At 40.8% G+C, this 281,606-nt stretch overlaps 1 protein-coding gene and 1 pseudogene across 2 annotated transcripts; one reads left to right on the top strand and one right to left on the bottom strand.

Moving 5' to 3' along the window:
- Positions 1-51,127: 51,127 nt before the first annotated feature.
- LOC148037895 (serine/threonine-protein kinase 12-like) lies at positions 51,128-220,721 on the bottom strand. Of its 2 annotated transcripts, XM_087676874.1 has the most exons (12): positions 220,022-220,721; positions 194,705-194,779; positions 194,499-194,606; positions 154,367-154,452; positions 123,767-123,887; positions 123,548-123,627; positions 88,371-88,433; positions 69,746-69,867; positions 52,819-52,904; positions 52,228-52,352; positions 51,849-51,912; positions 51,560-51,699 (listed from the first exon to the last, which is right to left on the bottom strand). In XM_087676874.1, exons 1-11 carry the CDS (start codon positions 220,478-220,480, stop codon positions 51,888-51,890), a joined length of 1,350 nt encoding a protein of 449 aa, XP_087533000.1. In that variant the 5' UTR covers positions 220,481-220,721; the 3' UTR covers positions 51,560-51,699; positions 51,849-51,887. The 2 variants fall into 2 exon arrangements, with proteins under 2 accessions (XP_087532999.1, XP_087533000.1); XM_087676873.1 differs by lacking the exon at positions 51,849-51,912 and having other exon boundaries at positions 51,128-51,699; positions 220,022-220,719.
- On the top strand, positions 98,623-99,925 carry LOC148037896 (uncharacterized; annotated as a pseudogene).
- Positions 220,722-281,606: the final 60,885 nt, after the last annotated feature.

Genomic DNA, 281,606 nt, shown 5'->3' with positions numbered 1-281,606 from the left:
GAAAGATGTGTCTATTGTCCAATAAACACGGGCAGGCCCAACAATAGGGGCACTGACCAAAAACTGGATTAGATTGCTCTTAGTGACAATGAATATCTGGATCTTCGAATGCCCCTCAATGTATGAGTAATGAAGAAGCAAAGGCCAAGGAAGAGCCTGTATGAATACAGAATCTCTAGCAAAAGTGATGTCATATTGGCAGCTTAATGAAGCAATGGTTTATGTGATGGATGAAGGCTGAAGTGATGTGAAAATTGTTTTAAAATCACGAGGCTTGCCTTTATTGCAATCGCTATATGAATCTAAAGGAGTGAGGTTAATGAAATTTACTAGAATGGTCGTACCAAATGTTAAATATTGCAACTTGGAAAGAATGTATGTGGTTTAGACATGTACCATCAATTGTTGAACAGGAAGTCTTTTGTGACCATGGATTGTTTGTTTAGTCAAGTTACATTCTATTTGGTGCTTGCTTTGAGTACATTTATCTTCATATTGCAGCAATGTCATTGACTTGATCTATAATTTGGAAAATGGCATACTTCAATAACAAGAACTTGTTTTGGTTGCCAATACGTGTTGTGTAGATGGAAAGTAAGAATATTAGTTAATATTCTTTGTTTCGAGTATCTCATGTGTTTCGCATTCTCGGCATGTATCATCAATTGTGGAACGTGAAGTCTTTTTTGTGACCATGGATTGTTGTTTGAGTCAAGTCACAATCTCTTTGATGCTTGCATTGAGTGCATCTACTTTCATATTGCAGCAATGTCATTGGCTTGGTCTCTAATTTGGCAAATGGCATGCTTCTATATAGAGAATTGTTGTTTTGGTTGCCAATGTGTGTTGTGTCGATGAAAAGTTAAGAGTATTTGGAAATTGGCATGCTTTAATAACAAGAACTTGTTATTTTGGTTGCCAATGCATGTTGTGTAGATGAAAGGTAAGTATTAGTGATTGCTTTGTTGAGTAACTCATGTGCTTCACATTCTCCTTGTGTGGTTGTATTTGCACTTGCCTTTTGTGGTCTATGATTATTAGTGTCCCATATTTGGTTAATCACATGAAATTTGGGATAGTGTAATACAATTTATTAGGTGTAGGTGTGGGCTTGTATGTTAAGGATGCTAGCTATCACCAAGTTTTGGCAAACTATTATGACTCTTGCATGCAATGGAAAGTGTTTGGAATGAAGGAATATGAGAATTGTTTGTTTACTCAATTCAAAAGGATTAAAATTTGATATCTTGTATGGTGTATACAATGGTGTTTATAACAATGCCACGATTCAACAAGTGTGCCATTAAAATAAGCATGCACTCGAGTCAAGTACCATGCATACATATGTTTAGTTATTTTAACTCATACAATATGAATAAACATAACATTTAGAAAAGCACTTCCATTCAAGTAATATTGCGTGTAATCAGTCACCTTAAGTACCTAGTCATCATCATTAGGGCATTGCCAAAATATCCTTAGAATACTAACTAACTTATGTCATTCCATATCTTTAGGGATAGTCTCGAAAAGTGACTTCCTCTCTAAAGATGGAATTTGAATGAGCATGTTAGAATCATTTAACTAGAAGTGCATGAAGCTTTGATTGTGTAGCTTTGCAATAGAGAAACAAGTATGAGGTCTTTACATTAGGGTTTACAATGCATAGAGTAAATGTTTTATTTACCTAACTTAGCAGTTTAGTTCTAGTTAATAGTATATTATAGTTAAAGTTAATTGCTTAACTTACATTATAGTTAATGGTTGACTAGTTATAACATATATGGATTAGAAATAGTTTAGATAACATAAAGTTGACGAATTGATTATGTTAAAAGTAAGAGTTTAGTTATATTTAACAACATTTTAAATGAGTTTAGTTTTAGTTAATGGTATGTTGATGTTAGTTAAAGTTAATGTTTTACCTTATGTTATAGTTAATGGTTTATTAGTAATAACATCTAAAGTTTATGTATGTGTATTGTTAATATTGTCCAAGTCTATGGTGCTGTTTCATTATGTAGTCGATTTGCTATGACATGGTTATAGACCATTGTATATATATATATATATATATATATATATAGTTAATCCTTTGTTTATGTTATTGTATGAGCTGTAAGCTATAATGGCTTACAATTTAATATAGAGTCTATATATTAAATATAACTCGTAATCAAGAGGCTTTACTCTACCAAGGGCAAACATAAAATTGAAAAGTGTAATCTTTGCTAACAAGTGAGAACCTATTTTCAAAGATCTGGTTTTACTAAAAACTTAGCTTTGCGTTATTGAACACAATGGGATAGTACATAATAGTGTGTATCCTTCTTGAACATAGGTTGAGATGCCACTTTCCCCATAATCATGGAATATCAAAGGGACGAGTAGCCTATTCAACATGCTACTTGAATAGCATGATTGTGTATTTACATTTGATACTACTACACTTGTACAAACTTGTAATGTGGAAATATGTTAAAATATCAAAGTAATTTCACTAAAAACTTTGAATAAGTAACTTCTTGCTTGTTTTGCCTTTTGCAACTAATTATTCATCAAGAGAAGACTATAGGCCATAGGAGAAGTTTGCAGGTAAATCTTCTTAGCTTCATAAGCAAGTGCTTTTCATCCAATGCATCGTTCAAAACATGTACACCCAATGTGGCAATGATAACTTTAAGCTATGTAACATGATATTGAGACCATTTGCTCAAGAATGTGGATCTCATATTTAACATACAAACTGGCTCGCAAGAGGAATGAACTCATGATATGCGAATAGAGTGTGGCTTGATTATATTTGAAACCCATATTTGATAATAAAAAGATTGTGCTGAATAAAGATACTCCTTATATTAACAAAGTATAGCATAGGAATAAGCTTTGTATAAAACTAAAATCACAAGGCCTTAGTGAGATCTTTTAGGGGAAGAAAAGATATGGCTTTCAAGGAAACATTACTAAAGCCATGTGGAGCGAGTTTGTTTCAAATATAAATTGGAGTCATCTTGGGAAATAGAATGTACAAGCATCATTGGCACACTAATAACATACCCTTTTGTGGCATTGCAATATTAGACCTTTGGTCATAGAGAAATGTTGGCTCCATGGAACAAATCGAGGTTTTTGTGAAAACTCGTTTGCAACCACTATCCTTATTCTTGCTTGTAAGTAGCACAAGATAGACATCACCACAAGGAAATATGGATTATGTTGTACCAACGAAGATGGTGGTGTACATGTCATTCCATTATTAGTGGACTATATGAGAAGGATTCTTTGTGCTGGTGAACTGTTGCCACTACAACTTTGAGTACCATTAACATGTTAATTTTGGTCTCTAGAACAATAAGGGTGATTGCAAATGGAAAACTGGATAGGTGATAAATTCTTGATAATCCTTGTGTCTTGGAGTGACACATTGAACATCTAAAACATCAAATGGACTTAACCTGATACAATCTAGTATTTCTAATGTGCTTGCATTCAATATGTTACATAATCTAATGATACCAAATTACGTGATAATAGGAGAACATTCACATCCAAAGACAAAGGCTATGTGTCCTCATCAAAGAGTTGATAGAAAGGATTCTAAAAGTGTATCATGGAAACTCTCCATTTGACAAAATGGTAGAAGCAAAGAATGCAAGAAGTTATAGTGTGCCAAATAGTATAGTTTAGGCTAGTCACGATAACAGATATTTTAAAAAGCCAATGAACATGAATTCACATCTATCATTCTACGAAACACCAATCAACTTTCAAAAATAATAGCAATGTTCAAAATAGATGGTTTGCTTGCACGAGATTCTTCACCTATAGATCGCCTTGGAGAATGCAATGTTTGCACAACTTGAATGGAGAGATAATATTTGGCATGTACTTCTCTATGGCATACTTGCTTCATTATCATGCTCACCATCATGGCACGTGCAAAGTTGGAAGGACATAATTACAATGGTTGATGTATGGGGTATGTTACACTTCTTTCTTAAATTCATTGTAGATGAGATTACTAGTAGAAGAGGGTATGAATCCTTTCTAGCAAAGAAAAGGAAAGAAGAAGGCAAGATGAGTGAGAAGTGCAAAATTTTAGAAAAAAAGACAAGTGAAACAAGAGCATCTCTCAAACACTTGTAATTTTTGGCAAATAACTATTTGTAAATAGAGCTCACTCTTGTGCAAGTTGCAAGATGAATTGAATGAGGCATGCATGTAAAAATTTTGCTCGACAAGGTTGGAAAAGATTTGTAAAATCAAAGAATGTGTACAAAGTAAGAGAAGACCAATTTAGGCCAAAGAGATGGGAGGGTGTCCAAAAAATCAAGGCCATGTATAAGAGCTAAGAAATGAAAGGATAAGCTCATTATTGTGTGTAATCTTGTGGAGCTCTCTTCTTGCTTATTGCTTTCATCTTGCGAGAGAGAGAGAGAGAGAGAGAGAGAGAGAGAGAGAGAGAGAGAGAGAGAGAGAGAGAGAGAGAGAGAGAGAGAGAGAGAGAGAGAGAGAGAGAGAGAGAGAGAGAGAGAGAGAGAGAGAGAGAGAGAGAGTGTGTGTGTGTGTGTGTGTGTGTGTGTGAGCTAAAGTGAGGGACTGATGTGGGAAAAGCTCTTGCTTCTTATTCTTATTCTTCTCCTTCTTATACTATGTGGAGTAGGTACAATGATCGTGGCTATGGAGTTGGAGCTTGCTTGAGGTGCATCACTTGAATCGTGGAGCCATCAATAGACCTTTGCAGATATAATATAACAAAGAGGTAAATCAATGAGTTCATTAGGTCTTTCTTGAGAGTGTGCAATGGTAATGTGAGATATAGCCATAGCCACATTGGTTGAAGCACTTGAAATAATAAGCATTTCATCAAGTCCAAGATATTCAAAGCTTGTAAAAGTGATGATATTTTGGTTTAGAGGACATTGGACAAATCATAAGGCCTTTTAAATCTTCTGTCCGAGGCCATTGAGCAAAGCAGCGGCAACGTTCTTTCTGCCAAGGCATTGATAAACCTCCGATAATACCCTACTCATGACAGAAAGCTATGCACTTCCTTTGGAGTACATGGCGGACTCGTGGCAACTATGACCTTGATCTTTTCAGGATTAGTCGCAATCCCTACAGAACTAACCACATGGCCTAACAAGAGCACATAAGGGACTCCAAAGACGCACTTCCATGGGTTAAAAGCTATGCAAAATTGTCTGCAACGCTCAAAACACTTGCGCAAAATGATCAACTGTCTATCCCTTACGGTGGTTGCCCCTAGATTGTCAATGAATACTTTCAGCTCCTCTAGAGAGATGCCACCAAAGGTCTTGTCGGCTATTCTTTGCCACAAACCAGGTGCATTACACAACCCAAATGCCATCACATGGGACGCAATGGTACCGTAATAAACGTCATTTTGAGCTTTTCTTGCTCAGCGATCGCCATTTGGTTATACCCTGCAAAGTAGTCCATAAACGAATAGATTTCCCTACCCGCTAGTTGATCCAAAATTTGGTCAATAAACGGCAACGGATAGTAATATTTAACAGTCTGCTTATTCAGCTCTCTAAAATCTACACAAAGACGTATTTGATTATTATTCTTCTTCCTAATCACAACTGGTGAGCACCATTCAGTATGCTAAACAGGGAAGATCAAACCCGCTTTCCACAACTTTTGTAGTTCCTCGTACAAACTGTCCCTTAATTCAAAAGGCATATATTTTATATAAGGCCATGAGGCATTGCCAAAGCCATAGGGTCTTATTGATTTTCATATGGCCACACCTAACAAGACTTGAGGCCTTTTAAAAAGGCAACTTGGCCTTCATAGCAGTTGAGGCCTAATATGGTGGCCTAAGGCCTTTCCAAAATTCGATTCAATCCACCTTCAAGAGTCTTGCTTTTGTGTAAAATATGTGGAGAGCCCCCCTATGTCATCTAGAACAAGTGTAGACCAAATAAACACATGCGAATCTTGCCCTAGAACCATCAGGACACCTCATCATGTGACATCAAAGGAGTACTCTTAACATTGTCACATCTGGATTGCCAACAACGTGCCTGGAGGACAAGGGCTTACCACCATGCTTACAAGTAAAACATCCTTAAGACATTCTTATTATAAATATCTCAAGGAGAAATAACCACTCTTGACCTAAAGTGATAGTAATCAAGGTGATAGGAGGGTGATGAAGACTTTCTCACAGAACTTGACTCTTGACATTCTGAGTGTGGGCCTTGCAACACCTTGATCCATCAAAGATAGTGCCCTAGAAGTAGCTAAATACCCTCCTTGATCTTGCAACTAGTAGGAAGTTCACAAAAATAATTCCAGCCTATAATCCATAGGACCCCTAACTCTCACACTAGGTGAAATGGAAATCCCTAGTTACAAGGAAGGGCTGAGCACCCTTGCAACTTGAGAACTTGACAGTGTTATCCATCCCTAATGGATTACACATTGATGAGTAGCTATGGATAGTTGGATCCAAACTCTCGACCTTTGGCATAGTCAGAACTTGCAGTTGGATGACCAAAAAGGAAAACACAACAACTAGTGTTTATCCAACCCAATTGCTTATAGATGCAACCATACTAAGTATTCATGCATGAAAGGTGAGAAGGATCGAAGCTTGCACGCGAGCTATGGCGGGAGAGCAAGAGCAAGAAAGAGAGAGACAAGAAATGGGAACTCCAACAGTCACAGTGTGTGACCGGGCCTTCCTTTATTCAAACTGTCACTAAAAGAATAAAGAATAAAGTGACGTGACGGGCGCCCGCCACCTGCAGTGTGCAGTGGCGGGTACTGTCAGTGTAGTAATACACGGGGCGGCACGGCGGAGGCGCCTTTACCCCCAACAACCTCCCACTTAAAGGCGAATCTGCCCTAGTGAGAGAGAAAAAAAAAAGAAAAGACAGTACAAATGTACATAGGTACAAGGGATGAGGAAAGGCGACATCTCATCCAACGCCCATCAGCCTCCTGATGAAGGCAAAGCGCTCAGTAGTGAGGCTCTTCATGAGCAGATCTGCAGGATTCTCGTCAGTGGAGATCTTGACAAGGTCAACAGACCTGTCCTCCACGACACCATGTATGAAGTGATACCTCACCTCAATGTGTTTCGTCTTTGCATGGAAGACCGGATTCTTAGCCAACTGAATGGCACTCATAGAATCCGAATGCAGTGTAGGTGTAGCATCAATCCCAAGGTCAGCAACTAGACGGCCTAACCATATGGCCTCCTTGCAAGCCTCAGTGGCTGCAACATACTCGGCCTCAGTGGTAGACAAAGCCGTACACTTCTGAACCCTGGACATCCAAGAGACAGCCCCTCCAGCATAGGTGAATACATAGCCAGAAGTGGACTTCCTACTATCTGCATGTCCTGCATAATCGGAGTCAGTGTACCCCACGACCCCTATATCCTGGCTGCCATAGCAAATACACATATCTGCTGTGCCCTTCAGGTACCTCATGATACCCTTCACGGCATCCCAATGTCTGCTGCCAGGTGTAGCCATATAGCGTGCCACAACACCAACTGCATGCGCAATATCTGGACGAGTGGCTATCATGGCATACATCAAACTGCCCACGGCTGAAGCATAAGGGATCTTGGCCATCTCGGCCCTCTGCTCATCTGTCTGCGGACAATCGGCCTGTGATACCTTCACATAAGAAGGTAATGGACAGCCAATAGGCTTTACGTCCTGCATGCGGAAGCGCTCAAGGACTTTATGAATGTACTCCCGCTGTGAGAGATACAAAAGCCCCTGATGCCTATCGCGCTTAATGCGCATCCCAAGTATATGTGAGGCCTATCCCAAATCCTTCATCTCAAAGCTCTTCTTCAGCTGAGATTTAAGAGCATCTAGCTCATCATGAGCTTTCCCTGCTATCAGCATATCATCAACATAGAGTACCAAGATAAGCAAACTGCCATCACGGGCTTTCTTCGTGTAAAGACACGGATCCATAGCACTCCCGCTGTAGCCCTGTGACTGCATAAAGGCATCAAACTTATGATACCATTCCCTAGGTGCCTGCTTCAAGCCATACAAGCTCTTCTTCAACTTGCACACTAGGTGCTCCCTGCCAGGTTCTGCAAAGCCCTTAGGCTGATCCATATAGATCTCATCATGCAAGTCCCCATGTAGAAAAGCCGTCTTGACATCCATCTGATATAGATCTAAGTCAAGCTGTGCAACCAAAGCCAAGACTAAGCGCAAGGTGGTCATCTTAACCACAGGAGAGAAGATCTCATCAAAGTCCACACCATGTTCTTGCTTAAAACCGTTTGCTACCAATCTAGCCTTGTATGCCGGCTTGGGGTGTCCAGGGGTACTTTTCAGCTTGTACACTCACTTGCATGGCAAAGCCTTCTTGCCCTTAGGCAAGGCAACCAAATCCCAAGTCTCATTCTTATGCAGGGAGTCTATCTCAGACTGCATAGCCCTCTCCCAAGAGTGACTGTCACCCCTGCGCATAGCCTCATCATAAGTGAAAGGCTCTCCTGCATCTGTAACCAAAACATAATGCATAGAGGGCTGAAATCTGTCAGGTGGACGTCTGTCTCTAGCAGACCGTCTCACCGCAGGCTCTGCTGCCTGTCTAACTGCCTGTCCAACACCCTGGCCCTGTGGAGGAACTGCTGCAGGCTGTACTACTGGTTGTGCTGGAGCTCTAGGCTCCTCCTGAAAGATCACTCTGCGGATCTCAACCACCTTCTCAGGCTGCCTGTGCATTTTGTCTTCATGGAAGACGACATCATGGCTGCGTACTATTTTCCGCGCCTACGGATCCCATAGGCGATAGCCCATCTCTCCTGACTCACCATAGCCAATGAATATGCATTTAATGCTTTTTGGATCCAATTTACTCCTCTTGTCCTTGGGCACATGGCAGAATGCCTCACATCCAAAGACACGGAGATGCGCATAAGAGGGTGGCTTACCAGCCCAAACTTCCTCTGCAACCTGGAAATCCAATCCACTGGAAGGCGATCGGTTTATGACATGCACTGCCGTACTAACTGCCTCAGCCCAAAAACTCTGGGGTAGGCCTGCATGGCTAAGCATAGAGCGCACACGCTCCTGAATAGTCCTGTTCATGCGCTCAGCCAAACCATTCTGGGGTGGGGTATAAGGAGCGGTCAACTGACGCTTAATACCCCTGTCATCACAAAACTGCTCAAAAGCACGTGAGACATATTCTTCCCCATTGTCAGTCCTAAGGCATTTCAGCCTATACCCAGTCTGGTTCTCAACAAGAGCAAGCCAACGCTGAAAGACTGCCAAGACATCGGACTTTTGCTTTATGGGATAAGCCCACACTTTCCTAGAAAAATCATCAATGAAGGTAACAAAGTACTTCGCGCCACCCATAGACATGCAAGGCATAGGCCCACAAACATCGGAATGCACCAATGCCAAGGGCTCACTCATGCGTGGCCTACCCGATTTCTTATGCGTAGACCTATTCTGCTTACCATAAAGACAATGATCACACGAGTCAAAACGTGCATAGTCCAAAGGCGGAAGATACTGCAAACCAGATAACATTTTCATTCCCTTCAAAGACATATGCCCCAAACGGGCATGCCAAAGTGATACATGTGGGATAGAGCCCACTGCCAAAACATGGTCTACAGAAGACCCAGATACAACAAGAGGATAGAGGCTGCTAGCCTTGGCGCCTCTAGCAAGCACAAGTCTGCCTTTGGTAATTTTCCAGGTAGAATCCCCAAAACAGACATGAAACCCTGCATCATCCAACTGTCCTGCAGACATAAGACTGCGCGTAAGCGCAGGTACATGACGTACATCCCTGAGCAAAAAGGAACTGCCAGTGGAAAACTGCAACTGAATATCTCCACAGCCCACAATATCAAGAGACCTGTCATCTCCAAGTCTGACTGATCCAGATACAGTACGGTAAGAGTGAAACCACTCACGGTAAGGCGTCACATGGAAGGACGCACCTGAATCCAATAACTAGCACTGTGCATACATACTAGATGTCTCAGTCAAGTGTGAAGCATCAGAAGAACTAGCTGCAAGTATAAACTCATCACCACCATCGGACTCCTTAGTCTGCGTGACATTAATTTCCTCAATCTTGACGCTGGACTTCGCAGGTACTATGCTGCGATCAGAGGACTTCTCCTGTACTTTATCTTTTCCCTTATCCTTGCGCTTCTCATTGCGCAACTCATGACACTGTGGTCTAATATGGCCCTTTTTCCCACAATGATGACAAGTGACATTTGCATTGCGCCCACGCGACTTACTACGCGACTTGCCACGAGATTTAGACCGACCCTTCTGCGAGTCACGGCCTCGGCCATTACCACGGTTATACCTGTCATTCCTGCCTCTAACTATCAAAGCATGACTACCACGAGAGGCATCCAAGTTTTTGTGATTCACCTCTTACTGAAGAAGAGCACTTTCAATATCTGCCAATTTTAGAGTAGCACTAGAGGCACAAAGAGCAGTGCGGAATACATCCCATGACTCATTCAGAGTCCCAAGCAAGAAAAGAGGAGTTACTTCCTCTCCAAAGGTGATATCCTGCGAAGTCAGGTTCTTCAGTATAGCATGGAACTGGCTCAAGTGAGCAGACATAGTCGCATTATCCTTCATGCGCAGATCCATAAGCTGCTTCAACCAGTACATCTGACTCGCCGGACTTTTCTTATCATAAAGATTCTTGATCTTATTCCATAGATCCCATGCACTCTGTGCTTCCTTAAATACATTATAATGTACCTGTTCAGTGAGAGACAATACAATCGTGGACTTACATAGCTCATCAAGTTCAAGCCAGTCGTCATTGTCCATAGTTTCAGGCTGCTCCCCACTCAACCGAAGTGGCTTAATCTGAGATTTCTGCACCAAAACCTGCCATATTTGACTCTTCCAATAAGAGTAGTTGGTACCATCCAACTTTGTAATGTTAAAGATGGCACTATCATGCGAAGATGATGCCATTATGCAGGCTGGAAATGCCCAAACAGTCCAAAAACTGCTTGCTGTTTTACTGCAGAAACTGCCCAAAAATGACCAAAACGGGGTCCAAAGGGCGAGCAAAGTGTGCCAAAAGTTGCTGCCCACTTAGTACTAGGTGCGGTACACCAAATCAGGATATTTCAGCATGAAAAGTACACCTCAGTCCACCAATAACTGCTTGCTGTAATAAATTGTAGGTATGCAGTCTAGAGAGCAAACTGTCCCAAAATAGGATCCAATGTCAAGCAAACAATGCTAGGTCCAAAGCCGGCATGAAACGGACATAAGCAAGGCCAATGACAGTGAAAAGAACATGAGCTCAACACCGAAGCATGTCAAAATAACATCTGCCAGTGAAAGGCACACCCCCAGACACTCTAGGCAAAGTGTTCCTGTAACTGCCAAAACCTGACACAAATAGGTGTCTGCTCAAAGAGAAAGATCCAAATATGAGACTCAGCTCATAAGCATCCTGTGAACCAAGAGTACATCAATGCATATCCATAAAGATCGGAGTATGATCCCAAAGTCTCAAAGCGTATGTAGCTGCTCAAGACATAAACTGCTCCAAATACATGTAAGTGCTCCAATAGCATGCAACTGTCAAAGGTCAAGCAAGCATGTAAAATGCTCCCACTGGCACAAAAGGCGTACAAAGCGAGCTCAGAAGCTCAAACAACCCAAGAGAAAGCACCAGTGATAAGTGACCCTGTCAATGCATCAAGCGCATCCAAGAGAGCATGACATACATGAAGCACCGGTCGTATTAACCATGAAGCAATACATAAGCCCAAATAAGCTCTCGGTCAACTCAAGGACATCCAAATAGCAACCAAGATCAGTGATCAAGTAAGCCGGGAATGCTCAAATACATCCAAATCCAAGCTCCAAATGTCGGTATGGCATACACGAACCAAATAGCATATGTCACGAACCAAAGCATGTAATGCAAAAGCCTAACTGTCAAGTAGAGACATGAGGCATAGGCGGTCCACGAGCATGCCAAGTCGGTCCAAATGCCAGTGAAGACGGAGCTAATGCGAAGCTCAAAAGCATCCCATAATCTCATACATATGCTCCAAGTCGTCCCCAAATGTCAGAGACATCATGCCAAAGCTCAAAGCATACATCTGGTATCGGTAGGTAAGTGCCAAAGCATGTAAAGTACCTTCAGCCCACTGTTATTCCAGCATGTATTTACTGTTCTAAACAGTAGATTTCAGCCCCGTATTCAAGCCAAAATCGCTCCAAGTCGTCCCCAAATGTCAGAGACATCATGCCAAAGCTCAAAGCATACATCCGATATCGGTAGGTAAGTGCCAAAGCATGTAAAGTACCTTCAGCCCACTGTTATTCCAGCATGTATTTACTGTTCTAAACAGTAGATTTCAGCCCCGAATTCAAGCCAAAATCATGGTCAAACCAAATGCATACATCCCCAATACATCCGGGTAGGAAGTAGACCACATACGGGCATCAAATAGCTCCAATGGAATGAGGCATAAGCAACAAATGTCAGTGTCAGGGGTGCTGCCCTGTTTCCAGCACTGTTATGCAGTGAATGACAGTTTCAAAACTGAGAATGATCAGCTCCCAACCTCAATGTCAAGCCAAAGCATCAAAATGACATCCAAAAATGGCTCAAATGCCCTCCAAATAGGCCAATGATGAGTGCTCCATGAGCAACAAAGCATTCAGCTGTAAAACGTGGAGGTCAAAGTCTGAAAATGGGCGCCATATTCAGCGTGTGGAGGCCTGGAGTGCTGCTTTAATCACGTGGCTGAATGTTGAGTGTGGGGGGCTCAATGATGGCCCAAGGTAGGCACATACCAAGCCATGAAGGCCCAATGCAAAGGGGAGGGAAGATATGAGCTATGGAGCTCATGAAGAGTGGCTGCCCTTTGTTCCTGCCCTGTTTCAAACTGAGAATACACTCAAATGCCTGCAAATGCTGAAGCAATACCTCAAGAGCAAGGCCCTGATGAAGCTCAAGAAGGCCGGGATGGAGTGGGAAGCCGGGGAGAGTCGGGAGCTCAAGAGGTCGGCTATGGCTGCTGGGATGGAGACCCAATGCGTGAAGTGAGTCGATGCGAAGGTCGGGAAGCACCGAGTCGAGCTCGAGCAAGAGAATGCCAAGCTCTGATACCAGTTGAAAGGTGAGAAGGATCGAAGCTTGCACGTGAGCTATGGCGGGAGAGCAAGAGCAAGAAAGAGAGAGACAAGAAATGGGAACTCCAACAGTCACAATGTGTGACCGGGCCTTCCTTTATTCAAACTGTCACGAAAAGAATAAAGAATAAAGTGACGTGACAGGCGCCCGCCACTTGGAATGTGCAGTGGCGGGTACTGTCAGTGTAGTAATACACGGGGCGGCACGGCGGAGGCGCCTTTACCCCCAACAATGCATCCCCCTAGTGAAGCCTTTGTGTTCAAAACTCTTGCAACTCAAGGCATTTTAGGCACGCTTAAGGCATTTTAGGCACCTAATGAGAGAACTCCACCCTCTTGAATTGTGGATCATAAGAAAGATCTTTTAGAAGCTCAATGCTCGCTATAGGACTCAAGAAATGGTGTAAGACCCTTGTATGTACCACTAAGACTAGTTTCAAGAGAGACTCAAGTTGAGATAGAAATTGTGTAGGCACGTATGATGAGTTAAAGAGCGCCCACCAACTTGAGAATCACACTGCATAAATCTAAGAGAGAACAAAAAGAATAAATCATGAAAACTATTGCAAGTGCTTGAGTCATTTGATAAGTACATAATTTATAAAGAAAAAAAAGCATGAGCACCATTTTCACAACATCAATAATTGCATGGCATTCAATCACATTGCTTTTGAAACATTGAAAGCCTAGTTGTGCATTGTGTAGTGTCATTTGCATAAAGTAGAAAAAAGATTCTTTGTGACATTCAAACAAAGTGGAAAGAAGATTGTTTATTGCTAAAAAAGAATACAAAAACATATCATATTAATTTAGAAAAAAGCCATAAGGAAGCCAATGAATGCCCTATATAGCATGAAAAGGAAAACACCATTGAAAGCCAAAGTCTTGAATCGTCGAGAACATCCTAGATAGAGACTTAGTTGTTAAAGACCATTACCAAGTAATGAGGGCTAATTAGACTACATTGTGAGTCCCTAATGTGCAACATAATGACCACTTGCCAATTTTCAGAGTGCGAAGTGTCATCCTTGAAAGCCATCATCTCCCTACCTAAATTGATTAGCCTCATCCAGACCATAGTCCAAGGAGGACAGTCAGAAACCATGCCTATCTCGAGCTCAAATGCTAGTGAATTTCCAACAAAAATCCAATAACTGTTAATGCAACACAATTAGAAGATGAAGTTAGTGTACATGGGGCAATCAACATATCATATAATAATAGATCTTAAAGAGGAAAGGAGATTTGGAGAATATCTACTGCAACAAGTCACTAGGCTCACATAAGTGCAAAGGATTGATGGCCAAAGCAGAGAGACTAAACTAAACCAGGTCCAGTGCATCCTAGCATTCAATGGGAAGAAAAGATATATTGTAGCAAGTTACTAGGTTCACATAAGTGCAAAGGATCGATGGGAAAAGGAGAGAGGCTAAATTGAACCAAGTCCAATGCATCTTACCATTCATAGAAAGAACTAGACCAAGAGAGAATGCAATAGGGGAAAAAGCCCTCGGCCAATGAGGAAAGGAGCACGACATTAGTAATCTCAATCCTATCTTGTTAAATCCTTACATCACTTTTCGATAAAGAGGGATATCCAACCTTGATGTATTTTAGGACAGTTCTACTTATGGCTTTGGGTAGGGGATGAGATTGAGGCATGGGAGAAAACCAAATATAGGAACCTCTCACTTGTTAGACTTTTGGCCACCCAAGGTGCATTACATCGAGATGTTTGAAAAGGAACAAGCTAAGAAGGACAAATCTAACTTGAGATGTCCAAAGTGTGGAGTCACCTATACAATGATTGTCTTAGACAAAAGGCCTTCCACTTGCTCCACAATTGTGCCATCCATGCCACTTGGACTTTTTAGTATTGAGACACTTGATGATGATGCTACCCCGATTTCCTTGCACATAATGACGAGAGATCAAGCAAAACAGGTTGGCATTCGAGTGCCTAGCTTAGTAACCTAGATGCATCGTTTGTAAATAAAAATAATTGAAAAAAGAGAAAGAAAAGAGTTGATGGATGCAAGAATTTCACTTAAGATGGATAGTGCTACAATGTTAATCGAAGGAAAGTAAGTCCTTGATGCAGAAGTAGAAACATTTTACCCAAAGAGGAAGGGGGAAGGAAGTAAATAGTTTGGAGAATACCTTAATCTGAATTGATAGCTAGAAATAGTAAATAGGGTTAGAAGCTCGGAGGAGGAGGCACAAATGCATCTCTAGGATGTATAACTAATAGTAAAAGAGGAGTTGTACAACTTCTAGAGTGTTGAGCCCAACCATTTTTGCCACCTACATTGGGTTTGAAGGAAATTGAATTTCTAAGGGACCTTTTTAAGAGCCAAGAAACATTGTAGGCAAGCCATGACCAATGGAGATAGGGTATTGAAGGGTATGAGTAGGGAAAACCAGGTGCTAGCTTGCTCATCACATTAGCCGCTATCCCCAGGGAGTTCACTATGTGTATACCCTCTATATCATGTGTGCTCAAGACCTATTTGTAAATATCCTTATATGTGAAATTTTCCTTAATGAAACATAACCCTTTTTTATTCAATCTATAAGTAACCCCTTTATGTGGGACCCTTTTGTATGTAAAAAAATGTAAAAATTCTATTTTAAAAATCCCTTATGTTGAACCCACGTGATACATACATATATTTATGACAAAACTCCCCGGGCCACAATCCCAGCCTCCCTATTGCTAGGGCAACCTGTTGAAGCACAACCTTGCACTTTGGAAAGTACTAAAAAAGTGGATAGAGAGAGACCTATGCAACTGAAAATAGGAATCATAGAAGGTCATGACATTATATGCATATACCCAATCTAATTGTAAACCCCATGTAAGGAACTTTACACGTCAACACCTTGTAGGAGGACATGGAGATGCATGCAGTTCTCCCTATCATTGTATTGGGTGACATAATCCAAAAATGAATTATTGACATGAGGGTAGGAGTTAGCATTCTTAGCCACATAGTTCTAGGGGCTTGGGGCAATCCACCTATAGAAGTCGTGCATTTTAATAATATGTTGGCCAATGGAACGAATGATGAGCAAGATTGGATACATATTCTTGGAGCCATTAACTTGTCATTCTCAGACAACAAGGGTGACTAAAAATGAGTAGGTATTATCCTCAATCGTAATTTGTATCGCAAGGAGTACAGAAGTGACTCCTCACATGACCTATCATGTGCCTACCAAAAAATTAGATTTGATAAAAAATTTAGAGTTTTTGAAAACAAAATGGCCAAACAATCTCAATGCAAACCTGAGACTGCTTGAGGTGCTCTTGGGGGGACGAACAAAATTATACAACCTAAACCTAATCTATAGTTGGGCCCTTCTAGAAAAGAGCATTGTTTTTAGATAAGAAAGTGATGTCTGATGATGAACTTTTTGATGTGACATACATCAAAAGTGCTTAACTGATTGTTGTGAATTCGAGGAAGAAGCTTCAACTATATAGCTTGAAACAATATACTGACATCAATGGGCACAATAGAGCAAATTATTGTTGATTGCAAACCTAGGCATATATTTTTCTTATTGATGGATTTGTCAAAATGGACTAGAATATAACCTAGCTAGAATACCTTGAAGCGTTGGACTATGAATGAGTAAGACTTAGCCAAGAAGATCTAGTGGCGTTGTATGAAGTTGGGGTAGAATCTAAGTTGGGACTGTTAAGAGAAACACCCTCATCCAATGAAGAGAGCGACTCCAAACTTAGAGGTTAGCTTTATAGTGATCCATAGATTCCATCCTTGCTTATGACCCGATGCACAAAGGGGATCTTTGACTCCACTTATGATGCATAGGTTAAAGGAGAAAATGAAAATAAGTACTAATACTTGAGACACTGAACGACAGAAAAAAGACCAAGATCTCCCTGAATTTTTCACAAAGTTCAAGAAAGGGGATCGAATAGTGGTGTTGCTAGGTGCTAAATATCAAGGACAAACTAATAAGTAGATAATAGGGGGACCTACCAAAGTAAAGAAAGTCAATCTAGTTGAAGAGAACATAAAACCTCAATCCGTCTTCTTACTGAGGAATGAGGACACAAACCTTGTGAATATCTTGAGGGAATTCAAAGACCTATTTGCCAAGTCAATTGAAGAGCTCAAAGGGACAAATCCTAGCATCATCACCTATAATATTCCCATGGTGCCAAATGTGGTACTAGTAAAACAAACTAAGTGTAATTTATTTAGACGATAGACATAACACGGAATTCACAATGGAATTGGAAGTGTTTGCATATGTAGTGATGCCCTTTGGATTCTAAGATGAATATATACTATGGTTAGGCACCATTTGAGAAATAAAGTACCACTTTTTGAGAGGGGGGAGAAAAAGTCACTTTTTGGAGTCAAAATTAGCCCACCCTTCTAATAGTGGAGCATAAACTGGGTGTGTATTTGCCTCTATAGGGCCCCAAGTACCAAATGTGTGGCTATTAAGAAACATAAAATGATTTGGAGGCAAGTAAATGCAAAAAAATGTATAACTCCTTTGGATGTGAAATGCTTGACTCATTAAAGATTGGAATCATGGACTAATCTTATTGGGAAATCAATGAGACATAGTATGGGTGGAGATGGAAAGCTAGAAAACAATGCTTGTGAACCTTGATGCCATATCTAGTATTCTTAAAGTGATACGGATTGCATTGTCACCATGAAGTCCTTTAACAAATACATTCCCTGACCTGACGACAAGCAAGACTAGATGCACATTCTTGGCACGCTTGGCCTACCATTTATGGAGGAAGAAGAGTATAGAGAGGTGAGTGCAATATTGAGTCAAGTAGGTGAAGGCAAACTTTTCCCACATGTAGTTGAGCCTAGCATGGTTGAATTAATGATAGCTATATTTAGGATGTTCCAAACCACATGTTATAGGATCCAATGTTCTTGCCAACCATTGGGATTTGAGAAAAAAAATTGGGTTAGTGGCAGTGGTGTCAATCCTAAGGCATGAATGAAATGGACAAGATTATAGCAAGCACTATTCGGATATCATGTTGAATTGGTTGTATCTTTGATGAAAATCAACAAGCCAAAATAAGAAGGTATAAGTAAGTTCTAAGTAGACTTTAGTAATGAGCAAAGCGAAGATGATGGGTCTAGAGATTATGACTCTGATAATGGTAGAACCATAAAACAAATTGCAATAGATCCTAAACGATGGAAGGTAGACAAATTGCGTGCAGATGTGGGAGTGGTGAGAGTGAAGTTGGAGCTAGAATGGTTGGAATATTTAGGGGTGCTCAATCATGAGAAAATAGGGTTTGAGCCCTTAGATCTCATCTCGGCTCTTGAAGTACTCAACATTAACAAAGTGCAGGATGAAATAAAAATTCTCTTTGAGAATTAGACATGATGAGCTTAGAGTCAAATGATGGCATGTATTTTGATTAAAAAATTTCACAACCAACTCCAATTAAGCAATCTAGCATAAAGTTACCAGTGCATTTACAACAAAGAAAGCTAAAGGAAGAATTAGGAAGTAGATATTTTGATGTTGACAATTAAACAAATCTCCAAGATCTCCCAAAAGATTTATTCGATTCAAGAAGAGGAGTGCATACTCATTTTGTTGGGAGCAAAAAGAATGACAAGGGAAATTTAGCGAACTAATCAAGGGACTCGCAAAGATCAAGGAAGTAAATCTTGTTGGGAAAGAAGAACCTCCTAGACCAATATATATTGGCAATGATCTTGTGAAAGAGGAAGAAGGCAAACTCATTGCACTTCTTAAGAAATTCCAGGATGTGTTCATGTGGAGTTACACCAATCTTAAGGGAGTACTATTGCACATGCTCACCCACATTATCTTGATAGATCCGAATATCAAACTCACAAAACAAAGAGTCTACCCAATGATTCCTAAATATGCACATCTTGTATGAGAGGGTGGGGTTCATTTATGAAATAGAGCATACAAATTGGGTATCTTCCTTTAATATTGTAGTACTTAAGAAAAATGGGATCTTTTGAGTATGTGTTAACTACAATAAGGTGAATGTGGCCACTAAGAAAGACCACTACCTATTGCCTTACATTGAACACATGATTGAGCCCATGGTTGGCAAGGAGACTTATAGCTTCCTTGATGGTTTTTTAGGATATAACAAAGTGCAAGTGCATCCTAATGATTGGTACAAAATTATCTTTGCCACTAAGTTGGGGGTGTTTACATGCATTGTCATGCTCTTCATGTTGACAAATGTACTTGCAACCTTTCAATGGCCAATGTGTAGAATTTTTAAGGAAAGTATCTCAAAGTGTTTATCAATGACCTTTGGTCAATTTCTCATGGAATGAGCACTTATAGAAACTTTGAGTGATTGTCAATGGTGTAGGCAATATTAGCTATCTCTAAATCCACTGAAATGCTAATTTTGGGTCAAGCATGGCATAATTCTAAGGCATGTCATGTCAAAAAATGGGATTGCAATTGAGACGTCAAAGATTCAAGTCATCATTGAACTATCACTACTAGAAAATATTAAAGGAGTTCAATGCTTTCTTAGATACACTGGTTACTATAGATGCTTTCTACTCGATTATGCATCTATGGCCAAACCATTGTACAAGCTCTTGGTATATAGGCTTATGAAGCCTTGAAAAAGGCTCTAGTCAATGCAGCTATCCTACAAGCCCTTGACTAGAAGTTGAGGTTCCATGTGCACATTGGTGCATCTGAATTTGCTATCCGAGCCATGCTCTACTAGCTAGCAGAACACACCATGGACCTTCTTATGAGCTAGCAGAACACACCATTGATATGAATTATTCTACCATGGAATGTGATGGACTTGGCATGGCATAGATTGTCAAGAAATTTCACCACTACCTCATTGTCACCCCTTTTATGTTCTTTGTAGACCATCAAGCCTTGTTGTATTTGGTAAAAAAACCATGCCCCACAAGATGCCTACTATTGTTGTTAGAGTTCGACTTCAACATTGTTGTGAGAACAAACAAGTAGCATTACATTGCTAGATTATTAAGAAGATGTGTATACAAGCGTGGAATTGAGAATGTATTGCATGAAGCACATGCAAGAATAGATGGAGGCCACTTTGATGCCACAACCATGGCATGCAAGATTTTGAAAATGTGTTGCATGAAGTGCATGTAGGAATAGTTGGATGCCACTTTGATGCCACAACCATGGCACGTAATATTTTGCAATCCCAACTATGATGGTTGGCAATATTCAAGGATGTAGGATGATTTGTAAAACACTGTGATGAAGGCCATAAAAAGGGTTAAATGGAACTCGTGCTAGTTCTTGCACATCAACCCTTTGAGACATGGGGAGGGATTGACTTTGTGGGACCCATCACCTTTGCCACATAGTATTCCTAAGCAAAAAACCATCATTTCTGTGAGATTGACTATATGAAAAAGGGCTAAGGTATGCTCCCCAAGAAGAATGATGTGAGCGATAGCTAAATTCTTGTTGAATAGGTGATATCAAGATTTGGATACCCAGTAGAAATTGTGATTGATTAAGAATCACATTTTATAAATGTAGTGAAGCACCTTCTTTCTATGTTCTTAATCATTCACTAAAAGTCAACACTCTATTATCTGCAAAGTAAAGGGCCAAGTTGAAATAATGATGTGGGAATGATAGCTAAATTCCTATGGAAATAGGCGATATCAATATTTGGATACCCAATAGAAATTGTGAGTGATTAATAATCACATTTTATAAATGTAGTGAAGCACCTTCTTTCTATGTTCTTAATCATTCACTAAAAGTCAACACTACTATCTGCAAAGTAAAGGGCTAAGTTGAATTAATGAACCAAACCTTGATCAACTCATTGATCAAAATTGTATCTAGATCATAGTTAGACTGGGATAACAAATTAATGGCAACACTATGGTCTTACTACAATGCTTATAAGACAATGATAGCGCAAACCCGCTTTAGGTTAACCTATGTTACATATGCTATCATGCCAATAGAGTTCTTAATCCCCCTAGCTTGATAATTGCATTGCAAGAGTAGTGGAAATGAAACCATGCCTTGACCGAGCAACTCTCTCAGCTAGAGTAGCTGACAAAAACTTGGCTTTTAGCAAGTCATGTATTTATTGTAGAAAAAGCCTATAGGAAAGCTTGGTTTGACAAAATATGTGCAACAAATATTGTTTGAGCAAGACGACTTAGAACCCCTTTATTCAATCAAGGGACAAAACAAAAATTGAAATTCAAAGGATTAGGGCTCTACCATGTTCATGCCATCAGTTGAATAAAAAATGTAGGCCTCAAAACTCTTCATGGGGAGGGGATCACAATGACTTTAATGGAAGCCACATCAAGAAATACTATCCCCCTAGATATTCTAACCACAAGAAATTTGGGATACCTCCCAATGGAGCATAGACTACAAAAAAAACCATAAAATCCTTGCAGTAAAAACATAATACCACCTCACAACAAAATCTTCAAGTTTGAGTGGTCACAATTAATAACTTGGATGATGAAGACGAGATGGCTATACCACCAGTCCATCTATGCCTCAAAGTTACTACCTCTACGAAGTTCTAGTTGATGCTCTCATCAACAAAGGCTTAGAGTTTAAACATTTTGCCGAATGAGTTTTGGCATCAAATCAAATATTCCTCATTGATACTATCTCATACAAAACTAAATCCATATGGAGGCTCCCCTTACTCAATATTAGGCAAGTGTAAGTTGACGACATCCATGGAGATAGAAAGCATTCCAATTCTTTTCTAAGTTCTCCCAAATTGAGAGGATGTGGGATGAGAAATCTTGTTGGGACTCTCATTCAAGTACAAAACACAATGTGAGGTTGATTTTGTTGATCAATGTATCCACCTAAGTCTCCATGGGGCTAGAATGATCTCTGCCTTTTAGCAAGGGGGAGTTGTTGGTAAACAATAGCGTTTGACCAAATCCACATAACTAATGAAATCCACAAAATAAAAGGAAATTCTGTTGATGGAACTTTCATTGGCCTAGCATGAATAGCTACTGCTAGTCATAGTATAAAAACTACATGACATTACAACAACCTCCACAAAACGATTATAGAAACTTACCCTAAGATATGGATGAATCGTCAACAGACTAGAGCTAAATATCACATCAATCTCACTTAGGCATCTCCATTCCAACAAAACTATGCCTCAACAAACTATTTGGGCTACAGACCCAAGAATGTCCAAAAAAGCATAGCTATGAATGTTCCCCTCACACCCAAAAAGAATATGCATGAAGCATAAACACACAAAGAAAAATCACCTTTGAAAAAAACACATAAGGAAGAAAACGGAACGAGTGTGAATTGCACATAGCTTGAGAATAATGAAAAGACTATGACCAATGGTGAACCAAGAGTCACCAATACAGTAGTCTTGACAAGTGTCACAAAGCTACAACAGCTAGTTGGGCTAAATCCCTCTTTCACTCAGTTGATCAATCTATCAAATGCCCAATGAATTGGCTAGAAATCTCCAAGTTGTGGATTGTTTAACCCAACTTGGCATTACATTCAAAACACTCATTGGAGCATATGAAATGATCAACCTGGGAATTATTGATGAATAGATGTTAGAGCGCATCTCCAATTGTGGAAGACTACATGGAAGGATAATGAACACATTTTTTGCAAAAGTGAAGCAGTTCAAAAGGATATCCTAGTGATGTTTCCTAAAAAGAGTGCCAAGGCCATGCACCTCGTCACAAATTGGGTTCTAGTAAAAAAAGACAATTAACCCTGTAGAAGGAACTGAAATCTGATGAGTGTGAATCTAAGCATTTAAAAAACCCTATAACATGAACCAATGCACTAGTGCAATGCAATTTCGCTCCACACAATCCTTGTCACTCGTAATTTACAATACCCTTCTGAATTGGAGCAAAATCCCTTACTAGATAAAGTTCTTTTAGAAGAGGAACTTTATGTGGCAAGCTGATTTGGAGGCCTAGTCTTGTTGATGAACATAGTCACCTATCTTTCCAAACTTCCATGTGGACCGTGTGATTTGGATGTACTTGTCTCGTCGAGCTTTAACTTAACCTGAAAATTTTCAATTGGTGGCTTTCTCAAACCATCATGTTAAAAACTAGTTCTTAAGAAAAATCACATTTTGTACATATAAACTCAATTATTCACTTTATTTTATAAAAAATATATATTTAAAATAATGACAACAAACTAAAAATAAAAATGAAAACAACAAAACTTCATAGAAACACATAAAACCTAGCCACCATTATAGTTAGGAGAAGTTGTCTGTCATCACTAAAAAAGAGGGGGGCGTGGGGGGGAGGGGAAACCAAATGACATTGCTTAAACCATATTGAACTGTGTAAAAATTGAGTTGTGTTATAGTGTCAAATGATTGTTCTCAATGGCTTTTCCTTTGTTCTCATAATTCTCACAACTTGTTATTGCCAAATGTGGAAATGACAAATCCTCTTATAAGAATGATGGACTTTGAATTTCCCACATTAATTAATGACCACCCTAGAATCAAAGAAAACATTGTCCTTAATGCAGATCAATGTGAGAAGTATAACTGACAACGTAGCATATGGGGCCTAGGGGATCTTAAATTTTGGCTCATTATAAAAACTTCGAGAAGTCAGTTAATGACAATGATATGGCTAGGAAACTTGTCCACCTAGCCTACAAACTTACACTAAAGTGTAAAGTGAACCAACTTACTTAATCATATACTTGAGTTTCATTGCATAATTATGGCTCTGTCTCTAAAACAAATATGTTAGCCTACTAGGAAAGGGGTAAGTAAGTATTAATAAAGTGATGCTCACACCACAAATTACAAATCTCACTTTATGAATACAAAATAAATAAGAAAAATATAAAGGATCCATGAGATTTCCCACTATTCTATAAAGATGGAAAAAGTCATTGACTGGCATCATGCAATATGGTGTAACTTTAGTTTCATTATGGAGGAAGAGTTGTGCACAATAGCCAGATTTTTCCACCACATGTTCATTGATAACAAGATGTACTCTTCCAAAACGAGGATTCACAAACACCTCATGGAAGATATAGTGAATAGCTTGTAGTTAGAGATCTAAATGACCTTTAGTTGGAAGGAGTTCACGAAACTATCGTGATTGAAAGCATAGAAAGCACTAGCTCATGCTCCTAATGTGAGCTCTTTTGAGCCTAAAGAGATGATCATAGGCTTCACAAGTGTACTCACAAAGGGTGATCAATGTGAGATTAGGACTTTTTGTTGGTGCATCATTCACCCTACGAATTGTTACTTCGAGGCAAATAGGAGCTCCAAGAAAAATTAGGAGGCAAAAGGTTTATGGTGCAAGCCAACCATCAATTGCATAGGACCTCTAGGCAAGATTGATGAAAGAAGACTTGGTAGTAGAAGTAAAATATAAGAAACTAGAAGAGCTAAAGAAGAAATAGGAGAAAGTACAAGATGAAATGGGAAACCTAAGAATATAGTTAGAACAAGAAAAGGCTAAGATATCTCTACACAAAAGAGAGATTTAGGAGAACCACCAAGCCTAAGCTAGCTAAACTTGGAGGAAGCATTGAGGAAGATGATTGATGAACCAGCAAATTTTCTAAGTAGAGAAAGCCAGCTTAAAGTGCAAGCCGACTTGTATAAGTTTTTAGTATCTTAGCAATCGTAACTCTTTAGAAAGTCTATCCATATAATTTCCACAACTAGTATCAACAACGTAATTGCATTGAAGGAACAATTTACCTTAGCCAATGCAACATTGAGTAAATTGGAATTTGGCCAAGTGCTTAATCCCCCAACCCCAAACAAAGAAGCTCTTAAATGCCATTTAAGGGCTATTGGGCATGAAGAGTAGGAGTTGGAAGCTATAGGATGAGGAATACTAGAACCCTCTAGATTAGAGTTGTCATTTCCTATAGAGCCACAAGAAATCATGACTTCCTTGGCAAACTTTGTGGAACCCCAAGAATTTGACGATCCAAGGAAGAGTGCAAGTGATGTGCCTCAAGAACCACACCAATTGTGGAGTTGGCACCAGAAGCACAAGAGTGCCGCTTGAGATTATTGACTGCCTTGAAGGCTCCTACTCACAAAGTGATTGCCAATTCCCTTGACTATAAAGGGTATGAGGAGCAATGAGTAGATCTAGATGAACTAGGGAAGAATTACTAGGAACCAAAAGGAGATCAAACTGCACTATTCAATCTCAAGGTTTCTTAGGAAAGAAAGCTCTCAAAGGCTCTATCCCCAAGAACTATACAGACATTGATTTAGGCAAGTAATAACATATCAAGAAATGGAGGGAATAATAGGATGCAAATACCCTTTGGAAAGCTTGCTAGATTCAAGAAGACAAAAGCCAAGGTGAGCATTTGGGATTCTAGCCCACCACAAGAAATCTAGAAGCTTCAATAAGAATGGTGGTATTCTATCCTAGAAATTCATTACATTGCAAGATTGGCATTTTTCCATCAAAGGGTAGATGAGCTTCATTGCCCCTACTGTAGGTTACATACACATCATAATTATAATCTGCAACACCATGGCTAGTACAACTTCCTAAAGATCCTCAATATCAATGTCACTAAGCATGAAAAATCATAATTGTTTCAACCTTGAGAATTTTGACCCTCATTCTACATGATCCTCAACCACCTCACTAATTGCCCTAACCCTACCTTCATCACTACTTGTAATTACCTTCGTATCCTAATCAATCTATTAGAACAAACCCCAACTCCTTATGAAGATGGACAACCCCCACTACTCTTTGAGATCGATGTTGGCATAGACAGAGTGTCCATGATCCACTTACATATGCTTGACACACTCTTTCCATCCTACTATGTCATGCTCCTGGAAGACATGGTGGACAATCGATTTGCTTTTTGTACCTACCCCTTCTACCTAGAATCCTCCATTGAGCTATGAGAAGTAGTAAAGGACTAATGCTTAGCAAGGGATGTCATAGTCATACTCATGAAGAAATGAAGGTTATATTTGTATTTAAAAAGCAAGAAAAATGAGAGAGAGAGAGAGAGAGAGAGAGAGAGAGAGAGAGAGAGAGAGAGAGAGAGAGAGAGAGAGAGAGAGAGAGAGAGAGAGAGAGAGAGAGAGAGAGAGAGAGAGAGAGAGAGAGAGAGAGAGAGAGAGAGAGAGAGAGAGAGAGAGAGAGAGAGAGAGAGAGAGAGAGAGCGAGCAATTAAGACATATGTACAAAATGAATACTATATCTAGAGGTCCTCAAGTTAGGTGTGTCTAGTGATCTTGATTAGATAAATCAACTTCTAACATTCTAACTCTTTTTTCCCATATCACAATCTTGGGGCACATCATCAGGGTAGGGTATCCCAAGCTCATTTGGATGACATACCACCTTTAAATTTCACCATACAATAAAATAAAACCATACACTAACTAGATTCTTAAGTGTGGGGCCAAGCCTACATAGAGCTCAAACCATCTCCTAGTTACACATGCACCAACACAAGTGCTTCATAGTAAGATAGACACACCCCTAGGGGGTGCATGTTGATTACATGGTTTATTGAATATCCATAGTCCTCCCATAGTCACTAAAGAATTTATTGGAGACTCAATGACATGAATGGCTAATTATCCTTTGAAACAATACTACATCCAAAACCCTTCTTCTAAACCCTAGAGCACCATTATCAAAACTATGAGGAAAATCTAAATACCTTTCAACAATAACTACGAATTCCCAGAAGAACCACCTCACATGACATCCCTTAGCATGATGCTCTACAATGCTATGTTCCATGGGATTGGCAAATGTCTAGGAGAGGGTTAATGTTAAATGTCTCAATATAACAAGCATAAGAATGGCAAATAATAAGCATTCAAAATTTCCAACATGTTGTATTTATTTTTCAAAAACATTTATCAATGTAAAATTGAGAGTCGACTATGCAAGTTGTAAGTGCTTTTAATCAAAGTCATTGAGTGAGTCAAGTTTAAATTCCAAAGTGCATGCAATGCAAGGATGAACAAGAGGCCACTAATATGGGATGGATAACCAAAAAGGGTGGAAACCCTAGTACTATTGTATCAGAAGGATAAAAGATAATGAAAAAGGCTATTCATGTGTGTGCAAACTTATAATCTTCATGCTTGTGTTATCTTCTCTTGTAAGAGAGAAAGTGAGTGGGAGAGTGAGGAATATTGAGTGAGAAACCCTTGCACATATCTCTTCATCTCAATCCATTCTCTTATAGCATAACAATTAATAGTGCAAGTATATGAAGTAGGGAGAGTGAGGAGTTGATAGGCTTAGATTGATGAGGCTGGGACAAGTTTTGATGAGGTTGGGACAAGTTTGGGGTGACATGCTTTGGGTGATAACTTTTGGGGTTGGTGACTTGGGTACAAGTTGAGAATAAAATTGATGAGTTAGATTGATAGATTGGGAGTGATGAGTTAAGTTTAACAAGTTTTGGTTTGACAAGTTGGGATTGACAAGTTGGGGTTGGCAGGTTGGTCTAACAAGTTTAGATTGAAAAATCAAGATTGATTAATTAGATAAAAGTATTTAGGTTGATTGATTTTGGCTTAATAGGTTTGGTTTGGATCAATAAGTTAAGGTTGACTAGTTTAGTTTGGCAATGTAGGGTTGATGGGTTTGGTTTGATGAGTAGATTGTCAAGTTTAGTTTGATGAGTTTTCATTTGATAGGGTGGGGTTGACAAGTTTGGTTTGACAAATTTTGTTGATAGGTTAGGATTGACGCCAATGAGTTTAGTTTGACAAGTTTTGGGTTGGCAAGTTAAGGTTGACAGCTTGAGATTGATGGGCATTAGGTTGACATGTTGAAATTGATAGGTGGGGGTTGACGAATTAAGTGTGATAGGTTGGATTGAAAAGTCGAGGTTGGTGGATCGAGGATGGTATTGATGAGTTAGAGTGACAAGTTTGATGAGTTTTATTTTTGATAGGATGAGGTTGACGAGTTGGGGTCAATAAGTTCGAGTTTTGTTGAGAAGTTGAGGTTGATGAGTTAACATTGATAGGTTTTGGTTTGATAGGTTGAGGTTCATGAGTTGAGATTGATAGATTTTGGTTTCATAGGTTTTTGGTTGATATGTTTTGGGATTAAGTTTTAAGTCGACAGATTTAGCTTGAGAATTTTAGATTGACGAGTTTTAGTTTAATGAGTTGGGGTTGACAAGTTTTGGATTGATAGGTTGCGGGCTGATGTGACTAACAAGTTTCAATTACATAGAAACACATAATTTGTAATATTCTAAGGTGAACAAGGACAACAAACCAAAAATAACAAATTGAAGCAACCACTCCCTATCATAACAACTTCTTGTTGTAACCAAGCAATAGGGTACCTTTTTTTCCTCTTTAAAAATATGAAATATGACTTTGTTTATAATTAATCGTATTGATTAGTAATGTTGATTTATTTTAGGTCTCTTCTTTAACCGAATGCAAGTGAAAGAGATTCTTTGAAAGCATCTTAGTTTTATTATCATCTTCTCCCTTTAGTAGTTTCAAAAGATATTTTGGATAAGAAAAAATTTAAAAAGGCAGAGAAATAATACTTGGAGTCATTTATAAATGATCATTCTTTGGATACTGAGTTAGTGCAAAAGACACTAGATAATATTGGTATCAGCCGAGATGCTTATATACAACTTTTCCAGCTTTTATAGTTAAATATGAAGAAATGACAAGTACATAATTGCATACTTTCAAGGCCATCTATGATTAAAACTATTAGACATAGAGTGAATAACAAGTTAATGGAGATTCTGGGTTAGCCTTTCCATATCAAGGCTAGCTTCAAGGGCAAGAAAAAGAAAGTTGTATTCAATGAATTTAATAATATTTTTCTTGACTTGCCCACCTTACAATGCTTAATGATTAGATTCTATGACTTGTCACTAGAAGAGGCACAAGGAGTGGCTAGATTTGTGGTTAAACTTGATGAAAGTGAGATTATAAAATGTACAAAACTAGAAAGAGTCTCTATTACCTTAATGAATAGAGCACTTTCATCAGATCATTACAATCACTCAATGTCATTGAGTGTTCAATCGGAACATAACATCTGGTGGCTAGGAGCATTCGAAGTAGATATGGAGGATTTTGATATATTGTATTGGGTTTTTCATCAAACACCAATACCTGATGTTATTAAGAGATAACAAGTAGGAGAGAAGAGCTATTTGTTGAAGGATTTGGGAACTATAAGATTGAGTGGCACATAGCTAGTGACTTAAGAACACTTAAATGTATGTACAATGTATCAAAGGGAGCCAACTCTACATCTCCTTGCCTATATTGCATGTCCCTAGCCATAGAGTTGAACTCAAGTAATTGGAATAGAGCTCCCTCTAGGAAGAACAAGGATCCATAGTTTAAGCTAGTCCTAGATATTACTATAGTGAATGTCAATATCTGTACACTTCATGTGCTTTGTAGGATAATTGAAAAGTTTGTTCATCCTTATATAGGATTTGCATGGAAGCTAAAGCCATTATAAGCTAGAACAGATGCTATAACAAAGATTGAAAAAGTCTTATTTGCAATTGGTTTACATGGTGATAATGTTATTATTGAACTAGATCTTCAAAAGTCTAAGGATGGCAATTGTGTCCCCAAAAAGCCATCGATTGGTGGAGTGAAGGCTAGAAGGTTCCTAGACTTTCATGGGAGACTTGGTGATATAAACTCTAGGAATGTCTCGACTATTAGATACAATCAATGGAAGTACCTACATCATGCAGTTAATGATCATGCTGATAATGGACAAGCTCGGAATAGAAAAGGCAATGTTTGGAAAACACTAGACAAAGTATTCTTTTATTGTGATAAAATAGAGTGGAATGATGATGATCTCAAAGACTTCAAAAACCAATTGAACATTTAAAAAAAGGCAATGATAGAAGCTTGGGATAATTAATACTTCAATCAATATACGGTAAGAAGTTTGTATATGTATGTCTTTTTATTTTTTGACTCACATAGGGTTTTCTAATTGAATTTCTTTATTTTTTAACTATGCAGCATATTTTATACAACCATGCTCCATATTTTATCAAGAAATATGGATCTCTATCTATTTGGTCACAACTCAAGGTATGGAAAAATCACATTATCAAAGCAAGAACAAAATACTTTAGACACACAAGACATGGAGGTGGAAGATACAAAGCAAACAATTTATTAGCGGTCTTTCAATGGTTCTATAGATAAATTTGGCACAAATTCAAGCTCAAAGACACAACCGCATCATGTAATACATCATCTTTGGCAATGACTATATCCAATGTTACCCAAAGAAGAAAAGAGGGATATTTAAACTCTTGTGCAAAGCAAATATATTCAGAATGGTTACAAACTAGAAAAAGAGATGGAAAAAGATGGGTTTTAAGAAACCCTTAACATCTTTTAGTCTAACTCTGTTGTAGAAGAGTCTTTAGTTTTAGGGAATTCACTAGGTCCTCTATAGGAATCTTTTGTTTCATTCCACTCGATGAGACCTCTACATTTCAGGAACTCTTGTTTCCTATAACCTGGAAGGAACTTCAATCCTTGGCACCTCCTACATGGGAGAGCAAATAAGAGGCAAGAACTCTAAGTATCTTGCCCTAGATCCACTGTATCTAGACATGAAGCCCAAAACTCATGCACCTTCTTTCTTCTCCACAAAAATTATATTGTCTGAACCTCTATTGAAAGCTTGGGATCCAATCACCTTGGAGATAGCTTTCAAAGCCATTATTGGTAAGCTTGGAGAGCTTGACAACTTGCTATGATAAATTGCAACTGTTTGATTATTTAAGCTTCAAATATAATGACCAAGGCCTTGACTTTTGCCAAGCTTCAATGGCCTTGAGCCCTTGGCTCTTCCAAGAAAGTTGTTTGCATCTTCAATTTCTATCTACACAATAAACCACAATAGTATAAGATGTTAGTAGATAAATATTCAATATTATTTGTCTATAATGTATAACATACTCTAATATAAATCCCAATGGATATCTTAGAATTATCTTTTATATCTTAGGGTTTTCATATTCTTCAAGAAGACTATCATCATATAGATTTATTGAACTGTTTGGTTTCTCCTCTAATGGAGACTTTAGTTTCTCTTCATATCCCATGTTATCAATACCAAGTCTTTGTTGAATTTGTAAGTACTCTTCCTTTGCAGGTATCCCCCTCTTTTCATATTCCACGATCTGATTAATACAAGAATTCAAGGCTACAGAGCTGTCTTGAAAATTCTCTCCCTCAACATCAAGAGTTGCTAGAAATTTCTCTTCATAACCTATAAAATTTTTATCATTCTGACCCCATGCAGCAAGGATTGCCAAGCGGTAATATTCTCTAAGATCAAAAAGGTGTTGAATATCATTTAATAATACATATCTCTTTTTGTTGATGAGATAACTGGGAAATGTTGGGACACATTCAAGAGGACCTATTTTAATATCTGCACTCAACTCTAACTCATTTTCTTTCACTTTTGTAATGTTTTCACTTTTAAACAAAGCAATATCAAATACCTACACTAATCGGTTCTCAATATCCTCCTGAAATATTTTACCCTTCTCTTCAACATCTTTTTCTTTGCATGCAATATCCTCTATCTTCTTCTCCTGTATTGTATCTGAAGAACAACTATCCATATATTGAAGATATACAAGAAATCAAATACCTTTCTGTATAAGAAGACTTTGATGTTGATTCTAATGAAAATGACAATATGCTTTCAACTTCTTGAATTCTTCATAAATAAGGCTAAAACTTGTTTGGAAAGTTGTTTTAGTAGCATTGGATGCTTCCATTACATCACTATAATGGACAAATCCCTCAATCTCTAGGCCTTCCACATGTCTATCATAAAACTCCCTAAAATACTTCAATTTATCTTCAAGATCCTTCAAAAGCTCTTGCAAATCAAAGGGAACATTGACCACATCTTTGATGTAAATAAATCTAGATTAATTTTCAATTGCATGAAGAAAATCAAATAGCTTTTCATCACATGTATCCTCCAGATCCTCCTCATCCATTCCCTCTAAAGACAACTTCCTTTTAGTCATCTTGATTACTCACAAAACCAAATCCAGAGAAAAAAAATAAAATAAAATTAGGGGCATAATATACAAATCCACATTTGCTCATATCTAATAGATTAAAGAAAGACTGCTAAAAAAAAATAGTCAAAATCTATAAGGCACTGCTTTTGTATTTTGATAAATTTAACGTGTTTGTTATGTAATATATTAAGAAATATAAGATGAATGAAATGAATTCACACTTTATGCAGCAGAGAACACATGAAATTCCAAGTCTCATTAATCAAACTTTGTTTAACATTCACGAATTATGAAATGCAAAAACAATGATCCAGACTACCTCACAGTTCACAAAATTGTGTTTCACACATCACTTTGATAAAAAAACTTGACGAATTTGCATTTTATACATTAAAAAAAAGCAATGCATCAAGAACATCAAAACCCCATAATTTAACATGTGCACAGTACCAATATTGATAGAAAAACAAAGTAAAACCCTTACAGAATTTCTAAGTTCATGATGTATCTTTCTCCTCTTAAACCAACTAATATCTTTAATGCCTCGAAATTCAGGATTACAGAGAAAAATATTAAGAAAAGTGTGATACCTGATATTTGCAGGCCTTGCTCCTAAGAATAAATGATTTTTGTAAGAATATGCTTGGTTTGGCTTGTGATGCTTACAAGATAAATAGCTCGTCGAAGACAAGATAAGGTACGCGAAAGAAATCGTAACAAAAACCCGACCCTTAGTGTTCATATACCGCACACGTTTGTTCAAAAAGTACATTGCACTAATTCGGAGGCGGCGCACTTAAAATGAAAAAAAAAATTAATAACTTAAAATGTGGATTCATAAAAGCGCTATCATGTCGAAAAAGTAAGTGATACGTGGTGGCACAACTTCCCAGGCAAAAATGATATGCAGTCGCATGTGCAAAATTAACTATGCATTATAGCAACCACACATATAAATCAACATCCTTATATGCCCGATTTCTGAATCGAAAAATAGTTTTTTCGAAGACAAAGCTCTCTCTATGCTCGATCACACCAACACAACACTAATTTGATCGCAGTGCAAAATTATTCTTTAGCGAAAGGCTACTAAAGAAGGCTTCATTGCCCAGCATATGCACTGAACCCTTGAAAATGTAAGTTTTTTGATAAAATATGAGTGAGCTCTGAATCACTTGACAATTCCTACCAAATGATCCCAAAAAATGTCAAATGTATGAACCATGATTAGCCATGGTTCTTCACATTGACAAGAGCTATTTCACATTTCATACTTTGCTTAGAGGATAAGCTTCTCTTTGATCATATATGTATTAAACACGAGATTATGTTGGTTTCTCTTGTCCATGTGAGGCCTCCTCGCGTTTCATATGACTTAGATATGCAATGTTTCTCTTGTGACGTATGAAACGTGATGATGTTAGGTTCTCTTGTCTATGTGAGGCCTCCTTGTGTTTCATGCGACTTAGGCCTACATTATTTCTCTTGTGATGTATGAAACGTGAGAGGGTGTTAGGTTCTCTTGTCCAAAAGGCCTCCTCACGTTTCATAAATCTTGTGCATTGTTTTATTAAAATTGGATTTAGACTATGTGATTAGTGTTTGCTTGCTACTTAGTGATTGTAGATAAAATGATATGAGAGATTTGGAGATCTTTCCTAATTTGGTTGTATTATTTGTTTTTTTAAATATTTGAGATGGCTAGAACTAAGGCCACTAGAAGGAAGAATAAAGTTGATTCTAGAGGTATTGCTTCAAAGATCCATCTGTCCTCCAAGCCTTTCAAACTTAAAAGGAAATCAAAGCTAAGAAGAAGGTTCTCACAGCATGTTAGCGCCTTAAGGAGATTAGAAGTGCAATGAAGGCTTTGAATAATGCAATTTCAAAGCTATTTTTTCAGAGGCTTGTTAGAGAAATTCATGACAAGCATAGTCTTCATAGTTTAGATGGACTAGGGTAGCTCTCAACTGTATTTAGGAGGCTACATAAGATTTTTTGATTGAGTTTTTCGAAGATTCTTATATCTGTGCTGCTCATGCACATAGGCTTATACTTATGGATAACTACATGATAATTCTCAGGGGATTGAGATACGGGTTTTCACAGGTCCTTGAGCCAGTCCCTCTTTCTAATGTGAAGGCTTTCAATATTTTAAATGTGTCTCCATATAGAAAGGAAAAAAATAATCTAGGTCTAAAGGTTGAAGATGTTACGCATGAAAAGAACACAAAAAAACATGAGAAAGAGGAAAAGTCCACACAAGAGCAAGCAGATAAATGGAGTATAAAAGAAAGAAGGAAGAAGAAAATGAAGCAAAACAACTCCCATCTTTTGAAGAGGAATTATCTATCCTTTTTGAAAGGGTTCACCCTAAGGCCTTCAATGTTTGTTGCTTTTTACCTAGTGATATTAATAAAATATTTGATATGGTATTTTTAGATTGTGATTGTGTTCGAATTCTCAAGAATATAGTGAGAGAAGTACATGGCTCGATTCTTCTTGTTGGGATGAGGTATAGTATACTAAAATTTATTTTTACTCACTATATTTTTCTACCAATAGACTTTTATGTTGATGCTTACTATCTCCATTCCTTTGCTAGGTGTGTAATGCATGAGCTCCCCTTTGATATACAATAAAAGATTAAGGTTCTTGATCTATCTATCTCATACTATATGAGGAGTGAGCCTGATATAAGAGCATTTGACCATTTGTTCAATTCAATTGACTTTGAATCTTTGGAGCTTTCTCTAATTCCATACAATGAAAAGTAAGTAATTTGATATTTTGTTAGATTTTATGAGATCTTGTTTTGCTAGATTATTGAAATATTTTTGTTTTTAGTTCTCATTGGAGCCTAATTGGAATAGATTGTGTGGAGAGGCAATGTTTTCTCATCAATTCTATAAAAATAAGCCATGGAAATGCTAAGTTATAAGTTATATAATCTAGGGTCTCCTTGATATTTTGATCTTTTTGTTGCAAGTACTCTAAATATTTTGATATTTCTTTTATAATAACTCTAAATTTTATTGCCTTTTTGGTACAGAGCTGTAAAAAGATTAATTGAAGTGCTAGAGAAAAGGCCTTTCATGCCTTTCGACTTACTTGCAGCAATGCAATATAGACAAGTTGCTATAAGGTCTTGATTAATATGGTTGGTACATACTAAGAAAATTTATTCTAAAAACTACCATAAACAATTTTCATAGTTTTATTTTATTGTTGATTGTAGTGTCCTCATCAGGATGATAGTTACTTTTGTAGCTAGAGAGTAATTGTAAATGCCAGAAGATTGGTTCAGTTTATTTATCTCAATGATGATAAATGTAAAATAGTCCATTGATGATAATAATATAGTCAATTGTAAAAAATAACAATAAACAAAAAATATTTTCTTACAAATGTATGACAATTTATAAGGGATTGTTATACAAGTGAGCACGTTTGGTATATAAGAGCAAAGATCATGAAGTACATAATGGTCAATTGTATACAACTGAAAAGAATGGACAATAGTGGGAGACTTGGTTATTGAAGGAGAGGAGGTGCATGTAACTACAATAGGTGAAGCTATGCCTTCAACACCCAAGGCAACCAAAGCATCAAAGATAGATAAAAGGAATCCTAGAAAGAATGTCCATTTTCCTAAGAAAAGTTCTAAAAAAAAGTAGCTTTGCCTCAGATTGTAAGCTCTTATGTATAAGTCATGGAGATGGTTGACAAAAATTTGTGCATGTATTTTATATTAATAGTAAAGAGTATTTTCTTCAATATCCTTGCATTGTATATTCTTCTCTCCTCATTGATATCTATAAAAAAATATGTTACAAATGTTTATTAATCAGGAAGTGAAACTAGATATACATCTAAGTGGATATAATATGATATAAAAACTTACTCGTTTGTTATTAAGTTGGAACACAAACGAGTATGGTAGTTCAATATCTTCATTTTGTAAATCCATCCTCACTTGATGTAGCATATATGATGATTTAACCTTTAGGATTGTAATAAAGTCCTCATTGTACCAAACATCAAAATCCATTATAGGATCTTTGCTAAAATTATCAAGATTTTGGTCTAAAGAAACTAGACTACCACTAACATAATGTCATCTACTATAATAAAAGCTAAGGATGAAATTTTGAGTAGCAATCATATATTTACAAGCTATAGAGTCTTGATCTATCTTACATATAACTTTTCCTTCTATCCTAGTGTCCCATCCCTCATCAACAAATTGTATGATCATATGTTAGTCTCTTCACTAAAAGTATGGTATTTGATTTTCTTATCTCAACATTAGAAAGGAAGTCAACAAATATATTAATATGTATGAACAAAGTAACTTTGCTTAGCCTACTTGAGATACTAGGTTTTAATGTTCTTTGTATCTCGAAAAATATTTTACATCTATAGCCCTCACTAGTAGCTGGACTTGGCAAAGGCCACTCAAAGCTTGAAAAATCGGGCAAAGAAAGGGGGAATATTGATCCCCATTAGCTACACTGTATGGGAATAATATAAGAATGATCATAGAAGAATATTCCATTCTCTGCAAGCTTTGTCTACTTTCTACCTTTGTACATCTATTCTCCAATTAAGCCATGCATCACATCAACAATAGACTCGACCAAGTGCAATTCCTTAAGATTAGAGGGATAGACATCTATAAAACAAATGAACAAATGTTATAATGAAAAACCTTAAACCAAGTTCAAAAAAAGAAAGACTTTAAGAATCAAATCCTTACAATTTAGTTTATGCATTAGCAGATTTGAACTTCCAGGTTCCAAATATAGCTCTCTATGTATAAATACATGTTGCGCCAAAACCTCTTTTATGCTATTCTTATTTACTCCAAGCTTGAAATGTCGAATTTTACCCTTCCAAGCAGAGATGAATGAACTCTCATATCTTTGTCTTTTTCCATGTTTTGCCTGTTGCATGGTGATCCAACTGCCTTTGCTAATGATTGTAAGAATCCATCTTTCATCTTTTTGAAATGAGTTAAACATTGATATGAATGTGATTTGGGAGTTTGGATGCCTTGTTGAAGGTTGAATTTCTATATTCATATGAGAGAGAGAGAGAGAGAGAGAGAGAGAGATGACTAAGCTACCACAAGAAAGGAGGAAAAACACGAGATGAATAAAAGAAAGGAGGAAAAAAAATAAGTGCCAAGCTTTTTATTAATTTGAATTTAGATTAAACATATCATTATCATTAATCCAAACATATCATTTAATAAAAATGACAAAGATTGTATATTATTAATACAAAAAATATCATAATCACGAATATAAAATGCTAAAAATAGATATTGATAATACAAGTCGTAATATTATTATACATATATCTTTTTGTAAAATATTTTTTGATATTTTTTAAAAATAAAACTTCTCTTATAGAGGCATTACTCCTATTCGTCCAAAGCACACTCTCTCTATCTCTTAAAAAGCATTTTCGAGACTTCAAAACTCCCCTAATAATAGATAGCATCATAGATCTAACAAGCATGATTAAGAGTAACCTACTTTGAATTGAGTGATAAAGCTCTTTTCCCCATCCTTTTCCCATGTTTGACCGAAAGGAAGGAAGGGATTCGCAGCCATGGGCAACTAGGAGGAGGTACGGGGGCGGTTGGCCACGGAGTGGTCTCCTCCCTCCACATATCCCATTGCGAGCACCATCCATAAAACACGCTTCTCATAGAAGAGGTGGCCTTGGTAGAAGAGAGGCTGGGTGAAGGTAAGGTACGACGACGAGGCAAGACGGACTCCATGAGAACACTAGATTTGACAAAGGAGTGGTGTGGTAGGGCCCAAGAGCACCAATGAGTAAGGAGCTGATGGGCCAACCAGTGAGGCGGTGTTGGTGTCAGTCGGAGAGGCAGGGATGGCAACTCCTGAAGATGGCGGAAATGGCACATAGGCCGTAGACTGGTGGCCAAGGGCACAATGGCGCGCAACACGTGTGCAGGCCCCCACGGGTTGGTTGCGATGACAAGAGGCAAGAGGAACCTTATCCTAAGAGGCCCCCTTGAAAAGCAAAAAAAGTTTTTTAAAGATAATAATTAACTTACTCAATAAGAAAGAAGAAAAAATAGAGAGGCTTAACCCCCATTCCCCCCACGGGAGCTTCCTTTCTCTTCCTTCTACACACACAGACACAGACACACACACAAAAGTTATTTTCTCCCTTGTGTTTGTAGAGGACACTATTCTTTTACATAGTTCTCTAATCTATGTCCCAAAGTCCCTTATGCAAGCAGTCATATTCTTCCAAGTTTCAAATCGCAATCAAACAAAGTCTCGTTGTCCTTCCCATGAATAAAATGATTCCATGTCTTCACAAAACGTTTATTCTCTTGTTGTGTTTTCAAAGGAGAGGTGTGTGTTTTTGGGTTTTTATTCTTTCTTTTTCCCAACAAAAATGACTAAATCATCTTAACTACATCCTAGCAACTTCGCTATGCATCATATGGGCAATACTACTTCAACTGATGAAAAATAAGCATCACAACCTAACTATCAGCACATGCCTCAAAGTTAACACATGTGCATCCCTCCTATTTTGTAATGTGAACTTGCAAGTGAGTGGACTTGAGACCAATATATCCAAGGTCCTAGCAAAGGAACCAACAAATGTTGCATTCTCACACCAACATTGGGACCACGGATATACCCTTATTAATTCAAGGGCCAATATATCCAAGGTTCTAGCAAAGGAACCAACAAATGTTACATTCTCACACCAACATTGGAACCACGATATACCCTTATTAATTCAAGGGAGTTGATGTATGAAAAAAATGGCTACCTCTCACCTAGCCTACTCACATGCGCGTACAGACATTATGAATGGACTTACCTTTACTTACCACATCACTATGGCTTGCTTAGCAAGTCGTGCTCCATGATCCATGCATACACTCACTTGCTCATCCCCTCACTTATGATGTTATCATGCTTGCATGAATCACCAAGGATAGCTCAAGGAGATGAAGAGAGATAATGAAAACTTAACTTGCCATGTCCCTTGCTTCCTCACTCTCCCTACTTCGCATATGCTCATTTATCACTTGCTATTACTCTCCTACTTACTCTCCCCCTCCATTTTCATAAATTGACAATTTTTTTGGAAACTTGCAAAGATGTCATGATGGAACTTGTTGGCTTGCTTAATGAACATGTCTACTTGATTTTTGGATATCACATAAAGTCCTTTTGGCTAGTGAATTCATAGCCAATGGCCTTTATTGATCTTTCAAACAATTTAATTACTATTCAACATGTATTACAAAGTGCTATGAGAATATTCTACATCGTGGGGAGTTTATGATGCCAGGACGCATATTTCACGGTGGATTCCGTGCCATGGTGGATTCCATGCCACGGTGGATTTCGTGAGGTTTTACGATGGATTCCGTAAACTTTGATTACCGGGGCTCATACACAAAGTGGATTCTTTGTGCGAGAAGTCGATGGGGACGCCTATCCTTTTCGGGCATTTCATTAATTTAGTGTGTACATGGGTGATTCCATACAGAGTGATTTTGTAAAATACATATTAAATTAATAAAGGTTTATGAGTTTAGAGTGCGCACTCGTGATAAATTAAGGTTACGATTGATTTCTAACCAGTTGATTTATTTATGTAGTTGAAGACTGCTAGGTATTCACTTTTGTCGGTTTAATTGTATTATTTTACTAACGATTGTGAATGCTTCAGTTGATGTGTAGAGATAGCAGTAGTGGCGGAGGAAAGCATTGGAGGATAGCGTGTATTCGAGTTATCACTTATATTTTGATGGGCACATACCTTAGGCATGGTGCCTATATTTTGTCGCGCCTATTTATTAAGGCGTTGGATATTTATTTATTATTTTGTATGCGCATGGACGCACGATTATGATATTTATATTTGGACACTGTATTGGGTATGCTTGACTCTTTGGGCGCCCGCCCATTAGCTTTATTTCTATTTGGCACTAAAGCAAACTCAAAAGCCAAAAGCGTGCTATTTTGTAATTTGGGCTATTATTTGAGTTTGAAAATGATTAATACATTAAATACATGCTTTGTGGAGCGCTCACACAAGGCATGGGGGGAGATTGTACCCAATTGGTCTCTTGTTCATGTCGTGCATGCTTTCTACCTTGAGTTTTGTGCAAAAAGTAGAGTTCTTTTGTTCTTGGAAACCTTCCGGGGCTCACTACGCGAGTATACAACATCCGATCTGTGCACCAGTGGTATCAGAGCGAAGCTGAGATCGAGAGTTTCCAATTGCTACCCATCTTGTGTGAAGGCGGAGCTCCTGGAATGATTGAGCTCTACAGTGAGTTTCATCGCGAACGATCGATACGGGTGGATTCCTAGTGGTCAAGAACCTCTGTTTACAGCCTCTGATCGCGAAGGACCGGCTTGAGGAAGCGGAGGACCACTCCTACATCTTCTTCAACAAGTCATTTTTTCTCAGACAAAATAGAGATAAGCTTCATCTTTAATCTTCAAAGTTTAAGCTAAAGCTTAAAAGTAAGCTTTTAAAAAGCTTAGTGATTGAAATTTTCAAATCGGCGGCAACAACAGCTTATCTCCGTGATTTTCGGTGGCTGAAAAACGGCCCCCCCTCCCCTCCCTAAAATTCGGTGACTGTCAATAAGCTCAATTAGAGCTTAGTTACATAAGCCACAAGTCAAAAAATTTTCAAAGTTTATCAAGTCTTGCAAGTTTCATTACTCTGCAAGTTTTGCAAGTCAGCAGAGATCAAAATTGACTTATTTCAAAAACTCCCATAAGGACTGCTCCTACGCAGAAGCACAGAACTGCAAAGTTGTTCCCTGGAAGACTCTGTTCGTATACGCAGACTTGCTGAACCAGTTTCAGCACATGCAGAAGGTCATACGCAGATTTTACGAAGACTTCAAATCCTGCAACCGCAAAAGTCGAAGACTGTGAAAGCCAAACAAAGATCTATAAGCCTTGTATTCCCGACTTTGAGCTACGCTCATCCCGCTTATTGGATTTTGAGAGTGTGAGGTCTTTTGGATTTTTTACAGGATGACAGAACAAAATATGGACGATTTAATGGCTGAAGGCGATCTTCCTGAATCTACGATGGAACAAAAATTGGATTTAATTATGATGCAGCTTGATAAAGAACGAAGAGCCCAACAAGCTTTGCAAGTTCAATTGGCCAATTTGCAACGATCGACTACCGACAAAGCTGGACCACAACCCGAAGATCTTATCCGATGAACCATCGATGCGACTCTCGAAGCTCAATCCATCCACAAAGAAACAAAGATAAGTAAAAGAAATTTCAAATTCCGTGCTTTCAATGGAACTCGAGATGGAAAGACTGTTCTTGCATTTATCAGTTAGTTTGATGATTACTTTCATGAAGAGACATACGCTGAAAAAGATAAAATTAAATGTGTCACTAATCACTTAGTCGATCGAGCATCTCTTTGGTGGACCGTGGTTCGTAAGAGCATTGATTGTCCCACTACCTAGGAGAGTTTCAAAAAGAAGTTTATGCAGAATTTCCTTCCTTCACAATTTCATGAAAAAGCCATAAAGCAATGGGACATTCTTCAACAAAGAGATCGTGAGCCTATTTTCCAGTACACCGAACACTTTTGGAATGCCTTACTGCAACTACGTATGCTTGAAGACGTACCTGAAGCGACTCACAAGCGCAAGTTTATGTATGGATTACTTGGGCATTACTACGCTGAAGTCAATATGTTCAAGCCTGCAACACTTGAAGATGCAATTTCTTTAGCTCATGACATTGAAGACAAGATTCGAGGAAGAGACAAATGTCCACAACAATTTCAAGCAAATGGTAACTATGGTTCTAAGCAATTCAATTCAAATTTTAGAAGATTCAATTAAAGTCGTTTTTCTTCATCATCTTTCCGTAAGTCTTGGACAAAACCACCTACTTTGCCATCAGATACCAATCAAAACCCTAAGCCATCCTCACAGCCAAATCCTAATAATCCTAGACTTCATGCCATTGCCAACAATGTATCTAAAGCCAAACCTATAGTCTGTTACAAATGCCATCAACCTAGACATCTAGCAGCCAATTGCCAATCGAAGAAGCCACCTATCCATATCAACTATCTTGGAGCAATGGAAGATGAAGAACATGAGGAAATGCCTAACTTTACGGAAGATGAGGACGACATTGCTACTCCTTCGGATACTTTACCAGGTATGCCAACTCCACATTCTTTGTTGACAATGAAATGTTTAGTGCATGGAAAAGAAAAGATTATTTTGCATGATGATGGTAGTACACATGATTTTATTTCTGCAAAGTTAGTGAAAGAATTGAAATTACAAACTGTTCCTACGCATTATCGCATTAAAGCAGCATTCTTAGGCGCAAGGTATAATGGAACATAAGAGGTGCATGATTTAGAAATTCAAATTGGTGAATACACTGAAAGAAAAAATTTTCTAGTTGTACTTTACAGTCCAGTGATATTATCCTAGGTATGCCTTGGCGTCATCAGCATAATCCTGACATAGATTATTCCACGCATTCAATTAAAATTCATTTTCAAGAAAAACAAATTACATTGCATGGTATGCACGTATCTAATAATTTTCCATTGCTTACTTATACTCAAGCTAAACGTGCATTACGTAAAAGTAGTAAATCTTATCTAATTTGGGTGAATGAACTTCAAGCTAAAGAAAAACATATGCACCCTAGGCATAAAGAATTCCTTGCCCATTTTCAAGATTGTTTTGTTGTTGATTTACCACCTGGACTACCACCTTCACGTCCTGAAGATCACAAAATAGATTTAATTCTTGGAATACAACCACCATGTAAAGCACCATATAGACATAGCCAAATTGAACAGAAAGAAATTCAAAATCAAATAGAAGAATTGTTTAACAGAGGATTAATTAGACCTAGTAGTTCTCCATTTGGAGCACCTGTTTTATTGGTAAAGAAGAATAATAATATTTATCGCATGTGCATAGATTATCGTGCCCTGAATAAGATTACTGTAAAGAATAGATATCCAATTCCTAGGGTAGATGATATTATGGATAAACTACAAGGTTCTACCATATTCAGTAAAATAGATCTTAAATCTGGTTATCATCAAGTGAGATTAGATAAATCTGATATATTCAAAACTGCATTTAGAACACAATTTGGATATTATGAATTTTTAGTGATGCCTTTTGGATCGACTAATGCACTTGCTACATTTAGCCGAATGATGAATCACATATTTTTGAAATATCAGCATTGTGTTATAGTATTCTTTGATGATATCTTGGTATTCAGTAAAAATGAGAAAGAGCATTATCAACATCTGTCTTTGGTTTTCAAGTTGTTGAAAGATAATCAATTGTATGCTAATCCCGAAAAGAGTGAGTTCTTTCAAACAGAAATTGAATATCTAGGTCATATTGTATCATCAGAAGGTATTAAGGTTGACCCTAAGAAGATAGAAGCAATATTGAACTGGCCTATATCCAAAAATGTGCATGAGTTACGTTCTTTTCTAAGTATTGCTAGTTTTTACAGGAAGTTTGTGCGAAATTTTTCATTACTTGCTTTGCCTTTGACTAAACTTTTAATGAAAGGTATTGTTTATCATTGGTCTGATAATCAACAAAAATCTTTTGATTTATTGAAACATGCATTAACCCATGCTCCTGTATTACAACTACCTGATTTCAATAGACTATTCTTTTTAGTAGTTACCAATGCTAGCGGATCTGGAATAGGAGCTGTACTTATGCAAGATAATCATCCCATAGCCTATTCTAGTTGTAAATTGAAACCATTTGAACTTAAATATTCCACCAAGACAATGGAAACCAGTAATAAAATCCATAGAAATTAGTTGTTGTACAAGCTTTAAGACAATGGAAACATTACTTAATGGGTTCTGAGTTTATGATTAAAACTGACCAACAAAGTATTAGACATCTCCTTAGTCAACCCCAAATCTCTGACTGACATATCAAATGGGCAGCTTTCATTCAAAGTTTTCATCTCCTTATCCAATATCAACCAGGTAAAGAAAATGTAGTAGCTGATGCTTTAAGTAGAAGACCGACCATTCATAATATCTCTGTCATATCATTTGATTCTCTAATCCCTATGAAAGATACTTATTATCAGGACATTACTTTTCAATCTGATTGGAATAAATTAGTTGGAAATAACTGGATTCCTATTGATTCATTGTCTTACAATGATGGATTCATGTTTTATGAAAAGAGATTATGTGTTACATTTCCATTTAGATCTTTTGTTTTGAATGAGATTCATTGTCCTCCATATCAAGGTCATAGAGGTATTATATCTACTTTGCGTACATTGACTGAAGATTTTTATTGGCCACATATGGACATTGATGTATCTAACTTTGTTTCTGAATGTTTGGTTTGTCAAAGAGTTAAGAGACATCATGGTAAACATTATGGTTTACTAATGCCTTTATCTATTCCATCAAGACCATGGGAACAGATTTCTATGGATTTTATTACTGGTTTACCTAACACTAAAGCTAATCATGATATGATTTGGACTATTGTAGACAGGTTTAGTAAACAAGCATATTTCATTCCATGCAAGAAAACTTTAACAGCATCTCAGGCAGCACAATTGTTTTTGAAAACTGTTTTCACTAATCATGGATTACCAAAAGTTATTATTTCTGATCGTGATTCTAGATTCTGTAATAATTTTTGGATTACTTTGTTTGCTAACCTAGGAATAAAGATTGATTTCTCATCTGCATTTCATCCTGAGACTAATGGACAAACAGAAGCCACTAGCAGTACTATTTTAGATCTTTTACGTGCTTACACTATTTTAAAACCACAGACATGGGATACTCATCTACATTTACTTCAGTTTGCATATAACAATACACCACACACAGCTACAAAGAAAGCATCGTTTGAAGTTATTTATGGTTATAGATTGTCTACACCTGTTGAATCTTTATCAAATAGAATTTAGAGTGCTGATGATATTGCTAACATGCATGCTAATATTTTTGATGAAGTTAAAGATATGATTGCCAAAGCCCAGCAATCATATACAAAGCAAGCAAATAAGAAAAGACAGGCCATGAATTTCAAAGTCGATGACTATGTTTGGTTACGAATAGAAAAACGTAGATTACAAAGTGTAGATAAATACCCAGTTGTGAAATTAGCACCTAGATTCTATGGACCATTTAAGATCATTCACAAAATCAATGACAATGCATTTAAGTTAGAACTACCACCACATTGGAAAATTCACAACACCTTTCACATTAGTTTATTACGACCCTTTAGAGGCCAATTACCTGTACACCCTGTCTATGAAAACCCACATTTGTTAGATGAAGAGACTGAAATCCTTGAACCTGAAGCTATCATAGATACTGACTTTATGACTACTAGAACTGGCCGTAGATATTCTAGATATTTGGTCAAGTTTAAAAACCATCATATTGAAGAGGCCCAATGGATGCACGCTAGAGACTTAAATGCTTTCCCCACTCTGTTAGCTCCACATTGAGCTAATAGCAATTGAGGACAATTACTATTCCACCCCGAGGGTATGATGCCAGGAGATATATTTCACGGTGGATTCCGTGCCACAGTGGATTCCATGAGGTTTTACAGTGGATTTCGTAAACTTTGATTACTGGGGCTCATACACAAAGTGGATTCTTTGTGCGAGAAGTCGATGGAGACACCTATCCTTTTCGGGCGTTTCATTAATTTAGTGTGTACATGGGTGATTCCATAGCGGGTGATTCCGCAAAATACATATTGAATTAATAAATGTTTATGAGTTTAGAGTGCGCACTCGTGATAAATTAAGGTTAGGATTGATTTCTAACCAGTTGATTTATTTATGTAGCTGAAGACAGTTAGGTATTCACTTTTGTCAGTTTAATTGTATTATTTTACTAACGATTGTGAATGCTTCAGTTGATGTGTCGAGATAGCAGCAATGGCGGAGGAAAGCATTGGAGGATAGCGTGTATTCGAGTTATCACTTATATTTTGATGGGCACATACCTTAGGCATGGCGCCTATATTTTATCGCGCCTATTTATTAAGGCGTTGGATATTTATTTATTATTTTGTATGCGCATGGGCGCACGATTATGATATTTATATTTGGACACTGTATTGGGGATGCCTAACTCTTTGGGCACCCGCCCATTAGCTTTATTTCTATTTGGCACTAAAGCAAACTCAAAAGCTAAAAGCGTGCTATTTTGTAATTTGGGCTATTATTTGAGCTTGAAGATGATTAATACATAAAATACATGCTTTGTGGAGCGCTCACACAAGGCATGGGGGGAGATTGTACCCAATTGGTCTCTTGTTCATGTCGTGCATGCTTTCTACCTTGAGTTTTGTGTAAAAAGTAGAGTTCTTTTGTTCTTGGGGACCTTCCGGCGCTCACTACGCGAGCATACAACATCCGATCTGTGCACTAGTTTGACCTAGCTCAAATCATTAGGAAAATAATTTCTTTAGCCTTCAAATATAACAAGACCAACTTCTTGGCTATTGATCTAACTACAAAAAAGGATGTTGGATGAATAAAACTAAAATAGTCAACTTACTTTCATATTAGAGAAATGTCTCAGTTTGAGTTCTTGGATTATACATAATACCTCTATTCAAATTTCAGGTAGAAATTAGAGACAATACCGTGGTATACCCATGGGCTTTAGCTATCTACCCATATGATGCAATCTCTATCTTTGTTGTTTTTAATATAATTTTGCAAAATGCTATCCATGAAGTAGATTTGATATTTTGAAGCATTTCTTGCATACCCTTAGATTTTACGATGATTTATTAATATTCCAAATCCCACCATCTTCCTTATCTAACAATGTACTTCAATTTTCTCATTTTTTCTCAAATTTCCTCTAAAATTTGATAGCTATATGGAAATCTTTCTATTTCTTTGAAATTAGACACTTCATCTCTCTTTCTACCCACTTTCTACATATGCAAATCAATTGCTCTCACCAAATGCCCTTTTCAATGGAACATGTGACAAAAATGACAAATTACCCTTCAAACTTATGTGCTACCTTTGTAGAAGAAGTAATCGACCATTAGATTGGTCGCACTAGGTAATTCTTTCCCAAGTTGGTCCTATTATCTATTCCAACAATTCATCTCTCAATGCACTTATACAATCACGATGGTGATGCAAAGATTTGCTAATAATGGATTTGAAAAGACATGGATTTTGTGGCTTATCTTCGTATGTTTGAAATCTAATTTACTAATGCTATAATTGGATATAATACCACTGCAAGCACAATTGCAGGACTAGACAAGGTGTATAACTTAGGACTCCAACTCTATGACAGGTGGTGGTCCCTGGGTGCATCACCACTCATTCATAGCCCAAATGGTATGGGTAGATCGCGTGGCCGGCTACATGAACACTTGATGTTACTTTGTTGGTATTAATCTCATTATATCATGTTAATGCTTAATACTATAACATCTAGCTTTGGACATGGAAGAGCTTCTTTTTTAAGCTCAAGAGATACTTCCTACCTACAATATCACAATTTTTTTGAATGGTCATGTGGTTTATGTTTTAAATTTTTGTCAAATGCAAGCCTAATTCCCTCTTCTCTTTTATAGCTTTGTATGATATCTTTTCTGTGGGCTACTAATCCAACACATTTGATCCCTTCTTTAATGTCATATTAGTGTTTCCAAAACTATTATTTTTTCTCCTATCCCTCCCTTGTAAACGTCTTAATTGGTTGATTATTCTAATGATTTTTTTTTCTTTTTCAGATAATTACAATCTATTATTCACTTTTGGTTAAACCCATTTGGTATGCAATTGACATAAGCTACTAGTTGATGTCTTTGAGTTGAGGCATATTTCTCTTTTTTTGGGGGATCATCACAAATTCCTCTTGTTCTTACTCAAGATTAATATCTTAAATGTAGTCTAATTAACATCACACAAATTGGTTATTTTTGGTTTGTATTTGCTCTTATTTACACAATGTGCAATTTATTGGTTGGACTAGTTGTACTCGAGTATGCTATTTTATATTTATGAGTTTAGTCACCCATTACCTAGGAAATTGGCTTTGCTAGGTTTGCTACTACTAGTCTTGACCCTTAGTCCCAATTTTGCTCTTTGAGTTAGCAAAACCCAAATAAATTGCCTTACATGTTTATTGGGTGGGGCTTATGCCTTGCTTAAGTAAAGCCCTAGACTATCATCCCAAATATCTCCACATGGCTCTTGCAACTCCTATCATCCGGTGCAAATCACCCTTTATCCTCTTAGGGTTACAAACTCTATTTTGAGACATTTAACTCCCCTTATTAGTTGATCCTACTAATTAGATCCTTCCCTTTCCCTTACCATGATACCTTGCAAACACTCATTCCTATTTCACTTGCTACTATCTTAGTCTTCTAGGCCGACCCACATCACCTTTCAACCTGTTGCTATCATCACAATGGGCATCTATGGCCCTTGAATGTTTGCCTTCAACCATCCATTATCATAGCACTCAAAATTTATGGCCCCTATGCTAGTTATGGTGATTTTCTTGGCCCTTTCTCATTTTCTTCCATCCATTTGCTATCTATGATATAATTTGTGTGGGTATTTTTCCATTTACAATGGCCACCTTTATAAGATGCTCAAGTTATGGTGGCCTATTGGCCCTCTAACATATTGCAACAAGCCGAGCACTATGCATGATCTCACTTTTGCCACATTCAGTTATGCTTTGAATATTACTACCATATTTATGATTGCTTGCCCGCTCATCCTTGCTATGCTCTCTCTCCCCCCTCCCCGCTAACCTAATGGGTTTGGTATAATCTATTAATATTGTAAACCCCTTCCATAATGAGTACGATGCATATGGAATTTCTTTTTTTGATGATTTCGATAGATTCCCCTTTGCATTCCATGCTTACTCATGCTTGTGTTGCTACTTTAGAAAAATGGTTATTGTATTTTATATATTCATTCTCATTTTTACCCCCCCATGCATAATGGTTTATGATATGAGATTTGTAATATAAAGGTTATTGTAAATATGATATGAGATTTTGTTGCATTTGAATGTTTTTTGCGTGTATTGTATGCCACTACTAATATGGTAGAGAATGAATTTACAGCTGTATAATGGTATTTTGGTATTAATGCAACCCTCTTATATGGCATAAGATGTGTATGCCTTGGTAAATTAATCTCAATAATGGCTTACCTTAAGGGGATTAACTATATTCTACTTGTGTACTTTGCAAATTAGTAATCCCTAATCTATGATGTGACTTTTAATGGTACTCAGTTTCTTGTGATTGGTTATTGCCATGATTAATGTTCCAAGCAATAAGGTACTCAATTGGGACTCTAATTTTCTTCTTAACTTTTTTTGATGATGTTCTTCTACTATATTGCAGTTTTAACCTTATAGCTCGAAGGATTTGTTGTTATATATATATATATATATATATATAATTTGAAAGTAAGTAATAAATTAGTTGAAAATGGTTATTTTATTTTATTTTTTACTCTTGCCAAATATATTTCAATAAACTATATATGGGTATACCAATCTTAAGTAACGTTGGTCACCTTATGAGTACATTTGAACATATTGTCCTTGGTTAAATGGACTCAATATTTTAAATCTAATTGATGGTTAAACATTGTGTAATCTCTTTAAAGTTGACATGATAGGTTACGTCATTAATGAACTTCTTGCAGATTTGATGGATGGTAGGTGGATAACTATATGTCTATGTGGTATTAGAAAAACCTTAGTCTATATCCCACATGGAACAATGAAAGTTGATAGTCCATGGTCAACCTATGTCTATACCTATAGACCTAGAGTTTGCTTTGAAAAATTGTTGAAACTCTCAATATATGATTTCCTTGGTTCTAAAATATTCTAGTATTTTATTTATGTCTACTTGTAATGTTTTCATTCTACAACTTCACATCTTGGACAATGAAGGTTCTTGTTAGGACAAGTCCATTTACATGGCTCCCCCTACCCTAATATGGAAGTCCTTGGTGCAAGCATTTTTGTTTCAAGAGTAAGGACAATCTATTTTCATCTCACCATAATTCTAATAATGTCTCTAAGAAAATTTACAAAACTTTCCACTAACTCCATTAGCTTCACATACCTATGTGAATGACTACAATTGCTTAGTTTTTGTTGTTGCAATATGTGCAATCCCCTCCTCCCAAACAACTCCTCACATTAACTTTCACTCCCTAGCTTGCTTTATCTCCTACTATTACTCAAGTAAGCAACTCTTTTCCTCAATCCTTCACTTGAACTCATTTTCCCTCAAGATGGAGAGTAAAGAGAACTTAGGCACTACCATAATGAGGTAATATATTACAATTTAGAAGCTATCATAGAGTGATAGTGGTGATGATTAGGTTCTAAATAGAGGACAAGGATTGAGGAAGAGAGTTGCAAGACTTGAGTAATAGTTAATAAGCAATCCCTCTCTTGAACTCGTTTTTCTAGATTATGTTTTGGCTACCTCTAACTACTTGAGTATGATATGTGCTACTGAATGGCCTACTAAAATGTTGCTAATGAGTATGCTTGTCAATTTATAATGCTTCTAAACCGTTTGTATCAGTTTTTAAATTTAATTTTAGCATTTGGTCTTTCTTTTAAAGCTTTGTCATAACACATGCACACAAAAATGAAAGGGGTGATTTTGCAAATGTAATAAGGGGTCCGGACCTATGTGAGAATTCTCACTCACTCACTCACTCTCTCTCTCTCTCATATATCTATACAGCTATTGTCTCTAGATAAGTTGATTATTGATATGTAGGTAAACGTGTGTTTCCACCATAAGCAATCAATAATAGACCTCAAGGGTTATCAAAAGAAAATGAAGGATGCGAATAATGTGAAAGCCTCTATGACAATTTATTGATATGAATTAGCACCTCTCTAGCACAGTGCTTTTAGACCCAACTATGCGAGTTTGTGTACTGTTTACTGGCGTGTTTGCTTTTATTGGCTCTCCACGCCATGCTCCATTGTTTGTTCTTGTTGCTGCCCTGAAAGAATAACAAAGAATAACCCTGTCGTGATAAATAAACTTACATCCTTGGCGCAGTCCGTCAAGCATAAGCACACACACACACACACACACACACACTCTCTCTCTCTGTCTCTCTCACGCGCGAGCGGGCGCAGGGGGAAAGGTCTTAGCGGTGTGATAGCAAATTGAGGAACTTCTTCAGAGAACTTTCGGAATGTTTTGATTTGATTCTCTCCAAGCGTTCTATGATCTCCTTGAATGTTGGGCGTGCTTCAGGATCTGTGTGCCAACAGTCTTCTATCAACCTGTCCAACAGTGCTCAAGTTTATCTCGGCAGCAAACCAACAAAGAAAAGAAAGAAAGAACGTCTGCACATTCCACTTCTTCAAATTCTGGTTTTCTCCAATGAACATGCTAACTGAGTGCCCTTCGTTACAAGATGTTTAAAGCTTACACGAGAAGTTGTAGACATTTTCGCGTATGGGAAAAGGGGCTATTTTTCCTTGTTTAGCAGCCCCCTGCACCCAAGTGCACCTAGTTAGGAATGCGATTTCTTCATGATGTTGTAATTCACAAATGTGTAAATTATAGTGGGAATTTGTCTAAAACGGCAGCCACCTGCCCCCAACCGCATTTAGCTAGTGATGCCGTTCCTAAGAACAGAAGCTCGGGATGTTGTAATTCTCAAATGTGTGAATTATACTGGGGCTTAGTCTAAAACTTCTTGTGTACTACATGTGAACTGACCAGTAAACGAAAACTGAATTGGTTTCAAGGCAAACACCCTCACGTTTAATTGATTAGGATTATGGGAGCAGACTCTGGAAGATTACCTCTTCAAATCTCCTGGATAGCATCTAGATAATGCTCTAAATGGAGGCCTGATGTTCTTGTTGGCATATGCATCAGGAACCTCCTTGTTTTCCAAATCTCTGAAGGGCTGACATCCCTCTATCATCTGAACAACACATTCTACAATTAAAGCTCAACGTAACACTGTCACTGTCACAGCAAGTAAAGAAACGTCCTTCACAGGACAGCAGAACCTGCATACTACATGGGAGCATTCTGACAAACAAAGAATGGAAAACATAAGCATGAAATCCAACAATGCAGCTCTACTCAAGACAGCAATGAGAGAGACTCAAGGTCTTGATCACACTAGCTACATTCACAAAGATTCTAAAATTGGCACATGAGCTCCTCTTGAACACTAGCTTCATAAATAGCATTCATCTGCTTCATGCCTAAAATAAATTTTTACATTCGGGTTGTGCTTCTATTGGACTAAAACATGCCAAACCTGATGTGGTCGCTTCATGTGAAAAACACGGGTTCAAAATTTGAAGAATGAATAGAAACAAACAGCCTGCATCTGTTCGAGACACTAAGCAATAAGCATGCATGAAAATGTGGCGGCTAACCTCTTGAAGGATCAACCCAAAAGCAAAAACATCAACCTTTCTTCCATATGCCTTATTTTTGTAAACCTCAGGTGCCAAATATCGGCCTGTCAATGGAAACAAGTAGAGTTGAGCATAAGAAAGTGAGCCACAAATTTGGTAAATTCATTACAAAAATTGAGGCATTTTGAGCCTGTCTAAATAGCATAACTTGATCACATGTTTTGTGCACATGGTCTAAATTCTTCACGTGATGATGGATGTTGCATTGTAACATGCACAAACAACCTGACATACCAAACAGCTACCTAAGTTATTGTGGTGGACATGACAGAAATTCTACTATGGGTACAACAAAGCATGTTATGGCCAGTGGCACAGTTGAAGAACACACACATTGGCTTTATCTGTTAGATGTGCTCCCACTAAATGCAAGTGGGAGAGAATCCTTGTCAAGACCCTGGGAAATTAATTCGATTCTACGGAGATGTATCTTTCTTAATATGATTGACCTAATATTCCTACAAACATGAATTCTATTCAGTTCTCTCTTAGGTTCCAAAAAACCAAAGAGAATGGATTGTACATTTTGTCTTTGACAGATGAAGCCAAGACGCCCCTCCTGCTTCAATAGAAGTGGCCAAGGCATCCCATGCCTGATGTGTAGAACCATCCATCACTCAGTGGGAAGTAGCCTGAGAAATACTTTTCAAGCATCAAACTCTCCTAGGACAAAACTGAGGAGGAAATCAAAAGACATTGCAAATCAGCCCATGTTCCCAAAAGCAGAAACCCCTACTAGCCAAAGAACAAATCCCTCGAAACGAATCTTCACCTAAAATCCTGCGGAATCAATCAAGGGTACAAAGAAGAGTGGACAGCCAACATATCCCCTGACTTGCATAAATTTTCCCACTTCAACCTCCAGAATGGACTGCCTATCAGCCTCTACAAAGACAAAGTCAATACATTGGTGACAACAGGCTGCACATCCTGAATAATCAGGGCACCCTGATCACATAATCCTTCAGAGTATCCATCACTTTCTCCAGTTTCTCCTGTTGTAACCCAACCTCTTGAGGACACTAATAAATTATAAAATGCCCCAACTGACCGCATCAAAATATAGCTTTGCAGGACAAGACCTCCCTAAAGGGTGGGCCTGATCCCTAATGTGAGAGACCAACATCAGCTCCATTGAAACTTGTCCAAGAATACCCAATTCCAAAAGAAGCAAACACCAAAAGTGAGAGAGGAAGTTCATATTTCCATCGAAAGAGGATAAACTTGCATAAGAGCCTTGGGAACTCCTTGATTGAGGGCCTCTAGGGGATCACATGCACTAGATGGTCATCTAAAAACAAGGGAATTTGCTGCATGAGCCTGAGGCCATCAAAACGCCATCCACTACCTCCTGCACTTCACCATTCTGCATAATGGCCTGCAACCAAACACAAATGTGGCCAAACAACAGGGTCTAGCATGTAAAAGAAACAACTTTCCCCTCATGAAAGATAGGTATATGGCAATGAACCAGGTCCACACACAAAAAGCTGCTACATCTTCATCCTCAGGTAAACTGGCTATCTGTCCCCCATTAGGATCCGAATACTCCTTTATCAAAACATTAGCTTGTAACAACATATACTAGTCAAATGGGCATTATGCTCCCCACAAGATCCTCGCCAGGGGGATCTTGACCATTATCAATGTTCAAATCTATTTTTTGGTCAATAAAATCAAAATTTATTCTACTTGCTGCCCATTGCAAGGACCAAAACATGTCAATTGTCTACAATTAATCTGTCTGACTGTCATGAGGACATGTATTTTTGAAACCTCACTTAATATGTGGATTAATTTTTAATCACATGATTAAGTAAATGTCGCACATGTGAGGTGTAACTAGGGTTAAAGTAAATTTACGAGCCCGGACCTGAAGAAATCATGGGATGTCAAAGGCAAAGGTTGCTATAAGTTATGCCGCACAAGTACTTGGTAGTATCTGGTGCTAGTTGTTGGCCTAGGTCATTCATTTGGCCATAAGTGTCAGTTGGTGACGCTAGAGAAGTGGCCTTTAATGGTACCTAACGCCAATCTGATGGTCAAAGATGACACAGAGACACTCGGGAATGTAAGTTGCTTAGCCAATTTAATTATTGGGCAATTAGATTATTTTTCAAGGTACCAAAATAATTATTAGATTAATTTTCAGTGTTTAAAGGCTGAAAATTAATATTGAATTATAAAAAATGTTGGAAAAACCATTTGGGAAGGCTACCACTTGTGAAAAATGCCCATGCAAGATTGAAAAACGTCTTTAGAGACTAGAGAGAAGCATTTTTATAAATTCAGCCTGCAAGAGAGAGGGAGGAGAGGCTACTGGTCTGATTTATAGCCATTGGAGGACCTTCTGAGTCAACTAGACCAGAAGAAAACCAATCAACAGCAAGAGACAACGTCTACAAGCTGTTGAGATAAAGCAGCAGCAGTAAATGACTGATTTTCTTCAGTTCTTTGCATCTATATGCTGTTGTGGTAGGGCAGTAGCTGCACTTGACTGATTTTCAATCATTCTTCACGATAAACTCCGAATTTTCTCTCTCTATAGCTTTCCCTCTCATCTCCCAGCTATTTCACAGCCTTGCTCCGAAGATCTCAGCATTTGGACCCTTAGAGGTTGAGAAATTTCAGATTTCTCTGCTATAAACCCTAATCTACAGCAAAAATTAGGATTTAGCAACAACCTCGAGAAGCGTGCCAAACATTGGAAGCTCCAAGTCTTAGATTCAACAGGGTTGAAGCTGTTTTTAGCCTATTCAAGTAGAGGGACCAACAAATAATTGAATTTGGGGCATTTTCCATCTCCATCAAAGCGGGTAAAGGCCAATTGATTGCTCGAATTAAGGGGCAAATCAGATTAAAGACTTGCTAGTGATTCATCATAGCAAGGGGAGTTGGAATACCGAAAGGGATTGGGAGAATCCCATTGTAAATCAATTTCTTCAATAAAGCTAAAGAAATACTGAAAGGGGCGCCAATTTTGGGGCTAATTGGGTGTGCATTGTCCCAGATCAGTAGGTAAATTTGTATTTTCAGAATTGCATTAATTGTTGCTGTTGTAATTAAGTTGTAATCAGGAATTTACTACCCATCCACAGAAGGAAGACTGGTTCCATTGACGGGATACCACTTAATCCCTTGATTTGGTGGTCTCGAGGAACCTGATTGCAAGCCAACACTTTGTGCTAGTGCTGATTTTTACTCTCAGCTGAGAAATTACAGTAATATATCTTCATACAGTGAAATGGATTCAAGTAATGATGATGCCTCTCAGTGTGAATGTTCACATGGGAATGAAGGAAATGCAATGCTTGACATTGGACAAGGCTCAGACCATGGACAACAAACTGAAAATGTTGCTGTTGGGCAAGATGCACGGCCTTCAGGGCATAAGGAGGCTGATGACCAATTCAAGAATCGGATGAGGACAGTAGCAAATCTCTTTGCTGAATTGGCAAATGATCCTCAATTTACCCGATTTTTGAATGCTCCAAAGAAGGACACTAAAGGCAAGAAGAAGAAGACGTCTTCTATACCTTCGGGATGGCAAGATGGACCGAAGATAATGCCAAAACCTTCATTTGAAGCTCCAAAGATGCTAATGAAATAAAACAGTTGGTATCTATGGGGCAAGAAATGCAAATGCAAGGCCATCACGAAAGTGCCAATCCAATGGATTTTAGACAACCGGGCATACATGCTATGATAGGGAAGCCAGGATATTTTGGTGGAAGCACGATTTTTCATGCTATGGTTGACTAGGGACTGCATACGGGAATGTATGGCACAAATCCCTATGGTATGCAGCAATCAATGCATGGTGTGCAAAGCCCAATGAATTCACGTATGACTGGAAATATGCAAAACCCTATGTACAACAGCAGCATTGGCTTGACGCTTGGGACACAAAGTAGCATGTTTGGTATTGCATCTGCACCCCCGAATGCTTATGGGGCTCAAGGAATGAATGTTGGTCATGCAAATGCTCTGTTTGGTGTTGGTTTTGATGTAAATTCAGCAAATGCACCCTTTTTGCAGCAGCCAATGTATGACAACTTGTCACCCAAAGAGGCAGCAAAAGACTATGATGAGGGTGAAAAAGGAGTGAAGTTTGAGTCCTTCAATGGTGTATAAGATAGGCTGATAGCTTTGACTTTCATTCAGCAGTTTGATACAGCCTATTCAGAGGGGAACTTCACGGAGTCCTCAAAGATTCAAAAGGTAGCCACTTTCTTGAAAGGAAAAGCATTACAGTGGTGGTCCACTCTTTTGATGCAAGGTAGAGCATTGTCGACGTGGGTACAATTCAAGCAAATGTTTGCATCGAATTGGTTGACAAGTACCTTTGAGGTACACATCATGACACCTTGGAATAAGCTGGATGCTAAGGAACGTAAGAAGTTGGAGCAATATAATAAGTTTTGGGATGCATTGCTGCCTGTTACTTCTTATCACCCCGTACCCCTTCATGAGCAAGTGAAAAAATATGTTTGTGGACTGCCCAAAGGAATCGGTATTAAATCCACCATGTCTAGCATGTCTCAGCTTATAGAGACTATTGCTACAGCTGATACTTTGGTGCGTAGGAAGGATTCAAGCTTTCTAGAGAGTGGGGAGAAGCTGAATAAAAAGTTGTTTAAGGTTGAAAAAAGAGGCAGATCTAAAAATCAGCCTGAAAAGAGACCAAAACAACAAAGAAAGGGCTCAAAAACATTGGCACAACATAGAGAATTGATGGCTGCAAATAAATGTTTTATTTGTGAATCGGAGGGTCACATTGCAAGGGATTGTCCCAATAGGTAGCAAGTTGGAAAATCAGAAAATCAGGGAGATTCTAAAGGAAAGAAGCCTAAAACATCAGTGAGATTGATGCCCGATGTTATTAGTGATCAGCCCAATGATGATATTACTGAGTTGTGCAGAGCACAGGGCAAAATTAGGGATCAACATGCATTGATTTTCTTTGATAATGGTGCATGAACGCTCCTGCTACTTTTAATCGGATGATGGATCGTATCTTCAGGCCACATGGAGGATTTGTGGGCACTTTCTTTGATGACATGATTGTCTATTCAAAGAATGAGGCAGAGCATAGAAAACACTTGGATGTTGTGTTCAATGAATTGCGTGACCATAGGCTCGTTATCAATGACAAGAAAAGTGAATTCTTCTTGCATGAAATCCACTTTTTGGGGCATATTGTATTGGCTGATGGTATTCACATGGACCCTGTAAAGGTTGAAGTAATACGATCATGGCCACCTTTGAGGAATGTGCATGAGATTTGCAACTTCTTGGGTTTATGTTTTTACTATAGAAAGTATGCATGTGGGTTTGACGAAATTATATCTCCATTGCATGCCTTGCAAAAGAAGGATGTGCCATTTAGATGGACAGTAGTGGAAATTTCAACATTTGAAAAGTTGAAGGAAAAGATGACTTCAGATTCTTTTTGTTGGGGGCTGATTTTACAGTGCAGAGACAGACCATTAAACTTTGAGGTACTTTTTGACGCAAACAAAGTTGTCAGAGAAGCATATGAGATGGGCAAATTTTCTCTCTATGTTTCCTTTTCAGATTGTACATATTAATGGTGAAAAGAATATTGTGGTTGATGCACTGTCACGTAAACCACAAATTTCAGCCATCAGCATGGTTTATCACACTGAGTTGGATGCCATGAAAGAGTAATATGTTGCTGATTCGAACTTTGCTAATGTTTATGATCAGCTTTGTAATGGCCAACGACATGAATACTGTGTGCTAAGAGATGGATTTCTGATGATGCATGGACCACTATGTGTCACAAAGCAGTTAAGGCCTAGAGTTATCACTGAAAGTCATGTTTCTCCGTATGCAGGACACAGAGGTATTGATGCCACTGTCAAGGCAGTGGAGCATTTCTTTTATTGGCCAGCTTTGAGACATGATGTAGAACAATTTGTTAGGACATGCATCATATGCCAAGAGGTAAAGCATGATAGGCAAAAGATGTCCGGTTTATTGCAGCCCTTGTCTATTCCAGATAGGCCTTGGCAGAGCATTGCAATGGACTTTATTTTTGAGCTTCCTAAGACACCTATAGGGAATGATGGGATATGGGCTATCATTTGCAAGTTTAGCAAACAAGCCCATTTCATTCCGGTGAGGAAGAAAATAAAGGCCGATCATATGGCACGATTGTTTTTGCAACACATCCTTAAGTATCATGGTATGCCAGAGTCAATCATCAATGATCAAGAACCCCAGATGACCGGTTTATTTTGGAAGGGCTTGTTTGAGAATATGAGTACCATGCTGAAATTCTTATCATCCTTCCATCCGCAGACAGATGGTCAATCTCAAGAAGCAAATTCCACGGTGCTAGATCTTTTGAGGTGCTATGTTTCAGACCACAAGACACAGTGGAAGCACTATTTGCCCTTGGTTGAGTTTACTGACAACAACACAGTGCATAGTTCTACGGGCAAAGCTCCATTTGAGGTGGTTGAGGGTGGCAAGAAGGTACTACCTATTCTGCAAACTAGGGATAAGATCTTTGAGACTGATCGTTATGTGGAAAACTTGGATGTAGCCTATGCAAAGATAAAATATGCACTTTAGAGATCGCAAGAAAAGAAAAAGAGGATAACTGATCGCCACAGATGTACTTTGTAGTTTGCAGAGGGTGATTATGTATTGCTGCGTTTTGAAAAGGCAAGGCTGAAAAAGATAAAAGGGAAAGAAAGATTGTATCCAAAGTTGAGTACGAGATCCTATGGGCCCTTCCAAGTGTTAGAGAAGATCAGCAATGTGGCATATCGGCCGAAATTACCTCCACATTGGAGGATACACAATGCTTTTCATGTTAGTTTGTTGAGGCCTTTTCATGGTGATGTGCCAGAGTATATGTCTGCTGAAATTCAGCTTGAGGTTGAGGAGCTAGATGAGATTTTTTACCTGAGCAGATTTTGGCATATAAGGAAAGAAAGGACAAGGTAAAGTTTCCAGGAGATACTTGGTGAAATTTCAAAATTATTCACCAATGGATGCCAAATGAATGGAAGAGGATGACTTGGCAGACCATCCTCAGTTGTTGCAGATTTACCTAGATGCCTTTCAGTTAGAGCCGACGGGCTCCGTCAGGTTCAGCGGAGCAAGGGTTTGGAGTATTGCCTGATGCTGCTCAAGGGGGAGATAGCACTTCCCGTTCTCCAATTATGGACAGCTCTCGCATGTAGTGGATCTCGGATGTATTCAGCATGCATCCAAGGTACTGCGCTGATAGTATGTTTGCCATGAGATCATTACTTAGTGTAATAGTCACTGTGAGATGTATGCAGATGAGTATGAGTTTCACCCGGGCACTAGAACTATACTTTTGCATCAGCTTATGATCAATTTAGTATGAATTTTGCCTCAATTTTGAGAAAAAAATTCTGATCAGTTTCAACTCAATTTTTGATGGCTTGAGAATTGTTTATGGTCACTTTTTGGATAAGTTGTGTATCAGTTTTTGCAATGAGTTTATGATCAGTTTGGGGTCACATTTGCAGCAGTCTGTGATTAGTTCTCAAATCAGCATGTGATCAGTTTATGGTTATATTATGCTTAGTTTTCAATGGTTTACATCTAGTTTCATGGACAAATGCATATGTTATGATGCCATTGATGTTTTAGCCATGGTTTATGCTTAGTTTTCACTATACTATGGTTTGGTTTTGCTAGATGAGTTGAGCTCATGAGAAATGGACATACCACACGATAATCTGGCAATGTTTTTGAGATTCTTTGTGAGTCTTATGCTATGTTATGTTGGCTGGTAATTTTCAACATATGTTGGGCATAGGAATGGTTGAACAACAGTGCGCAATGTTGTGTTGACTATGATGCCCTATGGAAATTCTAGTGTAGTACTTTGCTTTTGATGCATTTGGCAGTGCAATTGAGGACGATTGCAAGGATTTCAAGGGGGAGGGCTGTCATGAGGACATGTATTTTCGAAACCTCACTTAACATGTGGATTAATTTTTAATCACATGATTAAGTAAATGTTGCACATGTGAGATGCAATTGGGATTAAAGTAAATTTACAAACCCGGACCCAAAGAAATCATGAGATGTCAAAGGAAAAGGTTGCTATAAGTTATGTTGCACAGGTACTTGGTAGTATTTGGTGCCAGTTGTTGGCCTAGGTCATTCATTTGGCCATAAGTGTCAGCTGGTGACACTAGACAAGTGGCGTTTAATGGTACCTAACGCCAATCTGATGGTCAAAGATGACGTAGAGATACTCGTGAATGCAAGTTGCCTAGCCAATTTAATTATTGGCCAATCAGTTATTTTTCAAAGCAACGAAATAATTGTTAGATTAATTTTCAGTATTTAAAGATTGAAAATTAATATTTAATTATGAAAAATGCTGGAAAAACCATTTGGAAAGGCTGCCACTTGTCAAAAATGCCCATGCAAGACTGAAAAGCGTCTTAAGAGACTAGAGAGAAGCATTTTTATAAATTCAGCTTGCAAGAGAGAGGGAAGAGAGGCTGCTGGTTTGATTTGCAACCATTGGAGAACCTTCTGAGGTAGCTAAGGGCAGAAGAAGACCAATCAACAGCAGGAGACATCATCTATAGGCTGTTGAGATAGGGCAACAATAGTAAATGACTGATTTTCTTCGGTTCTTTGCATCTACATGTTGTGGCAGGACAGCAGTTGCTCTTGACTGATTTTTAGTCATTCTTTGCGACAAAACACTGAATTTTCTCTCTCTACAGCTTTCCCTCTCATCTCCCAACCATTTCACAGCCTTGCTCTGAAGATCTCAGCATTTGGACCCTTGGAGGTTGAGAAATTTCAGATTTCTCTTTTGTAAACCCTAATTCGCAGTAAAAATTAGGGCTAGCAACAGCCTCGGGAAGTGTGCCAAAAAATGGAAGCTTTAAGACTTGGATTCAACGTGGCTGAAGCTGTTTTTAACCTATTCAAGTGGAGGGACCAGCAAATAATTGAATTTGGGGCATTTTTCATCTCCATCAAAGCGGGTGAAGGCCAATTGATTGCCCGAATCAAGGGTCAAATCAAATTAAAGACTTGCTGGTGATTTGTCACAGCAAGGAGAGTTGGAATACCGAAAGGGATTGGGAAAATCCCATTGTAAATCAACTTCTTCTTCAATAAAGCTAAAGAAATACTGAAAGGGGCATCAATTTTGGGGCCAATCGGGTGTGCGTTGTCCCAGATCAGTAGGTAAATTTGTATTTTCAGAATTGTATTAATTGTTGTTGCTGTAATTAAGTTGTAATTAGGAATTTACACCCATCCACGGAAGGAAGGCTAGTTACACTGACTTTCCAGTACCAAGACCTTCAAGAATCTACTTTCTTTTTTTTGCAAGTAAAATGTGGCTGATTATATTACTAAAAAAAACTGATTACAATGGAGTACTCATGCTCAGTAGTCAAGCTGAAGCTGATGAAAGTCACAAATACATCATATATACAAGCCTCTCAAGGCGGTCTGGGGGGGATGGAGGCAAGAAGAAATGGAAGGGGGGGGGGGGGGGGTATATCGCCATCTGTGGATGCCTGCCTACATCACGAAGAACAGGTCCTGGCCGCCCCAAGTGCGCATAAAATGACATCGGAGCTCCTGACAAGCCCTGGACTTGCCCTACACCTGATCCCATCAGCCTCGATTGGAGTGGATGATGGAGGTCCAAAGCTTTGCTAAGGTCGCTTGTACTGAAAGTCTCTCTCCACCGAAAGCCACCTGACACCGCGCCTTTTAGATATGCCAACCAGTAAGATTCCCTATGATCTCCCATACCTCAAAGCGGTCTGCTGTGGGTTCTAGTACCTGGCGGATAGGTAGAGCCTCTAAACCGACCACTGTGCACGACTCTGCCTCGATAATGAATATCATATGTTGCATCTTGGCCTCATACAGAGGGTGACGGCCCTGGCTGACCGCCTGCCAGCAAAAAGCTTTCTAAGAGATACATCCAAGGCTGGGTGCTATGTGGCGAAGGATGCGGCATACTCCTCTCCACACGAGTTGTGCCGCCTCACACGACCAAAGGCAGTGCTTTGGGGTTTCCATAGACTGCTGTGTGCAACGCTTACAAACTCCCTCCTGCATATGGACAAGCCAGCTTCCCACCGCCAAGCCTCCATGTGCCACCAGCCATAAAAAATACGATACCTTCCTCGGCCTCCAGCTGTTCCATAGGCGGCGCTAGAAGGTCTGTCGGAACGGCTCCCTGATACTGTGCTCCGCGCCCAGTGCCTGCTACGTGACGGCGCCCAATCCATATCCTCCTACATCAGTACGTGTTTGCTAATCCTAATGTTGTACTCCAGGAACCTTGGTGGCTTCTTGGCGACCAGTGGCCGGCCAAAGCCACTCTCCCGGATCCCACTCCAGCTCATCAAGTGACCTTTCTTCCCAGATCTAGAGGCGCCACTCCCTGAGCTCCTGCCAAAAGACCAAAGGGTCCAGCCGCCATGTCTTCCCCTGAAGGCCAATCACCCGGATCCTCTTCCATGAAAGGACAACTATCCCCTCATCTTGCTGCCCTCTGTCAAGAGCTAGAAACCCCTTCTCTTGTACGGTGAAAAAGGTCCTAGGTGGAGCGCCACCCACTCTTCTTGCCACCTGTAGGGGGATGCCTGCTCGTGAGAACCTAGCGGCCCATACCTCCCTGAGCTCTATTGGCTTTTGTATCGGAGGAGCAAGCCACTCCTGAGGTATTGTTGCGTCTATCTCCCTTCTCCTCAGCTCCACTCCTTGTTGGCAGCCTGATACTTGCTGCAACACCTCCTCGCTTGCCATCCTGTACACCTCCCGCCATGTCCTGATGGTACGAGCCGGGTCAGCCTCCCAACCAGCCCACTGGATGTGGGGGTGCTCGCCAATCTGTGCCCCTTCTTGGTCCGTGACTTGGGGGTTCCAGATCACCGGTTGACGGTCTATCTCCTCTTGGCAGTCTGGGGGGCTCTGGATTAGGGACTTAAGGAGGCCCTGCCACATGCGGAGCAAGCTGCATAGGAAGGGTGATCTGGGCTGACGTGAAGATCCATCTTAGGGACGGCCTCCACTCACTGCCAAGCCTCGGTCTACAGTCCTGAAGACCCTCCTGCAATAGGACCTTCCAGGTTTGCCCTCTCGGTATGAGGCCGCGGACAACTAGCTTGCCCAAGAGGGCCATACTATGATACTTTGGGTCTATGATACCAAGCCCTCCCTCTGACCGATGTTGTATGATGGTCGCCCACGCCACCTTGGCCCTAGAATTCCTGGACCCATCTGACCCGGACCGAAGGAAATTCCGCACTAGGTGGCGAAACTGCATTATACAGGATGAGGAGAAGCACCAACACGAGGCAATGTACCAGGCCGTCGCTAGGACCTGGTTAACCACTAGGGCTCGGCCGGCTAGTGAGAGGCGAGCCGTACTCCAGTAAGTCAGCTTTCTCCAAATAGAATCGAGGACTGGAAGAAACTGCTGGGCGGGAGTGATGTCGAGTCCCACCTGGAACCCTAGGTATCGGAGGGTTTGCCCTCTGCTCACCCATCTAAATCCCAAGTGGACGCCCCACTTCGTGCTAGAGTTCGGGCCTGTGAGGAAACCAACCGACTTTCGCCAGTTGATTTTCGTTCCCGCTACAAAACAGAACACCTCAAGAGCCAACCTCACTCTCTCCAGCATCAACTCGTTGTCCTCTATGTAGAGTGCTGTATCATTTGCATACTTTGAGTCTAACAACTTGGTCTCCTCTCTCACTGGAAGTCGGAGGCCACATAATCCGCTCACACGTGACTTGAGGAAGTGAGACATCGCCTCTGCAAAGAGAAGAAACAAGTACGGGGCCAGGGGGCAGCCCTGTTGGACCGATCTCTCCAGCCGAAACTCCTCCCCTCGCCTACCACCTATGAGAACCCTATTGGTGGCCGATCTGTAAAGTGAGGAGACCCCGCAAATCCAAGCCTGGGGGAAACCCAACCTCCCCATGGTGCCCTCTAGGAAATCCCAGTCCACCCTATCATAAGCTTTCTCGAAATCCAAAAGTAGTTTGGCCAGTCTCTACCCACTGTGCTGGGCCCACTCTGTCGTCTCAAAGAAGGTGAATACATTGTCTAGGATGCTCCTATCCTACACAAAGCTTGTTTGTATGTCATGGATGATGTTTGGAAGCACGGGGCGTAGTCGCCTACCAATCATCTTTGCCAACGCCTTATAGGCCACTGACAATAAGGTGATCGGTCTCCACTAGGAAAGCTCCAACCAGTCTCCCCCTTTGGGGAGAAGATTGATAAGGCCTACCGAAAGACTCCTTAGCATCTGTCCTGAAGTGAAAATCTCCTGAAAGGCCATCAGTAGGGCATTCTTCACCACTTCCCAGAAGATAGTGAAGAAAGCCTTAGAGAGGCTATCCTCTCCCAGGTATTTTTGCCCGTCCAGTGGATGGAAAGCCTCCTCTAGTTCCTTCTCTGTGAAGGGGGACTAGGAGGGAGAGTCCCATCTCCTCTTTGACAAGGGACGGGATGTTATCCCAGACATGTTGTCTACATCACTGTCCTCTAGCTGAGGCTGTCTCTTGCTGGAAGAGTCATCTGTAGTAGTCGGTGGCAATCTCCATCACCTCGTCTGGGCTAGAACAAGTCCTCCCATACTGATCTCGGAGGCTGCATATCTGCTCTCCTGAGGTGCGAGGCTAGTACACTTGGAAAAACTCCCTGCACATCGTGTCTCCCTTCTGCGCCCAGAAAGCTGCTGAGGTGCAAAAAGAGAACTCTGAGGGCTTGTCCTCTAGGCTAGCAATGGCTGCTCGCGCGCGCACCTCCTATGTGTGGAGAGTGGGATTCCTTGGTGTCTCCTGTAATAATCTCTGCGTGGCTGCAAGGTCCCACCGGAGTGCTCTCTTCTCCTCCTAGCTCTGCTGCCTGGCCTGTATGGCTGCCTCTTGGCAGATTCTGCTCGACTCAGCTAGGACCTCTGCAACCTCCTCTACGATCTGGTCCCTCCTGTCCCACTCTTTGGTCCGAATCTGCTCTATCTGTCTCATCACCTCCTCCCTCCTATAGATCGAGTCAAGGATCCGACAAGATCGTGTATCTAGGGCAGATGCTAGGGGATCTAGTGTTAGGAGAACCAGGCAATGATTGGACAACATGGTGCCCACTAATTGCCCAATCTAACCTCCCCGAGAGCCTCCTCACTCTCCCACATAAAACTTGTCCAACCGCTCTAGCAGGACTCCATCTAGCCACCTGTATCTCCAAGAGAAGTCCAACGACCTCTCCCTCCTATGGAAGATAGGGTCTCTCCAGGCATCACGTGCTTCTGCTGCTAATAGAAAGACCTCCCATGCCTCTTGCTCTTCCCCGGCCATGCCCTGGTACTTTCTCCCTTTGCCCTGCTGGTCCTCCAAAGCCTCCAAGTTGTTGAAGTCTCCTCCAAGAATCTAGAGTCCACCTTTGGGAGTCCATTCACGATCTCCACCCAGAACCTGTTGCATGCCCTAACCTCCGTAGGGGCATAGACATTAAGGACTTCAAGGCACGAGTCCCCAATATCCAATCTAATCCATAGAACCCTCCCTGCCACTATCGTCCCGTGGTCTCATACACAAGTGGTAAGACACTTCAAGAATCTACTGCATGACAAGTAAATAATGTGCCTGCCTTGAACTGTCCATTCGTTGTTGTGTCCAGGTCTAATGCTGTCTCTCAATCTGTAGTTTGGATAACAATGATAACAATACCAACAGCTCAAATAGGAGGGTAAGACTGCAATGCAACCCAGCACGACTTGCAATCTTTCCTCTCTGGGTAAAACCCCAATGCAACCCAGCATGGCTTGTGTACACCGCATGCGAACACCACAGATGAGCTCTTTTATATAGAATAAAAAAGCTTTGAGTTTTATTTCCCACTTGTAAATAGCAGCAAGTGTTCGAGTTGTACTCACTTTGTATATAGCATAGAAACAATCTTTTATCACGTTTAGTAGGTTACTTTTTACTCTAATACTTAAGTGACACCTGTTTTTTCTCTAGAGAGATTGCTGATTTTTCTACAAACTGGACTTTCTCTGGAAACTTCTTGGACTTGGTGGACCTAGACCTGCCTCCAAATCCGCCCTGCCAGAGATTTTTCCTCCGGACTTTTTTTCTGAGGCAGACAAGACCTGACTTGCAAGGCTAGAGATTTTTGGCCACAGTCTGGAGAAATTGTCCTCCACTCCAAGGTCTCTAGATACTGTTATTGTATGAAGATCTTTTGCCCTCCCCTCCAGCTATAAAAAGAGAGGGGAGGCGACAAGTGTATTAAGCAATCATTTTGTACTAATAGAAGTGTGCTCTTTGCAATTTTGTGTACTTCTGTCTCTCTCCACTCCAAGAGTCACTCTCTTGCAGTACCATTCTTGTTTCAGGACTTTCCTCGCTCTTCCCACTTCTCTCTCCTCTTTCCTTCCTACTTCCTAGCCCCTTGTCTCTAGACTTCTCTTTCTTCCCTCTTCTCTTCAGACTTCACTTTCTCTCTGCTCTATCCTCTAGACTTCATGCTTTGCATCTACTTCTCTGTACTTCTCTCCAGAAGTAGTCTTCTCTCTCTAGACTTCATGTCTCTGTCTCTGCTCTTCTCTCCAAACTTCTCTGTCAGACTTCTCCTCCCTCTTCCCTAGACTTCTGTCTCTGGACTTCTCTGTCCAACTTCTCCGCTTTTCCAAATGTCTTCGTCTCCAGACTTCTCCCCTTCCCCAAACTTCTCTGTCTTCAGACTTCTTGTATCTAGACTTCCCTCTCTAACTTCTCTTGAGCATTTTCCTTCTTCCCTCCCTTTTCACATTAACAAGCAACATCAAGGAATTCAGAGGTGTACACATTGATTGTAGAGAAAGCATATTCCAACGAGGAACCCATATACGCACCGACACATGACAACCACTCCTACAATTTGGCAATCATGGTGGGACATGGCTATGCAAATTGCTAATCGTTGGAAGTCCAAAGTGTATGCCTACAATCCACTCCGGCAAATTCTTCAAGGTAACTTCCATTTCCACTCCTGAAACTCCTCTTCAATTTTTTAGTAGATGCCCCAAGTCCCAAGAAGCTCTCCCCCCACACTGAAACATAAGCAAGTCCAAAATGACTAGCACAGACAAGGGAGCTAGCAACAGGTCAGGGGTAGGGGTTGATGCTCCTGAGGCCTGAGCCTCTTCACAAGGCACTAGGAAGAATAAATATAAAGCTGCCCACCTTCAAGGAGCTAGCCCTTGAAGATCTTGAAGACCATGTCGGTTGATTCCGCAGCTTATGCCAAAGTGGAGGGGTAGATAGGAAGGATACATTTATCACACTCTTCCCCTCCACCCTAGAGGATGCTGCAAATAAGTGGTATAGCCAGTTTCTCGAGAACCACGTTGCGACTTGGGCATCCCTCAAGGACGAGTTCCTTTACAACTCTGGGGGGAGGGCCCTTGCATCGACACACAACAACCACTCCTACAGCTTGCAATCTTTTCTCTCTTCTCTCTGCTTCTTGCTATTCATGCAAATTGTGTATACATCTGCTACAAGAAATCTGCAGTTCTAGAGTCTTGCATCATTGGTCTAATCATATGATGGTGAGCCTTAGAATGAATTCCAATGGATTGGACCAAAGTTTCCAAACCAGACAAATATTTGGTATAGCTCAATTAATCTTGAGCATTGGTTTCAAATTAGTAGTAATATCCCTGCTGTATTTGGGATCTAGCTGAATTTTGTCCCAGCATGAGTGATGTTGTCACTCAACTACACACCAATTATCTAGCCCAAAAACACTTGAGCCTGACCATCATCTAATTCCATCAGGACATAATTTCTATTGCAACCACACTTGATCTTTGCAAGATTAATACATGATTTATATGCCTTTGCATTAAAGGGAAAATGACACTGAAGTACTTTGTTTATGGTCAGAACATAAAAATTTGGCACACAAGGACTCCCAAGACTTTTACAGCCTTTGCCAAGTCCCAATGAGCCTTCAACAACTAAGGCCAGGACTAGGATGTTTAAGCTACTGTGGGAAGCTTCTTTTATGCTAATGTCAAAAAAAGGGGATAATGACAACAGAGGCCAGTATCCAGAGAGGGTTACTGACAAGGTGATAGAGGAAGAGACATCCTGGCTTGTCCTCCACTGATGCCTCCACTGTTGAGGAAGAGACATCCCGGCTTATGTTCCACTGATGGCTCCACTGTTGGTGGTAACAAAATGGAGAAACACTTAAGTGATCTCCCTACTGGCTCCCAGTTACTTTTGTTCCTTTACTTCTGTTTTGATCCATGGTATGACATGATCTTATTCCATTGCAGGGTTTGGTACATATTATTTCTGGGAATGCTTCTGTGAATATAGCTAAAGGACCACTTTGTAAGAAGGCGGCTAGAAAGGTTCTTATTCTTCCCCTCCTCCCTTCGCACCAACCCCTGGTACAGTAGATTTTGTAACAACAAAATTCATTAGCGTCATGTCCAGGAAATAAAAGGACAATCATGTCCAAATGCCAAAGGCTACACAACTACTTACCAATAATAGCAAGAATCCTGCTCAAAAAGGGAAGTGTAAGGTTGAGTTAAAAAACAAGAGGCTGCATGATAAAAAGACAGATATGTTTGGAACAGATCAGACTTTTGGTAGCTGGACTTTTTGTTTGCCATTTTTATTGAACCACCCCTACTAGTTGTTTGGCAGGAAACTTAATGGGTATATGAGGTTGTCCAGGAAGTTAGAATCATCATTTTCTATCTTGTACAACGTGACATAGAGTTAATCAGTTAAAGATTATTGCCAGTAAAAGAATGAAAGCACAATGCAAACACCAGAAAGCACATTGCCAAATTCTTACTTACATGAGCTGCCTTTCAGAGGAAAGGTTCCATCTTCTTGCACAGTTTGTGATGCAAACTTCAATACTTTGCTAAGGCCAAGGTCTGCCACCTTTAAATGTCCAGCCTCATCGCGTAAAATGTTTCTGCAATCTTACTGAACAGTGAAAAGCTTGAACATCTTACAAATGCACCCTAGACACTAGACACAAGCACATGTATTGTGCAACCAGTACAAGCTATGATAACATACTTATTGCAAAGCAGTTGCATTGGACACACCACACTTACTTTTTGTGCAACCATAGTTTTGAAGACAACCATGTAGAAAGAACGCAACAGGCACACTTTCTTTTTTTCCATGAACCCATAGATATTAATGTCTAAAGATGGCCATATTTAAATGGCCTAAGCCCTTGGCGCCATGTATCACTTGTCTATGTTGTGGGGCTTGGGATACATGTATCACTTGCATGCATTGTTACCCATGCCCCCATTAAACCTTGTGTGTGTATATTCTATAATAGATGCATGGTCATAGCTCCTTAGAATATTTCCCCATAAATATCACAATGATTAATTAACACTTTAAAATATGTGACACTTCCTGCCCCTTATATTTGTTTTTGTCCTTGAAAATGAAATTGAGGTCTAATTGCAAAGTGGGAAACCTTTTTGGGAGAGTGGTTATGTGCTCCCAGCATTCTCTTCTGAAGAATCCTTCCATTTTACCAAACATTATTGATAAACAGTATTCCAAGTTTGCCTAGAACGAGCATCTAAAATTATTTGAGGCTCACATGGAAGGGATCATTCATAAAAGAATTCCACTATCTCATCTCTTGGACAAGATTCTTGGCTTACATGAAAAACTGGATGTATCTTACTTGTGCCACAAAGCTGGAGCTTAAGCCATTTCACCTACCTGAAACCTACCTTAAGTGTTGTGAATGGAATCAACATGAAGGATTATATCTGGTGGAAGGGTGTGCTTGGCACTATTCTATACAGACTCTATTATAGGTATGTACTCTTCCCAATCAGTTTTCTATTTACTTAAATATGTACAAAGCCTATCTTTGAGGATTTGGTTGACCCTTTCAATTTTCCCATCAGTTTCACCCTTAATGAATTGGCACTTCTTACAAACAATTGCAGAATCTAGGACATCCTTATGTATTCCAAGTCAATAAAACCACCTTTTCATAGAGCTATGAGTCTTGTTAACTCTTGAGTGTCCAACAATAGGACTATCATGACACTCATAGAGTATTTGGCATCAAAATTGTTGACCTTTCCGGGTGCACACTCTACCTTTCTAGAGAAAATAGCCATTATCTATGGCATAGTCCTTCCACTTGAATCCCTGTCAACACCTCTTGATAATATGATATTCCTTTCTCAGTGAAGACACCATCCTTTGGATTCTCTCTTTCAATGGTCTCCCATATTTTGGAATATGTAGGATCGACTAATATTTCCCTCTAATGGATTCAAACACATCACAAGTGAATTGAATAAACCTCAATTCATTTATTATAGGTGTCGTACTAGGGAATTTGCAACAATGTTGAATTTCCATTTTCTATACTTGAATTCATAGTCCAACTCTTGATGAAGTTCAGTCTATCCTGCTTTATCAGCTCGATCAATAAGCCAGTTATTGCTTTCTTGAACAAACCAAGGTTGTCAGGTATGAAAGGTAAGATACAATATGGCACGATAAAATATGGTACTAATAGGTACCTTATGATTTTATAAGGTGCGGTATGATATTAGTACGAAAAAAAAACAAAAACTTGATTATTTTGGATTATAGATAATAGAACACATGTTTACAACTAAAATAGCAATGTCACTTTAGGAGTTAAGAGGATGAATACATGAGGGTAACAAGGTAAAACCTCATGCACAACATGCGCAACGCGCTACTAGAAGACAGATGGGAGTGTATACATAAATACATCATACAACAGAGAGAGAGAGAGGGGGGGAGGGGGGCGGGGGAAGGGGGGGAACTTATTGTGGTGGCTCCGTCCTCTACACGACTTGCTATTCCTCCAGTATTGACCTATTGTGGTGGCTTCGTCCTCCTTTGCATTAGCGCTCATCCTTCATCGTCGACCTGCTATGCCAGCTTCATCCTCTACCTCCCGCTCGAAAAGGCCTCCCCAGTCGACCTGCTCTTGTGCCTCCATCTTGTGCTGTATGTTCGTCTACTCCATTGATTCCTTCTCCTCTGCAAGTTCAACAGGAGTTGCTTGCGACTGCGATAACTGTCAGATAGAGTTGTGTAGCATACCCGCCTTTATTACGTGATGAGTAACGTTTTAGTAATCACCCAAAGTTTACCTTCCAACCGTTGCCATCTGTACTCTAACCAGAATGATCGGATTTTGTCATACTCTATAACCCTAGGTCTATCCCGTAGGAGAAGCGTCCTGCCGTTACCCACGGAGGACCGACCTGAAGGTTCCTAATTGACCTAACAGTCATCTATCAACAACTAGCTCACATCCGGAGGTGTCCTTCGAGAGGCTTTTTGTCCGAAAGGAGCGACAGATATTACCCTTGGTTCATGGAGTACAATACTTTTTTCCAATAGCAGACTAAGGATTTATGAAATACCTCGCAGTGCTTTGGCATAGCCGTTGTACCTTTCTCCTAAAATAATTTACAGCTCAGGTTTTGAGACCAAACCCTAGGTAAGTCAGCGAATTGGCCCTTCCTAGAGTTTCTTCCTAGCATTTGTTTTTGGGGAAACCTCTCGGCTAACTAAGACCACCCTGCCATAGGACTGGATTTGTCGAGAATACATCCACCCGCTTCCCTCTATGGAAGTTCTTAGTTATCTAATTACCTACCATATTACGTGAAACATATAAAAATAGCTTCATTAATTAAAAAGAATCATTTTATGCACAACTATTCGTTTGCGTAATTTACTCATGGACATACAATCAGAATAAAACAAATTCATTGATTATGTTCCATAATGTATGTTCTCCCGCCCATACATGAGAAAAATTACAATTTCACGTGCTGCCTTATCCGGTGCATTTGCACGTCACCAAGATCAAATCCACCTATAGCTTGCGTTTTTAGGTATCCTAAGTAGAACTTGGGCCATATAGGGGACCAATTAGTTTCCAGGTATGTCAAGGATTTACTAGCTAGAGCCCCCCTGGCACCCTATCCACCTCCTACTTAATACAATCTCTCCTAGGAGACCTCTCGCCATCGGAGCTGGTCCATGCTTCTGCAGCAATAAAAACATTCCTTCTTGTTATGGAGATTCAACATCTATCCTTGGAAAAGGTATAGGGCTCCTCAATTTTTATATGTTCCAATACTTAATTCAATTGAGATCTAATCTAGAAAATCACAAATAAGATTGATGCCTTCAAGCAGTTATGACTTTCAAGTGATGATTAATCTAGTAGCAATCGACACTTGAATTTCACATAATGAACTCTTCCCCTTGGAATTTAACTAAGGGTATCTAGAGTTTGGAGTCTCTAACTTCCCAGTTTAAGGTTTATTCTTGTAACCAAGTTTCTTGGCCTTTTCAATTTGAATTAAAGTAATTTCCACGGTTTAAAAAATATATATATACATAAATCTTCTATTAGAGCTTCTAGATTAAAACTATATCCTTGGCTAGTTTCTTTAAGGTTTCGTTCTTAATAAATTCATCTTGAATTTACTAGTCTTATTTTCTATGGGGTTAGCATTAAACTTCCTCATGATTTCTCTTGAGTTCTAGGTTTTCATAGTTCTCCCAATAGTTTCTAGCCTATAAGATGTTCTAATAATTTACCAAGTGAATACTCTAAGATTGCAGTATTTCTCAAGAGACTTATCTTATTTCTATTGAATTTGGATATAAATTTTTAGAAAAAACCTGTGGTATCGCGATTGGTAAAGGGTTGTTATCCATGCTCGTGACTCTGTTAATGACTCGGGTGCTCGCAACTCTGACTGTTGCTTCCACGTTAGTAGGGTCATTCGCAATTTTTGCTTTCGAATTCTTTTTCTTCAAGGCCATGACAAAAACATGATTCATAGAAGAAGAAGAATATGACAGTAATATTGGTTGGAAAGGGTGTAAGACTCGATGATGATCATGATGGATATTGCGCGATTCAATGATGTAGGCCTCGCAGATGGTTCTTCTTGTCTCGTGGAGAGCAATACTTCTCTCTCTCTAGTAGGCGGAATAAGGACGAGAGTAAAGGTATGACTTCTAACCGGATTAATAGAATATGATAAAGTTCTTTAGTGTTTCTATTCTCGGATTAGAGTAGAAGAGGATGAGAGACCTTCACCATATCCCCTTCCTTGGGTTGAATGAAATGATGTCTCTTCGTCTCGTGGAATAGAGTCTCCTCCTTCTCAATTAGCGTCTCGTCCTCGTCAAGATTGCTCTTGTTCCCCTTTCTAGTCATCCCCAAGCCCTCAATTTATAGTTTTGCAGAGGGGTAAAAGAGAGGTTGCTTGCTTTTTAGCATTTTTCGATGACATCATCAATGACAAAAGAGAGAACGCTTTCTTTTAGCGCTTTTGATGACATCGTTGATGACGTCAGAGAGGGAGCTCAATTTTTGTAGCACGAAGATAGAAATTTACGAATCTATTGCGAGTACCGTGTGGTGCGTCATAGAGCGGCCGTCACTCCAAGCCTTATGACTAAGGCGATGACCAAGGCATACTTGGCAATGGGCTACGAAGGCTTCGTTTGTGCCATTGGATGTGCGCGAGAATCTCTGATTAGCTTGTAGGAAAATCTTCCCAGGAGGTCACCCATCCTGACAGTATCGTCACCCAAGTGCACTTAACTGCGAAGTGACTATCCACTAGGCTAGATCTTTTTGTTGTTCTATACTATAAACATGGTTTTAATAAGCTAGTCTTGGGAGGGTCTCCCAAGTCTTTCTTCCATAAACTGGCATATAATACCTCATTAATAATAATAATTATCTTCATAATTAGAGCTAGTTTTTTTAAAAAAATTAAGTGTGCAACATAAATCAATTTTCTTTGAAATGTATACGCACATTAAAATAAACTAAGTAATGGGGACATTACAAATTGGGTTTGACCTTCAAGCTGCTATGGGATTTGGAGCTGTCTGTATAGGGTGCTGCCCTACAATTTTGTGACCTGGAGACAGTCTGATAAGCGACTTTAGCAGTGAGAGAGACAGTCAGTGTTCAATATGGCAAATATGCAGGAATCAAATAGCATTGATGTGGCTTTTCTTGAGTAGCATATAGGACAAGGGGATGATAAAGATTCGACGGAGTCGGATGGTGACTCTTTGGCTGATGATTCAGGATAGTTGATGGAAGGGGATGAGATGGGAAAACGCCGTAAGATGTCAGTAGATGAACCAATTCTGTGTGCTCCGAATTTGCTTCGATAAGATGTTCATGTTCCTTGCTCTCAAATTGATGGGTCTCTTCGGTTTATGCTTGCCACTGCAAACAATCTTATGTTAGATTATGTTCATGCTAATGAGGGTAAAGCGGGCTCCTTACCAGAAGGGGATCACGTGGCTACTATCATGGGAATTGACTTGGTTTTACAGCAGATTGTTGCTTTCCATGAGAAAGCAACTATCTTTTATTTTACGGGAAGGATTTCTTTGATTACTAAGATCCATGTCTAGTTGGAGTCCATGCTTGTCAGTGTTGATGTGCATTAAGATAATGTTTCACGGCAAGTGAAGGCCCTTCTCATTGAAGAGATTTATGATGGACCAAGATGGTTTTTTGACGTTCTTTTTCGTACCCCGAAATGCACGCTCACATTATGCATTGTATTCCTTTGTTCATGGATGGTCATTTGGTACATATGGTCCCATGGAGACAAGCCCATGGCTGAGTTTCAAGAGGTGCTTAGGTAGGCATGCCCAATTTGGGTGGAGGTGGTTAATTTTTCTGCACATCTTTGGAGGCTTCTTCCTTTGGTTTTGAGAAACCTTGGTGAGGTATTGGTTGAGCCCCGATTAGCCTCCCGTAGTAGGAACAGGGCTTGTATGCTTTGGGACATAGGGAAATCTTGGCCAACCAAAATTAGTTTTGAGGTCCCTGGGATGCAAACGTTGGTTTTTGAGCTTAAATGGGGCGCATTTGCTGGTCACCGTTTTAAATGTGGTCAATTGGGCCATTTTATTTCTGAATGTGATAGAAGCCCTAAGATATTGCAACGTTCTTTGGATCCTGATATGGATATGGAAGAGCATGCTCCTCAGCAGATGACTCAATAGCAAGAGGTTGTTCCTGGGCCTCTTCCCTAGCACGGACATGATAATGAACATAAGGATGTCTTCCAAGTTGGTATTGAGCATGCATCACACTTGGCTGGTCGGAATTTGCCTCCTTAGGAAGATTCTTAGGTCATTGTGGTTAGACGTAATGCTAGATAAGAATCTAATTTGATTCCTGCTCACTCATCTCCTCAACCAATTACTCAAACCTTTCAACGCAGAGGTAGGGGGTCTTATATGAAACCTGTATCTTTGCGTGTACCTACAGTTGGTGTGGATGATAAAAGGGCTTTTGAGTTTGCTTTGCATTTTGACACACGGGGAGGCTTGTGCCTCCTGAGGATGTTTTCTGTTTGCAACAACATCAGTTTCCCTCTCGTGCTTCGGTTGCTAATTTGCAGAGAGCGGATCTTGTAGATGTGACCCGTAGTGAGATGGAAAGATTTCAAGTTGCGAAAGCTACAGATGTAAAAGAGAAAGGGAAAGTGGTATCTCATTAGTTTTCTCTTTTGTGGTTTACCATGAGACTTGGTTTATGGAATGTTAAAGGCATTTCTTTGGGTAGTAAGCAATATCGGTTGTGGAAAATTGTGCTAGCTCGCAATTGGGATGTTTTTTGTGCTGTGGAGCACAAACAACATGCTTTGGCAAGATCTTATGTATACAAGGATTATATAGTGTTTTTTAGTAGTCAGGCTCCGCATAAATCTGGAGTTATGTTGGTTGTTAGATCATCCCTGCAACTTTCCTTGGTTTCTCAAGACTCTCGCGGTAGATTTATGATGTTGGAAATCATATATGAGGGGGAGGTTTCATGGTTGGTGGGTGTGTATGCTCCTTCTACTGCTTCAGAACGCCATCAGCTTTGGGATGACATGCATTGCCTTTCCATGGCTTGTTATCATTCTCTTCAGCATCCAAACACCTAGGCTAGACTCGACAGTATCTACATTTGTCAGAGTGATTCCTTTCTTCCAGCAATCATTGATATGTGGGTGGAGGGACAACACGTCTTGTCAAATCACTATACTTTGGTGTTGGATTTGACCCACATGCCTATTCATGCCTTTAAGGCTTTGCTTGCTCATTTGCCTCTACATTTTAACCAATCTTTTTTGCTGCAAAATCAATTTTTGGAATGTATCCAACAATTGATTGCTTCTTTTAGGGACAATGCACGAGAGTTGTCCCGTCTGTATGGTATTCAACATGCTTCTTCTTTTCGAGCTGAATTGTAGTATTCACAAACTTTGTTGGCCCACTTGTTGTCTCTGTGTCAATCGGGGGATACCACTGATGACTTGCTCACATGCATTGAATGGTTGAAATGTAGAGTTCAATCTCTTTAAGAGAAGGAATATGCTAAATATAAATTGCTAGCCAGAGTGGAAGCCTTGCATGATAATAATTGTCAATCTCATCAGTTTTTTGCTCGGTTATGCCAAAAATATGCTCAGGAAAATATTGTCTGTTTGTTGGATGAGCAAGGTGTTATGGTGACTAATTCTGCTTCCATCATCCATATGTGTGTTGATTATTATAAATCTTTGTTGGGACCACAGGAGATTCTTTTAGATGCTGTTCACTTTGCTCATCGATACATTTGCGATTCGGTCAGTAATCAAGTTAAGCTTGAATGGGTTGATATCACACAGGCTGAAGTGGAGGATGTGCTGTCCCACTTACCATAAAGGAAAAGCCTCGGCTGGGATAGGCTTCCTAATGAGCTTTTTCCGACCCATGTTGAGCAACTTAAGGACCCATTAACTCGCCTGTGTCAGTAAGTCTAGACCTTAGGTAGAACGCCTTCAGATTGGAAAATTATTGTGATTCGGTTACTGCCCAAGGTTCCTTCTTCGACCTCTTTGAAACAATGGATGTTGGGTGTAAAGTCCCTTCGTCTCCGTGTAAATAGACTTATGGCTGTGAACACACCCTTAATGTATCCTAACATATAAATACATTCTTTTATTCTTTGTGTACCATTACAACGGTACACCTATCTCTGTGTTCACTTACTCTAACTCTCAGCTCTCAGCTCTGCTCTTCAGCTAATGCCTTGATCTCACATGCCATTACGCAATCTCCCCTTCAAACTGGTATCAGAGCATACGGTGCAAACGGTCATCAGGTGTGCAGACGGTTGGAGTTCATGTCGAGCATGGAGATGGCTAGAGTTCCTGACCAAATAGGAGTTGGGTTCCACAAACTGCTGACCAGTGTGGTTTGGTGGGCGTGCAGTAGGTGGAACAACTTGCGGGGAGCAAGCGCTGACAGGCTTCAACGGTTTGAGTGCGACACCTAGAGTCAGGTAGCAACGGGTGTGACTGCAGGAAGGTACAGGCACTTCGTGTCCAGTAGCGACTCGTCACCTCCCAGACGCGACTAGCATGGGTGGCAATTTGATAGGTGCTCCGCCGCCTGACAGGTCACGGACCTGAATGGCCGTTGACTCGCCGTTTTTTTCCAGAAATATTTGAGATTATTTTTGCCTCCTCTCTTTTGGGTGTTCGCACGCACAAGCATAGTGCGCAAATTTGTGTAGATTTAGGCCCAGAAAATTGGGGATTTTCCAAGTGGAGTGTTGCTCATGTAAAATTGAGGTATCTGTGTCAGAAATTGAAAACATTGTGCGCATTTGAATTGGGGATTTCGCCAAATTTATTGAAATTTTGCTCATTCACGTGAAATTTCTCGACATTGGACCCATAAAATTTGGGGCTTTTGCTGTATTGGTGAAATTTTATTCAGCTAAGTTAGATTGGCTAACATTAGTGCACAATTGGACCCGAGAAGGGATTTTGCAAGATTTTGTGAAATTTTGCTAAATTTTCCCAGTTTATGCTTTTGGGAACATGTATTAATGCAATCGGGGCAGATTGGTTAGTGAAATTTTGGGGCTTTTGCTGAAATCTGTGGATTATGGCAAACTTAATGCGTGAAATGCACTTTGGGAATATTTTTGAAGCAATCTTGTTGCCATAAGTAGAGTGATTTCAGCATTTTTTATCTCCCGCTTGTGCGATTTTGGAGAAACTGCAAAGAATTCTTGGTGTTTTGGGTATGACAAGTTGATACGAGCACATATGTATGCAATACACATGTTGGGCAGCTCCCATTGAGTTGATGTATTACTGATTATTCATGTTGCAGCAATCTTAGTGATCATTTGCAGATCTGGGATTGGTGCAGATGTATTTTTGGTGATATTGCTGAAGTGAGAGTTACTTGGCAGTGATGTATGCATTTAATGTATGCTGAAATTGCAGTTATATTGCTGAAAGTCATTCATTCTACTGCTGTACATGTACTTGGACTGAATCTTTTGCTATTATTTGCTGAAAAATTGGATTGAAATCAGCTGAATATTCAGCTCATTTTTGCTATCATAAATTGCAGCATTGAATTTCTGGTCTATTGCTGAAAAATGGTGCAAATGCTTCTAGCAGCAGTGACACTAAATCCCTCTTTGAAATCAGGAGGTTTGATGGCACTAGCTTGGACTTGTGGAAGGATAGGATGCAAGGCATTTTGTTTCTCAAGGACTGTGAAGATGCTCTCTTGGAAACTAAGCTTGCAGCTATGACAAATGTGGATTGGGCTAGACTTAATAAGAATGCCATTGCATACATTAAGATGGCAGTGTCTGATGATGTACTTACAAACATCAAGCGTCTTAACATAGGTTATGCTATATGGAAAAAGCTTAAGGATACTTATGAAAATACAACTCCTGTGAATCAAGTGTATCTTATGCGTAAACTTGTGAACATGGAGTTGGATGAGTCTAAGCTAGCATCTGAGCATTTGAGTGCTTTCATAGGGGTTTTGATTCAGTTGCAGGACTCTGGTTTGACTGCTTTCGATGATAAATTGAAAGCTATTTTCTTATTGATGACTTTACCCGACAGCTTGGAATCTTTGGTTGTGTCACTTAGCAACAACCCCGCTTTGACTTTTGATGGTGTTAGAGGTTCAATCCTCAATGAAGAAATCAGAAGAAAGTCTAGTGGTGAAAGCACTGGCTCAGCTTACCATGTAAGAGGCAGGTTTGAAAAGAGAGGTATTGCAGCCAGTAAAGGTAAAAGCAAAAGCAAAAGCAAAAGCAAGGGCAAACAGTAGGATGTCACATGCTATCAGTGTGGGTGTAAAGGGCATAAAAAGCCCGATTGCCAGTACTTCAAGAAAGAGCAAGAAAGAAAGAAACAACAGGGTAAGAAAAAGAAGGATGATAAGAAGATGATGACAGCTCTTCCTCAAAAGAAGTTGCAAAGGCAAATGTTGTATCTAGTGTGGTCATTGAAGAGCTTCCTAACATTGGAGAGATACTTGTTATAGCCTCATGTAATGATGCAGATATTATGGTAGCAACAGGTGATATGCACATCACCAAAAAGGAGATAATTGATGCCTTACTTTCAGCTCATGATGGGTTGTCACAATCATGGATAGTGGATAGCGGTGCCTCTTTTCATTTTACTCCCTCTTTGGAGTCATTTTTTGAATACAGTGCAGGTCGTCTAGGCAAGGTTTACTTGGGTAATAACTATGCATGTGAGATAGAGGGTGTTGGCACCATTCACTTGGCTCTTGAAAATAGCAAGAGTTGATTTTGCAAGATGTCAGATTTGTACCTGGCATAAAGAAGAGTTTACTATCAGTTGGGTAGCTTGATGCTAAAGGGTATTTTACTACATTTGGTGGTGGATCTTGGAAGGTCCATAAGGGCTCTATGCTGATTGTTAAAGGCAGCAAAAGAGGGACTTTATATTACTTGCACTGTAAAGGATTACCTGACAAGTTCTTGGCTGTGGCTGAAGTCCATTCACAAATGGAGCTTTGGCACAAAAGACTTGGTCATATGAGCCAGAAAGGCCTTCAAGTTCTCTCCTCTTTAGGGAGATTTTATGTAAAAGGCTCTGATCTCGAATTTTGTAATGATTGCTTATATGAAAAACAAGTGAAGTCTCCTTATTACTCTGGTGTCGTTAAGAAGTCTAATGCTCTTGACCTAGTATACTCTAATGTGTGCACTATGCCTATTAATTCGTATGGGGGTGCACGGTACTTTGTTACTTTCATTGATGATTTTAGTAGAAAGTCATGGGTGTATGTACTTGAGAGCAAAAAGGAAATATTGGATTCTTTTAAAAAGTTTCATGCTTTTGTTACCACACAAAAAGGGCTTAAGTTAAAAGCCATAAGAACAGATAACGGGGGTGAGTATGTCTCAAAAGAATTTAACAAGTTTTGTGAGATGCATGACATTAAGAGGGAGTTGATAGCCCCTTATAATCTTGCATCAAATGGCGTGGCTAAAAGATTTAACCACATACTTTGTGAGAGAGTCAGATGCATGCTGTCCACACCTAATCTCCTACAACAGTTTTGGGGAGAGACTCTTAAAACCGCAGTTCATATATGCAATCGCTCTCCCAATCATGCATTGGAAAATGGCATTCTTGAAGAGGTTTGGTTTGGCAAACCTACTTCATATGACCATTTGCGTAACACAGGACCAAACTAGACATGAAATCCATCAAAGGCATCTTCATGGGATATGGAGATGAGGGAGAGATGGGTTATAGAGTTTGGCTTCCTCAGGGTAGGAAGATAGTACGCAGCCAAGATGTAGTATTTAATGAGGCAAAGTTGCTGAAAAATGCTACACATGGTGATCTTGACAAAAAGACGGTTAAATTTCAACATGAACAGCCAGCCATTTAGCAGCCATTAGCTGAAAATTCTGTCCCTTTTGATGCTGCAAGTGAGTAACAACCTATTGTGCTACAACCAGAAGATCATGGACAGCAAATAGATGCACATGATGAAATAGGATAGAAAGAAGAACATGCTGAAAACAGATTACAACAGCAAGAAAATGCTGAAAATCAGCCACCTAGTGATGGTGTGCACATTCCTCAGAATGTAGGCCCACTGCTTGATAACATAGATAATTGGGTAAGAAGGTCTACACGTGTTAGAAGGCAGCCACAGAGGTTTCAGCCATCTTTGGATTGCATTTTATTGACTGATGAGGGTGAGCCTCTGACATTTAAAGCGGCAGGGTCATGTGAAAACAAGAGAAAGTGGGAGCTTGCTATGCAGGAAGAGATGAAGTCTCTATATGCAAATAACACATGGGAGCTTGTACCTTTGCCCAAGGATAGGAAAGCTATTCCTAATAAATGGGTTTACAAGTGAAATGTATTGATGGAAAGCCCAAGTACAAGGCACGGTTGGTTGCTAAGGGCTATACGTAGAAGGAAGGCATAGACTTCGAGGAGGTCTTTTCACCAGTGGTGAAGATGACTACGCTCCGTATTTTGTTTGCTCTCACTGCATCCTTGGATTTAGAGTTGGATCAGATGGATGTGAAGATTGCTTTTCTTCATGGTGACTTGGATGAAAAGCTGTACATGAACAGCCCGAACGATTTGCTATTCCAAGAAAAGAGCATTTGGTTTGTAAGCTGAAACGCAGCTTATATGGGCTGAAACAAGCCCCTAGACAATGGCACAAAAAATTTGATACCTTTATGCTCAGCCATGGATTTAAATGTAGTCATGCAAATCACTGCTTATACACTAAAAAGGCTAATGATGATAGCCTTATTGTGCTGGTTTTATATATGGATGACATGCTGATTGCAGGACAGCCTAAGAGTACTTTGAATGCTCTTAAAAGGCAGCTGGGTTCAGCCTTCTCTTGAAAGATTTGGGGGCAGCTGAACACATTTTGGGCATGCGCATTAAAAGAGACAGAGGGCAACATTTGTTGTTTCTCTCACAGGACAAGTATATCAGCAAAGTTCTTGATAGGTTTAATATGACTGATGCTAAGCCTCTTGGTGTGCCTTTACCGCCACATACAAAGGTTAGCAAATCTGATTGCCTTAAGGATGATGCAACTGCTAGTGCCATGAAGGGTATACCTTATGCATCAACTTGTGGATCTTTGATGTATGCCATGGTTGCAACTCACCCTGACATTGCGCATGCAGTGGGAGTTGTTAGCAGATTTATGTCTAACCCTGGCAAGCCACATTGGGAAGCAGTGAAATGTATCTTCAAAGATACTTGAAAGGTATACAAGAAAAGTGTATATGCTATGGAAAGGGTACACTAGAGTTGCAGGGATTTTGTCATTCAGACATGGCAGGAGATCTTGATGCTAGGAAATCTACCAGTGGGTATGTTTTTACTTTGGCTGGTGGGGCTATCTCTTCGTGTTCAAGCTTGCAGAAAATTGTGGCACTAAGTACTACAGAAGCTGAATATATTTCAGCCACTGAAGCTTCTAAGGAAGCTATTTGGCTTGGCTGTCTGGTCAAGGATTTTGGTCTTTCTTCATGTACTCCAGTGCTTGGTTGTGATAGCTAGAGTACTGTATGTCTAGCTAAGAATGCCATGTTCCATGCACGTACAAAACACATAGATATTCGGTATCACTTTATACGACAGGTCTTGGATGATGGTCTTGTCACACTGACTAAGGCCAAAACCCAAGATAACCCTGCAGACGTTCTCACTAAGTCTCTTGCAAAGGCTCAGCATGAGCATTGCATTCGTTTAGTGGGAATTGGTTAGCTTAAAGGTACCACTTCGGGCCTTTAAGTGGGAGGTTGTTGGGTGTAAAGTTCCTTCGTCTCCGTGCAAATAGACTTATGGGTGTGAACACACCCTTAATGTACCCTAACATATAAATACATTCTTTTATTCTTTGTGTACCATTACAACGTTACACCTATCACTGCATTCACTTACTCTAACTCTCAGCTCAGCTCAGCTCTTCAGCTAACGCCTTGATCTCGCACGCCATTGCGCAATCTCCCCTTCAATGGAGACCAATTTCTATTATGGGTTTCTTGTATAAAATCATCTCCAAAATTATTGACAATAGATTGCAGAAAGTATTTCCACACTTGGTTCATCCACAAGAATATGGTTTCATTAAGGGACAGAATATATTGCACAACATTTTGAATGTTCAACTAGGGATAGATTATGCCAAAGCCTCAAGCTAGCAAATCGTTATGCTTCAACTTGATCTTGAAAAGACATTTTGATCATGTCAACTGGTCCTTCTTGTGGCAGTTGATGTCCACCATGGGATTTGGCTCTCGCATGACTTGTCTTGTTGATACCATTAGTCAGGGTGCAATGTCTCATATAGCACTTAATGGAGGGATCACAAATGAAATTGCTTTGTCTCAGTCTCTTCCGCAAGGCTATCCTCTCAGTCCTTTGCTATTTGCTTTGGTCACTCACCCGATGCTTTCATTGTTGGATAAGTTGATTGATAAAGGCGAGATTGTTGGTGTCTCTTCCCACTGAAGCCCAACTCTTGGGTCAATCTTTGGCAGATGATTCCTTTATGTTTCTAAAGGTTGATCATGCTAATGTTAATCAGGCAATGGCTATGTGGAATCTCTTTGCTTTAAAATCGGGACTCCATATTAATACTCAAAAGTCTGCACTGCTTTCTTATACGGAGAGTGGTTTGCAAGTTTTGGGTTGGCAAGGAGTTGTGTTTTCTAAAGGAGAAATTACATGACCCTTGGGTTATCCTATTGGTGTCGATGTACCCTCTCGTGCCTTGCTTGATTGGACGTCATCTCGCATACATGATAGGTTCATGTACTGGAAATTGCAAGGCTGGTCTCTTCATGTGAGACTTAAAGTTGCTCAATGCATCATGATCAGTATGATCTCGTTTTTTCTACTGCTACTTCCTTGGACTAAGAAGTCTCTTTGGAATTGGTTTAGCCTATTCGCTTTATGTTATGGAAAAAAAAAGGGAACCGTTTGGACCAAGTGTGGATTTCGTGGCAGCATGTGACTACTCCTAAAGGATGGGGGGAGCAGCTTTATTGGATGTTAATTTGCATATGTTTGCTTTGAGATTCGCACTTTTGCAGGCACTGTGTGTTTAGAGTCATCCCTAGTTAGACATTGCAAAAATTTTCATAGAAAAGACTGGCATTTCTTATGGTAGCACAGTTATTCAGGTTTCTTGGTGACATATGCTCAACTCTACAAGGCCTATAAAGGTCTCTCAATCTTTTCTCCTTTCTCATTTGATTGCATCCTAACAAGAGATGTTACGTTTTGCACTTTGGCGCCCTCTTGATATTCGTCAGGAGGAAAATTCATTGCAAGGAGAGGTGCTAGCTACCTCTAGGCTATTGGATTGGCCTAATAAAGATTTGGTGTGAGACAAGTTTAATCGCATGGCTCGTTTGGGGTTGCAAACAGTCCATGATGGTGTCATTCTTGGGTAGCCCCATCTTTATTCTTTCCGGTGTATTTGTTAGCACTTTCAGGTGCCTTGTGGATGTCATGACATTTGGTCGTCCATACAAGACAAGCTTCAGAGCTTTTCTCCTTTGTCTCCTTTTCAACCATCGTCTCCCTGGCAAGATTGGATGTTTGTGCTTCCTCATGATTTTGAGAAAAGGTCAACTAATCAAATCTATCATTAGATGGTTGAGGTCAAGAGATGGATCACTCGAAAGGCTAACAAATTATGGCATATTCAGGATAGCAAAAAGAAGTGGCATGAAAGATTCCTCCAACTTTGGAAGCCTAAAGTTCCTTATCAAGGGAAAGTGTTCATGTGGAGGTTGCTTATTGGAGGCCTTCCAACAAGGGATGTGTTGCGTGCTCGTAAGATCTCCCGTGGTCACTGCATATTTTGCACTACATGTGATGAGACATTGCTTCATATCTCTTTGTCTCTTGCTCTGTTGTTTGACAGATTTGGAGCTTTGTTTCCTGTGTGTGGTTCTTGGCAACTTAGCAGTGGATCTCAGCCCGTTCATGGATTATGGGAAGAATGACTTCTATGTCTACTTTGCAATCAGATTATTCTTGCCTCTTCCATTTCCTTAGATGGACAGCTCTGTGGCATATTTGGTATACTCGGAATGCCTTTATTTTTTATTTTGCCTCGGGCATCCATGGTCATGTGGCCCGTGTTCGTGGTCTCGTGTTATGGTAGATCTCCTCCATGGTTTCAACTGATTTGGTTCTTTCAAACATTGCTGCTCCCTGGCTGGATATTGTTTGCTCCACTCCAGCTGTCCTTTCTGTGTGACATTTGTGTGAGTCTTGGTGACTTGTGTCTGTTCTTTTTTCCTAGCCAACCTGATGGTCTGATGTAAATATTGTTACTTAATTCAATTATCTTCATGAAAAAAAAGAGGAGGGGGGGAGGGATGCTCTTGGAATTGCATATTCATCTTGGAAGTTGAGAGAGAGAGAGAGAGAGAGAGAGAGAGAGAGAGAGTGTGTGTGTGAGTGAGTGAGTGAGAGAGGCTTGAAATTATGATAATAAACATAAGGCTTGGGAGTTGGAAGATAATGTGTAGTCTAGTCTTCATATGCCAAAAATAGCCTTTTTTTTGTACGAATTGGTATGGATACGTACCGTATAGTATGGTACGGTATGAACCGTATTGAACGAACTAGTCCGTACATAGTACGAATGCAACTATGGATCAAATACACTCATCACTTTGGCACTGTACAAATGGTGCCACGTCTTTTTTCAAAGCATGTACTATAACGTATGACTCCCTCGTAGAAAAAATAAGTTTGTTGTGCATGGTAAAGTTTCTTGCTCTCAAAAGCTATTGGTCAATCCTCTTGTAACAAAATGGCACCTATCACGAAAGTACTTGCATCAGTTTCAGCCACAAAGGGTTTATTGGAGTCCACTATATCCAAAATTGCAATGGCAACCATAGCTACCTTAAGCTTTTCAAAAATTCTTTTTGTTCTCTTGCCCATTTGAAGTGTTCAAGCGCCACATAAAATAGTTCATTTTCAAAGATCCCCATTCAGTTTAAACTCTATACCAGCGATAAGTGAGACAATTACTTGGCGTTATCTAGAAATCAGGGTTTCAGTAGTTGCACAAAGTAGAGAAGAGAGAGAAAAGGGTGCACAAGTTACACAATTCACCCCCCAGACTTGGCACTATTTATTTTGAGATTCATTACATTAATCCTTAGTGAATGTGGTGCATGCCTGCAATATCATCCACTCACTTGGCTTTAGGCTGTGTGCACATGCATAAAATGTTTGAAGCCTTGTCACATCACCCAGTTACTTGGCTTAGTCCCTATGCACACACTTACTTGGCTCTAGCCCTTCTGCACACACCTAAAACCACTAGGGTCCCATGTATTAAATGGCATTAGCCCTTGGTCACATGTGCGTTTAGAATGTATTTAGTTGTGCCCTCCAAAAAAAATTTAAAATGTATCCCTATAAATATCACATAAATTGTTTTTGTAGGCCCAATGCAATGTCCACAAGTGGGGTGTTTCCATTCATGTAAAAAATGTGATGCTTCCAAAATGTGAGAATCAAGAAGGGTTTAACAGAAACATTCGGAAAACACACCACGTTCAAAGAGAATGTCTAGGAAAAGCATAGATCCTATCAGACACACTGTGCAAAAAGAGAGTATTGATCAGGATAAATATCATGAATTTTAAAGCAACCATATAATGATTACAAGAGATCTTTTTGGAAAGTAAATGGACCCCTCACAAGTCACCAAAGGTTACATGATTTCTTATCTTCTAGATTGTCCTAAGTGCTCAAAATATGACCCAAGACAAAAGGAGGGAAAATCTCTAAAAGCTGTAGGTATAAATCCCAAACAACCAAAAGTGTTTATCAAATGCAGCAAAAGGGAATCTTGCTCTCAAATAAGCAAACAATCTGTCCAAAATCATAGCTTTCTTTATGGGAATGCTAGGTTGGTGTTTTGCCGTCTAGTGCTCTCTTTCCCAAGAAAAGATTCTGAGTTCTATTTGTAGATGCTGCATTACCCCAACATAATTGTTTCCCATAACTGTTGGTTTTGCCCTTGTTCCCATGCTCTTCTAGATAGAATATCCAGTTATTTAAGGACATGCTTCCCCTCTCATCAATTCATCAGACTTTTTTGGATTTATGATGCTAATGATGTTGTTGACTGTTCTATATTAGATCCCTAACATAATGCCTTTATGACTGCTATAGGCTCCAAAATATTGGTCAGGATCAGTACTCTCTTTTTCCCAATGTTTTTGACATCAGCATGTTTGCATTAAATGTAGCCATCTTTGAAAATTCATAGAAAGTAACAGCATGGATGTAGGAAAAAACGAGTGTGCATGTGTGGGTGAGAGTTTTTATGTGAGGCGTTTTGACCTTTTGTGGCTACACTCAAGAGTGTTCACCCATTGTTGATAGTTGATACAATATTTTTCCACAAAAAAGAGTGTCATACTCATGTGCAAACCATGAAAAGAATGCACACCTAACCAATTTGACATCAACAGACCAAGAAGAAAACAAAAAACAAAGGGACAATACATACTTTGGCTTTAGATCCCGATGAATAATAGCTTCCGGTTTGTGCTCATGCATGTAGTTTAAACCCCTGAAGATGCAACAAACATACAGTCAAAACAAATCAAACACAGACATCAACTTAGAAAAGTAGAACAATCATGTCAAGTGCTTGATAAATTGATAATCACTGTACTTGAAACAAGATTCGAGAAAACTCATCACAGCATATTCTTCTCAATACATAACGTTTACACAAACTTTTCCTTTTGAAACCATTATTCATTACCTCCTTCATGCACAAGAGCAATAGATTTCATGACAAATTCTGCTTAAAAGATTTAAAACAAATCCACATGAGAAGTGTCCATATCACCAACATACCAGCTCTCATATAAGGATTGCTGCAGTGAGCCAGAGGTAGGTTTAGGACTGATGTGACTAAGCTCCCAAGAATGCATGGTTCCTTTGTGTCCCAACCATCAACAAAGCCCAGAATTTGACCCAATGGAAAAACTTGGAGCATTATGTTAGTCAGGAATCAGGATTGAAATCTACCAAATAACCAAATTGTGCAGGAAATCTAGCATGAAATTGCTGAGAAAGTCTATTTAAGATACTCTAGCAGCTGGGCAATACCAAAGGAGATGTGGGATTGTCTCTATAACATGTGAACCTCTCAATTATTAGGGTCAAGAGACACAGGACTTTCCCGTATTCTGTCCCACTGGTAATCCTATACCTCCAAAGGAATATTTCTTGTTTCAAAGGGAATCTAATTTTCCAAATTTTTCTACCACTAGATTTCCAATGTTTCAGTGTTTTGTCGGAGTGCCATAGAGAGTACCATGCTTAACTATCCAAGGTGGATATATGCCTACAGGCTGTAAACCTTGATGGATGACATTGCTTGTAGAGAAATAAAACATTCTGGAGTGTTCTGAGTTTTCAGATCCTTGAGTCTATCAATTACATTGAGAGGAAAAATGTGATGAATGACATGTAACAAAGGCCTTATTTTCCTCCAAATGGATCTATGATGCACGTGAAGTCTATATGTTTGATGGGCACTTGAAAAGAAGAATGCCTATCTAACATCATTGACCACATCCTCTAGACGTATGATGCTTAATTTCAACTGCTATAAGCTTTGACATGTATACAATAAAGCACTCAAGGGGAAACCTTGTCTTATAGATGTACTCAAACATCCAAGATACTGATAGGTCCTCACCAATTATGCATTAAGCAATTGTAAGATTGTCATTCTTGGAAAGCATGAGCATGAGCACATGGTTCGAGAAGCATTGTCACGAGGATGTGTATTTTTATTGCTTTGCTTTCACATAATTGAGTTGTGTATGTAACCTTAGTGCCTTTGAATCTCTCATGTCTATTTTGGCTTGAGGCTTGAGGCTTCAACAACTACAACAGTTGTTCCTTTAGTGCCTTTGAGTCTCTTGTGTCTACTTATGTAGGTTAGGGGAGAGGGTCCTTATGCCCCCTTCTCCCCCTGCTCCCCCTCCTCCTCTCCCTCTCCCTCTTTCTTTGTGTGTGTGTGTGTGTGCACGCACGTGCGTGTGTGTGTTATGGTATGCAACAACAAATGCATGGAATGCATGGTGTAGTCCGGGTATGGCTGGCAATATGCATAATCCAACATATAACCATACTAGCATGGTTCCCAATGCATAAATGGGAATGTTTGGAAATGCATCTCCTAAACCCCCTGTATTTGTTCTTCGGCACAGTTCTTCCCGCCTCCTTCGCGGATGCAGTGACAGTTGTAGGAGTCCTAGAGGTACGGGTGGCAATCAAAGATACAAAGAATATACCAAAGATTCTAGAGATTGAGATAGGCGGACACTCCTTCAAGCAGCAAGTTATTGTGACTAGGCAGCCAAGGCAGTGCCTGCGTTGCCATGACTTTGGGCATCAAGATTCAGGCAACGGATTGCACGTGCTTCAGAGCCAAGGTGGCCCTGTCGACAAGCCCGCGAGTGGACATTAACGGTTTACACAAGTCCAGAGACGACAGAAAGGGAGACAGCAAGGGGGGGCGTAGTCAGTCCCGCAAACACAGCCATGGTGGCAGGGAGCACGAGCGGGAGTGTCGACCCCCCGCAGTCCCCCCCTACTCGTCCCACCCGGCAAGACCATGGGCCTCCATATCCACCACCCATGGAGGTGCCATAGGCTACCTCACCCGAGATCCCACAGCCCCCCTCTCGCCCCCCCCCAAACACCTGCCTCGGACCTCCGACCACCCCACCATCCCTCAATCTTCCTCCCCCTCACCATCTCCCCCGCCGATCACCCCCCCAATCCCCACCCAGTACAAGTGAGCCTGCCCTTCCCATAGGAGGCGAGGAGCCCCATACGCCGACATCCTCCACTCACAAACAACTTCCCCCCCCCCCCCCCCAAACACACAGTCACTAGCTCATTTGTCCATGTCGCTCGTCACACACACTTTTCCGAGACAAGCGCAACTGCTACCATAGCAATTCTTTCGTAGTGGTCTATGGTCCTACCTGAGAGTTGCCGAGCGTGGAGAGTTCCAACTACCTTTGGAGGTGGGGATCTTCGTGGGACGCAAGTCAAGGAGTGGCAAGGTCCATTTACTAGCACCACTAGATGGACCAAACTACACTTTCTTCTTTCAGACCTCTCACACAAGAGACTGGACGATGACACAGATAGAGGAGGAGGTGAAGGGTCAGGTGGTAGACCACATCTCCCAGTGGATGGAAGCAGGAGGACTAGCACTCTTTTCCCAGTAGTGGCCATGTTGCATGATGGACATTAATTGGTGGGATGGTGCCGAGGTCCCACATCTGAGCATCATCTTTTGAGCCCCTTCACTATGGAGAGCTCCGGTGGATGTGATCCAGTGGCCCCTTGTACAGGCGGCCCGTTTCTACCAGTATACAAAGTCATGCCTCTCACTGTGGCTGATAGATGCCAAGGTGGTACCACCTAGAGCATCTATCACCCCCATGGTTGCTTGAGGGCCACCATGGGGGAATGGAGTTCACCGTCCAAGCCTACAGCAAACCGTATCCGCGTGCCCCATAGCTCTTCTTTCTCATCAACACCTTCCACACCGAACGAATGCCTGTTCGGTCAGTCTTACAGGTTTCCCTATCAGTTTACATCTTGCATCCTGGAATGTGAATAGCCTCCACTACAATGGGGCAAGTGGTTCCAAGAAGTTATTGCTCATGGCAGGACTGGAGGCGTATGCACCTCTATTGGCCCCAACCTCACCGCCTGTGTACGTGACCACAGGACGATTGTGGCAAGGAGGATTCTATGGATCAGATTGGATATTGGGGACTCGTGCCTTGGAGTCCTCAATGTCTATGCCCCTACTCGGGTTAGGGCACGCAACAAGTTTTGGGTGGAAATCACAACAGGACTCCTAGCGGTGGACTCTTGGATTGTTGGAGGAGACTTCAACAAACTAGAGGTCTTAAAGGACCAACAGGGTAGAGGCAGAAACTAACAGGGTATGGCTAGGGAGGAGCAGGAGGCATCGGAGGTCTTCCTCTTCTCAGTAGGAGCACGCAATGCTTGGAGAGACCCAGCTTTTCACAGGAGGGACTGGGGATACAAGCGGCTGGGCAGAGTTTTCCTGGAGTGGCTGTACACGTTTTATGTGGAAGAGTGGGGATGCTCTCGCAGAGGCCAGGTAGGGCAGTTGGCTGGCACCACTTTGTCTGATCACTGCTCGGTTCTCCCGACACTTGATCCCCTAGCTTAAGCCATGGGGACACACGATCCTGTCCGATTCTTGACTCAGTCTACAGGAGGGAGGAGATGAAGAGGCAAATTGAGCAGCTCTGGACTAGGGAGTGGGACAGGAGGGACCGGGATCGCAGAGGAGGTTGCAGAGGTCCTAGCTGAGTCAAGGAGAATCTGCCAGGAAGCAGCCCTACAGGCCAAGCAACAAAGCTCGGAGGAGGAGAGAGCACTCGGGCGAGTCCTTGCAGCCACGCAGAGACTACTCCAAGAGGCACCAAGGGATCCCATTCTACACGCATAGGAGGCGCATGCATGAGTAGCCCTCGCTAGCCTCGAGGACAGCCGCTCAGAGTTTTCCTTCCGCAACTCAGCAGCCTTTTGGGCGCGGAAGGGGGACACGATATGTAGGGAGTTTTTCCAAGTGCATCAGCCCCGCACCTCATATGTAGCCTCCGAGATTAGTATGGGAGGATTCGCTCTAGCCCATATGGGGTGATGGAGATTGCCACTGACTACTACAGACACCTTTTCCAATAGGAGATAGTCTCAAGCAGAGGACAGCGTTGTAGACAGTAGGTTTAGGACCACATTCCGTCCCTCGTCACAGAGGAGATGGGACGCTCCCTCCTAGACTCCTTCACAGAGAAGGAATTAGAGGAGGCTTTCCATGCACAAGATAGGCAGAAATGCCCGGGAGAGGACATTATCTCTAAGGCCTTCTTCACTACCTACTGGAAAGTGGTGAAGGACCCCCTATTGTTGGCCTTTTAGGAGATTTTAAGCTCAGTTGAGATGCCAGGGAGTCTATCGACAAGTCTTATCAGTCTCCTCCCCAAAGAGGGTGACCGACTCAAGCTATCCTAGTGAAAACCGATTACCCTGCTGTCAATGGCCTATAAGGCACTAGCCAAGATGATTGATAGGTGACTCCGCCCTGTGCTTCTAGACATCATTCATGACACAGAGACAAGTTTTGTCCAAGATAGGAGCATCCAAGACAATGTCTTCACCTTCTTTGAGGCGACTAAGTGGGCCCAACACAGTGGTCAGGGATTGGCTGTACTTCTCCTGGATTTCGAGAAAGCCTATGACAGGGTTGACTAGGACTTCTTGGAGGGCACCATGGTGAGGTTGGGCTTCCCCTAGGTATGGATTTACAGGGTCTTTACAGGGTTCTCATAGGTAGCAGGAGGGGGGAGGAAATCCGGCTGGAGAGATCGATCCGATAGGGCTGTCCTCTGGCCTCGTATTTGTTCCTACTCTTTACATAGGTGATGTCTTACTTCCTCAGGTCACAAGTGAGCGAGCTACGTGGCCTTCGACTTTCAGTGACAGAGGAGACAAAGCTGTTAGATTCAGAGTATGCAGATGATACCGCACTTTATATAGAGGACAATGAGTTGATACTCGAGAGAGTGAGACTAGCTCTGGAGATGTTTTGCATTGCAGTGAAAGTGAAAATCAAGTGGCGAAAGTCGGTTGGTTTTCTTATGGACCCGGACTCTAGCACGGAGTGGGACATCCACTTCGGATTCAGATGGGTGTGCAGAGGATAGACCGTCCGATACCTAGGCTTCCAAGTGGGACTCGACATCACTCCTGCCCAGTAGTTTATTCCAATCCTAGACTCTATTAGGCGGAAGTTGACCTAGTGGAGTACGGCTCGCCTTTCCTTAGCGGGCTGAGCCTTGGTGGTCAACCAGGTCTTCCTAGTGACGTCTTGGTACATCGCCTTGTGTTGGTGCTTTTCCTCATCTAGTGTAGTTCAACTTTGTTGCCTAGTACAAAATTTTCTCTGGGCTGGCTCAGACGGTTCCAGGGATTCTCAGGCCAAGGTGACGTGGGTGACCATCATCCGGCATCGGTCTGAGGGAGGACTTGGAATCAATGACCCAGAGTTCCAGACCCTGGCCCTTTTGGGCAAGCTAGTAGTCCGCGGCCTTACACTAGTAGGGCAGACCTCGAAGGTCCTACTGCAAGAGGGTCTCCAGGAGTACAGATCGAGGCTCGGTGGTGACTCGAGGCCGTCCTTGAGATGGATCTTCACGACGGCCGAGATCACGCTCCCCTAGATCTTCCTTCCTCCACAGCCTACTCATGTGTGGCAAGGCCTCTACGAGGCCCTAATTAAGAGCCCCTCGGGTTGCCAAGAGGAGTTAGACCGCCAGAATCCCCCTAGTAGGAACCAAAAGGCCGGCTGCAACAAACGCCAAGTTGAGGCAAGACCCAAAGAGACAGAAGGTGGTAGGCTCCATGACCTCCGTCCCCGCAACAGAGAGGCCGCCTGAAGACTACGACGAGTATGTCAAGGACCTCCTCTCTCAATTAGAGAAAGCCAAGGAGGAGAAGACAATCCTGGCGGTAGAGCTAGAAGCCGAAAAAGAGGTCATAGCTGCATCCCAGTTGGAGAAAACATGCCAAATAGCCATGACCTAAAGGGAAGTTCGGGTGCTGAAGGAGCAGCTACAAGCTAAGAAAGCGATAGAAGCGGAATGGCAAGAGCAAGTCAATGAAGAAACTGAAGCCATACGACAACTACAACAGCACAATGGAGAGATTGTGGCACGCTACGAATATCTATAAGCTAAAATGGAGAAAATCACTAAAGCCACGAAAGAGTTGGAGGATCTGAGGGACAAGAGAGCTCGCAGGTACGAAAGAGAAGTGGAGAAACTAACCCAAGAGGCTGCCTCAGCACAGGAAGAGCAGCAAAAGCTAAGGGCAGAAATGGAAGATCAAGAATAAAGGCTAACAATGCTAGCCCAGAGGCAAGGGGAAAGCCTCAAAGATATAAACAAAACGGCAGAAAAATGGACCAATTACAACGAAAAAATAGTCACAAAGCCTTGGCATGCCATCTCACTCAAGTAAAAAAGAAAGATACTTACTGAAAGTAGAGCGGAAGCCGCCCAAGTGAGGTTCCACACCCAACAATGCTCCTTCCTAGATATCCTATTGGATGTTACCCAGACAAAGAAGGGAGAGTCCATAGAGGCAATGAAAAAGAAACTGGGAATGGCTCGTAGGGCACTGAAGACAAGACTGCAGATGCCGCCATAGAGTTCGCCCAAGCGTGGAAGAGCAACACCATTATCTCCTATTGGCAGGCCTAACCTCGCAAGAAGCAGACACACTCGGGTTCCTCGAAGAAGAGCAGCAGGAGCCAAGCCAAGAGAGGGAGGTGGATGTGAACTTTGAAGTGAGATCACACAAAAAAGAGCTTGTCCCACCGCCTCCTTCCGCGCAGATTGAAGAGCAACAACATGCAAACACCTCCACAGAAAGAAAGGCGACACTGAGGAAAAGAAGAAAACAAATGGTGGAGGACACAATGAGAAAATGGAATGCCAAGGGAGTGAGAGCACCCCAGGCACCTATCCCACCATGCGAGGATGATGCCCCTGTGAGCTTCCACGCCGATCTTGTAATCTGGGAAAGGCGGGAAATGTCCAGGAGCCCCTTCGATTTTAACTTCCAATTTCCCACCCCCTTGCGTAGAGTCTTACCCGTCAAGGTGGTGGAGGAGATAATTAACATCGGAAGCAGGTTTAGACAGAAATGACTGGAGGAGAGAGAGAAGAGTTCCACCTTATGGGCTACTGAAGATGCCGAGTTTTGGCAGGATAAGATTTTTTAAGTGCCAAGGTCTGTAGCCGGCTACAAATGTCAACCTAAATGCAGAAGAGTCTGTGACTCCAACCTAAACAATTGGATGGCCTTTTGCAACACTCAACCCTTCGAGCGTAATGACCCAACCTTATGCCTTACCCTCGAAGGGTGGGAGTGGATTTTGACTCCAATGTCCAGGGCCGCTAGGACTTACCTATAATCTATAATCCTCATTGTACTACATATGAAGAGGCTCTCACCTTCGCATCAAAGAACTTGTATGATACTCTAATCCAATTCACTAACGAATTCTCTTCATGCCCTGACCCCGCTTTCATTACTACTTGTAATTACCTTAGACTCCTTAGACAAGACTCCACCCCGTATGAGCGCAACCTTCCAGTACTCCATTTTGATCCTAATGCTATAGATAGTTGCGCGATAGCCCGACTAATAATGCGAGCTACTCTATTACCTTCATTTTTCTTAACCCTTCTAAAGGACATGAATGATAGCCGCTTCACCTGCTACAATCATCCATTCCTCTCCATCACCACCCTCCAGGTCCGCCTAAACCTCAAGGGATATCTCCAAAGCCAACAATTTCTTAACAAATCTATTAAGCCCCCTTCTCCACCTCACTCCAATGACGAAGATTAAACTTCTGTCACGACTATGTAACTTTTTTTTTTAAGAGAGAAAAAGATATCACACGTAGCCACCGCAAGTTGCACATCGATCACAGTCACTGCACCTAGGGGTCCTCAAGTTAGGTGCGTCTAGTGGCTTTGGTCGGCCGGTTCCGTCCCTAACCTCCTAGCCTCGTTTTGATTCCCCACTTTACGCTTAGGGCACATCAAGGGCAGGACACACCTAGGGAGGTAACACTCGCCTATGATTGGACCTGTCACCCTAAGCTACACGCACCACACCTCCCTTATGCACAAACTAAGCTCTCAAGTGAGGGACAACGCCCAGGCTTGCTCCCAGTTCCACTAGCATGAGCACAATACACCACACGACAATGAAGCACACCCCCAGGTAGTGCACCTTCTTTTCTTTTCAGGTACAAACAGAGGCCCCAACCACCAACTCTAGAGACCCCATCATCCATGCAATGCACTCTCCATCCTATGCGACAATGTCACCATGCAGGCGAAACAAAGCAAGGGCACACTGAGGTAGCCCCAATCAAAAAGTGAATGAAGAAGCTCATTTGGCACAGCGCAAGAAAAGACAACTACGGAGGGCCAAGAGACGGATCCATCTAGCACCATATTCAATTTTAAAGATGGATCCACCCATCAGTCTCTCTCCAAACCAGGATCCACCCATCAGTCTCTCTCCAACACCATATTCAATTTTAAAGATGGATCCGCTCATCAACCTCTCTCTACGCAGGGATTCGTCCAACTTTATCTTCAATTTCAAGTCCATAAATCCCTCCAAGACCAGGGCTCATTCCAAACTCAAGGGCCTTCCAGTTCCATAAATCCCTCCAACACAAGGGATCATATCCAACGCAAGGGCCTTTTAGTTCCATAAATCCCGCCAACACCACGAATTATATCCAACGCAAGGGCCTTTCAATTTCATAAATCCCTCCAACAGGTCCATAAATCCCTCCAACACCAGGGATCATATCCAACGCAAGGGCCTTCAAGTTCCATAAATCCCTCCACCACACCTTCCAACTAGGCTTGTACAAGGTTGTCCACGTCCGTCAGACAGGTCAACCCGTCCGACCCGTTGTGTCCCTTCCACTGCATCCCGACCTGTTGTGTCCCTTCCACTGCATCCCGTCCCGTCCGGACCCGTCCGACTGCGCCCCGTTGTCACCCGTCCAGTTCCCTATGACTTGTCTGTCGACTGCGCCACACCCCCCCCCCAAAACCATTACGCCGCACACGAGCCTTGACTCCCGTATGGCTGGGCCTTGCAACCAATAAAGTTGTAAATGGTCACTTTTTTTACCATTTTTCTTTTCTTTTTTACCTTTCTTTTCTTCTTTCTTTCTTATCTTTCTTTCTTACGTTTCTTTTCTTCTTTTCTTTCTCACCTTTCTTTTTCTTCTTTTCTTTCTTGAATCTTCTCTATTCTTTTTTTCTTTCTCTCTATTCTTTTCTTTCTTTCTTTTCTTTCTCTCTATCTTTTCTTTCTTTCTCACAAAGACTCAAGAGAAAAGATTAAAGATTAAAGTTTTAAATTAACAAGTTTAAAAACTCTTCCTCCTTTCCTCTTCCTCTCTCTTCTCCCCCCCTCCAAGGGCCAACCCTAAACCCCAAAGCACTCTCCCTTTCTATAAAATCTCCCCTCCCCCACAATCTCATTCATCCTTTCAAGTTCTCCGCCCCTCCTACTCCTCTCAAGCTTTGCATCCTTCCTACTCTCTCAAGCTCTCTCCTCGAGTCCTCCCTTAACCTCTCAACCCTTCCAACCTCCTCCTCCATCAAGCTATAGCCTCTCTCTACTCCCTCAAGCTCTCTACTCTTTCCACTCCTTTGTTCAATCATCTCACCCTCCACTCGTGACCCTCTAGGCTCTCTCTTGCAATATATCGCTCATACTCGGACTTGGAGTTGAAGAAGCCCTCAAAGACTCGGTTTGCGACCATGTGGCTTCTCCTCAAGTCTCTCTATGACATTCCCAACAAGCTACAAAAAATGGTTGTCACATGAGTTTAAGAAATGGCTTGAAGGGCAGTCCACATCAAGCAAAGTGAAAGCAAAGGCCGTTCAAAGGCTTTGGTTAAAGGAGGAATTTTGGATGGATGTGAGGGGCATTATCATTGCCGTCACTCTCATCTACAAGGTGCTTCACATGATGGACATGGAGAGGGCTACTATTAGCCTCCTCTATCATCTTATGGCGGATGCGATGGAGGAGATATAATCATCGACCATCTTGGATGGGAAGATCTCTTCTTCATGGTTTTTTTGTTTTTTAATGATTCATGCTTCTTTTTAGTTTTAGAATCTATATTGCATATGTCTCACACTTTCTTTTCAAATTTCACCTCTAAATCTCCCTCTAAATCTCTATCATCTTACATCTACTGTAGTGATATCTTGGATACCACCCCTAAAAGAGATTATATTCTCTTTTTGACAAAGAAAAGATGGGAGTGGTTGAAGCAACCAAGTCATGGGTTTGCGGCACTTTTGCATCCTGCCTTCAAAAAACCCTCTCTTTATGGATACCAATGTCCTTGCCGATCGTAATGCCTTTCTTCCAAAGGCTTTGGCGGAAGAGTACCATGGTGCCTTCCTCCAAGAGCTCATTAATTATAGCGATCAAAGGGGCACCGCTTTCGCATCTACCATTTGTTGGAAGCGAGAATCGTTGGAGAAGCCTCTTTTTTTGTAGGAGTCATTAGGCTATCAATTGTCTCACCTCCAAAGAGTGGCCTTACACATTCTTGCACATGTTTGAAAATCTATTCCCTTTTTTCATTTAATTCTAGTTAAACTTACTTTTTCTTCACACGATTTAGGATTGCTCATTGGGTACATGTGAGAGGAATTGGTCCGCCTATTTCCTCATGCACACCAAAATTCGTAACAAGCTTAGCACATGACAATTGGAGCAACTAATTTATTGTCGCTCCAATTTACACATGCTACGCAATATATATGAGATGTCTATGGCAATACAAGTATCATATATTTAATTTTTATACTTTTTAGTTCATAACTTTATTCATAGATTATGAAATACATTTTTTTTAAAATCATTTGTTTAATCTAAGTTATTCATTCTTTAAATGTATAGATAAATGCGGATTTACTCAAGCTCTCTGCTAGTACACTTAAAAGTGTGACTCGCGAGAGAGACTTGGAGGAGGAGCAAATCTTTAGGGAGCTTTACTTGGAGCTGGAGGAGATAGACTAGCAGGTCTCTCACACTCATACACAGCGTGCTCGTGTTATTGTTTGCCCTCGCACCAATAGCAATGGAACTTCCACTTCGGCATCCACATCGCCTGCCCGTAATGCTTGTGGGGCCCTTAGATGCTACACGAGGCGTGGGAGTGATTCGAGAAGTACTCCTAGTTCGGCCCAGGAGGACATACTTATCACCACCTCTCACCTAGAGCTAAGAGAGCCCCAGTATGATGACAAGGGCAATGTCATTAGTGAGGGTGATTTTGTTGAGGAGGATGATGGCTCCTCAAGCGGTGACGAGGATGCTTCCACCTTCGATGCCAAGAGTGATATGAGCACCTAAAGTAATCATGTATCTTGATTCGGATATGGCTTTTATCTCAATCCATTTTTGTACACTTTTTGTATGAGATTGCACATCTGGCTCATAATAAAGTTCTTGGTTTCATTATTCATGCTACATAGTACACTCTTGAGTCTTGTTTCAACTCTCCTTTGCACTTTTGACTTGAATCTCTAAGTTTATGGTTTATCTTGTAAGTCAAAACCTTAAGCATAGGCTTAATATTATATGTATTTTTTATTTCATCCCACGTAACATTGGACGTAGGTCTAAGATTTATCAGTCGTCAGATTAGTACCGTAGTAGCATCGGACTGTACTAATCGGAAGTCATTAGACATGACAACCATGGGCTTGTATACAAACTTAAAAACCCAATTGGCTACCCCCGCAACACTATCTGACTCACCACCCACAACAATACCATGGGACTAGCACTCAACTAGGAAGGGGTTAGTGTTTATTGCAAAGCGAAGGAAGCGGAAAACGAGACATCAAGAGAAAAAGCGCAAGGCAGAAAAAAGGAAAAGGTGCCCTACAAGAGAGCGGGCCCACCAAGAGTACAAGACACAACCATGGAAGCCGCAAGAAGCCAAAAGTAAGAAGGCGCGCCTTTAAATATAAAGGCACAGCCAAAACCTCTATAAAAGAGCGCCACGCTCCCTCCTATGCAATTCGTAACAATGAACGGGTAGTAGAACTAAGCTAGAAAGAAAGGAAGACAATGGGAAAAAGGGCCTAGGCCATGGCCGGCCATGTAAGAAAAAGGGGATAAGGAGATGACCGCCCAAAAGGGATTTAGGGTTTTGTATATAAAGTTGAAAAAGTGAATGAGAGTGCATTCTTTGGTGTGTGGCAAAGTGGCCTTTTCTTCTCTTCTCTTGCTTGATTGTGAGTGCTTGAGGAAGGGAGTGCGAGTGAGGGAGGAAGTGAGTGTGTGAGGGTGAGGGATCTTGGAGGTGAAGCCCTCCTCCATCTCCTCACTTCTTCTTCTCTTCTCTTCTCTTATCTTGAGCGTGGCTCTGAAAGAAGGAGCTTCAAGGAAGAGGCTTCAGGATCCTTGAGCTTGCATCACGAATCCTTGAGCGACTGGAGTGCTTGAGAGAGGAAGCAACTCTATCGGGCATCAAGGTAAGCTCACTACACTCGTAGAGAGGGATAGCGCGTCGGATATGTGAGAGGTGGCCATTAGTGCTTGCTTGAAACGCTTGAACAATGAGTGGTCCGTGGGTCTTGGTAGTTGACCTTGAGCTTGTCTCTACAGATGTGGATGAATGAGGTGTGGAAATACTTTTTACAATCTGTTGGCAATAATTTTGAAGAAGATTTTATAACGATCCCATTTTGGCAATCTGTTTCAATGAGGTCGGAGGGGGAACCTTGGGCAACAACCTGATGGTAGCAATCTTCCAATCTGAAGGCATCATACTAGAGTTCCACACCCGCTGACACAAGCGAGTTAATGGGTCCTTGAGCAGTTGCACATGGACTGAAAACAGCTCATTAGGGAGGCCGACTTTTCCTTTGAGCCATCCCAGCCTAGACTTTTCCTTCGAGGCAAGTGAGACAGCACTTCTTCCACCTCATCCTCAAAAATATCAGCCTCCATTAAATTCATCCATTCTGGTTTGACCTGATTACTAACCAGGTCACAAATATATGTCCGAGCAAAGAGAATGGCATCTGAATGAATCTCTTGCGGACCCAACAAGGCCCTATAGAAGTCAACAGTCATCCGAATAATGGAGACAGGATCAGTCACCATATCACCTTGCCCATCATTTAAATGCACAATATTTTCCCGGGTATATTTCTGATGTAGACGAGCAAAAATTTGATGAGTTTGACTATTGTTATCATGTAAAGCTTTGGCTCTGGCCAACAGTTTGTATTTTGCATATTCCTCTTCTTGAAGAGATTAGACCCTACCTTTCAACCATTCAATGCAAGTGAGCAAGTCATGATTGGAATCCCCAGTTTGACACAAAGACAAGGAATGAACTAATAAAGATTGAGTATGTTGCAATTCAGCTCGAAACAAGGCAGCATGCTGAATTCCATATTGTCCGGATGACGCTTGTGCATTATCCCTAAAAACCGCCCATGCTTCCATCCTTGTAGATAGAACCTTCAAACTAAAAGAAGCTATTTGTTATTGAACACCTTCCAAAAACTGATTATGCTGCAAAAAAGATTGATTAAACCGAAAAGACAAATGGGCAAGGAGAGCCTTGAATGCATGAACAGGTCTGTGGCTCATTTCCAAGACCAAAGCGTAATGATCTGACAAAAGTTGTCTTTCCACCCACATATCAATGACTATAGGAAGAAAAGAGTCACTTTGGCAAATGTAGATCCTATCCAGTCTGGCCCAAGTATTTGGATGCTGAAAAGAACAATAAGTATATCCGGCTTGTGATGGATACATCCAAGACCACATGTCCTATTAAGAAATACCTTTCACATTTCACAAAGCAATTTTCATGATGAAATCACAAACAAGAAAACTAGTGAGCCATTGCTTTCCCTTTCCCTTTTACATCAATAGCCTTGGCAGCCTGGAATCTCTCCATTTCACTACAGATAACATCTACAAGATCAGCCCTCTGCAAATCTACAATCGAAGCTCGGAAAGGAAACTGCAGTTGCTGGGAGCAGAAAACATCCCGAGGAGGCACAAGCCTTTGATGAGCATCGAATTGCAAAGCTGAATCAGAAGTCCTTTTATCTTCGACTGCCGGAGCACGCAAAGTTTGAGGTTTCATATAAAACCCCTTACCTCTACGTTGAAAGGTCTGAGTGATTGGGGGCAGTGGAGGATGGGCAAGAGTCGAGAGCGAGAATCTTGCCTAGCATTATGACAAACCATAGTGACCCAAGAATCCTCCCTAGGAGACAAATTCCGCCCAACCGCAATCGAAAGACGCTCCCCACCCACGTGAGGAGCATCCTTCTTGCCTTCCTCACAACCATGTTGGGGAAGGTGCTCTAGATCAGCTACTGGTTGCTGAATCATTTGTTGTCATATCTTGATCCATAGCACCCTGTACTACCTCCGTATTTTTGTCGCATTCTGAAATGAAATGGCCCAACTTGCCACATTTGAAACAGTGTCCTACAAAAGTACCGCATTTCAACTCATACACCAACGTTTGTGAGCCTAGAACTTCGCAAGGTTTTCTTGTATCCCACAACATACATGCCCTATTCCTATTGGGGAAAGCCAACTGAGGTTCCACCAAAACCTCACCAAGGGTTCTCAGTACCAAAGGGAGAACTCTCCAAAGATGCAAAGGAAAATCAACTACCTCTGCCCAAATTGGGCATGCCTGCCTCAGCATCTCCTAAAACTCGGCCATAGGCCTCCAAGGGACCATATGAACCAGCTGCCCATCCAAAAACAAAGGAACGCGTTGCATAATGAAAGCCCGCACTTTCGAGGAACTAAAAAGAACCTCAAAGAACCCCCTAGGTCCATCATATATCTCTTCAACAAGAGGGGCCTGCATATGCCCTGAAGCATCATCATGGCACTATTCAACATTGCCTAACATGGACTGCAGCCAAGCACAAATTCTAGTGATCAAGGGAAACCTTCCTATAAAGTAAAAGATGGCAGCCTTGTCATGGAAAGCAGCAATCTGCTTTAATACCAGATCAGTTCCCATGATCGCAACCACTTGATCCCCATCCGGAAAAGCGTTAGCTTTGCCCTCATTAGCATGGACATAGTCCCACATAAGATGATTAGCGGTATCCAGCATGAACTGAAGAGACCCATCAATCTGTGATGAAGAAGCATTAACCTCTGGCTGAGACAAATTTGGGGGGCTTAAGGCCGGTTCTTCAACCGACATCCTACAACGTTTTCCCATTTCATCCCTATCCATCAACGGCCCAGATTCTTCAGCCGAGAAATCACCATCCGGACCCTCCAGGTCTTGGTCATTCCCTTGCCCTATATGCTGATCAAGGAAGGCCATATCAATGCCATTTGATAGCTGCAGATTCGCCATTATAGAAGTAGATGGTGATCACAAGACGTGTCACTGAACACTTACACGCTGTGTCCCACCAGATCTGGGCTGGGACTGACTTCTGCAGGCCCTGTGTGGAAACACTCTACGCAGGAATAGTAAGTGTGAAAGGTGTTCTCGCTCCCTCAGTCGTTCACGCAGACACCGCAGGAAGAAGGGATGCCAAATCTGTAGCTCAAGCAGAAGAGTGTATGTACAGGGAACGCAGGAACAGGTCGCGATTTACAGGAGTTTTGACAGGGCGGGTAGGCATCACCCACTGCGCAGCAGAAAAGGGGGGCCCAAGAAGACTGCACGCGACCCTCCTCAGACAGCGACGCTGCTGATCCAAGGTGCAAGCCTGTGGAGACGCGGAAGATGCAGAGCTGCAGGACGATTAGGGTTTACCCGTTTAATGACAGACAGAAGACGATGGCTCTGGGGCAGATCCAATTAATCCCGATATAACAGCAGCAGGCTCTCTCTCTCTCTCTCTCTCTCTCTGTGTGTGGTCTGAACGAATGAGCTCTGGACGAATGAGCTTGCTGGTCTAAACGAATGCTCTGCAACAGTACTGCGTGAGACAGTAAGCTGTAATGCTGTAAGGCTCTGTGACAGTAATTCTGTAATGCTCTCTTAATGCTCTGCAACAGTAAGCTCTGCTCGAATATGGGATGTACCTGCAGTGACTGACGGGAATGTCTGCAGTGTGAAAGGCAAGAATACTGCCATGATAACTCTACATGCTGCAGTGATTGCTTATGTCACAGTGACAGTTTATGCTACAGTCACATTTTATGTTGCAGACACATTGGCATGTTATGCTACAGTGATAGTTTAGTGACGGCTTGACTAACCGGGATGTACCGACACGGATACCTGTCATGAGCAATGTACTGACTGATCAACCGTGAGTCTGTTCCCAGCAGGGGGTTGCTCATCAGTCAAACAGGCAAGGGACCTGCTTGCTTAGCATGGAGTGGATGTCTTAGATTTCTAGATAGCAAAGACTACTGAAAGAGAAACCAGTGGACATGAGACCGAACTTTGACACACAACCAATTGGGCTGACCAAAGGAGGCACTGCATCAGAGGGGCAGTACAAAACTCCAACTAAAGATGAAAAGTTTTACTATAGACAAAAAATATCATTCTTATTCGCGGTCTCTTTTAAAAGATTGATTCTCTCCTCACTCTCTCGAATAGTAATGAGTGACATGTTAGAGATATATTTCTTTTCTCTTTACTCTCTCACACAAGCTAGTTACATTTTTAAATGGTCTCTTTCTCTCTGAATCCTATTGTAGTTTTGTTTAAGTGTGCTAGCTTGTCTTGTAATGACTTATTAACATTTTCCAGAATGTCAATCTTATTTGTAAGCTCAGAAATGCTTATCTGTGCAATAAATAATGTTTTTCTCATTTCATATTTGAGCCATGTATGTGTAAGATGTAGATTATAACCTTTTAAAATAGCCAAACATTCCATTATAACCTTCCGGCACATATCTCACATAGTCATGAATATTAAAAAATTTACGAGGTTTACCTGTTGAAGGATCCTTGGGGTAAATATTTCCATCCACCCACAAATCTATATGTTTCTTTCCTTAAGTTCGTAATATATCTGCCTCCATCTCATCTGTTACTACTTTCCTTGGGATAGACATAGCTATGTATACAAAGACACATCAATGTATAAGTTCTAAATTACCAAATGTGGGATACAAATGGGAGAGCGTTTACAGGCCTCAACCTCATAGACCAAGGGGAACTAGAGGGTCATGTTGGGTGGCTATTCTTTATCATGAGAGCCTCCAAGACATGATTCATGTGGTATCACGAGATGTGCAAGCTAGATATATGTGGGTAAGGCTAAGGATATGGCTCCCGAGGGATCTATATGTTGTAGCACGTTACTTCCCACCTGCCTATTCAACATTTGCCCTTGGGGAGGGATCACCATTTGAAGCACTACATGAGGACATTATGAGGTACGAAAGCATTGGGGACATACTACTAATGGGAGACATTAATACTCGAATAGGAAGGGAGCAGTCAGCCTTTTATGATACTGAACATGAGATGTTTAAGGAGTTGGTATTGGACGAGATAAGGAGATGACAACATATGGATCCCACTTGCTAGCATTGGAAAGTGCTCATGGATTAGCTATATTCAATGGCTTATCGAGATGGCCGGAAGCGGATGCTTTCACTTATTGGAACAGCAAAAAGGGAACCAACATTGTGGACTATGTAATGGGCTCTCTAGCGTTAACTCTAGAAATTAACCATTTTGAGATATCTGACAAGGCGATCGGTTTATTGACCAACCATGCCATCCTGAAATTCACCCTAGCATGTGGTCAAATACAGGAAACATGCACACAGGTATACACATTTCCGCACTATGAGTTTCTAGAGCAAAATTTGCATATCTATAGTGATGCAGTACGAGATTGCTTAAGCCAACTAGACTAGCATGAACCATTGGAGAGTGTCACTAAATCTCTAGCGAAGGTTTTACATACAACAACTACAGAGGCATTCCCATGTAAGGTGTGGGCTCAACTGCACCATGCAAATTTTTGTCCCTCAAAGTGCTTGGTTTGATGAGTGTAGACAGACTAGGACCCACCTACAGAGGGATATTGTACTGGGGAAATGCATGCACAAGCATGCCCGGAATGTCTTCCATCGTCTTGTGCAGAAAAAGAAGAGGGATTATCTAGCCAAACTAGAGTCAAAACTAGAGTCTTGAGATATATCAACTCTTTTTGAGTAAGGATAATAAGAAGGCATGGAGGAAATTTCATGTTAGACAACCCCCTATTCAATTGAAATCACCTATGGTATGGCATGAACATGATAGTGCATTGTATGATGTTCCATCACAAGAGTGGATTCCCTATCCATTAAACTCTAGGCCAACACAGTATGGATTCTTTACGGAAAAAATGGTGAGATATGCCATTTGGAGGTTAAAGAATGGGAGAGCACATGATCAAGATGGCCTTGTGGCAAAACATTTTGCACATGCATGTTATGCATTGGCCCCTATCTTGTTAAATATCTTCAATAGAGTTGTATGTGAGGAGTTTCCAGCAAGTTGGTGTGACCACACAATAGTGCCGAATGTTTAGAGTGGAGATCCATTGGTCACTAGAAACTATCGCACTATTATGATTGGCCACATGCTAGTGAAGATAATATGCCTCTATTGTGGAGCATGAGTTGAGTTCGTGGGCTGAAACAAAGGGGATACGGTCTACAGGGCAAGCTAGCTTCTGCCAAGGATACAATACATTAGACCATATATTCACAATGAGGGCCTTGATTGAGGTGGGACAATCGGGAAGGCAAAAAATCTATTGTTGTTCCATGGATTTTTGCAAAGCTTTTGATACAGTACCACGTGCAAGACTCATGCAAAGGTTGCAAATCATTGGAGTCCCGGAGGATATGCAGTGGTGTATTTATACATTGTATAAGATAGTGACAAGTAGAGTATGACTACCTGCAGGCATAACAGACTCAATGACCAGCGCGGTTGGTGTAAAACGAGGCTGTCCACTCTCTCCTTTGCTGTTTGGATTGTACATTGACGAGATTTCAAATTACAGACAAAGATGGGGTTATATGGGAGCTAGCTTGGCTGGGGTATTGATACCAATTTTGTTATATGCAGATGATATTGTGCTCATCTCCAATTCACTCGAGGGGCTACAACGATATCCAGATGCATCGCATGTGTTTTGTGAAGAGAAAGGCCTTAAGGTTAATCTTGGAAACACTAAAATCATGGTCTTTAACACCTCGGCAGCTTGGGTGACACGCTCAGAGCATCACTTTGTGCATGGAAATGGTTAGAAAATATATAATCCTTGGGGTCACTTTCAAAGGGCCACAGTTTTCATGAAAGGAGACTTCAAAGGCTAGGCTTGCACAGGCATATATAGCTTTGGGCACTCTAAAGCGACAGTGTGCACACACACAGTTCAAATTGTGGCTCTTTGAAACTTCAGTTATGCCCACACTACTCTATGGAGCAACCATTTGGAACTCAAGCCTTTATCATACTAAATGTGCACCTCTCATGGACTATAACAAACCTAAAGCACAACGTTATGATGGCTGGGAACATATGGAGAGACCGTTGGTCATGATGATAGCACGTATCATAAGCGCGAAAGCCTCAGTACCACAAGATCATCCAAGCAGAATTGGGTGCAGCATCCATGGTAGTGTGGAGGCACTATTCCAAGCAATCATCTTCCTCCAAAGGATATGGCAACTCCCTAAAGTCCAATACTCTATGCTAGCTCTGAAGTCTTCAAGACATCTTGTAGAAAAGGGAGATAGACAATGTTGGTATGCACACATGAGCACATGGCTGAACTTGCATGGCATGAATATAGATAGATTGCCATCGTTCGATTACAGTCTTGATTGTCCCACTTTAAGTCTCAACCATTCAAAGTTGAATAGAGTAATCAGAGTAGATATCACTAAAGTGGAGAGAGAGAGAGAGGATATGGTCCAAGCCCCCTTTCCCATTAGGCAAGAAGATGGCACAATTCCAATGTCACTTCTTGCAGCTTTCCCATGATGGTTTCATAGTGAGGCCAAGATATATAGATGCTCAACTCTCACAGGCTTTGAGCTACTATTGGACAAATCCACACCTCATCACATCAGCTGATGATTGAGATAGGCTGATGGAGACATGTTGCAACAAATGAGAGGATGTGCCAGCTTTGTGGATGGGAGGCAACGACGAAGGAACACTACATTTGTAGATGCACAGTATACTATGATATCCGAGGCCGCTACCATTGCCTCTTTAAGGAGAGCTTTGGACCATTGAGATGGGTGATGGACTATGAGGACCAAAGATGTCTGGGCCTTTTCTTATTGGAGCTCCAACGGCGCAAAGCAGCATTGTTATAGGATTGAAGGCAACCCAAATCGCATCCACCCCTCCAAAGAGCAGTTATAGACTTTTTCAATATGGCTGACCCCCCAGCCACTGCCACCTTAGACACTACATCTCCTATTGGCATGCACCATCACGGGACATCATTAGGCGACATCACAATAGACAGAGCTACAGCGTTATGCAGAGCATGTCATCCTAAGATACCTGCTCAGTATCGTAGGCATACTCATGTGCGACACATTTGCATCACAATTGCTCGTTACAAATAAAGATTACCACATCCAGTCAATCGGGGGTAGCTTGCAAAGTCTTGGTGGACTCCATAAAATGAAAGGGAGATATTCTATACTCTTTTTATTTTCTCAGTCTTCCTATTCTTCATTTTCAATTTATCATGTAGACCTAGACATAATTCTGTTTTCTTCTCTGATGAGAGATGATGATGCCAGTTGTATTGGAATGGCCTTCTAGAGACGTTAATAGATCTGTGTGTGTGTGTGTGTGTGTGTGTGTGTGTGTGTGTGTGTGAGAGAGAGAGAGAGAGAGAGAGAGAAAAATCTGAAAGTATCCAGAACTGTTTTGCTGTAATTAAGCCTGATTACTGCCAGAATATAGCAGTTGCTGCTATTGAAGAAATTACAGCACATCCGAAGGGATTACACATCTGCATTGAAATTGGCTTTCATGCAAAATTTATTGGTTCAATTTATGCCAAAATGAAGGGGCAATTTGAATCATAATGCTGCTGGTCAACTGTGACAGCCCAAGGAGACCAAATTTGTGGAGAGATCAGCCTACATCTCAGTGTAGTACAGATTTAAGCGATACAACTTAAAAGAAATACTACAAAGGGCGCCAATTTGGGGGCCAATCAGGTGTTGGCTGTCCAAGATTCAAGTGGTAGTATCTATTTCAGATTTATGAATTGTTTACTTGCTATAATTATTTAAATCAGGTTATCTACCACCCTGTTCAAGAAGGAAGTCTGGTTTCAATTGCAAGTAGGAGTGTTTGTGGCTACACAATTGAGCATAGACTCATCATGGTCGATCAAAACTGTTCTAGATAAGACATGAATGTGCTCTATGGATATAGAGTGCACGAGTGGGTTCAATACCTCATAATTAAAGCACAGCGTGGATACATTGTGTGCAAGGCCGATAGTTTGTAAAACCATATTCCTATCATAATATAAGATGTATAGACGTCTTTCAAATTTTGGGTCTCTCATATTTCTTGAGCTTTCCATTTAGGAGGACCTAGATTCTTACTACAAATCTTGCTTACAATATAGGACCACACCTAGCCAAATAAGGCACTTTTATGAGAACACAAGGGCCAACAAAGAGTGTATGGAGATGTGAAAACAACAACTAACGCATGAATGCTTAGAGAATGAAATACAATGATATAATAAACAAGTGAGGTGAGAATACAATGAAATACAATGAGCGAAGAGACAGACTACAATGTAGTTGAAAACAAGGCAGAGGCTTGATGGAGAAGAAAAACCCACTAGGCCATTGTCACTTGTGATAGGGGCTGAGGGATGTTGAAGGAGTCAATGCCAATAATCAGCAGAGTAGTGGCCATACTTGAAGGATCCTAACACAACAACTAGCCAATGGTTGGATGTAAGAGTGTGAAAAAAGTGAAGGATACACATCAATGGCATGGAAGGTAGGATCAAAAAACGCAATTGTATCTAGTTGAGAAGATAACTTTGCAAGTTGTGTTTGACAACAATAGCAGCGATGAGTCTCGTTAGCAAAATGCAGCTATTTAGAAGTTGTGGTAGCAACAAGAAGCTGAATGTAGCATCAGCTAAGGTTTGCATAGTGAAGGGTGCCATTAAAAGTAGTCTACTGCAAATTTGTGTTTGCAGTAGCAACAGTAATAGTATTGGAGCAGCAAGACATTCATCTGGTAATGCGAAAGGCCATTAATCTTACATCCCTTGACATCTGGATGGGCATTAGAAGCATTGGTTCCATAGTGGTCATAAAGTGACTTAGTACAAACACAATAAGGGTACTTTGCGGTTAGGGGAACCAAGTCCTATTTATAGGACTCAAGGCCCTATTGTGCACATTCATTGTGTAATCACCACTCTTGGACTCTTGGCCTATTGGCTGATGTATCCACACACAAGGATGGTGTGGACTAGTGGTATGGGGCGCCAACCCTCGAGATATGGTTGTGACCCAAAATGTGCTAGCTCCTAGGCTCAAGGGTGAGCATGTTTGGCTCTATGGCTAATGTCTAGTCCCTTTCATTGTGAGTATGGCTTGAGTGTGTCTCATGTACATGTTAGATCCTAGAGGGACATTTCATTGGTATCAGTGTTATGTCCTTGGACATCTAGATGGGTGATAGTATCATTGGTCACAATGGTCATCAAGTGACTTAGTGCAAAGGCACTAAGGACACTTACAGTGTTATGTCCTTGGACATCCGGATGGGTGCTGGTATCATTGGTCACAATGGTCATCAAATGACTTAGTGCAAACGCACTAAGGACACTTTGGGGTTAGGGCAGTTGAGTCCTATTTATGGGACTCAAGGCCCTATTGTGCAAATTCATTGTGTGATCACCACTCTTAAGACTCTTGGCCCTTTGGCCAACACATCCGCATACTAGTATATGGGACAACAACCCTTGGGATGTGGTCATGACCCGAACTGTTGCTAGCTCCTAGGCTCAAGGGTGAGCCCGTTTGGCTCTATGGTTGGGGGGTAAGTTTGATGTTTAGTCCCTTTCATTGTGAGTATAGCTTGTGTCATTTCTCATGTGCAGATGTTACACAATAGCAACATCTACCTCCAATGATGACCATGGAAGCTTGGGAATGGCACTAAAGGCTGATGTTAACAGCTCTAGCATTAGCTATAGTAAAATTGGAATATACAAGATTCTCAATAGCTCTTGTTCCATAGCCACAATGGGATGTACATCAGTTCCTTGCATAAATGTTTCACAACCATTTTGTAACCAATACATGGCACATCATACAAGGCCGTAGTTGATAGTTGGTTCCATCCAACTTACCCTTAACAACAACCATATGGAAATATCATTTCTACTAGCCATAGCCATTGATTGCACTTCATGCAAAAGTTGCATGTATAAAGGAAAATTTTGACAAAACCAACTCATGCTATATAGCACACATATAAGACTAAAAAAGGCCTTACCTACGGAAATGACAAATGTCGGAAAATCTACACAAATTGGCGAAATAGTTTCGCAATACTAGTAATAGTGCAAACAAAGGCAAAAAAGTACCTTAATAAAAAATATTATGTTACAAGGTTCTTCAGGCTTCGTCGCATATTAGTGGACCTACTAATGCTCGTCCAATCTTTTGCCAATCGAAGGAGATGAAGCAAAGGGTATTGACGACTTTGCCCAAGAAGTCATAGCCTACTCTAATATCAAATGTTGGATTTAGGGTTGCAAGAATACACATACATTTGGAGAAGAAGAAAATTGAGAACACCTAACTCAAAGCATATTGAGAGATAGCCATGTAGAAGATTTACAAGACTACGCTATCCCTAAAGTGAATAGATTTATTTATAGATCTCAAGAAAAAAATCCCTCCTAATGAGGGAAAAAAGTGTCCTAAGTGTATTCACACACATCATTATCAAAATATAGTAACTTTCACTCATGCACAACAGCTAAAGAGGCTTAGGATACACTTACACGCCTATATCAAGGAAGAAATGAGGCCTATGCTACTTACCATTGCAAGTTATCAGATGTATGAAGGTGACACTATGGACAACTCAAAAGATAAAACATCTTAAATAGCAACTAATTGTTGCAGATGAGGTTTGGAAAAGCAAATTACTTACAAAAATTGTTCTTAGTGGTCTTCTTGATTCTTGTCGTAGTTTTTTGTTAACTTATCATTTAATATTTGAGGAGCTCATTCCTATTTTGCTACAAGAAGATCAATATCAAGAAAACTGGTCCACTATGTGTGTTACAGATCAAGCTAATTAAAAAGATAAAAGCAAAACTCACCCTTTCTAATAGTAAGCATGTATTCATGATTATTGTCTAAACAAATAAGGCTAATAAAAGTCAGTAGAAAATGGACGATAAAAGATTTTCCAAGTAATATAACAGGAGAGATCATGTCACTAAGGACTATCCTAAAACTAGCCACAGTAGAGGCTACGAAGAAAGAGGCTAGTATGTCTATTACAGATACCTCTCCTTCTAATTCAATATTTGCAAATGTTGTGGAGAATGCAAACTAGGCACTTGGTGTGCAATGCAATTACAACCCTTTGCTACATGATTCTTACATGTCTATTTTGGATTCAGATTTGTGATGCAGTCCTAGAGTAATTGTCAACAAAAGTCACGAAGTACAGGTAATTGCCAAAACTAACCATCTTTTGAAAAAGAAGCATGTTCATTTTACCCAATATGCAACCCTTATAAATTTGTTTTACAAGTGCCTCAAGAGCAGGCAATAATGATATCCAATTAGATTTCTACAAGTGTTCCAAACTAGCAAAATATGGCTAGCTAAAATATGCATGTCAAAGTTTTGCATCTAAAAGGTTCATGAATCTGCAAATGCTCATGTCATATTTTCCACACATTTCCTGTAATTATAGAGCCTACACAACCCACAAAAGTACTCCCACTAGTAGTCATCAATACAATTTTATTAACTCCTTTAACAGAATAAAGGAGTTATTAGCGCATATGACAGTATTACCCTTGGGGGAAAATGCAAGAGAAGTATATAAATTGTGTTGCAAAGTAATGTGCTTCTTATGCTTCAAATAGTTTGTATATATGATTAAAATGTTATCGAGATCTAACGTGGATACTCTCTGTTCTGTTCTCTTTTTTTTTTTTGGGGTATGTGTGTAAATGTGTACACATGCACATGCATGCAAGTGAGGCCAAGGGAGGGGAATACAAGATCATATACATATCAACAAAATAGTATAGCTCAGAGAGGGACAATAAGTCTCTTAATAAAAATGACATGTATAATCATAAGTCAAGCTTGCTACATGGTTTCTAGCTTGAGATTATACCTATCCCACCAAAGCATTGCAATCTTCACTCCATATGAGACGTAGCTTTGAAGAAAGCCATTTGTTACCCACTTGCATGTTCTTGATTGCCTAGCTTATGTATTGGGACCTGTGTGGCATTGCACAAGATTGGATGACATGGTTGTGAAATAAATCTTTGTTGGTTACAATTCTAAAAGAAAAGATTAGAGGTTATACCATCCACAGACTAAGCATATTTGGGCTAGTCCTGATGTCCTCTTTGTGGAAGATACCATGTAGCCTTCATGTTCATGTGCCAAGGAGATGATGTATACTCACAAGACATACACAGCACTTCGTTGCCTCTTTTCAATGATGGAGAATCAATGTAGAAAATGAGAGAGTTTCAGCCTATGTAGCTTTCTAACAAATGCATAAATTAATTTATTTCTAATGTAGCTATGAAACTTGTGATTCATGATGAGAGAGTAGAGGTTGAGGAGTCCAACACAATGCCAAAATGGTTTGTGCAAGCATTACTCAAAACTATATTGGATGTACCTTTGTCTAATTGTACTCGTTCTGGCTCTCGTCTTACGCATCATATTGATATGCACTAGTTGTTTCTAGGATATGTAATAGAGATGAGTTTGTTCCTTTTGAAGAGGCACAAAATGTAGAAAATTGGATGGATGCTAGGTAATTAAAGTATGATACTATTGTCAAAAATGGCACTTGGTTCTTATGCAACTTGCTTCCTAGCAAAAATCCATTGGCACTAAGTGGATTCATAATTGAAATGTACGCCATGCTAGTGTTGCTCGTTATAAGGATAGACTTATGGCAAAGGATTATGCTTGGTACGTATGCATTGACTTTGATGAGACCCTTGCTTCCACTTGTCATATGACAATAATTCGTAGTGTTTGTGCATTAGCAGCTCATAATAATTGGAATGCCTATCAATCTTAAAACTATAGTTTGGAAAGGTGATTTGGATGAGGAAATACATGTATTTCAACCTCATGCTTTTGCTCATAAAGGCAAACAAAGCAAACTGTAAAAATTGAAGGCAGCATTGCATGGTCTAAAGCAAGCACCTTGAACTTGGTATGAGTGATTTCATTGATTCAGCGGTCTTTGCCTTGCCACATTGATCATATTTAAACTCCTCCAATATTAGAGACTTTCCCTGTGACACTCCACTTTATAACTGAACTTCGGGCATCCCAAGAAAAGCTGACAAAGTATAACTATGTTGTCTCAAGAGTCACTATGCGTGTTTCAAGGCTTTAATTACTGTCTCAGTCTTAAGTCGATCACCCTACATGCCATCCACTTCAAATCTATAAATAATATCCTCTAAGTTGGATTTCAAATCTCTCCCACAACCTTCCTAACGAGCATGGTTCACAAAACACCAATATTGTCGCAAATAAATTACTTAATTGCACCAACCTTGGCACTTTCCTATAAATGAGTGTTAACTCTTGTTTATTGCATCACTCACGAGGGGGATTTGTTTCCATATTTTAAAAGTGATGTGTATGAACATGCCATCTAGTTCAAATCTATAAATAATATCCTCTATAAGTTGGATTTCAAATCTCTCCCACAACCTTCCTAACGAGCATGGTTCACAAAACATCAATATTGTCACAAATAAATTCCTTAATTTCACCAACCTCGGCACTTTCCTATAAATGAGTGTTAACTCTTGTTTACTTCATCACTCACAAGGGGGATTTGTTACCATATTTTAAAAATGATGTGTATGAACACACTAAGGACCGCAATGGCAGTTTTTTCCCCTCACTAGGAAGTTATTTTTCCCCCGCTTTCAATATATACCCATTCGCTCTAGGGTGACTTGATCTTGTAAATCTTCTACATGGATACTTCTCAATACACTTGTGTTTGTTCTCTCAAACCTCTTCTTCTCCGAACTATAAACGTAAATCCATACAACCCTAAATCCAACAAAAAATTTAATTTGAATTCAATGACTTGGTTTTAGGATTGCATGACAGTCAAATAAATAGACAACCATTTGAGGTTTTAATTTTGTCCTACCTTTTCGTGGCATAATATCCCCTCTCAAGCCCAAAACAGGAGACCAAAAGGGGCTTGCTCCCCCTCTCTTTTTCTTCTTGTGGTTTTTCCCCTTTTAGATTGTCATGCTTGGATTGTATTGTGAAGTTCTAATCAAGGGAACAAAAGCATGAGTACCCTCAAGTTTGTTGCTCTCTTCTAAGATGAAGGAGCACTGCTATGAGTGAGGTGGCTGCTTGGGAGCCATGAAATTGAATTGCTTGTACATTGTCCCATCCTTGACCTAACCTTGCTGCGTCAGAGCACATCCTGAGGTTGAATATGTTGCACTAACGCCCTCCTTCACACCACAGGCTGATCTAGCCACCCTTCGGGGGTGCTTGATGCAGCCACAGTCCATGTGGCTTCTCACCCTCATTATAACTTTCCTTGGCCTTGCTGATCTTATCCTATTGCTGGCGGGGAAGAGAGAATTGAGGAAGGGTAGACATTGCTCGAAAGAGTGTTGCCAATGCAGGGGGGTGGATTCCATGCTGGGCCTGGTAAGGAAGATGGGCAGGATGGACAAGCGAGCAAGTAGGCAAGGTAGGCATACATAAGTAGGAGGGAGAAACAAGGCAAGGCAGGAAGAGCAGAGGAGGCATGCGGGAAGAGCAAGGTAGGCAGGCAGAAGCAAAAGGGAGGGAGGAGGCAAGGTGGGAAGAGCAAGAGCAGATTGGGGTATGAGAGGGGGTGGGTGTGGCAAGCAATCCCAATCTGCCATACCTTTAGATCTTGCAAGGTGCTGAGGGGCTTTCCATTGTCTCATGTCTACTGAATCAACATTAGGATGGATGGAAACCATGAGGAACAGGAGCAACATATGTAGATGTTAGACTAGAATCCCTTCTTTCCTACCCAATGGGAATACCATTGTGGGTTGAACCAAGGTCTAATGGGATTCGGAAGAAAATCTAATTAGGTAACCTTGGGCCTTGTTGTGAAACTCCTTGTCCACATGACCCAAGCGCTGGCAATGCATGCAATATCCATTCTTTATAGTCATTCTTGGCCATTTTCAGGGGTAAATCATCAATGTACATACTTACCTCAATTAATTCATGAATCGTGACAAAAAGAAAATGTGGTCTCATAGCATAGTTGAGGGAAATGGAGAAACAGAAATTGAAACAGAAAAATTGGAGAGGACCTAGGTGCTTAAAAGTTAGAATTTAGAAGGAAAGTTTCATACACAAAATGGAAGCTTTTTCTAATTTCCAAGTTCAGAGAGAGAGAGAGCACCTCAATGAAATCGTGAGGCCAAATAACAGTATATTTATTAAAAGTTTTATCCATATTTTTGTACTATTGCCACATGGGGAGAGAGAGACATAAAGAGAGAGGATTAGTTTTGGTCATTCTTAGCATAGTGATTGATCAAGGCTATTAACATGGTAGAGAGAAACAAGCCACTATCTTCTAGAGGTTAAACAAATCATGCCCATGTGGATTGGTCAGTGCCATGAAGCCCCGTTGACTTAAAACCCTAAAACAATGCGAGTTGGTTCATCCCAACGACTAATTGGTTAATTTATCGTCTTCCTATTTCTATTGCCAATTTAGAAAAGCTCCCAGCTAACCGGGACCACTCTACCGTAGGACACACCTTTCAAGGATTACGCCCACCCGCTTTCCTTTGATGATGGAATCATCTTTAGTTTTTTTATTACCTACAGCACATTTATTGGAACATATACAACTAGCTTCCTTACTTGCTCCATTAAATCACAGGATCCTTCACGTATTTTATTTTATGGACACGAATACAATTCAAAAGTTACCGCAATTTCCTTATTATATTGGAAGCTTATTACAATTTCCATCTTTTCGACCCTACAGAAGATATATAGAATTCCACGAGGGTATTCTGCCCACCAAGATTCCACCCTTGTAACTAGTATTTAAGGTTCCACGATCCCATCCTGGGTCACGAAGGGGCTCCTCAGATTCTAGGAACAATGTAGGATTTACGCCCAAAGCCCCCCTTGGCACCCATATTTCCTACTGCCCGAGACTATCGCTATGGACAGACCTTTCACTACGGAGCCGGTCTAAGCCTCTCGAAGTGATAACCATGACTGCTTGGAGTAGGGTCTCACAACGTGAAACATTAAAAATGATAAACATTAAAAGAAAGGTGAAACATTAAAGACGATAACATTAGAAAAAAATGTTTCAAGCATGTGGGGGAATGGGTGAACCCAAAACATTTCCCAAGCCAAAACACCATGTGGCAACTGTTTTCTCGAATGGGGAACATTTCAACTGGGGAAACGTGTTTCAGGCCTGTTTGTATACATTTTCCGCGTTTCAGGTACTCCCAAGAGATGTTTCGTGTTGTTTCTCACTTCTATGTCTCACATGAATGGTTTGGAAGACCTCTTCTTTAGGATAATCCTATGCATAAAAAAATATTCATTGGAATGTTATTTTCTATGAGTCCTGGCTATTCAAGAACTTGTTAAAGCCTACAATTTGCATAGACTCTATATCAAATATGTTGAAGATGTGGTTCATGCACAAGGGCAAGTGGCCTCTTTTCCCGATGCATGCCAAGCTATTGATCTTTGTATACATCGTAGATTGATTTGGAGGAGAATCAAGAACATGTACAACATCAACCACATACTCCATTCTTGATACCTCTCAAACTTTGAGATTGGAAAAACATAAAAATAACACCCTTGGTAGTCGTGTGTTGTCTCTCCAACAAATGGCCTCTCGTAAAGTCATTGTTGTCAGGTACGAAAAGTACGGTATGATAAAATGCGGTACTAAATGATACATTAGGATTTCTGAAGGTACAGTATGATAAAAGTATGTTAATCTATCCTAAAAGAAACTTAAACTCCTTGTTTTTTCACAAACTAAGGTAGAGAAATTGTTTGAATCTCAAATAGCCTAATCCCATTGGAAAATCATACTAGTGTAAGGAGCATTTAGCTCATCCCAAAGTGTGGTTTGGATAGGAAAAGAAATATACAATAAGTTGGTACCTTATGATACTAATACGTAAGGCATGGTACCTAAAGTATGGCATAGTATGAACCCTTGCATACGTGGTATTAGTGCAACTATGAGTAAAGTTTACCAAGACAATTTTTTGTCAACACCTTGAAATGACAAACCTCAGAATGATTTGCAGCATTTGAATAAACCATTGAGATGGTGGAAAACCAACATTAATAATGGAAGAACAAGCTACCATTGAAACAAATACTCTTTTTTGATAGATGCATTATTGGAGCTTCTCTAGTGGATCAAAAGCTAGTAAAACCTTGCATTACTCCCTCTCATTGCTTGTGATGTTCTCATACTTTGGATATTGTTCCCCATCTCCTATGGTGTTGCCTTGCATCTCATGACTTTTTGGATAGACTTTTTGAAACTACCCTTCCTTCTAGGATAGGGTGATAAATAGCTTGATTAAGCACTATATTGCAATTGGATGAAGTACACTGAGATTGCCCCAATTTCCTTCGCTTTGCAGTGCCTCTTTGCTGTGATAATCACCAGCAAGCCTTCTTATCAGTTTCCCTCTTGATTCACCCAAGCATTTATTGGGCCTTGGCTGGTCCAATATAACCCCAAATCCTCTTGGGATGGCTGGCTTCTTGAAATCTTTGGCCATTCCTCGAATCCCAGCTGCTGATTTCAAGTACTACGCCTTCAAATTTCTAGAATGGGGCCCAAGGTGCCTACTAAACCCTAATCTTTGCTGCAAATTAAGATTTACAGCAGCAAATCCTCTATTGTCCACCTTCTATGGCTGAGATCTGCTCTAAATGGTTAAGAAAGGTTAAGTGAATGATTGTAGATGAGAGAGAAAGATAAGGAGAGAGAAATTTCCACTTTTAATTATGAGGAAGTCCTCAAATTTTCTGTTGCCTTGCTAGAAATGGTTGAATGATTGCAAACCATCATCAAAAGGAGTCTCACATGTAGTCATCTGCCCCTAAGGCCCCAAACTTGTTATCGCCTATATCTAGACAGCCTATAGGGTTTGTCATTTGCCTCCAACGGCCTCCTAATCAATTGTAAGCAACTCCTTGGCAGTCTCCAATAGCTAGGCTGATCACCAACGGCTAGAAAACATAAACAACAACTCTCTCTCTCCTTTTCTCGCAACCTCCACAATGCTAGAATGGGGCTCAACCAGTCTCCAACAACCTTTGCCTCACTTCCATGGGAAAGTTTTGCGAAGTAGCAACCTTCTAATTAGATTTTTCAACCATGTAATTAATTTTCAGAACTAATAATTCTAAATATTAATTTCAACCTCTCTCCTTGACCAAAAAATTTAATGTGCCATCCACCATTAAATTGGCTAGGCCATTTTGACTCCCAAGTCATCCTAGGCATTAATTGAACCTTGAACTAGCATTAATTAACTAATTAATATATAGTTCCTAGTGTCACCACCACTAACACTATTGGTCAGTCAATCAAGTCACACCAATGAGTCTACTATGGTTGTGTTTTACCCCCCTTTTTTTGGAATAGACTTCATGGTGATTAGGTCTATCTTGTTCTCACATTAATGATGTAATGAATAGAGGTTTCACCCAAAAAAAAACCACATGTGCGTGTGTTTGTTAAAGATGTGTTTCCTTCTAAGTGTTTTAGGAGACACTTTTGTCTATTTTTTATCAGGAAATAATCATTCTATCAATATAGCCTCTCCTGGAGAAAGTATCCCAAGATTACAAGACTAGCTCTAAAAGAAACTTTCCACACAAAATATACAACAACCGGAAAGTATATTACAAGGCTTGAGTGAATAACCAATTAGGAGGTGTGTAGTGTCAAATCATGTGTGTCTGATCACAAAAGAAAGTGTCATAATTGAAGGTCTTGAAAAAAGTAACTCTCCTCCTCCACATAGTCTTTGGATCGGCATGTATTATCTCCCATCTCCCACGCTTTTGGCTATTTGGTGTTATTCATACTCCTTTAAGGACATGTACCCATTTTTGGCTTAGATGAGATTTTGGACACTTTGGATCATTTGGAAATCTCATAATCATAGGGTCTTTGGTGACATTACCATTGATACTTTTACCTTCCTTAAGAGATACTACCAATAGTCTCTGTATGACTGCTACACACTTTAGGATATTGACTTGAGCTAGTACTCTCCCTTCTTTTAATGTTTCAACTTAAGTTACATTCACACTCAACATAGATTATATTTGGTGTATTTGGATTCTTTGACTATGGGTGGTGTGCATGCATGTGTACGCATGCCTTGATGTCCATGCACATGTGTACGCAGTAGTTACTCATCCTTTTCTGGTGTATTTGGATTTTATAACTGCTACTAGGCATTTGCATGACCCTGAATCACTGAATGGTTCTCATCTTTTAGCACAAGCATATCCTGATAATCTTTTTCATGACCAGAGATTAAGAAAGGGATACTACTACCATGATGCTAGTTTTAGAAACTTTTGGTTTGGTTTCTGGTCTTGAGGATCATTTCTGCAAGTCAAAACTTCTTTCTATGTCTGAGCATCAATGGCATTGTCCCCTTGGCCTCATGACCTTGTCCCTCATGATCATATTGTTCAACATTTGGAATGTCCTATGGGATAAAACATCACTATGAAGCAATGAATAGTTTGATTATGCAAAAGCTTCATGTCAAATGTGATTACTCGAATTTAACCATATGGCCTCTACATATAAGTCTTCAAATCGTTAAGTCAATTCATGGTAACCATTAAACATTTCGATCCTAAATCATTTCACCACCAAAAACATTGTGTTTCACCATGAAACATTTAACCCTTGGATAGGTCATGAGTGAAACATCACATGAAACGACAAAATAACTCACACACATGCACATGCATGCACACACTCTTATATATATATATATATATATATATATATATATATATATATATATGGATATGGAACATGAAAGAAATACAAAGATTAGACAATTGTGTTGTGTGTGTGCGTGTTTCATGGTTACCATAAGTCAATTATAATGGCCTACATTTTCTCTCCCACTTATCATATTTAAAAATTAGACATTTCAGCTTTTATGTCTATGGCTATTGAGATCTTGTAGAAACATTTATGGGAAAAAAGAAATCAGGTTGTTGTCAGTTGACAAGTTAAACTCTCCCAAGTATCATGGAGGTCTTCATATCTTGAATATTCATTACCACATGCTAGCTAGAAAGGCTTCTTTATTGCCTGTGCAGAAAAAACAGCCTTGGACTCAAACGCTTGTAGCCTTGTGTGGCTACTATCAATAGCACTATCACTACCACTAGTAAAGAAAGACGAGACATCACCATCAATGTCGTCAAGGTGAGAAGTCAATGGAGCTGCCATAGATGCAAAGATACTAGTCGAGCCTAGTGCAGAGGTCAAAGTCGTAACACGTCAAGACCTCAAGATCCTCTCACTCTAGATGACAAGCGACGAGAGTGTCCCATTGGCTAGTGTTCTTCACCTATGCAAAGCGATAGTAAGGCAAAGTGAAGGCAGACCAAGGCAAAGCACTTTGTTGGTGAACCCCTCCTTAAAATTATTCTGCATAGAAAGGGAATGCACTGATTGAACAAGCAAGGTGAAGAATACAAAATGTATGCTCAAGGAGCAGAGAGGCCAATTGCAATGTACCAAGAGCATAGGTAGAGGCTCAAAGCAGAGGGGGAGAAGAGCAGCCCCCTCAAGCCATTGTCGCGTGGCCATGCGGGCCAAGGGGTGCTGAAGGAGTCATCAACGATGACACAAATCAGCATGAGTCTGTGAAAATGCAGGTGGACTGTAAGTAGCAGCCATCGAGGTCCTGAAAGCAAACAGCCATTGCTGAAGGAAGTCGGTTTGCTGCAAACATACGTTTGGGGCAGCTGCAGCAGTGTCTGAGCAACAACACATTCACCATGGCAACAAACAGGGTTGCCAAGGCAGCAAGGCAGCAAGGCAGCAACACCTACCTCTAGTGATCACAATGGTATTCTGTGACGGTGCTGAAGGTTGACCAAAAGTTTGTGAGATGATGGTGATGGGAACTGATACAAACTGACAATTAAAGTGGTGTGTTAGGGGGGATAAGGAATGGCCACAACCCTTAGGTCCATTAAAAGAACTTTTTGAGCCAGTTGTCTTATGAAAACTTCTCCATATTTGGTCTTGATTTGAACTTAATTTATTTCTTCTTGGGGTTATATAAGAGCAGAATAAATTGATGAACATTTGTGGAGATTTTAACCTAATTTTTGTACCTCAACACATTTTAGAAATAAGAGCACAACTATAAAATATACATAGTCAATTTGCACCAAAGCATACAACGATCTGGATTGAGCATTAAATAGCCTATGCTGAATGTACTAGCTGGGGCATTCACCAAAGGATGACCTTTTCTTCTCATTTGAAAAAGCACAAAAAGAGAATGAGATCAAAAGGATTCACCAACCAAATAAATCTTAGAGAAGCCTTTCACAATTGTATACTATCACAAATGTCATTTATTTCTAGGGGCTAACTATTCACCAAAAAGGTCTTAGTTTGAAAGACAATAACCTGGCAATGTCCAATGCAAACTCTATAGCTTTCAGTGGTTTCAAAGCTCCATGGTTCTTGAGAAATGTGTATAAATCTCCCTGATTCACCAGTCATTCCAACAATTAAGATTTTGTGCAGTGTAAAAGGTCAAGAGGATAATGCAATCTGGAGTACTTGGTATAGAATTTCTAAACCAATCACACCAAAACAAGAAGAATTACAGAATGGGCTGCTTGCCTTGGGCAAGTATTCGAAAATCATCATATAAGGAGTACATTGAGTAACAGCGCCAAGAAATTGTACAATGTTTGGGTGACGAAGCTTTTGTATCAAAGATAACTCAGATCTAAATGCTACCCTGTATGAAGAAAAATCAACCATAAAAACCAGGAAATAAGAAATATATCCGTGAATCTCAGACTACCAAAACCAAATGCAGACCCACCACTTAATACAAATGAGGTTAGACATTTGACTGTTTAGGCATATCAATATAACTATGGTGCAATCTAGATGTTATCGAGGCAACAAAACACCAAATTTCTCAATTATTTGAGCAATCAGAAAAGATAAACCTGGTTGAAAGGCTTGTACCATAGATGAGTAAAGACAGGAACATCTTTATTTTGCCAAAGTAGAGCTTGTAATCTTTTATTAAAGGTGGTCTAGAGCATTGCACAGATGCCACAATACATAAGCCCCTAATAGCAATCACTGAGAAAAACTCAACCAGCAGATGGAAATGTCCTCATGATTCAATATCTGAGATTGAAAAATGAGATTTTCTGTAAAGGTCCCATAACAAATGAGACTTAAACGCCTTGAATGGAGCAGTTTAGAGCATCTATTTACTATTTGTATGGAGCAGATTAGAGCATCTATTTGTTGAATAATTTACTAATGACATGACTCATTGAAAAGGGCTGTGATCATCTTTTGACTGCTCCACCTAGGAATAGACTCTCCATGGTTTGTATTATAAGTGATATGAAATTCCATTATCCAAGTAGGCAACTACTAACGTAAACTCCTGAAATAGAGCCAGAAACCGAGAGACACTAAGGAAGCAGATATACCCCATGTAGGCCACTCTGAAGAGGAATTCTAATGCAAGGGCTCAGTGAATAAACAGCTAATGTTCTACAATCTTGTAGTAAAAAGTGTGACTCATTAAGTTATATATTCTTTTTGTCAAGGTGCGGTAATATACAAGGTCAATAGCATGGTTGGAACAGGAAAAATGGATTATGGGAGAAGTCTCAACTTAGCTAGATCTACATTAATACGCAGAAAGGTTCTCAAGTCGGTCTATGCAAAAGGGGAAAGAAGCCAAGCCTCAAGGCAAGGTGGTATTGATCCACAAGGGGTACCATCGCACAAATAGAAGAAGAAGCTTACTTGAAATCAAAAGCCTTTCTTACATATTTGAGGGTTGGCAACAAAGATTTTTATATCTAAGCCAATGAGGGGAGTAGACATAAGATGCAAAAAGAGATTTAGGATAAAGAACTCAAGACTTTGGAAGGTCATTTCAACAAAAGTCATATCAAGAAGTGTTATCTATCAGGCCATCCAAATCATGAACCCTCAACGACTTGGACATCAGAGCAGCAAACATCCTGTTGCTGGTCCATCTTCTACTTGCTACTACCTGCCTAGACGATGTCGTCATCAATGGACGATCTGCTCCAGCTGCTGCCACGACCTGATTTCATTATCTTTCTCAGCCTTGCGACTTCATCTATAGCGGTCGACCTAATCTCAAGCTTCCTTACAGGTGCATTTTCACCTTCCACCAGCTGCCCTGCTACCAAAAGTTTCAATAGTCTGTCTCACATCAGATACACACCTACATTTTGCTGTATAGAGGTCGTTTCCAGCAAGCGATATCATTATTGGCTGTGTTTCTATTGTACTGCAGGTTGCGAGCAGTCACCCAACCTCCTGACATCTCCTCAAGAGCTGACGTCATCATGATCCTGATCAGTTCTGCATGTTGCACTTGCCGGACCTGTGTGTACTACTGCTGTAATAGAGTAAAAGTGCCTAAATGCCTTAGCCAATATTTAGCCTACTAGGGTTAAGTATAAAAGGCTAAGTTGTAACTAGCCTAGCATCTTTTGCCATTTTACAACATTACATGTTTGAGGTCTCAACCTCCCACCATCTAAGAGGGTGAATACTCTTGGCTACCATAGTTTGGGGTGCATACCATGTCATTTCATACCTAACCACCTTGGCTATGCTTTCTTAGCATTTAGTCTATTTCTTTGCATTTTTAATTTAATGGTTACCTCTGGGAATCAGCTTCTTTACATTGGTATCAGAGCACATCTTTGATCTAATAGGCAAGTCATTTTCCTGGTGAATCTAGTTATAGTTTAGGCATAGAGTAACTGGAGGACAAGAATTAGTCACAGGATTTGATTCAGTTAAAACCATGACTAGTTAAGGTCTCTGCAGTAAGTCATGACTAAATTTGATAGTGTTGAAGAATGTCCGAAGAAATAATGGCGGATTCATGGTCATTTTGGTGATTCGTGGTCAATTTGGGACCATTTTGAAGGATCATGGACTTAACTGAAGCCTAAACAGGGTTTAGAAAGGTTAAACCGTGGTTACTTTTTGGAGCAAGCTTCTCTTTCCTCTTTTCAAGCTTCTTGCTAAAAACTGCCATCCAGATCTCTTCTCATTTCTGTCTGCCATTATCATTTCTCTTCAAGCCACCACTACAGATGATTTCTAATACCCTGGGCAACCTATGGACTACCTATTTGATTGTTCTTCATCAAGATTATCACCATGTGATGCACGAGAAGCTTCTGGACAGTTTGCGCCAGTTTTCAGCATGTTGTTGACCTCTTGAATCAGTTCACAACCCCATCCTACAGCTATGCCCTCTCTTTCATGATCACATGCAGCCCTAACCTGAAGTACTAGTCATCTCTTACTTGATATTTCACTTTCCTTCAACCCTGAAGCTTCCTTCACAACCCTAGCTATGGCTGAAAATGGATAGCATGAAGATTTCAGCAATTTCTTGAAGTTTTGAGTCAATCTTGGTCCCTTTTAGCTTCAAGAAGTGGAAAGCAAGCATCTACAACAAAGATTGGGCAAACATTGGAGCTTCCAAGCAAGATTGAAGCATTTTCCTCATCTCAAATTGGGAAAAAACAGGGCAGCCATCAATCTTTATCAAATTTTGCTTCATTGAGGCTTCAATTCATGGGGCTTTTGTTGTTTACAACCTCGGGAAGGTTTAATTTAAGGTATTTCATAAAGATTGGGCTTACATTGAATAATTTCTTCAAGATTGAAGGCATTTCCAGCCTCTTGAACATGGCAATGTTTGAAAATTCATAGAATCCTTGATTCTAACAAGAATTTACACTCTTCAAAGCTCAAAGGATCTTCTCCAACAAGCTATTGTAGACTTCTATCAATCATTGGCTTCTCTTAATTGCATTGGAGCAATCTTATTGATCGGGAGCTAAAGATTACATGGGAGCAATCATATTGGACAAAGCTTTCTTCAAGTTGCTCTTATAATCTTCAATCTTGGTCCATTGATGGTGGTTTATGCCCAATATTGATTGGTTGGATTCATCTACTACTCTTCATCAACATTAAAGAGGTAATTCTATTGCTTTCAACTTCATCTCTCTTTTCATCCAATTGTTGAACCAGTCCTATTGTTCATAAGAGAGATTGAGTGTAATAGAACCTCTTAGTTCCCATTGAAAGGCATATAGAATTCAGCCTAGGCCTGATTATGATTGCTTAATGAATTTCTTTCTTACCCATTCAAATGTTGATACTGAATTGATTGCATAAATGCTAGTTACTGCCTACTCAACTTGAATTTTTGTTAGATGATTGAAGATTGATGCTATAGGATTGAAATAATGATGAAAATGGTAAATGGGAATATTGTAAAACCAGTGAAAAACTGCAAAAGGCTAATGCCCTATCCATAACCCTTTCAATTCAGTCATTTCCCAATACCCACTCGCATTTCATTGAAGAATTTGAAGGTTTTTTCAGTCAATGCATAGCATCCTTGTTGAGAATAGCAAATGATGTTGGCCCATAGAGGCTAGATGTATGCCCTGAAGAGTCTAGAAGATAGACAAATGATGTATGCTCTAGGAAGAGATGTTCAAAATCCCATATGCACAGTGAGGTACAATGGTACTATCCAAAAAGCTATAAAGGCATGTACTTGACACTCGTTTTAATATATGGTACAATCAGTTTGAGTCACTCAAGAATGTGTTTATGAGTCCAAGCTAATCTATCTTAGAACCTAATTCACTTGAGTTACAATTTCTCATTCTAATCATGCATACTATGTTTGATTTCCATCCACCATAGCTCATCTAGTTCTAGGTCCATGATTCTCAACATGGTATCAGAGCCATGGCTAACTAGGTAGCTAGTGGTGTGGTTTCTTTTGTTTGGCTTTAGGCCCAATGACCTCAAGAGAGAGCCAAGCTCTAGTTCCGTGATAATCCCATCTGCATCTCGATCAAACTTGAAAAAAAAATCCTTCAATTCAGCTAGCTGTTCTTGATCAAGAGGTGCACCAGCCATGGTGAGGGACTTCTTGACAAAATGGGTTGGAGCACAGGGATGGAGTACAACAGGCCGGTTATTTTACTAGAAATGCCCCTTCAAATGCTCAAGAGATACACACCAGGTCTCATCAATATTCAATCGCAGGGTATAATAATCTTGAGGCACAGAGATCATATGCTTTCTTCAGATAATCCACTGGACGGATAGTGACGGTGGAGAGCACATGACGCAGAGAGCAGATACCTAACAACGGTTTGATCAAGTCTCAAGAGTTTGTTGATCTTCGTGCCTCTGATTTGAGCAAGGAACACCCATCACCATACACAAAAGAGCAGTTACAGGCTCTTTTTTGTGTGTTTGACACCGATGGCAACAACTTTATTATTGCAGCAGAGCTGGCTCATTCAATGGCACGGCTTTGACATGCACTCACAGCTAAGGAGCTCACGGAAATGATAAAAGAGGCAGACATAGATGGTGATGAAAGAATACGCTATTCAGAAATTGCAACTGCAATCACTTCTCCTGTTTTTAAAGTTGTGTCAAGCCTTGGATCAGCAGCTTGAGTCATTCTATTATGCTAACAGTCAACAGAGACAAAGAAAAGAATAGGAGTTAAGAGGAGACAAATAGAAGAGAGAAATCAGCGAAGTCCCCTCCACAGTCGTAGCCAGAATCATGACCTGCTGATTGAAACCGCGCCATTTTTTGACAGCTATCTTTGTTCATCTCACGATTCAGTGTCGTTATCTTCTTTTTTTTTTTAATCCAAGGTTGAAAATCCTTATCACTAAAGCCTCTTCACACCAATCATTTCTCACACTAAGCTTTGCCTTCATACACACTCAAATAGATTTTATCTTGCTTGCACACACATAAAAAGGTGCTTGAATCCTTGCAAAAACTCATCTAGCATCTATGTCATCAAGTGTCTGTTACACTAACACTACGCATCCATTCCAATATTTGTCAAAGCATTTTCTAATCATGATAAGACACTGCCCGAGTATACTCATGGTAAGACCTTCCCATATCCCAAAATTGAAATGATTTGCTTATACCATACCATCTCAAGCTATGTACTCCAAATTCAAGAGATATCCAAAGAGAAATATATTCATCTTGTATGCCAAAAACATTGCAACATCCATGCTAAGCCAAAGGCCAATCCTATGTATGGCAAAGAAAGCTTGTCGAAATCCATGTACCTATAAAGCAAAAAGATTGTGTCAAGAATACCGGAGTAAAAAGCACGTACCACATATTGACAAAAGAGATGAGGAGCACAACCAAAGCCAAGGAGCATGAAGATAAAGAAGTCCAAGAAGATGAAGAAGATCAAAGGTTGCCAAAGAAGCAACAAAACAAAAAGGATGAAGCTATGAGATGGAAGGATCGAGGTGCAGCTGAGATTCAGTAGACAGTGTGAGAGTGAGAGACGGAGTGAAGCACGACACCCAAGAGAATAGACTGAAAGAGTGTAATCAAAAAGTACAAAGTACAACCCTTAAACCTTAGGGTTGTAGGGGGTGTTCACACCCGACACACACTAAGTGCCCATAAGTGTATAACATAAGCACATAAGCACATACGACAATAAGACTATAAGTCTGGGGGAAAAAATCTCTCCTACCGAGAGTAAAAAGTGCCCCAGTGTCCTATTGATCACCGACACTCCCATATGAGCGTAGGCGTAAGTGAGGCGTGAGTCAAATACCCAACAAACCCCCCTGGAGTGAAGAGTGATCAAGAGTACAAGGATCATCCGCCACCAAAGGATATCAAATTTAAAGCATCGCGAAATGCTTGAAATTTGTCACGAGGAAGAGCTTTGGTGAAGATGTCTGCCACATTACTGGTGGCAGGACAATAGACAAGGCTGATATCACCTGCATGTAGCCTCTCTCTGACAAAGTGATAATGGATCTCAATGTGTTTCGTGCGAGCATGAAACACTGGGTTCCGTGCCACTGCAATGGCACTCTGACTATCAGTGAACAAAGGAGTAGGTTCCGTAACAGATACATCCAAATCAGCTAGCAAGCGTCTAAGCCATACGCATTCAACTGTGGTAGTGAAAGCTGCCTTGTATTCAACTTCACATGACGATGTGGCAACAGTGGATTGTTTCTTACTAAGCCAAGAAATGCAAGAAGAGCCAAGAAAGAAACAATTGCCACTAGTGGAGTGACGTGTATCATAATCACCAGCCCAACCAGAATCACTGTAAGCATGTAACTACAGTGGTCCCCCCTTGGCATAAAGCAACCCAAGAGATCGAGTACCCTGCAAGTAGCGAAAAACACACTTGACAGCTTGCCAATGTGACATACGTGGCGGATGCATATACCTGCTCAAAGCTGAAACTGCAAATTGTATGTCCGGCCTAGTGTTGCATAGATAGATAAGACATCCAACTACAGGGGCATATGTATGTATATCAAACAAATCAATGTCATCATGTAATGACAGTTTCAGTCCAAGTTCCATGGGAGTACAAACTGGCTTGCAATCCTGTAAGCCAAACTTCTCAAGAAGCTACCCAATATACCTTGACTGTGATAGCCCAATACCTCAAGCATCATGTATGAACTGGATGCCTAAGTAGTAATGCAAAACTCTCAAGTCAAACATGTCAAAAGTTTGGTGCAAATTTTGTTTGAATGCTGAAATCTGATCAGCATGTGTGCCAGTGAGCAAAAGATGATCAACATAAAGACATATAATCAGCATAGATCCCCCTTCTTTACATACGTAAAGGGTAGACTCAGATGAGCTGTTTAGAAACCCCTGACCAAGCACGAAAGCATCTATTTTTGCATACCAAGCTCTAGGAGCTTGTTTCAAACCATATAGTGCCTTTTTGAGCTTGCATACCAAGTGTTCTGAGCCTTCAACTGCAAAACCAATGAGCTGTTGTACATAAACTTCCTCCTGAAGTTCCCCATGTAAAAATGAAGTCTCGATATCTAGCTAATGCACTGTCCAACCATAATGTGCAGCCAAAGCAATCATAGACCTGATGGTCGTCATACGGGAAGTAGGAGCAAATGTCTCCTCATAATCAATGCCCTTTTTCTGTGCATAGCCTTTAGCTACAAGCCGTGCCTTGTATTTATCAATGGATCCATCTGCTTTCCTTTTCAGTTTGTAGACCCATTTCGTTCCAATGGCTTTCTTCCCAAATGGCAAGGACACCAAATCCCAAGTTTGATTCTTAGTAATAGAATCTAATTCAGCTTGCATTGCTGCCATCCAATGCACACTGTGTTGTGCATCCTCATAACATTCAGGCTCTTCATTATCAAAAGTACTTGCTGCCATAATAAACTCCATGGTATGTGCTGAATCATCCAAACAAGTTTGCCTTCTAGTACGACCAGCCATGGATGCATCCAAAGGACTATCTTGCATAGTCTGCAAATACCATCTAGGTAACTGTCTAGCATCCTGACTGTGTGCAAGCTCTTACTGAATTTCAGTTTCAGCATGATGCTGAATATTCCGATCAGCCAATGGCTGAATTTCTGCACTTTCCATAGGAGCAGCTGGCTGAACATTGGGTTCATTTTCTGAAGCTCTAGCTGAATCACCAAAAGTAATGGGCAGCAGCCCTTTAAAAACATCACGGGCAACCTGATATGTGTCCAAACCAGCCAAGGATAATTCTGTTTTTTCATCAAAAACAACATCCCTGCTAACAAAAACCTTCTTTGTAACGGGATCATAGAGTCTGTAGCCTTTGCTTTCATTGCTATATCCCATAAAAATGCACTTAACAGCCTTATTGTCCAACTTTTTTCTAAGTACCTGTGGAATATGGGCATAGGCAAGACACCCAAAGGTACGAAAGTGACCAACAGAAGGTTTACGGCTGTTCCAAGCCTCAAAAGGTGTGATGGTCTTCAAGGCTTTGGTAGGGCATCTGTTCAAAATATGGCAAGCACACATGACTGCTTCCATCCAAAAACTATGAGGCAAGCTTTTTGCCTTCAGCATACATCTGGCCATCTCCATGAGTGACCGATTCTTCCTCTCTGCTTTTAGATATGATCAATGCCCCACCCTCATTAGGTGCTACCAATGATCCATGGTGCTCAAAGTTGTAAGGCCCCCATTATGAGAAGAAGCCAAGTGTGAGCCCGGACATTGGTGGAGTCCTAACTTGTATATCAGATGAGGTCTATGTGACCGGATGGCAAAAAGGTGACCATTGTGGGTCTAATCTTTGGGTTAGACGGAGAGGTTAAGTTGGTAGCAACTCGAGGCACAATGCATTGAGTTGCGTGGTAAGGGAGTTAAAAGGGGCCCCTATTGTGGGGTCCCAGGGGGGCCAGCGGCCCCCCTGGCGGGGGTCCGGGGCCAGCGCCTCCGGCCCGATGGTAAAGGGAATATTTCCTGGCCGACTAGTGGAGGCTCATATGGTAGGTCGGTCAGCAGGCCGACCTAACGACCTTCGCAAGCTATAAAAGCTTAACCCCTTCGCAGCCATCTCTCACTCATCTTTCACCTAGTCAGAGTTGTTGTTCCAGCTAGCCTTAAGCTCTTCACCTATCTTCTGTCTAGATCGCCATCTAAGCTTCACACAGTGGAAGCACACGGGTGGACAGAGCCATCTTTGTATCAGTTGTTTGAAGTTAAAGAATTTACTGATTCTCCTCTTATCTGTTGTGTACTCTCTATCTCTTTCTTAGATTCTGTTCGCTACGCCGTGTAATATTTTACATCTGCTACCCCATTCTGCTGTGGAGTATAGACAGTAGTATACTGATGGACTATGCCCTTCTGCTGCAAAAAAGAATTCAGCACAGAGGACATGTATTCCCCCCCTCGGTCTGAATGGAAAGTCTTAATCTTCCATCCAGATTGATTTTCAACAAGTGCACTGAAAGCCAAAAATGCATCATACACTTCTGACTTCTTTTTCAAACAGTAGACCCAGCAAAAACGTGTAAAGTCATCAATGAATGTCACAAAATAATAACAACCGCCCAATGACATGGTTTGCATAGGCCCACAAACATCTGAATGCACCAACTGCAATCTGGTTGTTGCTCTGAAAGCAACATCACGAGGAAATGAGAAACGATGCATTTTCCCTAAAATGCATCCCTCGCATAAGTGCTCAGGAGGTCTTTCCAAGAGAGGTAAGCCATCCAGCATCTGAATACGCTGCAAAAGCATCAAACTGCCAAAGTTTACATGCCCCAAACGAGCATGCCATAACCCCGCCTGTATCATAGCAGGAGTAAGAGTGGATGTCAAATATGCCGACTTATCTACTGAAAGAGCATCCAACTCATATAAACCATGACACAAAGATCCTGTCAAGACCAAAGTCATGCGTTCTTTATCTCTAACCATGCAACGGTCATCATCAAATGTGACCTGCAAACCACAACGTGCCAAAGAAGAAATAGAAAGCAAATTCTTCTTGATTCCAGGCACAAACAAAGCATCCTGCAAGCGGAGAATAGAGCCATCAATGGTTGTGAGCTGAATCTCCGCAATACCACGAACAGGGTATGATGCATTATTGGCACACTGTACCGATTTCCCAACGGGAGATGCACTAACTGAAGCAAACAAATCTGTGCGAGATGTAATATGCCTAGAAGCACCACTGTCAAAAAAACAAGTGTCAGCATCCTCTGTAGAGCTAAGTGCTCTATCGGCCCAAGAGATGTCATAACTACAAGTGTAAAAACAATAGTTCCTGTCCACAACCCCAACAGGGCCATTTTGTTTCTAAATGTGATTATAACTCTAAGGTTTTGCAACATTGTTTGATCACGAGGTAGATATGCAAGAACACAAGCCCCAAAATGTGTCTCGCTAGAAATGCATTTCTCCCCATGTGCCTCCTAGTCTACATGAAAATGGAAATAGACATTCACTTCAAGCTAGGCTTGAGGTTGAGCCAGATCTTGCTCATTAGGGGCATGCATCTCAAGATGCTTTTGTGAGAGGTGAGAGGATGCACAAAGATTGAAGCTTAGCTAAGAGTACAGTTGATAGTGAAGAGAGTGTAGGCACAACTCTCAATGCAATAATCAAAGAGTGTAATGTGCAAGTACAAAGTACAACCCTTAAACCACAACAAAGGACGCGGACTCACTAGTAGAGGAAGGAGTAGTAAAAACAGACATTCCTGACTCCTCCTTCTTCTCTTTGGCAATGCGCTTCCTGCACTCAGTGATATAGTGGCCGGGCTTCTTACAATAATGACATTTTCCTTTTTTAGCTTGCGTCCCCCCTTGTGTCTGATTCTGCGATGTGCCCGAAGTGCCAGAACTCTGTGGAGCATTTTTCACCTTGCTATTTTTGCCTTTCTGTCTTGCCACAAAAGCCTGCTCAGAGACTATAGCATCCACACCACTATTTTTCCTTGTTTGCTCCTTCTCTAGAAGCAAACTAACCAGCTGAATAAAAGTGAGTGGGTGCTTAGCAATCCTCATGGTGAGGTTCAATGCAGTATGAAAAGACAAGTACAAAGAAGGTAAGGAATTCAAGGTGGTGGATATCAACTATGCATCCGAAAAATACTCATCTACATTCATGAGCTGCTCCCTCAAGTCCTGAATCTTATTTAAGTGATCCTGCATAGAATCACCCTCATGCATCTTCAAAGTTTCCAACTCTTTCTTCAAGAAAGAGATCCAAGTCTCATTCTTTCCTGCAAACATATGCTCCAAAGTCAACCATGCATCTCGTGAAGAAGATGCCGAACGAATGTGAGGGATGATGGACCACTGAACTGCCAAAGCAATCAGCGACAAGGCCTGTGCATCACATGTATCCCAAGCTTTTTGAGCTGCAGTTCTTGGAGGAAGTGGCTGAGGTGGAGCGGGCTGAGGTCCCCGTTGTCCACGTGCGCCATGGGGAGGAGGAGTAACGGGAGCTACAACTCCCGGTCAAGTTTCCTCTCCACTGACATAATCCCATAAATTCTTGACCACTAATACATTCTTCATCATGAATGACCATAGCGAATAATTGTTTCCGTCCAATCTGTCTTCCTTGGATACATACGTAAAGACATCACCTCCCTGATTTGCCATAATGACAAATTTCCAAAGACAAAATGAGCAATGTCAAAGCAGTATGGACTGGAAATCTGCAAATTTCCACAAATTGCAGCAAACACACTTCTGCAATTAATGTGCAAGGGCGTACTCTGTCAAAAACTATCTTTTAATGCACGCTTCCCAAGGTGCAAACAGTGCTCAGCAACACTGTTATATCAAAATCCCCAAAAAATTTTGCCAAAAATGTCTGTCAAAACAGTCTTTCTGTGACTATATCAGCAGTTCATATGCAACTGTCCTCAAAATACACAAAAGCCCCAAAATTTCTGATGATTCAGTCCAGAAATTTGCATCAAATTTATCGCACACCTGTATCCTGTGCTGTGCCTGCCGCGTATGAACCTCCTCCTCCAGAACTGTGTTCTGGACTAAAAATAAAAATTTTTGTTAAAAAATGTACCTGACGTGGAGCAGGCTGACAGGGCAGTGTGGCAGGTCGCTGTCAGAGCGGGCGGAAGGGACGTCTGCAACTGTCAGAGCGGGCGGACGGGACGAGTTACGTGACGTCTGCAACTGGCGGCGCAAACTGACAGTCGGACGCAATCTGACGACTGACGTGGCGCTTGACGGCTCACAACGCTGGCGTCTGACGAACATTTGCAGGCAAACGTGCTGGAGGCAGGAAGCGGCATCTGAAACTGCGCGCTGGCGGACGAGCAGGCTAACGCGAGCTGCAACTGGCGGGTGGCGCTGGCGACTGGAGGCGACTGACTAAACCTGCGCACTGGCTGACGGACAGACGCAGAGACAGGTGGCGTGCCACAGGAAGGCGGAGCTAGCACTGGAGACTGACGACGAGCAGGCGACTGTTGACGGACAGCACTGGCGAGCTAAAGGCTGACAACGTCCAAGCCTGCTGGCAACTGGCGAGCGCCCTGTGCACGCTGAGCAGACGCAGGGCTGAGGCAGCTGAGATGGCGGCTTCTGTAGGTGCACTGGAAGCACGCAGGTACAGGGGGAGACTGACGGGGGTTGCAGACAGTGGGAGCTTTAGTCTGCAGACTGCAAACCGCTCTGATACCAAATGTGAGATGGAAGGATCGAGGTGCAGCTGAGATTCAGTAGACAATGTGAGAGTGAGAGACGGAGTGAAGCACGACACCCAAGAGAATAGACTAAAAGAGTGTAATCAGAAAGTACAAAGTACAACCCTTAAACCTTAGGGTTGTAGGGGGTGTTCACACCCGACACACACTAAGTGCCCATAAGTGTGTAACATAAGCACATAAGCACATACGACAATAAGACTATAAGTCTGGAGGAAAAAACCTCTCCTACCGAGAGTAAAAAGTGCCCCAGTGTCCTACTGATCACCGACACTCCCATATGAGCGTAGGCGTAAGTGAAGCGTAAGTCAAATACCCAATAGAAGCAAAATATTTTCCGCTGCTACAAACCAACAAAATATTTTTGCAAAAAGAAAATCTCAAATTCCCTAAGTGGATCTGTTTTCCATAGTGGATTTAAAACCCTTACCAAAAATGTAAAGTTTCAAGCCTTAACTTGACTAGGCTGCCAAAGAGCTAGTCTCCCGGGCCATGTCATCATGTAGAAGGGGCAAAAGCCAACAAGGGTAGGAACTCATTATTTGAGGGGGGGTGTTGAGAATAGCAAATGATGTTGGCCCATAGAGGCTAGATGTATGCCCTGAAGAGTCTAAAAGATAGACAAATGATGTATGCTCTAGGAAGAGATGTTCAAAATCCCATATGCACAGTGAGGTACAATGGTACTATCCAAAAAGCTATAAAGGCATGTACTTGACACTCATTTTAATATATGGTACAATCAGTTTGAGTCACTCAAGAATGTATTTATGAGTCCAAGCTAATCTATCTTGGAACCTAATTCACTTGAGTTACAATTTCTCATTCTAATCATGTATACTATGTTTGATTTCCATCCACCATAGCTCATCTAGTTCTAGGTCCATGATTCTCAACAATCCTTGTTTGATTAGCCATTAGAGTGTACTTGCAATGTTGGTTTCCGCAAGGAAAAGCCGATGCCACGTGAGTCGGAAAGACAAAAGAGAGGTGACCCTCCCTTCCCAATTAAGACCCTGAAGGGGTGCACAACCCGGCTTGAGGTGGAACTTTACACACCCCTCTTGTCTCTGAGCCCATGCAATTTTCAAATTTAGGTGTACGTACATTCCCCATTATCAAAGTTTGGCAGTAGTATAGCAGTGATCAGCCCTATTCAGGGTACCACAGGTGGTTGAAGATTCCATTGGAACAACATTGGAAGAGGTGCAAGGTATCTCCTATTTTTAGGATACCTACAAGTGTTAGACAAAGTTTTTACAGATCATACAGTAAGTACATACCAATTTATAGGTTATTCTTGAGCCCTACAGGTGCCCCATAACCCTCTTCTGGTTGTTATAGTGGTTTACAAGGATTTCTTTCACTCAGGGTATTCCTACAGGGTCAAACAAGGTACACACAGGTGGTGGACAGGGTGCAGAAAACTCCTATTCAGACCTGAATATTCAATTACAAAAAACTTTGTCCTGATCCAAATTGAAAACTTGATAGCTCCATTTAAAGAGGGGATCCTAAGCTTCGATTTGAATCAAAAAGTTGGTGATCCCATATCAGGAGCTCAAGTTATTAGTGATTTTCTGACACTAGCTATACTGAGATAGCACCCAAACAGCATACATGGCGACACTATTTGACATTGTTCCACACAAAGTATCCAACCCAAGTCCATATCTTTTGAAATCTGGTATATCGCGATATAATAAGCTTCCCATAGAGCTCTTAAGCATTGGGATTGGTGCTATATTCTAAGAGAAACGGGGGATTAATTGACAAATTGTCTACTACTATATCACTGTCTTCTAATGGCTAGGAATAAAAAGAAAGACCCCATTATGGAAGCATTGAATGTGTTGAAGCTCAGTTGTGAATGAGTAGCAATTGGAGAAGTGAGAGTGACCAAGGGTCAAAGAGGAAGGGTGAAAGTCCAATTAGATTTGAGTGTACAAAGAAATGTGTTGTTACACAAAGAATAAAATGTATTTATACTTAGGGCATAAAAGGGTGCATTCACATGTACAACTAAATAGTGTGTGTGTACTATACACGGAGGTGAAAACGGGCCTCTATCCCAACAACCTTCCATTTCAAGGTCCGAAGTGAACCTCTAACCAACTCCCACTAGTCATATGCAATGCTTATGTTGAGCTTTGCTTAGACTTTTAGTGAGAACATCCGCAGGGTTGTCCTGTGTTTTGATCTTCGTCAATGTCATTAGACCATCTTTCAAAATCTGTCTGATAAAGTGATATCACACATCTATATGCTTTGTGCGTCAATGATACATGGCATTCTTAGCTAGATACACAGCACTCTGGCTATCACATCTTCAAACTGCAATATCTATAGACATGTCGAGATCCTCTACAAGTCTACTCAACCAGATAGCTTCCTTAGAAGCATCAGTAGCTCATATGTATTCAGCTTCAGTAGTACTCGATGCGATGATGTTCTACAACCTAGAACACCAAGAAACGGCCCCACCGGGAACTCCAAAGACAAACCTGTTGGGTAGAGCTAGAAGTGTTGAAGTCACCTATCATGTCTGCATCACAATAACCCTACAAACTAAGTGCACCCTGCCCATAGCAAATACACTTTCTTTGTGTACCCTTTAGGTATCGAACAATACACTTGAGAGCCTCCCAAGATGTTTTGCCAAGATTTGACATAAACTTGCTAACAACTCCCACTGCATGAGCAATGTCTGGACGAGTAGCAACCATAGCAAACACAAGAGAGCCACAAGCTGATGCATAAGGGACTCCTTTCATAGCATTTGCTTCCTCGTTATCTTTTGGGCTGTTGGCTTTACTAAGCTTAAGATGAGGTAAGGGTACCCCAAAAAGGCTTAGCTTCAACCATGTTAAATCTCTCCAGTACCTTTTCAATGTACTTTTCTTGAGATAAAAACAACAATTTTTGCATTCTATCTCTGCGAATCCTCATGCCCAAAATATGCTCTGCATTCCCCAAATCTTTCATGGAGAAAGCTGATTTCAGCTGATTTCTTAGAGCATCCAAGCTAGTCTTTTTCCCAGCTAGCAACATATCATCCACATACAAAACAAGTATGATGGGGCTGCCATCTGCCTTTTTCATGTACAAACAATGATCTGCATGGCTGCGTGTTAACCCATGAGATAGCATAAAAGTGTCAAACTTTTTGTACCACTCTTGTGGTGCTTGCTCCAGCCCATACAGGCTGCGTTTTAGTTTACACACCATCTGCTCTTTTCCAAGAACTATAAAGCCCTCAAGCTCTTTCATGTAGATTTCCTCATCGATGTCACCATGCAAGAAAGTTGTTTTTACATCCATTTGGTGCAACTCTAAGTCCAATACATCAGTGAGAGCAAAAAGCACACATAGTGTGGTCATCTTCACAACCTGTGAGAAGACTTCTTGGAAATCAATCCCTTCCTTCTATGCATACCCTTTAGCAACCAGTCATGCCTTATACTTGAGTTTCCCATCAACTGTCTTTACTTTGTAAACCCATTTGTTTGGAAGGGGCTTCCTTCCTTTGGGCAACGACACAAGATCCCAAGTATCATTAGCATATAGGGATTTCATCTCGTCATGCATAGCTAGCTCCCACTTACTGCTGAATTTGCATGACTTAGCCTCTTTGTATGTAAGAGGCTCACCCTCATCTGTAAGCATCACATAATACAAGGAGGGGTTATACCTATGTGGTTGCCTTCTTATGTGTGTAGACCTGCGTACCCAATGATCTACATTTTCAAGAATTGGGTCTACATCTGGAGGTATGGCATATTCAACATTTATTCGCTGCTGTAAGCCATTTTTAGCATGTTGTTCATGCTATACAAAACCTTCATTTTCATTACCAGCACCTACATTTTCATAATCAGCAAGTCTATTTTGTTGTCCGTGACCTCCTTATGCTCCTATTTGCTGTCCATCATCATCTAGCTCAAAGATAACCGGCTGATCATCAGTTTCAGCCTGTGGTACAGCACCATGAGGGTCATCATCTGAAGTAATAGGTGGCTGCAAATTCTGAAATTTGAACTCTTTCATATCTTCATTAGAGGCTAAAGTAACTTTCAGCAATTTTGCCTCATTAATTAAACACAACATTATGGCTACGAATAATTTTCTTGGACTGAGGTAACCACACTCTGTAGTCAAATTCACCCTCATCACCATGGCCCATGAAAATGCCTTTGATGGATTTTGGGTCAAGTTTGTTTCTCAGCTCATCTCTAATATGCACGAAGGCATCACAACCAAATATCCGCAAATGGTCATATGAGGTCGATTTGCCAAACCAAACCTCCTCAGGGATGCCATTATTTAAGGACCTGTTTGGAGAGCGATTGCAAATGTGAACCGTGGTTTTGAGTGCCTCTCCCCAAAATTCATAAAGGAGATTAGCAGTGGGCAGCATGCGCCGCACTCTTTCACATAAAGTCCTATTATATCCTTCAGCCACCCCAGGGAGCTGTACACTCCCTCTTAATTCCATGCAAGTCACAAAAGGACTTGAATTCAATATATGTGAACTCACCCCCATTATCAGTTCTCAAGTATTTCAACTTTCTACCTGTCTGAATGGTCACAAATGCATGAAAAGTTTTAAAAACGGCAAACACTTCACTTTTCTTTTTTAACAGGTATACCCAAATCTTTTTGGAACAATCATCAATAAAGGAGACAAAATATGGAGCACCACCCAATGATTTCATGGGCATACTACATACATCAGAATGCACTAAGTCCAAGACATTGGACTTACGAGACACCAGAGTAAAAGGAATTTTTTATTTGCTTTCCAAACTGACACTCATTACAAAGGTCAAGTTTAGAGTCTTTTTCATTAACCCTCTTCAAAGAGGTAAGGACATCAAGTCCTTTCTAGCTCATATGGCCTAATCTCTATGCCATAACTTCAAATGACAGCCAATTTCAGTAACTGCAAGAAACTTACCATTCAAAGCTTTACAATGCAAGCAATACCAAGTGCCCTTCTTGGTTCCTTTTGCAATCAACATGGAACCCTTATTCACTTTCCACAAACCACCACCAAACAGTGCAATGTAACCATGCAAGTCAAGCTGACCAACAGATAGTAAACTCTTTTTAATGCCAGACACATATCTGACATCTTTCAACACAAGCTCTTGCCCATTACCTAAAGACGAGTGTACAGTGCCAATCCCATCAATCCTGCAAGCATGGTTATTTCCAAGATACATCTTTCCATAACTTCCTACATTGAACATAGCAAAACACTCCAAGCAAGGAGTTACACGGAAAGAGGCACCAGAGTCTACAATCCAAGTTTGAGTGACACCATCATCAACTGACAAAAGTGCATCAATCACATCAGCCTTAGTAATCTGCATATCTTGCATGTGACATACAAGGGCATCATAATCAACTACACATAATATATCAGCATCTATATCCAAAAGCTCCTCTATGATTACACTGGAGGCCACATTAGCCTTTTGCTTGCCTTAGGCTATCTCAGATGTCTTATCCTCTTTCTTCTTATTGTCTCCTGCATTCTTCTTTCTCTTTTGTTCCTTCTTGTAATATCTCCAATCAGGCTTCTTGTGGCCCTTCCGACCACTATGATAGCAAGTAATGTCACTATTTTCTTTTCCTTTGCTTTTGCTTCTATTTCTCTGTCCTATATTTATATTTTCCTTTTCAGCCCTGCCTCTTACATTATAAACTGAGTTGCTGTCTTCTCTACTAGACATGCGTCTAATTTCTTCATTCAAGATTGAACCCCTCACCCCAACATATGAGAGATTGGGGTTATTGCTGAGGGAAACCATCAAGGTCTCCCAAGAATCAGGCAGTGTTATGATCAAAAAGATCACCGTCAACTTATCATCAAAATCCAAATTTGCATCCTTGAGCTGATTCAAAATGCATGTAAATACACTCAAGTGCTCAGCAACAGGCTTTGAGTCATCTAGCCGCATATTCACCAACTTGCGCATTAAATGCACCTGATTAACAAGTGTGGTGATCTCATAGGTAGTTTTCAGCTTCTCCCATATTGCGTAACCTGTATCTAAACCCTTAATGTCTGTCAATATGTCATCAGTGACACCCATCTTAATGTAAGCCACAGTCGTTTTGTTGACTCTGGCCCAATCTGCATCAGACATTTGTGCAGGTTTATCTTCTTGCAAAGCATCCTCACAATCCTTTAGGAACAATATGCCCTGCATACGGTCTTTCCAAAGGTCAAATCCATGACCATCAAACAGTTTGATTTCCATCAAACTCTTGATGTCTGAATTGGAAGAAGTTGCAGCCATTTTATTATAAACACGAGAGTAAATGCCCTGGACTGCAGAAGCACAAGCTGAACCAGCAAACACACTGTTGTTCTTCCTCAAACAATAATAAATCTCTACTGTTTATTCATAAACCAGCCACCACATGGGTAAAAACTACACAAATTTACCAAATTCTGCACAAAGCCCCAAAATTTCAAGTCCAATAGTGCATAAATGTCAGCCAATCTGACCCAACTGAGAAAAATTTTACCAATACATGAAAAGCCCAAATTTTCCAAGGTCCAGTGTCAAGAAATTTTACTCAAAAGAGTGAAATTCTAACAAATTTGGCAAAATCCCCAATTTGATTGAGGTTACCACGCGCAATGTCTGCAATTTCTGACCAGAATGTCGCTTCAAGCATGGACAATATCAAATCTAGGAAAAGCCCCAAATTTTTGGGCTAAATTTGCACAAATCTGTGACCCGTGCTTCCACGCATGAACCCCGGTCAAAGGAAAGGAATTTAAAGAGATTTGAAAGAAAAATAAAAATTTCTGATTTGATGAAAAATGGCCGGGGGGTCCGTTGACCGGTCAGGCGGGTCGCGTGACCTGTCAGGCGTCACATCGCCTACGCCCACCTGACTACCCCACACACAACTGCCCATCAATTCCAGGTCGTCAACCTGCCACTGCTCGTCGCCCGCTGCTTCCCGACACGAACTCTAGTTCCCTATTAGGCCTGTCGTCAAGTCAACTGGTTTCAGACGGCGCCTTCGCACCCTGTCACCACAGATAGCACCTACACGCTGAACCTACCACAAGCTATCTGCGTGTCGCCTGAGCTTAGAACCCGCAACTCCTACTCGATTGACCTTCTTCTGCCTCGAGGTATTCACGAGCTGACAATTGTCGCTATCAGTCTTGCAACTGACAGCTAGATCCTGTGGTCTCAGGAAACGTGCACTCTGTGCTTTGATACCACCTGTTGGAGCTCAATTGTGAATGAGTAGTTGTTTGAGGAGTGAGAGTGACCAAAAGTCAGAGAGGAAGAGTTAAAGTACGATTAGATTTGAGTGTACCAACAAATGTGTTGATACACAAAGAATAAAATGTATAACTAAATAGTGTGTGTGTATTATACACGGAGGTGAAAGCGGGCCTTTATCCCAACATAATGATGGTGTCAAGGACTTTCAAGAGGATCAAAATTACACAAATGAAGCCAATAATGTTGAACAAATAGATGAAGATTTAAGCATTGGGATTGCTTACAGCACACATCAAGGATGGCATGACATACATGAAGTGCATGCAATGAATGATTACCTTTTACTGTCAAAAGAGTTGGGACATGTCAATGAAGGCCTTTCTAAGGATTTGAAGACTTTGAATGAAAGCTTAGCACATATGAATCAACGTTTGTTCAAAAAGATGGCACAAGTAAACAAGGGAATCTCTGATTTGCAGCAAAGCAACAAATCTTTATTCCAAGAACTCATTTCAGTCATAAAGGAAATTGAGTGCAAGCCACAAAGGAAACCTCAAACTATTGAAAATTCCCATGCAATCCCCTTTGTTGGTAATCCTTTCCATCCAAACAAAGAGAGTTCTCATCCAGCTATGCACACTTTTGAAAGAGGAGAATCATCTACAGTGAGGGGAAACCATCACCCTTCACAAATCCATGGCATTCATAGCCCAAGGCCTTAGTTTAGCAGCCTAAAAGATAATCATAGACATGAAGGGGAACAAGACAACGCTCGATGGGATAATGATTATCATGGATGTGACCCCTTCTACAAAAATTTTTATCATGATTCCTCAAATGTATAAAAAAGAAATGCAATCAACAATCAAGTTCATGAAGGTGGAAGGTATGATGATCGAAGATCAACCCATGACATCCCAAACCAAGAGTATGTTTCAAATGGTCAATCCTCATCTCATGGTTTTGGGCCACCTACTTTTAGGCTTAACTCATGGAATAAAGATTCATTACGTACACTTTGCATATTTTGTATTTGCCATACCATTTATTTACATTGCCCCTTACAATCAATAAAAATTAGATTTAAAAATAATTACATTTCAAAGCTTTGTGAAGCTCCACATTTTCAAATGTACAATTTTAAAGCCTTGTTCTTTTAAAACATTAGGAGAGTGAGAAGAGGATTATGCGCTGTTTGTCATTCAATAGTAGGAGCGACAAGCTTTGTAGATGTGTGGATTGTAGTAGATGTCAACATGGAACTACATGTGGATGATGACAAGTAGCGAGATAAGATTTGTTGGATTGCCATTAAATTTGCTATGTCATGGGACTAAAACAAATAAGCTATAATGATGTGATAGTGATTTTCACAAGTTAAGCACAAATGTAGATATTGCCTAACCTTATGAAACAGATTTCTTGGCAACTATACAATACATCCAAACAATCCAAGGTTACACAAGTTACAATTTATCACTTGTGAAGACTCAAGGGGCAAAGCTGTTTTTTCAAGAAGCTGAAGGTTACAATGACCAAAAACTAAACTCTCTAACTGGGCTACTGTAAGCTTGTTTCTCCTTAGTGTGGAAGAGGCTCCATGTGCTCTAGATCCTCTCGGTCGGCTCTAAATTGTTATCTTCTAAGACGACATGAATGGTAGTGCGTCTTTGTTCGAATTCAAGAGATTTAGACTAGGAAAAATCAACATTTAACTAGTAAGTAGACTACATTAGATTATCAAAAGTCACGTGCCAAAGTAGGAGCACAATTGTCATATTTCTCCCACCAAGAGATAGGCTAAAGCTATGTCTCTCAAAGCCTAGCCATACATCCGCCAAAATGAAGAGAATGATTGTGGAATGTCAACAAATCATTCTCTATTTCCCTCGTCATGTCTAAGTTATCCCCTATAATGTGCTTCAAGTAATCCATGAAACCTTCAACTTCTCATTACTATACTACTCCTCACTACACCAAAAAAGATACAATACATGTGCAACAGCATGGATTGGTTTATAAAACCGATCCTGTCATGACTTTCATATTGCACGTATCTCATCAAATCTTAAGAGTAATGGATCATAGATTAAAAAACAATGAGTCATTAATAGCTATCCATATATAAAAGTTAAACAATAGCTACATGATAAATTAACAATAATTCATGAACACATGTCGCACACAAGGTAACTTACTTGTCTTGCAACAAGAAGCTATTGGAAAGTAAGGCCTCCCCAATCTTATCTAAATACTTATATAGAAGACCTAGAGTGGTCCTCTTGATGTCAATGATACACAAGTTTGTAGTTAGAAGTGAGAGTCATTACCAATGCCTCTGTCTCAAGCTACCAACTCCCATTGAAGACACTGCCCAAATGCAAGAGCCTTTGGAGACACTTTCTCACTCTATGTGAGCCACCCTTCACATTCTTCCAATGAAACATCATTTCTTTTTACGTTATAAGATGTGTTAAGGGCCAAATGCAAGAGCCTTTGGAGACACTTTCTCACTCTATGTGAGCCACCCTTCATTCTTCCAATTAAACATCATTTCTTTTTACGTTATGAGATGTGTTAAGGGCCATGTTAGATCCTTGGAAAGAAATAGTGATGCTCCTTGAACCGAAGTTTTTTGGCATGTAGTGCCCTTGTGGACATCTACTTCCACAAGATGAAGTTTGGGAATCTCTTTGCATGTCTGAAATCCTAGAATTAATGGAAAGAATGTGAAAGGAAAGTCCACTCACAGGCAGAAGTGGCAAGGACAGCACAGAAACAGATAAGAGGGAGCCAGCCTATGGATTGAGGTGGTAATCAAAAAACAAAGGAAAGGCAGCCCACAGGAGGATGCCAAGACCCTTACAAACCATATTAGGGCTTTAGAGGTACCTACAGCTAGTGCTTGGAGGGTGGGAAAAAAGGACTCAAGGTCAAAGGTCTTAATGCTTCACTTTAGAAATATGGAGAAGAAAAAGGCCTTCCTCTCTAAGAAAAGATCTCTCAAAGGTGAGAAGATTTATCTAGGCGTGGACCTTGCCTCGGCATAGATAGCATCACAGAGAACACATGCCTAAAGTGCTAGAGACTCGCAAAGAGGGAATATGGGCTGTTTACAAGAATGGACAAATCATCACCATAGAAAAGAGGAATGCATAACAGTACAAGGCCTATACAACACTTAAGATGTCGTCGTGAAACTACAATGCAGCCCTATGCTTAGATGTTGGTGACTTTGAGAATAGCTTCTGAAACATAGAGATAGCCATGTACAACATAGACAAACCAGTGCAAAGGTAGCCAACTAGCAAATATGCAAGGATACACATTGCATTTCATCCAACAACTAGAAAACCCGGAAGCATTAGGGGTTGTGGAGGTATGGCCATACTATGCGAGATGACCTAAAAATGTGGTGTAGGTGATGAAGAGAGATGATGATGATACACAACGATTATGGGTCAGGATACATGCAAGGAGACTAAGATATATATTTGTTGCAATATGCTACTTCCCCCCTCCCCCCCTCTCTACAAACTCAAACTACGCCATACGCAATGGATCGCCTTTGATATTCTCCATGAGGACATTATGAGATATGCTAGCACTGGGGACATATTGTTAGTGGGGAACTTCAACTAGGCACTAAAGATAGACAAAGTTACTTCTACATGCATGATAATGCCATGTTCAAAGAGATTCACATCAATGAAGGTGGTCTACACAAGATAGATAGCCTAGGACAAAGAAGTGAGCACCTATCAGACACATCTATTGGCTTTGGGAAGTGCACATAGATTAGCCATTTTTAATTGCCTCTCACAATGGCTAGGATCAAACAGTTTCGCATGTTGGAATCACAAAGGAGGGGTGAGTATTGTGGACTATTTGATAGGCTCACTAACATCAGTACCAGACATAAAGAAATTTTAGATATATAAGAGACTAATTGGCATAGCAAAAAATCATCATTTTGTCGCTTTTTGATCTCTTGTGGGCATATGAGAGATGCAACATCATGCCATCCCAAGCATCCTAGATACTACTTTGCAGAGGACACCTTACACATTTATATTGGCTCTCTATAGGCTAATTTACAGACCTTGGCTATGAATACACCATTGGAGGAATGTACAAGAGACTTGGTAAATATCCTACATAGATCAGCCATGTATGCATTCCCATACACTTTAATAACCTAATGTAGACCAACATGCTCTACTCCCCCCTCTCCCCCCCCCCCCCCCCATCCCCACAAAAAAAATCCCCAATATGGCTAGTACGATGATGAGTGCAAAGTCACTCATGCTTGTTTACAAAGAGAGGTGGAACTAGACACTTGCACACATCAAACAAACCATCAACCAAGGATGCTCTTTAGTTGCCTTGTGCAAAAGAAACAAGACTCCTTGGTGATAGTAGATGTAGAGATAACCAACTATTTTTGCGATGGGACAGCAAGGGTGCATGGAAGATGGCTCATGACAGGCAGCCCCCACACAGATTACATCACCAAATGCGAGGCTTGACTATGGAAGACCGTTATATTATGCGCGAGGACAGCCACCTATGTAGGCCCCACAAGCCCTTAGGTCAACACAATTGTCTTTCTTTACCTAGAAAAATTTTAGGGATGCAATTTATAAATTACAAAATGGGAGAGTACATGATGAGAATGGACTAGTGGGAAAACATTTATCACATGCTTGTGGCATATTACCACCCATACTATCATGCATATTCAATAGAGCAATATGTCAGGGGTTCCCTATGAACTAGTCAAAACATACTATAGTCCCACTCTTTAAGAGTGGCAACCCTTTGGCCCCTCGCAACTACACGACCATCATGATCATCCATACATGGGCCAAGATATATGAATCTATATTGGAGTATGATCTTAATGCATGGGTCAAGACGCAAGGCAAGAGCGCACAAGCACAAGGAGGTTTCAAAAATGGGTACACCACATTGGACCATATCCTCGCACTAAGAGCCATTATCAAGGAGGACCATGAGAGGATCTACTGATGCTTTGTGGATTTCTATAAAGCATTTGATACAATGCCTCCTACATGCATCATGCAAAGATTGCAAGATATGGGGGTACCAAAGGATATACGATGTGATATTTATGCACTATATGACATAGTACAAGCAAGTTGCTAGAAACACCCTGCAACTCCACCCTTTTGCCGTTTCAACACTTTCGGTTCCATTTATGTTCCCATCTCCATTTCTACCTTTCTCATTCCCTAAAATTCCAAATTTTGCCATTTCCATTTTTATTCTCATCTTCGCCTCTTTCTTTGCTTCCCATCTCTTGTATGTAATGAAGTGAACCTAATAGAATCTAAGAGAGAAAATGAGTGCAAAAGAGACAGAAAGAGAGTGATGAGGAGAGAGAAAGACTAGAAGAAAAGAGACAGAGAGAGAGAGAGAGAGAGAGAGCCATGGAAGCTATGAAGGTAAAGAAAGAGTTTCTTGATTAATTCATATGACTAACCTAACCCTCTTACACCTTAAATACCGTCAGTGTGACTAGTGTTTTCCCCATAATTCCCGTATGTCCCACTCGTTACAAGCCATCCCAACTTAGAAGGTTTTTATCCCCAAAAACAAAAGGAGAATGGGGGGGAAGAGGCAGCAGAGTACTACTCTATGTAGGAATACAAGGAAAATGAGTAGAGGTGGGAGCTAAGTACCATGTGAACTGGGTCCTACAGAGGCATAGGGAGTATGGGGCATCATACAAGGGGGCCCACACACAAGACAGTTTACCATTTCATGAAAATCAGGGCCCTAGATGAAGTAGACAGCATGCTGTCCAGAACACGAATGTTGTAGAAAAATGGTCATAACTTGGGGTGGGGAGCTCTGAATAGGATAGTTGAGGTGTCAACGCAGAGCTCGTGAAGCATACTTTCAGCCTATATAGGTGGGGTTGGGCTGAAAATTTTTCAGGATCAAAACTGGTGCAAAATAGTTTGCTGTCCAGAAGCAGTCTGCAATCCAAAGAGGGCCAACTGTGGTTAAGTTTCAGCCAAAACAACATCCTTGAGGTGGGGAAATTCCTCCAAAATGGAAGCTAGTCTCCAAGAAGCTTCCTCTAGAGATAGGCCTTGCCATTTGATCAAGTCCTCTCTGATCGATCGCGTGCAAAGCTGCTTTTCTCTCTACCCAATGATTGCTTCAGGAATGTATTGAATAAGACCCTCTTCATTCACGGGGGGGGCAACTCCTCCACACAGTCTTTTGGGGTCCCAATGAATGGTTTCAGCCAGCTCACGTGAAAGACATCATGGATCTTAGTGGAGAGAGGGAATTGGAGGTGATAGTCCAAGTCACCCACTTTCTTAACTATCATATATGACGCATAATAGCAGTGTGCCAACTTATTGCATGAGCCATCCTTTGAGTGTGCCATATCGGGACTTGGGGACCTTAAGAAGTACCAACTCGACTCCTTGAAACTCAAGAGAGCGCCTCCTTTCATCAGCATAGAGCTTCATGTGGTCTTGGGCCTTTTTAAGGTTCACTTTGCACTATTGAAGCAAGGCATACATGCGATCTAATTCCTCTTTCCCATGTGGGTTGAGCTTTTCGCTAAAGATGATTGTAGGGAGGGGTACCCGATAGCCATATAAGGCCTTGAAGGGGGACAATCCAATGCTGGAATGAGGGGAGTTGTTGTAAGCAAACTCAACCAAGTGCAGCCATGAATCCCGTACATGCTCGACATCGTGACAAAAATGTCTCAAGTAGGTTTCAAGCCACTTGTTGACCCACTCTATTTGACCATTAGTCTGGGGGTGATAGACTGTAGATTGAGCCACTTTCATCCCCATGGGGCTGAAAACTGTCTGTCAAAAATGGCTCATGAATTTGGTGTCCCCATCATGCACCATTACATGTGGTAAACCATGCAACTTAAATACATGCTCCATAAACTGACCAACCACTTGAGATGTAAATTTTGACTTGGTGAAAATAAAATGGGCTGCTTTAGTGAGCCTATCAACTACCACATAAATGTTGTTCCAACCCTTCTTGGTCATGGGCAAACCGGTGATAAAATCCACCGTAATATGGATCCACTTGCCTTCAGGCATGGAAAATGGCTGCAATAATCCTTAACATTGAGACACAAAGTCCTTATTCTGCTCACAAGGCATACATTGAGACACAAAGTCCTTAACATCTTTCCATAGGCCTCTCTAATAAAAGCTCTTTGAGATGCAATCATAGGCTTTAAACACCCCTACGTAATCAACAATCGGCGAAAAATGCATCTCTTCTAGGATCCGCTATGTGAAAGAGGAGATTCGGGGAATTACAATCCGGCCATGTGCCCAGATAAGACCATTTTTGAGTTGATATGGGGAGTGCTCATCCATAGTTGCCAATTGTTTCAGCCAGTTGCAGCACAAGACAGCATCAATGGGTTCCATATCAAGTGCAATCAAGTCCACAATTGCCTCGTAATTTGCAGCCAACCTGAGTGGTACCTTAGAGCATATGTGAGTGTTGATTCCCTCATTGCCATTACCCACCTGCACCTTAAGGGGCTGCTGTAATTCTGTGGGAAAGCAGTTCAAACGGTCAAGGACTGATTTATTTACAAAGTTGTGCATGCTGCCACTATTAACAAGAATAAATGCATGCTTCCCACTTATGTTTCCTTGTATGCATAGTGTACTTGGTCCTCTAGAGCCGCCCATCCATGCATCCATAGATATGGAGCAAATGGAAGTAGTGACATGTGGGGTGTCATATGATTAGTCCCATCCATCTCATGAGAAAGACAACCACCATGGTTAAAGGGGAATCCTTCTGAGGAGTCAGAGAACTACCCATGGTCAAGGTCCTCCTCATAATCAGTATTTTCAGCATGGGGCATAGGAGACAGCATTCGGGTCCTCATCCTCATGTTCATAATCTTCCAAGACACACATGTTGTGAAACTTGACACTAGCTGTCCTATAAGGGCATTGAGAAGCATGGTCAGTTGTATATTTGTCCCGCATCCGAAACATAAACCCTTAGCTTTTCTTTCCTTAATCATTTCCAGTGGGATGAATTTCTAACCACTTAGGGCTAATGCATTGCGTAGTCTGTTTTCAGCATACTTCGTGTCTCCCTTTGGGGTGGCTGCTGTCCCAAAACTGCCCTGTTTTCTATCAGCATTCAAAGTGGGAAAAGTAGGTATTTTGGGGCTGCCACTAGGCATGTTATTGCTGCAATAAATCCCACCATATTGGCCCTGCCTTATGGGGTTCTTTGCTATCCAAAACCAAGCTGTAAATTGTCACTCTTGCAATACTTGTGATCATATCTTTTAACCAACTCTATGGCCTCAAATAAGCTAGATAGCTTTTGAGCCATTACATCAGCTGAAAGGCTTGGTTCCAGCCCATAAATATACTCATGCAACTTTCCATCATCACTAATAGCCTCTACATACGTTGTCAAGTTCATAAACTGATTTGTATACTCCCGCACGGTGAGATTGCGCTGATCGACAGTTCTTTTTTTACCGAGGATACACATACCTACACCATATGCATCTTACAGTCATCCCAATCATGGAATTGTAGAATTTCCCTTTGTATGTAGCGCCACCACATATGGGAAAAACCCTCTGAATGAAGAGAGGTGAAAAGGATCTTTGCCTCATTGGTACGAGGGTAGATGTGAAAAAAAGCCTCTAGCTTAGAGGTCCACTCTTCCAAGTTAACCCACGATGGGGATTGTCCATTAAAATTGGTAAAAATGATTTTGTCACATAGCTCATTACTGCCTTGCTGCCCATACATTCCATGTGGCCCATGCTGCCCATGCATGCTGTCCATGAGGGCCATGCTGGACAAATTAAGGACCTTGCTACCCATGATTACCATGTGGAGCATGCTGCACATGCATCCCATGCTGCCCAAAAGTACCATGTGCATGCTGCCCATGAGTACCATGCATGCCATGCTGTCCATAAGTACCTTGTGGAGTGTGCTGTCCATGATTTTGGGTAGGCATGTAGCTGCCATTTCTAGTGGCCGGCTATCCTGTGGAAGGCCTCGATAGATTGGCAATGGGGGATAAGAGGATAGGCTCATCATGCCTTCTTGAGGGCTCACCCGTCTCATAGGTGCTGAAGGGAATACCGTGCATCCTAACGATGCCTTGCTAGCCATGCACAATCTCCAAGGGAGGGGGCCGGTTGGCCTCAAGATTAGACCAATGCTCCTTTGCTTGCATCAAGGGGGCTCCCAATGTCGAGACGAGAGTGGTCATTTGCTCCATCAGCCTAGTCATCATGGCCATCATCTTTCTATCTCTCTCACCATGATGATTCTCATATTGGCACAATGTGTGATTAAGCATAGAGTAATGGTCCAATTCAGGGGGTACTTCTTCAAGCATCTCCTTATGGTCCTCTTAAGTGGAGCTAGGATCATTCATTGATGCCCGAGAATCCCTGATTTCACATTGAAACTCCTCCTGGACCTTTGCCTTGCCTCTTTGTCCTACCATGCTGAATGTTGTCCAAACAGACCCTCTGGCACAAAATCTAAGATATCTTAAGCTAGGGAGCTCCGATCAAGGAGCTTTCTGATTCAAAAGGGAGGGGAGAGTGCCCTCTACAAGGGTATGCAAAAAGTTTTATCACAGAAAATTTTCAGAATTGGCTATGAGCAAATTTCTGTGGCTGTACAGAAGGGGACTGCAGCCTGTCCTACAGGACCATTGCACACAAAAGTGGCTATAACTCTCCAATGGGAGCTCCGATCAGGGAGGTTTTTGACTCTATTCGAAGAGACGAAGCCCTCTTCGAAATGAGCTATGGGATTTTAGCTCAATCCTCCAAATCCCTTTTGCTGTAATAGGTTTTCTGAAGCAGTCCTGGAATTCCTTAAATATTAGTATTAGATTGGGACTTCTCCTTCATTCTACCAATGAGACATTAGACATGTAGAGTATTGTCTCACTGTACAGTTATTTTCAACATGGTCTCATAGGCCACTTATTTTTATTGATGAGGAATAATGGTTCCAGACTTGCGTATGCAAGTCCTGGTTTAAGAAGGTGGCGTTTCGCATTATGTTTACTCCTAAACTACAGTTTACAAAGGCTCCTTTGATGGCATGTCCCTGCATTTATACAAAATTTGCTAGAAATAGTTCTACAAGAGTCACTAGAAAATTTCCTATAGAACTTACTAGAAACTTTTATGCTTTTTGCAGAAGAGCTTGAGAGAGCGTTTGGGATTTATCTCAAATATTTCTTTGGCTTATGCTTGGGCTCCTGTGAGCATAGGCACCATTTGTGGAGCAATCTCTTATATAACAATCTCAGGAATTTACAAATAAACAGTGTGGGGGAGAGATCTTAGGAAGGATACACTTGCTTTGATAATGCTTTGGTAAATCCTAATAATCAAGTAGAAAATCAATTAAACTCAAGATAGCCGAAAAAGCTCACATAAAATCAACATATGCCCCAAAAGATAGGTCGCCCACAAGATTTCCCCATCAAGCAGAATATCACTGTCTACTAGATCTTGACATTGGGCCAAACCAATGAGTTTCAAATGCTTGACTGTTGCCAAGCTATATTCACGTTAATCCATGTCAATCAAGGATGATAAGTTACATGTCTACAAGTAACATCTAACCATGGTTTTAAACTAACCGTAATTTCTTTTAGAGCTTGTTTAAAATGCTCCAACCAACTTTAACCAGTCAATTTATAAGGCTTGACCAGCAACAGAAATACACAAGTGAAGGACAAACAATAGAAAAATGCATTATCCCGTTAGCAAAATTACAGCTACGGTAGAAGAACCTGCACTTGCTGAGCGTCACTTACAGTTCCTTTTCACCATACACAAGGTTATCTTTCAGGCACTTCACAAACACTTTAATTCCTCTCCATGTTGCCACTTGATAGCCTTTCTGTGAAGAAGGAGAAAAGAAATAACTCAGTTCAAGATATTAAAAATTCTCTGCTTCCCTCAACAATGAACAGTTAAAATGATCCTTCTAAATAAAAGTCACATGCCCTGGCACTTGGGTAGCATGGTGACACTGCCTTGGAGAAGTACTACTTTTGACATTAAGAAACACTATGAATAAACCTAACATGTGCTTTTTCAAGTAAGCCAAGGTTATGGGACACCAATGAAGATCGCCATAGTTTATTTCAACCTAAAGGCCAGCATTTGCATCTGAAAGTGAATGCAGCATGCACCAAGGATCTGTCTTTGTCACACTCAGGCCCACAATCCTAGAATTGGTAAATCATATAGAAGATACCAGCCTTTGTTACAGTCCAATGTGAAGGGATGCTAGAGCTTCATGGATAGGATCTGCATAAGTGCTCTTGAAATGCTAAGGCACATGTCCTAGGTGCAGTGTACCGGTGTGTGATGGCTCAACTTGGCATCTAAGTGCCTAGTGCAGTGTACCAGTGTGTAATGACTCAAATGTGCATCTAAGTGCCTAGGGCCCTCAAGGTGAATCAGATTTTTCATTCACCTAATTGTGTGGGTCAAAAGAGAAACTTAGATTTTATGAGTGTTTTATGAAAATCACTTCAAAAATAAAAAGAATTGCAGACCAAAATCTGGAAACCCTAATCATTTCAGCTTTTTGATCATTCTTGGACACTTAGAAATTGCTTCTATGACTTGAGGGCTGTCAAGAGAAGGGCATTGCCTATCCAAAATTATCCTGTTGCTTTTGTCCCTTTCACTCTTCACACATCTTCCACTGCTGCAACAATCAATTTTTCTCTTGCATTCACAAGTAACAATTGTGCACCCCTTAGGCGTGCTGTCTACATATTATTATGTGCAGTTGTACTGTTAGACAGATTGTTCTCTGTGCTCGTTGGTTGTATGAATGAGTTGTGGTGTTGGGTCTAGCACTATGGGAATTGTACAATGCTTCCTTTTGGTTCATCATTTCAACAGTATCTCTTTATTGAGATATATCCCTGATTGCAGCCTGCATCACTGCCCTCTTGTAACAAAGGTTTGAGATCAAAAAAGCACAGTACATGCAGTTGCTACTGGATCATGCCCTGCTATAACTGGAGCTTGTTTGTGTCATTGATCTTGCTTTGATTAATAGAATCCACAAGCAGCTGTACATTAGTTGAATGCAACTAAGCTGATGTTGGCACAAGTCTTATGTTACCATCATTATTGGATGTAAGATATAGCAAGCAAGAAAAGAGGAAAGAAGTTCAGTTCTCCTCTCCCATGCTCATGGTAGACAGTTGTATATAATAAGGTCATGTTTGGCAACAAAAGGCACCAGGTCTGTTGTAGTCCTTGCCTATTCCTAATAGACCATGGGAAAGCATAGCCATGGATTTTTTTTTTGATCTTAGTAGGACACCTACAAGGAAAAATGGCATATGGACTATCATTATTTCAACTTTAGCAAGCAAGCTCATTTCATTTTGCTGAGAAAGAAGATAGCTGCAGATCACATGGCACAGTTATTCATGTTGAACATATTTAAATATCATGGCATGCCACAATCTATTGTGAGTCAGAAAAGTTCTCTTCTTTTCACCCACAGACAAATGGGTAATCAAAAGAGATAAATGCTACTCTCTTAGATCTTTTGAAATGCTATGTGTCTAAGCATAAGGCCCAATGGGAATAGTGTTTGCTACTTGTGGAGTATGCCATGCTGACCAGATTTGGAACGAATGGTTACAGTCCTCCGGATCCATCTCTTACAGACATCATTCTTCGACTGCTCTCTCATCTCACTCCCACAAGAGTCATCCGTTGTTGGATAACTTTGCCTTTGACCATCTTCTACACTCTTTCCTTCATTTACAGCATTCATTCATTCACTTCAAAGTTATCTTTTTTCTCTATCCTATATTTTGCATTTTGCATTTTTTTTGGTTTTTCTGAGTTGTGTTTTAGTCGTGTTCGTGCATTTTGTGTTTTCTCTATGCGAACCCTAGCATATATTCACATGGTATCAAAGCCGATGCTCTTATAAAGAGTATCCTACAACTATCGTGGGGACTTGGTTTGTGTGAGATACATGAGCGACATAACCAATTCACAATGTCTAATACTCCATCCTCTTGGGACCCTACAGTGTCTTTTCAAGCTTCTCCATCACTTGAGGCCTTGAGGACACATTATGGCCTCAACCAGAGGACAATGCAGCATCTCTTTCTTCTTCTTGGCCAGATATAGCACTCACGAAAGAAGCAGAGTTCAATGAATTATTGTGTATCAAATATTCCCACCACTCTCAAGATGCTCATGGGAGACTTCTGCATCAATCACAATCAATTGGTGAGGCTACCCACCTCTCGACTCAAGGAGGACATGTTGCATTCAAGACGACACGCAACCCACATTCTTCATCACAGCCAAACTTGATGTCAAGTTCATATAACTCCTTTGAGTTATACGAAACAAAACCCTTCACTATTTCTTTTTCTAATGTTTAGAATTTGGATCATGAAATGTGTGATAATGTTAACTTCAATAGAGGAGGCTCATGACATAGATATACATGCACAAATATATCTGGCATTGTATCCTTTGTCTCATTTGAGCATGTAGTTGATATTGCTGGTTCGCAATTCTCTCCTATCTCGCCCTCTTCTACAGCTCTTTCATTTGCTTTCAATAGCTTAAGATTACATTCCGCATTTGCATCTACCACACTAGAATTAGGATCATTTGTTTGCATTCCTACCACTTTTTCTTTTTCAGCAGCACATGCTAGCTACTCACAAGTGAATGCCACTCTACACATTGAAACATCGTTATAGCAAGAATCCCACCTATTAACATTGCACCTTATACACACCCACCAGTGAGTAGACCTATCTATCTTGAAATGGTTGTGTTGGGCATTGCCCTCACTCCCCCTAGATATGCACCACCCACTCCATTAGCCTTGATATCCATCCTCCGCTTATGGTGTGCCATCACACACTCCATGGGTCACTCCGACATAGGGATTTCCATCATAGTGTGCTTATCCATCCTCCTTGGGCTACTCATGCGGCTACATGCCCATCCGCACTCAATCCACACCCACTTATGGATCCATTATGCACACATCTTGGATGCATATGGATAGTTGGTGTTCATTTCCAAGTGAACTACACTCTTCCATCCTAGCCACCCTATCCATTCTACTCATTCAATACTAACACTCTAGTTGCTACCGCCAAGAATGTCTTTACACATAAGACTCGTTTTAATGGTTCGAATTTCACTACTTGATCTAGCTTTGTGCACCAAGTGCTTGAGGTTCAGAGTCCTTAGGATCTAGTAGTTACTTTAGAGCCTATGCTGAACCCTCAACTAGTTGTGATTTAAAAAGATTCTACAAAGACATATTTCTTTAAAGGCATATATTCCCATTTGCATTTCACTCCACCCTTCTTGGTAGCCCACGCTATCACGAGGACGTGAAATTTCATTGCTATACTTGGCATTTGTTTAAAAGTTAATCAGATGTGCTAATGTGACTTGCACATGTGAGGTGAAAGTTAATTATTTCATAGTGTGGAACCTAGGACCTTGAAAAATGCAAGTAACAAAAGCCCAAGGTCCTTTTCGTGGAGGTGACGACATATTATAGAGGGCACCAATCTTTTTGGTGATCCTAAGCCATAGGTGACAACTTCCATGGCAATTTCAGCAGCAGCATTTTTTCAGCCTTTCTCATAATGAAACTCTGAAATTTCTCTCTCTATAACATTCTCTCTCATCCTACAACTATCTCTCAAGTTATCTCAGCAAAATCTAGCCATTTGAGTTATTAGAGGTAGAGATATTGGAAAATCTCTATTGTAAGCCCTAGTTAACAGAGCATAAATTAGGGCTTGAAAGTCACCTCAAGATGCATGCTTAAAATTGAGACCCTAGAACTTGAATTCCAGTAGCTGAAATTTCAAGGAGATTTAAGAGGCCAACTAGCCCATATCAAATTTGGGCCTTAATTTGTCTTTCAAGAAGCAAGGTGAAAGCCAATCCTCGGCCAAACCAAGGGGCAAATTGGTTTTAAGCCTTGCTGGTCAATTTTCATAGCAAGAGGCAATTAGATTACCGAAGGAGATCAGCGAATCTTATTTGTGTTCCATCCATTTTCAATATAAGCTAAAGCAATACAGCAAGGGGCACCAATTTTGGGGCCAATGGGCAAGGTTGTCCATTGTCCAAGATTAAAGTCGTAAAGTATGTATTTTCAGTTTGTGTGCGTTTTATGCTTGCTATAATTATTGACTAATCAAGTCATTACTACCCTCTCCGAGGGGAAAGGATGGTTTCAAGGTTCCATTGCAAGGATACCATCGAATCCCTTCAATTGATGGGCCTAAGGTACCTGATGAAACGTTAGAAGCTTTACTCTAGTGCTAATATTATATTCAACTAAGCACTTAAAACAATAATAACTTTAGGTAGTGAGATGGGATCAAACAAGGATGATGTCTCTCAATCTGAAAAATTCACAATGTGTTGGGGGAAATGCAATGTTTGATCTTGGATAAAGCACGCATCATGGGCAGCAAGCTGATAATGCTGGTTTAGACCAAAATGTGGGTCCTTCTAGACCTCTAAAAGTTGATGACTTGTAAGAGGAAGAGAAATTCGATAACCAATGCAAAGATCAACTAAGGACAGTAGCTGAAATGTTTGTGCAATTGGAAAATGATCCTCAATTCATGCACTTTTTTAAACCCCTTAAATGAGGGCAACAAAGGCAAGAAGAGGAAATTGTCTTCTAGAGCTTTGAGACAACAAGATACACTAAAGGAAGAGCCAATACAACAATATGATGTTCCGAATGTGGATAGTGAGCATAAAGAAAATGATGCCGATTGGGCAATTGATGCATATGCATGGCCAACTTGGAAGTGCCAATCCAACGTTTTTTGGACAACACAATATGTATAAAATGATGGGGCAGCTAGGGTAGTTTGGTAGTGGCATTAGTTTCCGTGCTATGGTGGATCAAGGACCACATACAAGGATGTGTGGCGCAACTCCTTATAGTATGCAACAACCAATGCATGGTGTGCAAGGTCCAATGTATCTAGGTAGGCTGAAACCTGGTAATATGCGCAACTCTATCTATAGCAATGTTGGCATGATACTGGTTTCAATGTACAATGCCTTCTCTTAATGGGACAGGTCCCAAGGTGGCTGCTAAACCCTAATTTTTGCAAAAAACCCTCTGTTGTCCACCAAATATGGCTGAGATCTGCTGAGAATGGCTAGTAAATCTATTGCAAAATAGGCTGCAAAAGGTGAGAAAATCCTAGAGAGAGGGAATTCCCCGAATTTTCGTGCGGGAAATGTCTAAAAACTGATTGCTACCTGTAGCAAACTGCATTAAACACAGTTGCCTGCTGCTAAGAGGGCAATAAATGCTGTCACCAGCCCTTGGCTGCTCTCACTTGCACCTGGGACGGCTAGAACTACTGTCATCTACTCCTAAATGGCCTTCTCCTACTCCTAGTTGTCCCTCAAGGTCCTTCAATGGCTGCAATCAAACTAGCAGCATCTCTTGCAAGCTGAATGCATTAAATCGCTCAAACCAAGCCCAAAAACATCTCTTCTCAATTGCATGGGTAATTGTGCCAAGTGTCTAAACCCATTTCCTAGCATTATCCAACCATTAAATTAATTTTTAGAATTGAATATTTTTAAAAATTAATTTCAACCCTTCCAAAATTAAATGTGCCCATCCATAATTAAATTGGCTAGGCCATTTGCAACCTGGAGTGGCCCCTAACCTATGTTGACCCTTAGACTGGCACTAATTAATTAATTAATGCTACTCCCTAGTGTCACCACTGACACTTAATGACCAAACAACTGTCCTAGGATCACAACTAACATTGACTAACTACCGAAACCCAGTTGGCATAACTTATCACAACTTTTCTCTTTGACACCCACTGCATCCTCGAGACCCTTGGCCTATTACCATAAAATAACTAGCATATACAACACATGTGCTAAACAACCTTACACATTTGATTAATAACTTAATCAAATGTTATCTGCAAGATTAAAGTATCTCAAAATCTCATGTCCCCATGACAGTACACCCAAAGGGCTAGCCAACTGGATACAATATTGCATATTAGTTAAGTTGGAATTGTACCAATGTGAAAGTATAAAGCATCACAATGCTCAAGAGGAAAAATGGTCTAAAACCTAGTGGAGGTTTTGAGACAAGTAAAGTTAGAGGTGAAGTTTCCATGTCCTTGGTGAAGCTTCAACATTGTTTCACCTATGAAAGAATGCAACTAGATCTAATTTTGGATCAAGCTCTTTTAGGCTCAACAAAGCATAGAAGGTCTAGAGTATTGCTTGATGCTAAATGGGGAGGTTACATCTCCACTCCCCTAGTGATAGACAACTGGTTATGTAGTGGCTCTCAGATGTACTTAGTTTGCATCCAAGGTACTGTGTGCTGACAATATTTCTACCATTGCGATCACTATTCACTGTACTAGTCAGTATGAGTCGGCATGCATATGGTATGGTTTATACCTAGGCTCTGAAACTATACATTTATAAGGTTGCTAGCATGTATGGAATACATGGAATGTACATTTAGATGTGATGTATATTTGCAAGGCATACATGGTATAGGATGATATACAGTGTACATTTGCAAGTGATACAAAAGAAATATCATTGCATAAGTTACATGTGGTTTATAGTTGATGTATGCTTTACATGACTATCCTGTGGCACATCATTGCTACGAGGTGGTATTTATGCTGAGTTTGTGCATTACAATGCCTAAGTGATCAGAACACTCTTGGATATCGATATGTGGATTTATCCCTTATGGTTCTGACAATGATTATGATACTGACAAGAATTTCGCGTGTAGAGGGTATGAGCATGGTTAAGCAATAGGTACACATGTTGTTTAACTACGATGCCAATATGTATTGCCAATAGTGGCAACTGATGCTTTGACACAATGCACTCGAGGACAATTGCAAGGATTTCAAGGGGATTGCTTATCACGAGGACGTGAAGTTCTATTGCTTTACTTAGCATTTGATTAAAAATTAATCAAATGTGCTAATGTGACTTATACATGTGAGGTGCAAGTTAATTATTTCACATTGTGAAACCCAAGAACCCGAAATATCCATGGAAGCCAATAGAAAAAGCATAGTTGCCTCCATACGTGGTACGAAACTGTGCGTACAGTACGATCCGTACGGTATCGTATGGTACAATTTCGTACGATAAAACTAGCCTCTTTCAGCCACCTGGCCTACGCATGCTCTTTCCACGTTTCCTGCACCCCCACGTCCCGCGTTTCCTGCTTTTCCTACACTTTGCGCTTTTTGGCGGGGTGGGAAGCCTTGGATACATCACCCCGCCCCCCTTTTCCAAATTCCAACCATCATCCGTGCAATACTTAATGCTCCTCTTTGGATTCCTTCCAGGCTCCAGTTTGCAGCCCTCTCTTTAGACTCTGGATTCGTTCTCTCTTTAGACTTTGACTATTTGAACTTCTCTTGTGAAGCCTTTATTTTGGTAGCAAAACTTTGGATACGCACTGGAGACCCTTCAGCCCTTAGCCATGAGGGTCCTTGCCCAGGATTACTCTTCGAGTGCATGTGAGAGAAACTGGAGTGCCTATTCTCTCATTCACACAAAGATTCGCAATCAGCTTAGCACACGACAGTTAGAGCGGCTAGTATATTGCCGCACTAACTTACACATGATGAGGGCTATAATAAGCATGGGTAGTCCGAAGCAAGTAAAGTTTAAACACTTAACCATAACATTTAAAATTTGTTGTTCTAACTTTTAAACTTTAAACTTTGAAGTTTAAACTTTATACTTTACAGTTTAGACTTTAGCATTTAGTATTTACAATGAATCATGATCAATCTTACGTGCATCACTGCATTGTGTAGGTGAATGTTGATACATTCAAGTTGACGGGTGACACTCTTCCGAGTGTACATAAGGAGGTGGAGAAGGAGAAGGAGATGATTTTTGCAGAGCTCTATAGAGAGCTTATAGCAGCAGATACTCGTGACACTCGCAGTCAGCATGCTCGTGGCCGAGAAGTTCGAGTAGATGGTAGCAGGGGCATGGTCATTCGACGCCCTCCATCATCGAGGAGGGGTGGTTCAAGTGGCTTGCAGACATATGTAAAGTGGGGCTCTAGTAGCTCACATCCTGTGCCTCATGATGACATCCCCCCCTTGCCTGCACAGCCGCTACCTAGGGAGCCATCATTTGATGATGATGGTAACCTCATCAGTGAGGATGAGTATGAGTTTGTCTCATCAATGAATGCTGAGGAGTCATTTTCAGACTCTCTTGATGAGTACTCAGATGGTTCTGATAATGATAATGATAATGATGATGATAATGATACCTCATCATAGATTCATCATTCATATGACACGTCACATAGGTCTCTCTTTTTTTTTGTATCAAATATACTAGACTGTAGTTATATCGCATGTCTTGCGTAGCCCATGTGACCGTGATGGTTACCCTCATGTATTCATCTTATTCTGTAATGAAATGGCTATTTCCACTTTAAACATGTATTCTATGATCTATCATTTAATGATTTATGGTTTTTGTTATTTAAAAAATCATCTTAATCTTCCTTTTGTACTAATATCGTACCGTACCTTATAAAATCATAAGGTACCAATTAGTATCGTATTTTATCATACTGTACCGTATCGTACCTTTCGTACCTGACAACTATGAGCAAAAGTTATAATAATTTATGTGTAACAAGTTCTCGATAGTACTGGTGTCAAATTTGAGTCTAGACCAATTTTTTAGCCACTAATGTCAGTGATGATATTAGAGACTAGGCATTAATTTTAATTACTTAATTAATGCCCATCTAAGGGCTAATAACTACTCAGGGACATTCTCTACACTATAGTCACTCGTTTGGCATGAATTGCATAGAGATATACGTCATCAAAAAGGGCGACAAGGTACGCTTCTGCAGCTTCATGGATAGCCTCCACTACAATCCCTTGCATACAAAATGTATATCCATAAGGGTAAAGGATTTTCTTCACTAAGCATACAAAGGACACTTTCCTGATCAGTAGGTCCGTGCTCTTTTGGTACTTGTGGATCTCCCTAAGAGCCACTAGGTGATAGTTTTTCCTCTGCTTTAGCCTTTGCCTTGGGACTCATCTTGCTGGGCCTCGCCAATGGTTGCCATCCTTGTGCTTGTTGAGCTTGGGGTTGGGGCTTGGATGGGGGTTGCTCAGCAAGAGCTGGTTCTGGATCGGGGAGGTGGGGTACTCAAGGAGGAGGAGAAAGTTATTTGGCTTGCTTTGTCTTTATCTTGGGGCATTGCATGGGGCCCTTACCACAGATTGAGTGCCCCTTGGTTGCATCTCCACTAGCCTCTGGCCATTCTATGCTATCCTTAGGCCTATTAATGTCGTCATCTATGTTGCTCTTATCATTATTGTTTCCACCTTCCTCATCCATAGAGGTGTCACCCTCATTATTCTTTGGCTCGTTGTTGTCAGTGTCCACATCCTCCCTTGCTTCTTCGTCTTCAAAAGAATCTTTTTGCTCGCGAGCTCTTTTCAAAGACTCCAAGGCCGATTTGAAGTAAGGTCTTCGAGCCTTTTAAAAGGTGTGGGGGGGGGGGGGGGGGGGAAACAGGGATAACAAGACAAGATGGCCTAGCCAATTTAATTATTGGCTCGTAGAATTATTTTTTTAACACTAGAATAATTATCTAATTAATTTTTATCATTAATATTTTAAAAATTAATTTAATAAGATGGATCATGCTGAAAATTTGAATTAAAACGCAACCACTTGACACAAGTAAAAAAAACGTTTTTAGGGGCTGGTAGAAGTCTATTCTAGCCATTATTAGACAGAAGGAGCCTATTAAAGAGCAAGGAAATGACATTGATGTGATTTCCATCCACAAGGACTAGTCCTACATCATGCAATAGCAATTTGGAGCCCTCCAAGTGTAGATGACAACAGCCCAAGGTCCTACTAGTGTAGGTGACAACATATAAGAGAGGGCAACAACCTTTTTGGAGATCCTAAACTATAGGTGACAACTTCTACGACTATTTGAGCAAGGTAAAAGCATTTTTTCAGCCTTTCTCACAATGAAACTTTGAAATTTCTCTCTCTACAATATTCTCTCTCATGCTGCAGCCATCTCTCATGTTATCTCAGCAAAATCCAACCTTTTGAGTCATCAAATGTGGAGATATTTAAAAATCTCTACAGTAAAATCCTACTTTACAACAGAAATCAAGGTTTGACAACCACCTCAGGATGTGTGCTCAGAACTAAGGGCCTAGGACTTGAATTGCAGTACTTAAAATTAATAAATTTCAAAAAGATTCAAGAGCTTGCTAACCCATATCAAATTTGGGGCTTAATTATTGTTTCAAGGAGCAGGGTAAAGGCTAATCCCCAAGCAAACCAATAGGGAAATTAGTTTGAAATCTTACTGGTCAATTTTGATAGCAAGAGGCACTCGGATTAGTAGAGGAGATCAAAGAATCTTACTTGTACTTGATCCATTAGCAACACAAGCTAAAGAAATACCAGAAGAGGTATCAATTTTCGGCCCAACAAATTGTCCATTGTCCAAGATTAAAGTGGTAAAGTGTGCATTTTCAATTTATGTGAATTCTATGCTTGCTGTAATTATTGATTAATGAGGCCATTACCACCCTCTCTGAGGAGGAAGGCTGGTTTCACACACCCATTTTTTCTTGTCAGGAATGTTGTACATTGCCTTCTTCTCTGCACCTCCAACTTGTGATCCTCACTGTGAGTTAGAGGACAACTTTGGGGCACTATCACAGTCTCAATCAGTCATTCATTCTCTTGTGTCAAACTTCATTTAAAGCACATTAAGTGGAGCTTAGAGTGCAATTGCACCAATTCGCTCTCGGCAATTACATCATCTGGTCAGAATTCATAATGATCAAGTTGCCTTGTTTTTTTGGTTGTCTCCTACACATAGCTATCCTAGTCCATGCCTTTGACATAAGATCGCATCACATCATCATTCCAACCATCACCATTCTCACTCATCTTTAGATGTTCTGCCATCAGTTGGATGCCCTCACTGACGCACATCTGCAGCATGCAAGGGTTGATTGTGTGCAGCCTTCTATCGATGTTTTCAGATTAATATTCCTTCTGTTCATTTGCATTTTATCTCTGGTCTATCTCTTCTCTCTAAATTCCTTTTCTGTTGCGCACTCGCATATTGTCATGATTTATCACTGAACTAAGAGATGGAAAACCCATTTTCTGTAGCATTTTCAGCCTGATTTGCTGTACACCAACCTCATGCAGCCAAATGACCTATTTTGGACCCCTGTTCTGCTGTCATCAGCCCTCAATCTCAGCTGGCGTCATCAAAACACAGGTGTTCCCCTATTAAACCAGGTCGTTTACTGCAACAGCAGTCAGTACTCTCTAAAACACAGTGAACAGCAGCCTCTATCCTCCAAAGAGCAGCCCTCTTGCCCTTCTCCAACTATCATGTAGACTTCACATGCTGGCCTGAAAATGCAGCATCCAGAGCCCAAGAGAAGGTCATTTTCATCTTTTTACAGGTTGCTTTTGCCTTCCTAATGCCATTGAAGTTAAAACGCAGTAAGGAACAGAGATCTGTCCCCCTAAGAGGTGGTCCCCATCAAAACACAGCATATTGTATTGCTTTTTTGCAGGTTTTCTGAAGGATACACACAGCAACCACTACAATCGGCAAGACCAAACGGACAAGCTCTCCAAAGAGGCTGTCAGGACAGCAAAAGCAAGGATCAGGACCCTGAAGACAAACACTTTAACTACCATGACCATGAGGATCATCGCGATAACCCTGAGATTGGGAGGGTCAACGTGGAGATCGTGATTATGTAGGTTGCAAGGATTGATACAAAGGCACCAAGGACCGTGACACAAATTGAGATGCGGACCAGGACCAGCGGACCACGACCAGCTACCTCCCCATCCATCATTGCTTCCTAGCTCCCATCTTTCTTCATCGTCTATATCTTCCATTCCACAGATGGCCATCATGACACCACACATGCAAGTGCCCCTTCTTCCCCAACTCCCAAATAAAGACGAGCTCAATGACTCAAGTTGGCCCTATTCTCATGCAAGAGTGAGTGTATCTTAGACACTTTCAATCTCTAGGACTTCATCATGTTAGGAGAACGTTTGATTAGAGAGTTAATCAAATGTGCAAATGTTACTTGCACATATGAGGTGTAGGTTAGTTATTACACAATGTAGGACTTGGGCACCCTAATTTCTGCAAAAATTTAGGGTTTACAGCAGAATTCTCCTTACTATCCACCAAATTTGACTGAGATCTTCTATGCTGAGATCTTCTGAGAGAAGGAGAGCGAATGCTAGAGATAGAGAATTCCTTGATTTTCCACGTGGGAGAACCCAAAAACTGGCTGCTATTTGCCTGGAGCAACCCTATCGACTACACCTGGGAGGGCAGGAACTATTGTCAACTGCTCTTGAATGGTCTTCTTCTACTGTTGGCTGCCCCAAAAGGTCCTCCAATGGCTGCAAATCAAAGTAGCAGCTGCTCCTTCCTCTCTCTCACAAGTGAATGGACTAAATGGCTCTCCACCAACCCCAAAAATGTTTTTCTTAGTTGCATGGGTATTTTTGCCAAGTGGCAACCTTCTAACCCCATTTTCCAGAAACTTCTAACCATTGAATTTATTTTCAAAATTGATTAATTCTGAAAATTAATTTCAACCCTTCTGACCCTACCTAAAACTGAATGTGCCCATCCATAAATAAATTGGCTAAGCCATTTGCAACTTGGAGTGGTCCCAAACCTCTGTTGACCCTTAGAGTGACATTAATTAATTAATTAATGCTAGTCCCTAGTGTAACCACTAACACTTAATAGTCAAATAGCTATCCGAGGGTCAAAACTGACACCAATTGACCACCAAAACCTAGCTATCATAACTTATCACAACTTTTACCTTTGACACCCACTATATCCTTGGGTTCCTTGGCATGTTACCATGAAATAACTCCCATGTGCATCAAATGTATTTTACAACCTCGCACATTTGATTATTAAATCATAGAAGCGAGAAACACCCCAAAATACCCCTTTTAGGACCTCAAATGCCGACACATTTTCCCTTTGGGAAAACGGCTACCACATGATATTTCCCCTTGGGAAAACATTTCTATTCACCCCATTTCTCAACAAGACCGAAACGCTTTTAGGAAAAAATAGTAGTTTTTTTCACTTTAAAAGTAGCATTATTAATCATCATGTTCTTCATGCTTGTTAAGCATAGGATTATTAATCATCATATTCTTTACGCTTTTTAATTTGACATGTTCTTCAAGCATTATTAATGTTTTATTATTAAATGTTTAATATTTTAATGTTGTGTTTTCTTTACAACTCATAATGTTAAATAGTTGTTTAATATTTAATATTTTAAATATTTCATGAAAACTTAAATCGTTAAATATTTTATGTTTCATCATTTAAAATGATTAAGCTTAAACACACTTATATCCATTTCAACATTCTTCGCTAATGAAGAGGATTTGCCTACAGCAACAATTGAAGACTACACATGGATGAGGAAAAGAGAGATAGAGAGGAAGAGAAACTAAGAGATGATAATTAGTTATCACTCACTCTCTTGTATGGTTTTACACTTATTTACAATTGCTTATTCTTTCCAATTAGCATATTAATTATGTGCCTAAATCCTTGTATACATCACAAAGCTCCTTTGAGTTTATACCTTTTGTAGAACTCTTTAAAAACTTGGAAATTAGAAAGCTTTGATTTTGAGTATGAAATTCCTTATATGCATCACAAAGCTCCTTTGAGCTCATATCTTTTGTAGAACTCTTTTAAAACTTGGAAATTAGAAAACTTTGATTTTAAGTATGAAACTTGTATTCTAAATTTTAGCTTCTAAGCACCTGCACTCTAAGCAAATCCCCTTGGATGACATGGCGTTTCCGTTTCACCCTCCTCGAAATTTAATGTTTCCGTTTTCGTTCCCATTTCTGTTTCCCCATTTTCCTCAACTATGTATTAAATTAATCAATATTACTGGCAAGATTAAAGCATCTAAAAAATTTCACGTCCACAAGGATAAATCTCCCCCTTGAAAACCCTGCAATCATCTTTGATTGCATTGCATTATGCCAAAGAAAAAGCATAGTGCACTAAAACTTCCAAAAGGCATCACAATCACAACATTGGCCACTGTTGTCAATCCATACTATATACCCAAGACTTGCTGATGATTTCCAATCAGCATAAACATCAAATAAAACTGAGAAACAATTCAAAATTGTTGTTAGAAACCCATTGGATGCATCCATAACTCCTGTTTCTGAAGTGCTCTAACTTCACAACCATAGTAAAGCATGTTCTTAGCATAAACCATGGCTGAAATTGTCAATGACATTCACTAATCATGCTGTTGTCTATGCAATTACCTGATAACCATTGAAAACCAAGCATAATCTGATCATAAACTGATCTGAAAATTGGTCACTAGCTACTACAAACGTGATCCAAAGCTGATCACAAACTGAGTGCAAAAGCTGATCAAAAATTGATGCAAAACTGATCCAAAAGTGACCATAATCTGATTTGCAACTGATCAAAAACTGAGCTGAAACTGATCAGCAATCAATCACCAAACTAATGCAAAAACTCATACATAAGTATAGTCTTAGAGCCATAGTAATGATCATACTCATCTACATACATCTCACAATGACTAGTACACTAAGTATTAACCTCATGGCAAACATACTGTCAACACCGTGACTAGTACACTAAGTAGTGATCTCATGGCAAACATACTGTCAACACAGTACCTTGGATGACTCTTGAATACATCTGAGATCCACTGCATACAAGAGTTGTCCATAACTAATGGAGTGAAAGAGCTACCTCCCCCCTGAGCATCACGCACTACTTTTGGCCCTTGCTCTACTGAACGTAACTGAGCCGAGCTGAATTAAAACCCATCTAGGTAAAGCTCCAACAACTGAGGATGGTTTGGAAAGTCATCCTCTTCCATCCACTTAGCATCCATTGGTGAATAGTTTTGAAACTTCAACAAATATCTCTTGGAGACTTTACCTTTGACCTTTCTTTTCTCATGTGTCAAAATTGCTCATGTAACAAGATCTCATCTAGCTCCTTGACCTTAGGCTGAATTTAACCATAAACATCCTCTCGCCGCGCATCAACATGAAAAGTTTGAAACGCATTATGTATCCGCCAATGTGAAGGTAATTTCAACCGATATGCCACTTTGTTGATCTTCTCTAACACTTGGAAGGGACCATAGTATCTCATACTCAACTTTAAATACAACATGTCTCTTCCTTTCATCTTTTAAAGCCTTGCCTTTTAAAAACGCAGCAATGCATATGAAAATGGGCTTGTTCCCATGTAATGGTTAGAATTTCTTGTCAGCAACATGGTGTAAGCTAATGATCGCCCTCTGCAAACTGCAAAGCACATCTATGGTGATCAGTTGTCTTCTTTTGCTTTTTATGTGATCTCTGAAGTGCATACTTTATCTTTACATAGGCTACATTCAAGTTTTCCACATAATGATCAGCCTCAAAGATCTTATCCTTTGTGTGCAAGATTAACCGTATCTTCTTGCCACCGTAATGTGTAACATGAGAAGGTCTGAAAGATAAGGATCATCAACTGCTATGACATAATTAGGTCTGAGTTCAAAGAATATTGGACCATTAGACAGAGGTGATACTGCAGCTCCTACTATCATGTCTTGTAATTCTAAATGTCTAGTGTCTAGGACTGTTGCCATACAAGAAGCATTTAATCCTTTACAAAACAGAGAAATAATACCTATGGCAATATAGCCGAGATGTAGATAAGGGTATTCCTTTTTGTTTTGTTGTTTTTGGATTTTGGGATAAACTAGTGATAGCAAATTCACATGCTGATCTTCTGAAAGAGAGTCCCCAACAGTTAAAATACCTTGGTCTTCGATGAACATGGTAGATGCTTTGAACTTGAAAATTCCATTTTCCCCATAGATTTGAGATGCACCAATTTCTGGAAGAATCCATTTCGAACTGGGTTGAGCTTCATCAACTATGATTGTAGAGTTCCCAAGAGACTTGTAGCGTTCTGAGAGATGTCTGAAAGCAGAAAAAAACGCATTCCCGACTTGCTTGGAAACCATTGAAAGGGTTTACTGGACGTGAGAGGACAGAAGTGCTCGAAAAACGGCAACACGGCACACACAAAGCCTCAATGCCTCACAGATGAGCTATGCCTCGTTATGTCACTGACTACCTCACTTCACTCAAGTATAGGAATGATAATACTCTGCTCTGATACCAACTCACCAGAGTGCACAGGGGAAACAAGAACGACAGCGGAAGTAATAGATAGTAACAGATGAGAGCTCAGATGAAATGATCTATGCATATAAACCAGTAGGTATGAACGACAAGAAGACAAGAAGATATGAAGACTTGGTATTGCTTGAGACTTGCTCTCTGAAGAAATGCTTAGATTGCTTCTATTGTGTATCTCTCAAGAGTTACAAATGAGAGCCTTTTATAGGCGAATGGAGATGAGCATATGGTTTCCCGCTCAGAGGTTAAGTGGAGAGGGAATCAATAAAGTTACATTGGAGCCTTTAGGCGGGAAAAAATAAATGGCTTTTGAGAAAGTAAAGGAATATTGTACAACATGTTTGTTGGTTATGTCAAGGTGGTTTTCGGGAAAGTAGGTCTGCTACAGTGTTATGGATTCCCGGTACGTGCTCGAAGGTGACGTCAAGAGCATCAAAAAAGAGTGACCACCTAAGAAGTCTTTTGTTCCCTATTTCATTAGGTGCTTTTTTGGTTAAGTAGCCAGGTACATGCTTTAAGTCTGTTCTGATGGTGAAAGGAACAAATTCTACAAAGAACCGAAAAGCCTTTATGGCTTTAATCATGGCGAGGATTTCTCTTTGGTATGAAGGATAATTTTTCTGAGTTGGAGAGAAAATCCCTGAAGCATATCTGCATGGGTGAAGTGTGATTGGTTCTTTTTCTTCTTCACAAAGACATACGCCCCACCCGGCATCAAATGCATCCGTATACAGAATTAATGGATGTCCGGAGGGCAATCTTAGGGGTGGAAGATTGCTGATTAGCTGCTTGATTTGTTGTACAGCCATAGTGTGAATGGGATCCCAGTGGAACTTGTCTTTCCGTAATAAGGGATATAAGTCCTTTGTGTATTTTGCAATATTGGGTGCCGAGGAATTAACCCAATTTAAGCAACCTAAAAATTGTTGTAATTGTTTTATTGATGTGAGAGTATCTGGCATATCTACAAGCTTTTTCAAGACATGGTCTTGAAGTCTGATCTGTCCCTGTGAAATTTCTATGCCAAGAAAATCAATAGTAGATTGAAACATGAGGGACTTGGTTGGTGATAATACCATGCTGGCGGCTTCGACTGCAGTGGCAACCTGGGATAGATGATCTAGATGATCTTCAATAGTTTCAGAAAATATTAGAATATCATCTATGTATGTGAGACAAAAAGAAAAATTCCCAAAAATTGCATCAGACCACTCCTGGAATTTAGTGGGTGCTACTTTAATGCCGAAGGGAAGGACTATCCATTGGTAGTGTCCATGGGGGACACAGAAGGCTGTCTTATATCTGTCTTCCTTTTTTAGGGGTAATTGCCAAAATCCAAATTTAAGATCAAACTTGCTAAATACATTAGCCTTTTTTATCCTTTTTAGCAATAGATCTTTTAGAGGGATAGGATGCCCATGGCCGATGAGGTATTTGTTTAATGGTTTATAATTTATAACCATTCGCTTCTTGCCACGTTTCTGCTCGGAGTGCTTGTTGACATAGAAAGCCTGACACGCCCAAGGGGAATTTGTAGGCTCAATCAATCCTTTTTCCAGGAGAGATTGTATCTCTTCTTTACAGAGCATTAAATTCTCTTCCTTCATGCCTTGATGTACTGCCTTGGTAGGAATTGCATTTGGCTGTATTGGTAGAGAAATTGCATATTTCTATCATTTCTCTACCCATAGCTTGTGTTGCAAATGGATCAAGTACAACCCCGGTAAACCAGATCAAGTATAGGAATGATAATACTCTGCTCTGATACCAACTCACCAGAGTGCACAGCGGAACAACAAACCACAGCGGAAGTAATAGATAGTAACAGATGAGAGCTCAGATGAAATGATCTATGCATTCATGCAAGAACTGTTCTAACCTATGTTTCATGTGTGTGATGTGTTCTCCATGCTTTTTCACTTCTTTCTGTAGCCAAGATTCTCTGGCAATTGCTTTGTCATGACCAGTTGTCTCTGTGATTGAGTAGATTGTTCTACCAATCCGAGGGAGTAGAGGAAGTTCTACTGTGCGATGTTTGTAGGTGATGCCAAATTTGGTTGACTAAAAGGTGTATGGGACAAGATGCTGTAGGATATCCGTGCCAATTAGAAGATCATATTTCATTTATCGCATAAGCTGAATTTCTATTGGTACTTTGATTTTATCAAAGTGGAGATAAGCATGGGTTACATGGATGAGTGTAATCTTCTTATTATTGGAGAGTTCTACTATAATAGGTGTGGAAACATTTATACATTTTCTGTGAAAATTGGAGCAATAGTAAGACTAGATCCTGTGTCTAGTAGAGCATCAACATGTAAAGAAAATTGTGGCATATTTTTAAGTTGAACACATACCATGGGAATGGGTCCACCAGTGTCTAAGGCGTTGACTTTGAAAGTACGTGCCTTATATAGTCTGATCTGGTTTACTGGGATTGTAGAAGTAGGCCCTCTTTGGGAAGTAGAAGGCATTTCTTGTAATTCCCTTAGGATACCAGTTGTATTTTCTGCTAGATCTTTCTCGTTAGAGAGAATTCTTCTGTACACTTTGCATAAGGACTTGATTTCTTGTTGCATTTGGAAAAATGCATTGACCATTTCTTCTCCTGTATTTCGAGTGGCATTTGTTGTAGATTGTAGCAGCTGAGATGCAGTCTTTGGCTGATGTAGACTTTCCAATTTATGTGGTATGAACATATTTGCCTGAGTTTTTGTTTCTGGGGCTAAAGTTCCTAGTTTAGGCAAATCATAGGGGTTAGAGAAAAATTCTTTTCTTATTTTTTCCTTTGTCTTTTTGGTTTTGGAAGACGTTGTCTCAGTATCAGAGGTATCTGATGATTCAGAGAAATCATCTTTCTTTTGTTTGCCTTTGAGATCTTTTGGATAGGAAGTAAAAGCTGAAGCCATTAATTTTGATTTTCTTCCTCCTGAGAAATAAGACTTATGAGCATTGGCTGGATGAAAATTGTATGCAATAAAGGTGTCTTCATCCGTGACTTCTATTGCGTCAGAAACAGTGTCGCCTTCTTCTTCTTCTTCTTGGTCTTTGTCTGTACCTGCTTCCTCAGTAGTGTTTCCTTCTTCCTCAGCAATGTGCCATGAGGTAGAAGAGTCTATTGTATCAGAAGCTTCTGAGCTAGAAGATTGTGTCTCATACGAGTCTATCTCTTCTTCATTGTCATCTTCTTTATCAGAACCAGTGTCATACTCACTATCATATGAGTATTCCGTTTCAGAATAGCTGTCATATGAGTAACAGCTGTCACAGTCAATGTGATGTTGCATCATATTGACTTTGGCTGCATTTGCTTTTGCCTGTTCTTTCTTTTTTGGACATTTGTTCGCCAGATGAGACGAACTTCCGCAAATGAAACATTTCAATTCCTTTTTCTTTGTTTCATCTGTATGTTCTTGTGTGTACTGTGATTTTCCTTTTGAAGATTTGTAGGATTTTCTTGAGTTTCTTGAGTATCTTGAATACTTTGGATTTCTACCATCTTGTGTGTTGAAAAAAGACTTACTATGAGAATAGTTTCTGTGATACCTGGGAAGATGGTGGTATCTATGGTGACGGTGTCTGAACTTTGGTACATTGTCACATGAGCATTTGTCACATCCGAATTCCATGTCGAATTTGTGTGCTTGCTTGCATATAGATTGAGGAAACCTTTAATTGAGTTGTGTTATCTTCTGATGCTGACAAACTTCTTTGACCGTTTGTTCTATAGTCTGTATAATCTGGCCAACACTATCTGTGAAATCTCTGTTTTCATTTTTCATTTTCTGTTTACAGTAGAATGGAATAGGTTCAGAAAAAAACACACAAGATGTTCTTTCATGGTGTTATCATAGGCTCCTAAGCCTTCATGCAATAGATCCCTCATATATATCAAGTATTCTTTATACAAGCGAGGGTCGCAAAGCTTAGATTTGAAAAATACTTCACAAGCTTCTAGAACATCATCAAGTTTGTTTCCTACTAGTTCTCCTAGTAGTAACTCAAAGAATATCTGTACAGGATCTGGACTTTGTGCTATTGCAGCTTTTACCTATGGATGTATTGATGTCCACCAATGCTTAATTCCACCGACAAATCCATGTGTAATGGCATTTAGAATCCATTTCGAACTGGGTTGAGCTTCATCAACTATGATTGTAGAGTTCCCAAGAGACTTGTAGCGTTCTGAGAGATGTCTGAAAGCAGAAGAAAACGCATTCCTGACTTGCTTGGAAGCCATTGAAAGGGTTTACTGGACGTGAGAGGACACCCTATTGACCCCAAAACTTGCACCCCTTTCGATATTTCTTTGACTTTAATTCCTAACGAATTGATTACAAGCTAAGATTCCACATCTCCTTCGCTAATCCAAAAGCCCCTTGCTCTATGAATAAACAATAAACAATTCGGGCCGATTGATCCTTGATTTCCACCCACAACTTGCTCTGATGGAACCCCAACAGGCCAAATGTTGCCCCAAATTCACAATAGATGAGTTGGAACCTAAAACCCCTAATGATTCCTTGAATTTCAGGTATTGATTTCAGTCTACGATACCCTTGAGTGATGGGCAGGTCTAGAGGTGGCTACTAAACCCTAATTTCTGCAAAAAAGTAGCGTTTACAATAGAATTCTCCCTATTGTCCAAGGAAATTGGCTGAGATCTGCTAAGAACGGCTGGGAAATGCTGAGATCTTCTAACAGAACGTGAGAGAATGCTAGAGATAGATAATTCCTTGAACTTTCACATGGAAGACCCAAAAACAGGTTGCTGTCTACCTAGAACAGCCCTAGATACTATCACCTGCTACCAAGGAGGGCATTACATGCTATCACCAAGCCCTAGCTGTTGTCACCTGCACCTAGAGAGCTAGAACTATAATCACCGATTCTTAAATGATCTTCTTCTGCTGTTGGCTGCCCCAAAAGGTCCTCTAATGGCTGCAAATCAGACCAGTAGCTACTCCTTCCTCTCTCTCACAAGCTGAATGGATTGAATGGCTCTCCATTAGCCCCAAAAACGTTTTTCCCAATCGCATGGGTATTTTTGTCAAGTGGTAGCCTTCTAATCCCATTTTTTGAAAATTTATAGCCATTAAATTAATCTTCAAAATTAATTTCAGCCCTTCAAACCCCACCCAAAATTAAATGTGCCCAACTATAAATAAATTGGCTAGGCTGAGTAGTCCCCAACCTGTGTTGACCCTTAGATTAACATTAATTAATTGATTAATGCTAGTCCCTAGTGTCACCACTGACACTCAATGGTCAAATAACTATCCTAGGGTCAAAACTGGCACCAACTAACCACCAAAACCCAATTAGCATAACTTATCACAACTTTTGCCTTTGACACCCAATACATCCTCGAGGTCCATGGCATGTTACCATGAAATAACTACCATGTGCTTTACAACCTTGCACATTTAATTATTAAAGTAATCAAATGTTACTAGCAAGATTAAAGCATCTGAACTTTTTCACGTCCTTGTGACAATTGTAAACTATGTACATTTGATCCATGCATTCCCGTGACTAAAGCCATTTCTTGGAAAATTGATCCATCTTCAAAGTACCCCGTGTCACCCACATTGGCATACATACCTTACTGTCCATAACCAAATGAATTGGCACTTCCAAGTTGACCTTGCATTTGCATCGATTGCCCCACAAGCACTAGTTGCCTTTGCTCATTATCTACATTGGGAACATCATGAGATTGCTTTTGGCTCTTGCTTCAGTATATCTTGTTGTTCTAAAGCTCTAGAGGATGACTTCCTCTTCTTGCCCTTATTGTCCTTCCTTGAAGCATTCAAAAATAGAGTTAACTGAGGATGTTTTGCCAATTGAGCAAAGATATCAGCTGCTATCCTCTATCAATCTTTGAATTGGTCATCATCTTCTTGCTGGTCATCAACATCAACAGGCCTAGACACATTTTGGTCTACACCAACATTACCAGCTTGCTGCCATGCTAAGTGCCTTAGGCAATGCACTTCCATTGTGAATTTTCAGACTAAGAGGCATTATCACTACTTAATCCCATCTCACTATAAGAAGACATTCTTCCTACAATGCTTAGTTGATTGTCATTTCAATACTAAAGCAATGCTTCTAGCTTCCAATCAAGTGCCACGGGCCAATCAAATCAAGGAAATTGATGGTATCCCAACAAAAAAACCACAAAACCAACCTTCCTCTGAAAGGGTGGTAATGACTTGATTAAGCATTTATTAACACATCAACGGAATTGATGGTATCCCAACAAGGGAACCATGAAACTAGCCTTCCTTCTCAGAAAGGGTAGTGATGACCTGATTAAGCGCTAATTACAACAAGCATAAAAATCACATAAACAAAAAATGCAAATATTACCAATTAATCTTGGACAGCATACTCCCAGTTGACCCCAAAACTAGCGCCCCTTTCAGTATTTCTTCACCATCTATTAAAATTGGATGAAGTAAACTAAGATTTGGCTCCAATCTCTTACACAACCTAATGTCTCTTGCTGTCAAAAATGACCAGCATGCCTTCAATCTGATTTTTCCTTTGATCTAACAAAGGATTGGCCTTGAGTTGACCCTTGACTTGTCGAAATGAACCCCAAATCCACTCAAGATGGCTGACTTCTAGAAATATTTGCAAGTTCCTCAAATTCCAGGTGCTGATTCCAAGTACTAAGCCTTCAATTTCCTGACACGGGACCCAAGGTGGCTTATAAACCCTAATTGCTGCTGTAAATTAGGGTTTACAGCAGAAATGGCCCTAGTATCCACCTTTTAATGGCTGTATTCTGCTAAGAACTGCTGAGAGAATGCTTGTTGAGGAGAGAGAAAACTGATGAAGAGAATTTTCTGATTTTGTCAAGAGAAGTGGGCTGAAACTGCTGCAAACACCACTAGGACTGCTCCAAATGTGGTAACTTGCAACCAACAATGGCTGGAATGCTGTCGCCAACTGTAGAAAGGACCAGGGAAGCAGTCACCAGCAGCCAGAATCCCTCTCCCTGCTGTTGCCTGGTCCTAGGCTGGTCCTTGTTAATTGAAAATTGGGTCATTAGGTTCTCCCTTGTCACTCTCAGCCTTCACCACCTCCAAAATGGTTGAAATGACCCTCCAATAGCCTTTCCCCCAATTGCATGTGAAAGTTTGGCTCTTGGCAACTTTTCAAATGGATTTTTCAGCCAATTAAATTAATTTTCCCAACTAGTAATCCCAAAAATTAATTTAATCCTTTGTCCTTGTCCATAAAATTTAAAATGCCCACCCACAATTAAATTGTCTAGGCCATTTTGACTCCCAAGTGGTCCTGAGTAATCAGCCCCTGAATTGGCATTACTTAATGAATTATTTAATTAATGCTTGGTTCCTACTGTCACCACTCATATTTAATGGCTAATTAAATACCCCATGCCCAAACTCACTAGGCACCACCTAGTACTTGACGAATATAGCGTCTCACAACTTTAGTATTGACACCCACTAACTTCTTGGTCCTTGCCACTAGCATGCCCATTCAATCCTCTTTGATCCTCAATATTTTCCTTTAGCAGGAATGCTTTATGGCAAAGCCAATAGCTCTTCGCTATTATCTTTTCATCAGATCAAGGACTTGGCTCATCCATTCCTAATTAGATACATTTAGTGTGACCCATTCAAGGCATCTCCACTCCAATTGGCTTGTTTTAGCCACCCCTATCAACAAGTTTTCATCTAAAAACGGATCATGCTACTTTGTTGGACATCTACATTGATGGACTTCATTAACATGCACACAATCCGATCTTCCATCTATATTCTACTCTTTTCTTCATCCACACCTAGGATTTGAGAGGGGGTGTTGGCGCACAAGTTACACAATGTCTTTTTTTTTGCACATCTCCTGCTTGTGAGCCTTAGTCTACTCAAACAAGAACTTTGGGAGCTCTGTCACTATCTCAATCCATCATGCATTCTTTGTATCACTCTTTTTCCTTTCAAGGACATTAGGTGAAGTTTAGAGTGCATTTGCACCAATTCACTTGAGCTTGTTCACACTACACACTTATGATTAGTGGGTGTATTTACCACTTATGCCACATGACACTAAGGATGGCCTATTTTGGCCTCTGTGTGGCCATATCAGCTAGCCACATCATATCATCATTCCAATCATCATCATTCTCACTCATCTTTCTCAATTAGATATTCTGCCCATCAATTTCACACCCTCACTAACGCACCTCCCTTGTGTGCAAGGGTTGTGCGCAGCCTTTTTTCAATGCTCAAATCAGTATTCCTTTTGTTATTTTGTGTTTTATCACAGTTCTTTGTACTCTCTCTGTGTTCCTCTTCCCTTGTGCACTCTCACAATTTCTTGGCATTCTTAGTTTGCTGCTGTTTTTTTATATTGCAACAATGAGAATGCATTTGCAGCTTGTGGGAGTCAAAGCAGCAGCCATTCTTCGCTTATCGGCATGGAGAATGAAGAAGGCAGCTCCGTAAACCAATTTACAACAAGATATGCTTCTATTTTTGACCCAATTCTTATAAATAGGTTACTATAGCACTATGGGCTGAGATCCTCTCTTCTTTTGTTGGATCGAGTCTTGTGCACTTCCTAGACAATTACATTTCCAAGAATGTGACTCATAGTTTTGTCGTGAGAAGTCCCTCTGTTTGTGAGAGAAACAATGTGGGATATCATGGAGCTCTAATGGCCAGTTTATTTGAAATTTTTCTCCACAAATTTGAGCTTAGTAAATGATAGCTGTGTTTTCTAGGGTTTAGGCGAGCTGAAGTCTATAGATGTACTTTTGGAAGGTCCAAAGTCGGTTTGAATCCAACAATGAAGGGGATAGTGTTACTTGTTGGACATCCGAGGGGCACTAGTAGCATTGGCCACAATGATCATGAAGTGACACTTCAAGGTTAGGGAAGCTAAGTCCTACTTATACGACACTCAAGAGCGGTGGGTGTTGCTCCTTCGTTGGCTGCCTTCCTCCATTTGGAGGTGATTGAGCATGCTCCTTTGACGGACTCTTGACATAGCATTTTTAGCCCCCATCCTCATGAGTGGATTGTAGATAAAGGGTACTTCCTATCACATGACTCCTTCTACAAAGAATTTTCCCCAATATGCATCTAATGCATGGACAAATTGTCATATGTGATAGCTCTTTCGTCCCTACCAAAGGCAAAGGTGATATGCAACTAATTCCAGATGGGCAAGGTGATGCTCACACATCGAAGGTTCTCTATGTGCCAAGTTTAGAAATTTTCTTATTTCAATAAGCAAGACCTATGCTCTTCGCCTCGCAGCCAAGTTTCATAAGGACTCCTTCCAAGTTCTTGATGGAGATTCTCGAACAGGTCATGACGAGAATGAAGTCTACAAGATGTATACTTCACTAGTCTTTACTTCTCATTTTCTCTCTTCATAGAATCCGATCAAGCTATGGCATGCTCAATTTGGCCACCTCAACTATGAGTGCCTTCATCAGAAGGCAACTTGTGGTCAACTTGTGCATGGATTGCTAGACTCTAGAGATTGGGATGAGCCACCTACCATATCTGTCTTGCATTCATGGCAAGTAGCATAGAGATGCGATTCCAGCAAGAATTCATTAAGGGCTAACGAGCCCTTGGAGCTTGCTTCAATGAGCTTATGTCAACCAAGGAGGATGGAGTCCCTTAAGGGAAGTTTATACTTTATGCTAATTGTTAATGATTTTAATAGGATGATGTGGGCATATTTCTTGGAGTTGAAGTTCAAAGCTTTCTCACACTTTAAAGATTGGTTCATCTTCAAGGAGGATAGGTCTAGTATGAAGCTCAAGACCTTCTCCAACAAAGGAGGTGAGTTTATCTCCACCCAACCAGCTAGCCAGGTCTTGTGTAGATCGTGGCATTCACCAAGAGCTAAGCAACACAAACATACCTCAAGAGAATGGCATATTCGAGCAAAAGTATCGCATCATGATCGAGATGGCATAGACTATGATGGAGCATCGAAGGATGGAGTTCCTTAAGGGGAGTTTATGCTAATTGTTGATGATTTTAACAAGATGATATGGGCATATTTCTTGGAGTTGAAGTTCAAAGCTTTTTCACACTTTAAGGATTGGTTGATCCTCAAGGAAGTTAGGTCTAGCAAGAAGCTCAAGACCCTACGCTCCGACAAAGAAGGGAACTTTATCGCCAACAAACTAGCCAGGTCTTGTGTACATCATGGCATTCACCAAGAGTTTACTATCAAAAACGCACCTCACGTTCTCTATGTGCCAAGTTTGGAATACCATCTTTTGTCTAGGTTTGAAATCTCATCTTTCACTAGACAAGACCTATGCTCTTCACCTCAAGGTCAAGTTTCATAAGGACTCCTTCCAAGTTCCTGATGAAGATTCTCACATGTTCTTTGTGCTGGTCATGAGGAGAATGGATTCTACAAGACGTTGGCTTCACCAATCTTTACTTCTTTTCTTCTCTCTTCACAGAATCCAACCCAACTATGGCATGCCCAGTTTGGCCACCTCAACTATAAGTACCTTTAGAACGTAGCTATTGGTCAACTTATGTGTGGATTCTAGACTCTAAAGACTGGGATGAGCCACCTACCGTGTTTGTCTTGCATTCATGGCAACCAACATAGAGATGCAATTCTCAACAAATATTCATTAAGGGCTAAGGAGCCCTTGGAGCTTACTTCAATGGACTTATGTAAACCAAGGAGAATGGAGTCCCTTAAGCGGAGTTTATACTTTATGCTAATTGTTGATTATTTTAATAGGACGATGTGCACGTATTTCTCGGAATTGAAGTCCAAAACTTTCTGGCACTTTAAGGATCGGTTGAACTTCAAGAAGGACAAGTCTAGTAGAAAGCTCAAGACCCTATGCTTCGACAAAGGAAGGGAGTTTGTCTCCAACGAGCTAGCCAGGTTTTGTGTAGATCGTGGCATTCACCAAAAGTTTACCAACACAAACACACTTCAAGAGAATGGCATATTGGAGTAGAAGAATCGTATTGTGATCAAGATAGTGTAAACTATGATGGAGCATCCACAAATACCTCAATGTCTCTAGGCCGAAGAAATGGCCACTACTGTCCACATCCTTAATTGATCCCCTACATCGGTCATGCTTGGTACAGCGCCTTTAGAGACATACTTTGGTCAAAAGCTGGATGTCTCGTATTTGAGGGTGTTCGGGTGTGATGCTTATGTTCTCATCCCAAAAGAAAAAGGGATAAGTTTGAGACAGCTTCCAAAAGACAAGTGTTCGTAGGCTATAGCTCGTAGTCCCAAGGCTAGAGGCTTTATGAGTCCATTTCATGGGAGGTTGTTAGGGATCTATTTATTCCATGGACAAGCATTGGCAGTGTACTAATGTACAATTAGCACTTTATTATAAAGATATGCTAGGTTTGCACTGAGGAAACATAGAAAGTACAACCACGACTAAAACACAAAGACTAAGATAGTCATGTGCAAAACTCAAAGCCTAAATGCAAAACACAAAACTCAAAACTCAAACATAGAAACAAACACACACACACACACACACACACACAGAAAAACTCTGAAGTGAATGAATGTTGTAAATGAATGTAAGAGTGTACAAGATGCTCAAGGGCAAAGTTGAAGAGTGTTAGAGTATGGCGTCCATTAGAGACAAATCTTTAAGTGTTGTAACCACTAGTCAAAGGGGCAGGCAGCAAACTGCAGCATGTAAGAGTGTCTTGGTGATGAGGTAGAGACCTCCACGAACAGGGCAGCAACTGTACAACCAGGCTGCAGCAAAAACGCGACAATTTTGGCACCGACTTGATTAGGGTGGCAGCTGGAATAGACAGATATGGGGCAACAAATTGTCAAGAAGTATGTTCGAGAGGTTGGAGCTGCAGCAACATGTCGCTCAAGTAATCACACGCTGACCAGGTGGTATGATGACATGGACAGCTAGCACCTGTAGTGGAGCAGCAAACACAGCAATGGGAACCTCCAAAATAGCAAGGGGATGGCTGAAAACTGGTCGCTTGGCGATGGAAGGTGAAGGGCTGCAGTTGATGGTGGTTGGATCCTCCCAAATTAGGGTTTTGTATGTAGGACACATAAACTCTCTAGAACCGCTCCTTGTTGAATGAAAACTTTTATAATTTATTGTTTTGGGGCAATTTTAAACATCTAACCAGTGGGTAATGAATTTTTACCTCAACATCTATGCCATGTGGAATCTTGCACAACGTGCATGACAAGCTTGACCGCCCGGAAGTGCTAGAAAAACTGCATTAAACTGTCCGACCTATATCCAAGAAATGGGTAACTATGCTCAAGCGTGCTTCACAATAGGCATTAGTGTGCAGCATTTGTTTATCATTATTTATTGCTGTAATTCCATTTTTGCAGAGTTGAACAGTTTAAACTAGTCGACCTGATTATTTTATTGTTTTTTTCTTGCCTACGTATAGGCTGGCTAGCCTCACATCATGTCCAATTGGTTTTTCAAGTGGGAGAGAGATCCAGTCGCAAAGATACACTCAACAACCTGTGTACATATCTGCCTTCTTCATTTCAGCATTCATTCACTGCAGATTTCTGCATTAATTTCAATGTGACAAAAGTTTGCATTTTTAGCATTTGAGGGCATAAAGGAGGGCTACACACCAATATAAAGCTGAGGCAAACAGGTGAAGTGTGGGAAAGAAGTAAAATTGCTGGGTTTTGCAGGTTTTTGCTGTTCATGAAGGTGAAAAGGCCGTGTTTTCAGCCATTTGGAGTAAATTTTGAGTTTTCATTGCCCAATGCCTCCGGCAGTCGAAACACATTCAAGACGAGCGGAGGAAGCCCTAGCAGGAACCATTTTTAGAGTCAAAGGGGGCTGCCCTTGTTTTTCTACAAATTATTTAGGAGACAATGTCTCCCGAGATCAATGTGGAGTTTCAAGCTATTATGGACCACAAGGTCCCCGTGCTACCGGCTCTTCCTTCAAATCAGAAACTCGATGGGGAGAATTACCACATCTAGTGGGTAATGATTCATGCCATCCAGAAGTCCTATGATTTAGCGGAGCTCATGACCGAGACCATCAACAGTCCTACAACACATGATCCCTCCAAGCTTTCTATTGATGAGAAATATGAGTACATGAAGGTACATACACATTGGGATAAACCGAACACCCACATCCACTCCTTCCTATTTCTCTCTTGTACTCTGGCCTGTGATAGCTCACATCAAGCATTCAAATGTTGCTTAAGAGATATGGGTGCAATTAGATTGGTTGTACAATTAGATGAGCGTGATGAAATGGATATCTTTGAGATACAGATGCAAATGTTGAACCCGTCCAAGTTTGCTTCTATGTGGAAGCATGTCAATAAGCTTCAGCAATTCTAAACATAGGTCCAAAAGCCAAGCAAGGCGATTACCTCAGAGGACACGGCAATAACTCTTCTTACACAGTTACCACCCCGATTTAGTACATTTTATTCTCCCTTGATTGCTTCAGGGTGGACCAATACCCTTAAGTGGTAGAAGTTGGTTTCAATGGTCTTGGATCAAGAGGAACAACTCAAAGATCAGAATGATCCCAAGTCGAAGGTGTTGACAAGACAATCTTCTCAATAGAAGGTGAAGAACAATAAGAAAAAGAAGAAGGATGAGAAGACTAAGCAAAATAAAGCCAAGGAATCTACTTGTCACATTTATGGCAAGATAAATCATTGGAAAGAAGACTACTCCGACAAGAAGAACAAGGACAAAAAGAAGGAGAAATCAAGAGCAATGGCTGCTCCTTCATCGGCCACCTTCGTCTGTTTGGAGATTGAGGAGAATGCAATCTATAAGATGTAGTCTTCATCAACCTTTACTTTTCTTTTTCTTTCTTCCCAAAATCCAACCCAACTATGGCGTGCTCATTTTGACCATCTCAACTATGAGTACCTTCAAAAGGCAACTCGTCGTCATTATCAACTTGTGTGTGGATTGCCAGAGATTGGGGTGAGCCACCCACCATATGTCTTATATTCGTGCCAAGCACCATAGAGATGTGATTCCCAACCAAGATTCATTGAGGGCTAAGGAGCCCTTGGAGCTTGTTTCAACAGACTTATGTGAACCAATGAGGATGGAGTCCCTTAAGGGGGGTTTATACTTTATGCTAATTGTTGATGATTTTAAGATGATAACACAGGCAATCAACAATTTACTCCTAGAAAACAAGAAATTGCACAAGAGAATGTCAAATCATGGCCATGTCATGGATAATCTTTCCATTAAATCCACACAAGAATCCACAACATAAGGCATGGCTATTGCAAGAAAGTATAAGAAAGATCAAGCTAATGCTAATGCTAAGCTGAGAATTAGTTGTTTGTGAAATGATCCAAAAAATTCATTTACAATGGCACCTTGTGCCCTTCTATACTCCTAAGTCCCAACTAATGTCCACTACTGGTTCTTTCCCCAAACAATCATAAAGGCTCATAGAACGATTTACATAGGCAACTTGTCCTTCATTACATCAAAAGGTTGGCAAGAAATCACCAAAGCGAGTTCCATTTTATACTTCTGAAAAGGTAACTTCATGCATTGGAACTCCTCACAATGTTTGACAAATCTCGCCGAATCCTTAAAGAGAGTGAGCAATCATAATTAGGCTTGAAGCATCTTTTGGATTCAAGACTCTACGTTCCAACAAAGAAGTGGAGTTTCTCTCCAACAAGCTAGCCAGGTTTTGTGTAAATCGTGGCATTCACCAAGAGTTTACCAACACAAGCACACCTCAAGAGAATGGCATATTGGAGCAAAAGAATCGTAGTGCAATTCAGATGGGGTGGACTATAATGGAACATCAAGACACCTCAATGTCTATGGGCTAAAGCAATGGCCATCGTCCACATCCTTAATCGATGCCTTACATCGACCATACTTGGTATGACATCTTTTGAGACGTACTTTCCACAAAAGCCAAATGTCTCGTATTTCAAGGTGTTTAAGTGTGTTACTTATGTTCACATCCCAAACAAACAGAGGGATAAGTTTGAGCCATCTTTCAAAAGACAAGTGTTCCTAGATTATAGCTTGCAATCCCAAGGATACAATCTTTATAATCTTGTTTCACAAGAAGTTTATACAAGTTGAGATGTTTGGTTCATGGAGTTTCTAGCTGCAATGGAGGGTCTTGACCATCCCATCCTTGGGGATCCGAATGGTAGTTGGATATCTAAGTCAGTGCCTTTGAAGCCTATGTCTCTCGAGGATCCACCATCAATGGAGGAGGAGATTTCTTCACCACTAGATTCACCCATTAAGTCAATACTAGTGGATGTTCTAAAGACTTTGGCAGCAATAGAGCAATGAGGGGAGTATTGGCCTCCTCCTTGGGCACGTGATATACTCTATGATGCAAGGACTGAGGGAGTTCTCAAGGAGTGGCACCCATAGGATGGCCCCTAGCATTCTCGAACCATACTCCACTGAGCTTGTTTGTACTAACTATTGTTTGATGTCTCATGCCATACAAGATAGGGAGCCCACCTCCATGAAGGAGACTTTGCAATTACACAGCATTGGAAAAAGGCCATGGAGCAAGAGTTGGTGATTGGTGTCAAGTGGGGCTTTACGACCAAGTACCATAGTGATGGCAACCTAGATAAGAACAAGGCCCGGCTCATTGCTAAGGGTTCCATGAAACAGCCAAGCATGGATTTCCATGATACCTTTGCACCTTCAACTCGAATAGCTAACATTATGGTTGTTTTTGCCTTAGCCAACCATAGGAGATGACCGCTTTCTCAACTTGATGTGAAGTTGGCATTCCTTAATGGAGATTTGAAGGAGGAGCTCTATGTTGAGCAGCCACCTAGCTTTTCCTCATCAAATGGCAAAATCTACAAGGTGAAGAAGGCCCTTTACAACCTCAAACAAGCTCCATGTGCTTGGAATGAGAAGATAGACTCAATCCTCCAAGGGAAGTTAGGATTCTTCTCCTAATCTCCAGTTGTATATCCACACCTCAGCTGGAGGATACTCATTGTTCATGTTCATGTTTCATGTGGATGATCTCATTTTGACAGTTGACCATGCCTAGAAGGTGAAGCAAACAAAGGAGACACTATATAAGATGTTTGAGATAACAAAGAAGTCTTCTCCACTTCTTTCTAGGTCATGAGATTTGGCACACTCCAAGGGGGATTTTCATCTTCCAGTAGTGGTATGTGCAAGACCTTTTGACTACTTTTGAGATGGAGAGGTATAAGGCTATTTCTACTCCCATGGATCGAAACTAGATGGCTACCATCAAAGCATATTCATTGACGGGTAAATGCTACCCACTACAAGTAATTGATTGGGTCATTCATATGGCTTTTAAACGCTCAGATTAATTTGTATTTTCTTATAGGTTTGCTTGCAAGGTTCATGAGTGAACCCAAGTTGGTTCATTGGCAAGCTACTATAAGGAATTTGTGGCTCTTGAGGGGGACCCTTGGCCTAAGTATTTACTATCCAATAGATGCATGTGTTTCAACTTTGTTCTACAGAGCTAGACAGAGTTCAATTGGGCTGGAGATGTTAACCACAAGAGGTCAACAAGAGGATATTGCTTCACTTTGGGTGCAAGTGCTATCTCTCAAAGTAGTAAGAAGCAGCCCACAATCGCCTTATATCTAGAGAGGCGAAGTATAGCATGGCATCTTCAACCACATGTGAGACAATGTAGCTTCAAAGGTTGTTAGGAGAACTTGGCTGTCAACAAAAGGGTCCTACTACACTTCATTGCGACAATAAGAACTGCACTGCTTCGGCACGGAATCCTGTATTCCATGCTAGGTCAAAGAACATTGAGATACAGTACCATTTCATTCAGAAGAATATCTTGGATGAGACAATTTACGTGATGTAGTGCAAGATGGAGGATAACTTGGAAAGCTCTTCCTCAAGCCGTTCTTCCATGAGCTTGCCATATTCCTAAGCCTTATGCCCCATCCAAGATCTGAGAGGGGGTGTTAGAGATTTATTCATCCCCTCAAAGGACATTGGCATTGTTCTCTTGTACAATTAGCACTCCCGGACACAGTTATGTATTTCCTCAATATAGGCCGAACAGTTTTATACAATCGTTTGGTGTTTTCCAGCATTGCCAGCCAGTCAGGCTGACTGTGCAGGTTGTATAGGCGCCATGTGGGATAAGCATTAGTGTGCAGCATTTTTTAAATCATTATTTATTGCTGCAATTCCATTTATGCAGCAGACAGCCAGTTTTAACTGGCTGACCTGATTAGTTTATTGATTATTTCTTGCCTATTTATAGGCTGGCCAGCCTCTGGTCATCTTCATTTAGTTTTTCAGGTGGGAGAGATGTCGTCTAATGGAGATCCATTTGACAGCCTATGTACATATCTGCCTTCTTCATTTCAGCATTCATCCACTGCAGATTTCTGCATTCTACTGCTCTTTTCTCTCTCCCTCTTCCTCCGTGTTCATTTTCTTTCAGTCCGGTCATACACTTCTGCATTCACTGCACTTTGCCAAACTACTAGTGAGAGGGACATACATGTGGGCCGCATGTTGCAAGTGGTGGATATGACAAGGTATACTTGTTATCTCGAACTCATGTTTAAATTGCTGCTGGGGTGATGCTTCTATGCAAGTTTCTTTGGTGGTATTGACAATGGGGGCCCAGAGAGCTGCCACTACATCACCACAGAAAACCAGCACTAATAGCCGAGACCTTGTTGCACAAAATTGGCATAAATGATTTGTATAACATTAACATTTAATATTAATGTTCATTTAATGTTAATCCTGCTGTTAAATTTAGTGTTTGTGTGAACATTGGTTTTACTGTTAATGCAGCATTGAAAGTCAACGTTTATTGTTACTGTGATTATAACACTTAATGTTGACATTAATATTACTGTTTATATTTATGTAAATATTATTTAGCATGCTTTTGAGATAGATGATGTTGGTGTCAAGGAGTGAGAAGATATTGAGAAGAGAGAGACACAATGAGAGAGAGAGAGAGAGAGAGAGAACTTTCAATCATGGAGAGAGAAACTTATATTGTCAAACTAAGCAGTCAAGGGGGGAGAGAGAGAGAGAGAGAGAGAGAGAGAGAGTGTGCGTATGTGTGTGTGTGTAATGGAGACCCTCCAACATTCTTCGGAATACCACCTGGCGCGGTGGCAATGGATGGAGGGGGGCGTGATGGCATGACAAGGCATGGATGCAGGCACGGCTAGATGTCACGAAGACCAAGGGGTGAAGATGCCTACAGGGCTCGTTGCCACGACAACCTGAAGGGGTCACTATGAGCCGATGCCACATTGAGGGGGTTGCACATGTTGACGACTATGGATGTGTGACCATTGTGCCCACGTATCCATCCAACCTTCTTGGTGAAGATGGTGGGATGGTTATGTGGTAAAGTTTTTGAATGGGATACTTATAGCACTTGCCAATAGTTATTGAATCAAAGTCCTTTGGGACTTCAATGTAAAACCACATGCCCTCCCAAAGCTCTTGAGGAATACGATGTTGGTTGGCATAATACATTGTGTGATCCTATCAGACTATTTATCTGGAGTGTTTGATCAATTGGAAGAACAACCTAAAGGGGGAAGCTACTTCGGTGTGTTCATTGAAGAGTCATTTTTCCCACTTCGTTCTTGAGGATATTATTGAGAATAGCAATCGTTCATAAAGGGGGAAGTATTACATCCTTGGACATCCACATGGGCACAACAGCATTGGTTGCAGTGGTCGTGAAGTGACTTAGTGCAAATATAAGAACGGGCACTAGTAGCATTGGTAAAATTGGTCATGAAGTGACTTAGTACGAATGTACTGAGGGCACTTCAAGGTTAAGGCAATCAGTCCTATTTGCAGGACTCAAGGCCCTGTTGTGCACATTGTTGTGAGATCACCACTCTTGTACTCTTGGCCCGCAGCCCGACATGTCTATACATTGGGATATTGTGGGCTAGTGGACACTAGCTCTTAAGACATTGTTTCACAAACAATGATCGAGGATAGTCTCTAAACACAACCCAAAAACACAAGAGAAAAGGAGCGCCGGTTTGAATTTGTGACTTCATGTTAGCCTCTAACAACCCGAATTCTGGTCACTTTAATCTAAGTAGTTGTATCCAAAACGCAAGAAAGCTCAGCAATTGGAATTGCTTTCCCTAACACCAACACCCAACCAGAGGTGGAAATTTTATAATATTTTCATAGCAATAACATGAACACAAACAACTTGAAGGTCTTGAGTTTGGAACTCATCCACAATACAAGACACAACCTCTAAAGACAACCATATCAAAGTTGTACCTCAACTAGCTAAATGATAGAAGCTCCTTCAAAGAATGTCTAGTATAACAAAAAACTCAATAAACTTCAGTAAACAAAAAAAAAAAATTGACACCACATTGAACTTGCAAACCCCCTGGTCTCCTAACATGCATGCAGTCACATAAGCAGGCCCAACTCTACACAATTCAAGATGAAAACAATGACCAACTTTCAAACTTACTCAAAAGAACGGAACTTTGACAATCTTATTCAGATGATACTCTTAAGATGGTCTTCTAAACTATGTGGTTTTCCAAATCAATTGTCAGCACCCTTTATGATCATATACCTCCTCCTCCAAAAGATCGGGATCTTAGAGCAATCTATCAATCCACAACATGTAACAAGATTCCCATACATGCCACTTCAAATACAACAATAGCAGTTATCAAGCTACTATTTTATGTCCACTTGACAAAAACGAATGTGTTAATCATCAACCTCATGTAAAATTATCAGTTTGCCAATAATTAAACATCAAGACGACGTTGGTCTTCTTTATTGTGTAATTTCTCCACCAACTCCTTATTTTGCACCATCTCCATCAGCATGTTAGTCTCCCTCTCAAATGCTCCTAATAGTTCTAACCAGCCTTCCTTCCGTGGATGGGTGGTAAATCCCTGATTACAACTTAATTACAGCAGCAAAGAATTAATGCAAATCTGAAAATACAAATTTACCCCCTGATCTTGGACAATGCACACCCGATTGACCCCAGAATTGGTGCCCCTTTCGGTATTTCTTTAGCTTTATTGAAGAAGAAGTCGATTTACAATGGGATTATCCCAATCCCCTTCGTAATCCAAACTCCCCTTGTTATCCAAAGTGACCAGCAAGTCTTCAATCTGAATTGCCCCTTGATCCGGGCATTGAATTGGCCTTCACCCACTTCATAGACGATGGAAATGCTCCAAATTCAATGGCTGGCTAGTCCTCCACCTGAATTTAGCTGAAATTCACCTTCAGCCCTAAAAAATCTAAGTCTTGGAGCTCCCAATTTCTTGCATGCTTCTCGAGGCTGCTGCTAAACCTTAATTTCTGCTGTAAACTAGAGTTTACAGTAGAGAAATTTGCAATTTCTCAACCTCCAAGGGTCCAAATGCTAAGATCTTCGGAGCAAGGATGGAGAAAATTCAGAGTTTTGTCGCGAAGAATGACTGAAAATCAGTCAAACACAGCTGTTGCCCTACCACAACAGCTTGTAGATGCAAAATCTACAAGCTGTTTCTATAAGGATAGTCAAATCTAACTACAGTCTCTAGGCACCCGAAAGTATGAGCAAATGTTTCCAGCCATTTAATTAATTCAGCCCTTAATCCATGCCCAGAAAATTAGCCTTGCCCATCCAAAAACTAATTGGCTAGGCCATTTGCAACCCAAAGTGGTCCCATGCATTAATTGACCCTTGGGCAAGCATTAATCCATTAATTAATGCCTAGTCCCTAGTGTCACCATTGACACTAAATGGCCAATTAATGGTCCTAGGGGCAAACTGACACCAAAATTCACCTAAAATCTAACAAGCGTAACTTGTTACAACTTTTGCCTTTGACACCCATCTTTTTCACAAGGTCCTTCGGCCTTCAACTGTGAAAAAGTAGCTTGCGCCTCACATGTGCAACACATGTGCATCTTTTAATTGCACATTTGATTAATCCTTTAATCAAATGTCAATTAAACATAAGCAAAGCATCAAATTTTCACGTCCTCGTGACAGTTACACACCTAATCCGGTGCCGTTGGAGCCTATGCCTCTTGAGGCTCCACCATCAATGGAGGAGGACCCATTGAGCTAGAACCGGTGGACATTCTAGAGCCTTCATCAAAGGCAAAGCCGCGAGGGAAGTATCAACCTCCTCCTCGTTGGGCACACAATACACTCTGTGATGCAAGGATTAAGGGAGTTCTTGCGGAGTGGCAACCGCAAAATGGCCCATAACAATCTCAAAGGAACCAAGCACACTCCACAGAGCTTGTTTGTTCTAATTGTTGTTTGATGTCTTATGCCATGCAAGATAGGGAGTCCACCTTTGCAAAGGAGGCTTTGCAATCACAGCATTTAAAGAAGGTTATGGAGCAAGAGTTGGATGCGATTGAGTGGAATGGCACTTGGGATCTTGTGCCTCGTCTACTCATAAGGTGTTTGGAGTCAAATGGGTCTTTAAGACCAAGCACCATAATGATGCCACTCTAGACAAGCACAAGGCATGGCTTGTTGCAAAAGGATTCCACAGTGGACAAGAGTGGATTTCCATGATACCTTTGCCCCTAAGCTCAAATGGTTATCATTAGGGTCATTCTTGGCTTAGCCCACCATAGGAGATGACCAATTTATCAACTTGATGTGAAGTCTTCATTTTATAATGGAGATTTGAAGGAGGAGATCTATGTTGAGCAACCTCCTGGCTTTTCCTCATCAAATGGCAAGGTGTCCAAGTTGAAGAAGGCCCTTTATGACCTCAAACAAGCTCCACAATTCCAAGTGCTTGGAACGAAAAGATAAACTCATTGCTCCAAGGGAAGTTAGAACATCAACATTTCCCTTCCAATCCCTAGGTTTATGTCCACACCTCAATTGGATGACATGCATTGTTCGTGCTTTATATGGATGATCCCATCTTGACTATGGCCCTTCTCCACTTCTTTTTGGGTCATGAGATTTGGCAGACTCGAGGGGGGTTTTCATCTCCCAACAGCAGTATGTGTAGGAGCTTTTGACTACATTTGAGATGGAGGGGTGTAAGCCTATTTCTACTCCAATGGATCTGAACTAGGCTACAGTCCATGCAGATTCACTAATGGTGGATACTACCCACTATAGGCCTGCCCCCATTTCCAAATTTGGCAAAAACCCATTTTTTTGCTATTTTTATTTCTCCCATTTTCAAAATTTGGTGGAAGTATGTGTATGATAAGCCCTTCTTCATGCATTTGCTATTAGAGGGATCATGCACTTCCTTTCCACATGATTCTTGAGGAAATTTTTCCAAAATTCAAGATGATCATCATTGCTACGATTGAGATCCCTCTGGTAAGTTAAAATAGAATCAATGAGACACATCAAAACAAAGAAAGCTATAAGTGATGAAACTACAAATCTAATGAATTGTTTGATCCTAGCTAAAGATGATAGCTGGAGATATCCCTAAGGTTAACACATTAGTGAATAAATGACCTCAAGATCGTCAATGCTACTCTATCTATAGAAGCAAACAAAATGTCAAGTTACTTCCAAACTCTATGCCTTCAATAGGTGGTGGTGATATCATCCTTTTCTTCATCTTTTTCTTCTTGGCTTGGATTTCAACTTCATCATTTTTTATTTCTCCATAATCTTCACTATAAACATCAAGTCCTTGCTTCATATGGCAAATTCCAATGGCCTTCTCTAATTGGACATATGTCATCAATGTTCCACAACAGGATCTTCCATAGTCACATTCAAGATGGCACTTCTATGAAAGAGCTCAAATACATCTTTTACTCAAGTGACAATAATGAACAACAATTAAGATTATTGTGCTTCCTTAATGATGGACTAAACATTCACTAGACATTTTTCCAATGTATGTCGAACACTCCCTCTCCAAATGTACAGTATGTCGAACACTCCCTCTCCAAATGTATACCATCCCATATGATTATATATCGCTTACATGAGATTACACTCTAGCATGTGGGTTGTGTGTCTCTAGTCACTTTTATTTGAATACACATTAGGTGCATTTAAGTGTTCAGATAATTTGGTGAATCTTGGAAGTTTTCTCAGTAGTGGAAAAACTCTCACTGGAAACTATAATACAATCTTTCCGTTACCAAAGAAGAGTGTAAAAAGGAACAGGACTTCCGCCACAATCCAGCAGTACTTGGCTAAGCTCACAGGATCACTCTTTCTTGCTTTTTACCCACATACATTCTTTTAATGCAGTAGATGGCTATTAGATTTAAAAAGCTAGAATAAACTAACCTAGGTACTGTCCCCCTAAAATCTACAACTTAGCATTTTAGGGAAAATTTTGAGTCCAATAGTCTAGGATGCATCTATCAAGCACATGAGATTGCAAGAAAATCAGCTGAAACTTGTGAGAACTGCCTTGTTCAAACCTCCATCTTTTTCCTTGCTAAGAAGAAAATGCTATACCTATGCATGTCCATGTAACTATGCTAAACCCAGATTTTATTTTTAAGCATGACCACCTTGTTGACTTGAATGCTGTGTGAAAAGTCCAACTCTGTAAGATTGACTTCGTATTCTGGAACTTGAAATGGGTTTTCAACACGCATTGAGGCTTCGTGCCTAGCTTCCTGCCACAAATACATTAAGCCTATTCAAATGCTAACCAATACAGAAAGTAAAGACTAGTTATTTCTTTTCATCAATAAGGAAAGATGATCGACAATACAAAGATTTTTCCACCGTGGTCTGACAACACCTTGCACACATCCTCGTTCTGGTAATAAAACGCATCTGCAAGTGCCTACAGTAGTTCAAATGGCATTATTCAGCAACATTGCAATGTAAACTTTGTTATCAGTAAGTCGTAAAATTTTGAATTCCCATACACAAATAGATTCACCACATTATAAACTTCCCTGAAGCACGAATTCGAACAATGCATGCAACAAACTAGATATTACGATTTATATGTCACAAGCACATGAAAACAGAACACTCAGTTGGGACTTGATGAATTCTCTTGCTAAACATGTGTAATTGATGGATGATTCTTAAGTACAATCAATGGTTATTTACATTTCTTTTAAGAGTCGCATTCTTACAATCAATGGTTATTTTCATTTCTTTTAAGAGTCGCATTCTTACAATCACATTTATGCTCATCATTCAAAAAAGTGAATCAGCCGTGTGTTTAATTATATTTGCAGCTCTATATGTGTTCTTCCTTGGATTATACCTATCTATCATTCTCTACAAAAAGGAACCTTCACAAGACTTCTCCAATACCAAGTCAAAACCTACACAATGGCACAAAATACACACAAAGAAAAGGAACACAAAATGTATCAATAAGAAATCTTATATTATTCAAAGAAAGACATGACATGCAATATCTACATCCTTCTCTTGCTTTTGCCTAAAAGTCCCCCATTCTTTCCTTTTATACAGTTTGTAGTTCATGAGAATAAAATGATGAAGATTACCCGAATGCATCTCATCCCCAATGCTTGGGTAAATGACCTACGGAAGCAAAAGAATCACAACTACTCAGCACTAAGAAGAATGAACAATGAAAGAGTGAACATAAGAACTAAAACAATGAATGAATGAGCAATACAAGAGATGCACTAAAACCAACCTTCCTTCTTGGATAGGGCGAGTAAATAGCCTAATTTGACACTAATTACAACAGGCATAAAATCTACATAAACTGAAAATGCAAATATTACCACTTAGCCTTGGACATTGGACACCTGATTGGCCCCAAAACTAGCACCCCTTGTGGTATTTCTTTAACTTGTATTGCTAAAGGTTGAAGTCCACTGAGATCCAGTCCGATCTCCTTCAATCTTCAATACATCTTATTATCCATAGCAACCAACAAGTCTTCAAACCAATTTATCCCTTGGTTTGCTTGGGGATCATGTTGGGAATAAAGGCCTCGTGCCTTTAAATGTGCTCGGGTGTGAACACACCCTTAGCACTCGTACTTACACATATATATATCTATCTAAAAATCTAAAGGTACACACTCATCATTGTACCTAAAAACAAGCCCACTCTCTAATATTGCTCTCACTCACTCTCTCTGTCTCTCGCTACGCGTAACAACTGACTGTCTCAATCTTCGTACGTAACCCGGCACTACAAACTGGTATTAGAGCACAGGTTTCGCGAGCTTCCCGAGACCACGGCACAAGCTGCTCGAGCCACAAGGCTCGTTCAACACAGGTTGTACTAAAGACTAACAGTCGAACGGCAGGTCAGCAGTCAAGTGACCAACACGTGTGTGTGGCAATGGTGTGACAGGCTGGGCGAGTAGGCCATGGCCTGATGCACAAGGCGACAACCAGTCGAGCAGGGCGATAACTAGTCAAGCAAGGAGCAAGCTTGCAACATTGCGCAACAGACGGTGGGGTGTTGACCAGTGTGGCGACTGACGAACAAGCGCGCGACGGCAGGCGCACAACGGACCCAACCGGCAGCAGGGCTCACAGCGCATGACTGACGGGTCAACGGACCCGTCATCCATTTTTTTTCTTCTTCAAAATTTTTTGAAAGTCTTCTCCCCCTACCGAGGGTTCACGCGCTAGAGGCACAAATCTCAAATCTATGCAAAATTGAGCCAAAAATTTGAGCCTTTTCCCGAATTTGGGAATCTTAACACATAAATGGACAATCTAACTCAAAAATTTCAAAGTTGGTGCACATTTACCCGGGAATTTTGGGGCTTTTCACATTTTAGTGAAATTCTTTCAATTTCACTGAAATTGGTGCGCATGCAGGACTTGGAAAATTTGGGGATTTGTCCAGATTTGGTGCGAGCAAGATGCAACAGTGATATGTGTCTCAAAATTTGCAGGAATTTGTGACATTTTACCTCCGATATTTGGGGCTTTTCATGTACATGCACAAATTGGGCTGAAATTTACCCAATTTCTCAACATTGATGCACATTGGACCCCGTGCAATTTGGGGCTTTTGCAATTTGGGTAAAATCCGTGCAGCATTTGGTCATTTTATGTACATGCAGGTTCAATTTCATGCAATTTGGGCATCCAACACTTGGAAAATTTGGTCATTTTGCTGAAATTGCTCTATTTTGGCAAAAATTGGCCTATTCTATGCATGACAAAGAAAATGCAGATGTTTGGTTGATGCTTTGAGCACAAAATTTTAGGGCTTTTGACCATTCGTGTCAAATTTTATGCCTATGAGTACATGTACAACAGAAATTGCAGCTAAAACTTGGGATTTCTCATGTAATGTGATGCATATGCCCTTGGAACAGTTGTAATCAGTTGTGGAATGCTGTAGCACATAGTTTGGTGCTTCTGAAAATTTAATTACAGATCTGAAATCTGTGCTTCTACATGGTCATTTATTGCTGGTTGGTGTACTTGTTTGTACCTTGGTCACTTGGGTGACAGTTTTGGGCCTGCATTTGCTGTTTTTTGGTCACATTTAGGCTGAAAATCATGGCTGGTAGCAATGATAGCAATAATCTCATACACATAAAGAAGCTTATAGAAGCACATAACTTTGCAGTTTGGCAAAAACAGTGCTACAATATCCTGTTTCAAAAGAAGTAGGCAAAGCCGATTGAAACCAAAGGGGCAAAGCCTGCGGACATGGAACAGGAACATTGGGATGAGTTAAATGAGCTTGCACGCTCAACCATCGAGCTATCGATTTCGGATGGCTTGTTGTTTAACATTGAAGTTTTGGATTTTGCAGATGCTATATGGACTAGATTGGAAGAACTGTATGCACAGAAAAGTGCTGCAAGCAAAGTGTATTGGCTGAAAAAGCTTATGATTTGTGTATGAAAGAGGGTACAGCAATGTCTACTCACTTGCGTGAGTTTAATTCTATTTTCAGCCAGCTGGTTGCCTTGAAATTCATGATTGATGAGGAATTTAAGGCTACTTTCTTGCTTTGCACTCTACCAGAGAGTTGGGATACATTCAGGACTGCTATGAGCAATTCTAATGTGATCCTTTTGTATGTTGATGTAGAGAGTGCTCTACTCATGGAAGAAATGAATTGGCAAAACGATGCATCCAGTAAGTCTTCCAATGCTTTGCATACTAGGGACAGATCACAGCAAAAGGGCAAATATGATAATAAGGGACGCAGTAAATCACATGGCAAAGATGGTGAATCATGAATGCCATCATTGTGGCAAGAAGGGTCACTTTGAATGTGACTGCTACAAATGGAAGAAAGAGAAAGCAAAGGGCAAGAAGACAAATGATAGCAAGGAAGAGAAGAAGGACAGCCAGCCTAAGAAGAGCAGTGTAAAAATTGAAGAGGTGAATGTAGTCACTCATGACAGTGATAGTGGAAGTGGCGTACTCTTTGTCTCTTTACACTTTGGTGCACATGCTTTACTTGCAGAGGTCGACATGGTGTTGTCCATCTTGGGGACAACAATGCATATGACATTGCAAGTATTGGCAATGTGCAATTGCAGTTTCAGCATGGCTTTATCTTCACGTTTCAGCATGTACGGCATGTACCTCAACTCAAGAAGAGCTTGATTAGCACAAGGCAGCTAGATGATGATGGTTTTCATACCACCTTTGGTGATGGAAAATGGAAGATCTGTAAGGGATCTAGAGTGATTGCCAGAGGGTGCAAGAGTGATACTTTGTATCCACTTCATGTATCTAGTGTGCGTGACCATGTTGCTGCCGTGACCGAGCAGCTAAGTGTTTCTTTGTGGCATGGCCTATTGGGACACATGAGTCAAACAAGAATGAAAGTGATTTCTCATTTGGGTTACTTGCCTTGTCTTCGTTATGCTAATTTTGAGCATTGTGATCATTGTATTTATGGCAAACATGCACAGACATCTCATAAAAAATCTCTTTCGCTAAAATCTTCTCCTCTAGAGTTAGTACATTCAGATGTATGTCAAATGCCAGGATTATCTTTAGGGGGGAAGAAATATTTTGTCACCTTTTTCGATGATGCTACACGGAAGGTATGGGTTTATTCTATTCGTAGCAAGGATGAAGTGCTTGACAAGTTTAAAAATTTATTGGCATTGGCTAAAAATCAAACAGATAAGACACTTAAGTGTTTTTGCTTTGATAATAGTGGGAAATATGTATCCAAGGCCTTTCAGGCATTTTGTAACAGCAAAGGGATAAAGAGGGAGCTCACTGCCCCTCATAATCCACCCCAAAATGGAGTTGCAAAGCGTATGAATCGGACCATACAGGATAAGGTCCGTACGATGCTATCTCATGCTACATTACCCCATGGTTTTTGGGCAAAGGCTGTTATAACAGCCGTTCACTTAATTAATCAATCACCAAACAGGTCTTTTGGGCGGGGGGGGAGGGAGGGGAGGGATTCCCCAAGAAGCGTGGTCGGGCAAGCCACCTTCATATACTCACTTAAAAGTGTTTGGCTGCGAGGCTTTTGTGCACATTCGTAAAGAAAAACGCACCAAACTTGAGCCAAAGTCCTGTGAATGCATTTTCCTAGGATATGGTGACAAGGGTGAAATGGGGTATAAATTATGGGATCCTGAGAAAAGAAAAGCAATACACAGCAATGATGTTATCTTCCGAGAAGATAGCATGCACAAACAACCCGAAAAGACTAAAGTCCGCAAGGCTGTATTTCGGGAAGAAATACCTTTTGAACAGTAAAATGTGCCCGATGTACAGCAGCAAATACCTGTTGTAAATGAACATGTAAATGCAGAAAATGATGCTGAAAATGATCAGCCAACTATTGCCCATGATAATGAGCCACTACATGTGCAGAAACAGCCAAGACAGCAAGCTGTTAATGCTGATTTGCAGACCCGAAATGCCAGGACAGCATGCTGAAAATGGAAATTTGCAAGAACAGCTAGCAAACAATGATATCATTGGGTTAGGTGATCGTCTAGAGCTACTAGACACCCTTTCAGATTTGTTCCTGGTGCAAACAATGTGGCTGAGTATGTCATGTTGACAGACTGTGGTGAACCATCTTGCTTCAAGAAAGCAATGGACAGACAGGACAGCAAGAAATGGTATAAAGTCATGCTGTCAAAAATGGAATCTCTTGAGAAAAATGGCACTTGGGACTTGGTGCAGTTGCCTCAAGGGCAAAAAACACTTCCATACAAATGGGTTTACAAGATGAAGGTCACTTCTGGTTCCTCACCAAAGTACAAAGCAAGATTGGTTGCAAAGGGGTACAAGTAAGAGCATGGCATTAACTTTGATGAGATTTTCTCTCCTGTAGTCAAGATGACTACATTGAGAACCATTTTGAGCTTGGTTACAGCTGAAGATATGGAACTCATGTAGATGGATGTAAAGACTGCATTTTTACATGGTGATCTGCATGAGGACATATATATGCAGCAGCCTAAAGGGTTTGTTGAAAAAGGGAAAGAAAAGATGGTATGTAAACTCAAAAGAAGTTTGTATGGGCTGAAACAAGCACCAAGAGAATGGTATCATAAGTTTGATACATTCATGCAATCTCAAGGCTTTCTTTCATAGAAGTCGAGTGGATCACTGCTTGTACACCAAGAAGGCAACAGATGGCAGCTTGATTATCTTGGTTTTGTATGTAAATGACATGCTGATTGCTAGCAGGGATACTCATGCCTTGGACTCACTAAAGCAAAGTCTTCATGGCAGCTATGACATGAAGAATCTTGGTGATGCAAATCACATTCTTGGGATGAGAATACTCAGAGATAGATCAAAAGGCTTACTCTATCTATCTAAGCAGGAGTATATCTCCAAGGTTTTGCAGTGTTTCAATATGGAGAGGGGGAGAACAATTGGGGTTCCATTGCCTCCATATGTGAAACTTGGTGCAGAGGACAGCCCTACATCTGATGATGACAGGCTAAAATGGCCAAGATACCATACGCTTTAGCTGTTGGCAGTTTGATGTATGCTATGGTCACTACATGTCCTGACATTGCCTTTGCAGTGGGAGTGGTTAGCAGATATATGACAACCCCTAGCAAAAAGCATTGGGATACAATGAAAGGTATTATGAGATACCTCAAAGGCACAAAGGAGTTGTGCATCTGCTTTGGAAAGCAGAAGGCATCTGTTGTTGGCTTTACGGATGCAGACTATGCTGGTCATTTGGACTGCAAAAAGTCCACTTCTGGGTATGTGTTTACTTTCACAAGAGAAGCAGTCTCTTGGATCTCCAGGCTACAAAAGTGTGTTGCATTGTCTACTATAGAGGCAGAGTATGTGGCTGCCACTGAGGCATGTAAGGAGGCTTTATAGCTTTCACGTTTGGTGGGAGAGCTTGGCATCACAGAGTTACCTGTTCTCCATTGTGATAGTCAAAGTGCTATCATGCTAGCACGGAATCCCGTCTTTCATGCAAAGATAAAGCACATACACGTGAAGTACCACTTCATTAGAGATGTGCTTGAAAGCAAGAGCATTGAGCTTGTCAAAGTGCATACAGATGATAATCTTGCAGACCTTCTCACAAAGGGTCTTCCAACGGAGCGGTTTGCTCATTGCCGACATATGATGGGAGTTGGATAGATATATGTATTTCAGCTTTGTACATACCTAGACTTAGTTGATTCTTTTCTCCTCTTAAGGCACATTGCCTTTAGGTGGAAGGTTGTTGGAAATAAAGGCCTCGTGCCTTATATGTGCTCGGTGTGAACACACCCTTAGCACTTGTACTTACACACACACACACACACACACACACACACACACACACACACACACATATATATATATATATATATATATATATATATCTAAAAACCTAAAGGTACACACTTGTCATTGTACCTAAAAACATGATCACCCTCTGCTATTGCTCTCACTCACTCTCTCTATCTCTCGCTGCACGTAACGGCTGGCTGTCTCAATCTTCGTACGTAACCCAGCACTACAAATCAGCCTTATATTTGCTCTTTCAAAGACAAATTCTGACCTAGACTTAATGTTGCCTGGCTGGCCTCCTGAAATTCTCTGAAATCCCAAAATTTCAACTGCTGAATTTCAAATGCTAGGCTCCAATTTCTGAGCACTCTTCCCAAGCGGCTGGTAAACCCTAATTTCTGCTGTAAATTAGGGTTTAGCAGCAGAAATTCCTCCATTGCACACTATTGGACTGAATTTGGCTGAGATTTGTTGAAGGAAGCTTTTTTTTTTTTTGGCAAATAAAAAGTGGCTAATTATATTACTTCAGAAAAACCTTGAATACAAGGAAGTGTTCATGCTCAACAGACTAGCTGGAGCTGATGTAGAGTCACAAATATATCAGATTTACAAGCCTCTCAGGGCGGTCTAGGGGGGATGGGGGCAATAAGTCGTGGAGGGGGGGTGTAACGCCATTTGGGGCTGCCTACCTGCATCTTGAAAAACAGCTCCTGGCTGCCCCAAGTGCACATGAAACGACAATAGAGCTCCTGACGAGCCCTAGACTCGCCTTGCACCTTATCCCATCAGCTGCGGAGGGAGTGGATGATGGAGGTCTAGAGCTCTGTTAAGGTCACCTGTACTGAAAGTCTTCTCTCCGCCAAAAACCTACTGACACCACACCTTCCAGATATGCCATCCAATAAGACTCCCTATGATCTGGCGGTGTGTTGTGGACTCCAATACCTGGCGGATGGGTAGAGCCTCCAAACGGACCATTGCGCATGACCCTGCCTCGATAATGAATATCATGTCCTGCATCCCGGCCTCATACAGAAGGTGACAGCCCTGGCTAACTGCCTGCAAGCAGAAAGCTCCCCAAGAGACACATCCAAGGCTGGGAGCCATGCGGCGAAGGATACGGCATGCTCCTCTCCACACTAGCTGCGCTGCCTCGCACGACCAAAGGCAGTGCTTTGGGGTTTCCAGAGGCTGCTATATGCAATGCTTACAACCTCCCCCCTCCTGCATCTGGGCAAGCCAACTTCCCACTACCAAGCCTCCATGTGCCACCAGCCATAAGAAATATGATACCCTCCTCGGTCTCCAGCTATCCCATAGACAGCGCCAAAAGGTCCGTTGGAAAGGCTCCATGATACTGTGCTCCGCTCAATACCTGCTACGCGACAGCGCCCAATCCATACCCTCTTGCATCAGTACGTATCTACCAATCCTGGCAATGTACTCCACGAGCCTCGGTGGATTCTTGGCGCCTGCAATGGCCCGCCATAGCCACTCCCCTAGATCTCACTCCAGCTCATCAAGTAGCCTGCCCTCTCCTAGATCCAAAGGCGCCACTCCCTGAACTCCTCCCAGAAGACAAAAGGGTCCAATCGACATGTCTTCCCCTAAAGGCCAGTCACTCGAATCCTCCTCCATGACAGGACAGCAATCCCCTCATCCTACTGCCCTCTGTCAAGAGCCAGGCACCCCCCCTCCTGCACAGTGAAGAAGGTCTGACGTGGACCGCCGCCCACTTTACCTGCCACCTGGAGGGGGATGCCTATTGGTGAAAACCTAGCGGCCCATACCTCCTCGAGCTCTATCGGCTCTCATATCAGGGCAGCAAGCCACTCCTAAGGTATTGCTCCATCTATCTCCCTTCTCCGCAACTCCACTCCTCTCTGGCAGCCTGATACTCGTTGCAGCACCTCCTTGTCCACCATCCTGTACACCTGCTGCCATGTCCTGATGGTACGAGCCAGGCCAACCTCCCAACCAGCCCACTGGATGTGGAGGCGCCCACCAATCTGTGCCCCATCCCGATCTTTGACCTAGGGGTTCCAGATCACTGGCTGACAGTCCATCTCCTCCTAGCAACCTAGGGGGCTCTGGATTAGGGCCTAATGGAAGCCTTGCCACACACGGAGCAAGCTGCGTAAGAAAGGTAATCTGGGGGGGGCGGGGGGGGGGGGGGGGGGGGGGGGGGGGGGGGAGGGAAATCTAGGCTGACATAAAGATCCATCTCAAGGACGGCCTCCACTCCTTGCCAAGCCTTGGTCTACACTCTTGAAGACCCTCCTACAATAGGACCTTCTAGGTCTACCCTCCTGGTGTGAGACCGTGGACAACTAGCTTGCCCAAGAGGGCCATACTCTAATACTCTCAGTCTATGATCCCGAGCCCTCCCTTTGATCGATGCCGTATGATGGTCGCCCATGCCACCTTGGCCCTGGAATCCCTAGAGCCATCTAACCCCGACCAAAGGAAATTCCGCACAAGGCGGCGAAGCTGCACTGCACAAGATGAGGAGAAGCACCAACATGAGGCGATGTACAACGCCGTCACTAGGAGGACTTGGTTAACCACCAAGGCTCGGCCTACTAGTGAGAGGCGAGCCGTGCTCCAGTAGGTCAGCTTCCTCCAAATAGAATCGAGGACTGGAAGAAATTGCTGGGCAAGAGTAATGTCGAGTCCCATCTTGAACCCTAGGTAACGCACGGTCTGCCCTCTGCTCACCCATCTAAATCCCAAGTGGACGCCCCACTCCGTGCTAGAGTCTAGGTCTGTGAGGAAACCAACCAACTTTCGCCAGTTGATTTTCGCTCCCGCTGCAGAACACAACACCTCAAGAGCCAACCTCACTCTCTCCAACATCAACTCATCGTCCTCTATGTAGAGCGTTGTATCATCTGCATACTTTGAGTCTAACGACTCAGTCTCCTCTGTCACGGGAAGTCGGAGGCCGCGTAATCTGCTCACCCGTGACCTGAGGAAATGAGACATTACCTCTACAAAGAGTAGAAACAGGTACGGGGCTAGGGAGTAGCCTTGCTGGACCGATCCCTCCAACCGAAACTCCTCCCCTCGCCTACCACCTATGAGAACCCTGCTGGTGACTGATGTGCGGAGACCCCATGAATCCAAGCTTGGGGGAAACCCAACCTCACCATGGTGCCCTCTAGTCCACCATGTCATAAGCTTTCTCAAAATCCAAGAGTAGTACGGCCAATCTCTACCCACTGTGCTGAGCCCACTCTATCGCCTCAAAGAAGGTGAATACATTGTCTAGGATGCTCCTATCCTGGACAAAGCATGTCTGTGTGTCATGGATAATGTCTGGAAGCACAGGGCATAGTCGCCTACCAATCATCTTTGCCAGTGCCTTATAGGCCACTGACAATAAGGTGATCGGTCTCCATTGGAAAAGCTCCAACCGGTCTCCCCCTTTGGCGAGAAGACTAATAAGGCCTACTAAGAGACTCGCTGGCATCTGCCCTAAAGTGAAAATCTCCTGGAATGCCATCAGTAGGGCGTCCTTCACCACCTCCCAGTAGATAGTGAAGAAGGCCTTAGAGAGGCCACCCTCTCCCAGGCATTTCTGCCTATCCTGTGTATGGAGAGCCTCCTCTAGTTCCTTCTCTGTGAAAGGGGCTAGGAGGGAGCGTCCCATCTCCTCTGTGACGAGGGACAAGATGTGATCCCAAACCTGCTGTCTATATCGTTGTTCTCTAGCTGAGGCTGTCTCCTGCTGGAAAAGGTGTTTGTAGTAGTCGGTGGCAATCTCCATCACCTCGTCTGGACTAGAACGAATCCTCCCATAGTGATCTCGAAGGCTGCGTATCTACTTTCCTGAGGTGTGAGGTAGGTGCACCTAAAAGAACTCCCTGCACATCGTGTCCCCCTTCTGTGCCCAGAAAGCTGCTGAGGTGCGAAAAGAGAACTCCAAGCGCCTGTCCTCTAAGCCGGCAATGGCTGCTCGCGCGCGCATCTCCTGTGCGTGGAGGGTGGGATCCCCTGGTGCCTCCTATAATAATCTTTGCATGGCTGCAAGGTCCCACCGGAGTGCTCTCTCCTCCTCCCAACTCTATTGCCTGGCCTATATGGCTGCCTTGTGTTGGACCAAGAAGGAACACAGCAAAGAGAGAGGGAGGGAGGTCGAGCTAGAGTGAGCGTATAAGTGACGGCTAGAGAGAGTGTGAGCAGAGTGAAAGTACAGTCGATAAGAGTGTACCAATAAATGTGTTGGTACACAAAGAATGAAATGTATTTATACTTAGGGCAAACATAATGTATAGCAGCACTCCAACACATTGTTCCACACTTGTATCTAACAGATTTCAGCTTGCTGGTGACAGAGACTACACTTGAGGCTAACAGAGATCGAGATCCTCAAGGTGGAGATATACGCAGATATTTTCTCTGTACCCATGTATAATTCTGCATCCTTATACAGCATTCTTCACTGCAAATTTTATGTGTTTCATTGTCTCTTTCTCTCTCTCTGTTCACTCTTTGTCATGGTCATTCACTTCCGCATTGCTTCACTCTGACATGGTATCAGAGCATTGAAGGATTGACCTAGGGTAGACCTATCTGAAGAGGAGTTTTCAGCGCGACACAAGGCTGCATTTTCAGCATTCAAGTGCAAGCAGGTGGGCTGCGCATTAGAGCGTGGGCGTGCGAGAAAAGAGAAGATTTGCTGAAGCTGTTACTGTTTTTCTACTGTTAGAGAAGGAAAAAGGTTGCGTTTTTGGCCTTCAAGTGCAGATTTTACCTTTTTATCGCCTTCGGCAGCGGCTGAAGAAGGTTCGGAAAGCAGAGAAAAGAGCCCTAGCAAGCTGCGTTCTCACAGTCATAGGGGGTTTCTTTTGCATTTGTGCAAGCATTGCAGGTGAAGATGTCTACAAAGACTGACATGGAATTCCAAGCGATCATGGACCAGAAGGTGCCTATCTTACCGGCTCTTCCATCAGATCAAAAGCTCGATGGCCACAATCACCGAATCTGGAGCTGATGATGTTGGCTATATTGGAGTCTTATGATTTGGCGGAGCTTGTGACGGAGGAGATTGACTGGCCCTCGATGAGAAAAGAGTCCAAACTCTCTTCAAATGCTCGCGCAAAGTTGACTAAGGCCCAATCTCATTTGGACAAGACGAATGCCAAGATTCATTCTTTTCTTTTTCTGACTTGTACAACAGCCGTGATAGCCCATATAGAGCACTTGACGGTGGCTCAAGAGATATGGCTGGAGCTTGACCAGATGTATAACCGGATGACCCTTGTGAAGAGGGTTTCTTTGGAGATTCAGATGCGGACCCTGTCCGTGAATAAGTCTTCTTTGCTTCGGGAACACATCAACAAGCTTCGATAGCTTCAGATGCAGGTTCAAAATGTGGGGAAGCCAATTTCCTCCAAAGACATGGCAATCACCTTACTGTCCCAGTTACCGCCATGATTCGGTGCCTTTTATTCCACTCTTATTGCTTCAACGCGGGAATCGACTCTTCATTGGGAAGAGTTAGTGCCTATGGTCTTGGACCAAGAGGAATAGTTGAAGGGACAGAATGCTTCCAAATCACAGGCATTGATTGGTCAAGCCTCTCAGAAGAAGGGGAAGGACCAAAAGATGAAGGAGAAGGACAACAAACCCAAGAATAACAAAGAGAAAGAATCGACATGTCATATGTGTGGTAAGGCCGGCCATTGGAAGAAGGACTACCCCGACAAGAACAAGAAGGACACCAAGAAGAAGGACACGAAGGATTTTGGAGCGGTGGTTGCACCCTCATCAACTGCTTTTCTACACTTAGTGGTCATTGAGGACTCTATACCGAAGACTTCTAATGCTGCGATGACCGCTCCCCAGGCTCGAGAGTGCCAAGTGGATCGTGGACATTGGTGCCTCAGGGCACATGACTACTGTGGTAGATAGGGACATATGTCAGGACCTAACTATGAGCTTTGGATACACCATAGGGCTAAAAGGAAAATGCAAACCAGAGAGCAACAAGAAATGCAACCGGCACGACTATCCCATGGACAACCACCACCAGTACCCATAGCAATGATCCTAGTCGAGCTACCTGCCGAAGTCACAGAGGGCAAGGCAATAGGCCATCACTTGGAGCACAAAATTAAAGAAATTTTCCAAAAGAAATGCCAAGGGTGTTTTAAATGTTCAAACTATATAATCGTGGAAAATTGTCGGAAAGAGACAATAGTTTTGGCCATAACTAGGGCTACAGTCAAGCAAAAGATAAACTGAGATAATCAAGAACAAGCTCGAGAAGTAAGCTCTAAGGAAATTTGGAAGTTGCAAAAGAGGAAGGAGTCAAAACAACTCAATTCCGCAAGTTTGCCATATGAAGTGCAAGAAAGTCAACTGCAATATGCAACAAATCGGTAGGAATTGCACCTACACAGTTACACTTTAGTAGCCAACAAAAAAGTGTAAATCTTTATGAGCAGTCTCAAGGTTCTCATGAGTTATTTGCTACATTAGCTAAATCTTCATTACATTTAACTTTGGAATAGATCCTTTGATTTGATCCCAAGATTTAAGGAAAAGCTTTTAGCAAAGATTATGATAAATCAAGAAAAAGTGTTGAAACACTATGCGATTGATAGCACGCGGATTTCAAAATGTCAAGCTGTTATCCCCACACAGTTAGAAGTGGTGGATTACGAAGTGCCAACCATTCAGGTGGAATACTTAGGTAGTAAATTGAATAATGTATTATTAGATGGAGACTCGGGAGTAAACATTATACCTGAAGAGCTCTATTTAGCACATAAATTACAAGGACTTGTATTGGCACCATTTCAAATTAAGATGGCTAACCGGCGAAGGCTTCAGCCTTTGGGGATCCTGAAGAATAAACTCATTCGAGTTCCAGGGTTGAAGTTTAAGGTAAGCTTTGTTGTTCTCTGCATGGAATGTCTAGGAGATTCATATCACATGCTATTGGAAAGACCTTGGTTTAGATTATCCAAGTTGAAGCAGGATTGGGGTGCTAACAAGCTAATTATTCCCCATGGTGGCAAGGAAGTAAAGTTATCTACAATTAATAATGTAGTATCGAAACCAAAGTAGCGTCCATTGGTTGCTCAAATAATAAATGTTACACCCAACATTGAAGATGATAATGATGAACTCTTTCTACAAGCTAATCCTACCATTGTACTAGTTCTTGAGGTGGATGTTGAAAAAACTTTGTCTAAATATAATGTAGTTACAGCAATACCACTGCAGGAAGAGACTTTACCGCTGCAGGCAGCAGGGTTACCGATGCAGGCAAACAGAGACTTGATATAGGATAAGAGTGACCTGCTATAGCAAGACACTAAATTGAATGCAGAAAGCAATGATAGCCCTAAGGGGGGTAAGCGAACTGATAAGGAGACTTTTAAAGAGCAAGAAAAGGCTTCATTAGAGACAGAGGAGGCCCTTGATAGAGCTAGTCAACAAGCCATTATTGATGCTGAGTTGAAATAAGAACATACTATGAGCAAGTCAACAAGAATGCTTAAAGATGATATTCAAGAAGTATATCTGGATGCTGAATCAAATTCTAAACCGATAAATATGAGCATTTTTGTTGAGAAAGACTTCAAGCAAAATTTGCTTCAATTATTTTTGCATGGGAGTAAACTGACATGAAGGGATTTGATCCAAGGGTATATCAACACAGAATCAATTTGAAGGCAGATGCTAAATGCAAAAAAGATACCGCATGAATCCAAACTATGCTAAATAGGTGAAAGAAAAGGTTGACAAACTTCTTAAAGTTGGCTTCATTAAGCCTGTGAATGAAGTGACTTGGTTGTCACCTATTGTAGTAGTACGCAAAAAGAATGGCAAAATACGAGTTTGTGTGGATTATAGAAAATTGAATTCAGTGACTATCACTGATCCATTCACAGATTCTTTGTTGGATGATGTAGCAAGTTATGAGACTTATAGCTTTCAAGATGGTTTTTCAGGATACAATTGGATTCGAATGCATCCAAATGACAAGGACAAAACTGCCTTCATAACTGAATGGGGAGCATTTGTAAGTATTGTTCTCAATTTTGGATTAAAGAACGGACCATCAGAGTTTCAGGGTGCAGCACACAACATTTGATCCATATCTTACTACCTTTATGAGAGTTTTCATGGATGATTTCTGTGTGTTTGGCAAGAGAGTAGACCATCTGCAGCATCTTAGGCTATGTTTTGAAAGATGCCATCAATTTGGGATGTCTCTTAACCCATTTAGATCCGTTTTTGCTACTAAAACAGGGGTTCTTTTAGGCCATATTATCTCATAGAAAGGTACGGCTATTGGCCCGAGGAAAATTCAAGAAGTTCAAAAGGTTGTTGTACTTGCAACGGTTCAAGAAGTGATGCGCTTTGTGGGGCAACTGAAATGGCATAGTAGGTATCTTCGTTTAGCTCACATTCGTACTCCACTCACTTTGCTTACTAAGGAGGGAGTTCAGTTTGTATGGAGACATGATTCTAGATAGAGCTTTTGGTGTATTAAAGAAAATGCTTGTAGTGGCACAATTTTACAACCTCCTCAATGGGACATTCCATTTCATGTATTTGTTGATACATCTGACATTGCAATGAGTATAGTCCTAACGTAGGAAAGAGTTGCAGGATAGTTTAGACCTATTTATTATGCAAGTAGAAGGCTTACAGCAACTACGAAGAATTACACAAGGACTGCAGGTACATCAATTCGATTCTTTCTATGTTGTACTATATAAGGCACATGCGGGATTTGCAGGAGGTCATTTCTCCGATGAGACTACACGCAAGAAGATTCTTCGTGTTGGTTTATGGTGGCCAACAGTACTTAAGGATGCTTATCAATATGCAAAGGAATGCATTATCCGTATGAGAGAGGGTCAACCTCAGCCTAGAGAAAAATGCAAGATCATCCGGTTTTGTTTCTAGAACCTTTCCAAAAATGGGGTATTGATTGTGGAACCTATTAAACCAACAACCCATCAAAGTAAAAATCAATATATTTTGGTATGTACCGATTACTGCACTAAGTGGGTTGAAGCCAAAGCCTTGCGGGATATTAAATAACTGTTGGACTGTCGTCTGCCGACTCCCTTCCTAGAGCACAAGATGTCTCTGTCCGACTCTCCACCCAACCACACCTAGGAAGTTGCTAGAGAGAACGATGTCATGACTTTCCTACCAGCCGTCAACTTCTAGTGAGTTATACTATATTTATGATTCACTTACTTTCTAAGCTCCCCTTAACCCCGTACGGGCGCCCAAGGCCCCTGGACGATCATCTCTCGTGCTTGTTTCCCGGTCGGTTACATTTATTGATGTAACATTTCCTCCCCCTTAAGAATCGATTTTGTCCTTGAAAACGATACTTAGATGGTCCAATTGTAAATCGGAAAACTTAAGTACTTACTCGCTCCCATGTTGAGCTTTCTTCTGAACAATCTTTCCATTTCACCAGATATTCTTGATAAATAGTATGCCTTGTTCGTCTGTTACGAACACTTAAAATTCTTTCTGGTTCATGTGGAATAGATTGGTCACCTAATAGCTCCTCAATGTTATCATTTAAGATTAGATTATCCATATCACCCAGCTTCTTTCTTAGCTTGCTTACATGGAAAAGTGGATGTGTTTTACTACCAACAAGTAGTTGGAGCTTGTAAGCCTGTTTTCCCATCCTCTTAAGTATTGTGAAAGGACCACAATACCTGGGTGAAAGCTTTGGACATCTTCCTGTTTTCATGGTTTTAGTTTGTTCAGGTAGCTTAAGATAGACCAATTCCCCTTCCTCAAAGGAGATGTCTCTTCGGTGAGGATCTGCATAAGCTCTAGCTCGATCTTGAGCTTTCTTAATATTTTCTTGAGCAAATTTTAACATACTATTCATATCCTCCAAAAAATCCTTTACTGCCTAAATCTTTTCCTTATGCAGTCCTACTGTACAAGGAGCTCTGGGTTAAAACCCATGCATTAGCATAAATGGACTATATCCAGTGGAAGAGTGTTTGGCACTATTATATGCAAACTTTGCTATCAGTAAATACTCTTCCCAATTAGTTTGCCTTTTACTTACATATGCTCTCAACATATCTTCAAGGATTTGGTTAACCCTTTCAGTTTGCCCATCAGTTTGCGGGTGCTCCACCGTGCTCATGCTAAGTTTAGTATCCAACTTCTTAAATACAGCGCGCCAAAATTGACTATTAAATTTTCTATCCCGATCAGAAACTATATTTGTCGAAAGGCCATACAATCGGTATATGTTCTCTATGAATAATCTAGCCAATTCTGGTGTTTTAACATCAATTGAAGTTGGAATAAACCTAGCCGTTTTGGTTAACCTATCCACAATCACCCACAGAGTCGTGCCCCCTCTGTGTTTTGAGTAACACGACAATAAAGTCCATGGAGATACTCTTCCATTTTCTCGAAGGAATCTCTAATGGATGGAGAAGTCCTCCCATTTTCAATATTTCAGTTTTATTAACCTAGCATTTATTACATTTGACCACATAGTCAAGGACGTCCTTATTCATTCCGGGCCAATAGAACTGCCTTTTCATAAGACTATAAGTCCTATTAACTCTTGGATGTCCTACACTAGGGGTATCATGACACTCAAAGAGTATCTGGCGCCTTATTTCTTCATCTTTCGGAACACATACCCTACCCTTGTAGAGTAAATAACCATTATCAATGGTAAAATTCTTCCACTTGAATCCCATTTGAGCAACCCCTAATGCTCCATTTCCTTGTTGAACATCCTCGGATGTTCCTTCCTCAATAGAGGCCCTTCCATTTGGATTCCCATTTTCTATTGCTTTCCATATGTTGGAATATGCCGGATCAACCTGGCATTTCCCTTTTAAGGATTCAAGCAAATCGGAAGAGAATTGAGTAAAACTCAATTCATTTATGATGGGCATTCTGCTGAGTGCATCAGCCACTATATTGTACTTTCCTTTTCTATATCTTATCTCATAGTCGAACTCTTGGAGGAGTTCAGTCCATCTGGCTTTACATCCTTGTAGATCCGGTTGGTCATTAAGCCACTTAATGCTTTCATGATCCGACAAGATTAAAAGTTTAGCACCGTATAGATAGTGCCTCCATTTCTTCATTGCATGTACTATTGCATACAGCTCCCTCTCATAAACAGAATAATTCTGTTTTGCACGGTCTAATTTCTTACTTTCAAAAGCAACCGATCGACCCTCTTGTAATAAGACCGCGCCTACTGCCTTGTCCCTGGCATCAGCTTCAACCACGAATGGTTTATTGGGATCCACAATTAATAATACTAGAGCTATAGCAATAGCTACCTTAAGTTTTTTAAAACTTTCGTTTTGGTCTGTTCCCCAATTAAAGCTCTTCCCTTTCCCCTTAAGTAAGTCTGTCATTGGAACAACTATCTTAGCATAATCTCGAATGAATCTACGATAAAATCCAGATAAACCTAGAAAGATCTGCAGCTCTTCCAGGTTCCTTGGAGATGGCCATTCAATAATTGCCCTTACTTTTTCTAGATCCATCTTGATTCCCTCTTCGCATAAAGGGAATGGATTCTTAACAATTGGAATACTAACCGTAAGTGTTCCAAATGTTTGTCTCTTGATTTACTAAAGATCAAGATATCATCCAAGAAGACTACTACAAAGTGTCCTAGATAGGGCCGTAACACACTATTCATCAGCTTCATAAAAGTAGTTGGTGCATTAGTGAGGCCAAAAGGCATCACCAAAAAATCATAATGCCTGTATCTAGTACGAAATGACGTCTTAGGAATATCCTCGGCCTTGATTCTTACTTGGTGATAGCCTGATCTTAAATCAATCTTTGTGAAGAATATTGCCCCTTGTAATTGATCAAAAAGATCTTCCATTCTAGGCATAGGAAATTTATTCTTCACCATTATCTTATTAAGTGCTCTATAATCAACACAAAGTCACATAGAACCATCTTTTTTCTTCACTAATAAAATTGGCGAAGCCCAAGGTGAATTGCTGGGTTGTATAAACCCCTTATCAAGGTAATTCTCGATTTGCATTTCGACTTCTTGGTACTGTGTTTCACTTAGCCTGTAAGGTGGTTTAGAAACAGGATATGTATCCCTATCTATGTCAATTGGGTGATTTACATCACCCCCATCTGGTGCAAGGCCACTAGGTAAGTCAAAAGGAAACACATCTTTAAATTCATCCAACAAACCACTTAATTCATTATTTACATTCAACTCACAAACATAAGAAAATTGTTGCTTTATATTACAAGAAGTAAAAATGTCCTGTACATGAAGAGACCATAACATATATACCTCACAAGCTTCCTTCTTTATCAGCTTTTGAACTACAAAGAAACACATCAAAGGGTTATCAGATACTTCATGTTCACCTCGAATCACAAAAGTCTTACCATCCCTTTCAAATTCCAATGTATTATGATGATAACTACGCTTTAGGGACAGTTCCAATCTCCATAGCCACTCCCTCCCTAAAGCGATATCAGCCCTTTCCATATTCATAATCTGAAAATCAAGCTTATATTTATATCCTTGGATCTCGATTTCCAAATTGGATACCATTGTATCCCATATTTTGTTATCTTGGTATTGCATCATGAGAACGATGTATTGATGCTCACCCTTTTGTTGGGGAAGTTTCAACTTTTTGACAAGTGCATAATTTATGAAGTTGTGGGCGGCAGAGTCATCAATCATGACTCTAACCCTCTTTCTAGCTATCAATCCATGCACTGTAGCTAAATCATGTGGCCCAAAGATAGGTTGCCACATAGAAGTTGACATACAACACCTATGTTGTACATCCTTGTGCAAGACCTCTAAAGATTTATAATTTTCATGCCCCTTTAATTCCAAGGTCTGCACTACATGGATTTGTTTCTCTTTTCCCTTGCCCTTGTTCTTATCCTTTCCTTTATCTTCCCCCTTTTTCCTTTGAGAGCAATTCCAAGCACCATGGTTAGGAGATAGGCAATTGAAACACAACCTTTCTTTTTTGGCCTTATCAAAGTCATCTTGACTTAGCTTCGGCCGTATATATTGTTTCTTTTCAAAGGGTTGTTTCTTACCCTTAAGGAATGGCATTTTCCTTTTGGATTTGCCTACAAATTTTGAGGTCTCAAATTCCTTAGTCTTGGGCTCCGTGTCGGTGAGACTAGTGAGTGCACCTGGACGTGTATTATCTTCATTAATTAATGCAAATTTAATTGCCTCTTCAAACGTCTTAGGTGAACTCCTTTTCACTTCCTTTTTACAGGCCTTATCTAATCCCCTTATGAATCCTCTTGTCTTTTGAAATTCATCTATTCCTTCCAATTTGAGGATTATCTCACGATACTCCTCGAGATATGTCAACAAAGGTCTTCCCTTTTGTCTGACAAAATCCCAATCTTCCCAACTTCTTTCCATTTCATTTTCAGGAAGAAATTCTTTCAAAAAGACCAATTCAAATTGAGCCCAAGTTTCAAGTATTTTATTTGCCTCCTTTAAAGTTCTCCACCATTTATATGCTTTTGGCCCCAAGGTTAAACTGGCCTCCAGCGCTTGGAGATGTGGTGGAGTATTCTTTAATTTATGCAAATCCTCCGATTTTTGGAGGAATTTAAAGATAGTGTCTTTGTTTCTATCTTTTTCCTCCCCATGAAACTGAGGGGGTTTCATATCTTTTAACACTGGGTTATCCCTCAGCTTTTGGTGGGGTTCCCTAGGATCTCGCATAGTCACATCTACATCTTTCAATGAAGATGGAATATCTTCGGTCTCTACCTTACCTTTATCCCTTTCTAGTAATAAGGCTAATTGGGATTTTATTTCGGTGAGTGCTTGAGTTAGCAACTTCATTTGAACCCCTTGTGCTTGCACATGAGCAGTTAAATCATCAAATCGCTCTCGTGTAGCAAAAAATTCTTCCCATTGTTCTTCTTGCATTTCAGTTTCATGGGGATCCACCATAGGGTGGTCCCCGGAACTAGAGCCTTCTGTTGCCCCCCTCTCTCTCTTTCCCCTCTATCTATACACTAGAACTGGAATTGGAATTGGAAAGAAATTGTAAGAAATTTGGAAACAAAGGATGGGACACTTCCCAGTATTTCATCCGCCTGATTTCTATCAGGCAGTGTGACAGTAAACGTGCTATGGAAGATAAGGTGGAGTTTTCATACTTTCCTGTCGAGCAGGAAAGCTAGGCTGCCCTGTCACGCTGGATGCGGAAGAAGATTTACTGTCGAGAGGGAAAAACGCCACTGACCACGTTTTACGGGGTGACCTAAAGTCGAGTGAAATATTATGGGGTCAATTTGAAGAGAAGACAAGCGATGGCCCAGACGAATTACGAGCCTGACTTCAAATCGCGAGTCGCAAACTAAGGCTTTCCGTTCGTTGTGCAGTGGGGCAAGAGGTGGCCGAAGTAGTAGTTGACGCGGCCCGGCTTGAGATCGCGTAGCTCTGATACCAATATTAAATAACTGCTGGACTGTCTTCTGCTGACTCCCTTCCTAGAGCACGAGAGGTCTCTCTCCGACTCTCCACCCAACCACGCCTAGGAAGTTGCTAGAGAGAATGACGTCGTGACTTCCCTGCCAGCCATCAACTTCTGGTGAGTTATACTATATTTATGACTCACTTACTTCCTAAGATCCCCTTAACCCTGTACGAGCGCCCAAGGCCACTGGACGGTCATCTCTCGCGCTTGTTTCCCAATAAATTACATTAACCAAAAGAAACACATGATGAAGAGGAGGAATGGAGTGATAGCCCTCTTGAGATACTCCTTCCAAGGCAAAGGAGACGACCCCAAAACCATCATCAGTCATGTCCAATAATGAAGATGGTGAGTTGGCAACCCCCCTGATAAATTGTACTATTTACATGGATACATGACAGCCTAGTACCAAAGGCTGGCTGATACAAATTGGCTTATTGTCTTTAGCTGAATTACCAGGGGAAAAATGGAGTAATAATGTGCATGCTAAGCAGCTGCTTTGTTATTCTTAGGAAGAGTGGTAAAATTGGGGGGAAGTTGGAGATTACACCCTTTCTTTTGTCTCAAGCTTTTTCTCTTGATCTTAATGACCGTCCTAAACATTGGTGATGCGATGAGGCAATGCAACAGGAGTTTGGGAATGCCACATTTGCAAGGAATCGGTATGTTCTTAGGCATGCTGATCCTAAGAGAAGGTATTTTATCAAATGGTTTATGAAATGGTTTCTTCTCTTTATCAAGACAAACACAATCACCAAGGATACCTTTGGAATCCTTTGGTATGCTGAAAATGTAGCTATTCCTAATTGGTCGGGCACTCTTCATGGCAAGCTTATGCAGGAAGTACATGTACCCATTGTTAGGAAACAACAGCAGAAGAGCCGAATTGGATCAATGTTTATTCATTCATCTTTATGGGATTCACAAAAGGGTGACAGGCTTGACGCATTCAAAAAGCAAAAGTTAGTGGATGGTATCCTTGTGGATATCTATGACAAGATTTGAGTCATTCTAATGCTTAATTGGATGGTGAAAATGATTCAAGCGACAAGCCAATTGTTCCATTGAATATGGGAAATCCTTTGCATGATGTATTACATGGTGATGCTATGGGAAATGCCATGCTTGTGGATTCTGCTAAATGGTTGAATGATGATGTTAAGCATGATGTGGTTCACGAGGATGTTGTCATAACGGGTATACAAAAGAAAGTCATATTCACTAAGGCGAAGATGGAGACTATGTCCAAGCAATCGGATTGCATGCAGCAAGGAGATGCTATGTCTCGTGATAGGAAATCATTGGCAGCAAGTTATGTTCCTCATAACCTTGAGGAAGCATGTTCACTTATGTCTGGATTGCATAGGTTTCTGGTGGATATGATTGCATGTGGTACTATCAAATTGGACGTTGTTTAGTCATTACAAGAGCAGTTGTCTTGTATGAAGTCAAAGAAAGATACTATGCTCATAGAGATGGATAAAATGAAAGAGTTATATGCTAGTGAAGTGGATGTTTTGAGAATACACATTGATGAGTATGGTGATATGTTGTCAAAATGTAGGATATCCTCGATTGTTTTCAAGGAGTGAACAATCACTATGCAGGACAAGTTTCAAAGTGAGATTGATTTAGTGGCTCAAGAGAATGCTAAAGTCAAGGCTAAGTGGATTCTTCTAGATGCTCGGTTGGAACCTTTGCTCAAGGTTGACAAGCAGCTTTTGAATGACATGAAAGTTGATTTAGATGGTTCTGTTTTTATCCAGAAAGATTTGGCTACTATGAAGAATACTTTGCTTAGGGTTATGCATGATCATTGGATTTCTATTGCTGGAAGGATGTCTCACGTTATTTCTCGGCCCAATGCAGTGTTGCAGCAGTCATTTGTTTCTGAAAATGTGAAGGCATTGATTCATGAAAAGGATGTGCTCAAAGAGAAGCTTAAAGGGATACAGGTAAAACTTTTAGGCATGATTAATAGGTTGCAAAGTGTTAAGCAGATTGATAATACTGAAAATTAGTCTTCGGATGTTGATGTTATGAAGGCTGATGTCAATGATGTATTGCATGATATCAATAAACAGGTTAAGATCAAGAAGCTCACAGTTGACAAGATTCATGAAGTTGATGTTTTGCCTTTTGTATCACATGAGCAGTATGCACAAGAGCAATCTATCACTGACTCTCATGATGCTCATGAGCCTCGTAGCTCATGAGACTCTTTTGTACCACTATCAGACTTTGTTTCTTTTTTCCATCATACTTTGATATGTATGTCTTTATGTTCTATGGCTGTCTTTTGAGGGGATTATGCAACTGCAGTAGAGGGCTATAAGTATCCTACTAGAGAGGCTACTTATCGTTTCTCTAAGTGGCTTACTTCATGGTGCAACGTTGTGAGTAAGGCAAAATTTTTCTCACTAAATATATCAGTTCTTGATAAGGCATTTGACACCATGATTCATGCAAGTGTTCGAGTCATGGCTATACCAGCCATCCACTGGGCTATGCCAGGTATTAGTCATGGCTTTACACTTTACGCATTATGTTTGCCCTCGGCATAGTTAGTACCTTAGTCATAGTAGTCCTATGTGTGGGGCAATCCTTAGATGCCTCATGAAGTTGTATGCCTCGTGAAGTTATAGTTATGTAGATAATTTTCAGCATGGCCTGAAGAGGTAAATATGGTGTCATTCCCGTTTTTGGATCATTCTTGATGTTCATGACCTGTTATATAATGAATTTCTATGATATATGAGATCTAACAGTTGGCACCATTCTCTTTCTATGTTTCTGTCCATTTCCAGCATATACTTTCTGATTTGTCTCAGATTCTCTGAGCATTAGTGCCGTAATATGTATTTTAAGGTTCCTAAGTCATAATATTTGGGTTTCCTAGGAATTGCCTAATACAAGATTGTGTGTTCTCCACGCTGCTTAGAGCAATGAGATGTATTTTCTGTATGAGGCACAACAGTCCTATTATGCAATCCGCATAGATTAGGGGCTACAACGAAGGCTGTTGTACGTAGGCGACAATCTCTGTAGGACCAGCAACAGAAAACGCAGCTGTAGGAGAAGATATGGGCCTCCAGATGCAGAATGTGGGTGGGCAGCAGGTCATCAATGACAGGTAGTTGTTGGGTGGCAGCCAATCTGAGATGACAGCAGCTCTAGGATGCACCAAATAGGGCTGCTGCAGCTCCGTTGTGATAGCATCCACCAAGGGCATCTAGGAGGAGAGGGCGAAGGAGCGTGGCTAAGAGAAGAAGAGTGAATGAGGGTGGTCTTAGAGAGTGAGAGCGGGATACCCACAACATGTCCTATTGTGCAGATAAAAGCCTTTTAATCGCAAATAAAGCTTTTGGGAGCTGAATTGAGGAGTAATAATGCATCTAAATTAACATTTAATGCTAGCCTTACTTTTGGTTGTTCAATGCTTCCTACCCCAGTTTTACCAGGTTCGCACTTAAAGGAGAGCCTTAATGGTGACAAAATGAGAAATGGATGCTTCAACTTTGAGCAGTCTGTTCTGCAGATAGCTGTGACGCATGTATTACTAGGGTAACAAACACGTGGTATGGTCTCGTATTTTTTGCACACACACAGCACAAAGCATCTCTCCGTTTAGAAACTTCTTGCTTTGTGTGAGACGTAAGATGGTAAATTGGCAGTTTCATTTTACAGCCTGTGGTCATCGGGGACTACTTTCAGCACTGGTTGAGGCAGGAGATAGCATCCTGACAGCTGAAGCCATAAGAGATTTCGAGAATACAGTTAAGCCAGCAATTATGTTTTTATAGCCTGATTCCGAAGTACCGACCATCCATATAACTAATGAAGGTCCGTTAAAAGAGAAGCAGTACTTACTGTGCTCCCCCATCGATCCTGTGCGTTCACGTAAGCACCTTTCTGGAGCAGCAGACGGACTACCTGTGCATTGCCCTCACAGGCAGCTACATGCAGTGCCGTACGGTTGTCGAAGTCCGCGAAGTTCACATCCACACCCCTTGCGAGCAGGCGCGCGATGCCATCAACATCGCCCTGGTGAGCCAGGTACAGGAGCTCGAGCTTGGAATCGAGTTCGGGGTCAACACCGCTGGACACGCGGCTGCTTGTACCGGCACCGGAGCTGTCGTCGCTGGCCGCCGTGTCATACGAGGTGGGAGCCAAGGAAGACAGCCGGAATTTGGCGATCTTGGCCCATCCTGCCCTCGTGTTCGTGGCGGGGATGATGTTGTTGCTGTTGCTGCCGTCGTCGTTGTTGTTGTTGCGGCTGGTGTTGTTGCTGCCGTCGTCCATGTACGCGTATGGTTGATTATTTTTCATTTTAATGGCTGCAGACTTCAGCAGTGAATGATGATTGAAGTCAGTGTGCGTGTGAGGGCGCGCCCTCCCGAGCGCTTCCTCGAAGTTCAGAGGAGATCGCGTCTGCCATCAGCACGCACCCGCGCGCGCGCGCACGATCGCAGAGGGAAATGACTGGCCAAGCGAAGAAGAATAATAATAATGCGGATGCGGTTCCAGTTCCGCGTGAGAGCGCATCGCGAGCGCAAAAGCAAACAGTTTTAAGCGGCTCAATAACACTCGTGATAGTTGAAAAACAGCGCACCAGTCGCCCTCACCCGTCGCATCCGTCGTCGGCTGTGGGGTTAGATTGATATATGCATAGTTCGAAGGATTTTCCTTTTTTTTCTTTTTCAAGGAAGCGTTAAAACATATTAAAATGGAATGTATATTTTACAGCTGCTGGTGAAGAGGAGCTCCAATATAGGCAAGCTGCCTTATCCAACAGTCTTAGATTACAGCATTGGTTTTCTCTAAGGAGATTGTTTTAGAAACTCATGAATTCTCATTGGTTATTTTTTATTGACAAAATCTCCCCCATGTTAATAGGAGAAATTGATTTAGCCGGTTGGTTCTATCTCCTTCCATTCTTTTGTTGTTGCTGCAATTTGCAAAACGTCTCCTTTTCAATTGCCTCTTTCGTTGTTTTTATTAACGGCTCATAGTAGCAAATATAATTGTTATATTTGATGTCAATTTTTGAAAAAAAAAAATTATTATAGTTTATGTTATTGTTTGAATAGTCTAAAGAATGGGTTGGCCTTATGATAAGGTGTTGCATATCATTTGTAAAATCTTCTAAAGAATGGGTTGGCCTTATGATAAGGTATTGCATATCATTTGTAAAATATTGTGTTTCTCAATAGACTTGTGGATGGAGAGGAGTGCGAGACGTAATAATTAATGCTCTTTAAATTGATTATTTATTTGTATGACCTATTTATTAACTACAATGAATGTGTTTGTGGGAACACATAAGGTTTGCCTTTTTGCATGCAACTTATTGGATGGTGCTTGGCTCAATCAATCCTTGGCAGGGTTTTTCAAGAGGATGAAGCCATGGAGGGACAATGTTGATGATATCATCTTGTTGATCGAAAGCTAGGGAACCATTAGTAAGTTACATGAGGAAAGGAGGTGAAGAGGAGCTGGATGTTGATAGCACAAAGTCTTGAGCCAAAGATCAAGCTGCATAGAAGGCCTCTATCAACATTGAAGAAATGCAAAAACTCAACATCCCAAGAAGAATGATGTACATCGAATGAAAATATTATAGTAGTCCAAGAACATAAAATGCACAAGTGGAATGGTTTAGAATTTAGGTGCAGTGACTACACCTATATAATGGGAGGAGAGACAAACCATGAATCAAGTTGTCTAGTCATGGTCGAAACTTGTAGAGAGTCCCAATGCAAGTACAACAAACAAAATGGTAGGTTGCAGGTAATCTCGATCAAATGGGTGGATTGATTTGACAAACATATAATGGTATAATCAGAGAAGGTTAAGAAAAGTGCGACTAGTATGACGACATTTCAACATGGTCAATGGTCACTTGGATGCTTCATCATCATCATCATCATCCCAAATGCATGGGAAGGAATAGGAGGCCTATAGCTTTGCCCCTATCTATAGTTGGAGTGGAGATGAAGGAGTAGTTCCAACTAAATGATACACCACTTACCTTCAATTATTTGAATTACTTGGCTAGACTCTACAGGTGGTACATCACCAATGATGGAGATAGCCTCTCTCTAGACCACACTAGACGTACTTGGAGTGTATGTTGTCAAACCATGCCATGGTCATCCTTAGCTTAAAGCCTTTGGAGCCATGTGGAATAGAATGGACACAAGTGGCTAACAGTCAATGCTTAGCACTTTAAGCAAACTACATTTTCCTACATGGCCAAGGGAGCAATAAGCAAGCTAGTCAAAAGACATTAGAGAAAACAAGCAAAACTCATGGGAAACTTTCATTTATACATTCCAACATTGCATTACCTCACAAGGGGCTAAAGAGGTGTTCAATAACTTAGTAGAAAAACCCAAAGGAACAAAGATAAAGTTGGAGGAAAAGCCTTTGTTCAATCACATGCAAGTCGTAAGGCAAGCAACCTTGATAAGAGAGCTTGAGGAAATGAGCTTGTTGTACAATAGAAAAATGATCTTAAACATGCAATACATCTCTCCCAAGTTTGTCACTTAAACTTAGGAGGCTTAAGGAGAGTCTACCAATGCTTTGGCAAGAAGATGGCATGTGGGTCACTCATCAAAAAAGTATTATATTGTAATGTAAGGACTATTTGTAGTCCTATAAAGAGAGAGACCATTTTGATTAGAAACCACTGAACATAGCTGCCATGGCATGGTGGTATAGTAATTACATTATCGGCTTGACTTGGCACCATCACCCTCTACAAACTTCACATCAAGACCATTGGACACACTCTTATTATTTCAAGAGTTTGACGTATGCAACCCACAACTAGCTCTCACCTTGCCTACTCACACGATGGATCCACATGAGATGGGAGAACATCCTTACCAAAACTTACTTCTTCATTGGACTCCATGTATCGATTTGCCTCATTCTCGATGCAAACACCACTCCTTCATCTTTGATGCCACTTCCTTATTGTCGCAATTAAGGGAAGATACTTGGCTCAAGATAAAAAGAGAAAAGGATGGTTTCTAGCTCTATACTCCTCAACCTCTCATACTCTCAACTCATGTGCTTTTGCTCACATAGGCACTTACCATGACATGATGAAGAAGAGAAGATACCATGCAAAGAGTTTTACACTCCAATGTTCCTCACCTCTCACAAGCTCTCAACTCACTCTCTTTCACACTTACTCTCATGGCAACAATTCCAATAAATCAAGAAGAAAAAGATTACACACACACACACGAATAGCCTTTTTCATTAGTTCTCATTCTTTTTATGCGATAAATTTAGGGTTAGAGTTTTCCGATGTCCCTTGGGCATCTTGTCCCTTTTGTGGCCTTTTTGGATAGTATGGCTTCTATTCATGCTTCTAGACCTTAGTCTATAATCGAATATTGACTAATACAAATGACAACTTCAACAAAATCGCTTCATTTTCAAAAATTTGTAGGCCTCTTTTCTCCTTGTAGTTAACATTATTCCCCCTCCTAAATGAGTGGCAATCCCATGGCACTTATGCCAAAGGCACAATACTACTATTGGTGAGAGGCTTTGGGACTTTTGATAAGGGATCGTGGTAGGGAAGGGTAGTGTGTTGTGGCATAAGAATTGATAAGTAGGCTTAGGTAGTGGTGTTGAGAAACTCAATGCTAGGTAGGTTGTCCTAAAAAGAAAAGGAGTAGTGATGGGGCCAGTACTTGGATCATGATGGTTACGAGCCAGTGCAGGTTATGCATACTGAGCTTTTGGATCTTTGAGACTGAGATCTCCTCATGGATGATGCCTGGTTGAAATACCTTGGTCCGTGTAGATGTACTTGGGTTGGTTCGCTTTGTATTCATTGAACAGACACTGACTTGTGTCAGGTCTTGGCAATGGTCTGTACATTTTGCCATGTTGATTGGGGGGTGTATCAACTTTATTGATGGACTTTTTCTGATACGCTTGGGTACTGGCTCATGTCAATTTGACTATTACATGCTTGTTTATGCCCGTTTGATGCTGGTTTGCATTGACAATCAATGATTGACTTTGAATATTGGGTTTTTTCCTATTATCAATTCTCATTGCACACTACTGTCATAAATTACAACAAGCATATATCTTCGGACTATCATGTATTTTTCATGCTAAATCATCCTGGTTTGATGTGCTTTTGATGGTACTTGGTGGGAAGCATCATTAAACACTCGTTTCTCACCATTTTACCTTGATTTTGCTTATTGGAAGAGCCAAGTTTGGCAGGTATTGGTATAAAAGTTGCAGATAAAGCCATTAAGGATGCATGGCGAGTAGCCTGAAACTATGACTGATGACGAATGGGATGAGCTTGATGAGTTATGCAAGTCCACCCTCATCTTGTCTCTCACTAAATAGGTGCATTACAATGTGGTTGAGGAAGCACAGAGTGCTTGGCAACTTTGGGATATAATCAAGAATCTCTATGATAAGAAAAGTCCAGCAAGTTAGATGTATTGGCTGAAGCAACTTATGGACCTGCGCATGAAGGAGAATATGACGATGTTTGCTCATTTGAGCCAGTTCCATGCTATTCTCAAGAACTTGACTTCGCAGGGCATTACTTTCAATGATGAGGTTACTCCATTGTTTTTGCTTGGGACTCTCAGTGTCATGGGATATATTCTGCATTGCCTTATGTGCTCCTGCTACTATTTTGAACTTGCCTAATGTAGAGAGTTCTCTTCTACATGAGGAGATCAACCGTAAGAACTTGGATGCCTCTCGTGTGTCACATGCTTTGACTGTTAGAGGCAGAGATGGTAATGGAAAGACGAATCGTGGGTATGGACGTGGCAAAGACTCGCAAAAGTCTAGGTCTAAGTCGCGTGATAAGTTGCACAGCTAATATGACATGTCATCATTGAGGCAAGAAGGGTCATATACACCCACAGTGTCATGAGTTGGGCAATGAGAGACGCAAAGAGAAGGGGAAAGACAAAGTACAGGAAAAGTCCTCCTACCGCAACATGGTGCCTACAAAATCTAGTGTGAAAATCAAGGAAATAAATGTCATGCAAACTGATGACTCCAATGGGGAGTACATACTTGCAGCTAGTTCTTGTGATGCTACGCCATTGACCGATGTTCACTCTATATATGCGCATTGCTGGCTTCTGGATTCTGGTGCTTCATTTCATGTTACACCATGCCGTGAGTGGTTCCACTCCTACTGCATTGTCTCCGGTTCAGTTCGCTTGGGTGATAACATGTCACTTGCTATTGTTGGTATTGGGGATATATGACTATCGTTCTATACTGGCACTACTTTTCTGTTACAGGATGTACATCATGTACCTGCACTTACACGCAGTCTTATGTTTGTAGGGCAGCTTGATGATGCTGGGTTTCATGTTTCATTTGGGGATTCTGCTTGGAAGATCACCCGTGGTAGACTTGTGCTTGCTAGTGGTGCCAAAGCTGGCAACCTCTATCCTCTTGTAGTTGATGGGTCCTCTATTGACCATATTTTTTTAGTGGGTTCCATCCCACATGTATCTCTTTGGCATGCCCATTTGGGCCATATGTCCTTGAAGGGAATGAAAATGCTTTTCGGTTTGTAGTACTTACCGCCCCTTGACAACGCATGTTTTGATTCATGTGAGCATTGTCTTTATGGCAGATAGACTAGAAATATGCATAAGAAGTCTAGTAGGACACACATGAGTGAGCCCTTGGCATTCGTACATTCAGATGTTTGTGGGCCCATGCCCTGTCAGTCTATGGGTGGTGCAATGTATTTTGTGACGTTTATTGACGATTTTTCATGTAAAGTCTGAGCTTATCCCAATAAGCTTAAGTTAGATGCCTTGGCTGTATTTCAAAGATTGCTTGCGTTGGTTGAGAACCAAACTGGGCATAGGCTGAAATGCCTTAGGACTGACAATGGGGAAGAATATGTGTCATGTGTCTTTGAGCAGCTATGTGACGAGAGGGGTATTAAGCATCAGTTGATCACCCTCTATACCCCACCCCATAATGGTTTGGCTGAGTGGATGAATAGAACCATCCAGGAGCGTGAACATAGTATGCTTAGCCATGCAGGCCTACCATAGAGCTTTTGGGCTAAGACAGTCAGTACAGTTGTGCATATCATAAAAATCACCTTCCAGTGGTTTAGATTTCCAGGTTGCAAAGGAGGTATGGATTGGGAAACCTCCTTCTTATGTGCATCTACGCGTCTTTGGATGTGAGGCATACTACCATGTGCCCAAGGACAAGCGTAGTAAGTTGGATCCAAAGAGTGTCAAATGCATTTTCCTTGGCTATGGAGATGTAGGCGAGATGGGTTACCGCCTGTGGATCCGCAGGTGCGGAAAGCCATCCACAACCATGATGTAGTCTTCCATGAAGACAAGATGTGTAGGTAGCCTGAGAATGTGGTAGAGATACACATGGTTATATTCCATGAGGAGACACATGCTCCTGCACAACCAGTTGGACAGCCTACAGCAACAGTTGATACATATAGCCAAGGTGTTGGACAGGCAACAAAGCTTGCCACAAGACGGTCTACTAGAGATAGATGTCCACCTAATTGATTTGAGCCCTCGATGTCTTGGTTACAAAGCAGGAGAGCCTCTCACCTATGATGAGGCTATGCGCAGGGGTGATAGTCACTCCTAGGAGAGGGCTATGCAGTCTGAGATAGACTCCTTGCACAAGAATATGACTTGGGATTTGGTTGCATTGCCTAACGGCAAGAAGGCTGTGCCATGCAAATGGGTGTACAAGCTGAAAAGTACACCTCAACACCCGAAGCTGGCATACAAGGCTAGATTGATAACAAAGGGTTTTAAGCAAGAGCATGGTGTTGACTTTGATGAGATATTCTCTCTTGTGGTTAAGATAACCACCCTATGCTTAGACTTGGCTTTGGTTGCATAACTTGACTTGGACTTGTACCAAATGGATGTTAAGACGGCTTTCTTACATGGGGACTTGCATGATGAGATTTACATGGAGCAGCCTAAGGGCTTTGTAGAACCTCGCAGGGAGCATCTAGTGTAAAAGTTGAAGAAAATTCTTTATGGCTTGAAGCAAGCACCTAGGGAGTGGTATCATAAGTTTGATGCCTTTATGCAGTAACAGGGCTACGTCCGAAGTGCTATGGATCCGTGTCTTTACATTAAGAAAGCTCGTGATGGCTCATTGCTTATTTTGGTACTTTATGTGGATGATATGCTAATAGCAAGGACAACTCATGATGAGCTGGATGCTCTTAAATCTCAGCTGAAGAAAAGCTTTGAGATGAAGGATTTGGGACAGACCTCTCACATTCTTGGTATGTGCATTAAGCATAACAGACATCAGGGACTACTCTACCTCTCACAAAGGGAGTACAAACATAAAGTCCTTGAGCCTTTTCGCATGTAGGACGTGAAGCCTATAGGTTGTCCATTGCCTTCTTATGTGAAGGTTTCATAGGCCAATTGTCCATAGACAGATGAACAGAGGGCCGAGATAGCCAAGATCCCTTATGCATCAATCGTGTGGGCAGTTTGATGTATGCCATGATAGCCACTCATCTAGATATTGCCTTTGCAATTGGTGTTGTGGCACATTATATGGCTACACCTGGTAAGAAGCATTGGGATGCTGTGAAGGGTATCATGAGATACCTAAAGGGCACATCAGATATGTGTATTTGCTATGGCAGCCAAGATACAGGAGTTGTGGGGCCCATGGTAAAGCACATTGCATACCATTATCGATAAGTCCATATGACCAATTTTTAGCCCTCTTAAGGAGTCGTTGATGTAATGGCACCCATAAAAAAAGCAAAGTGCATACCATTACCATAATCATGGATATGTTATCGTTCCAATATATACACACACGGGTGGACTACATCTTGAGTAGACAAAAGCTATCCATTTGAGTAGACATACATCTCCATAAAGCTATCCATTTGAGTGTATATACATCTCTTTCTCTTTCTCTCCCTCTCTCATTTTCTCCCCACCACAGAATGCACTCTCCCTCCCTCTCCCTCTCCCTCTCTTTCTCTTTCTCTCCCTCTCTCATTTCCTCCCCCTCCCTCTCCCTCTCTTTCTCTCTCATTTCCTCTCCCTCTCACAATATATTCTAACACTCTCCAAAAGCAAAAGGGAGAGGGAGAGAGAGAATGCACTCTCCCTCCCTCCACCTCTCCCTCTCCCTCTCACAGACTCTGATTATGCATGACATGTAGATAGTAGGAAGTCCACTTCTGGCTATGTATTCACCTATGCTAGAGGTACTGTCTCTTGGATGTCTAGGGTTCAGAAGTGTTCAGCTCTATCTACCACTAAGTCCGAGTATGTTGCAGCCAGCGAGGCATGCAAGGAGGCCTTATGGTTAGGTCATTTGGTTCATGACCTTGGGATTGATGCTATACCTACGTTGCATTCGGATTTTATGAGTGCTATTCAGTTAGCCAAGAATCCACCAGTCGCCCATGCGAAGACGAAACACATTGAGGTGAGGTATCACTTCATACGTGGGGTCGTGGAGGACAAGTCTGTTGATCTTATCAAGATCTCCATTGATGAAAATCCTGCAGATCTGCTCACGAAAAGCCTCACTACTGAACGCTTTGCCTTTCTCAAGAGATTGATGGGCATTGGATGAGATGACGTTTTTCCTCATCTTGTTGCACGTGTACATTGTACTGTCTTTTCTTTTTCTTTTCACTCCTCACTCGGGCAGATTCGCCTTTAAGTGGGAGGTTGTTGGGGGTAAAGGCATCTCTACCTAGTCGCCCGTTTATTACTACACTAACAGTACCCGCCAGTGCACACTACAGGTGGTGGGCGCCCATCACTATCACTTTATTCTTTATTCTTTTAGTGACAGTTTGAATAAAGGAAGGCTCCCGATCACACATTGTGATTGTTGGAGTTCCCATTTTGTGTCTCTCTCTTTCTTTCTCTTGCTCTCCCGTCATAACTCTTCCAAGCAAGCTTTGATCCTTCTCATATTTCACCTACAGGGTTTGGGAAGGTTGGAATTTTCCAAAAATTGATGTTCAATTTTCCTATCCAATTTGTGGGTTTTTTGTCTGATTTCCAAAATCGAACGTCCAAAATTGGATTGTCCAATTCTAGATTATTTGAGAGTTCGATCTATCCAAATCGGGTAGTTAAGCTATATGATTTTTGGGCTATCCGATTTTGGACTTGGTCAAAGTTTGATCGAACGATTTGATAGCATCTGATTTTCATAATCGGACGACTTTGAACGGTTTGATTTTGGGAATCAGACGGTTCACCGACCGTGGTAGCAAAAATGAGTGAGAACTTGATAAAAATTCGACACAATGCTCCCTGCGCTCCCTCCTAGCCCCTAAAAAGCTTCAAGATCAAAGAATAAGGAGTTAGCAATCAAACCAACTCACCTATAGCTCGCAAAAGCGTCCGTTCGCATGAATCAAAGCTCTCCTTGCCTCCTTGCTACCCTACAACAACCTACCTAGATCGCTCTCTCTCTCTCTCTCTCTCTCTCTCTCTCTCTCTCTCTCTCAAACTTTGAATGTAGAAATGAGCTCCCCTTTGCTCTCTTTGCCGCACTAGTTCAGTAATTGTGCCATCCGTACCATTGGGATTGTTCACAATTGAGATACTTGATGGTGAGGCCACCCCAATTGTATTGAACATCATGACTTGAGCACAAACAAAGCATGCCAGTATCTCATTACCCGAACGTAACAATCTTGATGTATTATCGATAGGGAAAAAGAGCAGTAGGAGGAGGAGAAAGAGGGCCGAGACGAAGGTAACACTTAAGACTAATGGTGCCGCCACACTACCCAAGGGGAAGCATGTCATGGACGTGGAAGCAAAAACATTGGCTCCTAAGATGGTAGAAAAGGGGAGTGCCAAGACCCAAGGCACCAATTGAAAGTAGTGGATAATGTCAAGTGGGTGAGAGAAGCCCAAGAGCACCTCAAGGATGCTAAACCCATCATGGAAGATGAGATCAATGAGCTCTCTAGTGGGAGCACACAAGCCTTGCCTATGCGGCTGAGATCAATGAGCTCTCTAGTGGGAGCACACAAGTCTTGCCTATGCGGCTAAGATCAAGATCCAAAGAAGCATCCACACCCCATGTAGCATCGCATGGACAAAGCCTAAACACCATAAGCAGGCAGACCCGACCGAGATCATTGGGTGGCAGAGGGGTGTAAAACCTAACAAAAAGAAAGCGGTTGGCAATCTTCTTATGATATTGATATTAGCCCCTCTGTGACTACCTTTGGGAGAATTGCTTAGTAGAACCCAACACTGTGGCAAGGGTTGAAGCAATGGGTAGAAAGACATAACAAGCTTGGAGTAACCGACTTACCTGACCACGACACAATGATGCATATACCGAGCTTAACCCTGAACTCAGTGTTTGAGTCTTTGTATGTAAATGCTTTTTGGAAAGGCATAAAGATTGCATGCAGTCTTACCTATCAATGCGTTAGGAGATGCCACAAGGAAGGGAATTGTAGATACAAGAGCGGGAGTCAATGTGCTCAGCCATACAGTCCTATAGGCTTGGGGTAATCCTCTTGTGGAGATTGCTAGGTTTAACATCACACTGGGGCTAATGGAATGAAGGTCATACCATTTGGATTTCTAAAAGACTGGCCCTTGAAGATAGCAAGAGTCCAGCTCTCAATGAACTTTATAGTCATGAAGGGAGTGGACTACGACATCCTCCTTGGCCAACGTTGGATGCAAAACGCACGAGTGATAGAAGACATGGGCAACGGTCTAATGTTCTTAGGTAACAAATCGGCGGAGGCTGTGAGAGTTGAGATGGATACTTCAAAAACCATGCCGGTCGACCTGGGTGCCATCTTGGCTATTCTGAAAGGAGACTCATGAGTCAGTAATTCCTACAGGCCACTAACAAAGGATATCCCTTGCCTCGAGGATGAGCAGCCTGCCAGGGTAGTTGATGAGTCCCACAAAGTCACACCATCTTAGCCTACTGAAGTGTAGGACCCCACCATTACTACCACTTTGCATGATAGCCAGGAGCTCTGGTAGTTGTCCAACACCTATCCCCTCCCATGTCCCATCTAAGAAGCTCAAACTCCAAGGGATTCTTGAATACTTGACGAGAGAGCTAGTTGGTAACCTAAATGCCTATCTCAAACCTCTCAAGGACCTCATGGATGAGTCGAAGTGGCAATGGACTAAAGTGCACAACTTGAATCTATTGTAAATTGGGCACTAATCACAGGCAAAAAGAAGGTTAAGAGCAGAACCCTAAGAGATGAGAAGCAATCAAAATATGACAATTTGGATTATGAGTATGAAGACTACTACTCAGCGAATGGGAAAAGTGAGGAAAAGGTCAATACAATAGAGTATGATACGGACAACCAAGTGATCAAATATATATGAGTAGACTCCAAGCCATAGAAAGCCAATGTCTTTAGGATTGAAAGAGGAGCTGTCAGGATAGAATGTGACCATACTCAGTTGGGACCATCTAGGCATAATGGATTATGAGCAAGCTGGATCAGTTCAACCAAGCATTGCACCACTTGTTAGAATTGAATCGGCCTCAGAGCCACGACCACTGGGGGAGACTCCTTCTTCTAGTGAGGGTTGCGAGTTTAACTTCGAATCAAAAGTGAGCTCTGAGAGCGATCCAAAGATAACCTAACCACCTAAGACCAAATGCACCAAAGGGGACCTACTAGTCCACCAAAGGCACAGGCGGTTAAGTGTAATGAACGGGGATCACTGGAATATGGCATGGGAACATACCAATCACATTGACGGTATATAAGGTGCAAGAGGGTATTTTGAGACATCACAGAAATTATCAAGAAACTCTCTTTTCACCTTCTCAATCTTCCATGGCTTCCTCTTCTTCTTCCTCTCTCCCTCTTTCTCTCTCTTCTTCTTGCCTTTCTCTCTCCTCTCCCTCTTCTTCTTGCCTTTCTCTCTCCTCTCCCTCTTCTTCTGCAGCCCTTCTCTCTCTCTTTCCCCTTAGTTAGGACAGTTAGGTCTTCTTCATTACAAGTGGTATCAGAGCTTTGTCCTTGATCCTTCTCTTTCCCCATAGATTTAGGGCTCTCACAGTTTCCCACAGTTAGAAAGCTCCAGTTACATCTCTTTCACAGGTACATAGGAGTACTCAGGCAGGCTGTCAACCCTCTTGAAGTCTGTGGCAGCCTTTCTTGGAGCTTTCCCAAGAACCATGGACAAATCTGGAGGCGGGCAGACAAATTTGATAGGTCATCACTAATTTTCATGCAAGTTTTTTAGGGTTTTTGGCAAAAAGGAGGGCAGCACAGTTAGAGAAGGCCAAAAACTCAGTTACTTTTCAAGAAGACCTTCTCTCTCCTCTTTTCCCAAGCTGCCATGGAAGCTCCAGCCCAAGAAACTCAGAAATCTTGCCCCTCCTCCTCTTCCCCAGCAAGATTGGCTTGTCCCATGGTCTTTCCCTCACTTGGAGTAGCACTTTGAGCAGCAGCACCCTGAGTTTCCCTGCTTGTAGCCCTCCTAGGAGCAGCCCGAAATTTGCGGCGCAAAAAATGGGCTGCTTCCTGGCCTGCAGGGCAGCCCCCCCAGCCCTCCCCTCCTTCCTGACTTCAGTCCTGGCCCTTGGCACCCTTCTTGGGCAGCATCAGTGACATCTTCCTCAGCCCTTGGACTCCCCTTTTGCACTCAAGAAACCCTGGTCTGGTGCAGTCCATGGCAGCCATGGAACCTTGGCATCAAGCTCAGAAATCCTGAAGATCTTGGTCTCTCCTTAGTTCCCAGGAGTCCCTCTTCAACATTGCTCAAGATTTCAGCCATCAAGAAGAACGGGAAGAAGATTACAAGCAAGATTTGAAGGCATGCACTTGTGGGCAGCCATGGCTATGGAGTAGGACCTCAATTTTAGTAAGAACTCTCATGGGGAGGTCCTGAACCATCCTGCCCTAAGCTTGATTTCACCCTTTCTTGAGGAAGCATACCCATTTTGGAGCCATGGAGCATTCGGGATCAAATGGAGCTCTCATGGAGGACTGAGGTGGCATCAGTGGCTGCCTTCTTCTCCAAAAGACTCAAGATAACTGATTCTTGGCTCTCATTCTCTCCGTTTAAGCCTCTTGTTGAATCCCATCCATTTGTTTGAGAGAATATATGAGTCCAAGTAGATAATAGGAGACCCAGACCTTGAATGCATGCTGATTAATTGTCCCAGTCATTTCTCTTTGATCTTATAGTGCTGAAATGGATTTTACTCATGCTGAAGCTTCATTGTGATTATATTTTGCTTACCCATAACCCGTTTGGCTTCTTGTGAATTGGCTGAGCCAAGAAGTGATAAAAAAATCCATTGTATAAGGGTGAGTAGGCAATGAGTCACTGCCGGTAAGCTCCCTATCCCTATTTCCCATTCCAATTCCATGCACTTCATGAAAAGCCCAAAATTTTGATTTCAGAAATGCATCTTATGCTGGTTGTTTAATTAATAAATATCTGCCATGTATATTCTGGGTGAGGAAAAGTCCGATGCCAGGAGAGGTGGCAAGACAAAAGAGGGGTGACCCTCCCTTGCCATCAAAGACCCTGAAGGGGTGGACAACCCTGACCGGGGGGAACTTTGCCCACCTCCCGGTGATCCGGAGCCCAAAGAATTATTGCAGGTGCAGGTACATTTGATGGAATAGCCCGAACCCTGATCACTTGAGCCTGCAAACCCCTACATGCATTGGTAATGGCATAAACCGCTTGGTAATGTATGGTGGATGCAATGCAAGAAGGGCAGGGAATGTAGTGTGGAACTGGTCTTAGCAATAAGCTATGGATGCAAAGAATGTATGGCTTTATGGGGCATTGAGAGCCACCATTGAGGCCCTAGATATCTGGGATAAGACCCTCACCATTGGGATAAAGAATGCTTCTTGAGGGAGCCTTTGCAGGATATTGCAGACAGCTAGTCCTACACAGTCAGCCCACAAGAATTGATTATAGCAAAGCCTCTTTGTGTGACTGAGTGCAAGCTCTATATCTTGACTCGAAGATGGCATTTTTCCCTTCGATCTGAGCTAAAAACCTCCCCATTCTGCCCTACGGTTTGGGAGATACACTCAGTTTTGTGCCCAGAGGTACTGTGGGACAGGCAGCAGTCCTACACAGTCAGCCCACAAAAAGTGATTACAGAAAAGCCCTGATCATTTATTGTCGGAGATATTTTTACATAGCCTCGTAGAGGGGATCAAGGGCTTTCATTTGAATCAGAAATTTTGGCAATCGGAGTTCCCTAGCTCAAGTTATCATCATTTTTGTAACAGGGGGTTTGGTAGACTGCACTTGGGATGGCAGGCCACAAGGGTAAAGCAAAGGCCCAGGAGGAATTTCAGCATGAAATAAGGGACTCCCGTGCCTCAATGAACGATCCTAGCTCAGCCTAGGAGGATCGTGAAGACTTGTTTGAAGAAGGTGCCCCCGCTTATCTCTGCTCAACCAAACCCTATGCCAACATGAGACCCGTCATGCTGATCGACATCGAGAGATGGAGCAACGCCACAGGGAGATGGAAACCCGCCAAGATCAGCGTCATTCCGAGATGATGGCCAAGATGGACTTACTCATAGAGCGCATGGGCGCCCTCATTCCCGCCATTGCCCCCCCCTCGGATCGACCCAAGGAGTATGTCCCTCCCCGTGAGGCTAACCGCCCTCCCCCCTTGGAGACCAGGCGCAGCCCACAAGGTCTTGGTAGTACCCATGGCATCCCCCATAGCACTTATGAGATGGGTGAGCCCTCTGCTCGGCATGATGAGCCCCTCCTTCCCTCACCCGTTACGAATCCTTCCAGCCCATCATTGGCACCCCAACTCCCCCGTAATGGAAGCTACTTGCACACTCAAGGGAATGGCCCCAATGCAAACCTTGGGCAGCATGGATTGCACGAAGTGCATGGGCAGCATGCATATGGTAATGGGCAGCATGCGCATGGCAATGGGCAGCATGCATATGGCAATGGGAAGCATGTATATGGTAATGGGCAGCATGGACATTTTGGACAGCAAGGTCCTAATGGGCAATTTGGTCCTCATGTAATGCACGGGCAGCATGGCCCCCATGGAAATTTTGGACAGCAAGGCATGTATGGGCAGCATGTAGCACATGGCATTCATGGGCAACCAGGCCCAAATGAGCTGCGTGACAAGATTGTGTTTACAAAATTCAATGGGCAATCCTCATCCCCAGCTGAACTAGAGGAATGGACCTCTAAATCGGAAGCCTATTTTCTCATCTACCTCCGTACCGATGAAGCAAAGATCATTTTTGCCTCCCTTCACTTAGAAGGTTTTACCCACACATGGTGGAGATTTGTTCAACGAGAAAACCAGCAGTTTCGTGATTGGGAAGAGTTCAAGATGCATATGATCCAAGTTTTTGTCTCCCCGGTGGAAAAAGAACGCTTGGCTAGGCAATGGTATCAATTTGACCAGCGAAATCTCACCGTGAGGGAGTACACCAACCACTTTATGAACTTATCCATGTATGTTGAGGCAGTTAGTGATGAGCCCAAATTGCATAAATACATTTATGGGCTGGATGCGCATCTCTCAGCTGATGTAATGGGTCAAAAGCCAGCCACCCTGTTTGCAGCCATAGAATTGGCCGAACGCTATGGTCGAAAGTACCACCGCAATGAGAGCACGCAGGCCATTGCCAGACAGCAAAGATACCCTAGTAGGCAACCCCCATATGCTACTAATTATCGCAGCAATAATGTAGGGAATGGCAGCCCCAAAATTCCTACTTACCCCACTTTTAATGCTAAAAGGAAATATGGCAGTTTTGGGACAGCACCACCCTTCAAAAGTGACCCAAAGTATGCTGAAAATAAGGCCAGGAATGGCTTCGGTCCCAACGGTCAAAAATTCATTCCTCCTGAAGTTGTCAAAGATAGAAAAGCCAAAGGCTCGTGTTTCAAATGCGGGGATAAGTACACGACTGATCATGTATCCAAATGCCCCTTTAAGAACGCCACTGTCAAGTTTAATAGCATATATGTGCTGGAAGATAGTGACAAGCTGGAAGAGGACATGCATGACATCTCTCAAATAATGACACTTGCTGAAAATGCTGAATATGAGGAGGATATTGATCCTGATCAGTTTTATGACTCACCGGACGGGTTCCCTTTTGACCCCGGTGGCTACCCCGTTGATAACATGCTTGGGAATGACCCTTGGGACCCCTCATTCATCGCTATATCAGCCTGCTCAATCTCCATGGATGCATGGACCGACTCTAGGAGTTCGAACACCTTACGGGTGCATGGTAACATTGATGGCAAGAGTGTATACGTCCTCATAGATAGTGGCAGCACACACAGCTTTGTAAATAAATCAACTCTTAGCCATTTGGCATGTGTTCCCACTGAATTACAGCAACCCCTTCGGGTTCAAGTGGCCAATGGAAATGAGGAAGTGAGCTCCCATGTATGCACACAAGTGTCTCTCATGCTGGCTAAAAATTACACAGCAAAGGTGGACTTGATTACCCTTGATATGGGCCCCGTGGATGTTGTATTGGGATGTGATTGGCTTCAGCAGTTGGGAAAAATCTCTAAGGACTTCTCTCAGCTGTACATGGAGTTTTAATGCATGGACAGCTTGTATACTTGGAGGGAATCAAAGAAAATACAGATTTTTAGCTTATAACAGCAAGACAACTCAAAAAGGAATTCAAGAAGCGCTCCCAAATCTTTGTCTTGCATTTGCATAAGGATAATGATGACCAACACACCTTGGGGAAGCAAAATGCAGCACTAAAAGCACTTTTGGCTGAGTATGAGGACCTATTTCAGCCTCCCACTACCCTTCCCCCTAAAAGATTGGTGGATCACCCGATCGACTTGGAGCCCCATGCTAAGCCCATCAATAAACCCCCATACAGACTCTCTAAATGTGAGAGAGAGGAAGTAGCAAAGCAAGTCAAGGAGCTCACTGAGATGGGATTCATAGAGCCTAGCTCTTCCCCTTATGCCTCCCCGGTCCTATTGGTTAAGAAAAAGGATGGATCTTTCCGGTTGTGCATTGACTACCGTGATCTCAATAAGATCACCGTCAAAAATAGATACCCCATCCCTAGAATTGATGACTTGCTTGATGAACTCAAGGGCGCACGCTACTTCACTAAGATTGATTTGTGATCCGGTTACCATCAAATCAGAATGCGGGCGGGTGATGAAGTCAAAACAGCCTTTCGGACTGACCGTGGCTTGTATCATTTCCTTGTCACGCTATTTGGGCTCACAAATGCCCCCACCATATTTCAGAGCTTAATGAACAAGATATTGCAGCCATGGCTTTTCAAGTTTGTGTTGGTATTCTTTGATGATATACTCATTTACAGCAAGTCAATGCATGAGCACTTGAAGCATGTTAGATAGATTTTTGATGTACTGAGAGAGCACCGTCTCTTTGCCAAAGAAAGCAAGTGTGTCTTTATGCAAACGGAGGTTGAGTACTTAGGACACATCGTTAGTGAAAAAGGCATCCAAGCTGATCCTAGAAAAGTGCAATGTGTCTAGGAGTGGCCCACCCCCACTACCACTACCTCCTTGCGTGGTTTTCTTGGTCTCTCCTCCTTTTATAGGAGATTTATTCGCCATTATGCCACAATTGCAGCCCCATTAACAGACCAGTTGAAAAAAGAGGCTTTCCTATGGGATGAATTGGATGCCCGTAGTTTTTAGCAGCTGAAAGACTTGCTCACTTCAGCCCCCATCCTCGTATGCCCCAATTTTTCAAAGGACTTTACCATCCAGTGTGATGCTAGTGGACGGGGTATTGGTGCAGTTTTGCTGCAGGAACATGGGGTAATAGCATTTGAGAGCCGAAAATTGGATGATAAAGAGAGAGAGTTGCATGTCTATGATTAGGAGATGTTGGCAGTCATTCATGCTATCAAAAAGTGGCATCACTACTTGTATGGCAGTAGATTTAAGGTAAAAAGCGACCACCGTGTGCTCAAATATTTCTTGACTCAGCCCAACCTCACCCCCAAACAACGTAGATGGGTGGCGATACTACAAAACTATGACTTTGAGATTACCCACACCCGTGGAAAGGACAATGTAGTGGCCAATGCACTCTCTCGCATGTGGGCATGCAAGGTCTCATCCATCACTGAACTCCACCATGATTGGATTGAAGAGCTCCAAGAGACATACTTACTTGATGCTGAATTCAGCCCTCTTTTCCAGAAATTACAGCAAGGTGTCTTGGATGAGAATTCTCAATATCAACTCTATAATGGCCTCATTTGGATCCATGGCTGTATTGTGATTCCCCATGCCTCTCTCTTCACCCAAAGGATCCTTGAAGAGATGCATTCTTCCCCGATTGCTGGCCACTTAGGGGTCTTCAAAACATATGATCGAGTTTCAAAAAGCTTCCATTGGAAAGGCCTATAGCGGGTTGTAAAAGACTTTGTGTCTAGATGTGTGCCTTGCCAACAAAATAAAGATAGCTCTCTTAAACCGGGTGGTTTGTTGCAGCCTTTACCTATTCCCGAAGGAAAATGTAAGAAGCTGGGAATAACAAATAAGTGTTAATAATGTTGATATTATGCCATGTCACACTGACATTGGTATAAAAGGAGAGAAGATGTAAATTTTTATATCTTTTTGATACATTAATACAATTACAGACTTTCTCTCCCTTCTTGCTCACAACTTCTATGGCTTCCCCTTCTTTCTTGTCCTTCTCTCTCTAAATCTAGTCTTTCTCTCTCCTTGTCACTCTTATTCTCTCTCTTCCTGCAATCTTTCTCTCTCCTCTACAGTCTTCTCTCTCCTATTTCTCTCTCCCTGGTTCTCTCTCTGACAAGTGGTATCAGAGCTTGAGTCTTTGATCCATTATTTTCTTCCATTTTCAGTCCCATTTTCCTATTTCAAAATCAATTTCAGACAAAAATGGTACAAGACAGTGACTAGTGGAGTGCTGCAGGACACCTATAGTTAGCAAGAGACTACATCTGGAGATATCCAAGGTCAGATATGGCGGGTAAAGGCTTAAATGGCTGGACGTCAGCAAATTTCATGCAAAAATGGAGGTAACTAGGGTAAAGGATGGTTAACCGGGCTTAGTTAGAGACTAAACTACAGTTACTTTTCAAAAGAGGCCTTCCTTTCCTCTTTCTTCAAGCTCTGCCCAAGCTTCCATGGAGTTTGCTGGCTGAGATCTCTTCTTTTTTCACTGATCCTTGCTCTCCATCAACAATGGCCTGCATAATGGCACTCTAGACATCAAATGCAACAAGTAGAGTACCATTTCATGCCTTGTAGAAGCTGCCACGTGGCCTGGACAGCAGCCCGAAAATTGTGCTGATTTTTTTCAGCCTGTTCTTCATCTTCCCTCAGTTAATCCTCAGCTATGGAGCTTCTAATTCATCCTTGGCAGTGATTCCTTCAAGTTCCTGGTGTGTTTACTCCAAAATAGAGCTATATTCCTCAGCTTTTCACTCTCTTGAAACCCTACATGAACAGTCCATGGGCAGCCATGAAAGCTTTAGCCTAAGCTTTCATTTCTTAACAATTTCTTGAAGATTCTTCATCCTTTTAGCCCGTGGAATCATTTCAGCAAGGATTCTTCAACAAATTGCAAGGATTAAGCACGGAATGGTTAAAGATTGAAGATCAAGAGCTTCTATGGAGCAAAAATTTGGGGGAAACGGGTTTAATGCTTCAATTTCAAGCATTTGAGGCTTCAAGATTGTTCTCAAGCACCGGATAAGCAAGCCTTATGGATTATTTTACCAACATTGAACAACTGGGGGCTCTATCAAGCATTTGAGATTGATTAAGTCATCTTCAGCCATGTTAAAGGTACTTCTCTTTAATTCTTAATCTATCTCATTAATCCAATTGCTGAGCTTAATCCATTTGATTGAGAGATTAAAGAATTGAACATTATTCATCAAATTCTCAGCCAACCTTTGCTTGAGTCCATCTATTCATGAATGCAATGCTTGCTTAATGCATATTAGTTCCAATCAGTGAATTAGAGGCTTCAATCTGAAATTTCAGCATAACACTTGAATCCTTTTGACTGAATCCATTGATTGATGAATTTGTTTACTCTAATCCAATTGATTGGCTGAATTTCTTTTGCCTAAATTGAAATATTGTAAAAGGGTAAGTACTAGCAATCAGTGAGTCACTGAATTGCATCGATAAGACCCTTCTCCTATCTCAATTTTTCTAATCCCAATCAATTGCATCTCATGAAAGGCTGAATGAATACTTCTGAATTGCATATCATGCTGATTGTTTAGCACACTAGCCTCTGCCATGTTGATATTCCCATCGAGGAAAAAGGTGGATGCTGCGGGAGATAGTGGGACAAAAGAGAGGTGACCCTCCCTCACTATCGAAGATCCCGAAGGGGTGCAACCAACCGACCCGGGGGGGACTTTGCCCACCTCCCGGTGATTCGGAGCCCGTGTAGAGAGCCTGTCATGCCGTTTTATCCCTCACACAGGTACATCGAGTGGAGGATTGAAGATTGAAGACTTTCCAAGGACTCAAGTACCTACAGGACCAAAATAGGATAAAACAGGAAATTTACAGGTCACTTACAGGGTATTTACAGGTGGTTACAGGTACACTATTCATTGTTGAAGCACATGTGCAAGTACTACAGGGTATCGACAGGTCCTATATACCATTTTGCAAGGTTTGGTAGCCATTTGGGGTTACTATCTTGCATTACAGGGTCAAAACAGGGCACTTACAGGTCTAGACAAGTTGCAGGACTAGACAGTTCAGACTTTGAAATCCAGCTACAGAATTTTTTTTCCTAAACCTATTATAGCGTGCTATAGCTCATCTCGAAGAGGGCATTCTTAGCTTCGATTCGCACAAAAAAGTTCTGAAATCGGAGTTTCCTAGCCAAAGTTATAGCCGTTTTACTGACAGGGGGTACTGCAGGACTGCACTAGTATGGCAGGACATAAAGGCAAAAATAAGGTCCAGGAGGATTATGCTCAACAAATCAGGGATTCCATGATGGATAGCACACTTCAAGAGAACCCTGAAGAGCTTCAACAACAAGGAGAAATCAGTATACTCAATGATACTTTGTGTGCCCATAAACAAAGACATAGGGAACGACATGAGGCCATGTTGTCAAGAATGGAGCATATGGTTTTATCTACCGACCAAACCAAGGCTTCTATTGATAAGTTGGTAGAATCCAACGACCAACTCATGGCACAAATCTCTAGATTCATGCAGTTGCAAATGGCATCAAAAGAAGTTAATGAGAAGGCTTGTTCAAACAGTGGCCCTTCAGTCCCACTTCAGCCATCTAACCAAAATGGTCATGGAAATGGGATTATTGGAAGAAGAGGCATTCCAAATAGTCAGTATGAAGTAGCAGAAGCTTCACAAAGGCATGATGACTATTTGGGCAGTTTGAATGGGGCCAATACTCAAGCTTTTGGACTGCATACTCAAAATTCCAGGGGTACTTTACCAACAGGAAGATTACATGGTAATTCTCAGGCACCTGCTGTTGGAAGATTTCAGTCTCAATTTGGAGGTTATGTACTTGGAAATCCTGATCAGCCAATTTCGGCACAGCAACCCTTTCATGAAAGAGAATTCAAGGACAAAATTGTTTTAGCCAAATTTAATGGCCAGTCATCTTCACCATCAGAATTAGAGGAATGGACCTCTAAGATGGAGTCTTACTTTGATATATACCCTAAAACTGATGATATGAAGATTCACTTTTCTTCCTTGCATCTAGAAGGATTTGCCCATACTTGGTGGAGGTATATCAAGAAAGAGAATGTACTTATTGAGAATTGGGAAGCTTTCAAGGCACTTATGGCTGAAGTCTTTGTTTTGCCTCTTGAGAAAGAGAAGTTAGCACGGAGATGGTATGGTTTGGAACAAAGGGGCCTAAGTGTAAGAGAATATACAAACCAATTCCTCAACTTGACCATGTATGTGGAAAGCATTAGTGATGAGGCCAAGCTTCACAAGTTTATGTATGGTTTAGAGCTATCTTTGTCAGCTAATGTTATGGCGCAAAATCCTACTTCACTTTTCAAGGCTATTGAGCTTGCGGAGCGCTATGGAAGAAAGTATAGGAAAGAGTCTTCATTTCAGCCAAGTTATGGACAGCCAAGGATTGTTTTAAAGCAGGGACAAGTTGGTAACAGTTATGGCAACAATCATATGCCTAGTGGGAGCTTACGGGTACCAACTTATCCTCCATTTAATGCTTCTAGGTCTCAAAGTAATTTCAGGACAGCAAACAGTCCAAAGATTGAATTTAAGCAGGGTGACAACAAGCCTAAGTCCACTTCAGCTAATACAAATCCCAAATCTATTCCCATAGATCTTTACAAGGAAAGGAAGGACAAGGGCTTATGTTTCAAGTGTGGAGAAAAGTATACACCTGATCATGCTTCAAAGTGTGTATATAAAAATGCCAAGCCAAAGCTTCAGAGTATGCTAGTTCTTGAGGATTTTGAAGATGACATAGATGAAGTTAATGCTGTGGCAATCAATGCTGAAAATGAAGATCTTGAGGAGGACATTGAACAGGAGTACTTTTATGATCCAACCGACTCTTTTCCTTTTGATCCAGGTGGACATGTTCCGTTTGACCCAGGTGGATCTTGTGATGAGTCGCTTGCTGCCACTAATTGTTCTATCTCTATGGATGCTTGGACGGGATCTAAGAGTCCTAATACACTTCGTATGAAGGGAAGCATATGTAGAAAGCCGGTGTTCATCCTGATAGACAGTGGCAGTACTCACAGTTTTGTCAATAAGACCATCACGGACAAGTTAAATTGTGTTCCCACAGACTTACAGCAGCCCATTAGAGTACAAGTGGCTAATGGTGAAGAATAAATCAGCACACAGATTTGTCCACAGGTTTCTTTGCAGTTGGCTGAAAATTTTGAAGTCAAAGTAAACCTGATCACTTTGGAAATGAGGCCCATAGATATTGTTCTTGGTTGTGATTGGTTGATGACATTAGGAAGGATCACTATGGATTTCTCACAGTTATATATGGAGTTTATCTTCAATGGATAGCTTATCCATTTACAGGGAATTCCTAGTAGATTTGATTTTCAGCTTATCACCATTCAACAACTCAAGAGAGAGTACAAGAAGCGCTCACAAATATTTGTTTTGCATTTGAACAAGGAAACACAGGATCAGCCCAATAATTCAGCAAACCATCCAGCCTTGACAGCTCTTCTTGAGGAGTATAGAGATTTGTTTGAAGTACCTACTTCATTGCCTCCTAAGAGAGCGTTGGATCACCCCATTGATTTGGAGCCCAACTCAAAGACAATCAATAAGCCACCTTACAGATTATCAAAATGTGAACGAGAGGAAGTAGCCAAGCAAATCAAAGAGCTTCTTGAAATGGGATTTATTGAACCAAGTTCTTCATCTTATGCATCTCCAGTCCTGTTAGTCAAAAAGAAAGATGGATCTTTCAGAATGTACATTGACTACAGGGATCTCAATAAAATAACAGTGAAGAACATGTATCCTATACCCAGGATTGATGATTTGCTTGATGAGCTTAAGGGGACTCGATTCTTCACGAAGATTGATTTGAGATCAGGGTATCATCAGATTCGCATGCGCGAGGGTGATGAAGTCAAGACTGCTTTTAGGACTGATCGTGGGCTCTATCATTTCTTGGTGATGCCATTTGGGCTTACAAATGCTCCAGCTACCTTTCAAAGCCTGATGAATAAGATCTTGCAACCTTTCCTCTTTCAGTTTGTCTTGGTGTTCTTTGATGACATTTTGATCTATAGCAAGACTTTACAGGATCACTTGGCACATATGAGAAAGGTTTTTGATGTGTTGAGACATCATAGGCTTTTTTCTAAGGAGAAGAAGTGCTCTTTCATGCAGACTGAAGTGGAATACTTGGGACATATAGTCAGTGAAAAAGGAATACAGGCTGATCCCAAGAAGGTGCAATGCATAAGAGATTGGCCAACGCCTACTATTACTACTTCTCTTAGAGGATTTCTTGGTCTATCTTCATTCTATCGCCGATTTATAAAGCATTATGCGGCAATTGCAGCTCCTTTGAGTGACAGGTTGAAGAAGGAGGCTTTCTTTTGGGATGCCCTTGCAGATAGTAGCTTCAACCAATTAAAGGAACTACTTACTTCTGCTCCTATCTTAGTATGCCCGGATTTCTCCAAAGAGTTTACTATATAGTGTGATGCTAATGGCTGTGGCATTGGGGCTGTTTTGCTTCAGGAGCATGAAGTAATTGCATTTGAGAGCCGTAAGCTTACAGATAAGGAGATGGCCATGAATGTTTATGACCAGGAAATGTTGGCTATCCTGCATGCAATTAAGAAATGGCACCATTACTTATATGGCAGCCGATTCAGAGTACATAGTGATCACCGAGTACTCAAGTATTTCCTTACTCAGTCAAATCTCACTCCAAAGCAACGTCGATGGGTAGCTACATTACAGAATTATGACATTGACATCACTCATACAAGGGGCAAAGATAACATAGTGGCTGATTCTCTTTCTCGTATGTGGGCCTACAAAGTGTCAGCCATGACAGAACTACATAATGATTGGATTGAAGAACTACAGGAGGCCTATCTTTTAGATGAGGAATTCAGCCAAATCTTTCAGAAATTACAACAAGGTCTTATGGAAGAAAACTCGCATTACCAGCTTAAAAATGGTCTTATTTGGTGGAAAGGCAAGATTGTTATTCCCTCTACTTCTTCTTTCAAGCAGAAAATTATGGAGGAGTTACATTCTTCGCCTTTAGCTGGACACTTGGGAGTTTTCAAGACTTATGACAGGATCAGCAAAAGCTTTATTGGAAAGGACTGTGGAAATATGTCAAGGACTTCGTTATGAAGTGTATGCCTTGTCAGCAAAATAAGGATAGCACCCATAAGCCAGGAGGTTTGTTACAGCCATTGCCTATTCCTACGGGTAAATGGACTCATATTACTATGGACTTTATCATTGGCTTACCTACTACTAAGAAGGGGTGGAATAGTATTTATGTGGTGGTTGACAGACTCACCAAAGCAGCTCATTTTATCCCAACAAAAATTCAGTTTACTGCTTCTCAAGTGGCCAACCAGTTTATGGAGCATATTTTTAGACTACATGGATTACCGTAGGTGATTGTCCATGATAGGGACTCAAAGTTTATGAGTAACTTTTGGCAAGCGGTATTTACATCTATGGGCACTAAGTTGGCTCCATCTACAGCTTATCATCCTCAAACTGATGGACAGACAGAGAGAGTTAATAAATGGTTGGAGACTTATCTTCGCCATTTTTGCTATGATGTCCAAACCTCATGGGATTCTTGGTTACACCTGGCTGAGTTTGCTTACAACAATTCCACTCATGCGAGCATAGGAGTTTCACCCTTTGAGGCTTTGTATGGTTACAAGGTGCCCTTACCCACAGTCATCTTTAATGAAAAGATCAATCCTCATGGGAAGGAGGAGTTGGAAAGAATGCAGACCCTTCTTCAGCAATGCAAGGTGAATCTAAGGAAGGCTCAAGATCAAATGAAGATGTATGCTGAGAAGAGGAGGCCTTTAGAGTTCCAAGGAGGAGAGCTGGTTTTGTTGAAAGTGCCCAAATCCAAGTACTCTACGTTAAAAGATGGATCCAGTAATAAGCTTGCCCACAGGTTTTATGGCCCTTACAGGATCCTTAAGCGGATTGAAGATTTGACATACAAACTAGAGCTTCCCTCTTCTACGAAGATTCATAACGTCTTCCATGTTAGTCAGCTCAAGCCCTATTATGGTGATCCAGTGGATATAGTTGATGAGCTGCCACCTATTGATGAAGATGGTCTTGTTCAGTACATCCCAGAGGCTGTCATAGGTCAGTGTGAAAAGAAGCTTCGATCACGTTCTATTGTGGAATATTTGATCAAATGGAGAGGTTTACCTTCTGAAGAGGCTTCTTGGAGACTTGATTCTATATTGGATGAGTATCCATACTTGAGGGAGACATTGGTGGCTGAAGCCTATTGCTTTTGGAGCTCGTAATGATGCAGACTGGTTCAGGACAGCACGCTATTTTAGAACAGTTTTTATCGTACCTAATTTTCAGAATTAAGCTATCTATATGGGCTTAAATTACTCTTCAAGAGCTTCGTTTTGATATATGGTACATCTCATTTGGACACTTCTATCAAAAGTTATGGCAGATTTGGTCCAGCAGGGACTGTTTATTCAGCAAGCTGTCTACTTTGTTCTGGGACTATTTGTTGAAGACTTTATGGCTCCATTTGCTTCTGAAGTATTTCAAATCATGTATATAGTTGGGCCTTACTTCTGTTCTTCAAATTTAGCTCTTTAATGGTCATTCTTCATTCATTTCCCATTTGTAAAGCTGTAAAACAGAGTAGTACTCTGTTCTATCCATCTCCTTTCTAGTTGTTTCTAGGTTTGTTTTTGAGGACAAAAACTTTTGGAAAGAGATGGATTGTAAGAAGCTGGGAATAACAAATAAGTGTTAATAATGTTGATATTATGCCATGTCACACTGACATTGGTATAAAAGGAGAGAAGATGTAATTTTTCATATCTTTTCGACACATTAATACAATTACAGACTTTCTCTCCCTTCTTGCTCACAGCTTCTATGGCTTCCCCTTCTTTCTTGTCATTCTCTCTCTAAATCTAGTCTTTCTCTCTCCTTGTCACTCTTATTCTCTCTCCTCTGCAGTCTTCTCTCTCCTCTTTCTCTCTCCCTAGTTCTCTCTCTGACAGAAAATGGACCCACATTACCATGGATTTCATCACTGGTTTACCTACAACTAAGAAGGGTTGGGATAGCATTTATGTGGTAGTTGACCGACTCACTAAAGCAGTCCATTTCATCCCTACAAAATCCCAGTTTACAGCATCCCAAGTTGCCACTCAGTTTATGGAGCATGTTTTTAAGTTGCATGGTTTGCCCCAAGTCATAGTACATGACCGGGACACCAAATTTATGAGTCAGTTTTGGCAGACCATTTTCAGCTCCATGGGGACCAAATTGGCTCCGTCTACAGCCTATCTTCCCCAAACGGATGGGCAGACCGAAAGAGTCAATAAGTGGCTTGAAACTTATTTGCGACATTTTTGTCATGATGTGCAGAATTCTTGGGATGTATGGCTGCACTTGGCTGAATTTTCTTACAACAACTCCACTCATTCAAGCATTGGAGTCTCTCCCTTCGAAGCATTGTATGGTTATTGGGTACCCCTTCCTACCGTGATCTTCAATGAAAAGCTCAACCCCTTGGGAAAAGAAGAGCTGGACCGCATGCAAGCTCTACTTCAACAATGCAAGGTAAACCTAAAAAGGGCTCAAGAGCACATGAAGCTCCATGCTGATGCAAAAAGAAGACCCCTTGACTTTCAAGAGGGTGAGATGGTACTCCTCAAGGTCCCCAAATCCCGTTATGCCACACTAAAGGACGGCTCTTGCAACAAGTTGGCACACCGTTACTATGGGCCCTACAAGATCATTAAGAAGGTCGGGGACTTGGCTTACCGCCTCCAACTCCCTTCCACCACTAAGATCCATGACGTCTTCCACGTGAGCCAATTGAAACCTTTCATTGGCACTCCCAAAGATCATGTAGAGGAGCTCCCACCCATAGATGAGGAGGGCCTTATTTAGTACATTTCGGAAGCGGTCATTGGGCAACGTGAAAAGCAACTCCGCACCCATTCCATACATGAATACTTGATCAAATGGCAAGGCCTACCAATAGAGGAAGCCTCTTGGCGCCCAGCATCTATATTGGATGAATTTCCACACCTCAAGGAGGCTGTGTTGGCTGGCACCTCACCATGACCCCTATTTTGGGCTGCAGTCTGCATCTGGACAGCCACCTGTTTTGTACCAGATTTGGTCCTGGTCCACTCTTAGCCCCATCCTCCATACATGGCCAGAAATTTTACCTCGAGGGCTCCGTTCTGACACCTTACTTGCCCCGATCGGAGTTCCTTAGTGGAAGTTATGGTTGTTTTTCTCCAGCCATACCATCTGGGACTGCACACTAGAAATTCCTGGACAGCCCTTTATTTTGTACCAGTTTTGGTTCTGACTTGATTGCAGCCCCGCCCCAACCACATGGGCTGAAAGTACATCTCATGGGCTCCATAACGACACCTCAATTGTCCCATTCGGAGTTGCCCACACAAAGTTATGGCTGATTTCCTACAGCACACTTTTAGCTTCTAACTCCTTTGATCGCTTTCCCTTTTTCTCCCTTAATGTAATGAAGAAGACCTAACTGTCCTAACTAAGGGGAAAGAGAGAGAGAAGGACTGCAGAAGAAGAGGGAGAGGAGAGAGAAAGGCAAGAAGAAGAGAGAGAAAGAGGGAGAGAGGAAGAAGAAGAGGAAGCCATGGAAGCTTGAGAAGGTGAAAAGAGAGTTTCTTGATAATTTCTGTGATGCCTTAAAATACCCTCTTACACCTTATATACCGTCAGTGTGACTGCTATGTTCCCATGCCATATTCCAAGAGCAAAGGAAACCCTAAGATCTACCAAAGCTCTTCACGAAGTTCAAAAAGGGTAATAGGGTGATGATCTTGCTAGGAGCTAAGAGGCAAGGACATGCAAGTGAACCAATAAAGGGGCCTACCAAGGTCAAGGAAGCCAATTTAGCGAGGGAAGGTAAAAAGCCTTGACTCGTATTCATAGTCGAGAACCTAACTAAAAAAGAGGAGGCTAATCTCGTTACTCTCCTACGAGAGTACATAGATGTGTTTGCTTGGTTCCTTAGATGAACTAAAAGGAGTAGATGCAAGGGTCGTGACTCATAATATCCCCATGACTCCTGATGCAATGTCAATCAAGTAGTGACCCTACCCAATGAATCCAAAGCATGCACATGTTGTTAAGGAAGAGATATATAAGCTATTGAATATCAAATTCATCTACGAGATTGAGCACATAGACTAGTTGTCACCTATAGTGGTTGTCCTAAAGAAGAAATGAAGATTCGAGTGTGTGTGAATTATAAAAAGGTCAATGCTGCAATGAAGAGGGACAATTGTCCACTACCTTACACGGAGCACATGCTCGAAAGAGTAGGGGAAGGAAGCCTACAGTTTCTTTGGCAGCTTCTCAGGTTACAATCAGGTGCAAGTGCACCTTGACGACAAACATAAGATAGCATTCACGATCCCATGGGGCGTATCTGCCTACATAGTCATACCATTTGGGCTAACAAACGCACAAGCTACCTTTCAACACCTCATATATGCCATCTTCAAGGACATGCTTTAGTGAGAATTGGAGGTATTCATTGACGATATATGTGTCCACTCTAGTTGCATGGAACACCTACATAAACTTCATGTAGTCTTTGAGCATTGTAGGCTATATAATCTTTCCTTGAACCCCCTAAAGTGCTAGTTCTAGGTAAAACATGGATGTATCCTAGGGAACGTAGTGTTTAAGAACAACGTTGTCACCAACTTCTCTAAAGTTAGGGTCATCGTCGATTTACCACCACCCATGAACAAGGGAGCTCAATGCTTCATGGGGCACACATGGTACTATTGATGATTAATCTTAAACCATGCATTGATTGCTAGACTACAAATTTCTATTTGTATTTGAGTGGACCAAGGAATGCCAGCATGCTTACGAGGAACTAAAGAAGGTTCTTACAGTCGCACCAATCCTACAAGCATAACATTCCATGTGCACATTGATGCATCAAAGTTTGCCATGGGAGTTGTTTTATGCCGACCTGGCAAGCATAATCTTGATTATTCTATGAGCTTTGCTAGCACACAACTCACTGATATAGAGATGAAATACTCCACGATGGAGAGGGAAGGCCTAGCCATGTTGTTCGTTGTGAAGAAGTTATGTCATTATCTTTTAGCTACGCCCTTCATCTTCTTCCTTGACCATCATGTTTTGCTTTATTTAGTCAATAAACCTTGTGCTATAGGATGCACAGCTAGATGGTTACTTCTACTACTAGAGTTTGACTTCTCCATGGTTGTACACAAGGGTAGGCAACATTACATGGCAGACCATATGTCTCGTATACCCATAGGTGAAGCTGCTGACTAGAGCATCATAGACGGCCTAGGGGGTTGTGACTTATCCTGACCCACCACAATCAATCGGCTACAACCACCAGCACAAGCACCCAAAGCCACTGATATAGCTCAAATGGGTGCCCAAATGATAATCACAGTCGCCTAGAAGCTAATCCACAACACGAACTCATAATCCCAAAATCGTATATCCTAGGCCAAGGAGACAAAGCCTGTGCTACATGAGCTGATGAATGATCAAGTCGAGATGGGTATCAAAAGCCCTATTACGTGCTCAAGGCTACTACAAAGGCAATACTTGGATTCGGTTGCCCAAGTCTACGAGTGGTACGTATGCCCCTCAGCCACACCATCGCCTTCCAAGTCATTTGTATAAGACTGTAAACCAGCTAGGTATGAGAAATGAATTGACACAAAAGGAACCAAACCCATTGAGCCCCACCAGGCCTATCAACCGAAACTGTGGGTCTGCTGCATTTAAATTGACTCAACCTAACACTTCTACTATTCCAACTACTCCACAAGTATAGATCAGTACACGAACTAAGCTGCAAGACCGATTCATCACACAAGTGGTTGACAAATACCCCAATGAATAGCCCATGAGGCAGGCATCAGTAGTTAAGTTATCCAACTCAACTTATTCTCAACCTGCGCAAACTCTCATCCATTTTGTTGTGCTTCTTCTCCACGACCAATCTCCGTAGGCCCCCATCCTCGATCCACATGGCAACCCTTCAACCACCTGAGCCCTCACCAACAAGTGCCATGGGATTGGCACTTAGCTAGGAGGGGGTAATGTTAATCCTAATGCAAAAAAAGTGCAAAGAAAGCAAAAAAAATTAAAAAGATGCAGAACAAAGTGAAAAAAGGCCGCCCAAAGGAAAAATATTAGGAAAAGAACCAAAAGCGCAAGAAGTAAACTCAAAATTCCAAGGCAAGTGCAAAAGGGAAAATGTGCATTTTAAATATAAAAGCATACCCTAAATCCTTGTAAAAGAGTGCCAAGCTCCCTCCTGTGCAATTTGTAAATGTAGACGGGTATGGGTGAAGGAACAATGTAAATAGGAAGGGAATAGGGAAAGAGAATCTAGGCTAAAATAGCCGGTCATATAAAAAAGAGATGAGTACCCAAGAGGAGTACGACATATATAAAAAGACCAAAAATGAATGAAGAAGCTCATTCTTGTGTATTTCCAAAATTAGCTTTATTCTTCTTTTTCTTCTTGCTTGTGCTTGTGATTGAGAGAGGGAGTGAGTGTGTGAGGGTGAGGGACCATGGAAGAGAAGCTCTCCACCTCTCTTATTCTTCTCTTATCTTTTCTTACGCATGGCAATGGAGCTTGGAGCTTGTAGCTTGAGGATTGAGCTTGCTTGAGCTTGTACCTTAGATTGTGGAGCTATCGGAGAGCTTGTGGGAGGAGGCAACTCAATTGGGCATGAAGGTAAGCTTACTACACTGATAGGTATGAGAGTGCACTCGACTATGTGAGTGATAGCCATTGTACTTGGCTTGAAACACTTGAAGCAATAAGCGGTGTGTGGGTCTTGGCAGTTGAGTAAGAAGCTCCTACACTAGGGCATGATTTGCAAGTAGTTGTGTTTCAAACAAGTGTTCAAGTTCTGTAAGGCATTCAATCCAAACTTTTGAATCTTTTCAACATTCTTGAACTATGATATGAAGACTTGGGATAAGAAACTCGAGTGGCATAATCAATCCAAACTTTTGAATCTTTTCAACATTCTTGAACTATGATATGAAGACTTGGGATAAGAAACTCGAGTGGCATAACTGTGGTGGTCTTGTATATCGGTCTAAATGGTGTTTGGTCTACGGTCATTTTATAGGCTATGTGATAAGCCCAAGTGTGACCATGAGCTTATTATCCTAGCCCAATCTAGAAGTTGAGAAAGTTTTTGTCAAAACGTTCACCAAGTTTTTATTTGTTGCCTTCACTTGCCCATTTTCTTGTGAATAGTAGGGATTAGACTTTTGGTGCAAGACCAAGAATGTGAATAGAAGACATTTAATAACTTCATTCAGGAAATGAGTTCCTTGGTCTCACTCACAATGACCAAGAGTGTGAATAGAAGATATTCAGTAACTTCATTTAGGAGTTGAGTTCCTTGGTCTCATTGACAATCTTGATGGGGTATCCAAATCGTAAGATGAGCTACTCCCATAAGAGCTTAGACACAATTCTAGTGCCATTCCTTTTGTTGGCCCTCACCTTTGCCCACTTTGTGATGTACTCAATTCTTAATGATGTATTGTGCTTGGAGTACTTGGAGACAGGGTAATGGGTCTCATAAAGTCTTACCCCTACTTTTCAAAGGGTTGGAGGTAGATTCCAAGGGAGACTTCCATTTTTTCCTTTTTTATTGAAAATTTTGTGCATTGATGATGCATCACAGAGTTTGAAAAAATGGGATATGCCTCTAAAGAGAGTGGGCCACCGCAATTGAAAATGTAGAGCTTTCCTTATTTTGGCATTTACATCAATGTGTATCCTTGGGAGATTTATTATCACCTTGATCCTGGCTATATTCATTGCAATGCCTTTCCTAGATACCAAATTGCCCAAAATGATACCATGTTAATCCAAAATTGGAACTTCAAGGGAGTTAGATATATGTGGTACTAATGAAAGATCTTAAAGACTAATCAAAGCTTTTTGAGGTATTTCTCCTAGCTAGACTAGACACAAAGGTCATCCCCAAATGCTTCAAGCCAATGCCTTAGCATGCCCTTGAAATAGTACACATGAGTTTTTGGAAGGTTGCTAGCTTATTCATCAAGGCAAAAGGCATGACAATGCATGCAAATAACCCCATTTTCTGGTGAAGGTGGACTTGGATTGATCACCCAGGGTACACTAAAGCTTATTTTCCTACCACACATTCAATCATGTGGTCCATGTAACTGGTATCTTTTGGTTGCAATATTCAATTTCTTGAAGTTAATGCATACTCAAATTTTTCCATTCTCCTTGAGTACCATGACAATGGGTACAGATTGGGTGATACCCAATCTATATGCTCAATCTTGTAAATGAGTCCTACTATTCTTGAGCTCTTCTCACACATGGTGTGCATAGTGAGGATTCATGGAATAAGGGTCATTGTTTCATGGGCTTGGGGTCCAGGTTCAAAGGAATCATATGAATCCATACTTGGGGTGGAAAGTCCTTAAGGTTAGAGTAATTCCAAGTGAATAAATCGTGATACTTGTTAACTAGATCAACTAGTTGTTATTTGTTTTTTATGCCGCAGTCCTCATCTACATAGATTGGTCTAAGAGTTTCCCTTGGTTCAACAAGGTTGACCTCCTTAACCTTTGTTAGGCCCTTGAGTGGTTTCCTAGTTTGCCCTTCCCTTTTTATCCCAAGTAATGTAATGATTCAATCTCCTTTTTTGTATTGCCTAAAGCACTTAGGGAGAGCCTATCGTTATTTTTGGCTCTTAGTTTCAAACTCATATTTGGGTGGTGAGATGTTTGTAAGGTGTCTATGCTTGAGATGAATTAGGAGTCTTGCTTTGGCCATGTCAGACTTACATAGTGGTGGTATTTTAGGGTCTGAATTGTCACTTTCATTTGTCTCTGAGTTTATATTCTTTGTAGGCAGGGCATCAAAGGCTAGGTCTTGTTTCTTATTGACCAAGAGTAATCCAAAGAGTGGGAACCAATTCGATGCATCGATATCCCATCCCCTTATAGCTAATACATTTAGGTGATTTGACCATTCTATTTTGGATTTAAGTTTGATTATGCCTGCACCAATGATCAAGCCTTCTCTTCATAATGGCTTTGGGTAAGACACGATCTACTCTCTTGTTTAGCCATTCATATTATAAATTATTGAGTCGATGTTTGTGATGGTTTGTTGTCCATTGATTTGTCACTTTCTTTCTTGATGTCAACCTCCTGTTCGTGCATTAAGGAAATGAACAGGTGATTGTGACAGTGAAACATGACCTTTATGGATGTAGTTGGGGCTATTGAACAACTCTTCAATGAGTAAGAGATTTGCTATTGGTTTGTCATGGAAGCATGGCTGGCACCATTAGCTCAACAACTTGTGTAATTTAAGTCTATCTATTGGAATTGGATAGCCCTTGGTTAAAACTTGTGGCATTAAGCTAGTGACCATCATAAAGAGAGCTATAGAGATGCAATATAATTTAGGGTTAATAGTTTGAGGAGTAGAGTCTTGTACTCCTCACTAACTCAAGTGTTCATGAGCTTCTCGATTTAGGTTCCTCTATAAATGGTAGTTCTAGAGTAGCAAGTAAATGTATCCAGTCTTGCTCATCTTCAGCGAATGGAATTGGCAATTCTAGAGTAGCAAAAATGTATCCAGTCTTGCTCATCTTCGCGGAATAAAATGTAGCTCATGAGAGGTTGTTGGATAGGAGGGCACATGGCATTTCCTTGTAGGATGCTGAAAATTGCATCTAGGTTAAATAGATATGGTGATCAAGTTAATTGAAAACTATACTCTAGCTATTTTGATTGGCCAATCTTTTAATGTGCCTTGTGGGTGAACCTTTAAACCATCAACGATAATCAATCAAAAGTGAAGAGGTTTGATTGGAGGATTTGCTGGGGCATGAAGCATATTCTCGTTAACTATTCTAATACCAATCCCAGTTGATATGTAGGTTCTAGTTTTGGTACATTTAATGCTACAGTGTTGCCACCACTTACTCCTAAGTAGATTCATTTGGGATGGTAGGTATGCATAGGCTTATGCTTTGATTGCATTGATTGTTAAAAGTATTGAGATCCCACATAGTTTTTCATGTAAGACAACTAAGGATGCTTGGGATACTCTTACATGTCTCTATCAAGGAAGAAATGAGGCCCATGTTGCTTAGTTGTGTAAGCAATTAGAGAGGGAATATATGGATAAAGGTGAGTCCATGGACAATTTTTAAATGCGGGATTTAAAAAAGCAAGTCTCCCAATTTGGAGTTTTTCCACAAAATTTTCCAAAACTTGAGTTTTTCAATGTATTTGCCAAAACTTGGAGTTTTTTCATGAATTTTGTAACTTTATGAGGGATAATCTTATTACCCATATTGAAATTTGTATTAAATAAGCTATTATTCAAGGGACCATTTTTTTTAAACTCTCAAAATATACCGAAGAGAGAAAAATGAACAAAATTGGGTTTTTATCACACATCTCAAAAAGTACCCTTATCAATCAAACTAATCTCTAAAATAATGAGTCAATCTAAACAAAACACAAAAAGAACTCAATATAGGAAAATATAATTATTTCTTTGTAACTATTTAGGTAAATTATGAAAGCCACTTATATATAACTATTATATAGTATTTATATGTGGACTTGGCAGCAACAAAGGTCAATATCTTCCTCATCTTCTTCACTAATCACTCCAAAACTTCTCATATATGCAATGGTTGTAAGGAGCTTTAACTCTAACATATCTAGAAGGGATATAGACAACCCTCTGAGGGGAATTAAAACAAAGTGATCAACAAGCTTTTATGGAACAAAATCGAGATTACCTTGAGAAAAAAATTGTCACAACTAGCAAAAATGAACTTAGAACATCAAAACTAAGAAAAATGAAATTTCTTTGCATACAAAACAAGCATGATTTATAACGAGACCCTTCACCTCTACAGATAGCCCCCTCAGTGAATACCAAGATTTATGGATGTATTCTTCATAACAAAAGGCAAACAATAAACTTGCATACTTTCAATAATAGGAGCAGAGGAGTGAGATCTAGATTACCTTGAAAAAAAAATTGGCTCAAGCAACAAAAATGAAGTTGGAGGGTCAAAATTAGGCAAAATGAAATTACTTTGCATACTAAATAAGCATAGCTTATAAAGAGATCCCTAGCCTATAAATAGACGGCCCCCTCAATGAATCAAAAAAGCATGATCAATAATTCCACTTTTAGATCCTCGTCCAATCATGTCCACAAATGGACAATTGGTCCATGATTAATAATGTCTACTTTTATTAGAGTCTTATTATGCTCAAAAAGAAAAATACCAAATATGTGGTCCCTTCACATCAAGTATCCAAAATGAACATCTACCTCCACTTCTTCATATACCCTTTAAATCGTCCATTCACTAGTGCATGGTCCCCATCTCATTGAACAATAGCCGACTCAAGTATTTGATTTGCATTTAATGCGTCAGGGAAGGGCAAGCATAAAATTTAAATTAGTTTGCTTAAGGGAAGGTTGATGCATCATCATATGTTGATTTTTGTCCATCCCACGCACATGAATGTAGACATAATACATGTGCTTGCAGGCCAGGAAGGGTTTACTTTCCAACTCTCTCTTTTGAAAGTCATGTAGAAGGGCTCATGATTGACGTGCACCTCATAAAAATGCTTTGATATAACATAAAATATGACTTTCTCATTTGCCACCACTACTTTCTCTTCCATGAAAACTACATCCAATGCCTCAAACAATGCAGTTTTTCTTTCTGCATCCTTAGAAATACCATGTCTCCATTTTTTGCTTTGCTTGCCACTTGAAGAGGTAAGTGGATCCCATGGGTTATAGTATTTTTGGGGGTAAGTGGAATGCCATCATGCTTGAATGCAAAACCTTATTTTATAAGAATTGAAATCTCCTCTATAGAAGCATTGGTGCCCTTGTCAATAGACCAAATCCTTGGTTGCAAGGGCGCATGCTTAATTTGTTTACCAATAGCTCATGTATGCTCGACATCATGACTGCAAAACTAGAACCATTGTGCGATAGGCTTACCTTGAAATTTCCTCTCTGACCAAAATGAAGGGCAAAGTAACCTCGGCGATCTACTTTCTATCACATTGTATCACTTCTTTCTATTTATAATACCAAAACATTTTCGTTTGCAATGAATAGGCATTCTCTGGATGGCCCACAAACTTATGCATTTCTTCCTCTGAGACAATTTTAGTTGGGAGATCCATTTCAATTGGCACTGCATGCACCTCATGGTCCAAGCCTACTTATGTAGCTTGGTCATTTCTATTTTTAAAATTTATTTTGCGTGGTCGTCGTTTTTGTTTTCTATCTCTTGACTCCATTGCATAGCCAGGTTTATGAGAGCTACAACCATTTAGAGCTCTTCTTTTCCTTTGAACTATTTCTTTGTTTCGAGAAATGAAAGGCTCTTCATACATGGGGGTGCCAAGAATTGCTCCTTAAACTGTTCGAGCTATAAACATAGGTGAAGGGGTGTTTCTTGCAAGCACCCTATTAATAAGAGCATCCATGTCAGGACCACTTCCAGAGTATCTTCCAGTTGTGAACGCTAGTTGCCTTGAACATTGAATATATGAGTCGATCAAGTCAGTGACACATGCATCATACAAACCAATTTTCTTCTTTCCATCCTCCCCTGCCAACCAACTTGCATGCATGCTCTCAGAAATATTTATGTTGGGAATACAAGCCCTCTCCTAAGGACTCAAGGAAGCCCACAACCCAATAAAAAAGTCAGCAATTCATCTTACATATCTATTTTGTTATCGTACTTGGGTATTCCCACCCTAATGATATTAGTACATGTGCATGTAACAAATAGAAACATTTACATATGTAGTACTACCCTAATGGTCTATCCTATTCTCCCACCATTTGATCCATCTCTTCAATGCTACGACACTATCTCGAGGTAGTCTTACTTGTTGTCACAAATTTTGTATAGCTGTGGCATTCCTCTTGCCCTCTTCAATGGATTTTGAAAGGCGCCACCTCTCACATAAATTCAAGTGATGCTTTCGAAAGTTTAAAGGCATGTATTTTGTTGTGTGCTTTTGTAAGATTTGTTCCTAGTGAAACAAACTTGATCTCTCTCTTCCTTCCAACACATTCTCAGGTCTCCCATTGAAAACAATGCGGCTTGCCATCCAATTTGCAGCTGCTTCACTTGCAAAGTCTACAGGATGGCGTCCACACTCGAGCATCACATTAGTAAGGCATCTCCAAAAGAGAATTTGTGTTTCTATATCCTCTTCCTTTGTATCACAAATAGCAATCACCATGATCCCCTTCAAGTTGCAATAAAAAATACAGTGATTAGCAACTAAAATACGTCAACGAAAATTGATCAAGTAAGGTTCCCAAACAAACAATGGATTGTACACAGAACAAGACATTGTTGCCCACTCATCTATTCTGTGTGTAAAGTCAAAGTGAACCCAAGGCTTACAAAGGTCTCCATTTCCTGAGTGTTGCATTTGATTTACCAATTCCACTCTAGAGCCGGGTCCTTTAGTAGACATATTGAAAATGTAACTTTTTTCACCCACCCCTCCTTGCCCTAGAAATCTACTGCCATGAAGAAAAGGAAACTGCATCTTTTTTTCAATTCCAAAATGTTATCAAAGCCATCTCCTACAACACATGTTTCTTCTTTTTTCTAGCACGTCACAATACTATTGAACTTGCAACCTCAACAAAAGGAAGTTTGTTAAGCCAATAACAAAGCTACAAACCATAGTTTGCAAAATTGAATAATCAAAACTAACCTTTGATTTTGAATCGACAGCATGAACTCCTCCAAAAAGTTTGTAAGCTCTTGTTCTCCCTCCACCTTTGAACCATTAGTTGTCAAATATTCAATGATAATTTGTTTTGCTACAATCATTTGAATCTTCCTAGCACCACAGTGTCAATTCACTTGCAAAACTGAGTGAACTAGAGATCTAATTTTTTAAATTATAGCCATTGAAGTCCCTGGTTATACATTTTTGTGTATGAGTGCCTACATGAAGCATCAATCTCTCCATGCTTGTGTCCTTTGGCAAAATGTAATAAACTTTGCAATTATGAGTTGCATAACAAGTGACAACTTTACTACAATAATGACAAGTGATTGAATGTTTTTCTTCACTTACAAGTAGTCCCTTGCTCACTGTGCTGTTGAGGTAACCATGAAAATACATTTTTTAATGTTGATTATTGTTCTCATAATAAGGACAATTGACTCGATGACATTGCAAATCTCCAAGGCAATGGCTAATTCTTGAAGTAGCATCAGGAAAGATATTAGTTGGATGGGGTCTTGTCCAAACATGATCATCATATTGTTGATGTATCCCATCCATGTTTGAAGATGTGCCATATGTAGGCAAAAGAACGAAAGCAACAAAACCATTGTACTACTCTCTTGGAATCTCACTAACAAAAAAGGGACCTTCACTCATCTGCAATAAAGCCTTCAATTTCTTTCCTGTGGGGCTGTTAACAATCCAAAGTAAAATCTCTTTCTTTATTGGTGGAAATGAATGAGAATTATCAAGTCCATCATCCAACTCTAAGTTAGTAGGCCGGAGTTGATATGGGTGCACAAAAAGCATTTGTTATAAGTGGTGAAGAAGTTTGAGATGACGTCTCTACGAAGGAATCGGATGAAATGTCTACCACAGGTCCTGAAAGTGAATGAGCTTGTTTGCTATTTTCTACAGTGTATAGTCCTTCACCTTAGTCCGTTGTGAAAGTGGTATCACAATGTACTATTTCATACTGACATAAAAGAGAAGAATTGAACAAAAATTTCTCTGCACCATTGATATCCAGTTGGCCATGAACCGCAATGTCTTCGCTGTAAGCGTCAAGTTGGAAAATAGCATGCAAAACCTACCAGCTTCTAATTAGGGGGTAGAAGTGATTGAAGAAAATAAGAGCTCACAAGAATCTTTCCATTCCTCAAGGGCACAATACGCTCCAGTGGATTGGGAGTCGATTGACCATTGAAGAGTAACTTCTATCATTGTCTCTCACAAAAGCCGGTTTGAAACTCAACAAATAATGGAGCTACAAAGGCAAAATATTATATCTAATAGCATGCCTATTGTTTATCAAATTCGTTAAACATAGAAATAATAGTCTATTACCCCCACCAAATATGGATTAAATGAGTTCTTAGTGACGGTTGAAGTTGCGAATCACTCCATTAATGAACCAAATCATTAAAAAAAGTCTACATATTGAAAAATCACAAGATTTAGTTAAATATATATTTTTAAAAATCATCTCTTCTTAAAAATTAATTTAGCAAGTATTTATAAATTGTTTTTGAGGTCATAATGTATCACATATTTTAATTAGTACGTTTTATTTTGTCAGATGTTAGGTGCCATCATCATTTACATATTTTAGTAAATAAAATTTCAGTGTTCGAGAGAAACATTCTCTCATGATGGATGTTCAATATGCACTTATCTCTTACCATTGGAAGTTGTGTATAACAGTTTAAACATATCTTCTTTTTTGTCTTATGTTTTATTTCTTCTTCTTCTTCTTCTTCCTCCTCCTCCTCCTCCTCCTCCTCCTTTTTCTTTTTCTTATTGTTTCTTTTCTCTTTTGTTTCCCTCTTCTTCTCTCCCATTGCAAGTTGGAAGGCACAAAGAAGAAGCAAGAAGGAAAGCAGCCAACAAGCTCAAATAAGACCAGCATTCTCCATTAAACTCACCAGGTAAGCTCCACACTCCATCCCCGTGGCTAAAAATCAATATTTCAAGTTTCATTTTTTCTCCATGGCTGAAAAAAATGGAAGAGGAGGTAGAAAATGAGAAGACAAAAATGGGAGGGGAGAGAAGGAAAGGGGAGGTAGAGAAGGAGACAGTAAACTGAAAAAATGGGAGGGGAGAGAAGGAAAGGGGAGGTAGAGAAGGAGACAGTAAACTGAAAAAATGGGAGGGGAGAGAAGGAAAGGGGAGGTAGAGAAGGAGACAGTAAACTGAAAAAATGGGAGGGGAGGAGACCTTTGGAACACCCGAGGTTGTCTGTGTCAACGTAGACAACTATCGAGGGTTGGCTACAACCCCCTTTGAAGGGAGAAGGAGGAGAGAGAGAAGGTGGGAAGGGGGAACCCTCAGCACCCCTCGGCTATTGGTCCATAGGGTGTTGTTGGTGCGGTTCAGGGAGGTGTTGGTTTAAGGCCACGGTGGTCCTAGGAGGTAGAGGAGGCAAATAAGCTAGTGCTCTCATGTGGAAGTAAAGGCAGAAGGAGGCACAATTGTTCTGAGAGCTCTATGTTGGAGGCCTCATGAAGATGTAAGGCCATGGCACGATTGTACACAGGGTTCTCTATTTGTTGCCATGTTGCCTAGGCATCATTTTTGAGGTCATATGCTCTTGAAGTCATCTACAGATTTGAGCAATAGCTTTGGAGGATTTAAGAATGGCCATCTATAACCGTCACATATCTAGGCGGCAACCCTTCTTCTTAAACCACTCCCCCCTTAGCCCCTCCTCCCTAAACCATTGCTCCTTCCTAAACTGCCCCTTATATCTCTCCTATAGCCAAGTTACATACAATTTTGGCTTTGGAGACACTGCCCCCAAACCCCCGACAACACTAGTAGGGGGGCTAATGCCCCCCTACACCCCCGTTCATATAGAGTGGGTGTAAACCTCCCCAGTCCAAGGCATGAAAAATTTTAAACCATTTTTAAATTGTACGCAAATCGTACTAAAGAAATAAATGTGACATGATTTGGTTTTTATGGATTGGGAATTGTTAGACACTCAGTATTGTCTGCATCAACGCAGATAGGAACAAGGGGTTGGGAGTATCCCCTTTGGGGGTGCGAGGGTGAAAATGTTATAAGGAGGTTCAAATGATTAAAAAAATTTAATACATTTATTAAAATCAAATAAAAAATGATATTAAATTGTGTTGTCTAAGTCAAAATATCATATTTTGGTGGAGACTAATTAATAAAACATGTGATTTAGTTAAGTTGTCTTCAATTTTTAAACAATTTATGGTTTGTTTTAGTGCTTTTGAGCATGGCTAGAGGTCAAGGTGGTGGTGGTAGGAGAGATCAAAGCAAAAGGGGCCGTCCATGTAAGTCGTTCAATCACTCTTTTAAATTTTCATATTGTATTCTCAAAGGTTAAGCAACTCTTTTAATGTTCCATATAAATGGTTTATTCTATTTTTAAATTCTTTTTATAGATACTCCAATTACAAGGTTAAGATCCGGTTTGTGCATTAGACTAGTAAGTATCGATCAAGAAACATCCTCCTGTGCATTTTCTGAATCTCCAATGACAAGGGTGGTAAACCAAGGAAAAAATGTCCTTTCATTGATGATGAAGCACTTGAGGATAGCATGGATAAAGCAAGCAATGACATTCATGCTCATCTTATGAGCACCCACACTACCACCACGGAGTGTGGTGAAACAACATAAGGGAGGTCTTTAGATTTACAAATTGTACATGAGAAAAATGAAGAGGTGAATGAGGATGTTGCTGATTAAGAAAAGAAAGAGGTGAGTGAGCATGATAGACACGTTGGAGAGAATGTCAAGTTTGGGCTTATGTCAGATGTGTTGACCTCATTTTTTGTAAGGAGGTCTACTTCTCCCCTCCTATCCCTTTGTGTAGACTTGCGCCTTATGAGGCTATAAGGCTTGCATCTAGTTCTGCTACATGGTTGATTTCATCTTTTGATAATGTTTCATATATGGAAACAATAGGCAAATTTTTTATTTCTTTGAGAAGGCCCACTGGTGAGCTAATGGATGTATCTCCCCAAAATTTGGAAGAGTGGGGGCCTCTTTGGAAAGAAGTTAACCAAAGGTTTGAAGATGAATTGACTTATGTGAGTGGGCTGATTTAAGAGGGCACAAGTTTTTGGTATGGGATGGTAATCATAGGTTGAAGACATGAATGAAGAGGATAAAGGAAGGCAACTGTGCATTATCTTGCTCTCTCTTGTTTATTGTGATGATACTTCATTCTTTGACTAATTATTTATTTTATTATTTGATGTATATAGTTTATAATGAAGATATTTCAGGACATGTTAGAGTTCTATGTCAATTCATTCAAGTGGAGAAGAAGAAACAAGGAGAACTATTGTTAGTGTTGGATACATCAAATGTGTAAGTATACTTATCACTATTAAATTTTTCAAATGGGTTAATAGATTATCAATTATGTGTGAATGCCAATAGTTTTTATTTATGTGTGAATCTCAAAATACAAATATAATTTATGTGTGAATTTCAAGAGATTTTATTTATACCAATGTGTGAATAACAATAGATTTCATTTATTAGTTATGTAAATGTGAATAGGTTTTATTTATGTGTGAATCTTAAAATTTAAAGACAATTTTCAATGTTGTAGTGTAATAAGAGCACATGTTAAACCCAACCTAGGCCATGAAATTTTCATATTCCAAAAGTTTGGCATTATTGATAAACAAAGCATTTTGGAAAGGATGAGCCCTTCTCAAAGACGGTGGGCTGAAATAGAGTATGAAATTGAAGGCAAAAGTAACCATGGCAATGATCCATGGTATAAGAACCCATGTTTGCTAATATTGCTTTTGGTGTGGAAGGTAAAAAATTTGGTATAGTATTTTAGTTTTCAGTACAACAAATTGTGGTATCTTGAATTTAACCATAACTAAGAATAGTGTATTGGTTTTTTATTTAGGATATCTATAACTCTGCCATACTCAAAGAGGAGTCCTATCTCAAGGAGCTTGCATTGCTAGATGAAAATTATGAGGCAAAAAGAAAACAATTCATAAACAAAAGCCAGATAAATTGAGGGACAAAAGATACAAGTACCTTGGAATAGCTAATCTTGCACATGGAGATGATTTCTTTTCTATTTTGTTTGCATTGAATTGGGATGAAAAGAACATGATGGCTATTACCAAGGACAATTTGTATGGCATTTGAAGTGCTAATATTGCTATGGAGAGGTATGTTTTCCCCATGGACTAATGTTCTCTTATTTTATGAAATTGAACTTAATTTGGTCCAACAATATTGAAGTTATGTTTTGTTCCATAACCAATATATTAGGAAAATGGAGATTTTACTTCTCATGACTGTCACGAAGGCAAAGGACTCCACTATGTCACACTTTGTGGGTGTAAGGAGATTTCACAGCTACATGAAGCAAGAGGTGTATTGGTTTCATATGATTGGAGAATGCTCCTTATTGATCAAGAGCTTACAAGTTGATGGCACTGAGATTCTAGGAGGCTTTGATGTTTTTTTTAAAGGCCAAAGACATTTACATATTTTAAAGGCGTTTGCAAATATTTTTTGTGAGATGATCAATGTTGGAGACTCTAAGAAGGTTCCAGAGCTCACACAATCAAGCAAGAGAGTGATGTACATGTATTTCTAGTATAAAGAAATTATATTTTCTAAATAGCATATGTACAAATGTATTCTAACTTAAGAGTGCTTTTGTTGTTTGTTCTTATGTTTTTGGAAAAGATGGTTGCGTAGTCTATAGGAAAGTGGGCTGTTAGATAGCCTCCCTCCTCTAGTGGAGGAGTGGATGGACTTAGGATGTGAAAATTGTAGGTTCTTAAAAGCATTGCTTGAGAGGGGTCTGCCAAAATGAGAAATGCGTGTTTGCCCATGGTGGATAGACTATCCATTAGATGACATTCCATGGCAAGAGTTTGAATTAAGGGAGAGTAAGTGCTTTGAGAGCCAAAAATAGTAAATATGTGGTAACTCTTGCTCTTAGCTATTTGTTTTAGTAATATTTGCCTTATACACAGGGTTCCTGGAGCAAAATAGAGTAATTTCTATGCAGAAAGAAGAGGATGAAGGAAATTATACTTTCTAAAAATGTATTTGTTTAACATGAAATCTATCATAACTTTTTAGACTTATGTGTTTTCTTTACTTTGTTGTTTTTGCAAATTAGACATGGTCCCTCGTGTTGTGGGGATAAAGGTGACTTGTGGTGGTAGCATGGCAAAGGGTATATTGGATGGAATGTAAAGTTTTAGTTTGATCCAAGTATCCTTGTTTCTAATTTTCATGAATATAATATTGGATTTTATTGACTTCACACTACTTAGGTACCATTAGTGATGTAACTATTGATACTACAATGAATAAAAAGTCCATAAGAAAACAAAAGGATATCCCCATGATAGATCATGCATTGGAGCATGGCAAAGGTAAGCTAGTTTGCATGAATGATAGAGTTTAGGGTTTTCATTTGACGAGTCAATTTATTAAAGTATTATTTTGTTAGCTTTACATTGCCTAGGTAATATAAATGAATCAAATGAGGTTGGTATAACAAAGTGAAGGTCTAAACACAATGAGAAAGTTGTTTCATTGGATGAAGAATTAGAGGGTAAATTAAGTATCATTTTTTGGATTATTGGAGTCATGTTAAAATGATATTTTTAAAATTTTAAATATAATATAAATTATAAAAATTAAACACTAAATAATTTGCTTTCTTTCCTATTTTTCTTTGCAACTTTAGGCAAAAAAGATGGTTTTGACATGCATAGCATTTGGAAAGAAAAGGCAAAAAGTAAGGGTCACTTTGAGGGATCTTTGCGACATACTACACCTTCTCGGGCTACGTCATTCATGACTCAGTTTAGAGCCTATACAAGAGTCTTGTAGATGTCTTGCTATATGCAAGATATGTATGTATGTAGATTCCTACCTTTACATTCTATGCTTAACATTTAGCCAACATCAACATTTGTAAGTAAACTTTATTTTATTGATAGGATTTCAATACCAAACTATCATAGATGCTCTGTTGGTAGACGTGACATCGATTGACAATATTGCATTGGATGAGTATATTTTTCACCATCCTCTATATACACATCTATTGTAATGGTTGCTTATGCTTTGTTATTATGTTTTCAATTTTAGCATTCAACGCTTCATGGAGGGAAATACTATCAACTCTTACTAGCATGATGGTGTCCCATCATATGAGGTTGCTAAATTGTTGTTTGTGGATTTTCCTGCATCTTTTTTTATTGTTGGCCTTGAGGTAGAATGTATATGTGCTTGCATTAGTTTAGTTTATAAAATCATGTGATATTGCATGGTCTTATACATATTTACATTTAAATGAAATACATATTCTAGTGCACTTGTCAAAGGTGTCATGGACCTAGCCTATAGATTCTTGGCAAATGAGGGGTTCTTGGTGACTTTGGGACTTGCATAACACTTTGGAAAAGTGCTTAGAGGAGCTCGTGCCATTGGATTGAAGCTCCATTGCACATGGACTCTCGTGTGTGAGGGTGGATATAGACACCCTGATACTCAAGAGGAGGTAAGGGTGTTGAAGACAAACTTGTAACTTTTTAAAATAAAAGTTTAAGTAGCTAACAAGATGATTGTGTAATGCTAGGTCATGAACCTTACTATTGGCTTGTTTTATCGAGGGATGCGTGTCCCTTCATATGATAGAGAGGTTATGTGATGGATATTTTTTTAGGTTGTGGCGGCCTTGGTAGAGCATACACAGAGATGCATTGTTTTTGCATGTGCATTGAGGGTGATTTTAGCCTCTACAACCAGTGCTTGGTTGATGTGGCAGGCAAACCGCCATCTGTTCACCCTAGTGAGATGATGATAATTTCACATGATTTGTAGTTGCATTATTTTTAATATGATGCCTTCTATTGGTAGTGCATGCCATGGGGCTTGATGATGCTTGGGAATGATGTATGACTCTATGGATTTTGGATCTCACTTAAATTGGGATTACTTCATAAACTTATAAAATTATGCTAAAATTTCATGCTTCAGAAGTAGTTGCATACCTATTTTTTGTTGGAGATCAAAGCATTCAAGAGTTTGTGATTAGTTTGCAATTCAACATCCTAACATAATTGATCTAATTAATTTGCAATTACAAAATAATTAAACTCAAAGTGATAACATAATCAAACAAAAAACTCCATAAAATAACAAGAAAAAATCTAAGTGATGAGACCAAATGTTAGAGAGAGAACTAGGGAGAGAAGAAGAGGAGAGAGAAAGACTCCAGAGGAGAGAGAAAGACTGCAGGAAGAGAGAGAAATAGAGTGACGAGGAGAGAGAAAGACTAGAATTGGAGAGAGAAAGACAGGAAAGATGAAGAAGCCATGGAAGCTTGGAGCAAGAAGGGAGAGAAAGATTGTAATTGTATTAATATGTCAAAAGATGTGAAAAATTACAACTTCTCTCCTTATATACCAGTGTCAATGTGACATGGCATATTATTAGTATTCTAAGTATTCCCAGCTTCTTACAATCCATCCCTTCCCAAAAGTTTTTGTCCCCAAAAACAAAACTAGAAAGAGCTAAAGAAAAGATGGATAGAACAGAGTACTACTCTGTTTTACAGCTTTACAAATAGGGAATGAGTGAAGAATTTATCATTACAAGGGCTGAATTTGAAGTACGGAAAGTGGACCCTGCTATATACATGATTTGAAGAACTTTAGAAGCCATTGGAGCCATAGAATCTTCAACAAATAGTTCCAGAAGAAAGTAGACAGCTTGCTGAAATAACAGTCCCTGCTGGACCAAATCAGCCATAACTTGTGATAGAAGTGTCCAAATGAGGTGTACCACATATCAAAACGAAGCTCTTGAAGAGTACTTTAAGCTCATGTAGATAGCTCAATTCTGAAAATGAAGTACGACAAAAACTGTTCTAAAACAGCGTGCTGTCCTGAACCAGTCTGCACCAATACTAGCTCCATAAGCAATAGGCTTCAGCCACCAATGTATCCTTCAAATATGGATACTCATCCAATATTAAATTAGGTATCCAAGAAGCCTCTTCAGAGGGTAAACCTCTCCATTTAATCAAATATTCCACAATAGAACGTGATCGAAGCTTCTTTTCACGCTGACCTATAACAGCCTCTGGGATGTACTGAACGATACCATCTTCATCAATAGGTGGCAGCTCATCAACTAAATCCACTGGATCACCATAATAGGGCTTGAGCTGACTAACATGGAAGACGTCATGAATTTTTGTAGAAGAGGGAAGCTCTAGTCTGTATGCCAAATCTCCAATCCGCTTAAGGATCCTGTAAGGGCCATAGAATCTGTGGGCAAGCTTATTACTGGATCCATCTTTCAATGTAGAATACTTGGATTTGGGCACCTTCAACAAAACCAGCTCTCCTTCCTGGAACTCTAAAGGCCTCCTCTTCTCATCAGCATACATCTTCATCTGATCTTGAGCCTTCCTTAGATTCACCTTGCATTGCTGAAGAAGGGTCTGCATTCTATCCAACTCTTCCTTCCCATGAGGATTGATCTTTTCATTAAAAATGACTGTGGGTAGGGGCACCTTGTAACCATACAAAGCCTCAAAGGGTGAAACTCCTATGCTCGCATGAGTGGAATTATTATAAGCAAACTCAGCCAGGTGTAACCAAGAATCCCATGAGGTTTGGACATCATAGCAAAAATGGCGAAGATAAGTCTCCAACCATTTATTAACTCTCTCTGTCTGTCCATCAGTTTGGGGATGATAAGCCGTAGATGGAGCCAACTTGGTACCCATAGATGTAAATACCGCTTGCCAAAAGTTACTCATAAACTTTGAGTCCCTATCATGGACAATCACCTGCGGTAATCCATGCAATCTGAAAATATGCTCCATAAACTGGTTGGCCACCTGAGAAGCAGTAAACTAAATTTTTGTTGGGATAAAATGAGCTGCTTTGGTAAGTCTGTCAACCACCACATAAATACTATTCCACCCCTTCTTGGTAGTAGGTAAGCCAGTGATAAAGTCCATAGTAATATGAGTCCATTTACCCGTAGGAATAGGCAATGGCTGCAAGAAACCCCCTGGCTTATGGGTGCTATCCTTATTTTGCTGACAAGGCATACACTTCATAACGAAGTCCTTGACATCTTTCCACAGTCCTTTCCAATAAAAGCTCTTACTGATCCTGTCATAAGTCTTGAAAACTCCCAAGAGTCCAGCTAAAGGCGAAGAATGCATCTCCTCCATAATTTTTCGCTTGAAAGAAGAAGTAGAGGGAATAACAATCTTGCCCTTCCACCAAATAAGACCATTTTTAAGCTGGTAATGTGAGTTTTCTTCCATAAGACCTTGCTGTAATTTCTGAAAGATTTGGCTGAATTCCTCATCTAAGAGATATGCCTCTTGTAGCTCTTCAATCCAATCACTATGTAATTCCGTCATGGCTGATACTTTGCAGGCCCACATACGAGAGAGAGAATCAGCCACTATGTTATCTTTGCCCCTTGTATGAGTGATGTCAAAGTCATAATTTTGTAATGTTGCTACCCATCGTCGTTGCTTTGGAGTAAGATTTGACTGGGTAAGGAAATACTTGAGTACGCGATGATCACTATGTACTCTGAATCGGCTGCCATATAAGTAATGGTGCCATTTCTTGATTGCATGCAGAATAGCCAACATTTCCTGATCATAAACATTCATGGCCATCTCCTTATCAGTAAGCTTACGGCTTTCAAATGCAATTACTCCATGCTCCTGAAGCAAAACAGCCCCAATGCCACGACCACTAGCATCACATTGTATAGTAAACTCTTTAGAGAAATCCGGGCATACAAGAATAGGAGCGGAGGTAAGTAATTCCTTTAACTGGTTGAAGCGGCTATCTGCAAGAGAATCCCAGAAGAAAGCCTCTTTCTTCAACCTGTCAGTTAAAGGGGCTGCAATTGCCGTATAATGCTTTATAAATCTGCGATAGAATGAAGATAGACCAAGAAATCCTCTAAGAGAGGTAGTAGTAGTGGGCGTTGGCCAATCTTTTATGCATTGCACCTTCTTGGGATCAGCCTGTATTCCTTTTTCACTGACTATATATCCCAAGTATTCCACTTCAGTCTGCATGAAAGAAGACTTCTTCTCCTTAGCAAAAAGCCTATGATGTCTCAACACATCAAAAACCTTCCTCATATGCGACAAATGATCCTGAAAAGTCTTGCTGTAGATCAAAATGTCGTCGAAGAATACCAAGACAAATTGAAAGAGGAAAGGTTGTAGAATCTTATTCATCAGGCTTTGAAAGGTAGCTGGAGCGTTTGTAAGGCCGAATGGCATCACCAAGAAATGGTAGAGCCCACGATCAGTCCTAAAAGCAATCTTGACCTCATCACCCCCTCTCATGCGAATCTGATGATACCCTGATCTCAAATCAATCTTCGTGAAGAATCGAGCCCCCTTAAGCTCATCAAGCAAATCATCTATCCTGGGTATAGGATACCTGTTCTTCACTGTTATCTTGTTAAGATCCCTGTAGTCAATGCACATTCTGAAAGATCCATCTTTCTTTTTGACTAACAGGACTGGGGATGCATACGGTGAAGAACTTGGTTCAATGAATCCCATTTCAAGAAGCTCTTTGATTTGCTTGGCTACTTCCTCTCGTTCACATTTTGATAGTCTGTAAGGTGGCTTATTGATCGTCTTTGAGTTGGGTTCCAAATCAATGGGGTGATCCACCGCTCTCTTAGGAGGCAATGAAGTAGGTACTTCAAATAAATCTCTATACTCCTCAAGAAGAGCTGTCAAGGCTGGATGGTTTGCTGAATTAGTGGGCTAATCCTGTGTTTCTTTGTTCAAATGCAATACAAATATCTGTGAGCGCTTCTTGTACTCTTTCTTGAGTTGTTGAATGGTGATAAGCTGAAAATCAGATTTACTAGGGATCCCCTGTAAACGGATGAGCTGTCCATTGGAGAAAAACTCCATATATAACTGTGAGAAATCCATAGTAATCCTGCCTAAGGTCATCAACCAGTCACAACCAAGTACAATATCTATGGGCCCCATTTCCAAAGTGATCAGGTTTACTTTGACTTCAAAATTTTCAGCCATCTGCAAAGAAACCTGTGGACAAATCTGTGTGCTGATTTCCTCTTCACCATTAGCCACTTGTATTCTAATGGGCTGCTGTAAGTCGGTGGGAACACAATTCAACTTGTACAAAATGGATTTATTGACAAAACTGTGGGTACTGCCACTATCTATCAGGATGAACACTGGCTTTCCACATATGCTTCCCTTCATACGAAGTGTATTAGGGTTCTTAGATCCCGTCCAAGCATCCATAGAGATAGAACAATTAGTGGCAGCAGGCAACTCATTACAAAATCCACCAAGATCAAATGGGATATCACCGCCTGGATCAAAAGGAAAAGAGTCAGATGGATCATAGAAGTACTCTTGTCCACCATCATCCTCGAAATCTTCATTTTCAGCATTGATTGGGACTGCATTAACTTCATCTATGTCATTTTCAAGATCCTCAAGAACTAGCATACTCTGAATTTTTGGCTTGGCATTTTTGTATACACACTTTGAAGCATGGTCAGGAGTATACTTTTCTCTACACTTGAAGCATAAGCCTTTGTCCTTTCTTTCCTTGTAAAGATCCATGGGAATATTTCTGGAATTTGTATTGACTGAAGTAGACTTAGGCTTATTGTCACCTTGCTTAAATTCAACCTTTGGACTGTTTGCTGTCCTGAAATTGCCTTGAAGCCTAGAAGCATTAAATGGGGGATAAGTTGGTATCCGTAAGCTCCCACTAGGCATATGATTGCTGCCATAATTGTTACCAACTTGCCCTTGCTTTAAAACAATCCTTGGCTGTCCATAACTTGGCTGAAATGAAGATTCTTTCCTATACTTCCTTCCAAAGCGCTCTGCAAGCTCAATAGCCTTGAAAAGTGAAGTAGGATTCTGTGCCATAACATCAGCTGACAAGGATGGTTCTAAACCATACATGAACTTATGTAACTTGGCCTCATCACTGATGTTTTCCACATACATGGTCAAGTTGAGGAATTGGTTTGTATATTCTCTTACACTTAGGCCCCTTTGTTCCAAATTATACCATCTTCGTTCTAACTTCTCTTTTTCAAGAGGTGAAACAAAAACTTCAGCCATAAGTGCCTTGAAAGCTTCCCAATTCTCAATAAGTACATTCTCTTTCTTGATATACCTCCACCAAGTGTGAGCAAATCCTTCTAAGTGCAAGGAGGCAAAGTGTATCTTCATAACATCAGTTTTAGGAAATATGTCAAAATAAGACTCCATCTTAGAGGTCCATTCCTCTAATTCTGATGGTGAAGATGACTGGCCATTGAATTTGGATAAAACAATTTTGTCCTTGAATTCTCTATCATGGAAGGGTTGCTGTCCCAAAACTGGCTGATCAGAATTTCCAAGTACAGAACCCCCAAAATGAGATTGAAATCTTCCCACAGGTGGCTGAGAATTACCCTGTAATCTTCCTGTTGGTAAAGCACCCCTAGAATGCTGAGTATGCAGTCCAAAAGCTTGAGTATTGGCACCGTTCAAACTGCCCAAATAGTCATCATGCCTTTGTGAAGCTTCTCCCACTTCATATTGACTATTGGGTATGCCTCTTCTTCCTATGATTCCATCTCCATGACCATTTTGGTTGGATGGCTGAAGTGGAACTGAAGGATCAGTATTTGAACAGGCCTTTTCATTAGCTTCTTTTGATGCCACTTGTAACTGTAAAAGTTTAGAGATTTGTGCCATGAGTAGGTCGTTGGACATTACCAATCTATCAATGGAAGCCTTGGTCTGATCAGTAGATTGAACCATCTGATCCATTCTTGATAGCATGGCCTCATGTCGCTCTCTATGCCTTAGTTCATGGGCACACAAAGTATCATTGAGCATACTAATTTCTCCTTGTTGAGGCTCTTTAGGGTTCTCTTGAAATGTGCTTTCCATCATAGAATCCCTGATTTGCTGTGCATAGTCCTCCTGGACCTTATTTTTGCCTTTATGCCCTGCCATACTAGTGCAGTCCTGCAGTACCCCCTGTCAGTAAAATGGCTATAACTTTGGCTAGAAAACTCCGATTGCAAAACTTTTTTGTGCAAATCGAAGCTTACAATGCCCTCTTCGAGATGAGCTATAGCACGCTATAACAGGTCAAGGACAGAAAATTCTGTAACTGAATTTCAGAGTCTGAACTGTCCAGTCCTGCACCCTGTTTAGACCTGTAAGTGCCCTGTTTTGACCCTATAATGCAAGAAAGTAACCTCAAATGGCTACCAAACCGTGCAAAGGGGTATATAAGACCTGTGGGTACCCTGTAGTACCTGCATCTGTACTTCAGTATTAAAGGGTGTACCTGTATCCACCTGTAAATACCCTGTGGGTAACCTGAAAATGCCCTGTTTTACCCTGTTTTACTCCAGTAGGTACTTGAGTCGTTGGAAAGTCTTCAATCTTCAATTCTCCACTCGCTGTACCTGTGTGAGGGATAAAACGGCAGGACGGGCTCCCTACACGGGCTCCGAATCACCGGGAGGTGGGCAAAGTTCCCCCCGGGTCGGTTGGTTGCACCCCTTCGGGATCTTCGATAGTGAGGGAGGGTCACCTCTCTTTTGTCCCACTATCTCCCCCGGCATCCACCTTTTTCCTCGGTGGGAATATCAACATGGCAGAGGCTAGTGTGCTAAGCAATCAGCATGATATGCAATTGAAAAATAACCATTTAGCCTTTCATGAGATGCAATTGATTGAGATAAGAAAACTTGAGATGGGAGAAGGGTTTACCTATGCAATTCAGTGACTCACTGATTGCTAGTACTTACCCTTTTACAATATTTCAGCTTGGATAAGAGAGAATTTCAACAAAACAGATCAAGGTTATGCATCAAGCTGATCAAATGTTACCTAAGATGAGTAATGGTTTTGAATCAAAAGGAATTCAATGAAATAGACTCAAATTGAAGAAAATTAATACTATTCTCTGATTTATTGATCAATCCAGTGAATTAATTGATCAATAACCTCTCATCAACAAGTGGAAAAGCCATTAGCAATAGGATTATTGAGAGATTTCAGAGATTAGCAAAAGAAAATACCTCCATTAAGCTTGAAAATGATGATGGATATCAGCTTTAACCCGGTTGATGCAAGAGTTCTTCATAATCCACCATGAATCCAACATAAAGCTTGAAATCTCCATGAAATCAGTCCATACATGCTTCAATATGATGAAATCCTTGAAAGATCAATACTCCAGCTTTGCTTGAACACTTGAACTTCAAAGATTCAAGCTCTCTGATGAAAAGCCCCAAAATATTCCTTCCATTTGAGCTTCATTGACATGCGCAGGCTGAAATCTCTTCAATGTCTTCAATCTTGAAGTCTATCTAGCTTGTATTCAGCTTTAGAGAAGCCTTGAAGGTCGGGAAAGTCCAAAATCTTGAGAAATTTGAGCTTCCATGTCTGTGGCTATGGCTGCCCTGCTGTGTATTAGGGTTTTGAACAGAGAAATGGCTGATGAGAGTTCCCCTGGGGCTGAAAGTTGATGTACTCCATTGTTTGATGAAGCCTTAAGAGTCTTTGATCAGTGAGCTGAGCATTTGGAGCAGCAGAGCAGTGAGAAGAGGGCAAGAGGATCAGCGCAATTTGCAGCGCATTTTTCGGGCAGTCCTGGGGTTGGTCTTCAGCAGTAAGCATCAACAATGGTGCTCCTCCTGTAGCTTAGGCAACAAAGATTCTTTACCCCATGGTTTGGCAGTGAGATATTCAGCACAGAGAGAGAGATTTGTGAAGATTCTTGACATCCACCATGGAAGCTTCAGCCAAAAGCTTGAAGGAGAGAGAAGAGAAGCTCTCTTTTGAAAAGTAACTGTAGTTTAGTCTGTAACTAAGCCCGGTTAACCATTCTTTACCCTAGTTACCTCCATTTTTGCATGCAATTTGATGACGTCCAGCCATTTAAGCCTTTACCCGCCATATCTGACCTTGAATAACTCCAGATGTAGTCATTGCTAACTGTAGTTGTCCTGTAGCACTCCACTAGTCACTGTCTTGTACCATTTTTGTCTGAAATTGGTTTTGAAATAGGAAAATGAGAGTGAAAATGGAAGAAAATAATGGATCAAAGACTGAAGCTCTGATACCACTTGTCAGAGAGAGAACTAGGGAGAGAAGAAGAGGAGAGAGAAAGACTGCAGAGGAGAGAGAAAGAGTGCAGGAAGAGAGAGAAATAGAGTGACGAGGAGAGAGAAAGACTAGAATTGGAGAGAGAAAGATAGGAAAGATGAAGAAGCCATGGAAGCTTGGAGCAAGAAGGGAGAGAAAGATTGTAATTGTATTAATATGTCAAAAGATGTGAAAAATTACAACTTCTCTCCTTATATACCAGTGTCAATGTGACATGGCATATTATTAGTATTCTAAGTATTCCCAGCTTCTTACACCAAAAAACTACAAGAAGCACCTAAAAAGCTCCAAATGAAGACAAAGATCAAAGATTTAAAGGAGTGATTGATTACTCTAGATGACAATTTATTTATGCAGATTGTTTTCAATGGTCTTCTTGATTCTTATCAAAGTTTTACATCTACTCTTTGCTTAATAATGAAAGGAAATTCAAATTGGTTTTTGTTTTGTTGCAAGAAGAACAATCGAGGTAAAAAGGTCTATCATATATGTCATTGACCAAGATTTTGTGGCTAGTTTGAAAGATAAAGGGAAACGCTTCATGTTGTAATAGTAAGTAGAGATTTGGAAATGCTGCTCATGCAAATAAAGTTGATAAGGATGAGAAGAAAAAAGAGAGTCAGATGTTTTGCATGGATTGTAAGAAAAAAGATCATGTCATTAAAGACTATCCTAAGTTGGTTGTGAACGAGGCTAAGAAGAAAGAGGCTAGTATGACTATTGCAAATGCCTCTCCTTTTAAGTTAGAATTTGTAGATGTTGTGTAAGATACAGAATGGGCATTTAGTACGCAATGTAGTTATGACATGATTTTTGCATCCTTGTTCACTTCTTTTTAGCCTGTGTCCCAGAGGGCAATACTATGACATGTGCTAATAATTCTTCTTTCCCTATTAGAGGAGTTGGGAAATTGTGCTAATTGCTATTGATGGTAGTACTTTCATACTTATGGAGCCTTTATATATATTAAAGATTAAAAGCAATTGCTGTCAATTTTTGCACTTGCTAAGATTGTCTTGATTTTGAAGTTTGTGGATGATAGATGTACAATTGATGATCTCTCTTGTGCTGATATGAATATTGCGTGTGATTCATTATATTATGGGTTATATAAGCTCAATAACTATGGGAAATGTGTGAAACACATGGCACGTTCACTTGTAAATTTGTAAGCAATTTTAGATGCAAAACCTTGGAATACATATTTTGCTCATCTAAATTTTGCTAGTTTGCTACACCTCGACGAACTCTTATTTTGGTGCAAAATTGATAAAAAATGCAATGCTATATTTGTAAAATGTGGTATAATTGCAAATTATTTTGGACATATATTATCCATGAGTGCTTGGTGTAATGAAATAAGGAGTATGAACTCTAGAAAAAGTTTGTACTTTGTGCCTTGATATAATACATAAAATAAAGGATGTTTGAAAGGGTTGTGGACTGGATGGTTTGAACTTCTATCTTTGTTACCATCCCCAATCTCATGATTTTTTCTTCTCTCTTGCTTTTGCACAATTCTCCCTCTCTTCTTTTCATGTTCAATCTTTTGAGAGAGAGTGAGAATGCGATGTCTATCTAAATCTTTTGCATGCAATGGTACATAGTTCAAATGTTGTGATTAAGAAGAGGGGTTTCCACTATTCTTTAATAAATTTCTTGGTCTACAAGAGTATGTGCATCCTCCCTTATTTAGTTTTTATAGTGCTTGGAAGGCAGTATTCATTAGTGCATTTGTTAGGAGGGGGGTGATCAAATAATTCAACAAAGAAAATGATCTCAAGGAAAAGGGAGTGTTCTATTGCTACAAGTTTGACAATCTTCTAATCTAAAGATGGCAAAACAAAAGACCCTTTATCCTTGAAATGAATGTATCTACAAGCTATTGAGAAGAAAGGACCAAAGAATATGCTTTAAGAAGGAAAACAAGAAATGTATTAAATGTTGTCTGACTATTTGTCAATTAACATTCTTTGATGTGCCATTTCTTCATGATAATGAGAGAGGAAGGATACATAGTAAAAATCATCTACATCTTTGATGTGCCATTTCTTCATGATAATGAGAGTGGAAGGATACATAGTAAAAATCACCTACATCTTGGGTGCCATAGCCTGAACAAAACCACCATCAAAATTTGAAGATGGAAGAAGCAAAGCCTTGATTTGATTTCTCACTATCTTTTGCCCCCTTACCATGAGCATTATAGAATGCTAGAGAGAAAATGGGTGGATTGGTAGAGACTAATGGATTTTTAGCAAAAGGTTTCTATCTCTTATGCTTCAAGAAAAAATCTAATGAAAGAAACCCTACCTCTTAAGTTTAATTCACATGCAATGCTCTACCTCTTCTATGACCCACCACAAATTAATTATAGGAATGATCAAGTCAAAATTGCAACCAAAGTCATGTCCAAGATACAAGGCCACGGGAGGAGAACTACATCCAATCAATCATTCATGAGGATACACTACAATGTAAAATCACTATATACGTTCTTTTTTTGCAAGTAGCTTTATGGTGATGAAGTTATTCTTACCATGTTGTAGTAATTATTCTCTTGGATCAAAAGGTGGATGGAGGATTCGTAAGTTGTTTTCTAGGGAACTAGAGTTTGAGCAATTAGTGTGGGAGTGGTGACAAGGTCAGAAAGGCCTTGGATGAAGGAGAGGGATGAAGAGTTGTAGGTCTTCACCAGCTTGGTTTGCAGGAGCTCACCTCGTCAGTGTAGGAGAATGATGAAACCTTACTTTGGTGCAAAATGTATCAAAAATACAATGCTATATTTGTAAAATGTGATATAATTGCGAAGTCTTTTGAACATGTATTATCGCTAATGAAATAATGGCTATGAACACTATAAAAATTTGTACTTTGTGCCTTGATATACTGAATAAAAGAAAGGCAATTTGAAAGGATCATGGGCTAGGAGGTTTAGGCTTCTCTCTTCTTTATCATCCCAATCTCACAAGCTTTTCTTATCTTGCTTCCACACAAGTCTTCCTCTCTTCTTCTGCTCATGTTTAATCTTTTGAGAGAGAGAGAGAGGATGTGATGTCTATCTAAATCTTCTACATGCAATGGTTCATAGTTCCAATTTTGTGAGTAAGAAGTGGGATTTCCACTACTTCATCGTTGATTTTCTTGGTCTGCAAAAGTACTTGCAACCTCCCTTATTTAGGTATTGAAGTGCTTGGAAGGTCATATTCACACGCAAAAACTTGATATGGTGTCTTCATCACCTACTCTTGAGGCACCTAGAAATACATTTTTGAAGGTTGGATATTGGATAAAATGCAAAGTGCTCTACTTTTAAAAAATGGTTCAATGAGCATTGTTAGCAAACTACAGTTTATACATAATCATGTTTATGGTTCCATGCAAATACCCTTTTTTGGAAACTACTTATAGTTTGTGACTTTTATTGATGACTACACCATGCACACACGGATATATGGTTTTAAAGGTAATTTTGAAGTGCTCTTCTACTTCAAATAGTTTATTATCATGGTTGAAATTTTTTAAAGGATGTAAGGTGGGCACAGTTCGTTTTGATCGAGGGGGGGAAACATCGAGAGAGGTCATTGAGGACAAGTCCATCAACTAACTAAAATCTTGTAGATTTGCTCACTTTCCACATCTTGTGTCTCTCTCTCTTGGTCTCTTGCTCCATCCACCATAGCTCACACTTTCCTGCTTTCGCCTTCCCTTCAAAAGGTAAAGAAATAACCTAGTGCCATCAAATGAGGCAACTTGCTATTAAGGTAAGATAATAGACACAAGGTAAAATAATTAGAATCACCAATTGGTTGAGACCAATTAAATATTATTGGTCATAAATAAAAGGTTAAAGAAGTAGCCTAGTGCCATCAAATGAGGCAACTTGATATCAAGTTATTATAGAATGGGAATAACATGGCTTTGTACAAAACCAAAAGACAAGGCTTCCCTTGGAGGGTTCAAAGGAGTGAATTGGCCAAATTTCTATAAATTTCCTTAGAATGAGATTACAAGAGCAATAGGGGAATATGAAAATAGACATGTCATTAATCCTCTCGAAAGTAGAAATGCCCGTTTCAAGGACTTCGATACTAGGATTGGGGGAGCCATGTACAAGGAACCTTCATTGTCCAAGATGTGAAGATGTACTATGAAATTATTACACATAGACATGAATGAAATACTAGAATACTTTAGAATTAAGGAGATCATAGGTACCTAGGTATAGCCACACAAGTTGACCATGTATCATTAACCTTCATTCTTCCATGTGGGATACAAACTAAGGTTTTAAACTAAGGTTTTTTCTAATACTACATAGATAGTTTCATCTACATTACTTAAATCAAGTAATAAGAAGTGCATTAATAACATAACTATCATGTTAACTTTAAAGAGATTACACATTAATTACACATCAATTAGATTTAAAATATCAAGCCCATTCTCAAGGGTTTTACTATGTGTAAACCCTCTATATCATGTGCGTTCAAGACTTATTTAAAATACCTTTATTTGTAATTTTTTTAGAAATAAAATAAACTCCTTTTTTATTCAATTTGTAAATGATCCCTTTATATGATACCTTTCTCTATTATATTAAAAATGTGTAAAAATGGTGTTTTTAAGATCCCTTCTTTCGAACCCACATGATATACTTATATATTTGTGAGTGACCCCCCTCAAAGCCCATTTAACCAATGATGACATATTCAGATATATTCATAATGTGACCAACATTACTTAAGATTAGCATATTCAAATATAATTTACTAAAATATTTTTGGTAAGATAAAATTAAAACAAAATAACAATTTCTAACTAACTTAGTATTTGCTTCCAAATTATATATATATAAAAGCAATCCCTTCTAACACCATGCCTTGAAATTACATTATTAAAGCAATATATTATAGAAACATCATTTAAGAAATTATTAAGTAAGAAAATTAGAGTCCCAAAACAACATGATACTTCATTAGTCAAACCATTGATCATGGCATTATGATGGTTAATCATAAGGAATTATGAGTACAATTAAAACTCACATAATAGGGATTGGTCATTAATAAAGTACACAACTAAAACATAGCTAGCCCCCCTCCCCCCACCCCCGAGATAAGCCATTGTCAAGATTAATTCACCAAGGTACACACATTGTATGCCATATTAGGAGTAGCATATTATACAACCAAAAGTCAGGCAGACATAGTTAAAATCTCATCTCACAAATGCATTATTTAGCATGCCTAAATGCACCACAAAAAACTTTATTTTAGGGGTGAGTAATTGCATGTAACCCACTATGCAGGGGGTAAAAATGAGAAGGTGAATACTTATAAATGTAATAACCATTTCCTAAAGCAAAAAAGCAAGCATATTAGCAAGCGTGGAGTGGAAAGGGGAACCTATCTAGATCATCACAAAAAAAACTTGCCATATGCATCATACCCATTTTGGAGGGGGTTTACAACATTAACAAGCTATACCAAACCCATCAATTGATGCAACAACAAATATTCCCAATCTGCATAGGTAGAAGATGGGAAATGTAGTACTGATGAGAAATGGAGAGAGGTTGTTATAGGAAGTTGGGGTCATTTTTAGAGTAGGTGGATGGAGCAAGGAGAGTGACTCTTGGAAAAGGTGATTTGTAAAAGGAGAAGGATGAGATGAAGTGGTTTGATGCTAGAATCTTGGATCCTTACCCTCTTTTCCTTCTCTTTCTTACTCTCCCCACTGATTTTTCATAAAATTGTGAAATGGTTTACAACTCAACCTAAACATAATGAAGAGGTGGATGAGACTAGTCTTGAGCTATGTAGGCGGTCCACACACACACACACACACACACAAGTGTGCAAAGCCTCTCTTTTTCTTTTCCCTCTTGCGAAGATGTTTGAATTAAGGACAAAAGTATTTACTACATGGGTTTTGGCCAACCAACAAGTACCAATGACACCATAGAGCTACACTAATGCCACCTCTAATGTGTGTGTGTGTGTGGGGGGGGGGGGGTGCGGGCATTTGATGGTTCGAGGTGAGCCAAAATTGGAGAAATGCTTACGAGGGGGGTCGAGTGAGTGACCCTAAGCCTTTGACATCTAAGGCATTTCTCGTGCCCTAATCTTAGCCCGTAACTTCTCTATAAAAAGCCCCAATCAAACCTTAAAAGTATTGCCTACCTTGAAACCTTATGGCACACTATAGTGTCCTAGGTCAAGGATATGTTTGTTAGTTTTTTGGACAATGAATACATAGAATATTTTATTTTATTAGTTTGTTAGAGAATATTCTTAACCCTAGCATTATATAAATGCCATGACTCCCCACAAGGAGCAAGGTGGCCAATAGACAACAAAGAGAACACCACCCTCTCCTACACTATATGGAATCTCTTTCCTCGTCCATGCACTTGCAGGGTAACCTAAAGGAGTTTAGCTAGCATTGATTTAGGAGGCTTCTTGAAAGTGGCATTAGGCCCAATCTTAAGGGTAAACAAGGAAGGAGAGAAATTGATAAATTTTTAAATCACATCTTAATTAGATAAAAATAAGCAAAG

Source organism: Lygodium microphyllum, chromosome 4 (genome assembly GCF_053477565.2).
Source record: "Lygodium microphyllum isolate KBCC chromosome 4, Lygodium_microphyllum_v1.1.10, whole genome shotgun sequence".
NCBI lineage: Eukaryota > Viridiplantae > Streptophyta > Polypodiopsida > Schizaeales > Lygodiaceae > Lygodium > Lygodium microphyllum.
Note: the sequence above shows the minus strand (reverse complement) of the source record. Positions and strands in the feature narration are given on the sequence as shown.

What these genes read in the sequence shown, in the direction of transcription:
- LOC148037895 (XM_087676873.1), bottom strand. Translation starts at nt 220,480, where the DNA reads ATGAAAAATAATCAACCATACGCGTACATGGACGACGGCAGCAACAAC. An exon ending in AGGATCGATGGGGGAGCACA is followed by an intron (nt 194,780 to 220,021) that starts GTAAGTACTGCT and finishes GAACTACTGTAG; the next exon opens with GCACTTGCAGATGCGTTTTA. An exon ending in ACAGCATTCAAGTCAACAAG is followed by an intron (nt 154,453 to 194,498) that starts GTGGTCATGCTT and finishes CCTTCTTCACAG; the next exon opens with AAAGGCTATCAAGTGGCAAC.